The sequence below is a fragment of the Bos indicus x Bos taurus genome, chromosome 5 (genome assembly GCF_003369695.1).
Source record: "Bos indicus x Bos taurus breed Angus x Brahman F1 hybrid chromosome 5, Bos_hybrid_MaternalHap_v2.0, whole genome shotgun sequence".
Lineage (NCBI taxonomy): Eukaryota > Metazoa > Chordata > Mammalia > Artiodactyla > Bovidae > Bos > Bos indicus x Bos taurus.
In genome coordinates, this window is record NC_040080.1 from 118964364 (window position 1) to 119252721 (window position 288358).

Consider the following 288358-nt stretch of genomic DNA (forward strand, 5'->3'; position numbering starts at 1 on the left):
TTGTTCTTAAGCCCGTAGTATTTGGAAAGTTTTTCCAACTATAGTGTCAATGCCTTACTAAATGACTGCTGTCTTATGTTGAATATCAATAGGACTCCATGCAAAGGAGACTTTTTGCTTTGTTATCAGTCTATAGTGGATTGTTTGCACTTGATAAAAAATTGTTAATGACACACACACACTGCCGCAAATGTGGTCTTACAAGTGCAATCTTATTATTGAAGGCAGAGCAGCAGTCCCGTGAAATACTGGGGAAATTTATACATCTGTACATTTTTATAATGCTTAGTTAAAATAAAGCCATGTTTGAGGCTCTACTAATGTGCCAACCTGGCAGTGCAGATTTCCCTAGTAAGTTCTGTTTGGTGAGGTCAGGAACAGAATCCATTTGACCAGTACGTTTCATTAAACCAAAAAGAGGCTATATGGTTTTTATCTAAAACCAAAGAAACTTGAGTTTAGTATCTCTGAGGGGTGTTCCTCCAATGTATTCACTTAACTGTTTAAGCTTGGAAGTTTTTCCTGCCTGATTATTTGAAAAGCAGTTAGGTGCTTGGAAAAATACGGTTTTTTCCCCCCATAGTATAATATTTTTGGTATTAATTGAATATCTCAGTTTTGAACTTTGGTTCAAAACCTATCATTTGTTGCATTAACAATTCCATCAGCAATGACTTTTGCCTCCTTTTTTTTTTTCCTTAAAAAAGAATATTTTGCATTGGTGCATGCAACTGTAACATCCAGCCATGCAGACTGTCCATTGTACCAACTCCGGAGGTCCCAGTTCACATGTGCACAGTCATGCAGGCTGTGACTTAGCATGAGGTCTTAGCATATGTTAAGCAGCTGTTTAATTTTTAATCACTTGTCATATGGCCTCTTAAAATCATGAAGCTGTTTTATAGAAATTATGTTGCCTTAAAGATAATACCACGTTTTTTCTCTACCATTTTATAAACTCACTTTGCTGCTGCTGCTAAGTCGCTTCAGTCGTGTCCGACTCTGTGCAACCCCAGAGATGGCAGCCCACCAGGCTCCCCCGTCCCCGGGATTCTCCAGGCAAGAACACTGGAGTGGGTTGCCATTTCCTTCTCCAATGCATGAAAGTGAAAAGTGAAAGGGAAGTCGCTCAGTCGTGTCTGACTCCTAGCGACCCCACGGACTGCAGCCCACCAGCCTCCTCCATCCATGGGATTTTCCAGGCAAGAGTACTGGAGTGGGGTTGCCATTGCCTTCTCCAAACTCACTTTAACCTTCCCAAAAAAATAGTAAACATTGCTTACAGGTGTGGTGTATGTTCCTGTCATCCTTCCATATTCTTTTATTGTTTGATGAAGTGTTTTCAACAAGTAATAATTAGAACATTAAACAAAACTTAGGGTTAAAGTTGGTAGAGTTATTGTAGTAACATGAATATAATATTTAACATACTGTATGACTGAAGTCTTTTCTTGGGCAAAGAATATTATACAGGGTGAAGAGATTAGTCATTGAGAACTGCAGTTCCTTACACTCTCCCACTCCTGTCATGGGGGAAAAACACAAAAGGGATTTTTTTAGGCTATGGGGTTTTATCTCTGATAAAGGAAGTGGTGTGGTAGATTGCAATGTATTTTTATGTGTTTTTCTTCATTTTAGAGAACAGCCTAATATTTCTATTTACCTTTTAACGGAAAGTGGACCTTGTAACATTGTTGTCACTGGATTATCTAAGGCGGTTTGCTTTCAATTAAAGGGCATATAAACCTACATCATAAAGCAGGCAAGAATCCAGGTGCAACATCTAAGAGCTAAAGGCACTAAGCAGACAGCAGAAGGTGATTAAGACTGACAACAAATGTAGAGGGGCTTTATTGAAGGTTGTGGTTCAAATATTTATTTTTCAAGGTTGTTGAAAAAGCAGGAGCACGTGGCTATAATACAAAGCAGGGGCGGTACCCTCACTTGAGGCTGTCGTGCACTCACAGACGAGTTATAACTGCCTTAAGTCACTTGCTTTCATATCTCTGTTAACATTAGTGCAAGGGAAGAATGGGGAATACAACTTACGTGACCTTGCAGTTTGAGGATATTGCCTGCCCATATATCATTGCCCCTTAGTACAAATTAACAGTAATTATACAGAGCATTTTGGAACAAGAGCTTTTCAAGAGAAGGTAGGCTTCTAAGGGACATTTTTTATATTCTTTTTTGTCCTTCACAGTTTTAACAATTGGGTCTCTGTCTTTCTAAGCTATGGTACTTCTTAATGCAGGTGGTATTGCTGAGCTGAAAAGGGAGGACTTCTTAATATTTTAAAAAACTTTAGGACTATATTCCACATACCACCAAACAAAAGCCACTCGCTTTCTGAGGTATCCTTCAGATGTGTGCTCGCTGTTCAGGGGCCAGTGAACAGCCACCTGAGCATGTGTGGCCCCATCCTGTGTTTCATCCCCATCTTCCACCAGCACTCACGTAGCCTTCCTCAGTAACACAGTGATGGGATGCTTCCTGAGTACTGCTTGCTGGAGGTACGTGCAATAATTGTGAAAAGAGTTTTTCATTTTTTTCTCTTGACATATTTGAGGTAGATAATAGAAAGTGGTGTCTGTCTTTTGTAGGATGGTACAATGGCTATTGAATTTGTCTCCACTTTCCTTTAGTGATCTTCACAAGAGGGACCCAACAGCATGTTTTCAGAGGACCCACAGTAAAGAGTCAGGCATTTTTTCATTTCAGAATCAATTTGAGCACTCTGCTAGACACTTGCAATACAAGGAGAAATAAAGAGGTCCTTGAGTTTTAGCAGAAGAGTATATGCCAAGAAAGCATTTCCAAAAAGCCTCCAAATTTGGGGAAGGAGATTGGGAAAGTGTTCCCAGATGGAAGTGGATTATGGGCTGAGTCACAAAACAGGAGGAGGAAAAGTTGAGGCCAGTAATACTATTTTCAAAAAGTATGTACTACTATATACCTGAGTATTGTAAGACAGTTTGCAGTGTTTAGAAAGCTGTTTTTAAAAACTTCCTAAAAAACCTCTCTGGCTTTGTGCTGATTCATGCACAGCTGACAATTTGTTAGACACGATGCAGGTAAGACATGAAACTCCATAACAACCATGTTGATCTAGAAGAGAGACCTCTTGAGACATACTGTGCTTCTAAATCCCGATGAGCAAGACTGAGTGGGAGTCAGCCATATCAAGCTCAATTTAAACAGCCTTGACATAGAAAGTTAGATTGGGATTACAGCTGCCTCTGCTGGGTTTTTTTTTTTCGTTTTTTCCCCTAACTTTGGGTAATACATGAAAAAAAAAAGCTACATTGGACATTTGTTAGTATTAAAACTTGTAGAGCCCTGTTTCATTCCTACTCAAGGCTATGAGATATATTTTGTGACTCTGTTACGAATCATTTGTATAGAAAAACTACCCGGAGATGGCCCAGCCTTCAGTGCTTTAAAGTGATTTTTCCAAATGATGTATTTTAACCCAATAACAGAAATAATTCTGTTGATAGGAACTCAGTAATGCCAGGAGAAAATTAATACAGTTGGGGAGCAAAAAATTTTGCATGATCTTAAAAGGAATAGGTGCTGCTTGGTTTTTTCAACAAGAAAGCAGAAGATCTGAAATACTTGAGGCCAATTCGACTGGCCTTAAGTGATATGACTACAGTGAGTGCTGGTGGGTCTCAGTGCTTTCCTCCAGTTTAAAGACACAACTGTGTGTAGGAAACACTGAATAGAATGTTAACATGAGTCAGTCGTGTCACATGTACCATGTAGAATAATGAGTATTTTGCTTCTATGTAAGGCTCTTGAGTAAATTTTGGAGCCCACCCAAAGATAGAAACAAATATGACTCTTAAAGGCCATCTTCAATAAAGTAAAAGCCTAACTCCAAACATGAAGGCTATTTGCACAGCTGTTCTAAAAGAGAATATACTGCATTTGCCCTTTACCGGGTAATTTGAAAGCTTCAAGATTGATTATCATTTCAGCCAAAATCAAAGGTGGGTTTACAATATAGTTTGATCTTCCAAGCAAATTAAATCTTGCAAATGTTCTTACCTAGTGATGTAAGCCTTATGAAATGGAGTGATAGCCAACAGCCTAAGGGAGCTGAACCAATTAGGAAGGGTGATAGAAGAGTTGGTGAGCTGTCTGCGTTAATGGAGATAATCAGGACATCTACAGCCAAGGCCAAAACAAACACTCAACTTGGCACAACTTACAGTCCAAATTAGGAGACTGCTTGTGGATTTATTTGGCACTTCATGCTGATTGAAATGGAGCTACAGAAAGATAGTTTTAGGAAATAGAGAAGTGTGAACCAATGTAATGAAAAAAGCACGTATCTAAAAGATCTGGATATTAGATGTAGCTCCACCACAAAGTAGCTATGCAGTCATGACAGGCCATTTCACTGCTGCCTGTCTGTTCCTACATACACAACATATGGAAATACGCGTACTTAGCTCAGGGGTGTTGAGAGATCATACAGTAGAAATTATCTTAAAAATTTTCCAAAATTTTTTTTTTTCTTCTCTAATTTTATTTTATTTTTAAACTTTACATAATTGTATTAGTTTTGCCAAATATCAAAATGAATCCGCCACAGGTATACATGTGTTCCCCATCCCGAACCCTCCTCCCTCCTCCCTCCCCATACCATCCCTCTGGGCCGTCCCAGTGCACCAGCCCCAAGCATCCAGCATCATGCATTGAACCTTTCCAAAATTTTGAGAGCAAAGGGCCACTATAAGAGTTTGCTTCTTTTGGACATAATTTTATGAGTGTGTAACAATGAGTTAATCGTTGACTTTAATTGAAAAGCACAAGAGATCACTGCTGTCTAAATTCAGTGGCTCATTATGGGCTTAAATAACAGATAAGAATCCATGAGAAATAAGTCAGGGGTAAACACGAAGATTCTAATTCTGAGGATTCTCAGCACATTTGTTCTTTGATGTAATGGAGGATAAAGACCACTTCTTAACTTAGTACTTGTTCACTTGATGTGTCTAGACCGAGCAATCATTGCTAGTTTTTAAGTGCAAAGAGTAGTCAGTAATCCAAACACTTTGCACACTTTTATTGGAATTGCTTATGAAGGGTGTGGCAATATTGACCAAATTATGCTTCCAGGCAGGAGTAGTAAAATGACCTAATCAGGCAAGAGAACTTGCATAAAGTTTGCATGATGCGCAGCCTGAATACAGCCCTGCAGGAACATGCTTTTAAGAAAATTGCCTTGTTTTCTTTTTAACTATGATTTTACTTTTTACTGTAATAAGGCCAAATCTGGCGGGAGCTCAGGTCTCAGTGGTGGAAAGAGATAAAAATTACAGAGCACAGACAGGAGATAATTGGTAACATTTGCTTTTGGTGATTGATTAATGCAGTAGTGAGTAACAGTGTGATCTGGTGAGGGGCAGAGGAAGGAGAGTCTGAGTACAAATCGCCAAGAGTAAAACTCAGGACTTCCAGTGTGTTGTAAACGAGATGCCTGTGGTAGAACTGGCAGATGAAAATACTATCGGCTTAGATAACTAACAAGGACCTACTGTATAACTCAGAGAACTATACTTAATATTTTGTAGTAACTTTAAAAGAATCTGAAAAAGAATGTACATGTGTACATATTTAATTGAATCATTGCTATACACCTGAAACTAACACAACATCAACTTAAAAAATTACATAAGTTAAAAATTTATAAATTTTAAAAAGGAGAAGAAAGAAAATAGCAGTGGCTTAAACAAGATAGAAGTTTCTTAAGTAAAGACCCTGGTAGGTGGATTGAGGCTGACCAGTGTGGCACTGCATGTCTTGTTACTCTGTCCTCTGTGATCTCCTTTCCCAAGAGAGTTGCCACGTGTGGTTCTGCTGGTAATGTCATGTATCTGGTGGAAAGACTTGAATAGGGGCTGAAATTAAGCCAATGATCAGCTAGCTTATCAAGCATCCTAGTGCACTGGTTGAGTCGGTCTGGAGGAAGAAGGGCCTTTTTCTAATTCATACACAAGGACCCCCTGGACACCTGATTCTGTAGGGAGAAGGGGCCTTTTTCTGAATCACACGCAGTTTGGTGGTCCTGTTGATTCAAGATGGCTTTTCCAGTCCCAGGTCTTCTGTTCACATTCCAATTAGCAGGAAAGAACAAGGAGAAACAAATTTCCTCTGTTTTTTAAAAAATTTGTTAATTGGAGGAAAGTTGCTTTACAGTGTTGTTAGTTTCTGCCATACAATGTAATTCAGATATAATGATACATTTCCTGCCTCCCTCTGGCGCCTCCCCTGCCCTGACCCCTCTAGGTCATCACAGAGCACCAGCCTGGGCTCCCGGTGTTACATGACAACTTCTCATAAGCTGTCTGCTCTTCACATGGTAGTGTGTTTATTCATCCCACTCTCTCCTTCCCCCCCAAACTGCCTCTCTCAAGAGTACTTTCTAGAAGCTAAATATAACCATATCTGCTTTTGTTACATTCTTCAGACATTAGGCCACTGTGAGGGAGGCTGGGGTATGTAGTCTTTATTTAGGTGGCTATGTGGACAGCAAAAATTCAAGGATGAAGGACAGAATACAAATTGGGGCAGCTAAACATCTCTGCCACACCACCTTCAAATAGAGTTAACAGACTACGATAAGGTTTGTGGCTTTAACCTAGTTCTGATCTCTAAAACTCTTTAATGGTGAACCACTAAAAGCCCTTCCAGTTTTATAATCCTACTCTATAAATCTTTAGTTGAAAATAAGAAAACAGCACATTTCCCAGGTCTAGTGTATATCAGACACTGTTCTCAGTACTTGAGGTTTATTAAGTATGAGATATTGTTAAAGTCCCCATTTTATAGATGATAAACTGAGTCATAAGAGGTTAAGTAACTACCGAGACACAAAGGTAGTAAATGACAAACGCAGGAAGCTGACTTCTGAGTGATGCCCTTAATCGGAAACCTAGAACCTTTAAAGTGACTTTAGTTGGTTCACCCAGAAGCAGTTCTGGGGCCTTTGAGGGAATATAGAGAAGGGGGCTCTCTCTTGCTGTTGTCACTGAACTAGTAGAATGTAAGCCTGAAACCACCTCACCATGGTGCTGTGAAAGCCCGCTGAGAGGGGCCAGAGGAAACGAGCTCAGATATATCCTGGTGCTCATGCGATCCACTGTCTGAAATCCTTGGATGTTTCAGGTGTTTAAATTTTTTTATAAAAAAACTACTTCCACGTGCCCCATACCCCCCCCCCCTTTTTTTTTTTTTTTTAATTGGAGCTTCTGAGATTCAGTAGAGTTGTCTTCTGACAGTGCAATAGGTTAACCACGTTCAATTAAACATTTGTGGATCTATGCCTGAAGAAGATAAATTGCAACATTGATTAAGACACCAAAGACTGAAAATGGAGTAGGTCCTCAGAGCTACCTACTAGACAGACTTAAGTAGTAACTTTATGTTGAACTTGAGAGGTATGGGAGAAAGGACAGAAAGAGAGTTGCATATGTAGATATGTGGGGGGGATGGGGCAGGAGGTGGCTGAAAAAGAAGACAAACTTCAGAGACAACAAAAGCAGTAATGCCTCTCTAATTTGACTTCAAGGTCTGGTTACATAACCTTGGGAAAGTTCACTCCTCCAAGTCAACATTTCTTTTGTAATAGGAGATTAAAACTAGCATTTATTTATCTTGCTTGGGGTTCTGAGGCTAGTATGGTCACATAGTTTAAGGGCTTAGACCAGTGCCTGGAACACTAAATACTCAATAGCATTAGCCTCCTACAGCAGACATGAGATTATAGAAGCAGTTTGAGGAAGGAAGCCACAGAAACGTGGGCTAGGGCAGCATTTCAGTACAAGAGAAGGCTGTGGTTGTTGTGGGGGTGGGGGGTGGGGAGGTTCTCATTACTTGATAAATGCCCAAGAGTAAATAAGACCTGCAGAACAAGAACAAGTTGGGACAAAGAGAGTGGAGTAATCAAGTAAGTTATGATATACATATATCAATCTAGTTTAAACCTATGTTTATTTTGCAAAATAAAATTCCAATGAAGGTTTGGAAACAAAATGGCGCTAATGGATGAGAATAGCACTTGCAAAGAGATGAAAACTATGGCTTTTTAAAAAGCTGGAAATTCCCTACTGTGGGGAATGTACTAAAGAGATTATGGTGATCTACGCCTTTCTCTTCAGTGTGGTTCTAGATCTACCACATCAGGAACATCTAGAAGCTTCTTAGATCCTCAGAATCTCAGGCCCAACTCCAGACCTACTGAACTGGAATCTGCATTTTAATCAGATCCTTGAATTATTTTATGCACATTAAAATTTGGGAAGCATTAGTCACCCTGCTTATTTAACTTCTATGCAGAGTACATCATGCGAAACGCTGGGCTAGAAGAAGCACAAGCTGGAATCAAGATTGCCAGGAGAAATATGAATAACCTCAGATATGCAGATGACACCACCCTTATGGCACAAAGTGAAGAGGAACTAAAAAGCCTCTTGATGAAAGTGAAAGAGGACAGTGAAAAAGTTGGCTTAAAGCTCAACATTCAGAAAACAAAGATCATGGCATCTGGTCCCATCACTTCATGGGAAATACATGGGGAAACAGTGGAAACAGTGTCAGACTTTATTCTTCTGGGCTCCAAAATCACTGCAGATGGTGACTGCAGCCATGAAATTAAAAGATGCTTACTCCTTGGAAGGAAAGTTATGACCAACCTAGATAGCATATTCAAAAGCAGAGACATTACTTTGCCAACAAAGGTTCATCTTGTCAAGGCTGAGCGCCGAAGAATTGATGCTTTTGAACTGTGGTGTTGGAGAAGACTCTTGAGAGTCCCTTGGATTGCAAGGGGATCCAACCAGTCCATCCTAAAGGAGATCAGTCCTGGGTGTTCATTGAAAGGACTGATGCTGAAGCTGAAACTCCAATACTTTGGCCACCTCATGCGAAGAGTTGACTCATTGGAAAAGACCCTGATGCTGGGAGGGTTTGGGGGCAGGAGGAGAAGGGGATGACAGAGGATGAGATGGCTGGATGGCATCACCAACTTGATGGACATGAGTTTGAGTGAACTCCGGGAGTTGGTGATGGACAGGGAGGCCTGGCATGCTGTGATTCATGGGGTCGCAAAGAGTCGGACACAACTGAGCGACTGAATGAACTGAACTGAGTCTTCAGGCTAGAGAAAAGTGCATGGATCTCATTGTTTGAAATACAAAAGAGTGCAAGAATGTGGTCCCAATGTCTATTTAAACATTGGGAATACAGTGCTACATGCCACATAATTTTCTTCAGGCTCTGTCTCATGATGAGGTTTATGCCTACCAGGTTTTGGAAATGTAGCACTAACCATCGATCTATATCCTCATCAATGTCCTTTACACTAAAACTGATGCTAAGGATTCTGGCTCTCCAAGTTTTAAACCTTCAGGTGGTTGTGAAATTTAAGTGCTAACTCCTTGTTTATTCACAGGAGAGTTGGGTTAGTTATGTATCGTTGTATAACACATTACCCCAAAACTAAAGCCACAAGCTATCCTATCACAGTGTCTGTGGGTCAGGAATCCAGGAGTGGGTTAACTATTTTCAAAATGTCTTATGGGATTGTATCAAGCTAATTTTTAAAAAATATTTTCATTTTTTGGCTACTTAGGATCTTAGTTGAGGCATGTGAGATCTTTCACTGTGGCATGTGAACTTCTCTCTAGCTGTGGCACTTATGAGCTGCAGAGCATATGGGCTCTGTATTTTGTGGCACATGGGCTTAGTTGCCTTCATAGCACATGGGATCTTAGCTCCCAGAGTAGGGATGGAACCCAAGTCCCCTGCATTGGAAAGTGGATTCTTAACCACTGGACTACCAGGGAAGTCCCAGTATCAAGCTATTGACTGGGGCTGCAGTCAGTCATCTGAGGCTTAATATGGACTGAAGGATCTACCTTCAAGCTTGCTCACATAGTTGTTTGCAGGCCTCGGTTTCTCACCATCGACTGCATGAGTGGCTTCATGGAGTGGCAGCTGGTTTTACCAGAGTGAATGAGAGGGGGAAAGAGACAGAGAGGGGGCACTAAAGATGGAAGTTGCAGTCTTTTATAAGCTAACAATGGAAATGACATACCATCACTTCTGCCATATTTTGGTCACACAGACCAACCTTGATACAATATGACACAAGGGTGTAAATATCAGCAGGTGGAGATCAGTGATAGAGCATCTTAGAGCCTGGCTACTCTGGTGTGTCTTGTAGAGCTGGGAGTGTCTTTGGTCTCTGTGGCAAGAAGGGAACTGAAACAGCCGATGACTTGCAGATCTCATGTGTGTGCGTGTGTAGTTGCCCAGGCCTGTCCAACTCTTTGTGACCCTGTGGACTGTGGCCCACCAGGATCTTCTGCCCATGGGATTCTCCAGGCAAGAAAACTGGAGTGGGTTGCCATGCCGTCCTCCAGGAGATTTTCCTGACCCAGGTCTCTTATGTCTCCTGCATTGGCTGGTGGGTTCTTTACCACTAGCACCCCCTGGAAAGCCCATTCAGTTGAATTGCCCTTACATTCCAAAAATTGGATGCAGAACACTCTCAGCCATTCTTTAATTCATAATTGCATCAAAAGTAGGGAAGGTCTTTAGACAGATTCATCAAGAAAAACAGAGAGAAGAACCAAATCAACAAAAATGAAAAAAGGAGAGGTTACAACAGACAATGCAGAAATACGAAGGATTATAAGAGACTATTATGAACAACTATGTGGCAATAAAATGGATAACCTGGAAGAAATGGACAGATTCTTAGAAAAGTTCGATCTTCCAAGACTGAACCAGGAAGAAATAGAAATTATGAACAACCCAATTACAAGCACTGAAATTGAAGCTGTGATAAAAAATCTCCCAAAAAACCAACGCCCGGGACCAGACGGCTTCACAGGAGAAGGCTATCAAACATTTAGAGAAGAGCTAATGCCTATCCTAAAACTCTTCCAAAAAATTGCAGAGGAAGGAACACTTCCAAACTCATTCTACGAGGCCACCATCACCCTGACACCAAAACCAGACAAAGACAACACAAGAAAAGAAAACCGCAGGCCAATATCACTAATGAACATAGATGCAAAAATTCTCAACAAAATTTTAGGAAACAGAATTCAGCAACACATCAAAAAGCTCATATAACATGATCAAGTTGCGTTTATTCCAGGGATTCAAGGATTCTTCAATATATGGAAATCAATCAATGTGATACACCATATTAACAAATTGAAAGATAAAAACCATATGATCATCTCAATAGATGCAGAAAAAGCCTTTGACAAAATTCATCACCCATTTATGATTAAAACTCTTGAAAAAACGGGCATAGAAGGAATCTACCTCAACATAGCAAAGGCCATATATGATAAACCCACAGCAAATATTATTCTCAATGGTGAAAAAATGAAAGCATTCCCCCTAAGATCAGGAATAAGACATCAGAAATAAGGGTGTCCACTTTGACTGCTATTATTCAACATAGTTTTAGAAGTCCTAGCTACAGCAATCAGAGAAGCAAAAGAAATAAAAGGAATCCAGATCAGAAAAGAAGTAAAGTTCTCACTGTTTGCAGATTATATGATACTGTACATAGAAAACCCTAATGATAGTATCAGAAAATTACTAGAGCTAATCAGTGAATTTAGCAAAGTTTCAGGATACAAAATCAATACACAAAAAATTGCTTGCATTTCTATATACCAACAATGAAAAATCAGAAATTAAGGAATCAATCACATTCACCATTGCAACAAAAATATCTAGGAATAAACTTAACCTTACCTAAGGAGACAAAAGAATTGTACACAGAAAATTATAAGACACTAATGAAAGAAATCAAAGATAAACAGATGGAGAGATATACCATGTTCCTGGATAGGAAGAATCAATATTGTGAAAATGACTACTACCAAATGCAATCTACAGATTCAATGTGATCCCTATCAAATTACCAATGGCATTTTTCACAGAACTAGAACAAAAAATTTCACAATTCACATGGAAACACAAAAGACCCTGAATAGCCAAAGCAGTCTTAAGAAGAATGGAGGGAGCTGGAGGAATTAACCTTCCTGACTTCAGGTTATACTACAAAGCTGCAGTCATTAAGACAGTATGGTACTGGCACAAAAACAGAAATATAGACCAATGGAACAATATAGAAAGCCCACGGTAACCTTATTTTTGACAAAGGAGGCAAGAACATACAATGGGGCAAAGACAGCCTCTTCAATAAATGGTGCTTGGAAAACTGGACAGCTATATTTAAAAGAATGAAATTAGAACACTTCCTAACACCATACACAAAGATAAACTCAAAATGGATTAAAGACCTAAATGTAAGACCAGAAACTATAAAACTCTTAGAGGAAAACATAGGCAGAACACTCGATGACAGAAATCAAAGCAAGATCCTCTGTGACCCACCTCCTAGAATAACAGAAATAAAAACAAAAGTAAAGAAGTGGGACCTGATTAAACTTAAAAGCTTTTGTACAGCAAATGAACTATAAGCAAGGTGAAAAGACAACCCTCAGAATGGGAGAAAATAATAGCAAATGAAACAACTGTCAAAGGATGAATTTTCAAAATATACAAGCACCTCATACAACTCAACACCAGAAAAACAAACAACCCAGTGAGAAACTGGGAAAAAGACCTAAACAGACATTTCTCCAAAGAAGACATACAGATGGCTAACAAACACATGAAAAGATGCTCAACATCACTCATTATTAGAGAAATGCAAATCAAAACTACAATGAGATATCACCTCACACTGGTCAGAATGGCCATCATTAAAAAGTCTACAAATAATAAATGCTGAAGAGGGTATGGAGAAAAGGGAAAACTCTTGCACTGTTGGTGGGAATGTAAATTGATACAGCCACTATGGAAGATGGTATAGAGATTCCTTAAAAAACTAGGAATGAAACCACCATATGACCCAGCAATCCCACTCCTAGGCATAAACCCTGAGGAAGCCAAAATTGAAAAAGACACATGTATCCCATTGTTCACTGTAGCACTATTTACAATAGCTAGAACATGAAAGCAACCTAGATGTCCCTGGACAGATGAATGGATAAAGAAGTTGTGGTACATATACACAATGGAGTATTACTCAGCCATAAAAAGGAACACATTTGAGTCAGTTCTGATGAGGTGGATGAACCTAGAACCTATTATATGGAGTGAAGTGAGTCAGAAAGAAAAATATTGTATTCTAACACATATATATGGGATCTAGACAAATGGTACCGAAGAACTTATTTACAGGGCAGGAATAGAGAAACAGACATAGAGAATAGACTTATGGCCATGGGGAGAGGGGAGGAGAGGGTGCGATGTATGGAAAGAGTAATATGGAAACTTACATTACCATATGTAAAATAGATAGCCAATGGGAATTTGCTGTATGGCTCAGGAAACTCAAACAGGGGCTCTGCATCAACCTAGAGGGGTGGGATGGGGTGGGAGACGGGAGGGAGGTTCCAAAGGGAGGGGATATATGTATACCTACAGCTGATTCATGTTGAGGTTTGACAGAAAACAGCAAAATTCTGTAAAGCAATTATCCTTCAATAGAAAAATAAAAAATTGAAAAAGTAGGGAAGGGTGTTTTACTTGAAAATAGTCAACTGACTCCTTTAAACAGGCCATGCTTGCCAGTCTGCTAACCTTCCTACATCAAAGGTTGGCCACAATGAATGATGAATACAGCCAAATGTTGGGGAAACTTTTGCAACTCCTCTTATAAACAGACCTTCAGATAGTGAAAAGAGCTTCTGTCACTTTGGTACCACTTCCCTTTGAAATGAGACGTCATCCTTCTGCTTCACGGGACCCCATGTGCTTCAGCTCTGTGCATTTTTATGCAACCTCTCGCTCTGAACCAGGCATATGATGAGCCCAACCCATTTTACATCCCATTCTCTATATAAACTATTAAAATTGAAAAAAAAAAGTGTATAGAAGTGCTACTGTTGTCCATCTACATGGAATTTTGACTGGGACAAATACCTCCAGTTCATACATAAAAAATATTAAGGGACTTCCCTTGTGGTCCAGTGGTTAAGAGTTGGAAATTTCACAACAGGGGGCATGGGTTCATCCAGGGATCTAAGATCCTACATGCCATGCAGTGTGGCTGAAAAAAAATTTTTTTTTAATTTCTTCCTCATTACAAACGTATTCAGAGGAAAACCTCTGAATATTCCAGAGATTGTAGCTGGCAAAATCAACTACACAATCTTTTTCTAATTACTGAAACAAAGCAGCATATCAAAAACCAATTTTTCCATTTGAAAATAAAGTTATGTTAATCGGAAACAATGATATTTAGTCTACTTTTGATCAAAGACTCCTCTATATCCCAGAGGGCCGAATCTGCTGTTGTTAAGACAAAAAACTTGGGTAGAAAGTATAAGCGTTTTTGTTTTTTTTTTTTCTTTTACTTCTTGTAGACCAGTTTTTTGTCATTGTTTCCAATAAACCTGTTGGTGGTCAGCAAGTTTTGAACAAAATGTCAAGTAAGATGTTTTTTTCTACTTTGGAATGAAGATTTAAAATTTGAGGAGCTAGTCAGATAAGTATCAGTTATACATGAACTGCAAATCCTTCCAACAAAAATAAAACCTTTCCTGTAACTTGTATACCTCCATGCCCCTTTACTATTAATTTTTACATTTAATTGGAAAATGAAATTTGTTGGCAGTACATTGTGGGTATTTTATTAGCCCTATTTTATAGATGAGCACTCTGAAGAAGTAAGGAAATCTGCTCAAGGCCAGATGACTAGTAAGTGTTAGGGCTGGGATTTGAACACAGACCACCCGGTTTCAGAATCTCAGTGCTCAATCACTGTATTATATTCGTCTTCAAAGTAACCACTCAGTGCATGTTTATTGAATGATTGAATTAATCTAAATGTGTGCTACACAAATTCTTTGTAGATAAATGTAAACAAACGATGGAGATGTTCAGAGAGTTTAATAGATATTTCTCCTTGTCAATATGTTAGCCAACATTTTCACTCATTTTTCTTTAATTTGAAATAAATTTTCTCCTCCACAACTCCCCTTTTCTTTACACTCAGGATAGCTACTTTATCTATTGTTTCCTGGTGTCTTTTGCTCTAGGAGTGACAGCTCAATTCCCCCTTACGACCTAGGTCCCATGGACAGCAAAGTGCAGTCATTCTAAGCTTGAGCCTGCATTAGAGTCACCTGCAGGGCCAGTTAAAACACATTTCTGGCTACACCCCAGTTTCTGATTCAGTAGATCAGAAAGGAGGTCTGACTCAGTCGGTAAAGCAGCCGCCTGCAATGTAGGAACACCAGAGATGCGGGTTTGATCCCTGGGACGGGAAGATCCCCTGGAGAAGGAAATGGTAACCTACTCCAGTATACTTATCTGAAAATTCCCATGGACAGAAGAGCCTGGCAGGCCACAGTCCAAAGGGTCACAAAGAGTCAGACATGACTGAGTGACTGAGCACACACACAAGTTCCTGGGGACCACACTCTGAAAATTATAAAGAAATGTCCCTGAGACCCAGCTTCACTATTCATCAGGCAAGTGGTCAAACCTTTGTTTAATCACACCTTGTGCTACAGCTTCCTCATCTACAAAACAGATGATAACAGGACTGACCTCATAAACTTGTCTCCTAATTAAATCAAGTATTGTACAGAAAAGCACCTAACACTGCCAGGCATGATCAAGCCTCCAATAAAGGTTATTATTATGAGCTGGCTTTTCCAGACATGGAACCACTTAATGTATCTAACAGCAAAGTAATAGCTATTAGCAATACAAACATATTCATCAGTCTTCATACTTTCTTCTCAGCAGTGAGAGCTCCATTACTGGTGCTATTCTGGCTTCTCTGCCCACTCACTCACTTCTCCCACGGGAGTAAGAGTGATAGAGACTATTGATGAGTTTCAGAGAGACATCTGGTCTGCCTGAGTAACCCCTCTTCATCTCTCTTTTAAAATTTGGACCTAGGCTGTCCACAGAAACTAACAGTTCTACTACTCCACAGGGTAACTGTAGAAAGCCTGGCCTTCATGTGAAAAGCCTGTGGTCATCCAATGTAGCCCTTGTCTGGGAAAGAAAATATAGCTAACTTTGGAAAACTCATTTGCCGAGATATTTAAGCTACATTCTTCCCTATTGAGTTTGTTATTAGAGAATGTGACAGATTGATCCGTATCTACCTTATTTTTTTCTTGTCACTTCTTTACAACTCAGGCTGAGAGAAAGGATGCTATTTATTGGAACATTTGAAATCCAATATGAGGTAGAGCCTTCAGCTATGTAGTATTTTGACTTTGGCAGATTACTAAGGTGACAGAGGTTTGTATCCACAGACGAGTGTATGTTTTTACTCACTCTGCACTGGTCTTAACTGGGGCATTTGAAAGCTGAGAAAAGACTGGGTCTTTGTAGAATATGGCATCAGAGATCCTTTTGGAGATCAAATCTCTTTCCCCAAGTGAATCCAGAAAGATACATCTAGGAGCTGTTGATGCTTTAGGGGAGTAACTTTGTGAAGGCGGGACTAAAACTGCCCAAATACACAGCTGAGAGCCACCTCTAAAGGGACAGCAACCCTTTCAAGTGACCACAGCCCTACTGGTTAAGCCTAGCAGACTAAGTTAAAAGAATACAGCACAGTGAGGTTGCTGCTGCTGCTGCTAAGTTGCTTCAGTCATGTCCAACTCTGTGTGACCCCATAGATGGCAGCCCACTAGGCTCTGCCGTTCTTGGGATTCTCCAGGTAAGAACACTGGAGTGGGTTGCCATTTCCTTCTCCAATGCATGAAAGTGAAAAGTGAAAGTGAAGTTGCTCAGTCGTCTCCAACTCTTAGCGACCCCATGGATTGCAGCCTACCAGGCTCCTCCATCCATGGGATTTTCCAGGCAAGAGTATTGGAGTGGGGTGCCATTGCCTATTCCACACAGTGAGGTTGAGGGGTGTTATATTCACTTCCTGATTCATTCTTCCATGTGGAAGGAGCTCTTGAGAGTAACAGTCCTGGCAGTGTTGCACTCTATCACTGACTTGTCCTGTAGGGAGGATAAGGTGACATAGTTTATTAGAATGTAGGAGAAGAACTCAGCCTTTTTCTTCCCTCTGTTAGTGCCCTTAAGACATTTACATCTAGTTCTGTTCTTTTGTGCTGTGTTTCACAAAAACATACTCCTATGCGTGTGGTGGTCCATGGTGGTTCAATGTTCTCTGTGACTCAGTGGATGAGGTTGCTTAATTCTCTGGTTAAATATTAGGAATCTTATTTGCCTGCAGATGAACGTTCTGTTGTCTTTTATCAGCTTTTCAGTAATAAGGGGGATGTTTGACTTCCAGCTGCCTTACCGTTCATCCTGGTTTTTCAACAAATTCAGAATGAAGGGTAGGAAAGGAGATTCTATTTATTGGGCTTTCCCAAACAATAGTTAAACACTTATTGAGCACTTATGAAGTATTAAGCACTTTGCACATTAAAACTCAATTACACACTAATAATTTCTCAAGGTAAGTTATGAGATGGATGCCATTAGTTTATTCATTTTATAGATAAGCAAATGTCTGTTTAGAGGAACTCAGTGACATGCCTGTGCTGCATTAAAAATACACCCACCCAGAATTAAGTAATATGCCAACCCAGCTGATAAATGCTGGTGCTGGCACTCAAGCATAGAACAGTGTGACCTAGAACCCGGCCATTCTCTTTGTCCAAATGCCCTATTTGAGAACAAAAAGGGAGTTAAAAATGTAGTCTCAGATTGTAGGTAAAGCAATTATATTGTGTGTGTGTGTGTGTGTGTGTGTGTGTGTGTGTGTGTGTGTGTGTGTGTGTGTATCTCTCTCTCTCTCTCTCTCTCACTCAGCAGTGAAAACCTGAAAGCTTTTCTCTAAGATTAGGAACAAAGACATCTGCATTCACCACTGAAACATGGCAGTAGAAGCCCTAGCCTGAGCAATTAGACAACAGAAAGAAAGAGAAGACATCCAGACTGGAAGGGAAGAAGTCATTCTTTGTGGAGGACATGGTTTCATACATAGAAAATTCTAAAGACTTCACCAAAAAAATCAACCAACCAAACAAAAAAACCTGTTAGAACTAATAACTGATTCCAGTAAAGTTTCAGAGCACAAAATCAATATACAAAATCTGTTGCATTTCTATATACTTTACAATGAACTATCACAAAGAAAAACTAATAACAAGCTTGCTTACAGTGACATCAAAAATAATAAAATACCTAGAAATAAATTTAACCAGGGAGATGAAAGACCTGTATACAGAAAACTATGAGACACTGATGAAAGAAATTGAGAACACACAAATAATGGAAAGATATTCCATGCTTACAAATTGGAAAACTTAATATTGTTAAAATGTACATATTACCATACCATATCAGAGTTTCAATAGCATTTTTCACTAAAGTAGAACATAATCCTAAAATTTATAGAAAACCACAAAAGACCCCAAAATAACCAAAGCAATCTTGAGAACGAAGAACAAAGCAGGAAGCATCACACTCCCTGGTTTCAAACTGTATTCAGTGGCTACTGTAATCAAAACAGTGTGATACTAGCATAGAAATAGACATGGATAAAATGAACAGAGAGCCCAGAAATAAAACCATGCATATACAGACAGCTAATTTATGATAAAGGAGCCAAGACTAAACAGTGGGGCAAGAACCATCTCTTCAGTAAGTGGTGTTGGGACATCCACGTGCAAATGTTTGGCAGAAACCAACACAATACTGTAAAGCAATTATCCTTCAATTAAAAATAAATTTTGAAAAAAAGAAACTAGACTATCTTACACTATTATACAAAAATTAACTCAAAGTGGATTACACACTTGAATATACAACCTGAAAGCATAAAATTGCTAGAGGAGAGCACAGGTGCTGAACTCCTTGACATCAATCCTGACGATGAGCTTTCGGGCCTGACTGCAAAAGCAAAGGCGAGAAAAGCAAAAGTAAGCAGTCGGGATGATAGCTGAGATGCTTCTGGACAGCAAAGGAAATTACCCACAAAATGAAAAGGCAACCTACCGAATGGGAGGAAATATTTGCAAATTACATATCCGCTCAGGTGTTAATATCCAAAATATACTGCTAATAGCAAAACAACAACCACCACCACCACCACAACAAACAAACCCCAAGAAATCTGATTTTTAGAAATGGGCAGAGGATCTGAATAGACAGTTACAAAGAAGGCATACAGGTGGTCAACAGGCACATAAAAAGATGCTCAACATCACCAATCATCTGGGAGATACAAATTAAAACCACAATAAGAAATGACCTCACAACTTAAAAAAAATTATTTATTTATTTGGCTGTGCCAGTTCTTAGTTGTGGCACGTGGGAGCTTTCGTTGTGGAATGTAAGATGGAGTTCTCTGACCAGGGAGCAGACTGGGCCCCGCTTTGGGAGCTCAGAGTCTAAGCCACTGGACCACCAAGGAAGTCCCTCCCCTCATATCTTTACAATAAGCAAGAAATAAGTGTTGGTGAGGATGTGGACAAAAGGGAACCCTTAGGTGCTGATAATGTATCTACATAGTTAAACTGTAAAATAAGATTTCCAAACTCTGAAGAGCAAGAATGGGGCTTGTATCATCACAAGGAGCCCCCTTTATTTATCTAGGACTTACTCTCTTGTTGGTCAGTGGGCCCCTGAGCTAAATGTGATGAAACAGCAACAACAAAAAGAATTGTATTTTTTCGGATGTTAGAGATTTTCTGGTTCTAAGTAAACAAGGTGTAACTAATTTTATTACCTTTTACTACCTGGCCTTTTCTCCTTTGGCCAAAACAATAAGATGTTTCCTATTTCATGTAAGAATGATTTTCTCCAGTAACAGCTGTGAGAAAAAATTATGTGCAATAACAGCCACCTAATATATTTTATATTAAAATGTCATTCAAAACAGTTTGTAAGAAGTGATATAAGAATAGAGGAACTGAATAAGCTTTATTGACATAAGTGGTTGAACACTAAAGCAAAAGTAACTTCTAAGATTTTAGCTTAATTTTTTTTTTAATTGCACTGCACTGCATGTGGTCCCAGACCAGCTATTGAACCCTTATCCCCTGCAGTGGGAAGCGTACAGTCTTAAATGCTGGGTCCCCAGGGAAGTCCCAAGATCTTAGTTAAAATGTGCCTTTCCGAAGAGATTTCCCTTGAGTTCTGCATCTAGAGTAACTTGCCACTCTAGTCATGCTATTTAGCTTCATTCCTTTCATTCATATTCCATCATATATTTCCTTGTTTATATTTGCTTATTTTCTATCTCTCCTCCGCTGAAATACAAACTCTAGACCATGTTTTATTACCTCTGTGCCTAGAACACTGCACATAGTAAGCACACGATACTTGTTGACTGAATGAATCCGTTTTGAAAACATAAAAATGTTAACCATTTACTCTAGGTTAGCCCATCAATTTGTGTTCGTTTGTTTTTATTGTTATTCAGTCTGTCAACAGTTTATTATATCTTTTCTCCTCACTGTAGTGTTAGTTGATCAGTCATGTCCAAAGTGGTTGACTTTTGCAGCCCCATGGACTGTAGCCTGTCAGACTCCTCTGTCCATGGAATTCTCCGGGCAAGAATACTGGAGTGAGTTGCCATTCCCTTCTCCAGGGGATCTTACTGACCAAGGGTCCAAACCTGCATCTCCTGTATTGTACGCAGCTTATGTACCGTCTGAACCACCAGGGAAGTAGACTTATTTATTTGTGGATGTGATTCCAGTCATTCTGATTTACTGGATTATAGTGGAAGGCATTTTTCAGACACTTAACAGAGCAGTGTTTGGTGTGAGGTGTATTATAACTAGGTTATAATAGAGCTCATGGATTTTTGAAGAACTAAATCAGAGTAGGTTTTTTTTCCCCTTTTAAAAAACCACACCACTGACTTGTGTTTTCTGAAAGAGAAAGGGGTCTACTGCCAGGATGCTTCTAACCCTGGGCCCCCAAAAACAATTATGTTGAGAAGATAGACTGTGATTCATTGCTCTAGACTTTTGTATCTGCTGCCTGGACTAGGAGTGAGATTATGTTATGGCCCTTGTGTCAGTTGGGCTTCCCTGGTGGCTCAGATGGTAAAGAATTTGCATGCAGTACAGGAGACCCTGGTTCCATCCTGGGGTTGGGAAGATCCCCTGGAGAAAGGAATGGCAACCCACCGCCGTCTTCTTGCCTGGAGAATTGCATGGACAGAGGAGCCCGGCAGGCTAAAGTCCATAGAGTTGCAAAGAGTTGAACATGACTGAGCAACTAACACTACTACACCTCTTGTCTCAGTGGAAGAGAAATTAAGTGTAGACTGCAAGGTTAGGTTGAAGCATCCGTCACCCATGTCTGACAGATGGGTGGGAAACTCAGTGCCAGGTACGCTGGAGGGGCTCAGTTGATACGGGCTCATTTTCTTTTTTTAAAACACTTTCACACATAATTTATTGATATGGACTCATCTTGGCAATACTGCTGAAGCTCCAGCTACTACCTGATGGGTTCATTTTGCAACTTGTACAAGCAGAGCAGGACTCATTGCAGCTGGGAGTGGCTGGTACTAGGTGCTTAGAAAAATAATTTCACTCCTTATATTTTGGGGGATGGGAACAAAAGGGGAAGAGTGTATTTCTTTGTGCCCTGAGAATCACATGTTTTCTTTTGGCCTTGACATGGTCATAAAATATGTTTCCTTTAAAGGAAGAATTTATAGAAAAGCCATGTTCATGTTGAATGATTTTAGGATTGATTTGTTTTTTATACATTTCTTTCTAATTGTGTTTTTGTTTTTGTTTTTACATTGCAAAAGAAGTAGATTCTGGCTATAAAGCCCAAACTATCACTGGGGACAATGAAATTCACCAAGTCATTTGTTGTGACAAAATAGTTTATCAGTCATAGTTAAAGCTATCCAGGAGTTTGTAAAGATATTTTGACTTGTTCTTGTGAAAGATTTACTTCTTAAACAAGTCCAAAATACTTAAGATACTCAGATAGCAAATGTACTCTTATACATCAAAAGTCAAAAACATTTAGGAGATCATGTATTTAGGAGTCCATGTATGGACTCACTAAAACACTTGAAAATATTTTGTCTTATAGTCACACATTTTATTACAAATTTATTTTGTACCCAATAGAAAAGCAAGTTTGAAATCTATTTACAAGAACTATATACATTTACATATATTACATACAGTTAATGAATTTAAAGAAAAATGGGCAGAGAAACACAATATATATGAAAGAATATGCCACTGTACATGGTTTATTATCATGGCCCTTAGTGTTACTGAATCTTTATTGTAGTAATAAATACAATTCTATATTTACACATCTTATAAAACATCTCATAAATGTATTTTTTTCAATTCCAAGTTAAAACATCTGATCAAAATAAACATGCTTATATAAAAATAAATCTACCTAATAGTCTTTTGGTTTGGATTTATTGAAGCTAATGTAGTATAACAGAAGTTACAAATTAATCCTTTGACCTTTAGTATTTAATAATTTTGCCTCTTATAATACCTAACACATATTAAACATGGAATAAGCAGAGACGTCATGTTCTTGACATCAAGTGGGTTGACCCAAAGACAACATAGCTAAAACCAAGCCAAATAAACAGGAGAATATGTTACCACGTTTCTGGTGAGCCAAAACTGGTTTCAGACACTTGCCAAAGCTACTAGAGATACATGTGAGAAGCTATGTCAGTGGATTTAATTTATGTTGTGTCTGCATTTGATTATTACCTTATGATACACATCAGTGTGAATCAAGTGATAAAACCTCCTGTGAAAAATGTGTACTCAACCAAGGTAAAAAAATCCCAGGTTGCTTTCCATCTTTTCTAAATATATCCATTGCCAGCAATGGACTTTTCTTCTCATCTCGGGGCACCAAGGAGTTAAAATGAATTAGAGAAATCAGACCTTGTCTGTACCTGATTGCTTTCATGGTAATTTAAGAATTTAAGTTCATTTTCCTTTCAAAATATTTGTAAGCAATTTTATTCCACTGAGGGTAGAATCATCTAGTGCTGATTCATAAAATCTAGCATCTCTAAAAATGATGTGAACATGAATGAATGAGTAGTACCTTATGTTATCCATTCATGGCGGGATTGGTGACCTGGAAGGATCTTTTCTGGGAAAAGTGAAGCAGTACTAAAACATCTCCACACGGTCATTAAGATGAAATCCTATTGGTTACAACCATTACTTAGTAATGTAGGCTATTTAAAATTCTTTTTCTCCTGATATCTCCAGGCATATTTTAAGGGATTTTCTGGTTTAAAACCTCTTTTGTAAGCAAGTGAGTCAAAAAAAAATTCAATTGAAATCATGGAGAATTTTTTGGATATTTCAATCTGCTTTTTAAATATATACGTATTTTAGGCTTACCAGAAAAGTAGGACTATCTACCATAGCTGAACAAATTATATAAGCAGCATTTATACTGATTTTTCACTCTCTAGTATCAACAATTATCAGCTTTTTGACACAGAGATTTAAAAAAAAAATTTGAATTTCAACTCAGTTCTTTTTGGTTCCGCTCTGATGTACTCAACCTCATATTTTTGGGTTTTCAATTTTTGACAACTTTTTCTCTAATATTAATTAGAGACACGGGACAAATGCCACAGATGAAAGATGACAGCTTTCAGTCATCGGATAAGCTGGTGGTGACCCGGAACTGGAAGGCAGGTCGTAGGCTATGCTGGCACTGGTGAAGGTCACCAAGGCTTGGGTTGAGTCACAGGACTGTTTCTCCACATCGTCAGAGTTAATAGACATCAGGCTTGTGTGTTTCGATCTTGTCCAGAAGTGGGTTTGCTTTCCCAGGCTCCCCAGATCCTCCTTAAAATGTGGATTGAAGAGGATGTAGAGAAGGGGATTGAGGCAGGCAGGAAGGGGGACGATCACCAGGAGGATAAACTTAATGACTTCTGGGCTGATGAAGGTGAGGTTCAGTAAAGAGGAGAAGGACAAGAAAGCCACGGGACAGTGCAGGATGCAGTTGGTGAAGAGCAGCAGGGCCACGTGTTTCACCATGGAGCAGTCCCACATGCTCTCCAGGTCTCCCTTTTCCAAGTGACAGTAGAGCCTAGTGTAGGCGACGGTCATCACGAGGAAGCAAAGCGAATTCAGCAAGACGAGGGCCACCATGTAGCCGGTAGCACGCGGCTCCCCGAAGGGCAGCGGCAGGCAGAGCGGGGAGGCGCTGTACTCGCTGCCTCCCAGCAGGGGCACGGCGGCCACGGTCCCCGCCAGCAGCGCGCAGAGCGCGAGGGTCGCTCTCAGGCTGGGAAAGGGAGTTTGCGTTTCGAATTTTGCTGAGCATTTCACCGACCACCCACGCTCCAGGGCTGCCAGGGTGAGCAGGAAAACTGAAGATTCCGAAGCAAAAATGGACAAAAAGCCGACGACCTGGCAGCCGACCGCCTGCTCCCACCAGGCACCGTGTTGCGCAAAGCTGCCGAAAGTGAAGGCGTCCACGCCAGCCAGCACTGCACTGGACACCCCCATGAGCATGTTGACCGCGGCTATTAACCCGATTAACAGTTTTATGGAGGATATGTACACTGCGGCTCTGAACACTGTGGAGGTCACCAAGGCATTACATGTCAGTGCCAAAACCGCTATGGTCCACACTCCAATTCGGATCAGCCAGCTACCGAACAGGTATTCACAAAGTTTGAAAGGGCCTAGAAGTCCAAAGAAGAGACAGATGGGTGTCAAATGAGGGTTCACGACTTTTGCCACACTCCCCTTTTGGTTTCTCTTATCGGGACACCAAGAGATACAAGCCAGTAACAGCCCTGGGAACACACTGTTCTCTTTTCCCACTTTATTAAGTGGAAAAAAAAAGTGAAAGTGTTAGTGGCTGAGTTGAGTCTGACCCCATGGACTGTAGCCGACCAGGCTCCTCTGTCGGGGGAATCCTTCAGGCAAGAATACTGGAGTGGGTAGCCATTCCCTTCCAGGGGATCTTCCTGACCCAGGGATCGAACCAGGGTCTCCTTCATTGCGGGCAGATTCTTTGCCTTCTGAGCCACCAGGGAATCCCCTTCATTAAACCATTATTTAATGTAAAGATGAGTATACCAGATGCCCAGGTTTTCAACCTATACCCAGAAAAATGGAGCCAGAGAGTTTTTACATTACTGGATTCTGGCTCCCCAAATATAGCAGTGTGGGGGCCAGGTAACAAACCAGATCTCCTGGACTTTTTATTATTAATATATTTTTCCAGAATGTTTCAAAAAGGTTCTGTAAACAGGGAAGCAGAATCCTAGGGAAACACTTTGTGATTTTAGAAGAGGAAGTGTGAGTCGTATGCATTTCATGAGAATGTCATCTTAGGTTTAGACTGACGTTTGCTGTTTAGGAGCAAAGAACCATCAAACTGTTGAAAGTAAAATATCAACCCTCCTCTGCTGTCTTCCTCCTCCCCCCAACTGGATTATCCTATTTCAGAGAAAGGGACTAACAATGAAGTAATTAACATACATAGAAATTTTTACTTATCTCTAAAACTATTATTTGCTTTAACCAAATAGGTTCTCTTTAGAGAGAACCTAAGAAATCACTGTCAAAAATCAGTGATTACATGAAGCAAGACTGTTGCATACCAGTTCAGGCTAAAGAGCTAATATTATTTTAAAAATTACATATACCTCTAACTACATGATTGGTTCTTCAATTTCCATTAATCTGAATCAAAAGTCTCCTATAAAAATCCTGTTTATGACGAGACCAACTCCAGGAAATAAACATTTGTATTTTAAATGTCTGCATGAGGTGGGATATTGATGAGCTGCTAAGATGGCACAGATTTTGCCTGGAGGTGTAGCTGAATGTCACTGACGGCTTCAGAGTTAAGGGTGGGTACAGCTCCTGAGGCTGTTGGGACACCTTTCTCACCTGGGGAAGGTGAGCACCGCACCGGATGAAGGGCTCTCAGGTCTTCCTCAAAGTCAAGTAGGAAATCTTCAAGATCACGCTCATCTGCAGGAATGAGAAATTCTGGAATGATTAGTTCTGTCTGTCTTTAGAGGGACCAACTCCCAGGGAGGAGAGAGGCCTGGATTGCCCTGGAGACATGAAATGTCACAGAGGAAACTGAAGGGCAAACATCCCACTTCTCCCTGGGCTTTCTCTCAAGTCTATGATGTAGTTGCTTTGGGATGTTCCACTCAAGCTACTGTTTGACAACTATCCCGGCAGAACTGGGGACGAGGGATGGTAACCAACCCTGGGTTCCTTGTCATAATGTTGGAGCTCTCTCATTCTGTTCTTGTTCCCTGCAGCTCACTACGGCCCCGAATCGCTCTGACCTAAATTAGAGAGAGAGCGTGGGTCTGCATTCAGTGGAAGAACCACTTTATCCAATGTTCTAACACTCAGATGACTACAGTGCAGATGTTCTGAACTGTGTTCTCTGAATACAAGAGGGAGAATTAGTAAGTTTCCATCTTTCTGGGGTGTTCTGCTAAACAGAGGACAAATCACGTAACTGCTCGGTGCTTGGGTTAGCTACCCGTGAAACAGGAGTTTTTTTAATCTAACATGCTTTCCCCGAGACACTGATTTAATTGGTCTGGTGTGGGGTTCGGGCATCAGTGTTTTTAAAAAACTTTAGTGTGATTCCAATAGACAGCCCAGGATTGGGAATCACAGTCTCTGAAAATAAACTCCATGAAGAACCTCCTCTCTCTTGTTCATTGTGTGCCTCTAGGACCTAGAACAGTGCCTGGCACATTTTAGACATTCTAATTGTTTTTTTTTTTTTTGAGGGGGAGAAGGGGTTGATGAATAAATATACTAGAAATTAGGGTGAACGAGGCAGGAAAAGCAAAAATGAAAGCAAGAACGAGAGCAAGACACACGCTATAGCGTGAAACAAAAAAGCCAAGGGCTGGAATACCTGCTCCTTAATCGGATACATGTGCAGGAAGCCAAGTCAACGAAATGTGCAGACAGAACAAAGCATACTTGCTTGGGAATCAACAAATCATTAACACCCAGAGGAAGAAAAGCCAGTCTGTTCAGACTCTGTGCAAACTTGCAAGGTTGGCAAGAAAAGGAAAGCACCCGCTTGTTACCACAGGTGTGGTTTGAGGTGCATTGTTGTCTAGTTAAGTCAGGTCTTACTTCAAGGAAAGCCAAGTGCTTTACAGACATTATCTCATTTCACTTTCCTGACAGATAGCCTTGTGGAGGGTAGGAGGTGAGAATGTTTTAGGATTAATTGGGTAAGAAGTTGGATTCCTAAGCTCTTCTGCTGAGATATGGAGGCACCTAAAATGTCTATATCCTCCGCTCTACTCGGGTTTAAGAATAAAAATATTTATCTTCTGGAGTAAAAAGCTCAGAAGCATGTTTGAAAAAGGTACCCACAGGGATGAGACCCTCTTAAAAGTTTATGAAAGTACTCATAATCAGTGTTAATATTTACCCCAGAGGATACTGTATGCTAAAAGGGATCTAACGATAAGCATGAAGAATTCACTTACAGAAAATATGACATTTCAGACTGAGTCCTAAAGGAGTTTTCTCTTTCTCTGAGACTCTTTAAAAAGTAGGATTGATTCTCAGCTTGCTGGGGTGATTATATGGAGGCTTGTCTGGAGTTCAGATGATATGTTTGATGACTTTTTCAGGCGCCTTTCTGACACAGATTTGTCAGTGACACAGCTGATCTTACCTTGAACTTGAAATACGCCAGCATCTTTTTTATGAAGGTCTTCTGCAGTGCTGTTGTCGCCTTACTCCACGGGTTAGAAATTTTATAGACGTTCTCACACACTCCAAATGCACAGCACTGGTATGCATAGGGCATCTCTATAACCCTTGGAATGAACAAAACCAAACAAAAACACACACTGAAAGAAACAGATTGCCAGATATAGTGCTCTTCTTTCACTTAATACTTCTGCCTGTGGGTTTTAGCCTTAATAAATAGTCTAAATTATTAACTATGTGCATAAAGATGTTGGTTCCAGTGCTATTCATAATAACAATGGAGTTAGAAATTATTGTCATGAAATGTTGATAGTTACTGAGGTTCAATGGATATATTATTTTCTCTACTTTTGTGCTTGAAAATTTCCATAATAAAAACATGAAAAAAAAAAAAAGGATCACTGGGGAAATTGTAGCACTGTTAAGTAGTATTTATAGTATCATATAGTGTTAAGTGACAAAAATGTGATATAAATTTGTATACGTACTGTGGTCTAACAATTAAAAATACATTGGAAACCAAATCTGGAAGGAAATAGCAAAATGTTTTTAGAGGTATTTATAGACTTTTTTCCTTTCTTTTATTTATAAACTCTGTTTTGGGGTTTTAAAATTATATGAAAAGTACTATGGTTTAATATACACAGAGAATATACATGTATATTCTCTCTATATATTATATATATTCCCTTGGTGGCTCAGTGGTAAACAATATAAAATTTTTCAAGGGACTTCTTTATTGATAATAAGTGTGACAGGTTTTAAAGAGCATTACTTCTTCAAACAAATATTAATTTAATAGATTTTATGAGAACATATACATAAGCAAAATGAATTTTTAAATGTCAACAGGAGTACAATTATGTTATAATGTTATTTAATTACATGTTCTAGTTTCTATCTCATGGATCAATGGTTTTCAAACTCTTTCTATGAACTCTATGTTCCAGGAGGCATCTTAGAGAAACAAAGGAAATGTGGTCAGGAAGACACATTCTCCTACTCCAGGGTTTGTCCTAACAATGCCCCAGGGGTGGGGGACATGAAGGCATGAAATGCAATTCAAAAGAGTCCCATAAATTTTGAAAACCACTATAACACGTCTATTATTTCACATGACCACAAATGTATCTTATTAGCTTTAATGACAAACTCACTTGAGTTCTGGAAAATTTTCAGATGATATCAAGCTCTGTAAAGCATGATTTCCTGTTAATTTTAAGTGAGTTAAACCATGTAACCCAGTTACAGGAATAGACGACAGGCGGTTGGACGAGAGGTCCCTGCAAAACATCAAACAACAATTGGCTTTTAGTCTGTGTTAGCATATAACGATTACATTAAAAAAGCAACCTCAAGATTATTAAACTGCTCCATAAAACCTCTAAGCAGGGTCCTTACTCTTAATGGTAAAAGGAACCATTTTGGTTTTAGCTCCTGACAACTTTTCTATCTGCAATCAGAATTGCAGAAAGAAAAATGTTTTAATCATATCCAAATTGTAATTTCTACATTCAGCTTGATTTTGGCAGATGCGACGTGCTGCGTGCTAAGTCCTGACCGACACTTTTGTGATGCTATGGACTGTAGCCTGCCAGGCTCCCCTGTCCATGGGATTCTCCAGGCAAGGATACTGGAGTGGCTGCCATGCCTCAATTTTGCCGGGGGGCGGGGTGGGGTGCGGTGGGGGGGACATCTAAAATCTAGTGGGAGGCGCTACATCTAATTTGAAAACATCGTTTGCGTTTTATTTTCTTCCTCCTCTCTTTAACTTCTGTCTGACCCAATTCCTTCTTTCTCTCTGAGACGGGAGTGGAGAAGAGGAAGAAGCAAGGGAGGATAAAAATGGACAGGAAGATTTTCTGTTAGTATGGCAAACTGTGAAATGAAAGCCCTTTAGAAATGAACTGATGTCTTATTCCATTCCACCTGATAGCTTGCAAAAATGGAAAATTTCACCTCAATAACCAGAACCAGCTGTCACCCAGATCTTCAATTATAAGGATCCACATGGCCTTGGAGGGGCAGGGAGCAGGATTGCTCCTTTCTAGTTTGATCCAACTCTAGTGTGGAGGACACTGAGGACTCAGCATTCTGTGCCCAGGCTTTTCCAGCAAAACCAACATTCATTTTTGATTAATCAGATACTGCCCAATTATCAAAAAACATGCCATAAACAAGTCATGAAATACTCACAGCTTTCTTAGAGATGGCAAGGTGGAAAATGCATTAGGGTCAATAATTGCAATTTTGTTCCAAGCTAAATTCCTATTAAAAAAAAAAAAAAAGGCAAGTGAGAAGATTATATAAAAGAAGACCTTGTGAAGTTTTACCATATATATTCATTCTTCTAACAAAATTTAACTTCCATTCAGGACATGGACAATTAACTTTATCAAATCATCCTTCAGATGCATGTATGGATAGTATAAAATGATTAAAGAGAGAATTTGAAAGCAACCTTGTTTATTAAATCAATCCAGGAAAATCACTCAGATGGATATTTTAGTTTTTATTCTTTTCTTGATAAAAAGTTGACTTTAACATGGTTGTAAAATTTTATTAAGGCATTTCTAAGATGAGTGGGGGTTGGGAGTTGGGAGAGACAGGAACTTCTGAAGCTCTTCTGATGGGCAAGTAAATTTTAAGTTATAAAATGTTCCCAGATACATAATGAAACCCAAAAGAATTTGTGTATATTGTCCAGCATGTCAGACCTTAAGAGAAACAGAGATACTTTCAAAAACATTCCCAGTAAAGAGAATGGACATTTAAATTCTTAACTGGGAAATGAAGAAAAAAGGGGCTAATATATGTTAGAAGCATAATTCTTTGATAACAAAGCCTATAATTTATTGAGAAATTCACTGCCCCTCTCCTCCACACCTATGTGTAACAACATGTAGGTAATTTACAAGAATAAGAACTTCCACATTTTTAAAAAAGAGCAAGGAACTTAAAATTTGTATTTTTAAAATTCATGACTCAAAAGGGGAGCTAAAGCGTAGGCATTTGAGGAAACTGAAAATGACCACTGTCAACTTTTCTCTAATGCAAGGTAATTTATTCATGGTGTCGGGCCCCTAAATTACCTAGGATAAATGGTATTCACAGAACATTTACATTCTTGTTTGAAAGTCCCCCCTAAGCTGGGGGAAACTGGAAAGCTTTTTTTTTTAATTGGAGGATAATTGGTTTACAATATTGCGTTAGCTTCTGCCATACATCAACATGAATCAGCCACAGGTAAGCATGTGTTCCCTTCCTCTTGAACCCTCCTCCCACCTCCCACCCTACCCCACACTCTAGGGTGTCACAGAGCTCTGCTTTACACTCCCTACATCATACAGTAAATTCCCACTGGCTACCTATTTTACATATGCTAATGTATATGTTTCAATGTTACTCTTTCAAATTGTCCCCCATCTCCTTCCCTCACTGTGTCCATATGTCTGTTCTCTATGTCCGCATCTCCATTGCTGCCTTGCAGACAGGTACATCAGACCTGTCTTTTTAAATTCCATATATGTGAATCAATATACAATATTTGCTTTTCTTTCTGACTTACTTCATTCTGTATAATAGGCTCTAGGTTCATCCACCTCATTCAGTTCAGTCCAGTCATTCAGTTGTGTCTGACTCTTTGCAACCCCATGGACTGCAGCACACCAGGCCTCCCTGTCCATCACCAACTCTCGGAGCTTGCTCAAACTGATGCCCATCGAGTCGGTGATGCCATCCAACCATCTCATCTTCTGTTGTCCCCTTCTCCTCCCGGTTCAACCTTTCCCAGCATCAGGATCTTTTCCAGTGAGTCGGTTCTTCACATCAGGTGGCCAAAGTACCAGAGCTTCAGCTTCAGCATCAGTCCTTCCAATGAATATTCAGGACTGATTTCCTTTAGGATGGAAAGCTTGGGTCTCCTTGCAGTCCAAGGGACTCTCAAGAGTCTTCTCCAACACCACAGTTCAAAAGCATCAATTCCTCAGTGCTCAGCTTTCTTTATAATCCAATTCTCACATCCATACATGACTACTGGAAAAACCATAGCCTTGACTAGATGGACCTTTGTTGGCAAAGTAATGTCTCTGGTTTTTAATATGCTGTCTAGGTTGGTCATAGCTTTTCTTCCAAGGAGCAAACATCTTTTAATCTCATGGCTGCAGTCACCATCTGTAGTGATTTTGGAGCCCCCCAAAATAAAGTCTCTCACTGTTTTCCATTGTTTCCCCATCTATTTGGCATGAAGTGATGGGACCAGATGCCATGATCTTAGTTTTTGAACATTGAGTTTTAAGCCAACTTTTTCACTCTCCTCTTTCACTTTCATCAAGAGGCTTTTTAGTTCTTCCTCGCTTTCTACCATAAGGGTGGTGTCATCTGCATATCTGAGGTTATTGATATTTCTCCCGGCAATCTTGCTTCCAGCTTGTGCTTCTTCCAGCCAAGCGTTTCTCATGATGTACTCTGCATAGAAGTTAAATAAGCAGGGTGACAATATACAGCCTTGACGTACTCCTTTTCCTATTTGGAACCAGTCTGTTGTTCCATGTCCAGTTCTAACTGTTGCTTCTTGATCTGCATACAGATTTCTCAGGAGGCATGTCAGGTGGTATTCCCATCTCTTGAAGAATTTTCCACAGTTTGCTGTGATTCACAGTCAATGAAGCAGAAGTAGATGTTTTTTTCTGGAACTCTCTTGCTTTTTTGATGATCCAACAGATGTTGGCAATTTGATCTCTGGTTCCTCTGCCTTTTCTAAATCCAGCTTGAACATCCGAAAGTTCATGGTTTACACACTGAAATCGGGCTTGGAGAATTTTGAGCATTACTTTGCTAGTATGTGAGATGAGTGCAATTGTGCGGTAGTTTGAGCATCCTTTGGCATTGCCTTTCTTTGGGATTGGAATGAAAACTGCCCTTTTCCAGTCCTGTGGCCACTGCTGAGTTTTCCAAACTTGCTGGCATATTGAGTGCAGCACTTTTATACTCAGAGGACAGTAATTCCATTCCTAGTCATGAACCTGTGCACCCAACGGGTTGCACAGGTTGCACAGGAGGTTTCCTGTTGGGAATCCTCCCAACAGGCCCAGGGGAGCCAGTTCTCCTCTCTTGCCCTGATCTCTCAGGTTGCACCTTCAAGGCTCCCTGAGGTTCTCTGTTGGAGTCCCAGTGGAAGTCCCTGGAGGACAGCAGTCGGGGTCTCCTTGTGGTCTGCTCCTCGATTTTGGAATCTTGGCACAGCTGTGCACTTTCTCAACCATGGCACCCCCTGTCTGTGCCTCAGGGCTTCCTGGGTTTTGGAAACACATTTCATTCCTCCCTGTCTCTTCAGCCCCCGTCTCCATCATGCTGCTGGTTTCTACACGCGCGTCCCTTGCTTGCCAATACCTGTGTAGGTGTCCCTCCATTTGGGCCATCAGGGTGTTTGATTCTGTGAGAACTGACTCTGATTCCTGTGAGAACTCTCACTTACATAACCCTAAAAGCATATGTGCTTGTTCTAGTAATGATGACAGCAACAGCAACACTGCTGCATATTTACTATGTGCCAGGTATGGTCACCAGCTTCTTTACACATAAAATCTCATAACCCTCAACACAACTTGATAAAGTAAGTATTATCATTAGCTCCGTTTTACTGGTGAGAACTAAAACACAGAGTATTAAGTGACTTGCTCCAAGTCACAGAGTACTCAGCAGCTGAGATTCAAATCTAAGTAAACTGGCTCCAGAGTCTCCAGTATTTGGCACAGAACTTGTTTGGAATCCTCAAACTATTGGGTTGGCCAAAATGTTTGTTCGGGTTTTTCTATCAGTTCAGTTCAGTCGCTCAGTCATGTCCAACTCTTTGTGACCCCATGAATTGCAGCACGCCAGGCCTCCCTGTCCATCACCAGCTACCGGAATTTACTCAAACTCATGTGCATCGAGTCGGTGATGTCATCCAGCCATCTCATCCTCTGTCGTCCCCTTATCCTCCTGCTCCTAATCCCTCCCAGCATCAGGGTCTTTTCCAATGAGTCAACTCTTTGCATGACGTGGCCAAAGTATTGGGGTTTCAGCTTTAGCATCAGTCCTTCCAATGAACATCCAGGACTGATCTCCTTTAGAAGGGACTCCTTTAGGTTGGATCTGCTTGCAGTCCAAGGGATTCTCAAGAGTCTTCTCCAACACCACAGTTCAAAAGCATCAATTCTTTAGCACTCAGCTTTCTTCACAGTCCAACTCTCACATCCATACATGACCACTGGAAAAACCTTGGCCTTGACTAGACAGACCTTTGTTGGCAAAGTAATGTCTCTGCTTTTGAATATGCTATCTAGGTTGGTCACAACTTTCCTTCCAAGGAGTAAGCATCTTTTAATTTCATGGCTGCAATCACTATCTGCAGTGATTTTGGAGCCCCCCAAAATAAAGTCTGACACTGTTTCCACTGTTTCCCCATCTATTTGCCACGAAGTGATGGGACCAGATGCCATGATCTTAGTTTTCTGAATAAATAATGAGAGAAACCACTGCACTAGACCATGGGGATAAGAAAATGAAAAAAATCCTTGTCATTTTTCAGGTCAGGCATGGTCTACCTGATGGCAGTGCGGAGCGCGGAGTCCTGTTGCAGAGAATGTGCAAAGCACATCAGAGAGGAGCGGGTTCAAAGACAGGGGAGCTTGTGCTTATGGGACAGACAAGGGCACGTTGAGGGTGGGGAGGAATGGAATGGGTGAGAGGGCCAGGAGAAACAGTGGCCCATGTGTCAGGTCCTGGGAGCTGATGGGTGAGAGCTGAAGGTATTCCAGTGGTTGGGATCAGGTTCTGAAGGGTGGTGCTGGGAAGCTTGGTTTTGGTATTAAAGACAGTAGGGGAATAACAGAAGATTGTTGAGGCAGGGAAGTGACATGAGTCAATTTCTGCTTAAGAAATATTTTCTTTGGAAAATGAGATGAATGGGTAGAGACTGATGGTAGAGAAGCTGGTTAGGAGGGTGAGGACGGTGACCCAGGAGAGTGAATCCATGGGTCTTTGGTGAAGAATATTTAAGTTCTATGCTTTTAGCAAATTTCAATTATGCAATACAGTGTTATCAAATATCTCTTTGTTATTTAGTCACTAAGTCTTATCTGACTCTTTTTTGATGCCATGGACTGTAGCCCGCCAGGCTCCTCTGTCCATAGGATTTTCCAGGCAAGAATACAGGAGTGGGTTGCCATTTCCTTTTCCAATTATTAAAACTATCAACTAAAAAAAAAGTTCTTTTTTTAAAAAAACTAACTTTTGGAAACAGCCAGAACTCCAACCTGGTGAATAAGGTGGGTAATAAAAGTAGGTAATGCACTTTTTTGTTTGACATTTATTTTAAAAAGTAAAAGAAATTCATTAGATGATTTTAGACCAAAAGTAAGGAAAGGGCAACACAATTAAATTCAGAGCAAGATGGTTTTCAAATTAAATTCTGGGGAGAAAGTGATTCTTAAAGGTGAATTTAAAATGTTTTGAGGAATGGTATTATTTTATGGGGGTATGGTCGCTTCAGTTCAGTTCAGTTCAGTTGCTCAGTCATGTCTGACTCTTTGGGATCCCATGAACTGTAGCACGCCAGACTTCCTTGTCCATCACTAACTCCCGGAGTTTACTCAAACTCATGTCCATAGAGTTGGTGAAGCCATCCAACCATTTCTCATCCTCTGTCTTCCCCTTCTCCTCCTGCCTTCAATCTTTCCCAGCATAAGGGTCTTTTCTAATGAGTCGGTTCTTCGCATCAGGTGGCCAAAGTACTGGAGTTTCAGCTTCAGCATCGGTCCTTCCAATGAATATTCAGGACTGATTTCCTTTAGGATGGACTAGATGGATCTCCTTGCTGTCCAAGGGACTCTCAAGAGTCTTCTCCAAAACCACAGTTCAAAAGCATCAATTCTTTGGCACTCAGCTTTATAGTCCAGCTCTCGAATTCATACATGACTACTGGAAAAACTATAGGTTTGTCTAGACAGACCTTTGTTGGCAAAGTAATGTTTCTGCTTTTTAATATGCTGTCTAGGTTGGTCATAGCTTTTCTTCCAAGGAGCAAACATCTTTTAATCTCATGGCTGCAGTCACCATCTGCAGTGATTTTGGAGCCCCCAAAATAAAGTCTCTCAGTGTTTTCCATTGTTTCCCCATCTATTTGGCATGAAGTGATGGGACTGGATGCCATGATCTTAGATTTTGAACGTTGAGTTTTAAGCCAACTTTTTCACTCTCCTCTTTCACTTTCATCAAGAGGCTCTTTAGTTCTTCCTCGCTTTCTGCCATAGGGTGGTTGCAGATGACTCTGCATATCTGAGGTTATTGATATATCTTCTGGCAATTTTGATTTCATCTTGTGCTTCATCCAGCATTTCTCATGATGTACTCTGCATATAAATAAGCATGGTGACAATACACAGCCTTGATATACTTCTTTCCCTATTTGGAACCAGTCTGTTGTTCCATGTCCATTTCTAACTGTTGCTTCTTGACCTGCTTACAGACTTCTCAGGAGGCAGGTAAGGGGGTCTGGTAATCCCATCTCTTTAAGAATTTTCCACAGTTTATTGTGATCCACACAGTCAAGGGCTTTGGCATAGTCAATAAAGCAGAAATAGATGTTTTTCTGAAACTCTCTTGCTTTTTTGATGATCCAGCAGATGTTGGCAATTTGATCTCTAGTTCCTCTGCCTTTTCTAAATCCAGCTTGAACATCTGGAAGTTCACAGTTCATGTACTATTGAAGCCTGGCTTGCAGAATTTTGAGCATTACTTTGCTAGTGTGTGAGATGAGTGCAATTGTGCAGTAGTTTGAACATTCTTTGGCATTGCCTTTCTTTGGGATTGGATGAAAACTGACCTTTTCCAGTCTTGTGGCCACTGCTGAGTTTTCCAAATTTGCTGGCATATTGAGTGCAGCACCTTCACAGCATCATCTTTTAGGATTTGAAAATAGCTGAACTGGAATTCCATCACCTCCACTAGCTTTGTTTGTAGTGATGCTTCCTAAGGCCCACTTGACTTCGCATTCCAGGATGTCTGTCTCTAGGTAAGTGATCACCTAGATGGTCTCTTAAATGTTAAGAAAAACTTTAGGAAAGAAAAGGTTTATGTCCTGCAGTTAAAACATTACATACTGCCATCATTCATCAAAATGACATTGAAATCCAGTTTCGGGATGGAAAAATTTAAACTTTTTTTAACTGCCTCACACACATAAAAAAATCTACTACTAAGTTTTTTTTTTTTTTTTTAAACCTATAGTTAATATATGGTCTTTTCAATCATAGAATGGAATTTAATATTTACAAATCTTAGTCATCTGAGCAACAGAAGCATTTTCTAGGACAGTTGTGCTCAAACCCTTGTGTACTTGTTAAAATATAGATTCCCAGGCCCCACTCCAGAGGGTCTAACTCTTGAGGCAGGTGAGAGCCTGGACTCTGAATTTTTTTACAGTCATCTCCAGGTGACTCTTATGCCCTCAGAGAGACTTGCACTGAAAAACTGTTTGACCAGGAAAGAAAAACAGGCAGGAAGAACTGTGTGGTTACCCTGTTTTTGCATGCCAAACGATCTCTGCCAGTTCCTGGATGAGAATAGAATCACATTTTGCAGGCTATTTTATAGCTTGGCCTCCTTCCTCTTTATCTAAGTCTCATGTCTGCTGACTGCAAATTTACTACTTTTGAACTTGTTCCTAGAAATGATCATAAGCAAAATATTTGCCTTCTTATGGCAGATACACGTACAAAGGCCCAACAGTATATGCATACATTGAAAAGGAACTCTTAGAGGAAGACCCAAAGAGAGAAATACTGCTCTATGATGGGGAAAGTTCTGGGAGGCGGTACTCACAGAGATCGGAGGCTGAACAACTGCTGGAAAGTGTCAGCTTGAATTTCATAGATTTCATTATGTCGCAGGTCTCTGAAATGACAGGTTCCAGAGATTGACTTCAGAGTCATCGGTTTCAAAGATAAGTCTTCAGAGAAATTTTACAAGTGATTACCTTCCCTTAATCAAGGAACACGCGAACTACGACTGCCAAGTGACACTGAAAAAAATTTCTTTTTGTTTTAAAAAGAACGGGACAATTTATACACTTAAATAAGTATTGCCTCTCTTTCAAACAAATACTTATTATTCCTTTGGGTGAGCATGCTCAGTTGCTTAAGTCATGTCTGACTCTGTGAGACTCTAGACTGCAGCCCACCAGGCTCCTCTGTCCATGGAATTCTCCAGGCAAGAATACTGGAGTGGCTTGCCATGATCAAACCCGAGTGTCCTGTATTACAGGTGGATTCTTTACTACTGAGCCTAGAGCTACATTCCCAATGCAGCATCATTCAAACAATTTGAGGATGCCTTTCCAGGTTCTGCCTTCTGAGCCTTTCTTATATGCTTTGAGGGTCTTCAGGAGGGTCAAATGTTTATCTTCCAAAGATGGCTTTTTCCCCTCCCTTAATTGCCCAAAGGCATTCAGAGAAAAATTAAGTGGCAAAGGGTAGATGGTTAATATTGTTCTGATCAAAACCAAAGCATGACTCAAAAAGGCTGATGTCTAATGCAGGAGGCAATTTTAAGAGAGGAATTCTAAAATATTTTATGCAGAAGTAGCATCCGTAGCACCTGAAATAAGACAAATATGGAATCTCCTCTGAAGGTGATTATCGTGAAGCAAACATACAAATAAACTCAAGTTTCTCAGTTTTCAAAATTAATGCCATACATATGAGTTTCACTTGTGTTCAGGAAAAAAAAGATATTAATGCCACTCATTGAAGGTATAAGTTTAGAAAAAATCCAGAGCTTAAACAAACCCAGTTCATTACTATACCAGGTTAGAGAGAAAAAACTATAATAAATGCTTTACTTATAGTGTAATGTATGGTAAAATAATATTATCTATGTTTCCCAACTTTACAGCCATCCTATGCAGTCATGTGTGTAAGAAGGACAAGCTTCACGTGTCTCCCCAGTGAACCACAGGGTAAGCAAACCAACGACCCCTGGAAATGTGAGTTTTGGCTCTTGGTTTTCACTTGGTGACTTAGAGACTCTTACAGACATACATTTTCTGAAGCTTTTGGCAGACTGAAAAACTGGGTAAATCTTCTAGCAGGTTGTAAGAAAGGTCTCTGAAAAACAGAAGGTACAAAAGGGAAAAATCTGTTACATATTAGTCGTCAGGAAATATGCTTTTCTCTCCCTTTCCCTTCACGATGATCCAGCTCCCAAAGGCAGACTGAACGTTTCCCCAGCCCTGACATGGAGCAGGTAGTCATAGGCATTATTGGATTAAGCAGGAGATTCAGATGTCAACTGAAATGTAACTGTTATACTTGTTTAATTGATTTAAATAATTTACTTAATGAATTTATTTATATTTTGTTAGTGATGATCTACAATGTTCTAGCTATTATCTTACAGAAACGAGTACAAATTAAGTTAAATAATTGTGCCTCTGTTTCTAAGAGCTGCTATATCTCTACAGCTAAGAGAATGACTGTTGGTTCTTTTCTAATCAACGGAAAAAAAAAAAAAAAATCCCATCAACAATTCAAAACACAGCACTAACTTTGAAATCAATCATTACAAGGGGGGGGGGGGGTGGGAAATCTAAGAAAGTCTTCAGCCAAAACTCAACAAATTACAGAATAACAAAAACATCTGGACATATTTATAGTATAATATAGCTAATCTAAAACAAGCCATGGTAATTTGCAGAAAGCTTAAAAAAAGAAAGCTAGTAGATAAAGTAACAGATAGATATTAAAAAATCTTGTCTCATGTTTTAAAAGTTATCTGCTAATCAGCTAACTTATTTTCATGCCTGATTCTAAATCTTAAAACAAGATCACCACTTATGCAACTTAAAAAATCCATAGTGTTTTCTGAGAGTATTTTAAATTATTTTATTCTTGTAATTGATTACTTTATCTTATATTTATTGAATACATGGAATTTAAATAGAAGTACAGTTCAACTTACTACGCATGAATAATTCAGATAAAGCTGTGTGGAAACACAAATTTGTAGTTTACACTAGAAATTTAAAAGACCAAACCAGTGAAAAAAACACTCTGCATCTATACACAAATAACACTTGATTAACAATGCCGTGTGTATTTGTGAAAAGTAGTGAATGTGATAAAGTGGACACATACAAAAGCTGATAATAATTTGGTTCGCTCACCTCCACAGACTGCAAGGGGGCCAAGCCTTCCTGTGTAACTCTCAGGAGAGGCATATGAAACCTTCTTCTACATAAAAACACAGTGTCACCTCCTACCTACCTTCTACCTAATGATTTTCATGGCTAACATTGATCAAGCACTTCTTATATATAGACACCATGTCTACAGCTTGGCCTGAATTATTTTGTTTAATCCTAGTGGTCACCTTATGAGGGAAATATTGTGTTGATTCCCATACAAAGCAAAATGACTTGACTAAGATCACCAGCTACTCAGTGGGGAAAGCCATGCATAGCCAAGTTATTCCCATGGACGAGAAGTAACTTGGAGGCAAAATCACTCATGTACAGTGACACTGCCTCATTTAGCAGGTACTCAGTGGATGATCCAGCCACAGGAAGGGAGCACTCAGACCTGTACTTCCAGAACGTAAAGCAGACTGGAGTAAAGGTCAAGACCTGTGGTTGTGCTCTCAACTTTAATTCTACTTGGTTGATGTGCTGAATGCAGCATTAATGTCTTTTTCAATTCTCTCCTTAAATGAAAAGATATGGGTTGTTATAAAGAACAAATTAATACTATAGATTGACATATTTTGAAAATAGTAAGATAGGGACTTCCTTGGTTGTTCAGTGGTTAAGACGCCACACTTCCAATAAAGGGGGCTTGAGTTCTATCCTTGGCCAGGAAATCCCACGTGCCACATGGCCAAAAAAAGAAAAAATGGAAAGAGCAAACAAACAAAAAAACAAAAACCAAAATAACCCAAAAAGCAAAAAAGAAAATAGCAAGATACTGCCATTCATACAACTGCATTCTTTCAGGCCTTTCAAGGTTTCCACTTAAGGAAAGAATAATGTTGTACAGGAAGTGAGAAAGATGACGGTAAGTGCTAACACTTGGGCAAGCTGGGGAAGTGCTAACACATGGGCACGCTGACACTTATACCAGGTGCTGGTATAAGTGTTTGACTTGTAGTAACTTACTGAATCCTCATGATGATCCCCTGAAGGAAGTAGACTTTATAGATCTTTTATAGATTGGGAAATGGAGCCCTGGAAGGAATAAATAATTCGCTCAAGATACTGTGATTGCAGTGACAGAGAGGCCAGATTTGAACCAGAAAAACAGACCTCGGAGCCTTTGTTCTTAACCAGCTTGCCAGTCAGCCTCAGCGCAGGCAGCTCTAGACTCAGGCGCTTTACCATTCTGCGTGACCTTGTGGAGACAGATGCAATTTAAATACTGCCTCCCCACTTATCAGTTATAATGGGTGAAATCCTGGTCCTGGTGCTCAGCCAGCTTCCTCAAAACTGAGTATGTGTCCAGCCTGTCTTAGGTATGGCGGGCAGAATTCCAAGATGGCTGCTGAGATTTCCACCTACTGGTGTCTAGACGCTTTCTCCCAGTTATTCAGTCCCTGAAGAAAGTTCCCATTCTTCCACTTAACATTGTAGAGCTGCATGTTGTTTGCTACTGGACAAAGCTTGTACTAGAATCACAGCTGCCACAGAAGTCTCCTTTCTGGGAACAGAGCCCTGCAAGGGACCCAGGGTGCTTTCATGACATCCCCTCAGTGCTGGAGGGGGTGTTAACAGGGCATGGAAGGAGGAGGCTGAAAAGTGGAAGGTCAAAACCAGGCTCTCCCAGTTCCTATAAACTACGTTTTGTAAAATGTGGAAAGGGCAGAGAACAGAAGTCCCAAGGCAACAGAAATAACATACGCAAGTTGTTTACCTGTTAGATGAAACATTAGAACATGGCACCCACAACTATACTGGAAGAATGTTTGGTTGCCTTTATCAAGGTTTGTGTGGGTCTGATAATTTTATTTTGGCATCCGTATTGGGTTTCTGACCCATGATTTTTTCTTTCTTGCTTTGCAGAGGATTTAGAGGGAGGTGGGAATGAAGTTATATTGGCTTGTTCATATCCATTTTCTGAAAGGAAACGTGTGCCAGTTGAAACGCTGATGGGAGACTGTTTGGGACTTGGAAACCAGGGGTCCACTGGCATTATCGTTGTTTATTTGCTAAGTTGTATCTGACACTTTGTGACCCCATGGACTGTAGCCTGCCAGACTCCTCTGTCCATGGGATTTCCCAGGCAAGAATACTGGAAAGGGTTGCCATTTCCTTCTCCAGGGGATCTTCCTGACACGGGGATCAAAGCTGCGTCTCCTGCATTGGCTTTTTTTTTTTAACCACTGAGCCACCTGGAACATTCCACTGCCGTTATTACTAGGGTCATATCCAAGAGCCACTTCCCTGGACCAAGGAGGCCTGACCTCCTGAAGACCCTCAAGGAAAGAACTTTCTCCTCTTTAAAGGATTACTGAAATAATGCCTGTCATTTCAGCCCTGTTTACATAATATTATTGCCTTACTGATACGCACAGCACTTGGAGATTAGGTAACTGATCACAGACAGTTTGAGGAAGAGATGAGATCTGTGCTCCAGTTAAAGTCCTGTTGAAACACAAACCAGACATCATTCTTGTATTCAGACATCATACAGGGACATATTTTGATTCATTGATGTTAAGACTAGTCAGGCTTGAAGGGCAGTGGAGATTCTGGGCAAAGTCAAGAGGCTACTCAGGTACTTACAGACTCTCCAGGCTCGCAGTTCCAGTTAAATCAGGAAATTCAGTTATTTGTGAGGCGCCATTCAAAGTCCTAGAAGGACGAGTACCTGAGTATTACTGGGAGAAAATTCTAGGAAGGGGTCATTTTTATGGCCATTTCAAAACCCTTGAAACGTTCATTTGGTCTTCACAGCAACCTTGCAAAGAGAAAATAATCAGCAAGAGAAATAAACACTTACAGTGTTCTTAGTTCAGGTAAATGTTGAAAAGCAGATCTCCCAACAAGCTGGATGGGGTTGTCATAGAAATGTCTGAAAAAATCCAAACACCAATGTCTTATCATAGAACTTGAATGACAAATGAATATTCCTTCCAAATTTCAACAAATAAAATTACATTATTTATGTAATTTTGATTATTTGACTTTAGGTAAACTTCAAAACTATTTCACTCACATTATGAGGCTTTTGGTAAGAAATCCATACTATTGAAAATTTCTGACAAGGCAGATTTGAATGTTAGCTACTGTGGAGAAAAGCAAGTGAACTGGCTGTTTTTTAGTCACTAAGTCGTGTCTGACTCTTTTGCCACCCCATGGACCATAGCCCACCAGTCACCACTGTCATGGGATTCCCTAGGCAAGAATATGGAGTGGGTTGCCATTCCTTCCTCCAGGGGGATCTTCCTGACCCAGGGAATGAACCCCGGTCTCCTACATTACAGGTGAAATCCTTACCAAGAGCCGCTTGGGAAGCCTGAACTCACTGTGTAACACTTAAGACTCTTCCTCTACCTCCAATATCTAGAATATCCATCGAGTGGCAAAATATTATTCAAGGTGCTGGCAGTTATATCATTAGCTAAGGAAGATGAAATTCTCTATATTTACATGAGGGTCAATATCCTCTGGTCAAATCTTACAGCATACATAAAGGATTCTTCAATTATATTTGAGAAGAAATTTGCTACTCTGGGTTTTGTAACATTAGATTTTTAAAATTTAATTATTGCTCTAAAAGTTAACACATTATTAGAACTGAAAAAATATTTTGTTTTATGGGTGTTTTCAATGTAATGATATTTGAACTGCCTGGTAACTGGGAATTGAAGAGAACCTGGGGGGCTGGTCAGGAGGGTTGGCTTGAGCCATGCAGAAAGCTGAGAATATCAGTGAAACAAGTAGGTGTCTAAGTTAAATAGACAACCCTGACTGTGTTTCATAGCAAGAGAATGACAACACGGATGCTGTGCTTCCAGGGGGATCACTCTGCTAGTGGTAGAGGCAGGGAGGTGAGTCTTAGACTGGTCAAAATCTAGAGGATTTAGAGGGGGGAAATGAAGTGGCAGAGGGGATAGAAAGAAGTTACGGATAGGATGGGGTCTACAGAGGTAGAAATTAGCCTGGGTAGCCAATGCAACAAGAAAAACAAAGAAATTGAGTCAGGGTGGGGAGTGTGGGCGGGAGTGGCAGTAGCAAGAGCTAGAAATAGAGGCAGAAGCAAGGAGAAAGGTGTTTCCTGGAGAAAACATTCATGGCCACCATGTAGCGGATAGGAGTGCTAATCAATATTGGGGGCTGTTAGTCCTCTTCATGGGTCATTACCATATCAAAAGAGTGATTAAGAAAACCAGTCCTGTGGCTTCAAGAAACAAAAGGCGCAAAGAAAGGCAATACAATCTGCCAACTTCCAGTATGTAAATAGTCTCTAATGAGAACTAATGTTTGTTGGCAATAAACTTTAACCCCCTTAGTTTGCCAACAGACTGTCAGAACATTTCAGAAATGATGAATGGTATGTTTTTTTCTCAGTTGTCAGGGCTAATTGGGATTCCAGCTCATTTGTGACAAATGCTACCCGGTTCCAGAAAGCCTCTCCGTCAAGTTGGCACAGGACAACGGATTATCTGCCAAGAAGTGCCCTTAAAGTCCTGTTCAGAAGTTATCCTTACTCCCCCTCCTCCATATTTCAGACCTCTCCCTCATGACCTCAGGCCAATACTATGCCCCAAACCTGCCAGTTGTCTTTGAATTAAGAGCCAGACTAATACTTACATATTTTCACCTTCCTATATATACCTACACATGATTAATTTTCTGTTTGTGCTAAATATGAAACACAAAATTAATCATATTTTGAAGCGGTAACTCTATCTTATGCCATTATGGCATATAAATCCTCACATACACATTTCTAGAACATAGACATCTTTCTAGAATTACACCCTAGTTTGTATAAAAGTAACTCAGTGTTTGGACTTAAACATGAATGCGTATAGAGACTTAGTATAAAACGGTAGTTCTCTCATCTCCCCCTCCTTCTTGCAGTAAGGGACCTCCATTGCATGTAATAATATATATATCTACTTATATTTTAACTTATTGAGGTATAATTGACACATGCATGTATTATTGTGCATGCTCAGTTGTGTTTTACTCTTTGTGACCCCATAGACATTGCCATTTCCTTTTCCAGGGGGTGTTCCCGACCCAGAGATCGAACCTGGTCTCCTGCATCTCCTGTACTGGCAGGTAGATTTTTTTTTTTTCCCCACTGAGCCACCTGAGAAGCCCTAACTGAAGCATAAAATTGTATATTTAAAATTTACATGGTGGCGATTGGTTGAATGTATATATTGTGAGGGCTTCCCAGTTGGCACAGTGGTAAAGAATCTGCCTGCCAATGCAGGAGATGCAGGTTCAATCGCTGGATCAGGAAGACCCCCTGGAGTAGGAAATGGCAACCCACTCCAGTATTCTTGCCTGGAAAATTCCATGGGTAGAGGAGCCTGGTGGGCTACAGTCCAAGGGTCCCAAAGAGTCAGACACAACTGAGTACGCATACACACATACACTGTGAATGAATTTCCCCCATGTAGTTATTTATCACATACTTAGCTTTTTTGGTGAGAACATTTAATATAATAATCTATTTTTCTACTATACTTGGGTTCAAATTCTGAATGATCAGGTCACTTTGACATTGACATTTAAAAAATCAGTTTTACTACTTAGACAATAGAGATAAGCAAAAAAGCATTTCATAAGATGATTGTGAAGTGAGACGAAGCATTTGAAGATACCAAACATAAGGCAATGAACATTTTAGGTCCTAGAAGAAGAATCTTTAATATAACTTCAGCATTCAGCTAAAATCTAGCAAAACACCTCCACATATACTTCTCTGTATGGATTTTTACAGTGACTGAGACAAAACTTGGGCAAATAAGAACATTTATTGTATTATGCTTAAAAGTACAATGCATGCTATATTGCTGGAAAGAAAAACTGAAAAGAACTACAACCACTTACATTGTAATAAGAGAAGGGTTGCCTACAAAGGCCTTCTCCGGTATCGACTTGATATTGTTGCTATGAAATCCTCTAGAAAGAGAGGAAAAGACAGTTTATAGAAAATAACCTATGGGGTAAAATCATTTCATAGTCCCTTCCCCAAACCTGTGGCAATAATCAGCATTTTTAGTAACCAGAGGATAAGGTTAAATTCCTCCATGCATTTTGAAACTTTCACGCCCTCACTCCCTAGGAGAAAAGGAAATCACAAGCTGTCATCTTGAATGAGGAATAAGGAATCTGAAAATAATAACCGAGCTTTATGGAAACTTATAACCTAGTATTATAAAAAGAAACCATCCATCCATTACTATCCAACAGAGCATCATGGTCTAACGACTTGAGACAGAGGAAACCATCTTTGGAGAAAGGATTATGATCACTCCTCCTGACCCCATTTGCAGCCAGGAGAAGAGAAAATTGACTTAAGCTGCAGTTAAGTGGAGATTTAGATAATCTCCTTATGAGGACAAAATTTCCTGAGCTGAAGAAAGGTGCCCCAGCTCAGTGAGTCTGTAATAACAAATTGATTCTCATCTATCAGTATGATGTCATCTGATCGGCAGACGGACAGAGTCAGTGGTCTTGGTCTACATGGGTCTGTGGCTGAAGGAGGTGAGTGGCAGTTTTGGGGCTGCCTCAGCCTGACAGTGGTGACTTCTTGGGTAAGCGCCATATGGGCGTCCTGCAGCAGAACCCCGCAGAGGCTTTTCTTATAAACAAACCGTGCTGTCTGCCTCCTTTAGCTGTGTGTCTTATTTCTGTCTGCCAAGAGAAGAGACTCTGTGTTTATTTTTCTTTCCAAGTGTGAGAACATCACAAAGGTTATTCATGTATTTAGGTATTAAGAAAAGTAATTAAATTATAAATAAAAAAGATGATATATGCAACCTAATAGCTGAAAGTTAGCTTTATCATAGTAAAATGGTGGGGTTCTTTAAAAATTAAATAATATTTATGAAGCATTAAAGGAATATGGAATAATGTATAGGAAGGCATCTAACATTATACTAAGCCTGTACACTGTATTCATCTAGTCCTAGACTCATGCAACCTAGAGAAGTTTGTTGCTGGATATGCTCAGCAAATTAGTAAATTCCAATATAGTTCTCTACATACCTATAGAGCATATATAAATGTTGGAAAAATATGACTTAGGAAAAGAGAATAGCTTAGAGAAATACATACTTTTTTCCTAATAAACACAGAGAAATCCATCATAAATTTTAAAAGATTATCTGCTATTTTTGGTGATAGAATCAAATTAAAATACATTTTAGATGTAGTTAACCATCATTTATATGACCTTTCAAATTCTTCTTAGTCATATTATATACAGTAGTCAAACACATTTTAAAATACATTCACAAAGAATAGTTCTCCCACTAAATGTGTCCTACTTACAGTTCTTTAAGGTTGGAGAGTGTCCTGACTGCAGTGGGGAATTCATCAAGATTATTATAATTTAAATCTCTGAAAATAAGTAAATAGCATGTTCAGGTTTTCATTTAAAAATTCATGTACATGACATTTACAAGGAAAGTTAACACGATCTTCCAATGGATCAGTATCACTGATAGCAATTCTTTCTCTTTAAGGAGAGAGACTTTGTTGGCTCGCTGAGCACCATCATTCTACAAGTATCTGCACTGAAATGATCATTAGACTGATTCTGAGAGATTTCAAAGAGTCAAGGCTCAATGGCCCTGGGCATTAAAAAAAGGGAAGGAGTCTGGGATGGGCATGTACACACTCTATATTTAAAATGGATGACCAACAAGGACCTACTGTGGATAGCACGTGGAACTCTGCTGAAGGTCGTGTGGCAGCCTGGATGGGAGGGGAGAGCTTGGGGGAGGATGGATACATGTACATGTATGGCTGAGTCCCTTCTCTGTTCACCCAACTATCACAACATTGTTTGTTAATTGGGTATACCCTAATACAAAATAAGCACTTTTTTTTAAAGGACATGTACGGCATTGTGAATGTCCAAGTGTCTAGAGCGTGAGGTCAGGTGTTTATGGCTGGCTGATGCCGTTCTTCTCCTGAACCTGGCTCACCAAGCTGCCAACGACTGTGTGCCCTGCTCAACCGCTTCTGCTTTCCTGGCCCCGCCTCCACCCTCTGACTTTGGCCCGTCGCTTTTCAGAGGCTCTCCTGAGAGGACCTCTAGGAAGGAGGCTTCATTCCTGACTCAGGTGCAGTTCCGGCCTTTCTCCCAGCCTGAAGTCCAGGGTGATGGCCTGCATCTGCAGGTGCTGATGTGATACAGGGTGCTCTGAAGAAGGACATCAGGTCTAGAATATCCACATGGTCACAAATAAGGATTCGTTTTCCTGGTCTGTGAGGCAAAGCTCTATCGTCCTTCATGCATGGACAGGGAATGACCAGACCATCAATCTCAAGTCATTCGTCTCTCTGTTATGACACAAATGGCTTTTCAATTCCATTACTCACAAGTGCTTTATAGACTTACTCCATCTCTGATCTACATTTCCATATGAAAAAGTAATTGCCTCCTGATCTCTGGGAAAGGCAGATTTCCCAGATGACGCAGAAAAACCTTTTGGTCAGGCAATCAGATGTGGTTAGATCTTCCTCTGTGGGGAAGAATTGCTATTTAATTTTAAGAGAGAGATAATTTGACCGAGTTAAACATGAATCAAGATTCCTACTTGTCTGGCACAAACCATCCTTAAGCTATACAGCAGGCAGGAAACTTGTGTCTTTTGTGGACATAAATTTTCTTCCTGTTTGTAAGTCTCTCCAGATGCTCTGTTTTGATTAAATGAGGATTGGATCCTTATAAGTTACTCAGATTTCTAGTGACGGAAAGGAAGATGTTGGGAATAAATTGGTTATTTTACCTATCCTCTGGAGCCCTGGGCAAAGTGAGGGAAGAGGGGACATTGAGACTTACATGAATTTGCCCTGAATGTATGAATTGCCTGAATTTGCAATCCTGGGTCCTCATGTCAAACATGGGGGAAAAAAAAAAAATAAAGACTATTTATGGAAATAACCTATCAAAGCCCATCTTGTTTTCTGTTCCTATTGAGTTGAAAAGGACTGGAAGGTGCTTTCCATTGCTAAGATCCCCAGTCCAACCCTTGTGTAATTAAAGGAGAATTTCTAATTTTTCCAAGCAGCTGATGGGAACAGCTTGCCTGTGCCATTAAGCTGACTTCAAAGTCCTGCCTAGACACAGTGACCTTTGGCATCTCCACATGAGGATGGTTCCTCCCTTCTCAGAGGAAACGCAGTGACTTAGTAACCTGGAAGGACAGCTGTTAGGTCCCTCAGGAAATGAGTGAACGCAGGTCCGGTTAGACGCTGTGCTGACCAGGTACATATCGCTAAGTTCCATATGCAAATGAACAGCGGGCTCCAAGGCCGCAGGAGAGGCGTTCTTTGGTCACAGCCTTCTGCTGTCCAGGTCAGAGCTGGTGTTGTAGATTCAGTGATTCTGTGCGGCTTATTTTGTGTGCACGCTAAGTCGCTTCAATCATGTCTGACTCTTTGTGACCCTACAGACTGTAGCCCACCAATCTCCTCTGCCCATAGGATTTCCCAGGCAAGAATACTGGAGTGGGTTGCCATTTCCTTCTCCAGGGGATCTTCCTGACCCAGGGATCGAACTCTCGTCTCTTGCATTGGCAGGCAGTTTCTTTATCACTGAGCCACCTGAGAAGCCCCAAACATGGATTTTGGAGTCAAATTAGAGAAGGAAGCAAGCCTCAGTTTTGCTGCTAACTGACTATGTCATGTTGATAAATAACTGTACTGGACCCTAAAAATGGTTATCTTTTTCTCTCTCTCTCTTTCTTGCTCTCTTTTTTGGCTGTACCACTCAGAATGAAGAACTTCCCTGACCAGGGATTGAACCTGAGCCCCCCACAATGGAAGTGTGGAGTCTTAACCACTGGACCCTTAGGGAAATCTTGGAGCCTAAAAAGGGGTCATAGTACCTGTTCCCATAGGATGGTTGTAGGACTGATTTGAAACCATGTGTGCTGAATGCTCAGTACAATATTTGGTTAGAGACACACTCAATAAAGGGTAGCTGTTATTACGTTTTAGACTTTCGAGTTGTTCCTGCAGGAACCTCCACTGTTTGCCGATGAGATGCCTGTTCCTCTCTGATTGGACAGTCTGGCACTTGCTCGTTTGCATCCTCTCATTCAGTGGGGAGGGCCTAACTCATGAATGGTGAGCCTGAGTGACAATACTCAACTGATCCCTGACAGAGAGTACACATTCCTGAGCAAACAGTCCCTGCTCAGTAGAGGACATCTCATTTAGCTTCTAACTATTCCAACTAATTTATCACCCTGGTTAGATTAAAATAAAATCTCAGTTTTATGGTTTGGCTCTGTAGAGTGTGTATAGGGGCGTAAGATAAAGCCACTGTAAATATCTGTTTAGAGCTCAGGCAAATTAACCAAACCAAATAGCAATTTTGACTTTAAGGCTATTTTGATTCCTTCCAAATAGTCATGAAAACACTGAGAAAAGGGCAACAAATAAAAGGTCAACTCACAAAGTCTCTAGGCTGTGGAGCCCATCAAAGCATTTCTTTCCCAGGGAGTGGATTCTATTGTTATGGAGATGTCTGCAGGAGAACATTACAGACAGTCAGGAAGGCGCATTGCACAGGGAAAGTGAGGCAAAACGTTTTGATTGCTGAAATCCAAAAACACTTACTCTAAAGAATGTACTAATTATATGTAAGAAATGCTTTGTTTAACATTTCTGTTTGCTTGCTTTGAAGGTTTTACGCCCCGTTCACTCTTACCAGAGATGACCCTATACCACAGAATTTAACAGTCACAGTTTTACCTTTTGGGTTTGAGATATCATGGAGTGAATAATAATTGTGGGATTAGCAACAAGGCTGGAAAAAGTAAATTCAGGTTGCTCAGTGTGGCTTTGGGATACAGAATGTTAAATAGAGATTCTGACCAACATCGACAAATGGAGGGTGGAGAGGAGGTGGTCCGAGGTGTATGCAGCAAATTTTCTACCAAAGCTGATTGCTTATCGTGGTTGCTTTGCCAGGGTGGGGCCACAGGTTAATAGGAAACAACAATTTCAGCCACAGAGAATGGGGATCAGATTTTTTGACTGCCCAAGGAGATTAGTTATCTTGTCATAGTATAAATGTGTTTGATTATCATCTTTGGCTCAATGATAAGTCGGTTACATCAGGGCCAGTGAGAACAGCTGTGTGCATAACTGAAAACTGGACCAAGTCCCAGAGGGATTTTTGGGAAATGGGCTTAAGGAGGTCGGGGGGGGGAGAGAAGAGCTGAATTTCTGTAAATTCATTCCCTCTAGTGGAGGGAAACATTAAAGCACCAAAAGCATCATCTTTGTATATGAACTTCAGGATAGAAATTTGTTAATGTCACCCCACATGTCCGATCCTTTCAAAGGTTGCTTTCTAATAAATGTATGCTGGTATCATGTGAGATCTATGTGGCACTTATTGGGGATCTTTTACAGCCAACACATGATGGGAACCTCAAAAGATGGATGAGATGCTGGCCAGCCCTCAAAGGAGTACACACCACAGGGCAAGAGACAGGCCCATCATCAAGAAAAGTGGAATGACTGAAGCCCGGGGTGGGCTGGGGGCAGGAATGCAGCAAAGGCAGAAACAGCGCAGCAGCCGCTTTCCTCGAAGCAAGCTCACCTTCGAGCCTTTCAAGCAGCTCCTGTTGTCCTCTGCAGCACTGACTACTGTATTATACACGTGGGGCATACTGCTGCCCTCTTGAACCGTTTATTTTTCCAACTATTACTTGAGATTATTTTAGTTTACTTAAAATAATGAAATCTAGATCTCAAAGGGAAAAAGCCTTACAAATGCACAACTTGTTGTTAAGGGTTTGTCCCTTGCTTCTGTTACCTTGGAAGGGGTTCAAGAGGTACTTATTAAATAATAAGAAGGGCGTATTTCAATGTGACCTGCATTACAAATTAGTATCAGAAATAAGGGATTTTTATTAACTTTGGTCATGGGACTAACTATACAGTGTGGTGATTACCCGTGTAATATACAATGGTTTCCCTGCGAGAGAGGTCATATTTTGTTATTTCTGAATGCCTAGCAGTGCTTAGCAGTTACCAGGTGCTCGATAAATGTTGTTTAATTCTTTTACACGATTAAATATTTAGAGTCATTTTGGGGGGTTTCCCTCCCTTAAAATGTCCCTCTTCAAAGTCTGAAGGGCTATCATTCTAAGGTCAAGGTCCCACAGAGAATTACAAGGTCTTAGTGAATTTAGAAACTGTTAGGGGGGAAAAATCAATAAACCTTACAGAACCACCAAGCTGGAGAGGTTTCCAAAGGCATAGTCTGGTATGTGGTGTATTTTGTTCAGGGCCAAGGTCATGGCCTGCAGCGCTGATAAGCTTCTAAAAGCCTGGACCGGGATCTCCGTCAGCGCGTTGTCATCCAGCCACAGGTGCCTCAGGGAATGCAGGCCGCTGAAGCAGCTGGGGGGCACGGAGCTGATGCGGTTGGCATCCAGACGCCTGGGGAAGAAAGCAAGAAAGAGTGGAAAGCAGAGAGCAGAGCGCAGGCAGAAAACAGGCTCTGCAGGAGAATCTCGACACACTGATCAACCAGAGTGAGGTGGGGCTGGGGCCGCAGGAGCCGACACCTGGGGCGTCTGCCTCCTGGTAGCCTCCTCTCCGGGTGCGAGCAGGACTGCTGCTGTGAGATCCCACATGGCTGTGAGTCTTTTCCAGGCTTGGGAGGACCATGCTTTCCAGCAAGGAGGTGGCCTCCTCTGGGCTGTAGTGTTTCAGCTGATGATCCTTTAGCTTTCCTTTCTGACACCAGGAGAAAGACAGCCCCTCTGCTCCTTCCCACATCAACCAAGTCAGACAAATGTTGTTGCCTTCCCGGACTGTTTTGAACACACAAAACATACTTATTTTGGTTCATTGAGCTGTGGGAAAAGATTATTTCAGCATTTGAAAAGGACTGAGTAATTTTTACAAGGCTAGGTCAGGGAGATTCCCTGGAGGAGGGCATGGCAACCCACTGCAGTATTCTTGCCTGGAGAATCCCACTGACAGAGGAATCTGGCGGGATGCAGTCCATGGGGTCGCAGAGTCGCATACGACTCAAGTGACTTAGACGCATGCATGAGTAACTTTTACAAGGCTGTTAGAGATATGCTTCAGGGAGGGGGAGGCACCCCTCGCCCCTTAGTACTCTGCCGCAAAGCCTAAGACAAGCCGGCTTTCTTGTTCCTCCTAACCAATGGCATTGAGCAGATGTTTGCTTTCCTTGACATTTTAAATGAATAGTAAAATTAATAGCGTTCCCAGTTTTTGCTTGCTTTTTCTACACATCACTTTTTTTTTTAAAATGGGGAAATACGTCTAAAAATAGGTCTAGTTAATAAGCTGCTGCAGCTTCAGAGCCAGTAGAGGGAGTGCGATACATTTATTTTACCCTGATCCAGCCTAGAAGTGGCTGTAACAGCAATGCCTTAACTTTTCTTATTGAAGTGACCAGACAGACACAGATTGAAGTTTTCTGTAAGGTGCATGAAACATAGGACCCTCGACATTCAGTTATGCATCCACCAGCCCCCCCTTTTTTTTTTTTTTCCAATCTGTTCTTAAGACTCACACATTTATTTGCATTTTCAAAGCTAGGATTTAAAAAAAGAAGAGTTGCATTTTAAGCAGTGCATGTATTAGGAAGGATTAGAACATCACGAGTGGATTTTGAAAAATGTTTTAGGAAGCATTTAAGACTAAACAGATGCAGGAAGCACTCGAGGATCACGAAATAATCCCCTGCAGACCAAATTTAAACAGCTTAGAAGCAGCATTCTCTGTGGTAGGGAGCGCCTCTCCACGAAAAGTGGCTTCCCCACTTTCCGTCACACATGTCATTCCACTCCTGCTCTGGCCCCTGCTTCTCCCGACTGAAGGGAGAAGGCATGCCCTCCAGGCCCCGAGCCAAGCTTTTAAATTTAATTCAATTTTTTAATTGGAGGAAAATTGCTTTCCAGTGTTGTGTTGGTTTCTGCCATACAGCAATGCAAATCAGCCATAATTATACCTATAGTACCTCCTTCCTGAGCCTCCCTCCCCGCCCCCCACCCCTCTAGGTCAAGTTTTGATGCTGAGATAAGGTCACTTGGAACAAACAAGTCCGATGCCACAGTCCATTCACAATCAAATTTCCAGAAGAATAGCTATCACTGTAGGCAGCAGACTTGCACTTCCAGATATCTCAAGGTTCTGTCTACAAACAGAACAGGAAACGTTCAGGCAAACCCAACATGGTCCCTTTCCCTCAATCCAGCAACAACATGCTCCGCCCATGTTTAAATAAGGTTCACTTTCATCAGGGCATGAGGAGGTGCTTGTTTTTGTTTGACTAGGAGTAAAGCACATATGTAAACTCTCCTTAATGACTGCACTGATTAAAGCATGAAGACGTTATTTAAATACTATGAGTTTCCGAGTTTTTGTTGACATATTGTCTGATGATTGCCAGTGGCTTATGCAGTGAAACTACAAGTGGCTTCTAAGTCCTGAAAAGGACTGACCTTCAAGTTTAGTGCAAAGGGGGAGCATGTACAGAAAAGGCTCTCTCTGCATTGAGTCACGGGCTTGTCTTTTTCGATATTTAAATTACTACCAAAGTTTCTGCAGGATCTCAAGTGATTCTGGCATCAGTTCCCAAAGTTAAGAAGCCCATTTCTCTGGATAGATGTCTTTTACGAATCATTTCTCCCGCCAGTAAAAAGGATGTAATCTGGTTTTCACACCATAATCTCAGAGCAATGTACTATCTGAAATGAAATGAGTAGGACCGGGCAATTGTTCACATTCCAAATTCTAACACACCCAGACCTGTTACTTGGCATCCTGAGTGTGGCACTAAATGTTTCTCTGTCTCAGCAGTTTCTTCATCTAAGAAGCTCCCCATAAATATACTCCTCCTCACTGTAGTGTTTTGAAGTCCATGTCCATCTGGCTGCAGTGGTCCAAATCTATTTCAGAGAGTGGTATATTATTCATGCTCAGAGATAGTGTCCAATTTAATCTTAACAGAAGATCTCAAGACAAACCTAAGTGTGGAATTCATTATTCAGCCACTTGTACAGGTGGGTCTTACAGAGCAAGGTTAAGAGTGTGGACACAGCAGCTGGCAGGGCACAAGTTGTGCCTATTCAGCGAGTAAACAAAGAGCTCATATTATGTCAACCTGGTCTTTAGGGGCAGCTGGACATTGTTCATTCACATGCTTGAAAAATGCAATATTGAAGTGCTAGACTTTAAGGAAAACACCGCCACGCGGTAGTGGTGTTTCATTTCTACATGAGAACACATGTAGAAATGTCAGGAGCAGCAAAAATGACTATGTATATAACTCCACTTTTTCAGGCTCTCTTTGTCATCATTCCTATTTCTTGCAAGTCACAAGGATGTGTGTGTGTGTGTGTGTGTGTGTGTTCAGTCATCTCAGAATCTGTGAAAAAGTGAAGAGACTTGGGATGAGAAATTTTGAGTCCAAGTCAAATAACAGCTATATGATCATGGCCAAGTCAACAGACCTCAGCTTTCACATCTATAAATTGGGGGTAACTGCTCTATCTAATGGATGGCTTTATGATTAAAGAAAATAATACAATAAGACTTTGTAAACTATAAAGCCCCTTAATGATTTTACATTATTATTGCTTGAAGTGGGTTAACAGTTGGTGTTTTTGTGCTTTGACATAGAAACCAGTCAGAAAAAAAGAAGAAACTCACATTTTCCCTTAGTCAAACATTGGTTACATGAGTGCCACCTGTCAGTAAATTTCAGTTCTGAGACATGCAGACTACTCTTTCATCCCTTGTAACAGAAACAATGAAGTGGTGTCTGCAAACAGACTTAATAGAAGTCACCCTTCCTTTCCGGCCTCCAGTATTATCATTACGTGTGTGTGTGTGTGTGTGTGTGTGTGTGTGTGTGTGAGTATCACAACGGGCAAATAGTTTTGTTCCTGTTACATTACTGAATAGTACGTCTTCACTCTGAAGGCAAAGGAGAAGTGATGACATATGGTAGATGGCACACTGTCAGAGAAAGTTTCTAGCAACGGTCTTGGCATTGAAATATCCTTTGATAATGTGGCAGAAGCAGCATAAAGCCTGCAAGCAGTTAGGTGTAGCAAAATAAAACACTTTAACATGGCCCCACATTCTTTCTGACAAACAAACCTCTTAATGATGATCTTGAAATGCAGTATGAGATGTATGGAGAGAGTAACATGGAAACTTACATCACCATGTGTAAAATAGATAGCCATTGGGAATTTGCTGTATGGCTCAGGAAACTCAAACAGGGGCTCTGTACCAACCTAGAGGGGTGGGTTGGGGCGTGAGATGGGGGGGAGGTTCAAAAGGGAGGGGAATATGTATACCTATGGCTGAGTCATGTTGAGGTTTGACAGAAAAGGGCAAAATTCTGTAAAGCAATTATCCTTCAATTAAAAAATAAATAAACAAAAAAGAAAAGTAACGACTATATGGGAAATGACACGCATTGTATGCACCATTTGTTCCTTATAACTTACAGAAAATGATAGATAAAATAACATTTCACTCTACTTCTTAAAGTCGCATGGAATTACCTACATAAGGAATGTATGGGAAACTGGAAAGTGCACTGAATTAGAAATAAGACACAGATTTAACTCAAGATTGTCACTTATTAATTCTGAGATCAGGGAGCATCCTGATTAATTTCTCTGAGGGTCAATTTCCATATCTGTAAAGCAGTATCACAACAGGTCACAAAATTATTATGGGAATTAAGTGAGAAAAATGTATGTGGAAGGATTTTGTAAGTGGTAAATCACTTTACAGATGATAGGCTTTTTATGTGAGAAAAAGTTTTGCATTTAGGAAATGGCATCATTCCCCGCTTTCCCAAAGTTTATTTTATTTTTTTTCTGAAGGCCTTAATCATTTGTAACATCAAATATCTCTATAGTAGATTGCCTTTTTTTTTTTTTTGTCATGTGAACTGACGGGATGACTGATTTTGCACTCTGTACATCCTTAAAGTGCATGTTTTGATTGGTGTTATAGGAAGGCTTCCCTCACAGAGAAAAGGAGATGCACAAATCTTTTGTGTTACTCAGCAAAGGTCCAAAAAGGCCTCAAGGCCTAAAGTGGCTGGGGAAAAGAAGATATCATCTGATGCCAGAACACAATTTTTATTAAGTATGAGCTTTTGCAGTGTCACTTAGAGGACCACAGCCGATGAGGAACGGATCTGTTCTGACTTTGGGTGTATGTTGAAACAACTTCTTCTCTGGGGGAGGACTGGAGGGCGGGGGCTCCACAGATGCCTACAGGGGTTTTATTGGACTAACTGCTGGGCCTAGGGGGCTGTTTCTCAGGGCCCTGGGTCATGTCTTCTCATCACTGGCACCTGCTCAGGACCATCCACTTCAGCCTGATGGCTTCAATAACTTTGAATATCCAAGATAAGCATTTGGAGGCGGGATAACTTCAGTCCCAGGAAGTTTCTGGGTTACTTCCCTGTGAGAAATGTCTTGCCACCACCCGCACCCCCCTCAAGCATTCTTTAAGATCTGTGTAAAAATATTCCTCTGGGAATCATGCTGCCTGCAGAAGACTAGATACACTAATAATGGGTGTGCTGTGGGAAGGTCACGCTGGTAGCTGAGTGCAGGAGGAGATGGGGGACAGGAAGTGACAAAGGTGGTTGTAGTCATGGGGTGAGAAAGGATGTGTGCTAGAAAGAAGTGTGGGGAGGTGGAGCAAGGCCTGGGATGAAGGACATTAATTAAATAAGTAACCTGACCAAACAGGGCGACTTGGTACATATGACCAGAAAGGAAGACAAGGAAGCTATGGTGGCTCAGTGTTCTGGGCAGCTGGAACTGTGCAGGGGTGAACGTTAGCCAGTATTATATAAATGAAAGATAAAACAGATCTGCATTTCACTGTGAATACAGTTCTGTAATATCAATGTATCCTATGTGAGGATGAACTGAAAGGTAATGGGCAAAAAAAAAAAAAAAAAAAAAATCAATTTTAATGTCAGGAAAAAGCAAAAAAAAAAAGTTATTTTCTTACCTTCTCTCTTAAGTTCTTCCCTATTGTTTCCATGCAAAAAAGCTTAATTTTGCAATTTTTCTCTTTTAAAAGGAACATTATGTTAATCCATTCCACACTCTTGAAAAGAATTTTTGCTTTATAGATGGCATTATGGTAGGGATTAGTGAATTGATGAGGTCACTCCAGCTACTGTTTCTCTAGGAAATAGACCTTTACATGTATCTTGTATATGCTGCCTTGTCCGGTGTATAACACAAACTTATATGTTTGAGAATATCTTTGATAAGCCATTAACTACAAGGAAGAAAGCGTTAGTCAAAAGATAAGCCATTGATCTTGGCTAATTCTCATCTGAGATGACTGTAGTATTGTCAATGATTCACATGGATGACTTGAGGGGAAAAAGGGCAAAGTGTGAAGAATGTTGCGGCTGCAGGTTTAATACAGCTTACGGAGACTCTTCAATAAACGGACCTACGAAGCACAGCATTTGACATGGCTGTTTTATAGTTGGATGAGCATTTCTCTTCTTTTAAATAAATGATCAACTCTCTTGTACATTTTGTGAGGAGACCACTTTGAACAATTCCTGGGAGTCAAACTAGCACCGTGATTTAGTTCATTTATAACATTTTAAGAAATGAGAGCAGTTTCAATGATTATCTTATTTTTGCTACTAAATGAAAAGCATGTAGTTCTAAGCTTGTATAGGATACAATTTGACTAAATCCCTCAAGTTTTGTTATGGTGAAATTTTACTGCTTAGAAGTTTTATTGCATTGGAACCAGTCGGTCATTGGAATTGAATTTGCCAGATCATTTTGATAATAATACTATCAAGATGGAATTTTATCCACATGAACTCTTATAGATTGTATTGATTTATATGAATTCTTCATAATCAAATGAGTCACTTTTTGTTATTTTTTTTAATATTTATGAAGTGATGACAATGTAGAATTCAACTTTCTAGTGAAATTTACCATCTATAACCTAGGAAGATATAAGCATATGAATTCATATGAACACCATGATTGCTTACATGGGAATTTCTGCTTCTATCTTTCTATTTTCCATCTTATTTACTGATAAACTTAATGTAAACCAGGAAGAAAAATTTTTGCTTTAGACTTATGTCTGAAAGGGTAAAAAGGTTTTTTCCATCTCTGCAACTTGGGGAGAGAGAAGGTGTACAGGTTTATGGAGGTATAATAATTTAGAGACTAGTCAGCTGACTTGTCTCTGAAGTGAATGAGACAAGTGATCTCACACCGGATGAAATGTCTAACAGAATCAAACTTCTGTCTCTCTGGTATCATCGGGAAGTACAAGATTCCAATGAGAAACATATTTTAAAGTCAATTTACATGAAGCTGCTCAGTTTCTCAGAGGTTACCACTGCTGTGAATTTTTTAACAGGAAGATGACCCAGAACAAAAGTGCCATGAGTATTTTCTTTCATTTCATTTTTCTCCATAGAAAACAAAGACCTCCTTTTTGTCAGGGGCACCATTAGTCTCCCAGCTATCAACAGAGTCTGGAATCTGGGGGTCATCTCCCATTGCTTTCCAGACAATCATTCTCCAAGGTTTCTCCATTTATCTTCATCTCCAAGATTGTCCACTTCCACTGCCTAGTAAAGTGTCTTATCTCTTCACACCTGCATTATGCAACAGCCTCTAGCTGGTCCTTTTGCCTTTGATCTCTTATCTCTTTGATTAATCCTGAAGGCTGCTGCCAGATGAGTCTCCCTAAAACGGGGCTCTATGTCATGCCCTTTAGGAACCCACAGCTCTTCCACATTGCCATCCCTTTCAAATCCCAATTTCTTGTTCTGACATTCAGAGTGTATGACCTTATCTAGCCAAACTTTTCTCTTATTTCTGTGTCCCATTCAAGTCCCTTCCTCAGCTCCGTCCTTATTTATTTTCGGCTGTGCTGGCTCTTCATTGCTGTGCAGGCTTCTCTCTGGTTGAGGAGAGAGATGCCTTCTCCTGTTGTGGAGCACGGGCTCCAGGGAATGTGGGCTTCGGTCGTTTCAGCACGTGAACTCAATGGTTGCAGTTCTGGGCTCAAGAGCACAGGCTCAGCAGTTGTGGGGCACAGGCTTAGTTGCTCTGTGGTAGGTGGGATCCTCCTGGTGCGTTGGCAGGTGGATTCTTCACCACTGAGCCACCAGGGAAGCCCTGCGCCGTGCTTCTGAGCCTTGTCTTCAGGAACAACTTCTTACTCCTGCCTATCCAAATCTCCCCAACCTGAGACTTAATTTTATTACTCTTCTCTGAACCCTTCTCTTGAAGTGGGAAGTTCTTGCAGTGGGGTTAAAACAATGGGAAAGCTAAAGCTTGTAGAGCTAAAGCTTGTAGATCAACTTCTAAACCCTTCAAGGAAACAGTGGGATGTACAGCTCAGGAGGGCAGTAGGAAAACCAGAGTACAGAGATACAAGTTGAGAGCCAGGGAGACCAGTGAGTGCAGGCCACAGTAAAAGTGGGGGAATCAGCTGAGCCTGAGCAGCTGTTTAGAACATCACTTAGAGTTTGAGGTGTTGGCTCAGTTCAACAAATATTTCGTGGGTACTTCCTTTGTAGGTACAGTATGTGGTGCTGGAGATCTAGCAATAAACCAGGCAGACATGTTGCAATCTTTATGGAGCATATTTTCTAAAGAGTAGTCAATCAAATCACTACAATAAAGTATTAGGTAACAGGAAATGCATGGTAGAAGGACCTAACTTAAATTTCACTTTTCTTTGAGATCCAGATCTGGATTTCAAACTGCCTATGTGACGTCTCTACTGAGTTGTTCCTCTTCAGATAAGACATCTGGTCTTAAAAATGTTCAAGACCAAACTCATCTCCTCAAATATAGTCCTCTACTAGGATTTCTTATCTCAGTGATAAGCTTCATTAAGCACGTGATTATAGAAATCAGAAAGTTAGGGAACATCTCCTACACATTTTTCTTCTTCATTCCTCATAGTCAATTCATTACCAAATACTGGTAATGTTACCTAAAATTTTCTCAAATCCATTTCCCTTTCTCCATCGTTACTGCCCACATCCTGACAAACTTCCCCTTTCTCTCTTAGACTATTTCATTAACACAGATCCAATCATGCCCTTTCTGGCTCAAAATCTTCCAGTGGATTCTCACTGCTTTTATAATAAAGTCTAAAATCCACGGCATGTCCCAGTGTGCTTTCAAGGGGTCTGGACCCCTCCTGCCTCACCAGGCTCTTGCTGCACTTCTGCCTTGCTCTTTCAGCTTCAGCCATGCTAATCTTGTCTCTGATTCTCAATGGACCAGTTCCCCTCTCCCCACACCCTCACTGCAAAGTTTTGCACACGTTGTTCCCTTTGCTGGAAAGTTCTTCCCTCTTGCCTTTGTCTTTAGTATTGTCTTTAGTATCAACTTTTCCCTTCGCAGTAAGGACAAGTTTCCCTTTCTCACCTATGGTTTCCTTCATCAGGAAAGTGGAGACAAGCTCCACCTCCCAGGAAATGAGGGAACGGACAACCAAATGCTCAGGAAAATGCTGAAAAAGCTCTGACTGGCCCTCACATGAATCAATGTTGTTCTCTTCCCGTCATCAATTTATGGATTTCTTTCCTGAACCTCCACGACCACATGCCTAGAGCGACTATGTGTTCCCATCAGGCTCCTTTCCCTCCTGTTAGCACATTTTGTCGTGTGCTCATTCTCTGCAGTGGATTCTTTTAGGAAGGCAGGACAGAACAGTGATAAAATAGGAAGACTTTCGAGGTAGAAAGGCCAGAGGTCTTACCCCAGACTCCCCTCTGGCCTGACTCCGTTAAAGGACAAATGACCTTCAGGAGGCTCAGTAACACCTCTGAGCTTTCTCCTCCCTCATCACTAAGGAAGGGGTGACCTCAGATCCCGTCTCATGAGGTTGATTTTAGGGTGAAGTGAGATGATGCAGGTAAGAATTTGAATAGATATGAACGGCTTTTGAGCATTTCTGATTCTATCCTTGTCTTGTTCCTAAACTTTACTGCTTCTTTGTGTGCCTTTTCACATTTTCCAGCCCCCATTATTCCAGAAAAGGGGACGCTCCGCCCCATTCACAGTGTGCCTTCCCAGAGTCGGCATCCTTTTAGCTTCTCACTAGTCCAACGTACTTTTCAAAGCTACACTTGATGTGACACCACGAGATGAAAGAGCTGATTTTACTTCTCATTGCATAACATCTGTGTTCTCTTTTAGTTATTTACCTATCTGATATGATTGTCAAATCTGTGCCTTATAGAACTGGTAGATAACCTGTGATAGCAGTTATAGTATTTCACACCTCGGGTCTTGCTTAAAGTGCTCACATTTTGATTTTGGTTTTCATTTGATTCTGAGGCTCCAATTTGAGCTCTCTCTTTCTGTGGAAAAAAGGGCTTTGCCTTTGAAAATAATTTTCTCCTAATGTTTGTTTTTCTTGACCTCGTGGCATGTGGGATCCTAGTTCCCCCAACCAGGGCTTGAACCTGCACCCTTGCCTTGAAAGCGTGCGGTCTTAATTACTGCACCACCAGGGCAGTCCCCTCTCCCGATGTTTAAATGGGAGGAGGGGGACAAGGCAAAACCCTTTCTCCTCAGAACAGTTCACTGGTGCTGGTTTGCATGTGGTGTGTGAAATGAACTCCAGATAGCTCAACAGACAAAAGTCTTAGTCTCTAGAACTTCCCAGTGCTCCTCCATCCCAAGATAGACCTAATGTATTGGCCTTGTTGTGAAAAACGAAACCAAGACCATGGTGGATTTTAATTATGTAAGCTTAAAATTTCTCTTTCTGGACACTATTTTAGTGGAAGGAATAATGTCACTAATACTAAAACTTTGCTTTTTTTTTTTTTAACCCTTTTGATCTTTTAATCTTATCCCCTTGGTTACCTCCCTTTGCTTTCTTTTCATCTTTTTATACCCCGCTGTCTTCTGTTACTTCCTTTATCCTCAGGCTGAAACCCAAGAGGCTCCTGGCTGTTGACAGGGGGGATCTGCTGCTGCTTCTAGGCTTGCCTTCCTTTCTGCTCAGCACTGTGAGCCCTGCCTCTTCTTCCTCACCTCCTCCTCTTCCTGCTGACTCTCTTTTTGGATTATTAGTAGCAAAACCCTACTCTGAAGAGTCAAGGGGAAGTTAGTGACGTTTCACAGGGTTCAAGGAGGGGGGTGTCTATAGCCCTTAAGGCACTGTCACAGTGAGATGCTCAGGCAGCTCATATTCCAGCAAGAGTTAGATGCTCTTCTCAGGTCTTAAAATAATGTCTGTACTCTAAAGATGATTATCAGCTAATTGGAGACTAGAGACAATACTAAAGACATGTTTAATTCTCCTTTCATTTTCTATTTACCAGCTCATGATTTTTACAATTGTGCATTTTCCACAATTAGTTTCGCTATTGCAGAGTTGGCATGAAAATCAACATATATTAAATAGTATAGTACTTAATACTATTTAATATTAGCTGGACAGACATGAATATGTCATTTTCTTTGATCACCCTGAACTTCCACTAATGACAGGAAGATGCTTGAATATCATTAATGACTGTCAGCCAATGAAGCAATGATTTTATTTTTTTTCAATGATCTATTTCTTAACAATATATGTGAGGATGTGGGAGGGTTAAGTTTTGAGATTCCATCAAATCACTGTAATCTGATCCTAGTCCTCCAGTAACTATAATGCCAAACGTTTCTTGGTGAAATCCAGTTCACTGTGAATTCTGATTACATTTCCTATTCCTTTCCAAAAAACAGAAAGGAAATTAAGTTATATTTGATTACACTACAAAAAAGTCCAACTGGTGTCTGGGCAGTCACTGCCATGTCAGAAACCTAGTGTACAAGGTACGTATTTTACAGAGGCAGGCTCCGGGCTGCTGGGCTCGGGTACACGGACTTGCCCTCTTACTCTTTAGTTGAACAGTTTGTAAGCATCAGGAGAGCTCAAAGAACACAAATGTACCTATGTGTTCTCATTGTGAACGAGGCAAACTATTTGTTGTTTACATGCAACCAGTGAAAATCACATCCCTTGAAACATGAGTACAATTTGTTTCTTCCTTGCAGTAGGTTACCAGTTTCCACGTATATCAAGTTTCTTAAGTTTGTTCCGTGAAGCCAAGTCTACATGGGAGGTGCTGATGCTGCTGTTCTATGGGCACATTTGATAGCAGGATAATACGCATGTGGCCTCCTCACTTCACCTACCCCAGAGTGTCAGTAGGACTAAATAGGGAGATACGAGCTATCTCAAATAAGCACAAACAAGTCAACTTTGTGAATAAAAGGCTCTTGACTTTCATTTCACATTAGTTCATGCGGGCGTGCACACTAAGTCACTTCAGTAGTGTCTGACTCCTTGTGACCCAATGGACTGTAGCCCTCCAGGCTCCTCTGTCCATGGGGTTCTCCAGGCAAGAGTACTGGAGTGGGTTGCCATGCCCTCCTCCAGGAGAATCTTCGTGACCTGAAGACTGAAGTCTCTTATGTCTCCTGCACTGGCCAGCGGGTTCTTTACACTAGCACCACCGGGAAAGCCCCATGTTAGTTCCTGTGTGGTATGCGTGTAACTGTGTGTGTGCGAGTGCTAAGTCACTTCAGTCACATCCGATTCTGTGCAAACCTATGGACTGCAGCTCTCCAGACTCCTCTGTCCATGAGATTCTCCAGGCAAGAGTACTGGAGTGGGTTGCCATACCCTTCTCCATGGGATCTTCCCGATCCAGGGACCGAACCCATGTTTCTTATGTCCCCCTGAATTGGCAGGTGGGTTCTTTACTGGAATGCAAAATATGGGCTTTGTTATTATTTCAGGTTTGAAAAGAGTTCAGGAGGATATTTGCAAATCATCTCAGGACACTCCTTTTCCCCAATACTCACTTAAGAACCACTTAACTATATCATTAAACTGCTTAGAAATCACTGATGTTTGGGTCTCCTACAGAGGTTCTCATTATAATTGGTCTGGGATGAGGCCTAGGCTCTCAGACTCTCCAGATAATTCAACAATTCACTTCAGAAGTTTCAAAGCCAGGAATGCACAGGGGTGATGCATTCCCAGCCCCTGAGAAGTGCAGAGTGCTTCTTCGAGAGTGAATGAATAACAAGGAAAATAATAAAGTGGAGAAAAAGAGAGTGAATTCAAGAGAGAGAAAAAAGGAACTATTAGAAAAAGGGTGAGTAGGACTTCCCTGGTGGTCCAGTGGCTACGACTCCATGCTCCAGTGCAGAGGCGCTGCGTTCAATCTCTGGTCAGGGCACTAGAGCCCACATGCTGCAACAAAGAGTTCGACGGCCACAACGAAGATCTCACGGAGCCAAATAAATAGTTTTTAAAACGTGTAAGTGCAGGTCTAAGCGTTGACGGCAGTCCAAGAAAAGCTAGACAGGTAGCTGAACAGAAGCCTTCCAGGTGTCATGGATGAGACAGGTGTCACCTCCTTTGTTGCTTGTATTGCTGTGAATGTAGCACGGAGGCTGAAGTTTGCATGGGAGATGAATGGCCAATGGATAAGGAATGCATGTTTGTAATGACCATTTGATGCAAACCGTTTTTATTTTCTCCTGCTTGTAAGAAGCAGGAGAAATATTATTAAAATCCAACAAAATTCTGTAAAGCAATTATCCTTCAATTAAAAAATAAATAAATTTAAAAAACAGCAACAACAAAAGAACATCTTGCATCTGGGATAAGAGTAAAACTTTAAAACAGCTCACAGTAGCCCAAATCTCCAAACTGGGTAAAGGATGCCTTTGGTTGGTTCAGTATTGTGTCTGTGTGGCTGGTGGTTAAAGTTTATAATGCTCTTCTGTCCAATCTTAATGCTTGTATCAAAGTATTACAAAAACTGTGAGACAAGTGTCATAGCGGCACACACTGCCAACACCCAACACCTCCATGGTCTGTTGTGTGCTGGGCAAAGGGACCCGGGACAAACAGCACATAACCAGCGATACAATCCAGGCGCACAGGGGACCCACCATCCATCTCCATGCCTCAGTTTGAATGTGGAGCATCCCACTAGAAAGTTAACCCTAGGCTTTCTCACAGGGAACACACACTTACAAGGTTTCAAACGCCATTGTTTTTGTGAACCGGACACCAAGTGCAAGAGACGCCTGTGACCAGTAAACGGCTAGATGGTAAGAAACCAAATCTGAACACCTTGATCAGAGAGGCACCGCGCAGTTCGAGTGAACAAAAGATTCATGGTTCTCACTTTCTCAAAGAGTTCACTTCGGTGTGTGTTCTGTTTGTGGTCTTCTTTCAGCTGATGGTGGCTTTTGGTTACAAACCCTTATCCTTCCATCTTCCGCCTGCCTCACAGCTGTTTAAAGTTCCTGTTGGCCTCTGCTATGATCTCGCTTTTCAATTCACCACTAGACCCTGTGCCCTGACACAGACAACCCAGCTCCAGTGCTCTGCTGCTCTGGCTGCTTCTTTCCTTCAGGAAGAGGCTTGTGCAACAAAAGAGGGGTGATGCCGTGATGCCACTACAGAGCTCCTGAAAACGCAGTCGACCCATCCCCAGCCACAAAGGGGCTCTTGTGGGCTTGTTTATCTCTAGGCTGGTGAAAACCTAGGAAGTCACTTTGTTCGACTGGAATCAAAAGCTTAAAATGGTCTCCAGCGCAGATTTACTTTCATTAAAAAAAAGAGATCAAAGGAACAGAGTGTCATCTCATGTTCCTGCTTCTCTTGAGTCACCTTGGTAAAAGGCATTAAGCAAACTATGTGTAATTATTAACCAATGGATTCTTTACCACGATGTTCAACTCAAGTCTGCAATATTTATTTGTCTTTTTTTAATATATTTATTTCCCTCATCCTTCTAGACCAGAAATCAGTATTCTGTTTGACAGATGAGGACCTTCAGTGTAAGCAAGATGAAAGCATATATTACACATGTGGATATTGGAAATCAGGCAATATGCTGTAAACACATACATTCTGATGAGATGGAGATTGACTGGTCAAGCCCTCCTGGGACAGTGTTGTCCAACAGTCACTGTAATCAACTGCTTATAACTCAGGCTCCAAAGCATCTAGCTGGTAAGAAAGTTCTATCTGTGAGGAATAACCAATTTTCATTCATTCAGAGGCTTTAAATAAGAGGAGGGTGGAAACTCCTGATGGAAAACTTGTGGATTCCCAGTAAGGACCGCCAGCACCACTGCGGTGGGGGTTAGAGTGCCTGTGTGTGGTGTGTGAATCTGGGGTGTGTGTGGTTTTCTGTGGGACTCTCTGAATTAGTCTGTCTCCCTGTGTGGGGTGGTGAGTACGCGCTGGTTTGTAGACCTGCCCGGTATGACATTAAGACATACCATTAGATCATAGCTTCATGAATTGAGGTCCCCTGATGCACCTATAGAACTTGAAAAATTAAGGATGGAGATTCAAGAGTGAGGGGACAAAAGTACACCTGTGGTTAGATGTGTGACAGAAATCAAACCAATGTTGTAAAGCAATCAATCAATTAAAAATAAACTTTAAAAAAATTAAGCATTTATTTGACTCAGCAAAATTGCATTACAGGGCAGCTCTGATAATCTAAACACAGAATAAACTGATGATACCAAGAGGTCTAGATTTTGACTCTCATTTTTCTAAATAAAAGGAGAAAGTATCATTCCTGATTTGAATTCAGAAACTAAAATATTGTAGAGAGGGGTGATACCAACATATGTGTGTGTGTTCAGTCACTCAGTCGTGTCTGACTCTGCCATCCTACGGACTGAGCCTGCCAGGCTCCTCTGTCCATGGGGTTTTCCAGGCAAGAATACTGGAGTGGGTTGACATTTCTTCCTGCAGGAGATCTTCCTGACCCAGGGATCAAACTTGCGTCTCTTGTGTCTCCTGCACTGCATGTGGATTCTTTACCACTGAGCCACCTGGGAAGCCCTGATACCAACACATCCAAGAGGCTTTTCATTTCAGATCTTCTGATTAAGTCTCTGCCCTGAAACCCCAAACTCCAACATGGGTGTTTTCCATATATATTGTTTAATGAGGGTGAAAAGAACAATTTCGTTGTTGCTCTAATGGAAACCCTCACTTGCAGCTTATTTAAGCACAGCCCCTAGCCAAGGAATTTACTAAAATGGTCAATTGGACATTTCAGTGCTCCTTCCCAAACTGACCCAGAGAACATGCTGGAATTTCAACTATACTTACAGGGACTGAAGGCTTCGCAGGTTCTGTAGCGCCTCTGTGGGCACCTGTCTTAGGTGATTGTTCTGCAGCATACTGCACATCAAAACAAATGGAGAAAAACATTAATGACAGTTAGCAATAATTAGGAGAAGGCAATGGCACCCCACTCCAGCACTCTTGCCTGGAAAATCCCACGGGTGGAGGAGCCTGGTAGGCTGCAGTCCATGGGACTAGGAGTCGGACACGACTAAGCGACTTCACTTTCCCTTTTCACTTTCATGCATTGGAGAAGGAAATGGCAACCCACTCCAGTGTTCTTGCCTTGAGAATCCCAGGGACGGGGGAGCCTGTGGGCTGCCGTCTATGGGATTGCAAAGAGTCGGACACGACTGACGTGACTTAGCAGCAGCAGCAGCAATAATTGACAATATCCAGCATAACAATGTCAGGTACTGTTCTAGGTGTCAGGGAAACAGCAAAGCATCAGACAAAACCTTGGCCTGTGGGGAGCTTAAAGTCCTATGTGGAGAGACAGATAATTAAAAATTAACAAACGAGTATACAACTTGAGGCAAGTGACAGGTACCACACACAGAGAAGAAAACATGGATTAGGGTATCATCCTTGTGCACCGGCCATGCTAATCTTCTCTGTATTGGGCCAATTTTAGTATATGTGCTGCCAAAGTGAGCACCATGGATTTGGCATAGATGGTAATAAGGGGGTGAGGGTTTAATTTGAAAGGTGGCAAGAGAAGATCTCTCTGAGGAGGTGATTTTTCAGGAGATACCAGAATGGTGTCAGGGAGCAAAACATTTGAACATCTGGGAAGTTACTGAGGAAGTGAGAAGAGCAAGTGCAAAGGCCCTGAGGCTGGAGCTTGCTTGACTTGTTAAAGGAGCAGCAAGGACCAGTGTGACAAGGAGGGATAAGTGAGCACGAGAGAGAGAGGCCAAGCTAAGGCCGTCTCGGGAAGGAGTCGCAGGGCTTATTTTAAGGTGGTGAGAAACTCTCCTTGAAGGGTTTACATGAGTGGAAATGATGTGATCTTATTCATGTTTCTAATGGATCACCATGGTGACAAATGGATTAGACAAGATAGAAGTAAGGATAATAATGTGCTGTGCTGCTCAGTCATGTCTGACTGTTTGTGGCCTCATGGTCTGAAGCCTGCCAGGCTCCTCTGTCCATGGGGATTCTCCAGGCAGGAGTACTGGAGTGGGTTGCCATGCCCTCCTCCAGGGGATCTTCCCAACCCAGGGACTGAACTTAGGTCTCCCTCATTGCTGGCAGATTCTTTACCATCTGAGTCACCAGGGAAGGCTGAGAATACTGGAGTGGGTAGCCTATCCCTTCTCCAGGGGAATGTCCCAATCCAGGAATCAAACTGGTTCTCCTGCACTGCAGGCGGATTCTTTACCAGCTGAGCTACCAGGGAAGGATAACAGTAGGAGACTATTAAAGATATTCCTCCTTCTTACATGTCATATTTTGATATAAACGCTTTTGTGAACTATTGCAATAGTTCTTTTCAGAACATGGCGGCTACAGAATGGAAACACCTGGCAACAAGGAAGTGAAATACATCATTGCTAGTGGGAAACAGTATGGAAAAATTTTCATTAGATGCATTACCCTGTTACCTGATTCAGAAATGTTTATAACACTAATTTTGCAGGCACTCTGACTCCAAAGACTGATATACTTCCCACTGCCTCTTGCAGCATTCTCTTGAGGAATAAATGTACACATTTTCAGGTTGTATGCCTTATACAGTATGATTAAGAGCCTGGGTTCTTGGATTTGACTACCTCTTCCCTGCCAGTAGCCCCATGGCCTCAGGGAAATCATTCAATCTCTCCACATCTCAGTGATCAGTAATAATACCCACCCCCCAGGGCTTATTGTGATGATCTAATAACTGAAAGTACATAGAACAATACCTGCTGCCTGGTAAACATTCAGTAAAGGTTGGCCCTTTTTGTGTGACTTGTTAAACCTCTTCTCCAAACTAACGATATAGTGAGGCTGTACTGAATATAATGTTTTAATTAATGAGAAAATCGACCAATAAAAAAACTTCTATGCCTGTGGTTCTCAAATTTAGGGGTCATCAGAATTCACTGAAGACTTGTTAGTACAGTTTGCTGGGCCCCACCCTAAAAGTTCCTAGTTCAGTAGCTTTGGGTGGGGGCCAGGGAATTTTCATTTCCAACAAACTCCCAGATGACATTGGTGCTGTGAGGCAAGGCGCTGCACACAAAGAACCACCCTATACTCTGCTAAGTATTTCTAAGAATACGTTCACCTGAACTTGAGGCTGTCTTGAGCTTGGAGATGAGGTCTAGTTCTGAGTCTTGGCAAACAAACCATTTAACCTTCTTGATTCTTGGTGTTTGTTTGTTTGGTTTTTAATCTGTACAATGGGAATAGAATGATATCATCTGATTGATAAGGTGTTTGAAGGTTAAAATATGAAGGCATTTATTATACTTTCATATATGCTAGGGCTTCCCTGGTGGCTTGCATGATAAAGAATCTGCCTGCAATGCAGGAGACCCGGGTTCATTCCCTGGGTCAGGAAGACCCCCTGGAGAAGGGAATGGCAACCCACTCCAGTAACCTTACCTGGAAAATTCCATGGACAGAGGAACTTGGTGGGCTACAGTCCATGAGATCGCAGAGTCAGACACAACTGAGCAACTAACACTCGCTTTTTCATATATGCATGTAAGCTCATATCGAATAAGAGGTGAAAAACATTTGCTGTGCTTAGTCACTCAGTCTTGTCAGACTCTTTGAGACCCCATGGACTGTAGCCTGCCAGACTCCTCTGTCCATGGGAATTCTCCAGGCAAGAATACCAGAGTGGGTTGTCATGCCCTCCTCCAGGGGATCTTCCCAACCCAGGGATTGAACTCAGGTCTCCTGCATTGCAGGCAGATTCTTTACCATCTGAGCTATTTGGAGATCATAAAATTTATGCTTTTCTCACTGGGACTGAGATTCAGTTTTCTAAGAAATATAATTCTGTCACTTGTAATCCAGTAGTTTTAAACAAGTAATTTCATTATTTTAATCTTGCATTAAATTAACATTTCATAAATCAAAAGTCTCAAAATATATTAGTTCTTTAAGAACAAGGTCAAGATTTGGAGAGACCTCACACTTTCATTACTGGTTAGAGAACTGGGAAAATTGTAGCTCAAATGCTGTACTTTGCATAATTTACCTAAATATTAAAAGTTTACATTTCTACGTTATTTTATACCTTTCCAAGCAGTTTTAATATATGATGTAATGTTAACTTGACAAAAATGTTTTCTAAATGCCTCATTAATTGTGTGCTAAATTTAAATGATAAGATATAGATAATAGAATTAAACGATGTCTAAGCTTTGTAGGTAAAATGTTACTGGCTCAAAGTATGTATTGAATTGTCCTCCTATGCTTTGCTAACCAAATACTGAAACTTTTATAATGTTGTCTTTCTAAAATATTGGAAAATTAGAGTATTTAAATAGCTTTTCTTCACTGAATAGTTGCAAACTTTCTTGGTAGTTTTATATATTTGACTTCAGAAAATGGAACTTAAACTTTACTATGATGACTTTTAAAGCTACCCTGAGTTGCTGCTGCTGCTGCTAAGTCGCTCAGTCGTGTCTGACTCTTAGCGACCCCATGGACTGCAGCCTACCAGGCTCCTCCATCCACGGGATTTTCCAGGCAAGAGTACTGGAGTGGGTTGCCATTTCCTTCTCCATACCCTGAGCTACCTCCCTGCAATTTAATTTTCTACCATATCTATCAGTAAAACACCAAAAATACAATTAAAAAAAATCACTTAAGTTCTGATCTCTCCCTAAATAAATAACTTTTAATTACTTTCAAATGACAAAACAAAAATAAATTATCTTCATTATAGACTTACAAGTCTCCAGTGAGCTAATTAGAAAATTCTGTTTTTAAGATATTCCAGTGGGAGACAAAACAAAGGGTTTATAGCACTATGGAGTGCAATTAAAACAGAGTGCATTCACAACACAGCTGCTGATTTCTTTTATAAATAATCCTTTATTCAGTGCAGTCAATATAAGCAGAATTTACCATGAACTGAGTAAGAGCTTAGGTACTTACAACTTCATTTTTATCATTCACATATGGGTGAGAAAAGAAAATGAAACACTTTCTCTAGAGACAAAGGATGACTTCATATTTTCTTAATTTCTTTCCCCTAGGAGTTTTAAAATATTCACAATTACATTATAGCGTCCCCAAACTACTTTAACAATAAATTATCTTTTTTTATTTATTTTTTTGCCAATAGCACTAAATAAGATCAGGTACAGGTACAGTGAAGTAGGAGAGATGAAATTATATGTTGAAAGGGTACTCTGTAATACTGGCTTGATCCTCAGGTATTCTCTCTGCCTACTTGCCCCATGATTAGACATCAAGTAGTTTCCAGGCTCTTTTTCTGGAATGAGAGAACTCTGGCTAATTGTGACACTCCTATGGCTAGTTCTATCCATTCCCTCCATGTGGCTTTGGTTCTGGTGCTGGTGGCAAAGGAGGACAAGCCATTGCTTGACTGAATGGCTTACACAAGAGAATGAACCTTTGTTGAGGGGAAGCTGGTTCAGAATTCCACATGACTGGGAATTTTGCAATACCAAACCAATAATTAATTTTTATGAAGACCTATATTTACAGGAATCAGTTCAGTTCAGTTCAGTCGCTCAGTTGTGTCCGACTCTTTGCGACCCCATGAATCACAGCACGCCAGGCCTCCCTGTCCATCACCAACACCCAGAGTTCACTCAGACTCACGTCCATCGAGTCAGTGATGCCATCCAGCCATCTTATCCTCTGTCGTCCCCTTCTCCTCCTGCCCGGAATCCCTCCCAGCATCAGAGTCTTTTCCAATGAGTCAACTCTTCGCATGAGGTGGCCAAAGTATTGGAGTTTCAGTTTTAGCATCATTCCTTCCAAAGAAATCCCAGGGCTGATCTCCTTCAGAATGGACTGGTTGGATCTCCTTGCAGTCCAAGGGACTCTCAAGAGTCTTCTCCAACACCACGGTTCAAAAGCATCAATTCTTCGGCACTCAGCCTTCTTCACAGTCCAACTCTCACATCCATACATGACCACAGGAAAAACCATAGCCTTGACTAGATGGACCTTTTTTGGCAAAGTAATGTCTCTGCTTTTGAATATGCTGTCTAGGTTGGTCATAACTTTCCTTCCAAGGAATAATCATCTTTTAATTTCATGGCTACAGTCACCATCTGCAGTGATTTTGGAGCCCAAATAGTCATCTCAAATTTTAATGATCTTCCAAGGCTCACAATAACAAGATTTCTGATATAAAACAGCTCTCACCAAGAAGGATTGTTGGGGTCTTCATTTCCCATCTTCTAGGACTGAATTACTACTATCTTTCTCCTCCTTTTACCAGCTGCCCTTCTTTTTACCTTCCTTATATTGGTCAGGGCCCGAGATGAATATTACTTGTATATTACCTTCCTCACCATGCTACAGTATAATCAATTATTTCTTTCTTCCAGTGACTTTTGGGCTTTATAAAACATTTGAGTCAGTTTCCTTAATGGTAGCACCAGGCCTGCCTTGCTCAGCATTTTACCTCTAGCACTGTGGTTTGCAACCTTATTGGGCCCAATTTTCCCTTTAAAACCAAGTATTTTGTAATGCTTCATCTGTTGTGTTAAGATAAAGTTCATAAAAATAGAGCTATCTACACACATCATTTTAAAGGAAAAGACTCAACATAATATACTGCTTTAACTGCATTATAAAGGAGAAATAAAAGTAATTTATAATAAGGGAATATATGTATCATTATATATGTGATGCTCAGATGTGACTATCTTCGAAGGTCTGTCTATGAAAGAGTCAGATGCTTGCCTCTGTTTTTAATGAAGATGGTTGGATATGAGAAAAATACATGATCAGAAGTTATTCTGTCCAAAAACAGGGAAATGAGACTAGAGGTCTAAATGGATACTAGACTAAAATTTACAGTTAAGACACAACAGAATATGCTTGCTTTATATTTTATGGGAAAGAAGGAAATAACTTTTATTAAAATAAAGATAACATGCCAAGACATATTACACTCTCACAAATGAGCATGGAGGTTCTCACCAATGAATGCTTCTTATTGACAAGAGTGATATCAAAATAATCCTCTCTCTTTTACAAGATAGGACTGAACTACCACAGAGAACACCCACCCTATCTCAAAGTTCCATCACATCTGAGGTGAGCATCTGCTTTTCAGTACTTCAAGAGGCCCTAGAGGCCAAATCCCACCACAGACAACAGGAAATTGAGGCCAAATAGGAAAAAAGAAACAGTCGTGATACTGCCTTCATAGAAGCTGGGTGGTAGACCCTCCTGGATAGTGGAAGAGTAAGATTAAATATGCAACAGGCCACCCTAAAATAAACCATTATATAGTCATCAAGCATACATTTTGTATGCTTGTGCTCCCAACATTTTAAAAGGCCATAATGTGAAATACTTATAAAGCAAACTTTGTTAATGAAATTCAATGAGAACCCTGTGTTTCACATTTCTCTGCAAATTTAATGATATTTTTAAGAAGATGTTTTACAACTTCACGGTTATATATCTTTAATTTGTTTTGTGATTTCTGAGGTAATTCTATTGCACTAATATAATTTTCAAACACATATGTGGGTAGAAATCACAGGATGTACAAATTATTATACATTATTATACATTTATTATACATAAATATTATGCTGTGTTAATTATTCAATGATTTTTGAGAGACTATATTTATTTCATTTAATTTTTCAAGTACAGATTATTACACTTATGCGGAACTTTTGGTAAAACCTCTCAGTATTATTACATATAACAGTTTTTTCTGTTGCTATTGTTTGTTTAATTTATTTCTGCCTCGAGGGCCTTTCTCTAGTTGTGGAGTGGGGGCTGCTCTCCAGTCACAGCATGTGGGCTCAGTAGGGCACAGACTCAGTAGTTCTGGCACACAGGCTTAGCTGCTCCACGCACGTGGGATCCTCCCAGACCAGGGACTGAACCTGTGTCTCCTCCGCCGGCAGGCAGATTCTTTACCACTGAGCCACCAGGAAGCCCATGGAAGTGTTACTGACTGATGTCTGGTGTGGAGGGACGGTCAGAAGTCAAAAGGAATGCAGAGGGATTCTTTATGCTGGGCTGAGCGGCACATCGTAGGACAACTGACTACAAGCGAGTCATCCGGAAAACTGAAGATGCCTCCCCAAATTTCCAAAACATTCTGTGGCAGGTGTGATGACCATGGTTGAGAACCATTGCTCTAACACTGAATATTGGGTTGGCCAAAATGTTTGTTTGGGTTTCTTCATTACATCTTATGGGAAAATCCAAATGAATTTTTTGGCTAATCCAATCCTTTCCAAATATTTAACAACTGAGTTTGCTTGTTGTCTTTAAGTGAGTAAAATAAAGGGAAGAGCGAATACAATTCCTGGTACGGGTCTTGCTCCTTTTGAATCACCATCACATTGACAGTGGCCCAGCTGTAGTGCAAAGTCTGAAGTGTCAGTCCTTGGCTTACATCTCTTTTTGGACTTCTCATCTTGCTCAGAACATAAAACTGTCCAGGCTTTTCTGACATGACATACAGGATCCCTGTGACCAGGACCCTTTCTCTTCTTCATTTCCTTCCCACTTTGTCCTGGATGCTCAAGCACCACTTGCTTAGGGCTGGCTGTCCTCGGTTCCTCCTGCCTCTGTGTCTCTGTGCATATTACCCCCTCCATCGGCCACCTAATGTGGTTGGCTAGTCCCTAGCTGTGCTTCAAGGTCTGGGTCCCAGGTCATCTCTTTGGAGAAACATCTCTTCGAGGAAGTAGCATCTGAACCATCAAACTAGATAGAGTCCTTTCCTCGAAGTTCCATAGAACCAGAGCGATCTGTTTGTCTGTCTTGGTCACACTATCTCCATCCCACAATCTACCACGAGATTGTAAGCTCTTTGAGGGCATGGCCATACTTACTGATCTTTGTATTTCCAGCAATAATTTGTTCAATGACACTTTGAGTGATATGTGTGTGAGCATGTACACACACACACACACACACACACACTCTCTAGTTCAGTGTATCCAATATGTATTCTGTTAAGTGATTAAAATAATTGATTCCAATATAATTTAACAAGTCATCAAAATACTTAGTGGTACCTAGCTCAATATAGGAAAAACATCTTAGTTTTATCTAAACTTGATGTATCTAATGCATTTTGAATGGTTCCAAATATTTTGGTGGATTCATGGAAATATAGGCCCATTAGAATCAGTGCTACAGCCCTAAATTTTACCTTATGATGAATTAACATTAGGATTGGCTGTATGACAACTTAAAAATCTTCCTACACAATAGTAAAAATAATTCAAGGGTAGGAAGACCAAACCCAATCACCTAAGTAGATCAAGACTGAATAACAGTTCTACTTTTAAATTTAACTTTTAACAAGATATTAAATGTAAACAAAATTGCTTTTTAAAATAGCCTGTGTATCCCTCAGGTCAGTGAATGCAGTTTCCATTAAGCAGAAATATACCAAATGCTTCTTTAGCATTCATAACATTTATCTAAAAGAAAGGAAATAAAATCAGGTTATTTTCTCTGAAATAAAACTTTCTTGGTAGAGCTTTCAACTTGTGTTATCTATTTCCTCTAAAACATTCCCTTTTTTCCTACACAGAATAAACTGAAAAATTAAACAATGGTTACTAGAAGAAGAAGGTACCAATAATAAAGATTTTTCTCATAGAAAATTAGGAAGTTGGACATTAGGCAGTAAGAAAGCCCATTTCTTACAAGTCTCAATGAATTAACATTTTTCAATTAAAAAGCTACTCATTTTTACTATGCATTTACTATACCTTACTACTACACACTAGATTTTTCTACATCTATTCACAAGTGGAACATAAACTAGATTTTTTAGCTGATCTTTATTCAGTGATTATAAGGAAACAAATTCTGCAAATGGTTTGAGGCTGTAATCTCATTATGTCAGCATCAGTTCAGTTCAGTTCAGTCGCTCAGTCGTGTCCGACTCTTTGCGACCCCATGAATCGCAGCACTCCAGGCCTCCCTGTCCCTCACCAACTCCCGGAGTTCACCCAGACTCACGTCCATCGAGTCAGTGATGCCATCCAGCCATCTCATCCTCTGTCGTCCCCTTATCCTCCTGCCCCCAATCTTTCCCAGCATCAGAGTCTTTTTCAATGAGTCAACTCTTCACATGAGGTAGTCAAAGTATTGGAGTTTCAGCTTTAGCATCAGTCCTTCCAAAGAACACCCAGGACTGATCTTCAGAATGGACTGGTTGGATCTTGCAGTCCAAGGGACTCTCAAGAGTCTTCTCCAACACCACAGTTCAAAAGCATCATTTCTTCGGTGCTCAGCTTTCTTCACAGTCCAAATCTCACATCCATACATGACCACTGGAAAAACCATAGCCTTGACTAGACGAACCTTTGTTGGCAAAGTAATGTCTCTGCTTTTGAATATGCTGTCTAGGTTGGTCATAACTTTCCTTCCAAGGAGTAAGCGTCTTTTAATTTCATGGCCGCAGTCACCATCTGCAGTGATTTTGGAGCCCCCCAAAATAACGTCTGACACTGTTTCCACAGTTTCCCCATCTATTTGCCGTGAAGTGATGGGACCAGATGCCATGATCTTATGTTGAGCTTTAATCCAACTTTTTCACTCTCTTTCACTTTCATTAAGAGGCTTTTTAGTTCCTCTTCACTTTCTGCCATAAGGCTGGTGTCATCTGCATATCTGAGGTTATTGATATTTCTCCCAGAAATCTTGATTCCAGCTTGTGCTTCTTCCAGCCCAGCGTTTCTCATGATGTACTCTGCATATAAGTTAAATAAGTAGGGTGACAATATACAGCCTTGACGTACTCCTTTTCCTATTTGGAACCAGTCTGTTGTTCCATGTCCAGTTCTAACTGTTGCTTCCTGACCTGCATACAGGTTTCTCAAGAGGCAGGTCAGGTGGTCTGGTATTCCCATCTCTTTCAGAATTGTCCACAGTTTATTGTGATCCACACAGTCAAAGGCTTTGGCATAATCAATAAAGCAGAAATAGATGTTTTTCTGGAACTCTCTTGCTTTTTCCATGATCCAGCGGATGTTGGCAATTTGATCTCTGGTTCCTCTGCCTTTTCTAAAACCAGCTTGAACATCTGGAAGTTCATGGTTCATGTATTGCTGAAGCCCGGCTTGGAGAATTTTGAGCATTACTTTACTAGCATGTGAGATGAATGCAATTGTGTGGTAGTTTGAGCATTCTTTGGCATTGCCTTTCTTTGGGATTGGAAGCATAATAGTAATTTATTCACTTGAATCAGAATGACTCAAGAAACTCTCCCCAACTTCATAGCACAAAAAAGAAAGGGAAATACTCTTTCACAAGTTGGAGTTGATAAGCTGGTTATTTAGGGGCAAATACATTTTTGATATTAAGGTAAGAAAAGGAGAGATGAGGTTTTTTTCACACATGAACCCAGCCAGATACATGGTTCTATGATATCAATGAAGACAGACTAGAATTTAGATAAATTATCCCATGGCTCTAAATGGTTTATTAGAGGAACTCGGTCTTTACAAATTAATTAGCATCCACTTGACACTAAAGTCAGAACTATAACAAAGAATACTTGGTTTACTTACAGAACTTTAAGACTGTAAAGGCCAGCAAATGCTCCCTTGGGAATGTACGTCAGAGCGTTTCCAGCAAGACGTCTGTGGGTTTCAAGCAGAGAGGGTAGAGAGTAAGTATAGTTCTCTTCTTATGGAATTCATTTAGCTGTTAAAAATGCAATACAATTATGTTTAGACCATAAATGCCAAAAGCAATCTAGAGAACCTTGTTTTGTCACGTTTTGCAAAAAATTTCTGTAAGTCTCTCATCAAAAAGCAGGCAAAAGAAGAAATATAATAAATTACCTATTTTACAGTAAATCACCTAATAGCGTATACTATGTATATGCTCTACTATACTGTGTATACTACTATACGATGTATAAGCTATACTATGTATGAGCGATGTAGAAACCTCTCTATCCATTCGTCTGTCAGTGGACAGTCAGGTTGCTTCTATGTCTTGGCTACTGTAAATACTGCTGCTGTGAACATAGGGATGCAGGTATCTTTTTGAATTATGGTTTTCTTGGGGTATACGCCCAGAAGTGGAATTGCAGGATCATATGGTAGCTCTATTTTCAGTTTTTTAAGGAACTTCCATACTATTCAAACCAGAAACAGACTCACAGACATAGGAAACAAACATGGTTACCGAAAGGTAAAGGTAGGGGGAGGGATAAATTAGTACTACTACATATAAAACAAACAATCCACAAGAATCTACTGTATGCCACAGGGAACTCTATCACTGTTCTGTAATAACCTATATGGGAAAAGAATCTGAAGAAGAATAGATACATGTATATGCATAACTGAACCACTGTGCTGTAACCTGAAACTTACACAATGTTGTAGATCAACTATACCCCAAAATAAAATAAAAATTGAAAAAAAATTCACCTTAAAATTTTTTTAATACAAAAGCTAGACAAGGGAGTAGAGAGGGAACCACGGGCAGTGGTTGTCAGGGAGATGGGCCATCATTACAGGTCAGACAGTCAATGGCTGGGCAGACCTCTCTGCTGAGAGGGCCTTTCAGTGGAGGGCTGAGCCATGCAGGGACCTATGTGAAGGGAACAGGTGTACAGAACACTGAGGAGGGAGTGTGCCTGGCGTGGTCTGGAACCTGCCAGAAGGCTGGAGTGACTGGAGCACAACGACCCAGGGCAGGGAGACAGCAGGTGAGGCTGGAGTGCAGTGCAGGGCCCCGCCATGCAGGGCTCTGGAAGCCACAGTAGGGACTCTGAGCAGGGAACAGACGTGATCAGCTTTGTGTTTTAAAAGGGTCCTTCTGATGGGACCCTCTCGAAGGGGGAATAGACTTTGGGGACAAAGGTAGAAACACAGGAGGCGACTGAAGCAGTTCACACAGGAGCGGCTGGTGTGATGCAGCCATGTGGGGGTGGTGTGGAGGTGGGGGTGGGTGGATATGGTGGAGAAAATTAGGAAAAATCTCCCCTGACAAACCGTTAGTATCAAGGTGAAATGTAGGAGGCCAACATTTCATGTTTATATTCTATACAACGCACATGCATTTGATTAGTTATCCAAAGTTCTATACGTAATACTGAAGGACATGATTTGTGTAAGACAGCCTCCCCAGGTGGTGCTTGTGGTAAAGAACCCGCCAGTCAATGCAAGAGACTTGAGACTAGGGTTTGATTCCTGGGTCAGGAAGATCCCTAGGAGGAAGGGAATCCCACAAGGCAACCCACTCCAGTATTCTTGCCTGGAGAATCCCGTGGACTGAGGAGCCTGGCAAGCTACAGTCCATAGTGTTGTAAAGAGCTGGATATGACTGAAGCTATTTAGCATGCATGCATGTGCTATTAAAGAGTGCTTATTGAATTAACTGACTCAGATTGGTTGATGCTCACAGGTGGCTTAACTGATCAGACTAAAATTAGCCAGGAATTGTGATTTCAGCCAAAATGTCCTTAACTATCCTGTCCACGGTCATGACTTGAATAGTACATTTTTTAAGATCTAGAACAGAGCCTGAAACTGGGGACTTATCAACTCTTACTGCTGCTCTGTGATCAAGTTCTTAGCTTGATGGTTTCTGAGTCATTTGACTTTGGAAATGAAAAGGAGAAAATAAAATTGTTCTATTTATTTTTTCATTAGTTTAAATTATTGTTAGGATAAATGCCCTTCTGTTACATTTCCTGAAATATAGCTCACTTCACATGAATTGTTTTTCTTTTCTGGGCAGGGACTTTCAGAACCTCAGACCGTATTCTGAACTAATCTGTGGAACCATTGACCTCTGTTATCAGGGAAGTCTGTCTTAAAACAAATGAATTTATGATAGGCTATTAGCTATTTGCTATGCTGGTAGGAGACATATCTCATTGTCAAAAACCACAACTTAAGAAATCATTGAATTCTTCCTCTCATTTCTTTACCATGTGGGATGGTTTTAGCAATTTAAAAATGAAATACATAAAAACTATAGGAGACCTTTTTTTATATAAATGAATACACAAATAGTGAGAACTGCACTCAATCTTTCCTGTGAAGATTTGAACTGACATATTTTTGGGCAACTATGTTCCAGTCATCGAGACCCGCATACCATTTGGTTGGAAGGTTTAATTTTTCCCTCTGTTTCTAAAATTATTTCATAGAAATGTCTCTTTCATCTCTGTTTCTACAATAGGATACAATTTAACAGGGAAAAACCTTTATATCATTTTATACAATACAAAAATGTTTTGTCCTTAAAGATACTTTTCCATAAAGATTCACATTATCCTATGCCTCTTAGTTTTACTGACTTAACTGCCATAAAAAGGGGAAAAAATCAATACATTACAGTAGATACATTCCTCTTCAAATGTTTATTTAAAGCAGATGTTTTGAAGCAGATGTTTGGGCGCTGTAACAACCAACTAAACTAGTTTTGAGAATGTATGTTTCTTTGACCCAAACAGTCATTTGAGTCTCTGAAGGAATCTAAGTTTGTTTCTGGTAGCTTCATTTTGTAAAATGGTGGGACGAGAGCAGTGCAGTCAGACGTGGGCTGTGATTTCTTCCCTCTGGACGCTGGTCTGGAGAAAAGAGGTGTGTGTACAAACTGGGGGGAGCACCGAGAGGGGAGGGGTGCCTGAGCCCACCCTCTGATTGGGACTCTCAGGACAGCGACTGTGCAGGGAACATGGTCCAACATCAGGCCCTCGGCTGGGTAGTATTTTCAGAGGTAAGTGAATATGACGATCCTTATGATTTGAAAGAAGACATTTCAGACTACTTAGCAATTTCATTTTGGCTTTTAGGAATTATTGTTTCATTTTCCAACTTTTACAAAGTACATGAGATCTAGAAGGCATACATTCTATACATGCTGAATTAATTTGTTTCAGAAATTTGGTGAGGGCTAACATCAGGCTTGATGGCAATAGTTCCCCGCCCACTCCCCTCCCCACTTCCCCATTCTTAAGATCTACGTATTTCCAGTTTTCTGCTACTATTTTCCTTCTTTGTGATTTCCAATATAGTTTCAGTGGCTCTGTTCTTATTTCTGAATTTCTTTTCACTCTTCTGAGTTATAATTCACCTGAATAATTATAGTTCATCTATCACTTACACATAAAATTTCTGAGGTGTCAAAATATTCCCACTTGAAAAAAAGTATCCTAAAACAAAGTTAATGACTTTGGGTTTCTGCATATAGGAGCCAAGAGTCTGGGTCACTGAAGAGTTAAGATACAAATAGGATGCAACCCAGTCCAATGTAATCTCATAATCTTGCCTCTGCTGGCAGAAATGCAGCATCACTGTAACTAAGTCCACCACGGTAAGTTTTCTTTTATAAGATGCCTGTGCCAGTTCGAAAGGCCCAGATACTTAGAATTTAACCCTCTGGCATTCATCTGCGGTAACATTTGCTGAAGCCTACTCAGAAAACTTGAAAACGAGGATTATGGCAATCTACCAACTGTTTTTCTTCCCATTGGAGAAAAAAGTATCATAATATGCCTCAAGAAATTGCCACTTAAAAAACCTTCTCTCCCCCAATACATTAAGCATATCTAATTGGTCAAATCCAGGCACAAATCATCCCTTCATTAACTACGTATTTATGAACTGTCCATTTTGTTTTCATTATTGTGTGTGTGCTCAGCTGTGTCTGACTCTTTGTGACCCTATGGACTGTAGCCCACCAGGCTCCTCTGCGCTTGGGATTTTCCAGGTAAGAATGCGGGAGTGGGTTTCCATTTTTTCCTGCAGGGGATCTTCCAGACCCAGGGATCGATCCTGTGTCTCCTGTGTCTTGTGCATGGCAGGCAGATTCTGTACCACTGCACCACCTGGGAAGCTCCAGTTTTCATTATTACATGAGACTAAAAAAATCAGATTTCAAGGTTTAAGGGCTGAGGCCACTGGCCTGATACATGAACTCTTCAGGTCAACAGGGATATCCATTTGTAGTTATACGGCCCTATAGTTTCTTCAGCCAGAGCATGGTGTGTGTTTAGTTGTGTCCAACTCTTTGCGACCCCATGGACTGTAGCCCACCAGGCTCCTCTGTCCATGGAATTCCCAAGGCAAAAATACTGGAGTGGATTGCCATTTCCTTCTCCTGGGCATCCTCCCAATCCAAGGACTGAAACTGCATCTTTTGGGTCTCCTGCATTGGCAGGCAGATACTTTACCACCAGCACCATCTGGCAAGCCCCCAACCAGAGTATGTGTGTGTGTGCTCCGACTCTTTGTGACCCCATGGACTGTAGCCTGCCAGGTTCCTCCGTCCACTTAAGTTCAATTTTCAACTCTGTGCAGTATTCCTTAATTACCGCAGCCAACTTTCCTGTAGGTTATATTCTGTACAACACTGTCTATAAAGATTCATTTATGTAGTCTACCTGACTTGACTCTTAAGGTCAAGAATCTTATCGCCTGTGCAGAGCAGGGAGCTGAATCAATAATTTACTGATGGATTGATCATTTGATCTTGTTTCCAAAGACAGTTGGCTACAGTGCTAGAGTTGCTTCAGGTCTGGCATAACTATTGCAAGATGGCTGGCTAGCCATTACATTACCAGATCAGAAATAGCTAAAGAATGTTCCTTCTTCATCGTGCATCAGATTTGGACTCAGCAGTGTATTTGAGCACTTTCATATGCCACATACAGTCCTTTAGGGCACACAAATAGTTCAGACCTTTTGTAAAACTATTTATGAGTTCTAGGCACAATGTAAAGTGTGTTAATATACATCATACTAATTATTAAAAATCACATTAAACAGGTGATAAGATTATTCCCCTTTTACAAGGCAACTGAGGCTATGAGAGGTTATTTGCTCATTCTTACATAGAAAACTTCACACAACTTGGCTCAACCATTGCACTGGTTCTGACATTTGAGGTTTTAAACATGACTTTGGTTAAAAGTAGGTTGGTCTGGAGCTTGGGTTGACCAGGAGCAACCAGTCTACAACAAGAGAAGCACAAGGACACAAACGGGTGCATCACTTGAGGCGCTGGCCATAGAAAACTGATGTTCACCATTTCTCATTCAAAGCTCTCCCGTTGCCCTCTGGTCCCCAGTCTGTACTCTTTCTGCTCTCACGACTATGACTGGTTGTTTCCCTCTCTTCTTGCAAACCCCTCTTTTAAATTGAAATATAGTTGATTTACAGTGTTGTGTTAATTTCAGGAGTCCAGCAAGTGATTCAGTTATACGTGTGTGTGTGTGTATATATACATATATATATATATATATATTTGTGGTGGTTTAGTCGCTAAGTCATGTCCAACTCTTGCAACCCCATGGACTATAGCCTGCCAGGCTCCTCTGTCAATGGGATTCTCCAGGCAAGAATACTGGAGTGGGTTGCCATTTCCTTCTCCTATATACATATATATATCAGTTCAGTTCAGTGGCTTAGTCGTGTCCGATTCTTTGTGACCCCATGAATTGCAGCACGCCAGGCCCCTGTCCATCACCAACTCCCGGAGTTCACCCAGACTCACGTCCAATCGAGTCAGTGATGCCATCCAGCCATCTCATCCTCTGTCGTCCCCTTCTCCTCCTGCCCCCAATCCCTCCCAGCATCAGGGTCTTTTCCAGTGAGTCAACCCTTTGCATGAGGTGGCCAAAGTATTGGAGCTTCAGCTTCAGCATGAGTCCTTCCAATGAACACCCAGGACTGATCTCCTTTAGGATGGACTGGATGGATCTCCTTGCAGTCCAAGGGACTCTCAAGAGTCTTTTCCAACACCACAGTTCAAAAGCATCAATTCTTCAGTGCTCAGCTTTCTTCACAGTCCAACTCTCACATCCATACATGACCACTGGAAAAACCATAACCTTGACTAGATGGACCTTTGTCGGCAAAGTAATATCTCTGCTTTTTTAATATGCTCTCTAGGTTGGTCATAACTTTCCTTCCAAGGAGTAAGCATCTTTTAATTTCATGGCTGCAATCACCATCTGCAGTGATTTTGGAGCCCCCCAAAATAAAGTCTGACAGTTTCCACTGTTTCTCATCTGTTTCCTATGAAGTAATGGGACCAGATGCCATAATCTTCATTTTCTGAACGTTGAGCTTTAAGCCAACTTTTTTACTCTCCTCTTTCACTTTCATCAGGAGGCTTTTTAGTTCCTCTTCACTTTCTGTCATAAGGGTGGTGTCATCTGCGTATCTGAGGTTATTGATATTTCTCCCAGCAATCTTGATTCCAGCTGTGCTTCTTCCAGCCCAGCGTTTCTCATGATGTACTCTGTGTATAAGTTAAATAAGCAGGGTGACAATATACAGCCTTGACGTACTCCTTTTCCTATTTGGAACCAGTCTGTTGTTCCATGTCCAGTTCTAACTGTTGCTTCCTGACCTGCATACAGGTTTCTCAAGAGGCAGGTCAGGTGGTCTGGTATTCCCATCCCTTTCAGAATTTTCCAGTTTATTGTGATCCACACAGTCAAAGGCTTTGGCATAGTCAATAAAGCAGAAATAGATATTTTTCTGGAATTCATATATATATATATATATATTTAGGCTTCCCAGATGGCACTAGGGGTAAAGAACCTGCCTGCCAATGCAGGAGGTATAAGAGACCTGGGTTCGGTCCCTGGGTCTAGAAGATACCCTGGAGAAGGACATGGCAACCCACTCTAGTATTCTGGCCTATGGTCAGAGGAACCTGGCAGGCTATGGTCCATAGGGTCACAAAGAGTCAGACACGACTGAAGCAACTTAGCATGCATGCATATGTGTATATAGGTAGTCTTTTCAGTTTTTTTCCCTTCTAGATTATTACAAAATATGGAATATAGTTCCCTGTGCTATACAGTAAGAGCTTGTTGTTTATCTATTTTTATATATGGTAGTATGCATCTGTTATAATCCCAGACTCCTAATTTTTATCCCTTTCTCCCCTTCTTCCCTTATGGTGACCATCAGTTTGCCTTCTATGTCTGTGAGTCTATTTCTGTTTTGCATATAAGTCCATTTGTATCACTTTTTTTAAGATTACACATATAAATGATGCAATATTATATTTGTCTTTCTCTGTGTTAATGCTCATCCTCCGAACATAGAAGCTCTTCAAGTTTCTGTCCTTGCACTTGTCTTTTCTCCTGCTGCTTTACATGGGACTGCAGAGCTGGACACCAGTTAGTGACTGGACAACAATGACAACGGTGGCACTCAAAGTCTGCTGTTGCCGTAGGAGTCACCAGATATTCAGATCCCCAGGACCGAACTCAGGTTAGCGAATCAGAGTTTCTGGAGGAAAATGACTCGGAAATCTGCATTTTAAGCAGCAGCCCGGGTTATTTTAATATGGGAGGAGACCCGCACTGGGAAACAAAGCCTCTGCCCTCTCTCTCAAGCTCCTCATCTGCCCAGCACCTTCCATGGTCACTTCTTTATAAACAACTCTCCACTCATCTTTGGAACAGACTCAGCATGCTCCAGACTCACACTCCAGCTTCATTAGTGACATTTCCATGTGGATGCTCTGCTAGTACCTCGCACTTATATACCCAGACCAGGCAACCTCTCACCTCCAAAATGTCAGTTTTTTCCCTTGAATTCCCCGTTCCATTGACAGTGCCTCACCAGTCTCCTAGCACCTAATGTTATAACCTTGCTCAGAATTATTTCTCACCTTGAAACCTCGTTTCAGTCCCTACATCCAGTCAGTGATGAGTGCCTGACTCTTCCTCTGTTGTAAAGCTTCAGCATATCCCAGTGGGTCTTAGCTCCCAAGACAGCTTTAAAAAACTGATGTCAGTGTCTCCACTGAGACCCATCAGTCTGTGGGACTATGCCCTGGTAATCAGTAGTTTTAAAAATGCTCTGGGTGTTTCTAAGGTCTATGCAAGGTGAGAAACTCTGAAATAGTCCTCACATTTTTCGATTGATAAGATCACCTAGAGACTTCCATGGTTTCCATCCTGGGAGACATGATTCACTTGTTAATTACTGGGAGAGCCAGGAGGGCTGCTGCTGCTGCTAAGTCGCGTCAGTCGTGTCCGACTTTGTGCGACCCCAGAGACGGCAGCCCACCAGGCTCCCCCATCCCTGGGGTTCTCCAGGCAAGAACACTGGAGTGGGTTGCCATTTCCTTCTCCATAAAATACACTAGAAGGAATCAATAATAGCAGAATAACTGAGGCAGATCAAATGAGTGAGCTGGAAGATAGAATGGTGGAAATAACTGCCAAGAAGTAGAATAAAAACAAAAGAATGAAAAGAACTGAGGACAGTCTCAGAGACCTCTGGGACATTAGATGCACTAAGCCCTGGGATTTCTTTGGAAGGAACGATGCTAAAGCTGAAACTCCAGTACTTTGGCCACCTCATTCGAAAAGTTGACTCATTGGAAAAGACTCTGATGCTGGGAGGGATTGGGGGCAGGAGGAGAAGGGGATGACAGAGGATGAGATGGCTGGATGGCATCACTGACTCGACGGACGTGAGTCTGAGTGAACTCCGGGAGTTGGTGATGGACAGGGAGGCCTGGCGTGCTGCGATTCATGGGGTCGCAAAGAGTCGGACACGACTGAGCGACTGAACTGAACTGAATCTTCAAATTATAGGGGTCCCAGAAGAACAGAAAGAGAAAGAGCCTGAAAAAAATATATTTGAAGACATTATACGTGAAAACTTCCTTAATATGGGGAGGGAACAGTGTCCTAATTGCCATAACAATGGTCTACATACATACACACACATATATATTTACACATGGACAGATATCTAAATGTCTATACCCATCTACATGAATAGACACTTGGAAGAGAATAAAATAATGCTAGGCAAAAAAAGAGATTCAAAGAAGCAGCACTTGCTTTTTCTTTCATTAGTTATATTTTAAATCTTAAAATTTTTTAATATAATTGTTAAAGATAAAGGTAAAAAGGCAGCATTTGTAATCAATTTCTATGAAGAGGACAGATGGAACACTCTGATAAGGCTAAGGGTCAGGAAGATTATTTATGGGCAAGGCGGTGTTTTCACTTTACTAACACAATTCAATAGGTGAATTAGAGAGTTCACCCAATTTCTCTCATCAACCATTCATTTGATCCTCAGACAAGTATCTCAAAAGGCAGGCAGGACAGCTCTCGCTATTTTCAGCAATGTGATGATAACAAGTAGAAATAACAAGCATAGATTGTGCTTTCAGGAAGTTTGGTGGTATTTCTCATTACTAATTTCATCTGAAATAATGGATATCTCCTATTTATATGGAGATTCTTCAAGGCCAACCATAATATGAGCAAACAGTTCCAGGGAACAATAGTAACTTAAAAACAAACATCCCTAGAGTATCTCAGGTTTCTTTCCTAAATTGAGTATTTGATTCCAATAGCATTCAAATCTGGGAAGATTTTAAATAGCACTTGGAAACAAAGGCCTTTAACTTAGACTGTTTAAAATGGTAACAATTCATTTTTCCTTTTGGTTTAATCAAGCTACCGATCTAAGTTTAAAGGAACGTGTACCTGTCAGCATTAGGCACAATCTGTTAGTTTCTAAAATCTGAACCACACTCTAATGGACCAAATGCAGGATCTATGATTTGTCCAAAGAGCAAACATTAACATTAAGTCTTTAGAAGAACTGAAGAAACAGAAGTGGGAGAGAGACATTGGAAAGAAATGCAAGTATTGCTCAGGATGTTCAAATTTGGCAAAAAACTATCTGTTTTGATTGCCTACATCCATTAAACCTCATAGTTAGAAAGCGTTTCGTTCACAAATCCTGAATCCCTGGGATTAATGCAAAAACAAGCTCATGAAATAGGAAAGAAGGAAGGGAGAATTTTCTTAAAAGTGTTTTCATTTCAGGAACATAACTCAATATGTAATTTATAGTTTACCAAAGTTCCTTCACCATCATTTCATTTGGTCCTCAGAATCTCAAAATACAGGCAAAGGCTGCTCTCAGTGTCCTCTCCTGAGGCCCAGGAGGTCAGGTGGGTTGTCAGTTAGTAAGGGGCAAAGTCAGGGCAGGAGTTCGGGGCTTGCTACTGCCTCTCAGTGCTGTCTTCTCCTCTCAACACAGCATAGGCTGGCCACACACAGATTTTTTTTTTTTAAGAAAAAGGCTCTTTCTCTTCCTTGTGCTATCATGTTGCAATATCAGGGCGTTTGGCCTTGAATGTCTAGTGAACCTTGCAGATTCACAAAACATAAATAATGATTAATAAACAAGACTTGAATGTACCAACACATGAGCCTGTGATACAGGTAGTAAGTATTCCAGAATGTCAGGAGGAAGAGAAGGAGACCACTAGTCGTGATGACTTTAACTCCTCTTAAATGTTTGCTCCACATAGTCACTTTCTCCAGAGTTACAATACTTTGAAAATATGTTGGTGATACCTCTGGGGTTTTATTGATTCTTAGAGGATTTTAAAATATGGCACCAGTGGTAGAGGAGAGATAAATCATGTCTGTCTACACAGTTTATAACATAGTTAGAAGGATTATATCAGGGAGATAATAATTAGGTGGTTAGAGCTAAGGGCAAGGGTGGTAACTTGGCTATCAATAGTGATTTTTTAAAATAATTTGAGTTTTGTGGTAGGAATTTTATTCATATATTATTTATTTATTATATTATTGGGGCTTCCCTGATAGCTCAGATGGTAAAGAATCTACCTGCAATGCAGGAGACCTGGGTTTGATCCCTGGGTTGGAAAGATCCTGGAGAAGGAAATAGCAATCCACTCCAGTATTCTTGCCTGAAAATCCCATCGACAGTGGAGCCTGGTGGGTGACAGTCCATGGAGTCACAAAGAATCGGATACAACTGAGTGATAACACTTTCATTATATTATTAATGTAATATTCTCAATTATTACTTTAGAATATCAGTAGCAGTTTTTGAATGAATGGGTAAAGAATACAGCATAGAGATGAACTGAGTAAACAGAATGAAAGAATACTTTCAGAACAGTTTAACATTTCAACAGTTTGTCACAACAAAAGATACACACACACACAATCACAATGACAGATACCTAAATGTCTATGTCTAGCTGTGTGGATGGTAATTTATTAGATCAAGCAGAATACTATATAAAACATGCTGCTTAAATATATGTATGCATATGTAAAAACAATAACTAAGGTTTTGTTCCTGTTGAGTAATGTGAAATCGGTGAAATTCTGCTCCTGAAATACTTTTTTCAAAGCCACTATTTGAGGATATTGAATGAATAACCTGAATATCCAGTCTCTCCCTGCTGGAGAGATAGATCTTACTTGCTTTCTGTCTCATTCTTTCTTTTTCATTCCCCCATATATACCCAGACACAAACAGATGAACACACCTATCATTATGAAACTCAGTTTAACAACAGTTTAAAGTGTTCAGTTGTTTAAACCATTGTACTAAGTACTATCAGGGAAAAGAAACGCACAGATGAATCACACACAATTTCAAAGTCTCCTTCTGCTTTCCTAGTATGGCTTTGAAAGTGAGTTTGCATTTTAGTTCTGATACTTACATACTCCATTATCTAGGGTAAGTTCCTGTTTTCTCTGTACTTTAAAAAAAATCTTGAAATGAGAACAATAATGATATCTACTTTTACAGGGTTGTTAAAAGGGCTCAGTGGGATGACATGTGTAAAACATTTTGATCAGTGCCTGTCACAGAGCAAGCTATTATTGTTGTCATTATGTTATTATATAAAAGATTTTACACTCCACAAGAGAATATAGACTTAACCACAGCTAAGCCTAATAGAAACAATCAGCACATAACAAAAGCATAATCAAAATGCTCTGCTCCACGGGTGTGTGTGTGTGTGTGTGTGTGTGCATGCGTGTGTGTGTGTAAACCCACAGCACCCTCAATTTAGCCTTGGGAAGAAAGGAATAAACCAAGCAGAGTTAATCATTTTTCCAGGTTCTGTAAATATTATCCCCTTTTGCTACTAAATCAATAATGATACCTTCAAAACATCATTTAACTGGAGCATGGAATTATATATGGGAAACTGATCTTGCTTTTAAATTCAGCAAGCTGGCCAGCTCAGCAAAGGGAATTTCAGAACAGGAGAAAATGGAATGAATAGTCTTTGAAGGAGCTCCTCTACTTCTGAAATTCTATGATTCCATAATCAAGATACTTGATGGAGTTTCCAGAGATATAAAAAAAGACAATTCAGAAAAACAGCCCTTTCAAATTGTAGTTCCTTCTCCCTTTTACCATACCTCCCCCCCCATTTTTTTCTCGACTATCTTTTGAAGAACTGGTCTTAGATGAGAAATAACATTTACTACATTAAGAAAGGGGGCTTCCCTGGTGGTTCAGCAGTAAAGAATCTGCCTGCAATGCAGGAGATGTGGATTGGATCCCCAAATCAGGAAGCTCCCCTGGAGAAGGAACGGCAACACACTCTAGTATCTTGCCTGGAGAATCCCATGGACAGAGGAGCCTGGCGGGCTAAGTCCACAGGTTTACAAAGAGTTGGATACAACAGAAGCAACTGAGTATGTAGCATGCGTGAAGAAAGAGGAGTTATTCTGAATGAGTTGGGTCATCAAGGGAAGAACTCTATTAAATCCTCGGGGAAGTGGATTATTTACTGATTTGGCTTGTGGTCTAAAGTTGAGGTGTGTGTTGAGGGAGAATGGAAGCCTTTTGCCATTGCCTACTATAAAGAAAGAGAAAAGCACTGGGAATGCATATTTTAGAAATATGGGGATAAACAAGACTAAGTATTGCATGTAAATTATGGTGATGGAGAGCAGATGAAAAGAATGTAAATAAGAAAAAAATGCTGATGTTTGAAATTTACTAAAAAAATCTAAAAATATTGGCTAATGTCAACTAAATCTGTTACTTTTTTCTAAGGTGGTGAACAAGCAGCTCCTTTTACACGTTTTGCTTTCTCATGAGTTCATTCATTCATCAAAAATGTATTGATTATTTGTTACATACCAGCAAACGAAGAGTAGGACAGATTTGGTCCCCGTCCTGATGAGGGTTAATTTTTTAGTAACAGAAATGGCCAGAGAGAAAATAGAAGAGGAAAAAGAAGAGCCTGGACAAGCCAAAGTGAAAATCCATTTTCTGAATAATAAAAACTTGCTGTATAATCTAATAATCTGAGAGTCCCCACCATACCCCTCGATAGCACATTCAGCTGATTCCAGTAGTAAAACAATAGCATTTGTGAAAAAGGTAATGCCATCAAAAATAAATATAGATCCAGCTCTCAAGGGGAGAAATCTGAGAATACTATCCTCTTGGAAAAATAGGATCGATGTACTGTAATCTAGTTATGAGGGATGGTTCTTCAACCTCCCAAGGTGGATGGTGTGGTGCATCAACAATTTAAATTACTCCTCAAATTGGACCCTGACTAGGAATTATAAAGGAAGTATTTTCAAAAGAGGTCACTGCCTAAACAATTCCTTTAATCAACAGTCAGAGGATTTATTTAGCTGATGGTGCCAAACTTTCTTCATGAAGACTACAATGGAACATGCCCCCTAATTCCCGCCCCTCAAAAGGGCAAGAGGATCAAAAGAATTTCTAAATGCAGATTTTGGTTTACAGAGTTCTTTTTCATCTTCTGGAAAGTGATTACCAGACTTAATCAAGATTCCTCTGTGTATCATTAGCTAATTTTAACTCTCTTCTTTTTTTTTTTACAAAAAAAAAGATTTTTTTTTTTTACAATGAGTTTGGGAAAGACCACTTTTAAGTCCTCTGTGTATTTCATGTTTTTCTGTTCAAGCCTTCAGGGAAGCTAAATTTAAAAGTAGAAAAATAGTAATTAAAAGTGATTAGAACAAGAAGTTTTGGTGCTATGAGTTGAGGACTCAATTCTCCCTGTCATAAGCTGAACCAAGAGGCAGTTTTTGGTTTTGATTATAGCTTCACTTGCTATTTTAATAAACATGAACCAGTATTCAAACTTTTAATATCCTGCTGCTTAACTATTTCCAAAGAGCCATCCAGCTCTTTTAAACAGCCTTTGTTTTAAAATTTTAATTTGTTTGGCTCAGTCTCACCTTAGAAAGTTGTAGCCTTATGGTAAACTCTTTTATAAGTTGATTTCCAGAATCCTAAGTGATTCTCTCTTTTCCCCTCCCAACTAAGTGTTTCCTCATGGGCCAAAACCGTGGTGCTGACAGCTTTCTTGCTTTGTTTTATCTGGTTCCCAGAGTAAATATGAGAGACAAATGTGAGAACGTGTCCAGCACTGACTGGACGCACCACGACTCAGGAGATACTTACAGCTCCTCCAGGAAGCGCAGGCTGTGGAGAGGACTCGGGGGCAGCTGACTGATGTTGTTCATACTGAGGTCCCTGAGGGAAAAAGAGGCAGCATGTGAGGAGCCGCGTTTGCCACCACAAGGAAATCCAGCTGTTCAATTCACACATTTTCAAGCAAGACAGCCAAAGGAACTCATTCTTCTGCTTGACAAATGAATTGCTCTTTTGCATCTTAAATATATTCCTTTCCTCCCACATCCCCTCAACATCATAGGCCCTCAAATCAGAGACCCTAGGAGGAGCTTATATGGAATTCAACACGATTTAGACCATTCGTGGGCATGGTTGTAACTCTTCACATTTAAAATGACCTGAGGAGCACAGAAGAGGGGACAGACATAACTCAACCCTAGATGTAACTCAATGTTGGGTACTGCTTTAAATTTTGTGACAAAGAAAAATGGCTTCGCCATGCAACGCTGAAAGTCCTGTTTCTCTGGGACTATAAGCACCTTTTAAAAACAAATGTTTTGATTCAAAGAAACTTAAAACAAAACAAGACAAAAAGCCTATTCCCTCCTTGGAACGTGTTCCTTTTGCAGGTTCTCGGATTGCATTAAATAAGTGAAATGAACCATAAAACAAGGGTGTAATGCGATCCTGCTCTGCAGCACACTTCCTGCTGGGTCTGCACAGTAGTTCCTGGCACAGGAAACAAGAAGCCACTTTGGGCGGAACTCAATCAATTTTTGTTTTAAGTGAAACTCCGTGTAATTAGATTTTATTCCATTTTTACTTTTCTATTTCTTTACTGTCTTTCACATAATCCTACAGCATCGCTGGCATATGCCATCTGCATCTCAGAGGCCAAAAGATCAGCTGCTAGACAGAGTCTACTCAAGACAAGCTAAGACCACAGAACAGTCAGCTGAAGGTGGACTTAAACAATGATTTGCTCTAAGGAACAGATTTTGGACTCAGTGGGAGAAGGTGAGGGTGGGACGATTTGACAAGAGTCTCACTGAAACATATACATTACCATATATAAAATCGATAGCCAGTGGCAGTTTGATGTAGGATGCAGGGCACCCAAAGCTGGTGCTCTGTGACAGCCAGGGGTAGGGTGGGGAGCGAGGTGGGGGGCGTTCAGGATGGAGGGGACACATGTATACCTATGGCCGATTCATACTGATGGGTGGCAAAAACCATCGCAATATGGTAGAGTGATTATCCTCCAATTAAAAATAAATAAATTGAATTAAAAAAAAAATGACTCATTCAAACCCGAAGACTCAGAACTAATGCCGTTATCGTCTCAGAGCAGGTATACAGACATAAAGTTTATCTTGAGATAAAATAAAGAGCTTCTTTTTATTATTTAAAAACTTGTTTAATTGACATATAACATTGTATTCATTTTAGTATACAACATCATGATATATGCATATATTGTGAAATGATTACAATAAGTTAGTGGACATTCATCACCACAGTTACACAAATTTTTTTCTTGTGGTGAGAATTTTTCAGATTTATTCTCTTAACAACTTTCAAATAAACAAGTATATTTGTTATACAAGTTATTATAACTGCAGCCACTATGCTGTACATTATATCCCCAGGACTTATTTCTTTCATAAATGGAAATTTGTATTTTTTGAACACCTATGCCAATTTCACCCAGGAGCTTTTAAAAAAATCTGAATTATTTTTGTTATAGAAGAGACCACACCCATTGCACCTAACCAGCAGGTTTCAGTATTGATAGCTTGATGCCTTTATCAAATATTAACTTTTAATCAAGGATGCCAAGAATTGAAGAATTAATTCACTCTGTGCCTTTAAAAAATCATGAGCATGTATGGGGAATGTAAAATATTTTGCTAAATGTTTCAGAATATGGCAAAAATCCCAGAATTATTAATTTTAAAATGTTAATAACAATGCAGTAGCTGAGTGAGATGCTATATTCTCAAGCGAAACTGAACAATGCTAAAAATTTATGTTGCCCCTATATTCAGAATCTGAATATTTTTCCTGCCATTGTTTAGATAAGAGAGGCAAATAACTGCTTAGCAATTTTAGTTCCCAGCGCAGCTATTTCTCTGAAGTAGGAAGGTTGTTGAATTCACTGAACAGGCATGTATTAGCCTAACCAATACAGTTTCTGAATTCCTTACAATGACTCTATAATCTCTGCAAAGACTTGCTAGTTCTCAGGGATATTCACTTACTTTTAACTGACATCCCACTTATTTCCTAAAAGGATTGGGTCATTTGCTTTCCGAGCATGTTTATTAGTAACTTAGATCCAACCAGTCTCCAGAAGCTGGTGTGGATGGCAGTGACCTTCCTCTCCTTTCGTATTTCCTTGTGTGATGTGCAGATCGGTTAGGGACAAACGTCGAGCTTGTCTATGTGCAGAAAGCTCTAACTAGAACAAGGAAATTTACACATTAAGGAGATTCATAAGCACTCCATATCATTTTACTGTTTATTACCCTATTTCAGGCGCCTGAAAGTGAAGCTTGTATCAGTGTTCACTCTCAGGGTTCCTCCCGGAGCATTTTTTATGGCGGAGCGGCAAAGTGCAGGTGTAGTCAGAGTACAGTGTCTCGGGTTTGCATCCTGCCTTCCCTGTGCACGGTCTTGAGGAAATGAACCTCCCTGAGTAGGCTTCTTCGTAAACCAGGGTGCCCCTACATTGCTTCCCAGCCGTTTCAGCGGTAAAGAATACCCCTGCCAACGCCGGAGACGCGGTTTCGATCCCTCAGTCGGGAAGATCCCCTGGAAGAGGAAATGGAAACCCACTCCAGCTTTCTTGCCTGGAAAATTCCACAGACAAGAGGAGCCCGGCGGGCTGCGGTCCATGAAGTCGTAAAAGAGGCAGACACGAGTGAGTACGCACTCACGTCCCTACATTAATGGTTGCATACCCAAGGATAGCTGTTTCCAGTCAGGAGGGAGAGTGACTTAATTTGCTTCTTGGAAAGGCGAGTACCCCCCGCCTCCCCAACAGGAGCTAATCACTTCTCCCTGTTACCTGACATTGTGGTTCAGAAAAGGAGCTCGTAACAGTCGGCCCTCCATATCTGTGGGTTTCGTAGGGGCAAATTCAGAGGGCCGACGGTTTTCATTGGACCAAACCCTCTAAGAGATTTGAGCATCCTCAGATTTTGGTATCTGCAGGGGCTGCTAGGACCAATCCTCTGAGCATACTGAGCAACCACTGTATTGCTAAAACAACTCTTTACCATGTGCTTTCTAATACAGGTTGTTTTCTTTTAAAGAGCCGCTAACAATGCAGATAAACCTATAGTAGAAAAAATAATAATAACGATTCAGAGTAAAATGAAATAGGTCTTTAAAATATATCTTCAAAGAGGTAGGGTAAAAATGAACTTGTCAGCATTCACCTTTTCTGTGTGCACCTTTTGCCTTGATGTTCAAATGTAATTCTGGTCTAACTGAGTGCTTCCCAAGCTATCCATGGTAAAACACCGACTTAAAAAAGTTCTAGTTTACTGTGGACTTATATCTTTAGAAAATATTATAAAATTAATTACCAGAGAAGTCAAATAAAAACACAAAGATAAACAAAATATAAGCCTCAATATTTTGTGACTTGACAGAGATTATTCCATTACTGTGAACATTTCTAAACTTTTACTCTCAAATCCTTATCTGCTGCGGATTGGTAAAAAAAAAAACCCGTTCTGGGTTAGGGTCTTAGACCTCTCGTTTTGGTGAGCAATGCTGTGCTTTCCTTCATGTCAAGAAGGGCAAGGCTTAAATGACTTTTAGCCTATTCAAGTTAGAGTAAAACATAATAGAATGAGGATGCTTGGCGGCTAGAGAGGGCTGGCGCTCACCAGGGTGTGGACACCTGTTTGTCAGGGAAGAAAGTGAAGATCACACAGGTGACAGGTCTCCAAGTCACAGTGCAGAACTCAGTGGGGAAGCCCCTGGGTTGAAGATTAGATTGATACTTGCCCTAGGATTTTTGCTTTTCCTTTCTTCCTACAAACTTTCCACTCTATACAGAAATATCCTCTCTCTTACTCTTAAATTATTTTCAAACTCTTCCTTTTATTTTTCTATAGTATCTAGTTTTTCTGACTCACATGAAATACATACAACCATAGCAGAATGAAGAGTTCTTAAAAAAGTTTATATCTCTGCCCTTTATCTGTGTTTATATCTGTCTCCTTTTTAAACTATCATTAAAAAAGCCCCTATTTTATAGCACATTTGGCCCAGTTTAGTTTCCTAAAATCAGCGAAGCAATGTAATGCATTTCTTTACCTTTTTTCATCTTTTGCCAAGATGTTGGAATGAATTTTGAAGAACTGATCACTAGGTAAAAAGATTTCATCAGCAATGGAGGATTCATTGCCACAAGACGGTCAAATATGTTAAACTATTCTGCCCTGTCTCTGACCCAGGTCTTATCTATGCTGTGTTAATGACCATATCTAGAAGTCTAGAACAGGATTTGCAGAGTTCCATGAAAGTAGCTGACTTGGAATCATCACAGGAGCTTTAAAAAATATGGATGCCTGGATCCCATCCCCGAGTTTCTGAGTCAGCTGGCCCAATATGGGCATTGGAATTTTAAAAAGCTTCTCAGGTTATTTGAATATTCAGTCAAGGCTCTGAACATTGCTTAGGAGTAACTCTTTCTAAATTTCTAGATGGGTATTCTCAGTTCTACAACTTACTCAAAATTTAGTAGGCTTAATGAAGGTACTGTTTCCTCTGGGTAGAGAGTTCCACCTAAGCAGATAGTATCTTTCTCTTGAAAATGTGCTTGTTGCTTGCAACTTTATTATTTTTTCTTCATTTGACAAAATATTAATTGAGCATTGGGGCTTCCCAGGTAGCACAGTGGTAAAGAATTTACCCGCTGATGTAGGAGATGCAAGAGACTGATTTGATCCCTGGGTCAAGAAGACCCCCTGAAGTAGGAAATGGCAACCCATTCCAGTATTCTTGCCCTGAAAATTCCATGGACAGAGGAACCTGGTGGGCTACAGTCCATGGGGTTGCAAAGAGTTGGAGACGACTGAGTGACTAAGCATGCGCACACAATTGAGCATTCACTGTGGTCAGGTCTGGGAACACAGTGGAGAATAAATGTGAGCCTTTCCCCTTTTCTGCTGTCTCAACAACAAGTTTGTTGTTGTTCAGTAGCCAGGTTGTGTCCAACTCTCTGCGACCCCATGAACTGTAGCATGCCAGGCTTCCCTGTCCTTAACTCTCTCCCTGAGTTTGCTCAAACTCATTTCCACTGAGTCAGTAATGCCATCCAGCCATGGTATCTTCTGTCTTCCCCTTCACTTGCCCTCACCCAGCATCAGGATCTTTTCCAGTGAGTTGGCTCTTTGCATCAGGTGACCAAAGTATTGGAGCTTCAGCTTTAGTCCTTCCAATGAATATTCAGTGTGATTTCCTTTAGGATTGACCGGTTTGATCTCCTCACAGTCTAAGGGACTCTCAAGAGTCTTCGCCAACACCACAATTCAAAAGCATCAGTTCTTCAGCACTCAGTCTTCTTTATGGTCCAACTCTCACATGCATACATGACTACTGGAAAAACCATAGCTTTGACTATATGGACCTTTTGGTAAAATGATGTCTCTGCTTTTTAATATGCTGTCTAGGTTTATCACATTTTTTCTTCCAAGGAGCAACTGCAGTCACCATCTGCAGTGATTTTGGAGCCCAAGAAAAGAAAATCTGTCACTGTTTCCACTTTTTCCCCATCTGTTTGCCATGAAGTGTTGGGACCAGATGCCATGATCTTGGTTTTCTGAATGTAGTGTTTTAAGCCAGTTTTTTCACTTTCCTCTTTCACCTTCATCAAGGGGCTCTTTAGTTTTTCTTCACTCTCTGCCATTAAAATGGTGTCATCTGCATATCTGAGGTAAGATATTGAAGGTGCTCAATGTTAATTCTGCTACAAAGCTTGCTTCTGGATCTGGCCTCACTTCTTTCTCGGCTCTATCTTTGTTCAGGTCCCTGTTCTGGTGATAACTGTTTTGTTCTCCTGTGTACTGTGTCTCCTTATTCTAGGTCATCTACACCAGGGCCAGAGAGGTCACCCTGAAAAGTCCATCCGATCATGTCACTCCATTCAGCCACTGCTAGCCAATGAGAAAGGCACCCCCTGGGATGATTTGGAGAAGTGTTTCCCCTCCAGGAGGGGAGGGTGGTAAATTAAAGAAAAGATCATTTTCCTCCTGCTGAAGCAGCCACAGAGCGGGCTGAGTGGCTTGGCAAAGAGAGCGGCTTGGAGTTTAGCCCACCTTGGACAGTCCCTGAGCTGGGCATGACCTGCACAACCATAGCCAGCTTAGACAGCCCTGTCTGAGAACTTGGACTGACTCCAGGCTTCTTAGAGTAGCCAGTGTCCCAACTTTCTTAGGCCTAAAGCACGTTTCTACCTTGATCTCATGCTACTTTATGTAACATGTGTTCCAGTTATACTAAGATTATCTCTGTTCCTCTTTGCCTCTGTCTTTACACATGTGATTCTCTTTCCTTCAAATGCATTATCCAATTTCCAAATAACTACTCTTGTCTTAACAGACGCCTGTGTTTCAGACATAACCTCTTCTCTTTCCAGCTTAGTTGTTCTCTATTTCAACCTCTAGTCCTTTGATACTTCCAAGAACAAAGCTTGTCTTAGCCTAAGATCACACTTCGATCTCCTGGATCACTATCTCACCATCACTCTCAACTGTCTTTTGTGTCACACTCCTGGCAAAGCCCCAGCTCTGGGAGAACACCGTAATTCACGCTCTCTGCTACTATCTCAGTGCAATGAGTGCTACTAGAAAAGGAAGACTCACAAACGTGCAGATTAGTTACTATAAATTCATGGTTTTTGTGGGCTCTCAACACTGCTGCACAGTCCTGCTATTTGCTATGGCTCAACTTACTCCTGTGGGGACTGCTGCCAACCTTCCCCGCTGGCCTCAAACCTCTTAATCAACAACCACTCCCATCACGGGCACTGTCCCTCTGACTTTGTGGAAATTACTGGCATTCTTTAGACCCAACATGAAACCGGCCAATTTTTTGTTCTCTTTTGCCCCCTGCTTATGATACCCACACCTTTCTCTTGCTCATGGATGCCACCCTCCACGCTCAGGATGCTATAGCACATTATTTCATGACTAGTTCCTTCTATTTCATGCATTTTCAGCTTCTTTCTCTTCCCTTCCAATGTATAAACATAGTCAAGTCTTTTCTATGACTAAAACAAACAAGGAAATCCAGATCTTTAGCTCTCCTGTCTTCCTCTACCTGCTACCCAATCTTGCTCACTCCTTTAGGGCTGTTTCTTGTCTCTAATTGTAGCCTCTGCCTCCTATTCCCTTTCTAGCTCACCACACTCAGGCTTCCACCCTTGCACTCCAGTGAAACTGTTCCCACCATAGAAACAACGACCTCCATGTTGTTAAATCTAATGAGCACGTGACCGCCTGGACCTCTCCCCTGCACCAGACTCTCTTTCTGGAAGGTCTGTACTCTATAGCTTCCAAGGCATCGTTCTCTCAGGATTCTGTCCATGCTTTCCCAGCTTCCTGCTTCATAGACTGTTTGTGGCACTGTCTTCTATTTACCCTTCAGTGGCAGGGTCCCTGGAGCTCTACCCTGGGCCTAGTGCTCTGCAATTCCTACCCTTTCTTCTTGCTGACTGGTATTTACTCTCATCAGTCCTGAATATTCATTGGAAGGACTGATGCTGAAGCTGAAACTCCAATACTTTGGCCACCTGATGCAAAGAACTGACTCATTTGAAAAGACCCTGATGCTGGGAAAGATTGAGGGCAGGAGGAGAAGAGGATGACAGAGGATGAGATGGTTGGATGGCATCACCGACTCAATGGACATGGGTTTGAGTGGACTCCAGGAGTTGGTGATGGACGGGGAGGCCTGGCGTGCAGCAGTCCATGGGGTTGCAAAGAGTCAGACACCTTTAGCAACTGAACTGAACTGAACTGAACTTACTCTCATGAGTTTAAGTATTACTTAGATGCCCACAACCCTCCAAAGCTATATTCTTCCTCTTCATCTCTCTCCTTCAGAATCATATATCTAATTTCCTTCTGGATATTTCATTTAGCAATGGAATGCACCATGTCTAAAATGGAAATAACTATTTTCTATTCCAAACTCATTTTCCCCCTGTGGGGCCAGTTTCTAGTTAATACCACCACCATATTCCTGTCAAAAGTCCAAATATTAGACACTATTCAAGCCTTGCCATTTTCTTAATCCTCTCTGACGATTCCTTTTTCTCTTTTCCAGCTCTGCCCTCAGTATCTCAGACCCAGTCATCTGAAACTGTGTCCTAACTCCATGGGAGCCTGCTTCTAGAAGATTCCTATTTCTTATCCCTTGAGACCCACCCTTCAAATGATAACTAGAGTGAACTCTCCAAGAATGCAGAATTAGCCACCCTTCTTAAAACTTTTCAATTTCCCTCCCACCTTCCAAATGATATCCACTTTTGTGGCACACCTACCCTTTGTTACTTGGGCATATTGATTATAATTTATCCTTCAAGATCTACCTCAGCTCTGAGATTAGTGTAAGTGATCTGCTCTCTGTCGTCCTATATCACCCTCACACATTTAATGACATCATAGTGAAATGCTATGATTACGTGTTGATCTTCTGCAGTAGGCTGTTCCTCATGATCAGCAGCCATTATTTTTATCACAGTACTTCCAATGTCTAGCCCAGGCTTTCCATGTAGAAAGCACGCAGTGACTGTTGAATTGAACCCTCTTCTATTGCATCTGTCCTATGAGTGAGCAGATGATCTTCCCCATCTATTAAAATCAAGTGTCTTATCAAAGGACTACAGGTCTCCTAAGTGTGCGCTATGTAATCCTTCTGGTATAAAACACTTTTGGAAACAAAACCTACTGTGTGATGTGCCCATCTTCCGCAATGACTTTTGCTCATAATTAGGGTTGTGGTTTCCCTTTTCAGTTGGTCCTCTCTGTTTTCTGTCCTAGGGATTCCTCAGAGACGCTCACCCACTGAAGGTCCCCTTCTACTCTCACACTCAAGCACCTTTATGCTGATGTCTCTTCCCCTCCTCTTTCTCTCCTTCTATCCTTCTGCCCGCCCCCTCCCCATATTTTTCCTCCTCCTTCCTCTTCCCCTCTTCTTCTTCCTTCAACATTTCCTTTTCTCCTGAAAAATATCTTTCTTGTCATTTCTATGGATGCATTGTGGGATGCATGACTACAGCAGGTGCCTAGTCTGGCATCTTAAAATCCAGCCATACTGTCTCTATTTGAGACCTGATACATGAACCAGTGAACAGAGAAGTCATTCCCTGTAGTGCGACTATTAAACAAAGAAGAAAACTACAACACATGGTTCTTTAATCTCTGCCACACTTGAAGACAGATATTTTCTTCTTTAGCAGAACCACACAATTCCTATTTCTTCTAATGACAGTCATATTAAATTTGTTTTGGGAGATCCAATAACATTTACCTATTTGCCAGACACCTTTGTGAACTAAGGATCCACGCTGGAACCATTTTGGCATTTTTAAATTGATCACTTTTTAAATAGGTTTCTAGAGATAAGCCCTCCTATGAACTTTAAGAGAAAGGTGCAGGCTTGAGTAGCATTTTATGATGGCATGAATAATGTTATGTCCAGATACTTTTCCATATTATTGTGTTTAACTTTAGAACAATGTATCTTTTAAAAATACTTTTTACTGAATTATAACATATATGAGGAAAGGAATAAATCCTAGTTGTCCAGCCCACTGAATTTTCACAATGGGAACACACCCTTGTAAACCAGCTCAAATCAAGAACTAATACACTGCCACCACCTCAGAGGCTCACGTTTCCTTCCATCTCCTACTCCCCCCAAAAGTAACCAATCCGCTAACTTCTAACACTTTATATTAGTTTTCTTGATTTTTATGTTTCTACAAATGGAATCACAGAGTGCATAGTATTTTTTTTAAAGACTTTATGTTTTACAGCATTTTTAGGCTCACAGCAAAATTGAAAGTATAGAGATTCTCTATATCTCTCCCTTCTGCCGACAGATACATAGCCTCCCCCATCGTTGTCCCCCACCAAAGTGGTACATTTGTTACAACTGATGGACCTATGCTATGCCATAATCACCCGAAGTCTGCAGCTGACATTAGGGCTCATTCTCAGTGCTTTACAGTCTATGGGTTTGACACGCAGCCACCATTATAATATCTTGCAGAGTGTTTTCACTGCCCTAAAAATCCTGTGTGCTCTGTCTAGTCATACCCCCATCCCCCAACAACTACAGATCTTCTTACTGTCTTCATAAGGTTTGCATTTTCCAGAATGTCAGAGTTAGAATCATGGGTATGTAGCCTTTTCAGATTGGCTTCTTTTCACTAAGTATTACAGAACATAGCTTTTTGTGTTTTTTTTCCTAGCATCTTTTACTCACTTATGAAATTTATTCATGTGTTGCATGTAGCAATAGTAAATTCCTTCTCAGTGCAATATAGTGTCTCATTTTATGGTTATACTACAATTTATCTGCTGAACTACTGACAAACACTTGGTTTTTCCAGTGGTCATGTATGGATGTGAGAGTTGGACTGTGAAGAAAGCTGAGCACTGAAGAATTGATGCTTTTGAACTGTGGTGTTGGAGAAGACTCTTTAGAGTCCCTTGGACTGCAAGGGGATCCAACCAGTCCATCCTAAAGGAGACCAGTCCTGGGTATTCATTGGAAGGACTGATGCTGAGGCTGAAACTCCAGTACTTTGGCCACCTCATGCGAAGAGTTGACTCATTGGAAAAGACCCTGATGCTGGGAGGGATTGGGGGCAGGAGGATAAGGGGACGACAGAGGATGAGATGGCTGGATGGCATCACCGACTTGCTGCACATGAGTTTGGGTGAACTCCTGAAGCTGGTGAGGGACAAGGAGGCCTGGTGTGCTGTGATTCATGGGGTCGCAGAGAGTTGGACACGACTGAGTGACTGAACTGAACTGGGCTCTTTTCAGCTTGTGACTATTATGAATGCTGTTGCTATAAAAATTCTTAAATATGCCTTTAGTTGAACAGATATGCATATCTGTTCAGTATATATCTAGGAGTGGAATACCTGGGTCTTGGTGTATAGGTATGTTCAGCTTTAATAAATCCTGCCAAATTGCTTCCTAAGTTGGCTATCTTGATTCATACTCCTCCAGTAGTGTATGAGAATTCCAGTTGTTTCATATCCAATTGTTTCCATTTGTTATTGCCAAAATTGGTATCATTTTGCTTTAAATCTTAGTCATTTTGGCTAAATGTATATACAATGGTGTTTCATTGTGGTTTTAATGATCATTTCCTTCATGTTTAAGAGAGTTGAGTATCTTTTCCTGTGACTCCTAACCATCAAGATACTCTTTTTTCATGAGGTACCAGAAAAATATCTTTTTTGATGACATTCAAACTGAAATTAAAACTCACTTGTTGTAACAAGTAAGACTATGCATTGATGTGTAAGGAAAAAAGCGAATCATCTCTTTACTCCTCTTCTAATAGTATTATTCTTCTGAGGCCTCAAAGTCATTCTCTGAGATAGTTGATGGTGTAATACTTCGGAGCATCTATTTTGGAGTTATTCTGCCTTAGTCCTGGCTTTGCTGTCTTTGAACTTAGTAACCCTGAGCAAGTTATCTCTGTGCCTCAGTTACCCAATCTGTGAAATGGACCTAATTAAAGTATCTGCTTTATGGAATTTCTGTGAGAAATCATTGAGCTAATATGTATAAAGTATTTAGAACAATATCTGACATGTTATAAGCACTATATATTTGCTATCATTATTATTATGACATGGAATCCCTTTTATGTTTTTACAAATGAAAACTCTTACCTGTCCAGAAGTATTAAGAGTTGAGAAATGTTAGCTTATTGGTATTTATACTTATTTTGAAAAAATTCTCTTTAAAGTTACTGTTTAGAGACAATAAGCTTATGTTCTACTGGTCCCTTTGCTTTATTAGCATGAATTCTTAATAGAAGGTTTGAAAAGATGGAGCCTCAGAGCTCTGTCAATAATAAGAGAAGAGATACAGTTTTTTGGGTGGATCACTTACCTAAAAACCTCATGAACTCAGAACATGCCTCCAAATAGAGAACTAAACAAACACAGAACAAAATAAAAACTAATGAACAAAGAAAAAATTACCAACAGCAAATCAAGTCATTTTAACAATCAGAAGCCCACAAAGCCAGTGAATGTTTATATACTTTTCTCAAAGGAAAAGGTACCAATCAGAAAGAAAATATTCTTTATTTGGACAATCTTGGTTTTTGTTTGTTGGTTTGGTTTGGTTTTGAAATCCATAGTAGAAAATTATCTGGGGGAAGAAGACTCTATAAGGCTGGCAGTGATATGGAAAAGCAGATTTAAGAGCTAAAATTACATCATCATCATCATCAATCACATTGATCTTTGTTCATTTAATGTAATAGTTCTAGATATTCCAAAAGCTTTCAACCAATTTGGAACCAAAATTTCCCCTTAAGCTAGTGAAGAGCTTTATATGTTCTAAAGGATGGTACAAAATCAACAGAAAAGTTTAAGAATCCAGGAATATACATAAGTTCTATCTCTTCTACTTCTCTCTATTCTCTGTGAACAATTCAGGCCTTGGACTTGCACCTGCACTACAGATGTTTGTTTCTAACAGGTTTATATTTGAACTTCTCCATGTGGTTAACTGGTCAGTCACCTGAAACTCAACGTATTGACTCCTTGTTTTCTCTCTTTTTCCCAAACTAGCTTTTCCCATTGTATTTTCTTATCTTTAGCTTTTCCAAGCTAACACTGGCAGTAAGTGGCAGAGCTGGGGTCTGAACCTGGTCCGCCTGACTTCAAAGCATGTGGGATCAGCCCTGTGCGGCTACACTGGGCACTAGAATCCAAGTTCTAGCTTCCGTTCTTGGCTGTCCCAGCTTCCGTCTCTGTGGTTCAGTCCTGACCCACTGGATTAGGTTTGTGTGCTGTGTAGGGGCTTCCCAGGTGGCAGAGGGGTAAAGAATCTGCCTGCCAATGCAAGACATGCAGGAGACTCGGGTTCAATCCTGAGTTAGGAAGGTCCCCTGGAGGAGGAAATGGCAACCCACTGCAGTATTTTTGCCTGGAAAATTCCATGGACAGAGTAGGCTGGCAGGTACAGTCCATGGGTTGCACAGTCCCTCTAAATCCTTCAAACAGGCTATATTCCGGTCACACCAGATTGCCTTTTATTCTCCCAAAATGTCCTGAAGTTTTGCCCTCTAGATTGACACAAGATATATCTCCAGTAACTTTCTGTTCAAGGGAAGGGATTTGGAGGAAACTTGTCCTGTGATTTCCTATGCCCAGGCTTTGCAGGAGTCATGAAGACCAAAGAAAGTACAAGTCAAGTGCTGGGCACAAGGCTCTGTGCAGAGGAAGCTGCCATCACCCCCTCCTAGCCACGCCAGCCCGGCGGTATCCTCCCCATCTTTCGTTCCCAAGTGCTCCTCCTCTTGCTGCTTCTACTCCCAGCCGCACTAGAGACGCTCCACAAGGTGGCAAAATGGAGCTTTATAGAGAATTCCCTGGGACAACCTCAAGTTTCCCAGTGCATTCCAGTTTGCTCGTAGGTTAAATCCAAACCCCTCAGCCTGGCTGAAAGGCCCCGGGTGGCCTGGCCCCTGCCTCCCCATCCTGACTCGTCTCATTCACCCACTTAGCTAATGCCTGTCACGGGGCGGCTCCTCCTAGACCCCGAGTACTTGCCCTACACAGGTCTTTTCCTTATATTCAGGGCCATGACACTCATCTGCACCTCACCCTCCCTTCCAAAGGCTGCTCCTCTTCATTTTGAAGCATCACCTCAGATAAGCCTTCTTGACCTTCCAATCTAGAATAGGTCCTTTCCTGTCTCTGCTTGTTCTTTTCCCACCACCTCCTACTCCCCTCCCTCCAGAACCACTGGCGCCTCTGGCCACCTCCCACCACAATTCTTTTCACTGAAGAATAGTTGGTGGTCTTGCCTTCACTTATTTTCCTGTCCTCCTTTCTTGAATGCCATGGGGGCAGGGGGCTGCTAAATCTCCAGCTTTTTGCATTTGTTTTTCTGGGGGATGGTCTTGATCCCTGTCTCCTATACAATGTCATGAACCTCCATCCATAGTTCATCAGGCACTCTGTCTATCAGATCTAGTCCCTTAAATCTATTTCCCACTTCCACTGTGTAATCCAAAGGGATTTGATTTAGGTCATACCTAATGGTCTAATGGTTTTCCCTACTTTCTTCAATTGACTGAATTTGGCATACATTCTTCTTGTTTGCTATTGAATAGTATGCGAACCTGCATAGACACATCCCCTTCTCTCTAAATTGAAGGCTTTCTCCCATTAAATGAAACAATCTTTACTGTTCTTACCTCAGCTATACGGAGAATAAGGATGCAATGTTTATAAAATGTATTCTGAGATCCTTTGAAGTGCCTACCATATACTTAATCAACTCCTGTCATTTTTGCAATCCTTTAAAGCATTTAAAACCCATGACAAAGTAGTAAAAACAGAAATGTAATTCTCCAAAAAGCCAGAATGCTGCAAGTTTGAACTGAATTAAATTACCCACGAGTTTGATTTAAACATTCCTTTTCTTTAAACCAAAATAATCCTATACACTGGCGTGCGTTTGAAAGATGAGAAACAAAAATTTCTCCATGTGACAGTGGCACTTTTCAGTTATGCTTTGGGAATAATTTCCTAGTCTTCATTTCAATCTGAGGCTGATACACCAACTCTAAAGAGAAACTATTCAATTTCAGATAAACTTTTTCCATTCAATTTAAGCAAGATTCCAGTAGAGGGAGCAAAGTCAACAATTAGAGAAGAAAGACTTAAAACTCAGACATTCATTCAACAGGGAAAAGACCAAGGACTGCATTAACCTGAGAAATACATAAGACCTAATTTTACCTACCAATAACTTGGCTTATCCATTTACTTTCTAAAGTATTGCTGTCGTAAAAGCAATTGTCTGCCTTTCCTTAACAACTGCTACAGAACATTCGTTGATATGCTTCCAAGCTTCTCAAGAGCCAATAAGTCACTGATGAACTTTTAAAAACGACCAAAGTTGTAATCATTCATTATTATTGGTTAATAAGTTGCAAAGCTTGAGAAAATGTAAAAATAAGTGTAACAGAGTCTTTTAGATCAAGTCTGACTACATATACAATCAGAAATTCAAAATGTTAGTGTAAGCCCTATCAAATGTACAATTATGAACTGAAAAAATGGAAGAGAAAAGAATGGGGAAATCTTACAAAGGTAAAATGCATGCTTGTATCTTTACAGTACATCTTGTGAAGGGAGTTGAGTCAGATACGGAACACAATGAGCGCATACTGGTGATGAAGCCAGAAGAGCAACGTAGGTAAGAAAGTGTAGCAACTGCGAGGGAGTGCGTTCACAAGCCTGACTGCAAGCGAGACGGAAGTAGAGTGCTGATGCTCATGGAGACTTACCATCAGCTGTCACGCTGCCAGTGTCAGTTGCCCTGGAGTTGGGGCATCCACAGCCTATATGACTGTGCTTGGAAGGCTTACTTACAGGTCCCTGGCAGTTCATTGTCATGACAGGAGGCCATTATTAAAAAGAAAAGTCCCCAGCACCACTTGTGGAATCAATGATCAGTAACACAAGAAGGATTTTATGAATCAATACAATAGTTGCTGCTGCTGCTAAGTCGTTTCAGTCGTGTCCGACTCTGTGTGACCCCATAATGGCAGCCCACCAGGCTCCTCTGTCCCTGAGATTCTCCAGGCAAGAACACTGGAGTGGGTTGCCATTTCCTTCTCCAATGCATGAAAGTGAAAAGTGAAAGTGAAGTCGCTCAGTCGTGCCTGACTCTTCATGACCCCATGGACTGCAGCCTACCAGGCTCCTCCGTTCATGGGATTGTCCAGGCAAGAGTACTGGAGTGGGGTGCCATTGCCTTCTCCTGTATACACACACACACACACACACACACACACACACACACACATATAAAACAACTACAAGCTTTATAAAGAAAAAAACAAATACAAACATAAAACCTAAGCCCTCAGGCCCCTATGGCCCTTTCTGTTCCTGAGTCCCACTTCTCAGAAGCAACCATTTGCACCTCAGAGTCTTGAGTCTCTCAAGAGTCACTCTCTTCAAAGTGCAGCTTTCCAGTCTTGTACCACAGTTACTCCTTGAGGCGGGGGTTTGAATGGTGATGTTGCAGTTGTCTGACTGTCTGAGCTAAGACGCTGAACAGCTTATTATTAAAAATTTCAGAGAATCACCCTATTTTCAATAACCCTTGACCATAAAAAGAACCCTCTTCCGGGGATTTGCCTGCTGGTCCAGTGGTTAAAAGCCCACCTGCCCATGCAGGGGACACAGGTTCACTCCCTGGCCCAGGAAGATGCCCCATGCTGTGGAGCGAATAAGGGCGAGCTGCACCTTCTGAGTGCACACGCTGTAACCACGGAAGCCGTGCGTCTGAGCCTGTGCTCTGCAACCGGAGAAGCACCACTTTGAAAAGCCCCTGCACGGCAAGCCGAGGGCAGCTCTGGCTCACAGCAACAAAGAGCCAGCGCAGCCAAAAAACCAAAACACAAAAACCTTTTCTAGGAGTTTACACAAGAATTGACTTGCTTCTTGACTTAGTCCATGCCATTTCTCTGCTAATTCACTTCACACATTTGTTAACACATCCTTCCCATTATGATTTTCTCTCCTGTTCTCTTTATTTTTGTAGGTTTATGCTTTTTAAATTACTTTTCTGCCACTTGAAATAAACATGGATTTAATCTGCTTTGTGTTTTTGATTTTTTTTTCCCTTAAGCTGAAGCCACATACCAATTATTCAAATATTACTTGTTTCAGGTATAATATTTCACTCTTACAATCCATAACAGCCTGATTTTAAAAATAGTCATGATATATTATTTTCATGACTTTTCTCCTAGTCATACAGAGGAACTTTGGTCCCCTACAGATTTTCTTCCCAAATCATTCTAGAAGTTCCAGCCTTGGCTGGGATGACTCATCTGCATGCCAGGAACTAGTTCTTTTGACCATAGTGTGGTATCTACTGTTTACCCCTTCTTCTGCCCCGGCTTGCCATGGTGATATGTGAAAATGCTATCAATGATCACTCAGCTGTGCCCCAGATGCTCAACCCAGGTATTTTCCACCTGAGACTAAGAAGTATCTAGGGCTCTATTGGTATCACTGGCCCGTGCCACCACCGTTGACAGTGCCACTGCTCTTGACCCAGACTTTTGCAGGTGGGCACAATTCCTTTTACGTTCATCCTTCAAGGGTCTTGGGTCCTCCCTGTAAATAAGCTCTTCCTCAGTTATGCTTGAATCCCAGAGTAGAGACAACTTGGGTGCAAGTTAAGTAACTTATCCAGAGCGATCTTACTTACAAGTCTGTATGCCTCCAAAAAACAAGTCTTTTATTTCTACATGTCCATAAAGCTGTCAACATATTTTCAGTTAGTTGGGAGGGCTTCTTGAGGAAGATGAGATTTCAGTAGCTTTTTTTTAGTGTCAAAAGAAAGATAGTAAGGTAAGGTAGGCATTCAGAGGGAGTGGCTGGAGTTCCAACAGGTGGGTTTGTGTATCTCCATCGTGTAGGATCTGATCTGGGTGGCTGGACAATGTCCTATTCTTCTCTCATTAATAAGTGAGCCCCATCTGACCATCTACTCAAAGAGAACAATGTTCCTACATAGAGCAATCTTATGTTTTAATTGTTGACATATTGGTGATTTTTCTATCCTATTAGCACTTCCAAGCTAACTCTCAAGGTCCCAAGGTAGGAGTAAAATGACCGAGGAGGATGTGAGATATTCAGAATAAAAGCTTTTTTTTTTTTTTAAGTAAAATTAAAATGTTAAAAGCTTCATAGGCCTATGAATCTAACATAAACCTCCCCATAAAATCTCTCCCAGACCTTGGCTGGTTGGGAATTAATCTCTTCTTTCACCAGACTCTCTAAGAACTTTCTTGTTACTTACATTAAATAGTTAACCATGTTTTTATTATCACAGTTCTCAGAGGCATCCAATGTTTAAACTGAGTCTTAGGGAGATGTGTTGGCTGAGATGAAGGGAGGGGTGAAGAACTTTCTAGGCGAGGACAGCACGCACAAAATCATCTGGGCATAAGAGAGCAGGCTGCTCTCCAGAAACTACAAATAGGCTGGCATAGTTGAGTGGAGTGCTTGCATTGCAACATGACCCAACACAAGACCTATAAAGCTTCAAGGGCCAGGACCAGGCCAAGCTGGCCTCATATGTCATGTTGAGAGGCTCAGAGTATCCTGGAGGCTCTGAGAGCCACTGCAGGATTTTAAGCAGAGAAATGACATCATCTTTGGATTTAGTAATTCTCTTGGGTGGTATTTCTTTTTCCTTTATTTAAAGACTTTAAAAGGGAGTGATGTTTTGTTTTTAGAGATCGTGTAGTATATTTTAGTTTATTTTCACTATTTCTTGATAGCACACATTATTGTGTTATTTTTGGTGCATATTCCATATTAATTTCAAGTTAGACACACTGACAAGCTTCATTAGAACAATTCTTCACACGTTCTTGCTTTTGTGGTCAAGAAATCTTCCTAGATGTATTTTTAAAAGCCTTACATGTCTCCTAGCTTTAGACAGTCTGTAAGACTCTTCCTGAACTTACGTGCAATTCCAATTAGTCATAGATTAAAACATTAATGTGGACAGATTAAAGCAGAAGCCCTCATGCTTTATTTTCTAATATCATTTGTCTTTGCTTTGAAAATCACACCAATGGAATCGTCTGCATCTGTACACCCCAAATGCAATTTAATCTCCCTTGGCCAACATTAAAGCTTTAAAGTAACTCTATGCGATGGTGTATTTTCCTCCTTTTCCAAAGTCAAGCATTATATAATTCACTTTTTATCAGCCTCATTCTTTAGATGCTCAGTTGCCACATTGTTTCTAGTTTTAACATCATCTAAAAGGAAACCTGAAAGTTTGAAGTTAAGTAAATTGACTTTTCCACACATTGTCATGTGGAACTGAACATAGGCAAGGACATAATCTAGAGTGCGTTAACCTATGTTGCCTTGTAGTATTTTATTAATCCACTGTTTTAAAAGATCTTGGAAGTACACCACTCATTTACAATCCTTAAATGAAAAATGAGCAATTTTTCCCCAGTTTGGATCCATTTTAGAATATATATTCTATTTAGATATAGGTTTCCCACATAAATTGAATCTCATCCTTTAAATTGCCTAACTTTTTAAAATGTTGAAATTTCAGATATAAATCTTAAATTTTAAAAAATTCTATACAGCATTCTTAAGAAGAATTAAATATTTTCTTGATATTTATGGTTGCCATCGTAATGGCAGTCCTTCTGCTGGAATATCTTTTGACTATTGAGTGATGTCTGTAGGATTCCTTGTCTGTACACCAAATGATAGAAGGTAGATTTGCTTTATTTGTGGGATCTAATAGTTTTTTTAAAGTTTGTGTGTGTGGGTGGGGGTTGCATTTTAAAGTCTTTATTGAATTTGTTACAATATTGTTTCTGTTTTATGTTTTTGCTTTTTGGCCCTGAGGCCTGTGGGAATTTAGCTCACCAACTAGGGTTTGAACCTACATTGGAAGTTAAAGTCTTAAGCACTGGACTGCCAGGGAAGTCCCTGGGGGTCTAATTTGGGAGTCTACTTGCTGATATTGATTGGACTATCAGTTGATAAATCTTGCAGTTACCAATGAAAAGCAAAAGACATCTTGGTGTTTAGCTTTTATGTAATTGTAATTTATATTTAACATGCATTCAGAAGCTAAATAATCAAGCTTATCAAGTTTATATGTTAAAAACAACAAATAGGATATGAAAGACAGTCAAACGCTCCTTTTTAAAAGAGGCTCTAGTGTATGGGATTTGTACAGTAATATTTGACACTCAAGAGTCACATTACATTTCTTAGCTCTGTTATAAGTGGCTGAAGTTGGGCCTTATTCATCAGGTTGGTATGACACTGACTCTTGGAGATGAACGCAAGTGCATCACTTCAGGGTCTGAAGTTACATGACTATTTTATAATTACTTTGTTTCACCCAATAATACCAGTAATTTGAAAAACTGAGTAATTATGCTTTGAAAGTCAAGGGTGACTTCCATTATCATCCCTGATTTACTCTTCTTTTTAAATCAAATCTTAAAAACAGTTTAAAATGAATTTTAAATGTTTCTTAAAATAAAAAACAGTGTAAATTAGAGGAAAACTTACTGACTTTTCAGTCTCTTTCTAAAAACTCAGCTTGTCACATTAATTCATTCAAAGTTCATTCATGTATCAATCAACAAATTGATAATGAACATTTTAAAAAGTATTGAATAAATGTTAATTTATAAACACTTTAGTATAATTTCTCCCCAAGTCATAATTCATTCACTCATGCATTCATTTATTGACTCAACCAACATTTATTGAGAACCTTTTATATGCCAGGACCATGAAAAGTGTGGGAATGCATTAAGACATAGACACTGTTAAAATCTTTCTGCCTAGATTGTTAATCTCTTTGAAAGCAGAGATTTAGTGAGAAAACTAAAATGTGATTATGCTCATGTATGAATTATTTATAATATAGTATATTTCATCTGAAGTCTTGACCAATGGAGTCACTGAATACTCAACAAGAGAGGGAATTTGACCTGAAGTCATAAAGTTTGCGCCCAGATGTTCCAACTGAATTCTGCTATCCACTTAGGATTAGTTTTGCATCATCCTTTTTGATCATAGGATGTGCTTTATACAATCAATTCATGCTGCGGTATGCATATGCCATGTGTAACACATTTTTTGCTACTGACTACGATGATTGAAATCAGATGTTATAAGCACTGGTTTAGCCAGTATTCTTAATAGTGTCATAATGCCGGTGTTGAGAGACAAGCGTCTCGCCTGTGTGGTACAGACCCCCCAGGCTTACCTTTCTCAGGTTATATTTGTTTAGCAGCATTCTTGAGACAAAAGCTCTGCCTATTTCCATTTCAAAAGAATATTTCTTATTGTAAAATCTCAGACAAGACAGGAAGGCTTGTTGTGGCAGTTTGATGTGGGAGATGTGTTTAAATAAGGAAAGCATTGTGGAACCCGTCAAATCCATTCAGGCAGTTCTGTCTGTAGACAATTACCCTACTTGTGATGTATATATATGTGGGCACACTTGTACATGGGAGAGCTTGGTGACCTGGGGGTCAGATGCCTTCCACTCTGCTCCTTACAAGCAAGTTACCCTCGGCCATAAAAAAGAATGAAATAATGTCACTGCAGCAATATGGAAGGACCTAGAGATTGTCATACTGAGTGAAGTAAGTCAGACAGAAAGAGAAACATCATATGATATCACTTATATATGGAATCTTAAAAAAGGGTACCAATGAACTTGTCTACAAAATGGAAATAGAGTTATAGCTGTAGGAACCGAAGACTGTAGCCCACCAGGCTCCTCTGTCCGTGGGATTTTCCAGACAAGAGTACTGGAGTGGGTTGCCATTCCCTTCTCCAGGGGATCTTCCTGACCCAGGGATTCAACCCAGGTCTCCCGCGTTGCAGGCAGATGCTTTAACATCTGAGCCACCAGGGAAGTAATCCACAGTATAGGTGTTATCAAATGGCAACTTCCTAACCACTCAGAAAAAAATCTAAATAAAAATAATTCAGGGAAATGCCCGCAGCAAAGATGTTTTGTTGGTCTTCAACTATGAACTCTTGAAAGGCAGTAGTTACACCTGTTCTGGGCTCCTTCCCATGGCACAATGTCTAGCACACTGTTAGAACTCGATAGAATGAGATGATTTTTTATCCAGCACTGCACCTGGGAATACTGGCAGGCTGCCACCAGTGAGATGGCCGGTGTACTCGAGTGACGCCTGTGCCTTTATGTAGAAGCAGGAAGTCATGAATTACAGCACCTAGACAGACTGCTATGAGGATTCTCAGTTGAATAGAACCATTTTTTTGTTTGTATTTTTTAATGAAGACAAAATATACTGGTATAATCCTTTTGAATCAAGGGGACAGAATTGAAGGAGCAAAGAGGATTATGAATTTATGTTACTTCTGTATCATCAACTCTGAAGGGCTTAACATTCCTTCATTTCATTCTAGCAATGTTTTTCTTTTATTAAATGGAGTTTTTAAAATTGCAGGTGTTCTTACTAAGCTTGCAGTAATTCTTCTTGCTTGGTAAAATCTTAGGTGGTGTGGAATTGAGGGTATCATGCAGAGAAAATCATTTTGTGTTGACACCTTTAAAAGGGAAGACAATGAAGAAATGGAAAATAAATGTAGATTAAACTTTTAAATCATTTGTTTGGTTTTGGGGATAAAAATGAAGTAATACAAAGGATGTTCTGTATCTATGATTCTTCATGATGATACTATTTTTGCATTTGAGTTACCTGCCAAAAAAAAAAAAGAAGTAGATTCTATATGTGATTAACAGTTTCCTCTGTCTGCCCTGGCCTTTTATGGGTTGTATCTAAGGAAGATCTGGGAAATTATAAGGAATTGAAAAGTTAAAAGGCTTTCTTGGTTATCTAAGGTCTGGTTGTCATTTTCAGATTTTCCAAATTTAAGCTGTAACTAAGGTTCTTTGGGGAGCTATTATTTAGTGAAGCTGGCAATATTTCCTCCTTGGAAATACAGAGAATACAACTAATTTTAACATTGCAGTGAATCTTGAGTGATAATGAGAGTTACCAAAATAGTTATTTGAGGCAGGGTCTGAGTACTTGGAGGATGAGGAAAGCAGAAAGTAAAATCATGTAGACCAGATTTTTTTTTAACAAAAACAGTCACCATGTATGATGTGCCAGACTGCCCCTATGTTATCTTATTTCCTCCTGATATTAAACCAGGGAGCTTTGCTATTTCTATTCCATAAGTAAATGAATCAAAATAGTTAAAGAATTTTCTGAAGTCACAAGCCTAATAAATAGTGCAGACAGAACTTGAAAATAAGTCTGTCTGATCCCAAAGCCTATGCTTTCCCCAGGACTCCAAGAAGAATTTTCAGGTATGAATTTTGTCCTAATGATATCAGCTGTGATGACAATCTTCAGTTGCTTTCAGAAGGCTGGAGTTTTAGTTAACAAAAAAATTACTGTGAAAGGTGGTGAAGGGAACTATATTTGAGAGAGGATAGTTCAGGATTTCACTGGTGTGGCAGTGCCTTTGGAGTGAATTTGCCTGAAGAAGCGGTGGCACAATAAATACCAGGGGACTCAGAAGAGATACCGTACATTTCCCATTTGCCATCAGTTTCAACACCTGCATTAGGAATGGCTGGTTGTCATCTCAATTGATTATCATGATATTTCCTGGGGTAATCAAAGTGGTTTTGTTTGTTTGACAGTTAATGGTGCTGTTTCTTAAGTAGAGTATTATCTGCAAGTGATGTCAGTATAATAAATAACATCAAAAAACATTTGGAATGATGATAGAAATCAAAGCTGATATTTCCCACTGGACCTGAAAAAATAGAATAATTGACACCAGTTTGGCAGGTTATGTGAAAATGATGTGCACATAAATTTTAGTTGCCATACTTCTGAATACTTGTGCCTATAAACTATTCTGTTCACGTCATTTTCATGACCACACTGTAAGTTCTAGAGATGAACCTCAAGTGAAATCCCTAATTAGGTGTACTTTGCATGCTAAGTCGCTTCAGTTGTATCTGACTCTTTGCAACCCTATGGACTCTAGCCTGCCAGGCTCCTCTGTGCATGAGATTTCCCGGGCAAGAATACAGGAGTGGGTTGCCATCACTCCTCTAGGGGATCTTCCCGACCCAGGGATCGAACCTGAATCTCTTTCATCCTCTGCATGGGCAGAAAGGTTCTTTAACACTAGCACCGCCCGGGAAGCCCCAGGTGTACTCTAACCTCATAAAAATCCAATGAAGTATTTTGTTCAAACGTGTATAGCACCACTGCATCCAAAGATCTCACAGAGCCTTATCTGAATTCTTACTAATTCTCACTGTATTTCTTTAAAATTTAGATAAATACTTTTTAAAATATTATATAAACCAAGGAACATTATGTAATAGTAATGTGTGATAAGCAGATTATTTTTCACTAGGTGTTATTCATTTTTAAAAATGATAATCAAATATTGTTCATGCTTTAGCCTTCATTTATTTTGTTTCTGTGTTTGCTCTCCAGAAGCTGTGCTATAAATGATGAACTGGTAACTGAGGCAGTACTCAGGACAGGTACACACAATTTGAGCAAGACCACCGGTGCACATGGAAAAAGAATTGTCTGTTTTAAATAGTAACAGTTGTAAAGTTGTCAATCTAAGGCTTCTATTTGAACTGATTGCACTAGATAAAAAATAACAAGCTGTGACAAATAGAAAGGCATGATTTCAGTATTCACTAAAGAATGTCTCTACTCAAAGCTTTGTGGCAAAAAGTGTCTTGTTTGGGGCACAATTGCAGAGTTGAAATAACAGCGCATGAATACCCTGGAGAAATGACTATGTACCCAAGGTGAATGCTGAAGCCTCCTGTCTTGAATGAGCCTTTTTAATCAAGGCATTATGTAGGCTCTGAAAAAGTTTTCAGTGCTCCTACCTAAAGATTAATGGGAAAAATCAAAACTGCGTAGGCCTAGTTGCAGAAACAACTTTAAAGATTTACTGATGGTTGACAAATGCCATTTAAGCCTTCAAAGTCAGCCATATGCTTTTGGAAAGGATTTAAAAAATCCTCCCATTATAGGAGGATCTCTTTGGTAGCCTCTGGTTTTTAGGTGTATGGATGTGTTGAGTTTTCTCTTTCCTGCCTTTTCCCCCCTACATCTTTGCTGAATTGCTACAACATGTGGCCCAAAAAAAGAAGACAGTAAGCCTTCTGCTAACATATTCCTGTGTCAGTAAGTACCTATTTCTTTCGTCAGTGAGAATTAGACAAACTCTTACCAGGCAATTGCGCACATACAGTATCTTTCTCGGTTACCTTTTTATTAATATAGGGCTGCGCATAGCACCCTAGTAGTGAAAGTTTAATGCAACATTGTCCCTGTACACAATTAAAGGTTCTGAAAGATGTTTCGAGTTTTTTTTCGTATTTATGTTAATACATAGATTGTTTCAGACTTCTGAAATGTCACAGACACATACATGTTATCAATCAGACTTTCATGAATAGGCTTATCATTGTTTTTCCATATTCATTCTTCTATGCATCTTGCCATTGTATTCAGCCCGAAGAGTTAGACATTTCCAAAAAGATTATATTCAAAATGCTTCCCTAACAGGGTAAAACTCTGCATACAGTTTAAAAACACTGCCCAGTCGCAATGTGGATGGGAAGCGGCTCTGCGGTGCACTGGGTTGCCCTCCTTGTGCCCACCGCAGTGAGATCTGAGGGCGGCCGCACAGCCCTCCGATCTTGCTCACGGATCCCCAGCAATTCGGGTGAGCCGCTCTGTGGCCCTACCTGCCCCAGGCACCCAAGGGTTAGAGGCAGAATTCTCTGGCCTTTTCTGCCTATTTCCCTGGGTCGCTGACAGTGATCTGACAGAAAGCAACACTGACACAAAGAAATTGAAAGGGACAGGAGACGGGAGTGAGATCAAAGCAGACAAACTGAGAAAACCCAGTGAAGTGGAAGCTGAAAGGCTAAACATACGAAGGCTCCCCTCAGTGGGCACACCCGCCTCCCAGCCTGCTAAGAAATGCTGCCAGCTAACTGCCTCAGTAACAGTTAAAGGCCCAGGGCCCTGAAGAACACTACTGCACAATTGCACTTATCTCACACACTAGCAAAGTAATGCTCAAAATTCTCCAAGCCAGGCTTCAGCAATACGTGAACCATGAACTTCCAGATGTTCAAGCTGGTTTTAGAAAAGTCAGAGGAACCAGAGGTCAAATTGCCAACATCCGCTGGATCATCAAAACAGCAAGAGAGTTCCAGAAAAATATCTATTTCTACTTTACTGACTATGCCAAAGCCTTTGACTATGTGGATCACAATAAATTGTGGAAAATTCTGTAAGAGATGGGAATACCAGACCACCTGACCTGCCTCTTGAGAAACCTGTATGCAGGTCAGCAAGCAACAGTTAGAACTGGACATGGAACAACAGACTGGTTCCAAACAGGAAAAGGAGTACGTCAAGGCTGTATATTAGCACCCTGCTTATTTAACTTCTATGCAGAGTACATCATGAGAAACGCTGGGCTGGATGAAGCACAGGTTGGAATCAAGATTGCCGGGAGAAATATCAATAACCTCAGATATGCAGATGATATCACCCTTATGGCAGAAAGTGAAGAGGAACTAAAGAGCCTCTTGATGAAAGTGAAAGAGGAGAGTGAAAAAGATGGCTTACAGCTCAACATCAGAAAACTAAGATCATGGCATCCGGTCCCATCACTTCATGGCAAATAGGGAAACAATGGAAACAGTGGCAGACTTTATGTTTTGGGGCTCCAAAATCACTGCAGATGGTGACTGAAGCCATGAAATTAAAAGACGCTTACTCCTTGAAAGAAAAGTTATGACCAACCTAGACAGCATATTGAAAAACAGAGACATTACTTGGTCAACAAAGATCCGTCTAGTCAAGGCTATGGTTTTTCCTGTGGTCATGTATGGATGTGAGAGTTGGACTGCAAAGAAAGCTGAGCGCAGAAGAATTGATGCTTTTGAACTGTGCTGTTGGAGAAGACTCTTGAAAGTCCCTTGGACTGCAAGGAGATCCATCCAGTCCATCCTAAAGGAGATCAGTCCTGGGTGTTTATTGGAAGGACTGATGTTGAAGCTGAAAGTCCAATCCTTTGGCCACTTCATGCAAAGAGCTGACTCATTTGAAAAGACCCCGATGCTGGGAAAGATTGAGGGCAGGAGGAGAAGGGGACGACAGAGGATGAGAAGGTTGGATGGCATTACCGACTCATAGACATGGGTTTGGGTGGACTCCAGGAGTTGGTGAGGGACAGGGAGGCCTGGTGTGCTGTGGTTCACGGGGTCGCAAAGAGTTGGACATGACTGAGTGACTTCACTTTCACTTTATACTGTGGATTACAGAGACTGCTTGTTTTCTCACTTTCAATTAATCAGTTTATATTACCTGAAAAGGGGGTTCTGAGGTAAATTTCTAATCAAGGAACTGAGAAACATACTTTTGCTGAGTGTTAACTGGCAGAAGGCTTACCCAGTGGACCAGGAGAATACAAATGTAGGAAGAGAGGAAGTTTATGCAGCTGGTTGGGAGATGAAGCTAGGCTAGTCTGGTAGTATTTTGAGGCTCTTGTAACTGTCTGAGGAATCCTAGGAGACAGAGTTTTGTTTAAAAGACAGAGAAAAACCAAAGAGTATAAACATTATTTGGGACATTAGAAATGCATATATATAGGCTTCCCAGCTAACTCGGCTGGTAAACAATCCGCCTGCAATGCAGGAGACTGTGGTTTGATTCCTGGGTCAGGAAGTTCCCTTGGAGAAACGATAGGTTGGTTACCCACTCCAGTATTCTTGGGCTTCCCTGGTGGGTCAGATGGTAAAAAATCTGCCTGCCAATGCAGGAGAGGCAGGTTAAATCCCTGGATCAGGAAGATCCCCCGGAGAAGGGAATGGCTATGCACTCCAGTATTCTTGCCTGAAGAATTCCATGGACAGAGGAGCCTGGCGATCTACAGACCATTGTGTTGCAGAGAGTCAGACACGACTGAGTGACTAACATACAATACAAATGTAACTGTCTGAGGAATCCTAGGAGACAGAGTTTTGTTTAAAAGACAGAGAAAAGCCAAAGAGCATATATTTGGGACAGTAGAAATGTGTGTGTATATACACACACACACACACACACACACACACACACACATATATATATATGGGCTTCCTGAGTAGCTCAGCTGGTTAAGAATTGGAGACCCTGCATATATATATATGGTGAAAGTCGCTCAGTCATGTCTGACTCTTTGCAACCCCATGGACTTAGTCCATGGAATTCTCCAGGCCAGAATACTGGAGTGGGTAGCCTTTCCCTTCTCCAGGGGATCTTCCCAACTCAGGGATTGAACCGGGGTCTCTTGCATTGCAGGTGGATTCTTTACCAACTGAGCTATGAGGGAAGCATATAAGTGATACATATATGTGATTGAGACAGGAAAGGAACTGGCTGAAAAGTTAAAGGAGTCTATGCAAGAGAAGAGAAAGAAAATAAAGAAGGAAGAGAAAGAGAATTAAAGCCTAAAATAATTTCCAAGATCTTATTGAGGACTAGCCATTCTCAGAGGAGCCCTGCCTCATTGTGGTAAGTCAACTCTAATTACTTTGCTAAGAAATATGGCAGCCTGACCTATTCCCTCCCTCTTCTAGACAAAATCCTTCTTGACCAGTTGTAGGGGATATTAAGGTGTGCAGCTCAGATGCCCCGCTTCTGGACTGAGTTGCTCCTCCAGACAGCTAGAGCTCCCGCTGAGTCACCCTGCTGAGCAATTAAGAGACACTGACGTATAGAACAGTCTTGTGGACTCTGTGGGAGAGGGCGAGGGTGGGATGATTTGGGAGAATGGCATCGAAACATGTATAATATCATATATGAAATGAGTCGCCAGTCCAGGTTCGAGGCACTATACTGGATGCTTGGGGCTGGTGCACTGGGACGACTCAGAGGGATGGTACAGGGAGGGAGGTGGGAGGAGGGTTCAGGATGGGGAACACGTGCATACCTGAGGCGGATTCATGTTGATACATGGCAAAACCAATACCATATTGTAAAGTTAAAAAATTAAAAAAAAATTAAAAAAAAAAAAAAAAAAAGTGATCCTCCTTGCCCAAGGTCACAGTCTAGGGGTGAGGAAGGGTTGGAAGGAAGAAACCTACATCTGATAACTGGTTGGTGTGAGGTGTGAAGGCACACTTCTGAAGCGCTTCCTACCCCAGTGTCAGAGCTCCTGGAGGCTTGGCTAAGGGCTTGCTTACAGCCTTATCCGAGTTCAACTTCTTCCTCTGCCTAGTCCTGTCTCCATCACTTCCCTCTTTCCCTACAGGGATGGTCCTGAGGGCATGCCCCAGGAAACTTTCTGTACTCACATCTCTAGCTCTGAGCCTGCTTGCCAGCAAGTCTTTTCTTTTCTGACCTACACTCCTGTTTGAACATAGAAACTGTATGCCAATTTTTAATGCTCAGAGAATTTCAAATTAAATATCACTACTAGAATAAATCAAAACAATTATGATATTGAATGTACTTAAACAATGGACATATCCTCACGCTGCCTGGCCTGTTGAAATTCACTTTAATGTGGACTTAGGGTGGCTTCTCATTTGTCTACTTGAGGGCTATAATTGTAACTTATGGGCTATAATTCCGATTTTCCTTAATTTGGTTGTTCATTTTTTCATCTCTTTCATTCTATCTTCTGCATCAGTCTGGAGCCTTACTTCTCCTCTATTTATGTTAACCCCTCTGGATAGTCATCATCTTCCTAACGCATTTATTAAGTATACTGGATGGTACATATTTCTGAATATGTCAGATGCCCCTAGCTAGACTGTAAAGTTTGAATACTTCACTTGCAGTTGAGTTTATTCTGTATATTGCTTCTGGTTCTGTAATAACCACTCTGTGTGGGAATATATAGACTCATGCCTCCATTTCTCTCATCTTCTTTTCTTCCTCTCAGTCAACAAGTCCTATTGACACTCCCTGTGTGGCAGGCACTGTGTTAGGCTCACAGGATATTACATAGTTCCTGTCTTTCTAGAATCTGACATTGAGATATATTTGTCATGAAACCAGACGTTTATCATAATGCAAATAATATTTAATTACAATTGTAACTGTGAAGCAAAACAAAATATAAAACCATGATATAGATAATCTTTTTTAATCTAATATTTAAACTCACTATATAATAATATATTCTGGCAGAGGCATCTGTATCATTTTAGCCAAAGATTCACACTTCAAAGGGCCATCAAGTCTCTAATACAGTGCTCTGCTTTTACCTGTGGCAACAAAGGCATCCGAACACTTTTGGCTTAAAAGCCAGACAAGGTCAAAAACTTTTATATGGTCACATTGTATTGGAGATTACACACACACACAGACGCGCACGCACGCACACATACATATGTATTGCTGCTGCTGCTGCTGCTAAGTTACTTCAGTCGTGTCTGACTCTGTGCGACCCCGTAGATGCAGCCCACCAGGCTCCCCCGTCCCTGGGATTCTCCAGGCAAGAACACTGGAGTGGGTTGCCATTTCCTTCTCCAATGCAGGAAAGTGAAAAGTGAAAGGGAAGTCGCTCAGTCGTGTCCGACTCTTGGCGACCCCATGGACTGCAGCCTACCAGGCTCCTCCGTCCATGGGATTTTCCAGGCAAGAGTACTGGAGTGGGGTGCCATCGCCTTCTCCGACGTATGTATTACATACACAAAATATAATGCATATAGGTTAAAATGTATTGTAACAACCTACAGAGAAATAATAAGAAATGCAACACAGTAATCCTTTCAAGTTGAGTAATCAATTAACTTGTGTTAATGTTCCTTTCAGTACTCTGTGAAAGAGTTTTGAATTAGAGATTTGAAGAGAGAGACTTAAAAATCATCATTGTCATCATCATAATTGACATTTATTGATTGCTCTCCATAAGTTAGGTGCTATCCTGAGTACTTTGTTGACTCCATCTATTTTGTTTTCTTCTAGAGTGATTATTGTCATTGTATACAGATGTAGAAACTGAGGTTTTGAAAGATAGAGTAATTTGCTCAAAGTCACATATTTAAGTGACAAAGCTAAGATCCTAACCTTAGTTTTTTTTTCTCTATTTTTTTAGCTGAAGTATAGTTGATTTACAATGTTGTATGTATGTATGTGTAAGAATATATATATATATATTCTTTTCAGATCCTTTTCCATTATAGGTTATTGTAAGATATTGAATATGGCTCCCTGTGGTATATAGTAGGTCCTTGTTATTTATCTATTTTATATATAGTAGTGTGTATCTGTTAATCCCAAACTACTAATTTATCCCTAACCTAAATGTTCTGGGGCTTCCCTGGTGGATCAGACAGTAAAGAATCTGCCTGCAGTGAGGGAGACCTGGCTTCAATTCCTGGGTCAGGAAGATACCCTGGAGAAGGGAATGGCTACCCACTCTAGTATTCTTGCCTGGAAAATCCCATGGACAGAGGACCCTGGCTGGCTTCAGTCCATGGGGTCGACTAACACTTTCACTTAAATGTTTTTGACGCTAAAATCTGGGTAAGGCTCTTGACTAAGGCTAAGAGAATATGAAGTCAGAACCATGCTAGGTTGTTGCCTCGTGCTCTGCAGCCATGCACGGCACAATCCTGGAGGTGTGTGGTCCAGAGGTCCTGATCCCATGAGGTCCTGTTCAAAAAAGATGCCCAGGTTCATTTTTCAGATCTACCAAACCATAGTCTTGAGGTGGCACCAGAAATGTGGACTTTAAAAAAAAAATCCATGAATGATTCTGATTTTTGCCCCAGTTATGAACTATTGAACTAGAGTATAAATGCATTCAAATATTTATGGAATTTTATCTTCTCTATTGTTCAGTGGCTTAATTATGCTACTGCCGTAACTCTGTGACCAGATTTTTAATAAAATATTACCACAGTTGCTGTCTTTTTAACCACAGTTTTGCATCTTTGCTCATTTTATACTAAGTTGTAAATGCATTATCCTAGTCTATGACACTGAAGATTAAAAATTCAAGCCCCTTACAGCACACTGGCCTCCACATACAACCTCAGCTACAGTGGCTTAAGTTTGCCCTGAAGAGTGGTTGACAGATGAGAGGTTTAAAGTTGTCTGGGACATTTTGGTGAAGTGTTTTGAAGTCTTGGATACAGATGTTGGGTTTGAGGCACTGGACAATGTTAAGGCAATGGTGCGTAAGGAGTGGCATAGACAAAACTGGCCAGAGGAAGACAGAATTGGCCAAAGCGCAAAGGTGAGACAACGGGGCACGGGAAAGTGTGAAGAGAAAACTGCTGTGGTCCAAGCAGGACTTAACACAAATGCAGTCATGTGCTGTGCTGTGCTTGGTCGCTTCAGTCATGTCCGACTCTTTGCAACCCCTGGACTGTGGCCCTCCAGGCTCCTCTGTCCATGGAATTCTCCAGGCAAGAATACTAGAGTGGGTCGCCATGCCCTCCTCCAGGGGATCTTCCCAATCCAGGAATTGAACCCAGGTCTCCTGCCTTGCAGATTCTTTACCATCTGAGCCACCAGGGAAGCCCATGAATACTGGAGTGGGTAGCCTATCCCTTCTCCAGACCCAGGAATTGAACTGAACTGGGTCTCCTGCCTTGCAGGCAGATTCTTTACCAGCTGAGCTATGAGGGAAGGCTGCATGCATTAAAAATGCGTCATAAAAGAGAATGACTGGCATCCATCACGTGGGACAATTACTCCCGGCCATGGAATTGGAGGTGGTGCTTGAGAAGGGTCTGGAGGAAGGCTTTTCACAGTGGAGATGAAAAAAACAGCCAATCCAGCCAGAAAGACTGGTGAGAGCAGAGGTATGGAGGCAGGCAAACAAGGAGCAAGTAGCAAAAAACGGGGTCTGGTCCAACTTGCCTGAAGAACAAGAAACAACGGGAAAGTATGGAAAAATAAAGCCACACTTATTAAAGGTAAAATCAGAGAATTTAGAACTAGGAGGAGCTTTACATTAATCTTTACCTTAATAATTAATTAAGAATAATAGCTTTACATTAATATTTCAATTTGGTAATGAAGACACTGGAGATAAAAAGATATTAAATGAAGGCCAGAAGGAGGCCAGTCTGAGTCCAGGGGACCTTCTCCCTCTGCTTGGTCCTGAAGCGTTCCTGCAGGTTCCTGCTGTTGGAGCACACGTGGGCCTGACCGAGCTGCCTGTGGAGACGTCGTGTGCAAGGCAATGGAATCGGAGCTTTCCAGTCTCTGGATGTTGCTGGAGCTTTCTGAACAGGGAAGTTTAGGACGACAAATTTGGCAGTAGCTCATGTGTGAGATGAGAGGAAAGTAAGGAGAACAATTAGGAAGCTGTCTGTGTGTGGGCCAGACAGAGATAATAGGCTTTATTAGCCCCATTTTACAGATAAGGAAACTGAGCTTTGGAGTGTGGCCAAGCCCAGGCCTGGCAGATTCCAAAACACATGTATTTGGAGGTTGGAACTGTGGAGAACTTATCCTGCTGAGGGATGGCTGACAGAGTCCACTCCAGCAGAGCAGATAGGCAGATTGAAGGCTGAGAAAAGACCAGCTGGATTTGGCAGGAGGAGGTCTGTGGTGGTGTCTCAGAGGGTGCTTTCAGTTGAATGGTGGGGGTGGCAGGCTGCTTTCAAAAGGAATGAAAGCGTGAGTGGGTGGTAATGAAATGGTGGCAGTGAATATAGCCTCCTCATTCAAGAATTCTGGCAGTGAGAGGAAGCAGAAAGAAGCGAGAACAGTTTGAGGAAATAGCAGAACAAAGGGAGGAACCCCTCATTCCACCCATAGAAAATATATATTATAAAACATGTATAGGTGCCAGGTACTGTGCTAGGCAGCAGTGGGGAACATGATGATAAATAGACTGAATAGGGAGAAATAGAGGATACCCTCAGAATAACTACCTTTAAGTGGAAATCCTTTTATCAGGCAACGTGCCCGGTTACCAAATTTAATATAGTATGGAAGAAAACCAATCTTTTTAATTTCAAACTTCCAGAAGAAAATGACCTGATATTGTCTTTATCTCTGTGTTCTTCCAAAGCACCTTGCATGGCACACTCTCAATAAATGCCTGCTTGATAAAACAACCCATGCATGGGTCCCAGGAGACAAGAGGGAAATCCAAGATGGGGGTAGCTTTGGAAGAGAGGCAGGACATGTCCCTTCTGAGACCTGAAGGAGGGGGAGGTGGAGCGGGGGGGACTCATAGGTCACCAGAAGTCTGGAGGTCTAGATAAAGCTAAACTGTGGATTGCAGCTGCAGCGCTCATGGCCACAAAAGGTGTATGAGTTGTGACTATGGCCCACAAATGAGAACTGATAAGGAGCAGTTCCTGGGGGCAGATCTGTCATCATCCTGCTTTCAGCAGAGCCAACAGTGGACTCAGAAGTGGGTGGGGTTAAGTTTCAAGACACAGCAGAGTTGAGAGCATCATTGAGAAACCATTCATTCATTTATTCTTATTTTGGAGAGTGGGAAAAATTGTGGAGAAGGAAGAAAATCATCCCTCTTTAACAACTGGAAATGGAAGCGGAGTCTAAGGCAGATTGGCATGGAAGCCACTATGTGAGGGAGGAGGGAGATGTGGAGCCAGATGACTCCTGAGGAAAGAAGCTGATACTGAGAAAGCGGCCCCTCCCCCGCCTCCCCTCATCTGATTCCACTTCTACTTTTCCACAGGTTTGTGGACCTTCAATTCCTGTGCATTGAACATGGTTGGGCATTAATTTGCAAGTCAAGAATTCCGTGCTGTACATGAAGTTAACCCAGGCTGATATTGGCACTAAAATGGACATTGGATGGATTCTCTCTTATTTGTTGTTGTACGGTCGCTCAGTCATGTCCAACTCTTTGTGACCCCAGGAATACAGCACACCAGGCTTCCCTGTTCTTCACTATTTCCTGGAGTTTGCTCAAACTCATGTCCATTGCATCAATGATGCCATCCAACCATCTCATCCTGTGTCATCCCCTTCTCCTCCTGCCCTCAATCTTCCTCAGCATCAGGGATTTTTTCAGTGAGTTGGCTCTTTGATCAGGTGGCCAAAGTATTACAGTGTCAGCTTCAGCATCAGTCCTTCCAATGAACTTTCAGGGTTGATGTCCTTTAGGACTAACTGGTTTGATCTCCTTGCTGTCCAAGGGACTCTCAACAGTCTTCTCCAACACCACAGTTGGAAAGCATCAATTCTTCAGTGCTCAACCTTTTTTATGGTCCAACTCTCACAATTATACACGACTACTGGAAAAACCATAGCTACGACTATATGGACCCTTGTCAGCAAAATAATGTCTCTGTTTTTTTAATACCCTGCCTAGTTTTATCATAGCTGTCTTTCTAAGGAGCAAGCATCTTTTAACTTCATGGCTGCAGTCACCATCCGCGGTGATTTTGGGGCCCAAGAAAATAAAGTCTGTTACTGTTTCCATTGTTTCCCATCTATTTGCCATGAAATGATGGGACCAGATACCATGATCTTCATTTTCTGAATGTTGAGTTTTAAGCCAGCATTTTCACTCTCCTCTTTCATCTTCATCAAGAGGTTAAGTTCCTCTTCGCTTTCTGTCATTAGGGAGGTATCATCTGCATATCCGAGGTTATTGACATTTCTCCTGGCAGTCTTGACTCCAGCCTGTGCTTCATTTCTAGAACGTTAGTTCTAGAAGGTCTTCATTTCACGCACTCCACCAGAGCACTTTCATAATCTTAATAAGATACATTTAAAAAGCATTTCCCTAATGTCTGTCTCCTCTGTAAAGGCAGAGATTGTGTTCATCTTGGGCACTGTGATACTCATTTTAGCACAGAATAAGCAATTGATAAACGTTATTTTGTGAGTGAATGAATGAATATGGAGGAACATGTGTGCGTGCTAAATTGCTTAAGTCGAGTCTAGCTCTTTGCAACCCGATGGACCATAGCCTGCCAGGCTCCTCTGTCCACAGGATTCTCCAGGCAGGAACACTGGAGTGCATTGCTGTGCCCTCCTCCGGGGGATCTTCCTGACCTGGGGGCTGGTTCTTACCCTTAGCGCCACCTGAGAAGCCCCGTGGGGGGAACATGAGCCTGACACTATTAAGATCTCCTCCACATCGTAGATTGACTTCTTAGTCCTAACGATCACCCTCTTTTCTAGATCTTGTGATATTTAGCCACAAAGTAAAACAGACTTGTTTGCATTTTTAAACAATGCTATTATTAAGAACTCTTATGACAGTGATGGAGAGTTAAAAGGTTTGCTGGCTGTAGCTGTCCAAACTAAGGGGAAGACATGAGAAAGTAAATCAAATGATTTTGAGTAGTTTAGAATAGTGCTCTTGTTTTTCAGTTTCCTTTGGAATTGTTCTATAACAATCGTTTCCATATAACTTTGAAACTTGGTGAGCTCCAACCTCACCTAGAGATCCTTTGAAAAAAAGATCTACTTATTTTATAAGACACAATGAGCCTGACATGAAATGCATACTGTGGTATCTAAGAACCCTAGCAAAGGAGATTAGTAACCAAAAAAGCAATTAAGTTTACAGTAAGGTTACAGATACCGTATCTAGTACAACAGCTTGGAAAAGGAAGTAATGCAAAGGTCACATCAACAAGAGAAAAAGTAACACTAAGTAGCGGATTTTTTTAAAGAAACTAAATCCTATATTCCAAAATCTTTCCTTCTCATCTAATAACTACACGTGTTTGGGTGTTTAGAAAAAAACAGGAGAGGAGGACACGGCGTTACTGAAACTGGTAACTGGTGCAAAAACCAGTGAACCAGCCTGTGAAATTTAAGCATCTGGGGAGTCAGGTTCCCGAGTAGCTTTTTCAGTTTGATCTCAGATCTCACTCTAGTATATCCAGGATTGTAGGATCCCAAGTAGGTTGTACCTGCATGCTTTAGAGGAGCAGAGCTTTACAGTTCAAATAAACACATCCAACTACTCCAACCACTTAAACAACTTAAATACAGAGCTTTTGGAAAAAATCAACAGTGTTTTCAGGACGAGGCAATAATCCTACCTTTTCACATGAAGGTAAAGGTCTCTGCACAAAAGGACAGGGCTATATGACAGATACCAATTATAAATCACCCTTTGTAATTCTGTTTAGTTACATAGCACTGTAGGCCCCAGGATTTACAGTGGTTGTGCAGTCCATGAAACTATCTTTAGCCAGAGTTCCTCTTCTGTGTCAGTATTCTATTTTGAACTAACAATGCTCTCAGATGAACCGAAAAGATGTATTTAGCTCCCACCATTACAATTTCTGATCCTCTTTACTTTAGGTCTTTTGAAATAACATGAAAGCTTTGGCTTGCTAATTACTTTTATCCAGCCCATAGAAAAATTAGTTTATCTTCCTGATCAAAGCAAATTAGGCAGATCATGGCTGATTAGAATGCAACAGTAAAATCGCCATACTTTCTCTTCCATCCGTTTTCTCTCAGAAATAGGGCCTGTGTCAAATATGTAGGTATTTCCCACGGCCAGGCCGGGCTCTGTTACCAACAGGGACTGCAGCTTGGACAATGGTTCTTACACAGACACTAAAGTTCTTTAGTTCAGTCATTGTGTTTGAAAAGAACTAGTCACCCCTTAGCTAGCATTTGATGAAACATCTAGATTTACATATTTCCTTAATTGCATTTTTGAATGTGAGTGAGATTTATCTGACCAGAGTTAAATGCCTCCTTTATTCCCCTTCCTACTCAAGCCAAAATTCAACTCCACGCTCTTAAAGAAAAGTGAGGTGGGGGTGTGTGCATAGGGAATCTTACTCAATTCTGATCTGAATGAATTTTAGGGTTTCCATGAAGTAGGACGAAGGAGTTACATGACCAAAGACAGGAAAGGGAAACTTTTACCTCTCAAAGTGGAGATGTCAATTTCTAAAAGTTTGGCTCTTTCCAAAAACCTATTTTGATTTTTTATAATGAATGTGATTCCTTGTTGCCAAATTCCTCCAGTCAGTAGCTAAAATGCGCCAAAATTATCGTTTGTAATTTCTCACTAAAATTCCTATATGATCATAAAAACTTGAAAGTTGGATTTTATTTTATTTACTATAAATTAACAGTAAATCTTGTATTTAGCTCCATTTAAACCTCCCTCTGCAGCTGCCCATTTGAAAATTAAAATGGTTGCCTTCTTTCACTTCAGTGGACACAATACAAAACATTCATTGAGCTTTCTCTTTATTGCAGCTGCCGATGCCCAGCCGACTTTTAGCAAACCAACCAAGCGGAATCACGATGCAGCTGCAACACTTTATGGTATTTCTGCTGGTTCTCCTTTGAGACTGAAGGTGTTAATTAGGAATCAAAGAACACAACCCTGCCAGCTTTCTTTCACAAACCATACCCTGGTCACTGCAGTTTTCAGAAGAAAATAAATCTAATAAAGGGATAAAAATGCTGTTTGTCACACCAGTAAAGTGTACTTAAGACCCTTTGATCAAAAGCTTTTTATGTAGTCTTGTCAGATGGGCTGGAAATATTGTATTTTTCCCTTTTCTCTCTTTTCTTCATGCAGACCTCTCTGAATTTTGAATTTAAGACTCTCTGGAAGAAAAAAAAGGAATAAGTGTGGTTGTATGGAGGATTCTTTATAGGTGATAACTGGTCTCAGAGAGTAGAATCATTTTGCTTCTTAGAAAATTATTCAGAGTCAACAGTCCATCATGTTACAGCTTCTCACAACACTGGGCCTTCTATTAGTGTATTTATGATATTCTAATTATAGGTTCTCATGTTTGCACTTTACATATGCATCTGTCAATACCCTGTTTAGTGTAATGATTATTACTTATTAGGTGAATCTCAGTGTTTTAGAAGATCTTTTTTTACATCACAGAATTGAGTATTTCATAAGCATATAAACCATGTAGCTATACACATACATATGCATGCAAACACATATAATGTTAGTTCATCAAAGTTTGTCATTTTGTATAGTTTTCCTATGCATCCTGAATATCATGCATTCACATGTAACAGCGTGAAGTCATTACCTTTAATCTTCAGTCAAAGTTAAAAGCTTAAAGTAAGTTTATGAAGCTAGCACTGCTGGGAATTAGTCAAGCCTGCTAGCTCTCTCAGCACGAGGTTTTGCTGCTAGATGCACAAATCATGCCAAAATCCATTAATCCTGCTTGAGAGAGGCAGAAAGAAGGTCTGCTTGTTGATTTAATGTTAATGAAATGAATAGGCTCCTGAGGCTACCTACAGAGGCCCTCTAAACTGTAAAACAAATAAAGTCATTTTAAGTAACGCTCACTGTGGGAGAGTAAACAATGTTCCCAGATTTGCTGCACAAAATGGGCTTGACTGTGGGTATGTAGAAACCTCCCATTTTCTTCAAGACTGGTACACCTGCCCTAGGACAATACCCTCACATGTCAAGCTGATGGACTCAGAATGATTGAACTAGGAGCAAGCTCTGAGCATGTGCGCATTTCTCTTGCTTTACAGATGTGATAACTGAGTCAGGGAGCTTCTGCCTCTTATGGAGATTCAATGGCTCGTGAGTGGGCTAGCTAGACCTAGACCAGGGGTCCTCAAAATTGACTGCCTGTTGCATTTGCCTTGAGTGAGTAAAAGTGACTCAGTCGTGTCCAAGTCTTGCGACCAACCTCATGGACTGTACTGTACATGGACTGAACTGTACAGGCTCCCCTGTCCATGGGATTCTCTAGTCAAGAATACTGGAGTGGGTTGCCACTTCCTTCACCAGGGGATCTTCCTGACCCAGGAATCAAACCCTTGTCTCCTGCATTGCAGGTGGATTCTTTATGGACTGAGCTATGAGGGAAGCCTAGATTTGCTGCACAAAATGGCTTTGACTGTGGGTGTGTAGAAACCTCCCATTTGCCTTGGGGAGTGAAAAATCATTCCGATGCCTAGCTTCTTCCCTCAGAGATTCTGATTTAGTTTAGCTTGGTGTGTGATCTGGGCCTGGAGATAGTTCCCACGAGGTCTCATGTGAAGCTGAGCTGTTGACAAGCTTGAGAACCATGGATCTAGACTTCTCATCTAGAGCACTGCTCCTCTGCATGTTTCAGGGTTTTTTTCCCTTATTTTTAATTGAAGGATAATTACAATATCGTGTTGGTTTCTGCCATACATCATGGATAAGCCATAGATATACATATGTCCTCTCCCTCTAAAGCCTCCCTCCCAGCTCCCAACCCACCCAACCCCTCTAGGTTGTCACGGAACTTGGTTTGGGTTCCCTGAGTCATATAGCACATTCCCACTGGCTCTCTATTTTGCACGCGTTAGTGCGTGTGTTTCTGCGCTGCTCTCTCCATGCATCCTACCCTCCCCCCCACCCCCTCGTTTTCCGTGCGTCTGTCCCCTGTCTGTGTCTTCACTGCTGCACTGCAATAGGCTCATGAGTACCATCTTTTGAGATTTCATCTGTATGCATGAATATGTGATATTTGTTTTCCGCTTTCTGACTTACTTCCCTCTGTATAATAGGCTTTAGGTTCATCTACCTCATTAACACTGACTCAAATGAGTTCCTTTTTTATGGCCGAGTAATATTCCTCTGTATATATGTACCATGGCCTCTTTATCTGTTCATGTGTTGATGGATATCTAGGTTGCTTCCATGTCCTAGCTGTTTTAAATAGTGCTCCAATGAACATTGGGGTACATGTGTTTTTTCCAATTATGGTTGGCTTTCTTTGGTTTTGCTGCATTGTGATGTTATGATTTCTCAGCTCCTAGCAGTGTGTCAGTTGCCTTCTAGACAGAGTAGATACATGTATTTTGAGATTTGGAGGTTGTTTTCAAAATGAGTGTCCATTGTATAAATGCAGAGATGTGCCCGTGTACGTGTGTGTGTATAGACCCTTGAAGGACTGAACGCTACCCTTTGGCTGAGTCAACCTCACAGTAGAGACAGTAGCCAGGGTCTCTGCAACACTGGGCAGCTCGTCCTCTGGTCTCACTCTCCTTGTGGTCCTGCAATTCACCTCACCTTTGAGTCTCTCTTGCGTGTGCATGTTCAGGAGTTCAGTGGTGTCCGACTCTTTGTGATCCCATGGACTGTAGCCCACCAGGCTGCTTTGTCCATGAGATTTTCCTGGCAATAATACTGGAGTGGGTTGCCATTTCCTTCTCCAGGGGATCCTCCTGACCCAGGGATCAAACATGTGTCTCTTGTGGCTCCTGCATTAGCAGGCAGATTCTTTACCACTGAACCATTTGGGAACCTCACCACTGTAAAAACTCTTTTCTTATTTGCCACGGTTTCCTCTGGACTGTCATTTTCTTCTTATTCCCCCTCCACCTAAAGAACTTTGCTTTACCTAAGAGATAGACCCTTCTGACATTTCATTTGAAATTGTTCGACTTTTGCTGCCTTCTAATCCCCCTTGGTTTAGTGATTATTTAAACTGCTTAATGAAGCTGGGCTGATGGATCCCAGTTCTTCAATCTGTGCTGCTGGATAACACATAAGGTCTGTCTGAAATTTCCTCTCGTATTGGATTTGGGGCTGCAAAATACATCAGTTTCTTACTTTAGTGATTCAGTAGACACTTGAGAATTCCAGAATCGTCTTTTCACATATTGTAAGAGAGAAAAGTATTCCTACAGGGGAGATTTCCCCTTTCAGACCTGCTCTCTTAATTTCACTGGTCAGGGGTAAAGCCTTGCTCTTTCTGCAGAGGGGTGCCGAGCATCTGGAGAGATGGAGACATGGGCTCATCCAGCAGAGTTAAAGACTCTCTGGTCCAGTAACCTCCCACCCATTGCCCATCTCCCCTCTCTGCTGGGGATCACTGGGCCTAATTCCAGAGGCCTCCTGCTTAAATAAAAGCTTGGTGGTGCTCTGACCCCTTATTTAACCTGAGTCCCTCCCCCACTCCCAGATTCACGTCACTGGTATCCAAGAGTCCCCAGGAAATAATTTTAGTCTCATTGTCATCACTGACTGCAAAGATCCTTCCTGTAATTAATTGCACTGAACCAATTGCTTCTTCACCAAAGACAGCTACTGAAATTCCTCATGAAAGTTCAACTCTTTTGAAGATAATTTCAGGTAGACATAAGCATATTCCTTAAATCAGCTTTTATCTCCTTAGAGTAGAATTATTTTTTCAGTTGTTAATATTAAAAAAACACATCTGTTGTGTTGACAATTTGTTTTTTCCCTGAGTGCGTCTTTGGCTCTGAGGAAAGGCTGGGCTCCCCTCTCCTCCAAGTCCCCTGCATCCATCATCTCTCCCCTTCTGCCACAGCAAGACCACTGCTGGGATGTGAGCTTCTGAATGTCCAAGAAGTTATCAAACTCAATTTTCCCCACATACTCAGGGAAAATTGTGAGGATGGGTGACAAGAAGGAAGAGGATAAAAGCAACTCAAACCCAGGACCACAAATTGTGGGCCATCCATGACATCGTGTTGGAGAAGTGCACCCCTCACACTGGGCCATGTGCTCACAGTCTGTGATGAAGCCTGCACTCAATGGCCCACCCGGAGGCTCGTGCAGGGTCTACAACACTCACACACCCGTGAAAATAGGAACACCATGCAATACACGGAATCTTTTATCTATTTGATACAAAAAACCGGAGCTGAAAGTTAGTATCTTTTTACTTGGGGTCTTTCCTGGTGGTCCAGCGGCTCAGACTCAAAGCTCCCAGTGCAGGGGGGGGGGGGGGGGGGGGGATTCAGTCCATGGTCAGGGAACCAGATCTCACATGCTGCCAACTGAAGATCGCGAATACTGCACCTAAGACTTGGCATAGCCAAATACATACATACATACATGGAAATCTTTTTACCTGAACAGGTAGTGGGTGATGTCTTACTCATTTCAAGCTTCCCCTGCTCTTGTACCTAGTAAGCACCTTGTTCTTTTGTTTTTAACATTAAAAAATATTGTTTAATGAAAACTGCAGTTACACTTGTAACATTTTAGGCCCATGGACAGCTATTTTTTTGAGGTGGATAACAGTAAGAGGTGACACTGCATATTTGAAAAAGGTGGGTTTAGTGTTATACCAACTGTACCACCATGACCAACAAAACCAACAGCACTTAATGTTTTATGCGTGGGCCACATGGGAGGTACGATGGAAAATTTTTTACATCTGTTAGTTTACCAGCTGTCACAACAATTCAGTGAAGTAAATGCCATTATTGTTGCCATTTTACAGATGAGAAAACTGAGATCCAGAGTAAGCTGCTCACGTTATTCAAGACGAGGCTGTGAGCTTTGTCAAAAGATGTTCTAATTTCTAAACTAGGGATATTCATAACTTTTATGAGACTCATGAAAACACAGGCAGTAAGAGTGTTAAAAAGCACTGCAAAAAATATTTTATTCATTCAGCTGTGCCAGGGCTTAGGTGCAGCACTTGGGACCTTCCATCCTCGCTGTGGCAGGTGGACTCTTTAGCTGTGACATGTGGGGTCCTGACCAGGGACCGAACCCAGGCTCCCTACACTGGGGGCCTGGAGTCCCAGCCACTGGGTCACCAGGGAAGTCTCCCCTAAAGAGCACGTTCTGATTTTTTTTTTTTTTTCTGTCTTGGGAATTTACAAACAAGGCAGTCTGCCAAGTTTAGAGGGAAGTATTTCTTGGTCACCACATTATAAGATTATACAGGAGATTCTATCAGCTCATCTCCCTGTTACACATTTGACGGCACCTTATATCTTAGGCATGGATGACAGACAAGCCTTATGCAGTGTTTAAGGGAATAGGGCGGGTCCCCTAAAGAGAGAAAACTGGGCCGACTCTCCCTCAAGTGCGCCGCAGCTGCAGCTGCTTCTGAAGCTGACCAGGTACAGGCGTGCAGGGGCAAAAGGGTTTGGAGATGTAGGTTTTCATGTTATTCAGGTATGGTGTTGCCCTTAGACCTCAAGATGACTGCTAGCAAAAGACAGCTTGTCATTCACGGTTGCCAGGCTTCCCGCCGTGGCTCAGGGGCAAAGAATCCGCCTGCAGTGTAGGAGACACAGGAGATGTGTGTTTGATCCTTGGGTCGGGAAGATCCCCTGGAGGAGGACATGGCAACCCACTCCAATTCTTGCCTAGGGAATCCCATGGACAGAGGAGCCTAGCGGGCTGCAGTCCATAGCATCGCAAAGAGTCAGACACTACTGAAGCAACTTAGCATGCACGTTGCTAAGAGCAGGCAGACATATCGGGTCAGGACCACATGGGTGATAGAAGGAGAGGGAAGAAAGCAGGGGCTAGAGCCTTTATTGTGGTTCCCATGGGAAGAATGAGCAGGATAAGCAGACTTGAAATCGGCTAGTTTGCATAATATCATCAGGCTCAAGGTGTAGCTGTGGCCCCGAGTTATCTGGTACCTGGCCCAGGGGGGATTAGCGCAGGAAATATTGACCTAGAGGGTAAAATCCCTGCAAGAGCCTGATAAAGAAGGTGGTGGGGTGTGGGCTTGTGTTGCTTGGTTTGCACATGAAAGGCACACTTACAGGGGAGTTGCTGCTGCTATCTCCAGGATTAGATAGCCCTTCTGTCCCTCCTGGGTATGCAAGGGCCCAAGATAACAAAGCATCATAAAATACAGAAAATGAAAACCATGGTTGGTACCTAGAGATTCTGTGTTCTAATCCAGGGAGACTCCTTTCTTCTTTGCTCTAAGAGAATCAAGGGGTATATGGAGTCCAGTAGTGAGAACAGATCGAGCACGGTAATCATGAGAGATGTGTGCTGGGACAGGGCTGGGCTCAGCATGATGTGGAAGCACCAGGGACTGGCGGGTCACGGAAAACTCTCTAGAGGAGGTGATGCTTGAACTGAATATGGGAAGACTCACAGAAGCTGTGAAGATGAAGAAGAAGAAAGGCATTCCAAGCAGAGACAGACACATCTGAGAAGCTGGAGGCCTGAAACAGGGAAACGACAGGATGTAGTTGGATATGGCTGGAGACCGGAGGACATGGGACTGAGGAGGGGAGGGCTGACAACAGAGTCTGTCGGTGGGGGATGAGGCGCGACACGGTGATTCTGTAGGTTAAACTAAGGAGTTAAAGTTTACTGTGAAAGCCACGGGAAACCACTAAAGGACTGGAAGGGGGACATGAACAGACTTGCCTCCTGGACAAACTCATGGGGTGGCAGGGAGTGCGTGTGTGTTCTGGGGCTCTATGCAAACCAACACAGGAGACTGCAACAGTTATCCACACAAAAAATCAGGAGAACCTGAATTTCAGGGCTAGAGGAGAAAGGGAACAGGCACAACAGATACGAAGGCAACCTGAATTTGGTCAAATTAAAATCCCAAGTGAAATTTAAATGACAGTAACGACGTGTTTACTGACCATGAACTGAAACTTGGGACATTGTTTATTCCTCAATTTAACCTGATTGTTTCTCTCTGCCGTACAGATTTTTAGGTGAGAGAGGACTTCATCTGTATCTGCAATGGAACAAAATCTTATTGGGTTAAGATTCAAGCACACACCTAGAAATGAACATGTATCATGCATAAACAACAGGATACTTGGCAACATCTAGAGAACTAATGGAGTATTTAGAATTCACCTGGGTATCTGGTGTTGGCGCAAAAACGTGAAAAAAAGAATCATTCAACTGAAGTTTCTGGGAAACTTGGGTTCCAATCCCATCTTCACCACCTATGTGATTTGGGGCATGTTGTTTACCTCTTATGAACATGAATTTCATCATCTGTGGAAATGAAGCTTTTGGATTAGGGCAACTCTAAGGTCCTATGGTTTTTCCAGTAGTCATGTATGGATGTGAGAGTTGGACTGTGAAGAAAGCTGAGCACCGAAGAATTGATGCTTTTGAACTGTGGTGTTGGAGAAGACTCTTTAGAGTCCCTTGGACTGCAAGGAGATCCAACCAGTCCATTCTAAAGGAGATCAGTCCTGGGTGTTCTTTGGGAGGAGTGATGCTAAAGCTGAAACTCCAGTACTTTGGCCACCTCATGCAAAGAGTTGACTCATTGGAAAAGACTCTGATGCTGGGAGGGATTGGGGGCAGGAGGAGAAGGGGACGACAGAGGATGAGATGGCTGGATGGCATCACCGACTTGATGGACGTGGATTTGAGTGAACTCTGGGAGTTGGTGATGGACAGGGAGGCCTGGCATGCTGCAATTCATGGGGTCGCAAAGAGTCAGACACAACTGAGCGAATGAACTGAACTAAACTGAAGGTCTTTTCTATTCTAAAGCCTATGGTTAGATACAGCTTTTGACTCTTCAAAAACCTCTGCAATCCATCCAAGTGATTTTAATTCTGTTTATTTGGGCAATTAGGGTAATACTCTAGCAATCATGATTAAATTTCAATTTTGCACTATGTAATGTGACCTTAGGTGTACAGCTTAGTAATTCTGGTAATTTTGGATAAAAGATTAATCCTTTTAGTTCTTTACAGTAGAACTTACTCTAAATGTAGTTAGCTATTCGCTCAACCTCTGAATTAATTTTACCGTACTTAATATAAATCTCCACAAATCAGCCTTTCTTTTCCCTTTATACAGTTAACTGTGTTCTGAGGAGTTCCTACTGCTAAGGCAAAGGGGGCTTCAAATTACTATGTAATAGTTATTTGGGACCAGACTGTATCCATCTGACACTTCTCACTGTTATAAGACCCTGGGGCAGTGGACATTATGCTCAAGGCCAGCAGCTTCAGGGTGGAAGGTGGATCCTGTCAGTTAATCATGTTGCTAAAACTTGAGATCTTCAAATGAGATTGGCTTACACCCTGGGAGAATCTGGTTCAACTGGGATTTCCTTTTGTTACTCGAGCTTGAAGACTCAATGAAAAAAAGATCTTGAACTTCCTCCTGGACTCCACTGCACAGAGCCCCAGAGAACAACAGCTGCTGGGGTATGGGGGCTTCAGTGAGTTCAGGTCTCCCACCAAAGCGACAGTAATGTGGCTTCCTCAATTTAAAATCAAAGACTCCAATTTTGGTGTGCTTAGGGTTGAATACTTTAATCCCTGTGATTCTTCTTTCTAAACTTCCCTTCATCTTGTAGATTGCAGTCCTGGCAGGGGACAGTGTCTGCATTAAGGGAGACGTGTCCGTCAGTCCTCCTCTGATACTGTCTGATACAGAGGGATGGAGAAGCATCAAGAGAAACCCAAGGGAAGGGTACCATCCGAGGCTGAATGTCTGTTTAGGGCTTGCCGTCTCTCTCTGTTCTGTCTGGGTAGTTTCTTCGAGTGGCCGATTTCCCCACTTATTTTTCCATCTCACTTGCTATTTTTTTTTTTGGTTTTACTCTATTGGGCAGTTAACACCGCTAATTATAGAGTACATCTATGGTGAAATGCAGGCAGGTCTAAGGGTCCCTTCAGGACAGGAAATAAGAGGAGAAAATAAAGAGGGAGATTTCTTCTTTCAGTCTTTACTAGAAGACTCCAAACTCATCCTGTAGAGTCATTCAACACTCACAGGGAAATAATGCTTATTGTGCAAACCTTAATTAATACACATAACAGATGATTAAGGAATGTAGCTCCTTCCATGGAAATTTTTATTTGGTTTTTATAGCTAAATAATCTTTTATGTATGTAAAGAGTGAAAGGCTATTTTTATGCTGATAGATTTAAAGACCAGTGGATTATGTAACAGAGTTCCTTCAAGTAAGTGCCTCACAAGAAAATTTATAACCGAAATCCTTTAAGCGCCATGTGGTGTTTTGTGTGTCGAACCCAATAAACTCATTAAAATAACACTGGGTAAACCCAAACGTAACACAATGAAAGTTCTAACACAGCCCACATTAACCAGCCGACTTTAAAATAATATCTTTGTTATGTGCTAAGGTTAAAAATTCAGCAAATTCTTTATATTTTTTCCACTTGAGATCATGTGTGGTTTTGTACTTTCCTGAGAAGTACACTTTTGTGGCTTTTTTGATCAAAGGAAGGTTATTTTTGCAGAGACATCTTTTGTAGAGGTCCCTGTTCTACTTAATCAAGGTTTCAAAAAAAAAAAAAAAAAAGGAGCACAAGAATATTTACTAGTTTTTTTTTTTTTAGTGAAACAAAAATTCTTAGATTCTCTTCTTAATGTGGACTTTGGAAAGGAAAGCATGCATGTAAGGTTAGTCATCATTTGGTGTGTATGTGTGAGAGAGAGAGACAGACAGAGAGAGGGCAGAAGAGGAGGTGGAGGAGAAAATAAAGGAATTTGGCTGCAAAATTGAGTAACAGTTTGAAACACTTGGCTTCCAGTAGTGAAAGATGAGCAACACTGGGGAAAAGGCTGGACTAACAAGGGACCACTTGAGGAAAGCTTAATCCCAGCTGGCAGGCTGATGAGCAAGGTCAGCTCGGTGCACGCGTTCTCAGCTGGAGCTGGGCTCCCAGTGCCAGGACAATTGTCTTCTGCATTTCAGCTTCTGAAGCGAACTGAAGGTGCCTTCACAGGCAGCTCCTCGTCTCTCCCCTGAAAAGGGCTGGCCCTCCACTGCCAGGCCATGTCAATGTGTATCATTTCCACCCATTCCACCGAGCAAGTGGCACAAAGGAAACTGTTTCTTACTGGAGTGTTGCTGTGTGTGTGTGTGTGTGTGTGTGTGTGTGTGTGTGTGTAACATGCATGTGAGATGGCTTTCTTTCTCCTTGACCATTACAGTCTCTGTTAGAAGGTGAAGCCAAACTCCTGTAGTAAAGAAGGACAAAATGAACATGGAAAAATGTGCATATGTTAAAAATGAGACACTTGACAATTAGGGATTGCTGAATAAATTTTTACATATACATTCTTTTTCATATTCTTTTCCATTATGGTTTATTACAAGATACTGAATATAGCTCCCATTCTATTCAGTAGGATCTTGTTGCTTACCTATCTTATATATAGTAGTTTGTATCTGCTATAATTTTAAAATTATTATTGTTCATAGAAAACTGAAGTCAAGCATACTATTGTAAGAGATTGCATCTCAAAGTAACCTAAATTTTCTAAACATCAGTTCTTAGTTGAGGAGATGTTCTTTATGCTGAATATGCTTTATAATTAATTGGTCAACTATTGGTTTTTCATGTCGACTTTGTAATATAATAAATGATTAACACATAGGTTTATAGCAGCAAATGAATGGAAGGACTGAAGAAACTAAATGGATAGTTCAGTTCTTCTTTGTTTGAAGGAAGGGACTTTTCTCTGTCTTATCCAGATTTTTAATTTACACAGAAGTCTGTCTCACTGGCTTAATTGTTAAACCATGCAGAGTTTACATAGTGATCAGTAAGTAGATAAAACCTTGAAATAATTCTCTATTCTGAGCCAAATAAATGATGTGTCAATTCACCTTATCTTACCAGTTTTGAAGGTAAACACAAACTTAAATAAAATTGGCCTATTAAGAAAGTTCATGTCTCTTTTTAAAAAATTAATTTTGATTGGAGTACAGTTGCTTTGCAATATTGTGTTAGTTCCTACCGTACAGCAAAGTGAATCAGCTCTATGGATACACCTCTCTCACATCTCTCAGAATTGAGATATAGTTTCAAAGAACTTAGCTACTTTATTTGATGCACAGATCTGGTCATAGAAAAAAAGAGTTTCATTTTCAACTTGGAAGTTATTAGTCAGTTGATCACTCTTTATAATACTTGGGCACCACCACCATTTATCTTTGACTTGGAGATCAGAGAAATAGGTTCTGTGGATATAGGAAAAGGTAGCTACTAAACTTAATATATTGGCCCTAAGCTATATAATATTATTCTCATCTTATCAAAAACCAAAGACTACATTTCCTAGGATTCCTTGAAGAAATATTTCTCATATGGGGGCTTCATAAGTTATGTTCCTAAGAAGAAAAATGTGCCGAAGCATTTCAGCACTAATTATAATTACTGTGAGGCATAACTACACATTAGAAGGCTGGTTTCCTTGTTTTCTGATAAAAGACAATTTCAAAGAGGCCCTAAAACATTTTGAGCCTTGGAAACAGTCTTGCAATAAGCTAACAGGCCACTCGAGACAGGTATGAGAATAGTATCCGTGTCAGAAGGTTGTTGAGGGGCATGGGATTGAGTAAAGTAGCCCCATAATGCCGGGCACTCAGAAAGAATAATATAAATATCAGCTGTTATAATTATTGTTATTACAATAATAAAGTAATTTAGACATGTAAATTCTGGTCTGTCTGTTAAACAACTCGTAGCATCATTTAAGATAAGTACAATTTAACTATATTTCCAATGGGGCTGAGTTGTAATTGTGGGGTACCAGCAGATTTGTGTTTTTCTGTTACTTGCAGACAAGTAATTATCATCTTTCTCTGAGCCCTTTTAGCCATTAGGATTTCAGCAGCTGGTTCAGCCAATTCTATTCAATTCAACATTACAAGTATTTACTGAGCATCCCTTAATTGCCAGGTACTGGTCTGAGCACTTGGGAAATAAAGTGAAAAATTTCCTAGCCTGGAGGAGCTCACAGTCTAGGGAGGAAGATAAACCCTGAAGGAAAGAGAGCCCATCATTACCTCCTGAAGAATTAATCCATCCAATTTTAAGGAAGATGGTTTCATGGACAATGGATGGTTCTTTTGCATATGTTCAAAGTAAATTCCAGCTTCCCTGACCCATATTAAACATTGAGATTTAAATATTGAATAGATAAAACCTTGAAATAATTCTCCATTCTGAATCAAATAATGTGTCAGTTCATCTTATCAAATAAATGATGTGTCAATTCACCTTAAATATTGAGAACGAGGATATGAGAAAGGACTCCTGCTTCCAAAGCATCTTAAAAATATTTAGTTAACCCAGGGTGTGGTTAATGGATGCTAGATAGACTTACTATGGCTTAGACTTACTATAGACTTATGGCTTATGACTTACTATAGACTTACATATCATGATTGGATACAAATATTGAATCATTATGTTGTACACTTGACACTAATGTTATAGATCAATTATATCTCAATTAAAATTAAAGATTTTTTAATTAAAAGATTTAACCTTCTAATTCAAACACCCTGTTAACCATCTTTTACTATTACTACTAGATAACATTCCATTTTTTTGAAATCAAATGATTAACATTCTTCTACCTACTACTTTCAAATAAGACATTTCCACTGGACTCAGTGCAAAAAAAAAAAAAAATAACTTGAAGAAGTGGGAAAAAATGCCAGAGATTTCAAGAATGAACCTGCTTCCTACTATGTCATTTATGGAGAAACAAAATAATTTTGCATTATGAAGACATTTATGAAACATTCCACCGTGTAGCCTACGCAGTGTCTCCTTTTCTCATAGCTAAGGAATTCCATGGGTGAAACTGAACATGTAGTTGGTATCTATGAGGACTGAATAAAACTGTGGATTGAAGCTGATAGAATCTGGGAATCAAAGAGTTGTAGTAGGTTGGAATTCATGGGTAATTTAACAAATGAAATCCTAAGATACATAAAAAATAGCAATAGGACTAAATTACCAGCTTGTTATTTTTGATAAGTAATCTATCAGCAGTGACTCTAATGCCAGTCTGATTCATCTTTCTACTACAAAATGAGACTGTATAAAGTGAAACATTGCAACAGGAGTGAGGACGTTGAATCTCAGAGGAAGGAATTTGCCTTCTCATGAAGAATTCAATTTACCAGAAATACCCATTTGTGGGGGTGTTCACAAGGAAATGTTCCATTTAGCATTATTCTAAATTTATATAAATAAGTGAATAAAACCAAAAGAAATACTTGACAAAATTGCTCAATGCAGTGCTCACTACTGTTTTTCATTTCTAACTTACGGTATATGATTTGGTTTAATGGGAAACATACTTAAATTTATAGCTAAAACTACTTCCATGTATAAATTCAATAGAAGAAATATAAAAATATTTTATTAAAGTAAGTAGATATTAGGTGCCAGTTGTAAAACTGTAAATATTCTGCAATGTCTTTAATTTTATGACCTAATTGTTTACTTGGATATTATGTCTATACCTTTGACAGTTACATGCTTTGGAAATTAAAAACTATCAAACAGTTCAAAACTTGACTTTGAGAAATTACAGACTAGTTTTGTGTTTCTAAGCTTTTTCAAGCACATCCAAGTAGGAACGGTTTCATTATTAAAATATGCTGCTCCTGCTCAGTTGCTTTAGTCGTGTCCGACTCTGTGGGACCCCATGGACTGCAGCCTACCAGGCTTCTCCGTCCATGGGATTCTCCAGGCAAGAACACTGGAGTGGGTTGCCATTTCCTTCTCCATATTAAAATATACATTTATTTAATTACAAAGGTTAGTTTTTGATTCCAGTTTTCTATTAATAACTCATTTGTGATGGCCACTTTTGTTGCTGATCAGAATTCCACCTTTACTTTGAAGAAAACATGTAAAGAGAGAAAAGATTGAAGATCTGATAGAAGATTATGCTAATTATATGTAAAAATTTATTATTGTTACACAAACTTTGTCATGTATGTGTTGAACACAGTAAAATATTTTTTGTAAATCTATACCATTAAGATTGCTTGAATTAGAAACACTATCTCAAAAAAAAAAAATTCACTCAGACTAACTCAGTCAATTAGTTTCAATAATTATCCCCCATAACAAAAACACTACTAGGAAAACCCAGACATCCTTGAGAAAAAGAAAGAATATTAAAATGCAGAAAAGTAACTGATATCATTATATTTTAAATGAATTTTGCAAGTAGGTTGTAGAGCACACTATAGTTTGCAACTGACCTAAATTTTAAGACTGTTGTAACAATTAAGGCTTTTGCAACCCTCTCTAAAGTACAAAAATTTCCTTCATTTAAAATAGTTTTCTTTGCTTGAAGGGAAGTAGAAACATATTAAACAATTTTCACGTAAGATTCTGAAAAGGTTCTTTAAATTTAAAGTGTATCTTAAATGCTTTCAGTACATGTATGACACTAGGGCCGTCGCTAATTAGTTATAACCGAGGTTTTTGATTGGTTTTTATTAAACCTAGTTTTACCAATTGTGTAAAATTAAATTTTGTTAGAAAGTTACATATAGAAAAGTAACCAAATTGATAAAATTAAAAAAAAAATTCTTCTGATAACTTTGTTTCATGTGACATGTATTTGCCTGTGGCTGAAATGTTCATGTTTTTAAGCAATTGCAGGAAAAAACTGAGTTTTCATTTAAAAATAAAATGACTGTTCTAGATGAATAAAGAAAAGTATATTTACTATATTAGGAATTTCATTAGGATTTAGTTTTCTATTTGGATACTACACTAACTGGATGAAAGATACATCAAAGCAGCACACAGAGCTTACTTCTAAGACCCTATTAGCACAAATGTCCAATTTGATACATTAAAACAACTCATCTATAAGATTAGATGCTAGAACTACTTCATTTCTGACAGATCACTACTGGTAGGTTGAGATGTATTAAACCTCGGAAACAGTTATTGTCTGTTTTTATGTCTTAATCTTGATGTGTTCCTTATTTTCTGCTGGGTGAACATAATTAGTGGGAGAGAGAATAAGAGAGAGGTTAAGGTTGAAAATTACCAGTGCTTCTACCACGCATGTTCAGTGGTCCAATTACAGATCCACTGGAGAATGCAGTTCAGTAAGAAAAGAGAGTTACTATTAATGTTTGGACTGGCTTAACGTTTAGCTTTTCTAGGGAAGAAAGATTATAAAACTGTACAAAAATAACTCTAACCTCCTATAAAGAGGTTTAGGAAACTTTCCTTACCTACAGGTTGGACTAGCCAGTTATCAGATTGTGGCAAATCTATTTGCCAAATGTGTACAGCTGCAACTTGCCATCATCAAGCTGTTTGAAGAAAATGGAATGCTTGTTCTCTTCTAGGGAGGGGAGGAAGATTAAGAGATAACATTTGGACTCAAAGAAATGGTGATAACTTAGTACAAACAATAAGAGATAGAAGTATGGCCTCTCATTCACATTAGTCTTTGCACACAGTAACTTTCTCATCAAAGCTTCATTACCACTGGGCCCCCCGTGGAGCTGGGCTATAACTTCATGTTCCTTTTCAAGAGCAAAAAGAAGTTATCTCCTAAAATAATATAACCAGTAAAATACAAGCTTATTTATTCAGATATGAATAAATAAAGATTTCTCTTTGGGTGTGAGTGCACAAGCAAAGGAGAAATGGTTACTTAATGCTAGGTGTAACCAAGAGAGGGCACCGTCTGCCCTTCATGTCAGCAGAGTTCCTGAGGTTGTCAAAACAAACCCCTCAAACCCCAAACCCCTCAAGCCACTAAGGCAGAGCATCCAGTGGCCTCTGGCATTTTGTCTTAGATAAGGAGACCAGATTCTAAAATTGCTCATTATGGACAACATCAGTCTGGTTATTTACTTCAGGGTTGATTTCTACATTTAGCCCTCACATTCCCTGAAAAGTTAACCATTAGATACAAGTATTTGGCATACACTGTGACACTTTTCACAGACACGCTGGGTTTTAATATTATATAGAACACTGAGAAATTTCACTTTAGGCCAGATACAGGTTGTCATCAAACAGCACAAGAAAAAGCTGACAATTAACTTCCTAATGGTATCTTAACTCTGAGGGATTATCTATAATGATAGCAAGATAGGAAACAGTGGCAGTCAGATCTCCCCAGCACATGGAGGAAGCAGTTAAATGCATTTGAGGTATGTGGGAAATGACTGGAAGCAGTATTCCCTAACCCTAATGCCAGCTTTTAGTAACAGAAGCCCAACAAATGAGCGAGAGGGAAAAAAAAAGTCCTGATATTTATTTTCTCTATGCTTAAGGAGTTTTCTAACAACTGTATGATTTAAATAGTTAAGAGTTTGGGGGGATTGCACACCTCCCTTGTATTTAACCAATTTCTTCAGGGTGACGGGCAAGAGCAGTTCTAGGCTCTTGAATGCAACTGCCAACCACTAGCAGAAATGCACCATGCAGAATACGTGATTCTTGAAACACTAAACTTAGCAGTTAAATCCAGACTGGAGGTAAGTAGTACAGACTACTTTGTAGTACGGAGAGCTGTTTAGGAGGAGGAAATGTGAGTTCTTAAGAGAATGATCACTTAGGGGAGTGGATTTCCATTGCTGTGGAAATATCACTGCATCATGCAATGAGTGCCTCTGAAGGGAAACCTTGTGGGGAAATAGATTAATTCCATAATCTTTTCAGATAAGGAAAGCAGCCAAAATAGTTTTATGGTAGGTGAGGAGGGGAACTGCCATCTACTAATACTAAAATCTAGCAGGATAATCCCTCCCTTTCAACACAAAATCAAAGCAAGCAAAAAAGAATTTTTTTTTCTTCCTCACTCTGTCTCTAGAAAAAGAATCACTATCTAGTGTAAAGCGTTGTGCAAGCCTCTTCATGTTTCTTCCCTCCAGAAAACAACTAAACAGAGGAAAGACCAAGTTCACAAACATTCCAGTTTGCTCCTGCCAAGGTACATCAGAGAAGCCGAAACTGGGATTGCCAGGGTTTGGGGTGGGTTCACCGGCGTGCCTGGGGTTAAAACCCAGACGTGTAACCTTGCGGTCACGAGTGCCTCTTTTCCCAAGTGGTCCCTTTTCCTTCGGGTCTCTCTGCCTGAAGGCAGCGAGCCTCAGATGGGGAGATGGACAGTTGTCGCCTCGGTTCCCAAGAATCGGGGTCCCCTTGGGTCACCTCATCCACCCAGCCACCTGTTACCCTCCAGGCCTGGATTTTCCGGAGACAAAATTAAGAAACGAGCCGCTGCCTCGTCTCCGCAACTGGGGCTTTGGATCTGTGATGGGGGGCGCGGGGGAGGGGAGACGGGGTGGTAGGATCCCCGAGGGATGACAGAGTGCTTCAAGTCTCCACTTGGGTGTGGGCGCCGCTGTTTACCCGCTCCGCCGCCTTAAACCCACTTCCCTTTCCTCCCCGGGAGGAGGAGATGGTTAAAGATTACAAAGTGGCCGCGGGCACTTCAAAGGGCGGCTCGGGCAGCCAAAGGTAAAGATAACGTTCTGGCAGCTCTAATCGGGGTTTGTGGTTGCCACATTTTAATCACTTCATTAAAAAAAGGAGGGGGGGGGGGTAGAAAGAACAGAACAGAACTGAAAAAGGTTACATCACACGACCGCGCAAGGGATGAAGAATAAGTTCCTTTGGAGCTGGACAACTTGGAGTTCTCCTTTGGGGAAACTTTTTCCAGCCCATCTCTTCGCGGAACGTGACGGGACAAGGAGGCGGAGGTTGGGGCAGGGACCAATTGGGTAGCTTGGGTTCCAGGTTCAGGGGCACAGATGTGCACATTGCAGACAAATGCGTGCACTCGGAGGAATTCGCGCGGCAACGTGCCTAGATCTGGACTGCAAAGCTGCAGCGCACCAGCGCTTTCCCCGGGGTTGCACTTGGAGCCACCGTTTCTCTGCGGGGCCCGGAAAGTGTCGGCGCGCTACCCCAAGACACGTGCGTTTCCCAGGGGCCCAAACACGCCTGACCAAGACGCCCTTGGCAACCTCGTTCGCCCCCTCCAGAGCACGCGGGAGCCGAAGAGCCCCCAAAACGGGTGGAGGGCCCACCTGCCTCCCTCCCTCTGCCCGCTTTCCGAAGCACAGCCGGGGCGCACTTACAGGTAGGAGGTGAAGACACTGAGGTTGGAGGGCAGCTCCGAAAGCCCCAGGTCGGAGCAGTCCACCCTGAGCAGCATCCTGCCGTCCGGCTCGCACTGACAGTGCGCGGGGCACCCCCGCAGCAGCGTGCCGGGCCTGGGCGAGCCGCCCCCCGCCGCCAGCTGCAGCAGGACCGGCAAGGACAGAAGGACGCCGACCGAGGAGGTGTCCATGGTGCCCGGGCAGCGGGACCGCGACGGCGAGAGGGGAGAGTCGGCCGGGCTGCAGACCGTGGCGGGCCAGGAGCAGCTCGGCGGGCTTCTGCGGCTCCGCGGGCGCGGGCAGCGCGGGGCCGCCGAGGAGAAGCGCCGCGGGGCCCGGCCGGGTCCCTGCCGCAGCGCGGGTCCGGGAGCGGCCCTGGCTGCAGCCGCTGCAGGAGCCGTGAGCGCTGCTGTTGCCAGCTGCCTGCTCGGTGCGGAGCAGCATCTCCGCTCGCACGCTCCTGTTTTAAAGCGCTCCAGCCCGAATCGCGCGCCCGGTGACGTCAGCGCAGCCGGGCCGCCCGGCGGCCCCCGCCCGGCCCCGCGGCCCTCCTCCGACCTCCTCCCTCCCTCCCCGGCTCCGCGGCGGGAGGCGGCTGGCGGCGCGAGGTGCAGCAGAGTCCTCAGCGCTCCGGCTCTGCCTCCCCGGCGCGGATCCCGGCGCTCCGCACCGCGTGAGGGGCCAGGGACCCCGCTCCCTCCCGCCCCCGGCCGCCTCCATTCTCTCTCGTGTCCGGGCCGCCCGGAGCCGAGAGCCAAAAGGGACCTGCTTTAGACGGGTATAGACGGACACGCAGGGGCCGAAGGATGCTGCACGCTTCCCCAGCGCCCACTTCCGAGAATGGAGGGGCTACATAGAGTACCTAAGGGGGGAAAAGAAAAAAAAAATCCAATCCAGAAAAATAGTCACACTAACGGGGTAAGGAGGCAAGCGTCCCCAGGCAAAAAGATGGGTGACCTTTTTGATCCTTACCTCAAGCCGCCCGATCTGGCTCGCCTTTTGCCCTAAAATCGAAACGCTGGGCTAATCGCTAAATAAATACAGCTCGTGAGCAAGCACTCCAATGTTGTCTAACCCATGGGGTTAGATGTCCAAGTGACTTTTTTAGTGATTTAGGATCCTCTGGAAGTCACCTTTAGTGAAGCAATGCGGGACAGATGTTTGCTTTTTTTCGGCTGCCTTTTCATCCTAGAAGTGTCCCAGGGTTTTCTAAATAAGTGCAGTCCCACCCAGATGTGAGACCCATTATCAGTGCAAATTTCGATCTCTCATATTCTTCAAAAGCGACCTGCAGTGACCCTGCAGGAGCAAGGAGGACAAGGACGAAGGGCTTTCCTGGGAGAAGGCCTGGGTGCAGAGCCCGTCGACGTCTGCAGACCCCAGTGAGTGGCTGAAAAAAGTTACGGCCCAAGCCTGCCACTTCAACTCACAAAAATGCACAGTTTTCCCTCTGGGCACAGTGCCTGCTGGTTTCATGAAGGGGGAGAACGCTTATGGCTTTTAAGGCCTCTCAGCCTTCTTCCACTTAGTCCATCCTGCTGAGTTTCCCATATAAACTTCTGAATTTTACAGCTGGAAAGATTTTTGTCGTTGTGTGTACTTACTCTCCTTTGTTTAAGAAGCAAGCCTGGCTGATGTCCTGTGGAACTTTAAAAAAATATATAGATTCCTGGACCTAAAGCAGTATTCTGAACATGCTCTTTTCTAGCATGAATCCCGTCATTAGCAAGTTCTTGAGTCCTTGGATTGGAAGGAAGGAGAGAGTGGCTAAGCTTTGTATATACCTCATCCTCTTCATTTTGCAAATAAAGATATTGCAGCCCAGAGATTTGGGAACATTTGACAGCGGCTGCTGAAAACTGTGAGTGAATTCTGGTTTCTGGATATCAATGCAGGGCCTGCTTCTTTCTTCATCCTTCACTTGTCTCTTTGCACATCACGTCCGTTACCATATCTCTGCTTATTTTTTTTAATTTTATGTTGGAGTATAGCTGATTAACAACGCTGTGATAGATCTTCTTTATCCAGTCCGCCTTTGCTAATTCTTTTATTCTTGCTTCTCCTAGCCATTCCTTTCACATTTATAGAACACCTACTGATTACTCATTTTCTTTCCCTTTAAAAAAACTTAGCCTCAGATTACTTATTTTGTAAGAAAGCAATTCAAGACTTACTCTTTCTGTAAAACCTTCTGTAACCATAGTCTATATCAGTCATCAAGCAACAAATCTTTGTAGAACAGCTACAGTTGTGATACAACAGTGGCCCAGTTACCTCTCTTCCATGGAGCTTGCAGTCTAAGGAAGATCACAGACTCTGCACAGAAATTCTAGGAATCTCATTGAAAGTGTATGTTCTAAATATCAGACAACTGAGCCCTAAAATTTTCTTGAATGCATATGTGTTTTGCTTTCCCAACTTTACTGTGATAGCTTTGGAGACAGGGACTAGGCCACTTGTCTTTATGTGGAGGACTCCTACAATGGACTCACTGTATTGATAGAATCGGTGGAAACTTAACCGATTTTTACTGACTGACGCAGGCATCCAAATATGATCATGTCCACCATCTTACTAAGGGCGTTTGTCAATAGTTTCTATGATTACAGTGTTCCAAAAAGAGTATAGCACTTTGGTCATCGAATGAATCAGGTAGAACTAGATTTGAATCTAGATTCTGACAGTTTTGGTGTATGACTGGAAGCACAGAATGAGCCTGTATAAGTCTCTGTAAAGAAGGATTGTTATTCACCTACATAGTTCTAAACATGGAAATGTCTGAAACTTGGCCTAGAGCAGAGTAAATTTCCCACATGTGTTTGTGCCTTTCCTCTTCTGTTCAGGGATTGAAGCTTGTTAACAAATTTATGTAAAGCAGAGGGATTTCTGACTCAGTTACAAGGGGGAAAGACAGCTACGCTGGATGAAACCAGTGTAATGAACCTTTTTTTCTTTTTTTTCCACATGCCCAACATTTCTCCTTTCTTTTTGGTTAATGCATGCACACTTTTCCTTTGGGAAACACTTCCCAAACCTTAGGTGACTCTGGTAGAACTGTCAATCATGTGTCCCAGTTTCCTGCCCCTGGGGTAAGTGTATGACCCCAGCAGAGCAGTCTGAATCCATCTGAGGGCTTGTCACGAATCCTGGGGTGAGAGGCTCTTTTCTGGCTTCATGAGTTCAGGACAAGGAAGCCTGGAGCTCAAGGGAGCCATCATCCTGCCTTGTGGAGAGAGCTCACCACAAAGTAAACATCAGCTTTAGCATGAAGAAAAGCAAAATCCTAAGGTCCTCTTTTAAATGTCTGGTTTTAAAGCTGTTACTACACCATCACCTCCCAATTGGATGAACCAATTTTGTTTTGTCTTGTTGGTTAAGGTAATGAGTAAGGATTTTTCTGTGATCACTTGCAATCAGAGATGCTTAGTAAAAACATAAAAGTCCAGGAAGCATGAATACTTGAGTGTGACCTGATGAAATTCAAGGTCTTGCAGACCTTAAAACATATGAGTTGAAAATAAGAATAGTTCTTCTAATAGTAATTTTGTTGTCTGAATGCACATGTTAATTACTTTACCTTAGCTAATAAAATGAAAATACAGCAAAGCAGATTCCTGTGTACTGCAAATAAAAAAGAAAGTTCAAGTAAGGCCTCTGAGTAGTAGTTTCTAGGAGTGGACAGGAATACTGGAATGGGTTGCCATGCCCTTCTCCAGGGGATCTTCCCTACCCAGGGATCAAATTCAAACTTGTGTCTCTTACATCTCCTGCAGTGGCAGGTGGGTTCTTTACTACTAGCGCCACCTGGGAAGCCCCTGTACCCTTTCTCAAATCCCTTGGAAATTCTAAACATACAGAGACTTAAGCTGCATAGAATCTTAGACTTGTTATTGTTTTATTGAGAAACAAATTCACATATTTTGGTAAAGAAAACAACTATAGTCTTTTTGGACTGTCACTGGAACCAGTTGGAGCAGAGAATGGTGTGTTTTTATGTGAACAGTAGGGACAAGTATATATTCAACTTTTCCCCCTTAATATATATATATATATACATATATTTCTAGTTTCTCTCACGCATACATACTGGTGATACATCAGAGGAAAAAAACTCCACCCCTTGAATGTAATAATGTTAGTAGGGTGAAGTAGGTCCATTTGGTGTTTTGTCTGGGTGAGCTGTTTGTATCCTTCATGATTTTGGAAGGTGTCTGGCTGTTCATGAGTCGGTGTGTCTGGGAATATCTCAAGCCAGGACTGTAATCCCTTTGTACTTCTTAGACTAAGTTCCTAAAGTCAGTTCTGGTAAAGTGCAGTCTGGTACGTGTTTCTGGGCTTGCTAAACGGATGATTTCCTAATTCTTTAATCTTTGATAAAAGCCCGCAACTAAAAACATTCGTGTACACCACATGAATTACTAATAAGCTTAGTTGAAGCATGCCAGGATAATTTAAGTTAACAGGTAAGTCAATATTTCTTTTACAAGTACAGTGAAATTGTGTTTACACAACTGGTGGGCTATTACGGACTTATTTAACTTGTTTGAAAGAGTATAGAGCCCATTATTTGTCCTGCTCATTTTACATTCATGACATAATCAGGCTTATGCTGAATTTCTTCACTTCCTTTTACCAACAAAGTCTAATTAATTGAGAAAGGAGGGGGATTTAAGAATAAAGATCTATTTTCTTTCAGAATTATTTATTTAGCAAGAAAGCATTCATTCAGCTAATTCATTACTTTAAAGCAGCCTATTATATAATATCATTCGGATCTGTCTTTGATATTATCCAACATAAAGGAAACCTTTAAATATATCCACATGTCCATAACATGCTAAAAGAAAGGACAGTGGTACATGATATTATAATTCTGTAGCTCATTCTGATTTCCTTTTTTTATTTCGATGTCACAGTGAGCATAGTCTGCTGGTGGGCCACCTACTTTCTGGGAACTTGTGTCCAAACTCATATGTAAACCAGGAGGAGGTTTTCTTTTCAAACTAAGAATAAGATTAATGAGGAAAAAAGTAATAAAACACCAATTAAATGATTTTTTTGTTTATTCCTATGCTTTTCAAATTCTGCCGAATATCCCCTTAGTATACAGACAGTCTCTTCCTTATACCCATTGTGATGACTCTTTTTTATGATTTCTTTAGAACTACACTTTTACAATTTTTAACCATCTGTTGTGTCCACATGCTCAGACAGAACCCGCACCTTGCTTCCAAATGATGAGAGCCTGGCAGGTTTCCATTGGCAGAGATGCCTCTCCCAAGGCCTCTTGCTAGAGTATATTCAGATCTCTGGTCTCTCAACTGCAATTCTGAAACCCAGTGAGCTCTGAAAAAGGAAAGGTTTTCCGAAACGAATTTGGTAGCACAGTGTGAATGGAATGGATGAATTTGTTTATATTTTTTTCCCCGTTTCATGTTATTATTTGCTCAGTTTGCTGCAGAAATGTTGATGTGGTTGATTGCAGGCTGCTTCCTCAGACTCGAGTGGGTTTTTATATAATACATGGGGCCATTGTTCTAAATATTTTAGACAATGTATGGGCTATTATTCTTAAGTTTAAAATCACCCCATATTCTGCATTTACCTTGAGATTTTTGGCAAAGGGATTATATACCTATAAATCATCAATAAACTTTGCAATAGTCATCTCATAAATGATTTTTAGAAGAAAGACAGAAAAAAGGAGCATTGGATGAGGCAAAGGTAGGAAGTTCCATTGCAAGTAAAACCCAAAGCCAAGTGGTCAGCTCCGGTGAGTGAGCACCTGTTGCTGGACACGTCCCGCTCTGCAGAGTACAGGGCACAGCTTCCTGTCTCTTCCTCTGGGTACGCATGTATCTGTAGAGTAGCTGGAAGAGACCATTCTATATATTACGAGCTGTCTTTCTCTCAAACACTATAGAATTAATAATGATTGGGAAACACATTTCGGGAAAGAAAAACCAGAGGTGTTGAACAGATAGTAATAGTAAAGGTAAGAAGGAACTGTTCAGCCCACTTAGAAGAACAAATTTATGGGTTTTATTTCATGGACATGGAGAATTTATAAAGGAAAGCAAACAAATTCAGAGCACGCTATTTCCCCAAATGCTTTATTATGGAGAAGGCAATGGCAACCCACTCCAGTACTCTTGCCTGGAAAATCCCATGGATGGAGGAGCCTGGTAGGCTGCAGTCCATGGGGTTGCTAAGAGTCGGCACGACTGAGTGACTTCACTTTCACTTTTCACTTTCCTGCATTGGAGAAGGAAATGGCAACCCACTCCAGTATTCTTGCCTGGAGAATCCCAGGGATGGGGGAGCCTAGTGGGCTGCCGTCTATGGGGTCGCACAGAGTCGGACACGACTGAAGCGACTTAGCAGCAGCAGCAGCAATGCATTTTAACTGAGTACATGTAGTAGCATTTCACTGCAGTTACAGTCTCATAAAGCAGGGCAAAATATATTGCACAAACTTTGTGGCTCAAGTCAATGAGTCATGATAAAACATTGCCCAGATTGCTGCAATTAAAATTTACAGAAACTTTTTGTTGACTGTTGTTAGGTTTGTGGATTAATAAAAGAGTCTGTTTATTTTAATTTTTCTTTAACAAGGACTAAGATTTTGATTGTAAGTTTCATTGACTTTTCTCCTTTTGCATAGATTTTAGATTGTACTTGGCAGAAAAAAATCTCATTGCAGCTTTAAAAATATATTAATATACTAAATACATTTTCTAAGAGGTGATCCCTATCCTTTGCTTACCCTCCCACACTCTCCTTTGTTCACATTCTTTCTGTTTTTTCCTACTCCCTTCTTCTCTGACTTCGCATCAGGATCTCTGGGAGCAGGTGGAATGCTGGGAAGGTCATTGGCTAGGTCACCAGTGAGAAGGGCTGCATGACATGGCAGCACAGCATAGGTTTTGAGTCCTCACAGGCCAGGGTTCAGATCTCTGCTCTGTCATTTACAAGCTGTGGGATTTGGAACAACTTCACCTGTGAGGCCTAGTTTCTTCATCTGCAAGATGAGGACAGTTGTACCATGTCTTCAGAGCTTGCTAGCAAATGAGACCTGATGTATTACAGGGCCTTCCATACAGTGAACACTTAATATATGGTTATAATAAGGAGCTTTCCATTCTTTTCTTGAAGTTTTCCTTGAGAAGATTTGTTCAACTCTACAGAGCTAGGAGGATTGAAACAGGCAAATAGACTTTTCACTTTTTTCTTTTGCTAATGACATTTACTGAACATAAATTGAACATTTACTGTGGTTTCACAGGAAAGTAGAGAGTTTCATAAAATTTTGAGATTACCTTGAAAGTGAAAGTGAAGTCGCTCAGTAGTGTCCGACTCTTTGCGACCCCATAGACTGTAGCCTACCAGGCTCCTCTGTCCATGGGATTATCCAGGCAATAGTACTGGAGTGGATTGCCATTTCCTTCTCCAGGGGATCTTCCCAACCCAGGGCTCGAACCCGGGTTTCCCGCATTGTAGACAGACGCTTTACCAGGGAAGTGAGATTACCTTGATTAGGGACATTTGCTAGTGAAATAGTCTGAGTTACATTTATTAGACCTCAGTTTCTAGTTTTAATAAATCCTCAATTTCCAGTTTTAATTATAGCTGTTATTCAGTTAAGTAGTACCCAACTCTTTGCGACCCCATGAACTGTAGCAAACCAGGCTTCCCTGTCCTTCACTATCTCCCATGGTTTGCTCAAACTCATGTCCATTGAGTTGGTGGTGTTATCTAACCATCTCAACCTCTGCCATCCCCTTCTCCTCTTGCCTTCAATGTTTCCCAGCATCAGGGTCTTTTCCAATGAGTTGGCCCTTCTCATCAGGTGGCCAAGTACTGGAGCTTCAGCTTCAGCTTCAGTCCTTCCAATGAATATTCAGGGTTAATTTTCTTTAGTATTGACTTGTTTGATCTTCTTGTAGTCCAGGGAACTCTCAAGAGTCTTCTCCAGCACCCCAGTTCAAAGGCATCAGTTCTTCAGCACTGGGCCTTCCTTATGGTGCAACTCTGACATCGGTACATGACTACTGGAAAATTATTAGTTTTAATTAGAATGTATTAATCTGCAGACATCTACTGCACATTCAATAGATGCCAAGCACTGGAAACATGGGGATAAATGCATATGGTGCCTGCTTTCAAGTAATTCACCGCTGAGTTGAGAAGACAGACATGGAAAACAGATAAGTAAAATGCAGGATAATAACAGGGATAAAAAAATGCTGTTAGGGTAATAAGTGGGGAGGAACTAACTCTGCCTCACAGAAAGGCTTCATAGAAAAGGTGTTGTCTGAAGCAAGCTCTTGAAGGTTCAACAGGAGTTTTTCTTAGGGAAGAAGAGCGAAAGGCCATCCCTGGGAGTTTGATAAGGACAAAAGGTAATTCTTAGATGGTGATTAGCCTGGCTCTAGTTTAGGGTGAAGATGTGTAGGCTTGGGAAACTGGCAGAAAGAGATGCTGGAAAGATACACTAAGACAGAGAGATTGTGGAAAAGGTGTGATGTGCCATCTTATTAAGTTTGGGCTTGATCTTGGGTACAACAGGGGACCAGGGCGTCTTTAAGCAGGGGAATGATGCTGTCACACTTTATCTGGAAAGAGAGGAACTTTAAAGTCAGCACAGAGCACTGTGGGAGCAGGAGTCGGAAGCTACAACTGATTTGAGTATATGCAGATTTGAGCAAGAGGTGACAAACGCCACAATTAGCATGGAGCACTGGACAGACAAAGCAGTAGCTGTTAGATTCCTGAGATATTTCAGGGGCAGAATGGGCAGAACCTGGTGTCTGTGGTACCTAGAGGAAATGGAATGCTTGTCATGTCTTTGTTGCCTTTAGCCTCGGAGACTAGGTAGAAGATAATTATTTACCAAAAACTATTTTTTACCGTTTTTGAGTCTTTATTTGCGCCAAGTGCTGTGCTAAATTACTTAAATGCATCTCATAAAATTTATTCCTCTCAACAACTAATAAGGTAAATATAAGGATCCTCTTTTAAACAAGTAAGGAAAGTTCAGAGAGGTTCAGAGATATTAAATAACTTTCCAAAATCTCTTTGCAAGTAAGTGACATGGCCTATTGGACTCCAAAACTACCATTTTAAGCCCTGGAAGAGGATCAGGTTTTGAAAAGAAAATAGTAAATTTAATTTTGGGGCATGTCAGGTTTGCAATTGAGAAAAATTTTCAGAAGGGTGTTGACTATAACATGAAGTTTTGCAGATTCAAATCTTTCTTGATGTAGAGTCTTTGCTTTGAGCCAGGCATAAATTCATTCTTGATCACAGGCTTGATGCAGAGGCCTCTGTGTTTGTGTTGCTCTCTTTCACTGATAGATCAGATGCGAGGCTCAAAAAACCCCAGACTTAGGAGCTGTGATAATATCCTAATCAATTGTGATGGCAAATATTTTTGGCAAGTGATTTCAAAGGTTCTCTATTCTACTTGAACCTTTCCCAGTCACATTATGGCTGAAATTCAATGCATTTTGAAGACAGATTCCTTTTCCCCCTTCTGTGAATTACCTAGGTAATTTTTTAAAAATTTCCTTTTGTAAACTGTCATTTTTCTTGATCCTTTTTGTATCATCAAGCCATAATATATTATCCTAAAGCATTCTATGGGCTTCTCTGGTGGCTCAGTGGTAGAGAATCTGCCTGCAATGCAGGAGACACAGGAGACACGGGTTCAATCCCTGGGTAGGAGGATCCCTTGGAGGAGAGAATGGCAACCTACTCCAGTATTCTTGCTGGGAAAATCCTGTGGACAGAGGAGCTTGGTGGGCTAAAGTCCATAAGTTGCAAAGTCAGACACAACTGAAGCAACTGAGCAAGAACAAGACATTCTATAAATGTTTCTCTGCTGGGTCAGTTACAAGAGAAATACAAAATAGCTGTAGAAATATTGAAAACAAACAATTATAGAACAAAATTAAAACCTGTCACTTGAAGACAAGAGCTGTTAGCATTTTACTATTTCATTTCAATGTTCTAACTGCATATATACTTTTTACCAAATTATGGTAGTTTTCCACTTATAATGGGAAAATATTATCCTCCATTAATACTATTTGTTCACACTAGCTTTTTTTTGTCTTCATGATAGTTAATTCTCTCCATTCCACAGGTGACGAAATTGATACTCAAATAACTTGAAAAACTTCCCTAAGTATGACCCTGTTTGATATACACTTTGTGACCTCTCCATTTGGCAAGGAGAATTCAAGATTTAGACAAAGAACCATAATAGAATGCAGTGTATGGGAACTCTGTTAGAAGTTCAGAGGTGTTAGGAGTTTGGAGGCAGGAGGGATATGTCCGGCTACTCAGAATCAGGGAAGGCTTTATGGAGCAGACTGCATCTGAGATGGGTCTTAGAGGAAGGGTAGTAATTTGACATTGGAGAAAGACATTCTAAAGCAGGGAACAGTATAAACAAAGGGATGGGGGCAGAAAATCTTAGCACCTATTTGGGAAATTGTGATTAATTCAACTTGTTTTACTTTTGGGCTTTAGAAATCTCTTTGTGGAAAGCTATAAAACTGAAAGTTAGAAGAAGACTGAAGTTCAGATGTTTTGTAGATGGATGGGTAGGAAAGGAATTATGCCTTATGAAGCTAACTTTGGCTTCAGAGCCTGGGGCCAATTGAAGGGAGAAGGTGGCAGAAAGACCACCAATTCAGTGTATACTTCAGTTCAGTTCAGTTCAGTCGCTCAGTCATGTCCGACTCTTTGCAACCCCATGAATCGCAGCACGCCAGGCCTCCCTGTCCGTCACCAACTCCCGGAGTTCACTCAGACTCACATCCATCTAGTCGGTGATGCCATCCAGCCATCTCATCCTCTGTTGTCCCCTTCTACTCCAGCCCCCAATCCCTCCCAGCATCAGAGTCTTTTCCAATGAGTCAACTCTTCACATGAGGTGGCCAAAGTACTGGAGTTTCAGCTTTAGCATCATTCCTTCCAAAGAAATCTTTGGATCTCCTTGCAGTCCAAGGGACTCTCAAGAGTCTTCTCCAACAACACAATTCAAAAGCATCAATTCTTCGGCGCTCAGCTTTCTTCACAGTCCAACTCTCACATCCATACATGACCACTGGAAAAACCATAGCCTTGACTAGACGGACCTTTGTTGGCAAAGTAATGTCTCTGCTTTTCAATATCCTATCTAGGTTGGTCATAACTTCTCTTCCAAGGAGTAAGCGTCTTTTAATTTCATGGCTGCAGTCACCATCTGCAGTGATTTTGGAGCCCCCAAAAATAAAGTCTGACACTGTTTCCACTGTTTCCCCAACTATTTCCCATGAAGTGACGGGACCAGATGCCATAGTGTGTACTTACTGGGCTCTATTACATGCTGGGTATTCCAGCTAGAAGAATACAACAGACCAAGTAACCGAGCTGATTGGTTGGGAGAAAGGTGGTGCTATTAGAAAAATGAGAAGATTTGGGAAAGAAGAGTCCAGATTTGTGTTTTCTGAGTTTGGGTGGCCCAGGACTTAACTGGTTATTCAGATTGGTGCTTCAGAGAGGGGAGGGCTGGATGTCCTTATATTTGAGAATTCTAGTTGATGGGATGGTCATGGCTGATACTGAAAGTGAGAGGCGACGGATATCAGTATGGTAATTGGTAAAACTGTGGAGGAAGTAACGGTAGATAAATATCTTAAATTTACTGACTATCCATCAGGCAATGTTCTAAGCATTTTACAAGCTTTATCTCATTTAATCCTCAGAACAAACACTGTGAGATAGATGCTGTTTGCTTATCCACTTTGTAGATATCCCATATTACTTGGAGATGTGGGTTAAGTGCCAGATGACTGCAGTAGAGCAAGTCACACAAATTTTTTGGTTTCCCAGTATATAAAAATTATGTTATACCATACTGTAGTCTATGAAGTGTGCAATAACATTATGTCTAAAAAGCTGATGTACATACCTTAATTAAAAAATACTTTATTGCTAAAAGATGGTAACCATCATCTGAATCTTCAGTGATTCATAATCTTTTTGCTGGTGGAGGATCTTGTCTCAGTGTTGATGGCTTCTGACTGATCAGGATGGTCTTGCTGAAGGTTAGCATGGCTGTGGAAATTTCTTAAAATAAGACAACAGTGAAGTTTGAAGCATCAATTGTCTCCTCCTTTCATGAACAATTTCTCTGTAGTGTGTATTGTTGTTTGCTTATAGCATTTACCCACAAGTAAAGCTTCTTTCCAGTAGTCATGTATAGATGTGAGAGTTGGGCTGTGAAGAAAGTTGAGCGCTGAAGAATTAATGCTTTTGAACTGTGGTGTTGGAAAAGACTCTTGAGAGTCCCTTGGACTGCAAGGAGATCCAACCAATCCATTCTAAAGGAGATCAGTCCTGGGTGTTCTTTGGAAGGAATGATGCTAAAGCTGAAACTCCAGTACTTTGGCCACCTCATGCAAAGAGTTGACTCATTGGAAAAGACTCTGATGCTGGGAGGGATTGGGGGCAGGAGGAGAAGGGGACGACAGAGGATGAGATGGCTGGATGGCATCACTGACTCGATGGACGTGAGTCTGAGTGAACTCTGGGAGTTGGTGATGGACAGGGAGGCCTGGCGTGCTGTGATTCATGGGGTTGCAAAGAGTCGGACATGACTGAGCGACTCAACTGAACTGAACTGAACTGAAAGCTTCTTTCAAAAACCAGAATAAATCCTCTCAGATCCTGCTGTTGCTTTGCCAACTAGGTTTATGTAATATTCTAAATTCCGTGTTGTTTAACAATCAAGTTCACCTTCTCAAATGGGCATGGTTGATACACCCAAAACAACCACAACAGTAACATCAAAGATCTCTAATTAAACATCACCATAACAAACATAACAATAGTGAAAAAGTTTGAAATATTGCAAGAATTACCAAAATGTGACACAGAAACATGACATGAGCAAATGCTGTAGGAAAACAGTGCTGATAGACTGGCTTGACATAGAGTTGCCACAGACCTTCATTTGTAAAAAAAAAAAAAAAAAAAAAGCAATATCTGCAAAGTGTAATAAAACGAGATATGCCTGTGTAGATGGGGAGGCTGGGTCTCAAGATCACAGAGCTGGCGAATGTTCAATCTGGGATTGACCTCTAACAAGCTGACCTTGAGCCTGTGTAATGGAGCTCTCCTTCACCCCTGGCCTGGGAAGATTCCACGTGTTGTGGAGCAACTAAGCACAGCAACTAGTGAAGCCTGCATGTCCCAGAGCCTGTCAGGCTCTGCAACAGGAGAAGCTGTCTCAGTGAGAAGCGCTCACACCACAACTGGAGAAAAGCCGTCTCAGCGAGACGCCCGCGCGCACTGCAACGGGAGAGAAGCCGCCATTTGCTGCAACTGGAGAGAAGCCGCCATTTGCTGCAACTGGAGAGAGCCTGCACACAGCAACGAAGACCCAGGGCATCCAAAAATAAATAAGTCTTCAAAAAAAAAAAAAAAAGAAAAAGAAAAAGGGCGTTGAAAGAAAGCCCAGAGAGGCTGCTACCAGTAGGCACCTGTGTTGACATTACTGTGGGTATGAAGCAGATGTCAAGGAAACACTGAGGCTGCATCTCTGTGATCGGAAGCATTGTTTGGTTCAGTGGCTTAGCCAGAAAGACTATTCAGGAGAAATATGGTTATTGAGCAATTGCTACCTGGTTGGTTAATCATGGTCTATGTCTACATTTACATATTCTTAGTTTTTAACACTAAGGCAATGGGAATTTAACATAACCTCACTGTCTAATAATTTTGAATAGCTCAGGGAATAACTCATTTGCAGAAGAGAAAAGTCTGACTCATGCTTTTTGTTGAAAAGAAATATGTTTGCTAATTTAGAGTATAGACAAAAAAGAAAGCTACAACTGGAATTGGGTTTAACAAAATTGCATTGAATTAAGCACATGCCTGAAGGAAGGTTACAAACGACTTGTAATTATTGTTTCAGTGGTTTTATGGGTAAATTTGCAATTCCAAAACCACCTTCCTTAAGGCTCTCCTCTTAATCTAATTCAATAAGAATTTATTGACTATTATTACAGGTTTAAGCTGTGCCAGGCACCAAGAGTGCTATAAAAGGGATATTTACTTATTTATTGAATAAACATTTACTGAGAAGTTACTGGGTCTGGCACTGTATTTGGTGCTGAGGTTAGAATGGTGAGTAATGTGGAAACGATCCCTGACCTCCTGGAGCTTATGGTCTAGTGGAAATGACAGACATTGATTAAAAACAGACACACCACAGATAAAAATTTGTTTACAAACTGACCTGAGAGCCATGAATGATCTTTTCGGGAAACAGGATTTACCAATGAGAGAATAAGATAAAATGACAAGCAAAATTTAGCAACCTTGTCTAGAATGATTTTTATGCTATTAATTTATTTAGTAATCTCTCTTTTCATAGACAGATGAAGTAAACACTATTCCAAACACTAATAACACTATTATCCTTCTCATTTAGGAGGACAGTTTTACTTTCATTCACCTTTTTCCTTTAGGCATTTTTTATTTCTCTTTATTTTTCCTTTGCTTGTAAAGCTGTATAATTGTGGTGGCTTGTTGGCTGAAGGTTCATTCATGCTAGTGACAAACAAAAGCAGTGGAGGAGGGGGTCATATTAGTAAGGGCTTCAGCACCTCAATTTCGGGGGTGCTTTGAATGTTGTAAAACCGTGTGTGTCATGGAGACAGGTGGCTATGCTAAGTAGCTGAACTTCCTCAGATACGTACTGACGAAGACTTCAGTTGAAGTCTCTTAGAAGCAAGATCAGTGTTTTCTACAATGTTAAAAAAATGTCTTGAGTGACTGCTTCATTGCCAAGTCCCCGTGGACAGTCAATTGTTGATCGACATTAATGTTGACTTCTAATGTTGGCTGGTGCTCTTTATTTGTCCACATAAGAAACGTCAGAAGGGATTGTGCTTTTCCATGAAACTCAAACCTGTGAGAATGTGCTTTTCATTTTATTTCCAAATGCTTTTCAACCTTCCCACTGAGCTCGTGTTCATAGCCCAGAACAGAACATGTGGCAAAAATCTGGCGAGTCTTTTTCAGAGGAAGAGGTGTCTTTGTTACAAAGAAAGAAAAAGTTATTATCATGGACTTTGGAAATGGAGAAAACTATGAGAAGAGATCATTTTGAAAAGAAAAAGAACCTAGCTTATTCTGACGTATAAATGGAAAATATGATTTCTGAAATTAACTTGTCTTTCCTTAGAAACTATCAAGATAGGCAACTTTTTTCACTAAAAGTCATTTAAAATGTAGAAGTTTTTGTTTATTTTATATAATGTGGGTAACACAAAGGAAATTTTAAAAAAGTTATAAAAAGTCTGTGGTGGAAAAGTATTAAAAAGAGTAGTTCTTTAAGTGGTACATTTAGAATAGTAAAGAAAAACATTTAGTGTGTAATAATATTTAGTTACCGTCTCTGACTGGTAGACCATCAGTCCTTTTGCCAATTGACTGGCTATTGCTCTAAGATGACTTTTTATAAGATCAGGATTTCTTGACATTCTAGAGAGTAGTAAAAAATCAAAACCAGACACTAAAACCCCTATAGTGTGATTAACAAAAAAAATTGCGAAGGAATTTCACATGTCCTGTGATTTCTTATTCTCTTGGCTATTTCACTTAGGTTCTAGATTCTAAGATGAAAAATGAATTGTTTTCATTTTATTAAAAACTCTTAGGGAAAAGGAGAACTGCTCTCTGACTTCTAATTTAAATTCTTGTGTACATTAACTATAATTCCCCAAAAGTGCTGTTAGGCAAAACACATATTATGTTGTTATGGCAAAGAGAAACAAGGATGGAAATTGTTAAAAGAAAAAGAGCAGCATATTACCAAGATTTAAGTACTGGTATGATGTGTAAACTAAACTTAGTAAGATGCTGTAAAAGGAATGTGTTTGCCTGGTGAATTATGTTTATCTATGTGTGAATATACATGTATGTGTATATATATACATGTGTGCATATATAAATTTATACACAGAGTATACACAAGCAGAGGATGTTAAGGGGCCAACTATTATATGTGCTACATCATAGATTTAGTTTCATAAACAAGCTTTTAAAATTTAAAATTGATCAACTTAAATGCCAAAAGCCTTAAGACTTCAATTATATTTAGGAGGCTAATTTGCACATTCTATCCTTGGCCTTGGAAAGCCATCCCTTCATCATTTTCATATATTCAATGAATAGTTATTGAGTGCTTGCCATGGCAAGATGGTGTTCTTGGTTCTGGAGGCACAGAAAACAAACAAAATAGACACAGATTCTTGCAACTTACATCCCAGAGTGAGTTTACATTCTGGAGAAGCAGACAATGAGCAAACTGACATATAGAGAATCAATATATATAGACTGTGTGTGCATGCACACTCAGGTGTGTCTGACTCTTTGTGACCCCATGGACTGTAGCCCTCCAGGCTCCTCTGTCCATGGAATTTTCCAGACAAGAATACTGGAGTGGGTTGCCATTTTCTTCTCTAGGGGATTTTCCTGACCCAGGGGTCGAACCTGTTTCTCTTGAGTCTCCTGCATTGGCAGGCGGATTCTTTACCAGCTGAACCACCAGGGAAAAGCAAAAAGATCGATAGAATGTCAGGTGGTAATTTTCAAAAATAAGGCAGGAGGAAAGAAGTAGGGAGCATAAGGGAAGGGAAGGTGAATCGCAGTTTTAAGTAGAATGGCCAGGGGAGGACTTACTGAGAGGGGCCATCTGGAGAAGACCTGAAGGAGATAGGAGAGTAGGTCATGCAGGCATCGGTACTTTCTGGGAAGAAGGACCTTTCTAGGAAGAAGAAACAGCATACGCAAGGCCTCTGAGTGGGCAGGGGCAGGCCCACCATGTCTGAGGGACAGAGAGAAGCCCAGCGTGGCTCAAGTGCCCTGAGGCAGAAGCAAGGCTGCTGTAATCTGAGTGATGGTTTGGGCCAGGAAGTGAGGACAAGTGGCTGGATTAGCGGCTGGATGCTGGACGTGTTCTGAAAACAGAGCCGCCAGGATCTGCTGATAGATTAGATATGGGGTTTGTGAATTCAAGGTTTTTGACCTGAGCCACTGGAAGGATTGAAGTTGCCATTAATTGAGGTGGGGAACACTGTGGGAAAGAAAAAAAGGTTGGAATTGGACATGTTCCTTTTGAGAGCATATTGCATGTCTAAATGAAACATTGAGTTTGTAGTTGAATATATATGTCTGGCATTCAGAGAAGAGTTCTAGACTGGACATTTAAAGCTGATACTTGTCAGACCGTCGGAGGTCACAAGATGTTTTGAGATAGATAGATGTTTTGAGATGTTTTGAGATAGCTGTTTTGAGATGGAATGAGTGCAGATAGAACAGGGAAGAGATCCAAAGAGTGAGCTGACATACTCTGAAACAACCTTATAAAAGCTCTACTATAGAGGTTGGGGTACTGAAGCATTACCAGCAAAGGTTAGGAAAAAGAATGGCCAGCATGGGAGGAGGAAAATCAGGAGAAAACGGTGTTCTGGAGGTCACAGAAAGAAGATATTTCAAGTGGGAATGAGTGATCAACAGTGAATATGCTCCTAATAGATTTAAGATGAAGAGGGAGAATTTGTCTATTGGGTTTGGCATTGCTCAGAACATTTGTAAATCTTAGCAAGAGCAGTTCTGATGGAGTAAATAGGAACAGTCTACTTGGGCTGCGTTCATTTATCCTATTTGAAACAGAAAAAGAAGTTATCTTATCTATGCAAGATTATCTGAGATAAAACACTCAAAACTAAAACACTCAAAAGACCTAAAACAGGCTTTCAGATCTGGAGACAAAAAATAACAACTGACATTTATTCACACCTACTTGTGCGGGGTACTGTGCCAAAGTGCTTTGGAGGAATGATTTCATCTGACTTTCACAATAAGTCTATGAATTAGATGCTATTATCTCCATTTCATGAGTGAGGAAATTCAAGTTTGCCAAGTTTAAGGGACTTTCCTAAAGTCATGTAACACGGAAGTGATAGAGCTCAGGTATTGGAAGTATTTTCATAATGCCCTTAAACTGACCAGTGATTTCATTTCTAAGTTGTATCTATTGCTTTTGGAAATTAATAGCCTCATTCTTTACAAACTATTTTGTTCATTTTGTTTCTTCCATTTATTTCATGTCTTTATTTTTCCAATATCTAGCACTTCTGCAGTACTGAAAATTTATAACCAGTTGCTTTGATAATTGTTTGATTCTTTTCTTGATGCAGAGAATTACCCAAAACATTTCTGTTTATTGAATTTGATTGATATGGCCAATCAATGTTAAATGTTAAAATACTATTGAAAGCCTATATGGAAACGAATCTGTAAAAGAATGGATATATGTGTAACCGATTCACTGTACTGTACATATGAAGCACACAATGTTGTAAATCAACTATACGCCCATAAAAATTAAGAATAAAATAAACCCAGAAATGTTGTTGAAGAGAATGTAATTTTTAGAATAATGCCCATTTTTTCTACAAAAGTTTTATTTTGAGTAACTTGATTAAATTTTTGGAAGTATACTCTTTTGTAAAATTGAAGGATAGCTATATACAATATTATATGTTACAGTTATAGAGTATAGTAATTCACATTCTAAAGGTTATATTCAACTTATAGCTATTATCAAATATTTACTATATTCCCTGTGCTGTACAATATTTCCTTGTAGCTTATTCTATACCTAGTAGTTCATATATTCTTAAAGTAATGATATGGAAAGTAGCTGAGCATTGAATTTGCTAATTTCATGTTTATGACCTCTCTGCGAGATGGATATCATTATTATCTACATTTTATACTCGGGGAACCAGAGGTTTGGGGAAGTTGAGTAAATTGCTCAAAGAAACAACCTGTAAGTGGTGGAGTAAGGATTGACCCCACGTCCTCGGAAATTACATTCCATGCTCTTTCCACTACAATATGCACGTAAATTTAGTTAATTCCAAAGCTTGGCTTGAAATATTATATCTTTCCTCATCTGTGTAAAATTGATTACCCTCATTTGATGCACCATTGTAATTCTAACAGCTGGCGCAACAAGGGCTCGCAATTGTAGGAAGCACACATACACGTTTAAATTAGATGTGTTTTTTCTGGGAAACGTGAGTACATCGATTCTTTTCCTTCGTTAAGATTGGCTCTACATTTCAGAGAGGGAGAAGCAGCATTGCTGTTTGCTTGGGTGTGCTTTTTATAGTTGCTGATTCTCAGTAAAGGTGTGGCTATGATTGGTGTTGGCAGAGAACTAGGGTACAGAGATTATGCCATGGGTTCTGGAACTTGCCATAAAATGGGCCTGAGGGTCTGCCATTGTTTTTCTAGAATGCCTCTTACAACTTCCCACCAGCCCTGAATGTCACATTCCATTCACAACAAAATGGGTGGTTTCTTTCAACTAGCATGCATCACCTGCTTCTACTTTTGAGACTCTTTAATCAAGTTTCCACTCTATGACCAGAGTGGTCTAATACAAACACAACTCTGACCACCCACTTGTGTGCTTACAATTCTTCAATGGCTCCTATTATATTTAAAGTAAAATACAACCTCCTTCCTATAGCCCACAGCCTCTTACATGGCCTGGCCCCTGCCCTCCTCTCTAACCTCTTCTAGCACCATATTCCTTTTGCTCATTAGGCTCCAGTCCAGGCCTTCTTGCTGCTAAGTCACTTCAGTCGTGTCTGACTCTGTGCGACCCCATAGACGGCAGCCTACCAGGCTCCCCCGTCCCTGGGATTCTTCAGGCAAGAACACTGGAGTGGGTTGCCATTTCCTTCTCCAATGCATGAAAGTGAAAAGTGAAAGTGAAGTCGCTCAGTCGTATCGGACTCTTAGCGACCCTATGGACTGCAGCCTATCAGGCTCCTCCGTCCATAGGATTTTCCAGGCAAGAGTACTAGAGTACTCCAGTACTCCTCCAAGTCTTTTCTTGACTCAAGATGAACATGGTATTTCCTCTGTCTAGAACATTCTTTCATCATCAGTAGAAGTACTAGCTCCTCAGAGACCTCTGACCACCCAATCTAAATTAGACACTGCTGGTATCATCTTTCTAATTACCTTGTACTTTTTCTTCAAAATACTTATTATAATTTTGGATTAAATATTACTTTTGTTGTTCAGTTGCTCAGTGGTGTCCAACTTTTTGTGGCTCCATCGACTGTAGCACGCCAGGCTTCCCTGTCCTTCACCATCTTCTGGAGCTTGCTCAGACTCCTGCTCATTGAATCAGTGATGCCATCCAACCATCTCGTTCTATGTGATTCGCTTCTCCTTCTGCCCTCAATCTTTCCCAGCATCAGGGTCTTTTCAAATGAGTCAGCTCTTCACATCAGGTGGACAAAGTACTGGAGCTTCAGCTTTAGCATCAGTCCTTCCAATGAATATTCAGGGTTGATTTCCTTTAGTATTTCCTGGTTTGATCTCCTTGCAGTCCAAGGAACTCTTAAGAGTCTTATCCGGCACCACAGTTCAAAAGCACCAATTCTTTAGCACTCAGCCTTCTTTATGGTCCAACTCTCACTGATTACTGGAAAAACCATAGCTTTGACTATACAGACCTTTGTTGGCAAAATATTACTTATATGTTTGTTTAATATTACCTTTACCCCCACCTGAACATAAGCCATGAGGACAGTTTCTATACCTGCTTTTCCCCCACCACCGCCTGGCTAATAATAGATATTCAATAAAATTTATTGAATAAATAAATGCCCTCTCAAAAGCTGTTTTTGTAGCTTAGAATACAACAAAAATAGCTAGCATCTAATTTGCACTAAAACTCTAAGCACTGTGATAATGTTAGAGATGACTAGATTCCAGGTCTGGAACAAAGACAAGATGTGCATGTAGGTAATGTGTGATGATGAAGAGATTTTATGGATATGATGCTAACTCTTTGTTCTTCTGTTGGATTTCATTGACTGCCTCGAAAGTAAATTACAGGGAAAGAAAACAGATGTACTGGGTCAAGCATCACATTCTCTCCTATTATTATCTAGATATTCTTGTGTTAGGAAGAAAACTATGTAATTGAACAGCTGAGATGTGTAAAAGGATCAACGTGGGATGGTTTTAAACAGGTGAATGTTCAACTTTTCATTCCTTTTGGTGGGGATAAATAGGGATCAAACTCAACTATCTTTTATTTTCTCTAAATTTGAAAATCTGTTCTCACAGTGATTTGTGAGTGTGAGCAGACTGGGTAAATCTATCGTTTGAGCTCCCCCTGCTGGTGGTGAGTGATGTTTTTAGCAGAAGACAGAGGGAGGAGTCCCTAGAAGCTCAGACAGTAAAGTGTCTGCCTGCAGTGCAGGAGACCCCGGTTCAGTCCCTGGGTCGAGAAGATCCCCTGGAGAAGGGATAGGCTACCCACTCCAGTATTCTTGCCTGGAAAATCCCATGGACAGAGGAGCCTGGCGGGCTACAGTCCACAGTGTACAAAGAGTCGGACACGACGAGCGACTAACACACAAGAGGAAGAGAGTGCAAGCAGTATTGCTGAAAGCTGGGGATGGAATACCTTTACCAGAGCTGCTACAGTCCCCGTGGTAAAGGTAGGAAGCACAAATGTTGAGATTTATATGCCATAAAGTTCACTTGCTTAAAATGTACAGTTCAATAGTTTTTAGTGTATTTACAGAGCTTCACACCCATCACCATAGTCTAATTATAGAACATTTTCATCACCCTCCAAATAAAACTTCTGCCCATTAGCTATTATTCCTTACATCTCACTCAGCTCTTCCTTGCCTTTCGGAGAAGGCAATGGCATCCCACTCCAGTACTCTTGCCTGGAAAATCCCATGGATGGAGGAGCCTGGTGGGCTGCAGTCCATGGGGTCGCTAAGAGTCGGACACGACTGAGCAATTTCTCTTTCACTTTTCACTTTCATGTATTGGAGAAGGAAATGGCAACCCACTCCAGTGTTCTTGCCTGGAGAATCCCAGGGACGGGGGAGCCTGGTGGGCTGGCAGTCACTAACTAATCTGTCTCTGTCAACAATTCTGGGCATTTTTATTATGGATGGGATCATACAATAGGTAGTCTTTGGTGACTGCCTTATTTCACTTAGCATAGTGTTTTTGAGGTTCACCCACATTGTGGCACATACCAATATTTCATTGCTTTTTACTGGAAAACAGTATTCCATTTTATAGACAGACCACACTTCATTTACCTATTCATTGATTGATAGACATTTGGATTGTTATTTCTACTTTAAGGCATATGAACAGTGCTGCTAGGAACATTAAATATTAGTGTACATGTCTTTATGAACATGGACTTTCAATTCTCTTGGCTATATACTTAAGAGTAGAATCCTTGGTCATATCTGTTTAACATTTTGAGGAATTGTCAAATTGTTTTCCAAAATGGGTGTACCATTTTACTTTCTCACATACATGTGCTTTTGGATAGATTTGAAAAGTTTAATAAATGCCCTTTATCAGTTACACACTCTTCTATTGTACTTATGTATTTTCACATTGTACCCATTTCCTTTTTGTTGCTCCATCTATTTCTTCTTCTCCATTGGTGCTGTGAAGGGTCTCTAGATTTTTCCCCCTGTAAAGATGAGTGAGATAGTGTCCAAGTTCTTGCTCAGTTCAGAAATATTAGGTCAAGATGAAAAACCCAAGTACCATCTTGACTGCTAGGTTCCTCAATGAAATTATTGTAAAACTTCCAGAGAAGCATATCACTGTGGTTTAGAGTGTTGACTCTCGAGTCAGATCATCTGGGTTTAGATTTCTTTTGAAATATAACTTTATTTATTCATGGTTGTGCTGGTGCACGGCATTTCTCTAGTTTCAGCGCGTGACGGCTCCTCTCGGGTTGCGGGACATGTGCTTCTCATTGCGGTGGCTCCTTTCTCAGCAGAGCTCAGCTCATGGGCCACACAGACTTCCGTAGTTGCGGCACGCGGGCTTGGTCTCCCTGCTGTGCGTGGTATCCTCTCAGATCAGGGATCGAATCTGGGCCCCCTGCATTGATGGGCGGGTTCTTTACCACTGAGTCACCAGGGAAGTCTCCAGGGTTTAGATTTTGGTCTTACCACTTTCTCATTGCATAACCTTGGGCAAAGATTTACTAATACTTTTCTAATTCTCACATATGAAATGGGGATACTAACAATAGAAATCTAATGGGATTGTTATGGAGACCAAGTGAGAAGAAAATCCTTCGCAGTACATACCTCAGGATCTCTCAGTAAATGCTGGCTATCGCTGAGTCTGCATTAGTCCTTGTACCTGGCACTGGGACTACAAGTGGGTCTGTAGGTGTAGAGATTACTCCTGGAATGGACACTTCATTAAATAGGGGCTCCTTTAGAAAGCAGGAAGAGAATAGGATGAGCAATCAAGGTGGCTGTTACTGTATCAATATCTCCATCAGCAGAATCTTCAATCTATGTCTTTATCTTCAGAGGCAAAGTGCTCAACCATGGCAAATATTTTGTGGCATTGAAGGGCTGAAATATAGTATGAAATAAAAATTTGCACTCTTATTAATATAACTCCTCTAAAACTTGTTTTGGGGGGCCATCTACCATATTTAAAATTTTATAAAAGCAGTTAGTCCTGTCTACATAAAATACTAAAATGTGTATATACCCCAAATTTGCATAAATTTTCAAGGTAGCTGTGTCCTGAGGCACTGAAAGCCATAGCAGTCCATGTTAACTGTCAACACGTTAGATATGAAAGATTATTTATGTAGCTTTTTTAAGGTATTTTGAGATTCTTTTTTACTTTAAAACGTTTTATTCCTGTTCTTCTCAGAAAACTTGGAAAGATGCATGCAAATCACCATGCTTGCACCATTAAAATGGTCAGTCGATTGTTTCCCCCTGTACTTTAAAAGAATTATATTCATGAAATTTAGAGAGAGATAGTATGAATCTCAAGTTCTTGGCACAATAGAGACAAAAATGATACTCAGAGAAAAATGCATGGTTTCCATGTATGTAAAAGTTTTTGAGCTTAACTGTGAGGATACGAGGCCTACGTTATGAGAGCCTTGAGCATTTTGTACATGAAAGTAAGAGAGGAGGATGAAGAAGATGATGCGTTTTCTCCATGCTGGGAGGGACAGGGAGGCAGCACTGAGTGGAACCCTGTGGTCCCTTGTGAGGTTTCCAGGAGCCTGCTGCTGCTGCTGCTGCTGCTAAGTCGCTTCAGTCGTGTCCAACTCTCTGCGACCCCATAGATGGCAGTCCACCAGGCTCCCCCGTCCAGGAGCCTAGAGAGCCGTGAATAGCCCAAGATCATCTCCCAGATCTTGTTGCCCTATCAGATTCTCGGAAACTGTGAGGACAGAATGCCTAGTGCTTTGGGGTTCATTCCTTGACGGCTGAGGAGTTCCCATTTCATCTCTAGAACTTGCAGTATAGGGTTGAGATTAGACACGGAATGAGGTACTTTTTTCATCTTTACATAGATACTAATACAGGAAGATGGTACCTCAATATTTTTCCTGTGTTCCACCCTCTTCTTAAACTACCATTGTGTTACTTCCTCAGTTCTTTGCTTGCTTTCCTTCTGTCCAGTTCCCCTGCTTGCACCATGTAAGACTTACCCTTGCTACGCCCAGGAGCTCTCACTGGAGCCGATGTCTAATGTCTAGTCTTCAGTGATGTGGCCAAGGTTTTGCTCTTCACTCTTTTACCCATAAATCTGAGATAAAACTCTGAATTCTAAATCAAGAAGCTAAATCTCGAATATATGGGAGCTGATAGAAAAAGTTGTATGATCATTTATTAATTGGAATTTTTTATGGCTAAATATGTTACATTTACTCTCAGGAAATTGAAAGTTATAAACTGCAACTCCAATCTACTATGAATAAGATGATGACCAAAGGTTTTATTTTATTTTTCCTGAGGGCTCTTTGGACCTGTAATGCAAGAGACATTTCAAAGTTTGGATCACCCTCAAAAAGAAAATGCCAATTATGTTAAACTGTGCATTTAGTTCTCAATGCAGAGGAATGAACCCGAGAGTCAATGAACTAATGCAATTTCTCAGAGCTCTAAAGAGCATTTGCAGTTAAGACACTGTGCTTGCTGTGTATTGGCCCATTCTTTCTCCAGGAAAGCTTTGTTTTTCTGTGAAACTGAAAATCCTGCCATTGATCTGTACTCACAAAACCCTCTTGATTTAAACAGGTCTCCCAGAGGTGGAACAACAGCAAAATGAAGAGACTCAATTTACTGAGCTTGGGTTACAGGAAACATATTTAACAGCAGACAGTTCCTGTTTTCATTGTTATCCATCTAAGTTCCTACAAAATCAGATTGTCTTTAAATAGATGCTGCTGCCACTGGGACAAGGTTCGGTTTCACATCCCTAAAGAAATAAAGAGTTTTGTAAAAATTCACTCTACCTTGGCCTCACATATAATGGGCCTGCTGCTGCTAAGTCACTTCAGTCGTGTCCGACTCTGTGTGACCCCATAGATGGCAGCCCACCAGACTCCCCCGTCCCTGGGATTCTCCAGGCAAGACCACTGGAGTGGGTTGCCATTGCCTTCTCCAATAACGGGCTTAGGTCAAGCCAAAAGGATCAAGATGGACATCATACTAAAACAGCGATAGAATAATGACACCAAAGATGTGAAACACAGACTTTTAAAGACTTTTTAGTGTAGCCCTCAATAACCAAGGAATGATTGCTGGTGGAAGGAAGTGAAAAGAGATTTCATTTAGAGCAACCTCATTTTGTGTTTTTTTACAGGTTAGTTTTGAAGAATTCTAAGGAAAGAAAGGAGGGAAAGTAGTTTGAGAAAACTGTTACTTAATGATTGATTCCATTGTTCAGAAAGATTCTGAGTTTGGCAGGATTTCTGGAGTTTTGCCTTGAAAGAGATGAACTTTGACCAAGCAGTAATAATGCTAATACTAAAGCTAATAATAATGATGGTGTGCTAATATTTATTGAGAAAATACTGTGTGCCACAGGTCCAAGCATTTTCTCTCTCTACGGTCTCAGTTAATATAATAACAGTTCCTAATGTTTGGATTAACAGTCTATCCTGGATGAATGGACGGTATGATAGTTAAGGAAAGGGATAGTATTTGGGGCTTCCCTGGTGGCTCAGATGGTAAAGAATCTGCCTGCAATGCAGGAGACCTGGGTTCGATCCCTGGGTTGGGAAGATCCCCTGGAGAAGAGAATGGCAACCCACTCCAGTATTCTTGCCTGGAGAATTCCATGGCAGAGGAGCCTGGCGGGCTACAGCCCATGGGGTTGCAAAGAGTCACACATGACTGAGCAAGTAACAATTCACATCAGGTTTTTGTTCTCCCCTCATGAGCTAAGTGACCTCAAGTAAGTTATCTCTGAGTCTTGATTTCTTTGTCTGTAAAATGGCACCATGAGGCCTGCCTCATTAGTTTTCAGAAGGAGTAAATAATGCAGGGCAACAGTGAAGACACAGACTGCCCTACAGTTTGAATACAGAGAGCTCCATGGGGTGTGGGCCAGCGCGCTGGGAGCAGCTGGTGGGAGGGTGTTCTGCTCTCCCAAGACTCAGGGATGCAGGACTCCTGGAGCAGCCACCCTCTAAGTGGAGCCCTGGGTTATGGATGGGAATGTCAGGAGGAGAGGGAGGGATGTGCTAGGTTGGGGGATTAGCGTGTTCATGAGGAATTGCCTGTTGTTGAGCAGCCTTGACAGGGGAAGGGGGAAGGTTGAGAGACTAGGCAGAGGAATAAGTTCACCCAAGTCCTGGAGGGTTTTGGATGGCATTCTAGGGAGTTTGAACTTTCTCCTGAGGTCAGAGGTAGCCAGTGAAGAGTTTTAAATAGGAGAGTGACATAATTAGATTTGTTTTTTGATGACGTTCATTCTCTTCTAGATTAAAGATACTCTCTGTGAACAGAGACCCTTTCTTGACCCCGTGTTTGAGCAAGTTCATGACTTTGACCTCTTTGGTTTGGAAATTGTCATCAAGTAAAGCTAACAGGTGTTTGACTCCTGCTGCTCTGATTTCTGTTATAACCTCTTGTTGCTTTGAACTGTTTCCTTATCTGAGATGAGTGGGGTGGTTCAGAGGGTGGAAAGCAGCATCTCTGCTCTTGGATGAGGCGTGGTCCATGGGGTGGGCCACCTGAATACATTTTTTTCTTGAGTTGCCTTATGGTTTCCTTGTGGTTTATGTACTCACTATATTATATACAGCTAAACTTTCATCTCAGGTTGACATTCAGCTTTCTTCCAGACTGCAGCCATTTCTAAGAGGTGGTTGGGCAGAGCACTTCATTTTCTCATGTTCATCTAAGTAAAACAATAGTAGAGCACATTTGTAGACATCCTGTCTCTTCTTACCCTCAACCTGGGTGCTTGTTATTTGAGTAAAACACATGATAAAATCCAATTGCATGAGTGAGTGGTTTTGGAGTGGGGAGGGTTATCTGTGCTTCTGCTTGCCGTGAATAAAAAATTGACCCCATTTTATGATTACAATCTTATATTCCTTGAAAAATCCAAGAAAGTCATCTTTTAAAATAAAATTAAGTAGTATTGTCTTTCTAGGTCATATTTTATTAAGTGATTGGCAATTACTATTTTTAAAAATATTTGTCAAAATATCAACTCCTGCATAGTTATAAGGTTGGATATAACAAAAATAAAAAGCCACATTAGACTGTTGGATTTCTGGTGAAGCAAGCATTTCAATATTGAAATCAAGAATACGCTTATTTTGAACTCCATATGTTCTAGACTTGTGGTAAAATTAGAAAGTTGTTGCTATATCCACAAATAATAATCTATATACAAAGTATACAAAGGGCATACAGAGGGTAAGTAATTTTAATTTAATTTTAAGAGGAATTAAATATCAAAGGATTATGATAAAACTTTTATTGGAAAATTTTAGAATTTCTTAAGAAAGAAAAATATGTATAATGGAAATCAAATATATTTATTTTGAGTTGTTGGTGAAGTGACTTAGCACTCTTGGAGCATTTTGTGTTTTACTAAAGCTGTTAAATCCCATCTGGTCTTTGTAAAGTCTTTTACTATCTCCTGCTGGGACAGGCAGACTTTGGTTTGCATTACTGTGTAGTCCCAAAATATTTTTAAAAAGTATCTAGTGGATTTATACCAACTATAGCAGGATGATAGAAGACCACATTTCCATTATAATACCTTCAGAAATGGAGACAAATGTCATCAGGTCACAAAAGATCCATCAGTTTTACACTGTGTGACATTTGGAGAAGAATGTGAATGATTAGTGGTTTTCAAAAGTTGTTCGGAATTCAACATCTTGTGTAGATATTACTTGAAAAATGTTTATAGGTTCTGAGTCAGTGAGATACCGTTTATTTCTCCATGGAATTCACTCTAGAATGTGTGAAATATTGCCTTGAACCTTAGTTGTTCCAATATATTCCCTGGAAATATCAGGGAATTTTTTAGTGTTTATTTATTTAGTGTCAATAAACAGGTTGTTCTGCCTCCTTGAGTGATTTTTATGGTTTTATGACACCCTGGTGCTGCTGCTAAGTCGCTTCAGTCATGTCTGACTCTGTGCGACCCCACAGACGGCAGCCCATGAGGCTCCCCGGTCCCTGGGATTCTCCAGGCAAGAACACCGGAGTGGGTTGCCATTTCCTTCTCCAATGCATGAAAGTGAAAAGTGAAAGTGAACTCGCTGAGTCTTGTCCAACTCTTAGCGACCCCATGGACTGCGGCCCACCAGGCTCCTCCGTCCATGGGATTTTCCAGGCAAAAGTGCTGGAATGGGGTGCCATTGCCTTCTCCACCCTACATTTATGGAAATCGACAATATCGTTGTATGGAGAAAAAATAATTTAATTCAGCAAGAATTTATTGAATACCTTCCCTGATAGCTCAGTTGATAAAGAATCCATCTGCAATGTAGGAGACCCTGGTTTGATCCCTGGGTTGGGAAGATCCCCTGGAGAAGGGAAAGGCCACCCACTCCAGTATTCTGGCCTGGAGAATACAATGGACTGTGTAGTCCGTGGGATTGCAAAGAGTCAGACAAGACTGAGTGACTTTCACTTTCACTTTCTGAATTCAAGGCAGTCTGATAAGCATAGGGAGAAATGTAAAAAACTTAGACATCATCACTGTCTTCAGACAATTTTTAGTCTAGATAAAAAAAGAAGCTAGGAGTCAGTAGAACCAGATAAAAAACAAGATAAGTTTCAAAAATGAAATATAATGAAGATGTTATAGTATTACTGAGAAAGGATTGAGTAAATTTGATTGTGTGATTTATAAAAAGCACCATGGTGAAAATAAAACAAGCCTTAAAAGCTAAGTATAGTTTTAATTTAAAGGAAGAGATAGGTAGAGTTCAATATGGGTAAAGTAAGTAGCACATTTTCAATTTATTATATTCCAAGATAAAGTCATTTAGAAGTCATAATGCAGTGAAAAGAATTGGTGGATAGACATCTGAGTTTTAATCTTGGCTTTGGAATTAACAATGTAAACATAGGCAATGCTCAGCTAACCTGTACTGAGTACTTATTCTCAGGCCCTGCTTTACATCCTTTACATGCTGACAGTCAAGGTATCTAACAGTATGCATTTTAGGAGGAAATGGGAAGAAGTAGGTACAAAAATTAATGAAAAAGCTCCCAGAAGGTACTAACTAGTACTAGAATAAAATAAAATTGGATAATGTGATTAGATGATAATGGGCTGCTTTAGGTTATCATGAGAAAAGACTCATCTGAGGAGGAGGTGACATCCAGTTGAGACCTGAATGACAATGAATTTTCCATCTGAAGGTCTATGTAATGGACTGTAGCTACCAGGTTCCTCTGTCCATGGGATTTTCCAGGCGAGAGTACTGGAGTGGGTTGCCATTTCCATCTCCAAAAGATAGTTCCAGAGCAATACTAAATATCATCTTTCTACTCCTCACTCTCTGGACTCAAGAAGAGAGAGCAGGAAGTAAATGGGAGGGAAGGCAGGATGATAGCCTGGTTCTAATGAAAGAACCAGTATTAGTAGGGCTAGGGAGTTAAACCCCAGGGCTGGACTGAGGACAGGGAAGCAGGTAGAGGACGCGTCATGGGTTGGTTAGTAAGTAAAGCACATTAAAATGGTCCCTCCATTTGTTTATATTTTTCTGTGTATCAAAGTCTGATCAATGAATTTCAGACATTATTGAGCTGGGGCTTCCCTGATAGATCAGTTGGTAAAGAATCTGCCTGCAAAGCAGGAGACCCTGGTTTGATTCCTGGGGTTGGGAAGATCCACTGGAGAAGGGATAGGCTACCCACTGCAGTATTCTTGGGCTTCCCTTGTGGCACAGTTGGTAAAGAATCTGCCTGCAATGCGGGAGACTTGGGTTTGATCTCGTGGTTGGGAAGATCCCCAGGAGAAGGGAAAGGCTACCCACTGCAGTATTCTGGCCTGGAGAATTCCGTGGATTGTATAGCTGTCCATGAGCTGACTGTCCTTTTGCTTTCATAGTAGTTCTTCCAATATCTTTTCTTTGTAACCTTGTGGCTAATCCACTACCTGCCTTTAAAAAGTGGTTAGTTGTTGTCACATCTGGAAGATGTGTTGCAGAAATAGTTGGTATCTCTTCTCCCTCTTATTTGGACTGTGATTTGTGCTGACTTTTATGGATGGAGAATAAGAATGAGGTGAATTATATGATAAAAAGGGCACTGGACTGGGAGCCAGAAACATTGAGTTTTAGACAGTCCCAGCTCTGCCAGCTGTGTGACCTGGGATAAGACACAATCTCTTTGGGCCTTGATTTTCTCCTTTGTATAACTAGTGAGTTGGATGATTTATGTAACTGAACAGTCTGTAGAACGCTAAAATCTAGCCCATTGGAAGACTGTGGATTATAATTGAAACACTGCTTTATAACTGTTATCAGAAGGATAATGGCTGCAAATAATAGTGGCAAGCACATGCTGAAAGTGGCTTTAAGAAAAGAAAAAATAATATAAGAAAAACATTCTGAGGTAGAGTGGCTCAGATTTGATTAATAACATTTATTGCTTCCTAGGATTATTATGGGTTTCCCAGTGGTGCTAGCGGTAAAGAAGCCATCCGTCCATGTAGGAGACATAAGAGAGGCAGGTTTTATCTCCAGGGAAGATCCCCTGGAGGAGGGCATGGCAACCCACTCCAGTATTCTTACCTGATGAATTCCATGGTCAGAAGAGCCTGGTGGGCTGCTGTCCATAGGGTAACAAAGAGTCAGACACAACTGAAGTGACTTAGCACGGATGCAGGATTATTATTCCATGAGGTGATAAAGTTGTTATCCCTACTCTGTAGATGTGTCCACTGAGAAGCAAGAAGATGATTTCATTCGTGCATAATTGCAAAGTCAGCAAGTTTTACCTGCAAGGTTTACCCTCCCAGGCTGCCAGTCTCCAGACCATACTCTTGGTTGCTCTGTTGCCTCCTTTTGGTCACTAAATCAGGATGCTTTCAATTCCATTGTTTGATTTGTTTACTGATATCAAGATTGAGTGGAAAACCGTGTGGAAACTTGAAAACTAGTCACCAGGTGGACTACCAAGTATCAGCCTGTGGGCAGGGACTGCTGATCTGGTTGTGACTGAAGAAAGATCTCTGTTTGACATGCAGTGACAGCTTTTGGACGCTAGAGGACACTCTGCAGACTGTGTGCATCCTTAGGACAGCAACTGCCTAAGTTGCATCCTTAGGACAGCAACTGCCTAACTGAGGTTAAGTCTTCAGATAACTCCGTGTTTTGTGGACTCAGCAAAGAGGCTCCTTTTACATTTGGCCACTGCTGCAGTTCTGTGTCCTGAATCCTGTCTTCGTCTCAGGGCCGCCACCATGTCGGCGCTGTCTTCCAGATCTCAGTATAGCCTCCTTCTGCGCGTTAGGGCCTGCCCCTTTTCACCCAAGAGACCTATTCTGTAGGCGAGGCTCCAGATATTATATTTTCTAGTTAGGCTGAATGTACCCATCTCCCCACTGGCACATTTGTTTTCAGGTAACTGCCTGTGTTCTACATTTACTTAAATTGAATTATAGCTTTCACTCATTCCTCTGTTCTTGAGTAATTATAATTTAACTGTTAGAAAAAAAAATCCTAGCATTGGCTAGTGCTTGTTTTATTTATTTAATGAGTAAGTCTAGGCTTGTTCCTATTGATATTAATTAGTACAATTTCTAAAAAGTCTTTAAACAAAGTCTTCAACACATATGGATGCTAAAAATGCCACTAAATGATGAAGTTGACTAATATTCATAGTTAAAATTCAACCAGACAAATTATAAACAAGAAATATGAAGTTTTTTTTTCTAGATAATAGTCAATTCAGTTGATGGGTTCTTAAATATACTGGCCACAGTCATAGGGTAGAGAAAGGCAGAATGACGGTAGAAATCCTGCTGTGTCACTTCAGTGGGTGGGGCTTCCCCTGTGGCTTAGAGGTAAAGAATCTGCCTGCAGTGCAGGAGCTGTAGGAGACATGGGTTCAATCCCTGGGTCAGGAAGATCTCCTGAAGGAGGGCATGGCAACCCACTCCAGTATGCTTGCCTGGACAGAGGAGCCTGGCGGGCTACAGTCCACAGGGTCACAAAGAGTTGGACACTCCTGAAGCGTTTTGGCACACATGTACTTCAGTGGGTGCTGGTGTGAGGATCCCTGGAGGCAGGATGGAGAACAGCTATGCTTTTCTAAACTTGCAGCTGGGTCGCCCTGGAGGAAAGAAATTCTCAACTATTGATGCCAGTACTGACTCAGGTTTTTAAAATGAATCAGACCTTCCTTTTGTTAAAAATTGTTGCATAGCTTTATACCTAGGGTGCTTAAAGATATGGCATCTACAAAATTATTAACTGGAACTTTTATGAAGATAAAAGTATAGATTTTTAAATATATTTATAATTTCTAAAATCTGCAGGAACCTATTATGATAGAGTTCACAAATTTTTCTTCTAAATTCTGGCATTAAATGGGACCTTATTATACCTTAATGCTTTTTTAAAAGCAATATTTATTTATTTAGGCTGTGGCAGGTGGCATGTGGGGTCTTCCTTGTGTCTTTCGTTACAGCACGTGAACTTAGTCACCCTGTGGCGTGTGGGATCTTAGTTCCCCGTCCAGAGATCGAACCCTGTCCCCTGCATTGCAAGGTAGAATCTTCACTGAACCACCAGGGAATTTCTCTACCTTAATTCTTAATTCCATTTGTTTTAAAAGAGTCTTGGGTCTTGTATTGGACTAGTTTACCACCCCTTATTGCGTGACTTTGGAAGTCAGCTTGTCTCATCCCTCCATCAGACTCTTCCCTTAACTATTGTCGTCTCTAACAGACACTGGGTTTGGAGAAGCTTCCTGCTGCAGAGACCTCCCTATGTAGTTGTTCTGTAGCCAAGTGAACTTGCTGTTGATATCACAGCATATCTAGATACAACCGAGGGCAATGAATTGTCTCTCGAGGTGAGCGGCAGGTTCCAGCAGGAGATTCTCGTGCAGGACTCCTCCTTCTGTTTGATATGATCGTAAGCTTTAAAGAACTTTAAGACAGATAGTAAATCATTCTTTTTGAATTTTCTTTTGATTCTTCTGATTAGTGCAAAAGAAAGACTTAGTTTAGCATTAATTACACTTATAATACCTAACACTTTGAATCTCTCGTTTAAAAGGGGGAGAAGTTCTTATACTAAGTCTTTGCAGGCATTTATGTAGCATCTGGTCCCATCACTTCATGGGAAATAGATGGGGAAACAGTGGAAACAGTGGTTGACTTTATTATTTAGGGCTCCAAAATCACTGCAGATGGTGACTGCAGCCATGAAATTAAAAGACACTCCTTGGAAGGAAAGTTATGACCAACCTAGAAAGCATATCGAAGAGCAGAGACATTACTTTGCCAACAAAGGTCCATCTAGTCAAGGCTATAGTTTTCTAGTGGTCATGTATGGATGTGAGAGTTGGACTGTGAAGAAAGCTGAGCACCGAAGAATTGATGCTTTTGAATTGTGGTGTTGGAGAAGACTCTTGAGAGTCCCTTGGACTGCAAGGAGATCCAACCAGTCCATTCTGAAGGAGATCAGTCCTGGGTGTTCTTTGGAAGGAATGATGCTAAAGCTGAAGCTCCAGTACTTTGGCCACCTCATATGAAGAGTTGACTGATTGGAAAAGACTCTGATGCTGGGAGGGATTGGGGGCAGGAGGAGAAGGGGATGACAGAGGATGAGATGGCTGGATGGCATCACCGACTTGATGGATGTGAGTTTGAGTGAACTCCGGGAGTTGGTGATGGCCAGGGAGGCCTGGCGTGCTGCAATTCATGGGGTCGCAAAGAGTCGGACACGACTGAGCGACTGAACTGAACTGAACTGATGTAGCATTAAAGACTTTTTTTCTTGTTCTTTTTTAAATCTTTAAAGGTAATTTTTTTAAAGGGTTGATTTTTAAATGAAAATATAAGTAAATAATAATGTAGAAATACAGAATGCATAGACATATTTTAAACATGTGAAAGTTATACCTGACTGATTAAAGCTTATGAAATATTGATGTAATTGGTAAGGGCACAGGCTTTGGACTTGAAGACTGTCTCTTCTATTTAGTCTATAAGGTATGTGGGCATGAAATTCTCTCTAAAACTCAGTCTCCTCAACTCTAGAATGGGTTGATAATTTTACCTATCTCATATGGTTAATTTGAGGATTAAATGACATTTAGTTTTAAGTTCTTAGCACATTATAAGCATTCAATGAATGTGAGCTTCTTCTACTTATACTACCAAGGCTTCCCTCGTGGCTCAGATGATGAAGAGTCTGTCTGCAATGCAGGAGACCCAGGTTCAATCCCTGGGTCAGGAAGATCCCCTGGAGAAGAGAATGGCTTCCCACTCCAGTATTCTTGCCTGGAGAATTCCGCGGAGAGAGGAGCCTAGTGGGCTGCAGTCCATGGGGTCATAAAGGATCAGAAATGACTGAGTGACGACATGAGGCACTACAGCCAAATAACTTGCTGAAGTTTCTGTGAACACTTATACTACTCTTTCTATTATCACCATTACTTTTATCTGTATTTTTGACCAAATCATATATAAATATTGAGCAGAAATGAAAAATTACAAGTAACAGGGATTTAGGCTTATCATTGTAGCTTTATTTTTATGAGCACAATACAGCCCTCTACTTCTCTTTAGATAACTTAGTGACTAGAATGCATTGAATTATGATTGGTAAGTTTAATGAGATCTCTGAGGATAGGAAAGGTTAAGTATGGGGTAAGTGGTAGAACAAGAGAAATTTAAGAAGGAAATCACAAAATCAGGATAACTGTTAGGTTGACCTTGAGGAAGTAAGTCTAAGTCCTCCAGGAATTCAGACAACTGACTTGAATTACTTTTTTATTCTCCTTATGTTAAGTAGATTTTATTTCTCCTGTATTAAATTTAAGGACATTTCTTTAAGTATTTGTTCTATTTTATTATAATCTTCAAAAGTTTTCTGTATTAGTTAGGTACAAGTGATATGTAATAAAATGTGCTACACTTTTTAAAGTCAAATAATTATAGAAGTTAGTCCATGAAGCAGCATAGTAGAGTGACTTTTGACTCTGTTCATGCAAGTTGCTGCTTGTATCCATTCAAAAGTAAAAATAAATTTATTATACCAATCGGTAGTTTTATTTTCAATACTTACAGTAGAATTTACTGTAAAGTGGATTAATTAAGATGACATAAATAGCATGCTGAGACTCTCCGAAGGTAAAAGGACAGTCTTTTCAACAAAAATATGTTGGGAAAAATGGATATTCACATGGGAAATAATGAAGTTGAACCCTTACCTTACTCCATATATAAAATTAACTTGAAATGGGTCAGAGACCTAAATTTAAGAGCTAAAACTTTAATCACTTAGAAGAAAGCACAAGGCAAATGCTATTGGATTTGCATGACTTTGTGTTTGGCAATGATTTCTTGGATGTAACATCAAAGCTATTGGAGACAAAATAGAAAGTAATAAGTTGGACTTCATCAAAATTAAAAACTTTTGTGCATCCAAAGAAATTATCAACAGAGTGAAAAGGCAATCCATTGAATGGGAGAAATATTTGCAAAACATATATATGATAAGAGGTTAATATCTCGAATTTGTGAAGATCTTTCTACACTTCGACAATAGAACAACTCAATTAAAAAGTGATCAAAAGACTTATATAGACATTTCTCCAAGAAAGATATACAAATGGCCAATAAATATATAAAAAGATGTTCAACTAATCAGTAGGGAAATGCAAATCAAAACTCCAATGGAAATGCTATTTCACATGCTATTTTAAATGTTATTTTACAAAGAAATGCTATTTTACACACATTAAGATGACTATTATTAAAACAAAACCCAACCATACAGAAATAATAAGTGTTGACAAGGCTGTGGAAAAATTAGAACTTTTGTGCATTAGGGGTGGGAATATAAAATGGTACAGTTGCTGAAGAAAACAGTATGCAGTGCCTTAAAAAATTAAACATTTCTGTATTATCTAGAATCCCACTTCTAGGTATACACACGAAACAAACGAAAGCAGGGACTGTAACAGACGTCCATACACCCATGTTCATAGCAGCATTATTCACAATAGCCAAAAAGTGGCAGCAATCTAAGAGACCCCAGCGGGCAAACGGAGAAACAAAATATGACACATAAGATGGAACGTTATTTAGTCTTAAAAAGGAGGGAAATTCTGATATGTGTGCACCGTGGCTGAATCTTGAGGACATTATGCTAAGTGAAATAAGCGAGTTATAGAAGGACAGACTTTGTGTGACTCCACTCATGAGGCATCTAGAGTAGTTAAGTCCATAGAGGTAAACAATAAAAGGATGATTGCCATGCTGGGGTGAACAAGAGGCCTTAGTGTTTAGTGGGAACAAAGTTTCAGCTGGTGGAGATAAAAATTGTGAGCTTGGAGAGTGGTGACAGTCACACGACAACGTGGGTGTACTGATGCCATGGAACTGTGCACTTAAAAATGGCTAAGGTGGTAATTTTATGTTATATATATTTTATCACAATAAAAACATAAAAATCGCTGTAAGTGCACATTTAATACCTAGTCTTGAGCTGAGGGAAAATATATTTCCATAAGCAGTACAAGACTTGTCTTTTGCCCACAAGGAGCTCAGAAAGTTCCCGTAAAAGTCCCATGTCATAAATGCTAAAGATAATATACTGACTTCATGTATGTCACAATCATTTGTTGAGTTCTAAATGCAGGGTGGTATTTGGTTCCGAGGGAACTTTAATCTTGTGGGAGAAGAGAGACAATGAGTAAGATAAGTACACTATAGTATGTTTTAGAGAATGATAAATGAAAGAAGAAAAGTAACGCTGGAAAAGAGAGTAGATAGTGCTGCTGGCTGGGGGGAGGGAAGGTCTAGTTCTAATTAAGATAGCAAGGAAAAGTTCTACTTAGCAGGTGACACTTGAGCAAAGACCTGAAGAGTGGAGAAAGAAAGACATGGAAAATCGGGGGGAAAGACATTTTAAACAAATGTGCTCTGATAGGCCTGGAGGGTAGAAGAGCCATGAGTGCGTGGTGAGTGTGTAGTGAGAAAGGGGAGAGAGGAGATAGAGTGTACTGTGAGTAGGGTGAGGGATAATCGCACGGGCTTTGGCCTTTTGTTCTGTATGAGAAGGAGAGCAGCTGCTGGACGGGAGGGTTTTAAGAAAGTCGTATGATCTGATTTCTGTTTTAATAGGGTCCCTCTGGCTGTCAGATTGAAAATAAACTCTAGGTGGGTATATTGGTTTTCTACTGGTGCTGTAAGCTGCTGCTGCTGCTAAGTTGCTTTAGTTATGTCCGACTCTGTGCAACCCCATAGATGGCAGCCCACCAGGCTCTGCCGTCCCTGGGATTTTCCAGGGAAGAGTACTAGAGTGGGTTGCCATTGCCTTCTCCGGTGCTGTAAGAAATGGGAACGAACTTACTAGCTTAAAACAACAGGAACTGATTGTCTTACAGTTCTGTAAGAAGTCCCATTGGGCTAAAATCAAGGTGTCAACAGGGCTAAAATACATTCCTTTTGGATTCCCAGGTTGCTCAGCTGGAAAAGAATCTGCGTGCAATGCAGCAGACCCCAGTTCCATTCTTGGGTCGGGAAGATCCCCTGGAGAAGGGATAGGCTACCCACTCCAATTCTTGGGCTTCCCTTATGGCCCAGCTGGTAAAGAATCTGCCTGCAATGTGGAAGACCTGGGTTCGATCCCTGGATTGGGAAGATCCCCTGGAGAAAGTGGCTACCCACTCCAGTATTCTGACCTGGAGAATTCCATGAACTGTATAGTCCTAACTTCATTGCTTAAAGTCCCAGATCTCATAATCTAACCAGACATATGAGACACTCATCTGTAATCCATTCTGAGGCACAATTTCTCTCTATGTATGAAATGGTGAAACTCAAGAAACAGTGAGCTGGTGCCAAAATACTGTTGTGAGGCAGACATTGCAGAATTACAGAGCTTGTCACTCAGAGGGTAAGAAAAGCTGAAAAAAGAATCACCAGCCCCAAGCAGTTTTGGATCCAGGAGCATTGGTGACATTGTGTTTTAAGGCCTCAGAACTACCCACGTGGTTTCCGGTTCTACCCTCCAGGTTTGTGGCCCCACCTTTGAAGTTGTCTTTATTTTTTATGAAGGGTAGCATGTGCTTGGAACTGAATAGTTTTATCAGTCTGTTTTTTGCTTGTGGAAAACTTCCTTTTTTTGTCCTCTTTTCGAACTGGTTCTTCTTGTCCAAATAGGTTCTGTTTGTATAAAATTCTTAAGAATCTTGTGGGTCTCTTCGTGTATGTCTTGGAATTTATTCCATGAGGCAAGAGGTTCTTCCACAGGTCTTTGCTAGATAATCCCATATTTATTTTCAGCTTTTGTGGAGCTGGCTGGGGAGGATCTGTGAACCACATATTTAAATTTTTCAAAAAATTTTCAACTTTTTAACCCTTCTAAGGCACTAGAAGGTATAATACATATTACACACATATGAATACTTACCTGAGGTATGATTAATATACAATAACATTTATAAATTTTTTAAATGGTCAATATATTTAAAAACTATTTAGTTTACTTTAATTGGAGGATAATTACTTCACAATATTGTGATGGTTATAAATAAAATTTATAAATTTTAAGTGAACAGTGTGGTCGATTTTAGCGTGTATATTCATCCTGTAACTACCACCTAGATCACACTATAGAACATTTCAATTTCTCTAACCTTTTTTTGTGCCTTTTCAGTCAATTCATTCAGCAACTTTCCAGAGGTAATGATTATTCTGATCTCTATCACCATAGATTATGTCGGCCAGTTCTTGGATTTCACATAAATGAGCTACACTGCCTTCTTCTGTGTCTAACTTTCTGGGTTGGAGTAATAGTTTTGAAATTCATCCCTGTGCACTTGTGCTGTGTGTGTGCTTGTGTGTGCACACACATGTGCATGCACGCCCCTTTTCACTGCCAAGTGTTTCTCCATTGGCTGTATTTGGAAAGTGAAGCCAAGAAAAATCTCTAATGGATTAGATGTTGGGTGTGAGGGAACACGAGAATTAAAATGACCCCAAGGCTTCTGGCCTGAGCACCTAGAAGTTGCTATTCACAGAGATAAGGAAGGCTCTGAGGACAGTGGGTTGGGAGACAGGCAGTTTAGACTGTCAGGCACTGAGTCTAATGGAGGTGATGAGAAAACATTTGGTTGTATGAGTCTGGAGTTTAGAACTAGTAAATTTCGGCATCTCTGGCCTTTTGATGGTCTTTAAAGCCCTGAAAGTTGAAGTAATTGATGTATATAAAGATGAAAGAAAGTGGAATGCTGCAATGCTCCTGTTAAGTATTAAGTGATCAGGAAGTTGAGAAGGAATCAGCAAAGTTGATGGCGAAGGAGGAATCTGTGACTAAGAGGAAAAATAGTAGTGTTGTTACACTGATGTTGGAGTCCTATGAGGCACTGTGACAATGTTCAATATTTATTTTGTATTTAATTTATTTTAACAAAAATAATTTTTTAAAAATTTTATTTTATTTTTAAACTTTACATAATTGTATTAGTTTTGCCAAACATCAAAATGAATCCATCACAGGTATACATGTGCTCCCCATCCTGAACCCTCCTCCGTCCTCCCTCCCCATACCATCCCTCCAGGTCCTCCCAGTGCACCAGCCCCAAGCATCCAGTATCGTGCACTGAACCTGGACTGGCATCTCGTTTCATACATGATATTTTACATGTTTCAATGCCATTCTCCCAAATCTTCCCACCCTCTCCCTCTCCCACAGAGTCCATAAGACTGTTCCATACATCAGCGTCACTTTTGCTGTCTCGTACACAGGGTTATTGTTATCATCTTTCTAAATTCCATATATATGCGTTAGTATACTGTATTGGTGTTTTTCCTTCTGGCTTACTTCACTCTGTATAATAGGCTCCAGTTTCATCCACCTCATTAGAACTGATTCAAATGTATTCTTTTTAATGGCTGAGTAATACTCCATTGTGTATATGTACCACAGCTTTCTTATCCATTCATCTGCTGATGGACATCTAGGTTGCTTCCATGTTCTGGCTATTATAAACAGTGCTGTGATGAACATTGGGGTACACGTGTCTCTTTCCCTTCTGTTTTCCTCAGTGTGTATGCCCAGCAGTGGGATTGCTGGATCATAAGGCAGTTCTATTTCCAGTTTTTTAAGGAATCTCCACACTGTTTTCTATAGTGGCTGTACTAGTTTGCATTCCCACCAACAGTGTAAGAGGGTTCCCTTTCCTCAATTTTAATATTTATTAAAAAGTTTATGAACAACTGCACTAATACTGTTTTTCCAGCAATACAACTAAGGAAGGGGTGGCTATCACAAAAGTGATTACCAAATTGTATTGCTAGTAATTTTAAAATGAGTAAGGATCTATTAATCAATATTCTTTTATGATGACTGCTTACCTTGGACTTCAGTTTGATTCTTGGGCTTTGTTAGTCCCTGAAACTGAACTTCTCTCATGAGAAAAGTGGCTGTGGTAAGATTCTCAGGAAACAGATTATAGAACTAGAGACCCAAGAAAAATATCTTATACCCTTACAACACCAAATACAGGTTTTAAAAAAGTCTTGCAGTTCCACACATGAACGAACAAGCTGTGTGTTTAGATATCCCTCAACTTTCTGAGGGAGTAAGCAGTTTTTCTTTAAAGTTCACTACAAATTAAGATTTAGCTGGAATAAAATTAAATGATGCACCTGGATAAGCTAAGTCTAGGCTAATTTCCACCCCAATATCCACTGAGTCAGCCAAATGACATCCCAGTTGTTCTGAGTTTCTCTCAAGCAGTGATTGCCAACTCTGTTCATATCCTGGCTGGCTTCAGTTTTCTAATGAGAATAAATGACTCCTGGAACTAGGCAGCTACCATGAAACTTCTTTCTGATGTGATTGTAAGCAAACTGCAAACATAGAACCTTATATTACTTATGATATGTTTATGGAAATTCTGATGCTAATGATGAGAATACCAGGTATGCCAGTCTGATGGATAAAACTGTAAGTGGGAACTTATACACCAAGTCATACTCTCCATCTTAAACATTTTTCAGATTTCCCATAGCTGTTTAATACAATGGTGCTATGTGACCCTCATGCCTTCAGAGAGGAAATGATACAGAAAATGACTCAGCAGATTGACTGATGGCTTGTTAATGATGACAGTGTAGCCTGTTTTAATGGAAGAGCTGTCAGCTGCATTTCAGACATCTGATTGTGTGGTGTTGTGACCTTAGGTACAACTCCTTGTTGGTTTGGTTCGCAAGTGCTTGCTTCTTTAAACTGTTTTTTTGAGGTAGATGAAAGAGGGCATTAAATTCTCTTGAAGGGCTGTTCCTCCTGTTTTAAATATGTCTGAAAGTATCTTTTATTTATTAAGAATGAAGTCATTGCCAAATAAAGATCTGACCAGCGTCAGCATGAATTTTAGGTATGATTAACCAATAGATACCTTTTTGTACTTTATCTTTTCTCTTTAGCTTTCTCTCTCTCTCTCTGTGTGTGAGAGAGAGAGAGGGAAAGAGAGAGAGGAGAGCTATGTTTCTTGAGGAGTAGCTCTGAAGATATGGAAAGTTGCTTTCTTTTATGGAAATATTGAATATCAAATAAAGAACTAGCAAGGATATGTTTTTCTACTCCAAAGATGTAGGGACTTGAAATACATTAAAAAAAAATACCCCATAGAGAATGCTGATTAGATTATTTGGTTTTACACTGTAGGTCTTATATTTTCATGAAGTTTAAGTGTCTGACTCAGAGTAGTTGATCAACAGATACTTATTGAATTTAACTGGGGAATTAAATCGGGCTGGCCCAGAAATCTCATCATCATTAATTAGCTTCTTTTGCTAGTTTATTTATTAATTAATTCACGTGTTCAATTTTTTTAAATAGTTGACACCTGATATCAGCTAAATATATAGCATATTTTAAAGTAAAACATAGTTCAGTGTGCAAAGTCTTATGAGAAAATATAAGGAAATAATGATCCTTGATTTCTAAAAGGCTTCCCTGGTAGTTCAGTTGGTAAAGAATCTGCCTGCAATGCAGGAGACCCTGGTTCGATTCCTGGGTTGGGAAGATCCCCTGGAGAAGGGATAAGCTACCCAATCCAATATTCTTGGGCTTCCCTTCTGCATCAGCTGGTAAAGAATCCGCCTGCAAATGTGGGAGACCTGGGTTCGATCCCTGGGTCTGGAAGATCCCCATGGATAAGGGAATGGCTACCTACTCCAGTATTCTGGCCTGGAGAATTCCAAGGGGGTCTCAAAGAGTTGGAAATGACTGAGTGACTTTCACTTACACTTTCAGTTTGATTTATAAGGGTTTATAATTTAAAGTGAGAGATAATATAATAATATGGCATATACCTATTTCTATTAATGTTCAGTCAGTCAGTCAGTTCAGCTACTCAGTCGTGTCTGACTCTTTGCGACTCCGTGAATTGCAGCACGCCAGGCCTCCCTGTCCATCACCATCTCCCGGAGTTCACTCAAACTCACGTCCATCGAGTCGGTGATGCCACCCAGCCATCTCATCCTCTGTCTTCCCCTTTTCCTCCTGCCCCCAGCATCAGAGTCTTTTCCAATGAGTCAACTCTTCCCATGAGGTGGCCAAAGTATTGGAGTTTCACCTTTAGCATAATTCCTTCCAAAGAACACCCAGGGCTGATCTCCTTCAGAATGGACTGGTTGGATCTCCTTGCAGTCCAAGGGACTCTCAAGAGTCTTCTCCAACACCACAATTCAAAAGCATCAATTCTTCAGCGCTCAGCTTTCTTCACAGTCCAACTCTCACATCCATACATGACCACAGGAAAAACCATAGCCTTGACTAGACGGACCTTTGTTGGCAAAATATCTCTGCTTTTGAATATGCTATCTAGGTTGGTCATAACTTTCCTTCCAAGGAGTAAGCGTCTTTTAATTTCATGGCTGCAGTCACCATCTGCAGTGATTTTGGAGCCCCCCAAAATAAAGTCTGACACTGTTTCCACTGTTTCCCCATCTATTTCCCATGAAGTGATGGGACTGGATGCCATGATCTTCGTTTTCTGAATGTTGAGCTTTAAGCCAACTTTTTCACTCTCCTCTTTCACTTTCATCAAGAGGCTTTTTAGTTCTTCACTTTGTGCCATAAGGGTGGTGTCATCTGCATATCTGAGGTTATTGATATTTCTCCCAGCAATCTTGATTCCAGCTTGTGCTTCTTCCAGCGCAGCATTTCTCATGATGTACTCTGCATAGAAGTTAAATAAGCAGGGTGACAATATACAGCCTTGACGTACTCGTTTTCCTATTTTTACCCTGGTGGCTCAGAGGTTAAAGCATCTGCCTGCAATGCGTGAGACCAGGGTTCAATCCCTGGGTCAGGAAGATTCCCCTGGAGAAGGAAATGGCAACCCACTCCAGTATTTTTGCCTGGAGAATCCCATGGATGGAGGAACCTGGTGGGCTACAGTCCATGGGGTTGCAAAGAGTCAGACACGACTGAACGATTTCACTTTCACTATTAATGTTCAGTCCTTACTAAATCGAACTTTAAAACATGATTTGGTTGATTTTATGCCATCAGTAGAAAGGTACTTTTGACATTCTCTAGTCTGTCTAGTCAAAGCTATAGTTTTTCCAGTAGTCATGTATGGATGTGAGAGTTGGACCATAAAGAAAGCTGAGTGCTAAAGAATTGATGCTTTTGAACTGTGATATTGGAGAAGTCTCTTGAGAGTCCCTTGGACTGTGAGGAGATCCAACCAGTCAATCCTAAAGGAATCAGTACTTAATATTCATTGGAAGGACTGATGCTAAAGCTGAAACACCAGTATTTTGGCCACCTGATGTGAAGAACTGATTCCTTTGAAAAGACCCTGATGCTGGGGAAGATTGAAGGTGGGAGGAGAAGGGGATGACAGAGGATGAGATGGTTTGATGGCATCACTGACTTGATGGACATGAGTTTGAACAGGCTCTGAGAGTTGGTGATGGACAGGGAAAAGCCTGGCATGCTGCAGTCCATGAGGTCGCAAGGAGTTGGACATGACTGAGCAATTGAAATGAACTAATTAACATTCTCTTTCCTCTCCTGGATTCTCTTACTTTTTTTACTTATGAGAAGATTATACATTGACATTATGGTCCATTTTTTCCTCCTTATATAGTCTTTTATGTAAATTAGAACTTGGTTTTGTGAAGAGCTGAGTTTGAATCTTAGAGGATAAACAAAGATGATATTAAAAATTTTTCAATAATCTGGAACTCATGATCACCAACCAACCTTTTTTGAGCCCTTATGCTAGACACGTATAACTTATTAACTGCTAGATCAATGGAGAAATCCATGGATCCTGTGGAGAAGGTGGAGAATTGGGGTGGGAGGTGATTTGTAGTACTTGGAGTGCTTAGGCAGTAAATCTATATGGAGTTGTCTCAACATTTAAATACCTGATAAGAATATGCCATTGTATGCCTACTGAATATTAGTCCTGTGTATGAATTTGACTTTTCTCATATGTAATATAAGTAAAAAATATACATTCATACAGATTCTGCCAGCATCATAGAGTTTTTATAATATTCAAATAAAATGTATGTGAAATAATAATAGCATTAGGTCAAACGTTATTGTAAATGCCGTCATCACAAAAACATACAATTTTCACAAAAATTTTATGAGATAAATTTATTAATCTCATTACAACAACCCTATGAGCAGGCTTTTATATAATATACATTTTACAGAAGGAGAAAGTGAATTTAGTGAGAGATTAAGTAACTTGCTTAAAATCACATACTTAGTTCCTGGGTACATATGGTATTCGAATACTGATCTTCCTCGAAAATGTGAATATTAAAACTTAATATTTAATAGTATATTATACTGAACTAATAGTTCAGTATTTAATAGTTGCACTATTTAATACTATTAAGTAGTTCCACTAGTCACACACCTTATGTCCAGTGATACAGAACTTGTGTCTATAGTTCAAACTATATACTATTTCAACCTTTTTGCAGATGACTGCTGACATTGTTTCTTTATCCCCTGATCACAATTTGGCAAAGGGAAATGAGAAAACCCAGGAGGTAAAAGCACAATTAAAATTATTTTAAGTTGGATAATGTGTTCAAATTTTTAGTTTAGTTTGGAGCTTACTGTTATATTGGCAAGAAATTCTATCTCCCAAAATAAAGTTTCTGATTTCTTTATTAATAAACACACCATTAGACATTGTATTGCCTAAGTGGCAGATCTGGTAAGAATGTTCAAACATCATACTTAACAGAGAAATCTTAGAAGCCTTCCCTTTAAGGTCAGTAACAAACAAAGATGCCTGCTATGACCCTTTCTGTTCAACAAAGGACCGCATGTCCTGGCCAATGAAGATGAGAAATAAGAGAAATAAGGGATAAGACTATAAGTGAAGAAACTAAACTGTCAGTATTGTAGATGAATTGATTATTTACATAGAAAACCCAAGAGAATCAACAGACAAGCTATTAGTGCTAAAAAGAGAGTTCGGCATTGTTGCTTGAGCACAAATCAGTAAGTAAAAGCCAATAGAATCTGTTTACACCAACAGCCAGTTAGAAAATGTAGTAGGCTATAATATGATATTTACAACAGTCAAAAGGAAAGAAATAAAATGTCTAGGAATTGACTTAAAATGCAAGTTATTATGGATAATATTTTAAAACTTTAAAAGACACAAAAGTAGATCTGAGTAGGAAAAAACTTAGATAATGTATGTCAGTTGTACCTCAGTAAAACAAAGATGAAAACAAGAAACACATAAAAATTTAAAAAACCCATCAGCAGTGAATTGTTCAGTTGCTCAGTTGTGTCCGATTCTTTGTGACCCCATGGCCTATAGCCTACCCGGCTCCTCTGTCAATGGGATTTTCCAGGCAAGAACACTGGAGTGGGTTGCCATTTCCTCTTCCAGGGGATCTTCCTGATGGAACCCTCGTCTCCTGCATCTCCTACATTGCAGGCAGTTTCTTTAGCGCTGAGCCACCGGGGAAGCCCCAGCAGTGATTTGGGTACATGCAAATCTACACATAGCTAAACCAATTCTTAGAAAGAAGAACAATGTGGGGAATATCTTGCCAGATGTTAACATACATTATTAAGCTTCATGGGATCTCAAAGAGTCAGACACAACTTAGCAACTGAACAACAGTAACAAGCTATAGTAACTCAGCGTGGTACTGGTTCTGTGTGTGTGTGCTCAGCTGCTTCAGTCGTGTCCGACTCTTTGCGACCCCACGAACTGTAGCCTGCTAGGCTCTTCTGTCTGTGGGATGCTCCAGGCAAGAATACTTGAGCGGGTTGCTATTTCCTGCTCCAGGTGCTAGTTCTAGAAATGCCAAATAGACAAAGAATAGGAGACAATCTAAGACAAATCTATGTGTGTATGGGGACTTGTTGAATTGTTGGTAGATCATTGAGGAACTGGTAGATTATTTAATAAACAGAATTTTGAAAACTGACAAAATATTTGGAGAAAAATAGCCCCAAACTCATTCTATGGCATAGTACAAAAATAATCTCTCATTGGAATAAAGATCTAAAGGCAAAAGGCAAAACTATAAAACTATTATAAAGCAATGTTGGAGAATGTCTTCATGAAAACAGCAGGTAAGAATTCCTTAAATGAGGTGAAAAAAAAGCACAGACCATAAAAAATTGGTATCATAGATGACATGAAAATTAATAATTTCCTGTTTCATGTAAGACACTATCAGTAGAATAGAAGAGGTTTGGGATGAACAATCAATAACGGATTAAAACATAATATAAAGTGACAATTCACAGAAGGGGAAAGCTAAAGTATCTATAAAGCATATGAAAAGAAACTCAACTTGGGTAACTGCACATTAAAACTTTACCCGTGAGAATGGCAATGATTAAAGAGTTGGATAGTGTCAACTACTGCCAAGGCTGTAGGAATCAATAACCCTTCATCACTGCTGGGTGAGGTATAGCCTGGTGCAGCCATTCTGAAGATTAGGGGACATAAGGAAGATTTAGGAACACTGCATGTGTACATACTCATTGCCATAACAATTCTGTGGCTGGATATATCCCTCAGAGGAAGTCTTGCACAGGGAAACAAGGAGACATGAATGAGAATAATCTTTTCAGTATGGTTTGTGATAGAATTTTCTAAACTTACTGAATACTGACTTCCTTTACTCTTAGAACATCTAATTGGATTGGAATTCTGTAGCAAATACAGGGAAATAGTGATTTTAGCGTATTTCTTAAATTTAAAATGATGCCCAGTTAGAATGGGGCTTCCCTGGTGACTCAGATGGTAAAGAATTTGCTTGCAATGCAGGGTTAAGTGCGTGGGTTTGGAAGATCCCCTGTAGAAGAAAATGGCAACGTTACTGAGCATAGGTATCTTTCTACATCACTATCAAACAAGATTGGTTTGTTTGGCATAAAATGATCTATTTATTTCAAAGTAGTATTATACTCAATAAAATAGCTCAAGACTTGTGTTGCAATTCAGTTCAGTCGCTCAGGTGTGTCTGACTCTTTGGGACCCCATGGACTGCAGCACACCAGGCCTCCCTGTCCATCACCAACTCCCGGAGTTTACTCGGACTCATGTCCATTGAGTCGGTGATGCCATCCAACCATCTCATCCTCTGTCGTCCCCTTTTCCTCCCACTTTCAATCTTTCCCAGCATCAGGGTCTTTTCAAAAGAGTCAGTTCTTCGCATCAGGTGGCCAAAGTATTGGAGTTTCAGCTTCAGCATCAGTCCTTCCAATGAATATTCAGGACTGATCTCCTTTAGGATGGACTGGTTGGATCTCCTTGCAGTCCAAGGGACTCTCAAGAGCCTTGTCCAACACCACAGTTTAAAAGCTGAGCACCCGTGGCGGATTCATGTTGATGTTTGGCAAAACCAATACAATATTGTAAAGTAATTAGCCTCCAACTAAAACAAATAAATTTAAATTAAAAAATAAAATAAAATAAAAGCTGAGCACCAAAGAATTGATACTTTTGAACTGTGGTGCTGCAATTAAACCATACCAAATGTAATTCATCATAGTTTGAGAGTTTGCTAAACTCTTAAGTATGGTATTAATGACACAATTTGCCATCCCTCTCTCTGATTATATAAGGTGAAGACTGAAGAGATCATTTACTTTTGAGAGGTGTATTGATTATGGGGATGACCATACAGGAGACGTAAGAGATGTGGGTTTGATCATGGGTTGGGAAGATCCCCTGGAGAAAGGAATGGCAACCCACTCCAGTATTCTTACCTGGAGAATCCCAAGGACAGAGGAGCCTGGCGGGCTATTGTGCATAGTGTTACAAAGAGTTGGACATGACTGAAGCGACTTAGCACGCACTCAGGAAGTGCTTACTAATGAATGCTTTAGAAAGATGCTAGCTAGTTGAAAATTTCTTTAAATAGAGATGGAGTATTTGTGGAATCATGTTTAAATATGTCCTTTAACATCGTGTTAAACAGACTCTTAATTAATATACACAATACAAATTAAGATTATGAACCAAATGGATATTGCTAGTATCTCTGGAAAATGAAACTGTTAGTATTTATTTTTTTCTTTATACCTTTCTGTATCAAGTAAATCTTTTATAACTAATATTTACTGAGTTTTAATCAGAAGCACAATAAAACTCTTTTCCTTTTTAAGATAAACTGTTTATTAATTTATCTATTAATGTAAAGAATGAAGTAGTAACTATTTTCATCCTCCATGTAAGTTGAAGGATGCATTACACTTTTAATTCCTTCTCTCATCTCCTCCCACTTTTGAGTTTTTATCAAAAGAACGTGGTATTTTTAGATTCAGAATATTATTACTAATTTTTTTTTTTAGCATCTTGTATCATATCTTTTGGAGAAGGCAATGGCACCCCACTCAAGTACTCTTGCCTGGAAAATCCCATGGATGGAGGAGCCTGGTAGGCTGCAGTCCATGAGGTCGCTAAGAGTCGGACACGACTGAGCGACTTCACTTTGACTTTTCACTTTCATGCATTGGAGAAGGAAATGGCAACCCACTCCAGTGTTCTTGCCTGGAGAATCCCAGGGGCGGGGGAGCCTGGTGGGCTGACGTCTATGGGGTCGCACAGAGTCGGACACGACTGAAGTGACTTAGCTTAGCTTATCATATCTTTTAAAACTTTTAAAAACACATTTGAACATTTTATGAGAATATTAACAGCAATTAGGTCATGCATTGTGTTTCACTCCGTGTTTCGGGATCCAATGCTATGTGACAAACCACTTCAAAAGCTAGTGTCTTAAAAATCACCAATTTGTTATTATCTCATAGTTTTCTGGGTTGATGGGGCTCCTTTGGGTGGTTCTCACTGGGGTCTCTTATGTGTTTGCAGTTAGAGGCTGGAGGTTGAAGTCATTTGAAGGCTCAGTGGGGCTAGGTGTCTGAGGTGATTCATGCGCCTCCACGTAGCCCCTCTCTCTGGTGAAACTCCTGATCCTTCCTACAGGGAGCTCAGGGCTCCAAGAGGAAAGAAGTAGAAGCTGCCATATCAGTTAGGGGCTTTGTGTGGAACTAGCATAATGTCAAGTTTATAGTTTCTATTGGCCACAATAATCACAGGTCTAACCCAGATACATGATTGTGCAGAAACAGATTCTACCTCATCACCCGAGAACAGCCACAAGGCCACATTACTGGAGTTTGTGGGAAGGGAAGTAATGTTGCAACCATCTTTCAAAACATCATAGTTGTTCATTGAGTTATTTGTTTTGCTTTTTTCATCCTTAAAATAATTTGATTCAAGTCTCAGTTGGTTGGAATGCTTCTTACTGTATTTCACAGAAGTGATATACTTCCTGAATCTTTATCAAACTTTTTTGCCCTTAGATGTGAATGGTAATTTGAGTGAATTCAGAATCCATGGATCACAGTCTTTATCTTTAGAAGCATTGAAAGCTTGCAGTGTTGTAGAGATGTCTGTTTCTAAACATTTTTTTCTTTGTGCATTTTCTATTTTTTCCCTACCTCCCATGCCCTATCTGGTCTGGGAATGTATAGTTTCCTTTTTCTAAAAATCTCAAATTCATCAATTTTATTAGTAAATGTATAGGTTTATTTCTTTCTACATGAATTTGACCTGGTGTTTATTAATCCATCTGGACTATTGAAACAAACCTTCTCTTAGGCAAACTTGTTCCATAATTTCTAAGGATGTTTATTATATCTTTATATGTTCTATTTCACTTTCTTCCATAAGAGTGGTGTTATCTGCATATCTGAGGTTATTGATATTTCTCCAGGCAGTCTTGATTCCAGCTTGTGCTTCATCCAGCCCAGCGTTTGTCATGATGTACTCTGCATATAAGTTAAATAAGCAGGGTGACAATATACAGCCTTAACGTACTCCTTTTCCTATTTGGAACCAGTCTGTTGTTCCATGTCCAGTTCTAACTGTTGCTTCCTGACCTGCATACAGGTTTCTCAAGAGGCAGGTCAGGTGGTCTGGTATTCCCCTCTCTTTCAGAATTTTCCACAGTTTATTGTGATCCACACAGTCAAAGGCTTTGGCATAGTCAATAAAGCAGAAATAGATGTTTTTCTGGAACTCTCTTGCTGTTTCGATGATCCAGTGGATGTTGACAATTTGATCTCTGGTTTCTCTGCCTTTTCTAAAACCAGCTTGAACATCTGGAAGTTCACGGTTCACGGAAAGTGAAGAGAAACTAAAAAGCCTCTTGATGAAAGTGAAAGAGGAGAGTGAAAAAGTTGGCTTAAAGCTCAACATTCAGAAAACAAAGATCATGGCATCTGGTCCCATTACTTCATGGGAAATAGATGGGGAAACAGTGGAAACAGTGTCAGACTTTATTTTTGGGGGCTCCAAAATCACTGCAGATGGTGATTGCAGCCATGAAATTAAAAGATGCTTACTCCTTGGAAGGAAAGTTATGACCAACCTAGATAGCATATTCAAAAGCAGAGATATTACTTTGCCAACAAAGGTCCATCTAGTCAAGGCTATGGTTTTTCCACTGATTATGTATGGATGCGAGAGTTGGACTGTGAAGAAAGCTGAGCGCTGAAGAATTGATGCTTTTGAACTGTGGTGTTGGAGAAGACTCTTGAGAGTCCCTTGGACTGCAAGGAGATCCAACCAGTCCATCCTAAAGGAGATCAGTCCCAGGTGTTCATTGGAAGGACTGATGCTGAAGCTGAAACTCCAATACTTTGGCCACCTCATGCGAAGAGTTGACTCATTGTAAAAGACCCTGATGCTGGGAGGGATTGGGGGCAGGAGGAGAAGGGGACGACAGAGGATGAGATGGCTGGATGGCATCACCAACTCAATGCATATGAATTGGGTGAACTCCGGGAGTCGGTGATGGCCAGGGAGGCCTGGCGTGCTGTGATTCATGGGGTTGCAAAGAGTCGGACATGACTGAGTGACTGAACTGAACTGAACTGATGTTCTCTTTCTACATAGAATTCCTATTACAAGCAAATTGTATCTTGTGGACTTGCTCTCTATATCTGTTGTTTTCGCATCTTAAAGAACAAAATTACAAATTCAATTTTCTATATTAACCTCCTATAAAATTTGATACCTTTGTGGTGATAATGATTTTGAATGAAACTATATTTACATACTTTAGATTATTCCTCTTTTATAGATATACTGTATTTTTAACTCTTGCTTGGAATACAGGTAAGTCATTTGTAATGCTGTCTCTCATTTATTTCAGAAGGTCTGTTTAAAGAAACATATTTATCTAGTGCTTCACATCCCCATCCCTCTTTAAAACTACTAAATAATGTGTTAAATTGAGTGATCTTTCTCTTTTTTGCAAATTCCCACACTGGAGATGCAGGGGTTGATGTTTCCCCATCATTTGAAGTTATGAATTTTGTAGATTATGTGGATTATCATTGAGATCTTTCAGATGCTAACAAAACAATGAAACACTTGTTTGTTGTCTTTGCTAATCCAGAGGCTGGTCGGCAGACTCAAGAAGGTGTAGCTCCTTCTCCCTTTCAGGTTCAAAATGAATGCCATTTCTTCTGAGAGGCCATTGTTGACCCTTTTATCAAAAATGATCTATCCCAATTTTTTTCTCTCTCTTAAGGTTTGGCAAACTACAGTTCACAGGTTAACTAGCACATTGCCTGTTTTTGTAAATAAAAGTTTATTGGAACACAGACATGCCTATACATGTGTATATTGCCTGTAGCTTCTTTTGTGCTGAGATAGCAGACTTGAGTCATTGCAATAGGGGCCACATAGCCTGCAAACCCTAAAATATTTACTATGTAACCGTCAGCAGAAAACATTCTCTTGACTGCTGCTCTAGCTCGTCATCCTATTTGTTTCCTTTATGCTGTGTATGACACTGGTAATTGCTTTATGTATGTCTTTGGTTGTTTATTATCCAACCCTGCAAGGATAAAAGCTTGTGAGGCCAGTCTACCTTGGTCTACCTTGTCCATCTATCTCTGTATCTTCTATACTGGCACAGTGTTTGGAATGTGATAGAAACTAAATATTTGCTGAAAAGTAGATTTTTTAAATGTGGGAGCTTCTCTGATGGCTCAGACAGAAAAGAATCTGCCCACAATGCAGGTGACCTTGGTTCGATCCCTGGGTTGGGCAGATTTCCTGGAGAAGGGCCTAGCAACTCAGTCTAGTCTTCTTGCCTGGAGAATCCCCATGGACAGAGGAGTTCGTGGGATCACAAAGAGTCAGACATGACTGAACAGCTAAGCATACTGTTCTACTCATTTCACTAGGAATTTGGGAGCAGGATTGGGGGAGTTAAGGATATCTTGGCTCAGTTAACATATTAAGTTGGAAGTAGGTAACGGGAATACTTAGAGTATGAAAAAAAGAAGATTTAGAAAGGAAAGTTTCTAAAGGTAGAAGAGCCTGAAAGCTATGAAGAAACCAGTAGGATTTCAATGGCAGGGAGTACAACATTTTGTATATACAAACGCTATACAAACACTATAGAGAGATAGAATTTTAAAGTCTTAAAAATTGCCCTCTGGATTACAAAAAGCCCATTATGACATAGTCAAAGTTTGCTTTCGGGGCAGTGGCTGGGAGCTGTGTTAATTTGCTAGGGCTGCCATAACAAAGTGCCCCAAACTCAATGGCTTAAAATAACAGAAATTTATTGTCTCACTGTAGAAAATAAATCAGAAGTCTAGACGTTACAGGTCTGAAATCAGAGTGTCAGCAGGGCCTTGTAGACTCCCGGGGAGGATCTTTCCTCCCTTCTTCTTAGCTGTAGGTGGTGGCCAGCAATCCTTGGTTGGCCAGCAATCCTCCCCGGCTTATTGATACACCCCTTCTTCTATCCTCACTTAGTGCTTTTTAGGTATTCTTCAGTGTTGCTATGTATCCATATGGCCTGTGTCTGACTCTTTGTGACCCCATGGACTATAGCTCCCCAGGCTCTTCTGTCCACAGGGATTCTCCAGGCAAGAATATTGGAGCGGGTTGCCGTGCCCTCCTCCAGGGGATCTTCCCAACCCAGGGATCGAACCCAGGTCACCTGCATTACTGGCAGATTCCTTACTGCCTGAGGCACCAGGGGATTTAGGACCCACCCTAATCCAGAATGACTTCCTCTTAACTTCATTTCATCTGCAAAAACCCTATTTCCAAGTGAGGCCACATTTACAGGTACTAGGGGTTAGGATTTCAGCATATGTTTGGGGGGACACAGCAGGGGGCTGAGAAGTGAATGCTGCAAGTGGAGACAATGAGTAAAGTCTTCAAAAATCTTGGTAGAGAAAAGGAGGAAAATATAGCAGTAGAGAGAGACACAAGGTTTAGGAAGATGTTTGAAGGGTTAAAGGAAAGATTCACTAGAGGGAAAATTAAATTATAGGAGAGATAAAATGTGAACATAATGAAGAATATGAAAAGACAGGAGAGGACTGTGGTTGACTCTGTTTCTTCTCCCTCAATATCCATTCTTCCACTCTCTGCTTCCCTTGATTTTCAGCTGTGTTCATGTAATTGTTCATATTAAGAATACGTTTCTTAGCTTCTTTGTAGCTATATGGGCCTTGTGGTTACGTTCTGGCCAGTTGGCCAGTGAGAGAGAAGTTGATGCTTTGTGTATTGGCTGGAATTCATGCACATTGGCTGGAGTTCAGTAGTTATCTAGGACCATGAGGTGGAAGCCATATTTTGAGAATGGACATATATGTCAAAAGGAACCATATTTCTGATGACTGTGTTAGGGGAAGCACACTGAGTGAAACTGCCCACCCTGGCAAGGCAGCATAGTAACCATTTGCATAAGTTGTTTTATGACAGGAGGTCCTGGTAAGGAACAGGAAACTAATAAGCCTCCACCAACCAAAAGAGTTCAGGAAAGGTCAAAAGGAGACACCACCTGTCCGACCACCTCCCAGGATCCTCCTCTCTGGCATCCATCTTGGCTGAACAACGTGTGCACCACCAGGAAGGACTCTGAGTCAGAATGATTGGCTAAGGACAACCCGGAAACTAATCCCATCACCATAAAACCCAAGACTGCAAGCCCTTGACAGAGCTCTTCTCCTGGGTTCCCTTGCCCTACTGCTCTCCACCCAGGTGCCCTTTTCCAATAAAATCTCTTGCTTGGTCAGTGCATGTGTCTCCTCGGAGAATTCATTTCTGAGTGTTAGACAAGAGCCCAGTTTCGGGCTCTGGAAGGGGTCCCCCTTCCTGCAAAATTGTAGAGCTATTAGATTAGTCCTGATTTGCTTATGTAAGGTCTTAGCTTTTGCAAAAGAGAAATGCATTTTGTATATTTCTTTCCCTTGTGGTTGAACTTAATTGTGACAGAACATAGATAGATGTAGGGTATGGTGTGAAGATTCGGCTCACTTCAGGCATAAGATAACCTAATTCACTGAAATAGGAGGGAAGAATGGAATAATGGTTGTGAGTAAAAATTCACTGGTAAGTAGATGGTAGGAAGTTTATGAGTTCCTATCTTAAGGTGTCTGTAAGTTAAATAAGTTGTTGAGAACAACAGAAGACAGATTTTAGTAGAGGAGGTCTGATGTTTGACATAGATAGTGGAGATTTAACAAAAAGCTGTGAGGCATGAGAGAGAGCTAATAAATAAGGGTTTGGGAGTGGTATTGAGATTAGAGACAACGTGATTATAATAGTCAAGTGAATTTCTCTTGTGTTCTGTGGGATGGGAGAAGGTTTGTAGTAAAGGATCAGTGACTAGAATTATGCTTTATGGGAATAAATATGGAACCAGGGAACTTTACAGCAACATTTAGCTATCGTCTATCCAACCTTTCCTATATGATAGGTGGGCTACATGAACATGTCAAAATGTAACAATTCAGACGTCACTCCAACTGTAAAAGGGACTAACTTGGAAGATTTGGCCCTTGAAAGTTCCTAAACACACTGGCAGTATGTATGGGAAGTGGGTAGATACCACTTCTGAGCATGTTGAGAAGTGAAGAAATGCCCTAACATATCACAGGTTATACCATTATTATTTAGGACAAAGGGAAATAATTGAATAGGGTAGGTAACTTACTGCTGCTCCATGCTTTATTCTATTCAGAGTTATTAGGACTTTTTGTGCAAGTAACACAATGTAGTGAGAAAGTACAATAAGTTCTACTTCAAAAATTTTTTGAATATAAAGAAATCTTTATCAGACTAATATTTTGTTTTGGTTTTATCACTGTGGTAAAAAAGTATTATCATTTAGAGACAAAAGGAAACATCTGAACAAATAGTAATAAAATGACAATTAAATTTGTGTTACAGATTTCATATTTGGCAGTTTTCAAGATACAGTTTGAATACATTTTATCTCATTTAATCTATAAACATCACTGCAAGGTAGGTTTTATCATGAATACTTAACTTACAAATAATGACATTGAGGTTCAGAGGTTAATGATTTTTCCAGGGTATGTAACTAGTAAATACTAGAATCTAGTTTTTCCTCCAAGGTCCAATGGGTGTGTTTCACCATGTTCATCCTCAGTGTAATGATTACTCACAATAAGTAATTAGTCTGGACAGCTCCACCATGAAGTAGGCAAGGTTTTCATTTTCCATGAAGGTTCTCCAAGAGTCTGAGGGTTTTTCCAATTATTATTTAAAACTTCAATTTGTGGTTTGTGGTTGTTAGTTCAAGGCAACATATCCACCTAAAATGGAACCTCTCTTCTCTTGAATTTGCTCTATTTTCTAAAGCCTATAAATCTTAAGCTCTTGAAGATTGTACTTTGAGGGCCTGTTGAATGAATAAAATACATCACATTCATGTTGGCCTCTAGAGGTCACAAATGCAACAGAATCTCGTTTCCTTCTCTTTAGAAGGGTTTTTGACAGCCCACAAACCACAATGGTTTGATGCATGTGTGTGGTCACTGTAATTCTTGTGATTCTAATGATTGCATTACAAGAATAAATTTGCTTACAAATGTGTCCAGAACCGTACTTTTAAAACCAGCATTCTCTGAATATTAATAGCCTTGGAGAACAGGAAAAAGTGATAGAAAGAGATTTCTTTTGGAATCTGCAAACTCTTTTTTAAAATGCAGCAAGAGAGGATATATTCTTTTGAAGAAGATCAGTTGGAATTCTTTGCTATCACTTTTGTGTACCAATGATGAATAAAAGCGCTTATTTTATAGATATGTGCAATAGAAATATTTGAAAAATACTTCATGGATTTGTGTATAAAAATAAATGGAAAAAAAATAAATAAATGGAAAAGTATGGTTAGTGTGTTATTTACATAAAGTAGTTAAAAGTTATAATTTAAATTGGTTAAAATATTATGAAAACATTTTATGAAGCCATAAATTTGGTGGTCAGTAGAGCTTTGAAGTTTTAAATATTTTAATTTTATAGTGCTTTCTGAATAAAAATCTCTACCACTTATTGATCATTTGTGACCCATAAGGCATCATACTAAACGCCCTTTAAACATATTATTTCATTTATTTTCACAACAACCCTATGTAGGCCTTTTGCTAAATTTAAAAACTGATGCTTTTTATTTGCTTGTTTTTTTAAGGAAAGGTTTTCAACTCTTTCCCATTATATTTTAATTAAGAGAAAGTAAGCACAGGTATTTCAAGTTTTAAGTGATTATTTTAAATGAAAATATCTGTCAATCAAGTACATAGATTCACATTGACAGAGAAATTTAAAAAAATTCGAGGTCAATTTGGGCAGTTAATAAGGCATATGATTATTATTGCTATATCACTACCCTAGTTTTTGCTTGCTTTATGCTCCTTAGAGATTACTTCATAAAGCCACTCTTCAGTATTTTGCATGTTATGAATTGCAATAAAGAATAGTAAGCACTTAGTGGTAATACCAACCAGAAACCAATGTTGAAAATTATTCAATATGTTGTTTTTGCAGAAGAACCATTAAGACACAATGAAATGAACAGATATCAAAGGGAACTTGTCTTCTCCCTCTGAGCTTGCTCTTCACAGTGTGGAAGGACCGTGTCTGGGCTTTGAAGTTAAACTGAGCTGACTCCTTTATCTCAGGTAGGTTATTTACCCTCTGTGAAAGGTGATAGCTATTTACTCAGCACAAAGCTGCCAGCACAGTAACTGTGCAGCCTTCCTCACCCTTCTTCTTACCTTTTTCGACTGGTAGTTGTTAACTCTTCAGCGCTTCGGGGTGGAAGGAAGGAAGGCAGCTGTGAGGGGGAGTCTTCCCTGCTCTCCCAGCACTACTTCCTTCCCAGTGGAGGAGGTCTGTTAACTCTCAGCAGTCACTCTTTTGTAATTAGATGATTGGAAAAGCAAAGGGATCTTGGTGACTGCTGGCCGGCACCTGGCTTAGTTGGCAAGGACAGTTTGGATGAACATACCGTGTTAAGAAGCAGTCTTGTATCTTATGCCCCAGGGCTCTCAGAACAAATCTTCAAATAATGAAAGACAATAAAAGAGAAAAACTATTTGTAAAGTGGGCTAACAATACAGCAGAAGAGATGTGAGACCAGGTTCCAAAGCTAGAGAGCCTAGGTTTTTGTCTTTGTTACTCATTTATTTGACGGTGCGGGGTCTTAGGTGTGGTATGCAGGGTCTGGGCCCCCTGCATTGGGAGCACAGAGTCTTAGCCACTGGACCACCAGGAAGTCCCAGATCACCTGGGTTTACATTCTACCGCTGCCCTTGCCAATTGTGGAACCCTTTGTAAATTGCTTAGCCTTTCTGTGCCTCAGTTTCTTCATCTTTAACATGGTGATTATTAGAGTCCTTTCCTCATGGGTTGTTGTCAAGGTTCAATGAGTTAATATATGTGAAGAATTAGAACAGTATCCCACACTGTTAAGTACTACATGAGTCTTTATTGCTGTTATGAGTGATTACAAAATAAATCAGTGCAAATGTGAGTGCCTAAGTTAAGAAAAGTTTAAACTACACTCATTAAAAAATGTCATTGATATAGGCTGCTTCCTTTCCCACCTTGAATTTTGATCCTGGTATTTATAGGTTTGAAAAACTGAAAACAGTGCACAGTGATCAGAGTGTAAATTCCAGGAGACGGAATAGAGTGGAACCACCACACTTAACCGTTTTCACAGCAAACCTAAAATGAATCCAGGTTTGCCTTAAATTGGCACCTTTGTTTTGGTTTTAAAGAATCAGGTGGTCCCTCCCTAAAACACTATGTAGTTTTTTATATTTCAAGATATCAGATGAAGTGTCAATGTTTGAATGAAGACTAGGCCAGATGATTTTGTTATAAAAAATAGACTTGATTTGCAAAATGCAAGAGCCTCTGAAAAAAAGGACTAAATCTTGCCAAATCCAATACTATAAAGACACAATGACGTTATCTACCTTTGTTTGGCTTTTCTTTTTCTCTTTTCTTCCCCTGCACACTAACTTAGGTGAGGGAAATGGCAAGCCCCTCCAGTATTCTTGCTTGGAGAATCCCATGGACAGAGGAGCCTGGTCCACAGGGTCGCAGAGAGTTGGACATGACTGAAGCGACTAAGCATGCACGCACACTAATTTAAGAAAGCAACTTGAAAAATAGAGTAAGACTGCAATTTAGACTACATTTAATTTCTTGTGCATGGATAACTTCCCTTACATCCAGATAAATTTTTACTTGGATATACATAGCTATTTCAAACTCACATACTCTGTTAAAACTTATATTCTTTTTTTAAATGCTATCATCTGTAGAACTCCTCTAGTTCCATGAAGAGCACTGTCACTCAGCCAGTTTTCCATCTTGCTACCTTTGAGCTAGCATTTTGATCATAGCATCTTATTAAATCTACATCTGAAACAATTTGAAGACTTTTTATTCTTTCCTAGGGCTAACCTCGTCTCTTACCCATCTCTGTCCTACAGGTTTTGCTCTGCCATGTTGGGCAGTCTAGGTACTTTCATGGTTTGGGGCCTCAAATCTAAAAATTTACAACAGATTGTTTTAACATATTGTTTTTATTACTTCATAGAATCTCAGTTTAATTACAGAATTCAGCTTCTCTCTCTAGCCATCCTGGATATCTTAGCTTGTCTTTGTCGCCTAAGTATTGTGTGTCTTAGAACATGATAGGTGTTCCATTAATGTTTGTAAAATGAATGAATAAGCTCCCCAAGGGTGTCATTTGCTCATGTGCTGAAATGATTTCACATAAGGTGGTGTCAACTATGAAGTAGTTCTGAGAGACAAAATGTTAAGCATAATTTATTTGAGTTGATGGCTTGGAGGGATTCTAGTTTCAGAAGCATATACATTTTGATAGGGAATTAAAGATTTGAAGAGACGTGTTAGTGAGGACCAAGTTTATTTAATACTAAGAATCACAGATGAGATTGTGCATGTGTGCTCAGTCACTTCAGTCGTGTCTGACTCTGTGACCCTATGGTCTGTAGTCCACCAGGTTCTTCTGTCCATGAGATTTTCCAGGCAAGAATACTGGTGTGGGTTGTCCTGCCCTCCTCCAGGGGATTTGCCTGGACCAGGGATTGAACCTGTGTCTCCTGCATTGCAGGCAGATGCTTTACCGCGGAGCCACCGGGAAAGCTCCCAATGAGATGTGCAAGCAGCTATTTTTTTAATGTGACAGGAAAAAAAAAAATCTAGCCTCCATGTGCAAGCAAAATTTATGGCGGAAATGGGCTGGTATCCACCTGGAATTTGTTCTCCACCTCCCCTGTTGTTGAGTCACTGCTGGGAAGCAGCTACCTGGCCAGCCATCCAGGTGTTGGTGGGGCTGTGTCCTTGTTCTTGCCAGTGGATAGTAGGGAAGGTGAGTCACTTCACTTCTGGACTAAGGAGGTTGAAAGTGGTGTGCCTTCTTTATTCTCTTTCCCCCATCCACTAGCTGTCATCTGAAGACAGTAAGACTTCAGCAAGTGACAGAGAGACAAGGTGGAAAGAGCCTGTCCTCCTGCACTGTTGTTGTAGTTCTTAAGCATTAATGTTTGTTATGTGGAGTCGGGGTGTTGGACAGTGAGCCCTGATTCAACAAAAGACAACAAGGGAACTGAAGGAGAGAAACTTGTTACTCAGAGCTCCTGGAAGAACTGTCAATACGTGGTAAGCCTCAAGGACCTCGTGGAGAGGCCAAGAAAGGGTTCAGGCAGAGACAGCAGGATTGGGGGCATATGCTTTTATTAGGGTCTACAGGTAGAGTACTTTGCGATCACAGGGCTGGGACCAGGCTCTTCAGTTCAGACTGGCGAAGCGTGGGTGAGACTGCTTGTCACAAGGTGATTGGGGAGCATGTCAGGGACTGACATCTGCTTGTGACTCTATGGGCTGTTGTCTCAGGCATGGGCTGGAGGGAGGGGCTAGTGTCAGTTTAAGGCTTCTGCACTGGCACCCCACTCCAGTACTCTTGCCTGGAAAGTTCCATGGACAGAGGAGCCTGGTAGGGTGCAGTCCTTGGGGTCGCTAAGAGTTGGACACGACTGAGCGACTTCACTTTGACTTTTCACTTTCACGCATTGGAGAAGGAAATGGCAACCCACTCCAGTGTTCTTGCCTGGAGAATCCCAGGGATGGGGGAGCCTGGTGGGCTGCCATCTATGGAGTCGCACAGAGTCAGACATGACTAAAGCAACTTAGCAGCAGCCACAGGCTACTGAGCCAGACAAAACGTATGCCAAGGCAGCAATATTGTGCAATCATCAAATGGAGAGAAGCTAACTTCAAACCACGAATGTCCACAATGCACTCTTACATGAAAACAAGATAGACTTTTATGAGGTTAGGCCATCAGAATTGTAAGGTATGTTTGTTATAATGTTTCTGGCTTTTGTGTGTATTAAATGGGCTAGAATTTCTCTAATACACCAATTCCCACATGTTCATATCAGTTCAGTTCAGTTGCTCAAGGTGTCCGACTCTTTGCGACCCAATGAACCACAGCATGCCAGGCCTCCCTGTCCGTTACGAACTCCCAGAGTCGACCCAAACCCATGTCCATTGAGTCAGTGATGCCATTTAACCATCTCATCCTCTGTTGTCCCCTTCTCCTCCTGTCCTCAATCTTTCCCAGCATCAGGGTCTTTTCAAATGAGGCAGCTTTTCCCATCAGGTGACCAAAGGATTGGAGTTTCAGCTTCAACATCAGTTCTTCCAAAGAACACCCAGGACTGATCTCCTTTAGGATGAACTGGTTGGATCTCCTTGCAGTCCAAGGGACTCTCAAGAGTCTCCTCCAACACCACAGTTCAAAAGCATCAATTCTTCGGCGCTCATCTTTCTTTATAGTCCAACTCTCACATCCATACATGACCACTGGAAAAACCATAGCCTTGACTAGATGGACCTTTGTTGACAAAGTAATGTCTCTACTTTTTAATATGCTGTTTGGGTTGGTCATAACTTTCCTTCCAAGGAGTAAGCGTCTTTTAATTTCATGGCTGCAGTCACCATCTGTAGTGATTTTGGAACCCCCCAAAATAAAGTCAGCCATTGTTTCCACTGTTTTCCCATCTATTTGCCATGAAGTGATGGGACCGGATGCCATGATCTTAGTTGAGCTTTAAGCCAACTTTTTCACTCTCCTCTTTCACTTCCATCAAGAGGCTTTTGAGTTCCTCTTCACTTTCTGCCATAAGGGTGGTGTCATCTGCATATCTGAGGTTATTGATATTTCTCCGGGCAGTCTTGATTCCAGCCTGTGCTTCATCCAGCCCAGCGTTTCTTGTGATATACTCTGCATATAAGTTAAATAAGTAGGGTGACAATATACAGCCTTGACATACTCCTTTTCCTATTTGGAACCAGTCTGTTTTACCATGTCCAGTTCTAACTGTTGCTTCCTGATCTGCATACAGGTTTCTCAAGAGGCAGGTCAGGTGGTCTGGTATTCCCATCTCTTGAAGAATTTTCCAGTTTATTGTGATACATACAGTCAAAGACTTTGGCATAGTCAATAAAACAAAAATAAATGTTTTTCTGGAACTCTCTTGCTTTTTCCATGATCCAGCGGATGTTGGCAATTTGATATTTGGTTCCTCTGCTTTTTCTAAAACCAGCTTGAACATTTGGAAGTTCACGGTTCACGTATTGCTGAAGCCTGGCTTGGAGAATTTTGAGCATTACTTTACTAGCATGTGAGACAAGTGCAACTGTGCTATAGTCTGAGCATTCTTTGGCATTGCCTTTCTTTGGGATTGGAATGAAAACTGACCTTTTCCAGTCCTGTGGCCACTGCTGAATTTTCCAAATTTGCTGGCATATTGAGTGCAGCACTTTCACAGCATCATCTTTCAGGATTTGAAATAGCTCAACTGGAATTCCATCACCTCCACTAGCTTTGTTTGTACTTATGCTTCCTAAGGCCCACTTGACTTCACATTCCAGGATGTCTGGCTTGTGATTATCTGGGTCATGAAGATCTGTTTTGTACAGTTCTTCTGTGTATTCTTGCCACCTCTTTTTAATATCTTCTGTTTCTGTTAGGTCCCTACCATTTCTGTCCTTTATTGAGCCCATCTTTGCATGAAATGTTCTCTTGGTATCTCTAATTTTCCTGAAGAGATCTCTAGTCTTTCTTAGTCTATTGTTTTCCTCTATTTCTTTACACTGATTGCCGAGGAAGGCTTTCTTATCTCCCCTTGCTATTCTTTGGAATTCTGCATTCAAATGGGTATATCTTTCCTTTTCTCCTTTGCTTTTCACTTCCCTTCTTTTCGCAGCTATTTGGAAGGCCTCCTCAGACAGCCATTTTGCTTTTTTGCATTTCTTTTCCATGGGGATGGTCTTGATTCCTATCTTCTGTACAATGTCACGAACCTCCGTCCATAGTTCATCAGGCACTCTGTCTATCAGATCTAGTCCCTTAAATCTATTTCTCACTTCCACTGTATAATCATAAGGGATTTGATTTAGATCATACCTGAATGGTCTAGTGGTTTTCCTTACTTTCTTCAATTTAAGTCTGAATTTGGCAATAAGGACTTCATGATCTGAGCCATAGTCAGCTCCCAGTCTTGTTTTTGCTGACTGTATAGAGCTTCTCCATCTTTGGCTGCAAAGAATATAATAGATCTGATTTCGGTGTTGACCATCTGGTGATGTCCATGTGTAGAGTCTTCTCTTGTGTTGTTGGAAGAGAGTGTTTGCTATGACCAATGCATTCTCTTGGCAGAACTCTATTAGCCTTTGCCCTGCTTCATTCTGTACTCCAAGGCCAAATTTGCCTGTTACTCCAGGTGTTTATTGACTTCTTTCTTACTTTTGCATTCCAGTTCCTTATAATGAAAAGGATATCTTTTTGGGGTGTTAGTTCTAGAAGGTCTTGTAGGTCTTCATAGAACTGTTCAACTTCAGCTTCTTCAGCATTACTGCTCAGGCATAGACTTGTATTACCGTGATATTGAATGGTTTGCCTTGGAAACGAACAGAGATCATTCTGTCGTTTTTGAGATTGCATCCAAGTACTGCATTTTGGATTCTTTTGTTGACTATGATGGCTACTCCATTTCTTCTAAGGGATTCCTGCCCACAGTAGTAGATATAATGGTCATCTGAGTTAATTTCACCCATTCTAGTCCATCTTAGTTTGCTGATTCCTAGAATGTTGATGTTCACTCTCGCCATCTCCTATTGACCACTTCCAATTTGCCTTGATTCGTGAACCTAATATTCCAGGTTCCTATGCAATATTGCTCTTTACAGCATCAAACCTTGCTTTGAACATGTTCATATATTGACTCTATAACAATATTCCCTGTCTCTTCATAGGTTGGCAATATGTCTCATAAATTTTGTACCATCCATAGCACTTAGCATAGAGCTGATCACATACTTTTCAATTCATATGTATATATGTTTATAAAATTGTGGACATTAGATAAGATGATTGAATGTTGATTTGAGGGAAATTGTCTTCTATGAAGGGGCTTACGTGGTGGTAAGGAATCTGCCTGCAATGCATGAGACGCGGGTTCGATCCTTGGATCGGGAAGATCCCCTGGAGTAGGGCCTGGCAACCCACTCCAGTATTCTTGCCTGGAGAATCCCATGGTCAGAGGAGCCTGGCGGGCTACAGACCATGGGGTAACAAAGAGTAAAACATGACTAAAGCGACTGTGCATGCATGCACATCTTCTATGAAATATCTCTTGCTATCTTCTTAATACATAGAATGGTCATTTGAATTGGTAAAGTCTTCAAACCTAGTTGCTAGGATTTTTTTTTTTTTTAATATAACTTGGATTTTTTTTTGAGGCCTTTTCAGCCCAAGTTCGACTTTACAAAGCACTTCCTGATGACGTTACCTCATATCCCCCAAGGTAGAAATAATTAATCCCTCTTTTAAACTTGTAAAGACATCTTTATACAACCTACAACCCTGTGTTGCTCTTAGTTGCTTGTGTATCTGTCTGTCTCTAATCTACTATAAGCTCTTTGAAAGCAGGCACCATGTCATATGCATCTTTTTATTTCAATAGGCTAGAAATTCACTAATGATAAGACTTGCTTTGTGATGCTTACTGCCATATACTTACTAGTGAGAAAGGAATAGATGTTTCAGTTCTTAGCTTTCTGTGTTACTTTTTTCCCCTAAACTAACAAGACTGAAGAAAATTGTGATTTTTTTATCAAAAGCAAAAATATCTGAAATGACATCAAGATAGCAAAATAAAAAATTTAAAATATATTGTCATGTCCATACACAAATCTTAAAATGTGAGGACATTTTAAGATAAGCTGAGTGTTGAAGAATTGATGCTTTGAATTGTGGTGTTGGAGAGACTCTTGAGAGTCCCTTGGACTGCAAGGAGATCAAGTCAGTCAGTCCTAAAGGAAATCAGTCCTGAATATTCACTTGAAGGACTGATGCTAAAGCTGAAGCTCCAATACTCTGGCCACCTGATGAGAAGGACTGACTCATTGGAAAAGACCCTGATGCTGGGAAAGATTGAAGGCAGGAGGAGAAGGGGACAACAGAGGATGAGATGGTTGGATGGCATCACCAACTGGATGGACATGAGTTTGAGCAAGCTCTGGGAGTTAATGATGGACAGGGAGGCCTGGCATGCTGCAGTCCATGGGATCTCAAAGAAACAGATATGACTGAGCTACTGAAGTAATTGACTGACTATTTTTAGAGATGAACTCATAAATGAGAGAAGATGAGCAAGACAATCACATATTTAAAAACCTGGCACGACACTGTTTGTTAACTCTCAGCATTTTAGCTTATTATCTCTTTTAGTATTTTTTAGAGAGACAGAATGATAAAATAGAGCATGACTAGATTGTGAGTCTTGATTCTACAATGGGCTGGTTATATATTATGGGAAAAATTAGTCATTTAATCTTTCTGGGTATGAATCAACTTTTTATCTTTGAAATGGGATTGTTACCTCATACATTCTAATTTTATGGTCTCAAGATGCATTTTTGAGTGTAGTATGATTAAAAAAATATGATGATCAACTTTAAATGTTTTGTCTAATATTTATTCTACTCAAATATATTATCTTCAAAAGTTTGCATCTTAAATATATGCAATCACTTTAATCTCGTGGCTTACTTTCCTTCTTGTTTTTCAATTGCTAACCATTTAAATAATGTAATTTTTAAATTATTTTGATTGATTAAAAGTACATTAAAATATAAATCATTTAGAGTTCTCTCATCCAAAGAAAGAAAACACTGTGCATATTTTGTTATACATCCTTTCAGTATTTTTACTGTACATATTTTAAAAATTGTAACTGTGTGATTGAAGGCAGGGGGAGAAGGGGATGACAGAGGATGATATAGTTGGATGGCATCACCGATTTAATGGGCATGAGTGTGAGCAAGCTCCGGGAGTTGGTGATGGACAGGGAGGCCTGGTGTGCTGCAGTCCATGGGGTTGCAAAGAGTCGGACACGACTGAGCAACTGAACTGATCTGAACTGACTGAACTGTGTTCTAGGTAAACATTTTATTTCTTTTTCTTCTTCCTTTTTTTGATTATAACATTATCTTTAAAGCATTTTCACTACTCACTGATTTGATTTTCTTTTTTTGGCATGGAAGATCCAGAATTTATTTAACCATTTTCCTGAATTTACTGTTTAGTTAATTAATTATTTTCACTTTTTTAAAAAGCCATTTTAAATAGGTTTCATTTACATCAGGTGTTGATAAAAGCTGGTCATGAAACATAGTAAAGTGTACAAAAAATAGAAAAGACTAAATTTTCTATATTCTTAAATTAATTTTCTATACATGAGAAGTAAGCCATCTATTAACTTACATTTTGTTTTTAACTAAGAATTCCTTAATTACTACCAAAGGAAAATAAACTAGAAAAATCAAATAGCATGAGAGTAACTTTTATGGATTAGGAAATGTTTTGAGAAACCCTAAGTAAGTGATTGGCATGGTTTATGTTCCACCTTTTAAGAAATTATTAATCCAAGATGAAGTGAGTCAAACTTATTATATAAATCACAATAAACCCATTTATATAATTTTCTCTCAATAGTATTTAGTCATTATATTTAATCACTATTATCTTTATATTTCTTTATAATGATGGATAATGGATGGATAGAATCACTTGTAAAAAATTCCTTTGTGTTCATAATATTTTTTGCGAATGAGGATTTCATTATTTGTGATAAATAAATACACATTTCCAAAAATTGTTCTAAAAAAATAGCACATCCTGATTAAAAAGTTATTACTACCATGTTATTTAAAGAGGCTGAACACTCCAGGGAACTAGGGGTGTGGTGTGATGGAAAGGCAGAGTTCCAGAACTTAGAAGAACTTTTTATCTTGGCTTTGTAACTATTTAGCTATTTGATTAGGAGTGAGCAGACCTCCTTGTGCTCCCACATTGGGCACATTAAAGGATTTGAAAGGCTAATTGCTCAATTCCCTTTCATCTCTGAAATTTTTGTAAATCTCTTATTCATCTTCTCTAAGATGAGAAAACAGTTTGTATCAGAAAAATTTGATTCTGGTCTCTGATACACTGATGGCAGAAATGGCTCCAGTTCTCTCCCTCTCCCTGATTCGTACCCATTGCCATATGGTGTTGGGTTTCTTCCCATTTAGAGGTAGAATCTATTTCCCTGCTTCTAGAATCTGAGCTGGCCTTTGATTTGCTCTGGCTGGCAGAATGTGCTAAAGTGAAGCTGTGCCCAGTTCTGGCTTGGTGAGCTCTCACCCTCCCTTACTAAGCCTTCCCATTGCCTTGAGAATGAGCCTGTTGGAGGATGAGACATTGTGCCGAGCAGTGCTGAGTCAGCCCAGCTGTCATAGCCAAAACTTTAACCCAGCTGAAACAGATGGTACCTGACTATGGGAGCATGAGTGAATCTAGCTGAGACCAGAAGAACCATTCAATCACCAGCAGAATCCAGAACTAAAAAATTACTTATTATTTAAACCCTTTGAGCTATATAGTTGTTTGTTATGCAGCAAACAAATACCTTGTTTCCTTGTGGCAAATAGATACTTGATATATGTACTTAACGTGTGCATGTGCTCAGTCAGGTCCAACTCTTTGTGACCCTGTGGATGGTAGCCTGCCAGACTCTTCTGTCCATGGAATTCTTCAGGCAAGGATACTCGAGTGCATTGCCGTTTCCTACTACCGAGGATCTTCCTGACTCTGGGATTGAATCCACATCTCTTATGTCCTGCGTTGGCAGGTGGATTCTTTACTACTGGCAGCACCTGGGAAGCCCCTTTTAGATACCTGATACATAATCCTTTAGAGCATTGTACGTATCTTGTTTGACCCTTATTCTTGAGAATTCAGCTAGGGACGTTACTTTCTTCTACCAACCGAGTAGCTCACCTGAAGGCATTTGGTCCTGTTGGCACTAGACAAGCCATGTATTTATGAATGAAGTCATCATTTCTCCCCCTTTGTGTCAGCACCAGATTGGCTCCTTATGTGTTTTCCATTTTGGTAGATACGGTATCACAATTCTTCCAGGTTGACAACCAGAAATAATCTTGGAGACATGCTTACCGCTCTCTGTCTTCTCCACTGCCTCTCTGCCGCTTTTATTGCTGCTGTCTTAGCTTCGTCCTTAGCCTTGCTTTGGAAACATTGCATTAAGTTTCTAACTGAGCTCACTTAGTATCTAAACTCTCTCGTAAGCTAAGTCTAGAAACTCTAAAATACAAGAACTCATGCTAAACTTTCCATAGAGAAAAGAAGAAGTATTATTGTTGGACATGTAATTGAACTATCAAAAGTATACAAAATCAGTATACAAAATGAACCTAAGTCAACAGTTTTGTTGAATATGCCAAAAAAATGTTTAAAATCTCAGCAATACAGAAAAAAAAACCCAATATCTAAGCAATTTCTTTGCTAAAATATAATTTCTTTGGGGAAACTTAAATACTTGCTGGGAAATATTAATGAAGGAATTCACTGATCGTGGCGCTGAAATCACTTACTAAAATGCTGTCTTTTTAAATGAAAGTTTCTGTTCATCTGCCCATTGCCTGCCACAGAGAGACACTCAGCAAATACGTGTTGTTATTGTTTTTCTTCATTTTAATTATTAATGCTGTGTTTCTGTATTTCACAAGTGTGGTGGGTGGAATTTCGCATTGTTGCATTGAATTCTATACTCAGGTTCCACAGAGATTTTCACATACTGATGTGTGTAATCAGGGCAGAAGATATTTAAACTGACATATGGTTTTTCTGCCATCAGAACGAGAAACAGTCACTTTATTTTGTGGTTTTCTGAAAAGTACACTTCTGTGTGTGAACATCAGCCTTTGTTTTCAAAGACTGGAGTGGCTACAAAATGAAAGAGGATCTGTGGTTGTTAAGACAGATGCTGGGCTTACAGTAAGAATAAATAGGATTTTGTGGCTGGCACCTAATTTTTGGTGAAGATCAAAAGGGCGAAAAGAAAATCTGCTCACTGCTGAGAAAAGGAATCTGGGGCTTTTTGAATCATAAAAGTGTGGACCAGATACCGCTGTCTTGCTGGGAGGGAGTCTTCTGGCACAAGGGTTCCCAAATCTGAAATGCTGTGAGGACTATCTGAAGACTATCTCAATCAAAACTAACAGAACCTTCAACCCAACCATTTAGAGGGGCCCAGCCATCTACATGCTCTAAAGACTGACTGGATGATTTCATGATTTCGATAACCAGGCATATCTGGGCTCTAGTAGAGGATAAGTAGGATATAGTAACTACATCTTTTTCTATTTTTAGGGCAGTACTAATTTTCCGAAACCTCTAGATACAATTTGTTTTTGGAGAAAAGAAAGGCCTTATAGTAAGACTTTTTAAAAAAGATAGATCAGAAAAAGAAAGGGAGGACTTCCCTGGCAGTCCAGTGGTTAAGACTCTGGGCTTCCAGTGCAGGGGGCATGGGTTCGATCCTTGGTCAGGGAACTAAGATCTTGCATGCCACATGGCATGGCTGGGGGAGGGGGGGAACTGGAAGTCAGGTATATAGGTATATTTTTTTCTGCCCCTGAATATTGAGATTTTGTTGTTGTTGTTGTTGTTAAGAAATATACTAGCCTCTATTTGTGTAGTCTAAATATGTTGACCTCATAGAAACAGTAGAACAGTGGTTACCAGGAATTTGGGGGTAGAGGAAATAGGGATATGTTGCTCAAGGGTGCAAATTTCTACTTATAAAATGAGCAAGTTCTCCAGAGAAGGAACTTAGGGTTACTAGTGGAGAAGAGTAGGGGGAGAGGGATAGGTTGGGAGTTTGGGATTCACATGTACACACTGTTATATTTAAAATAGAATGCCTTTCCACGGGGGAAAAATGAATAAGTTCTATGGCTCTAATGTACAGCATGGTGGCTATAGGTAATAATAATGTAATGTATATATGACTTTTGCTAAGAGTAGCTTTTAAAGGTCCTCACTACAAACAAAAATAGGGCTACTATGGGAGGTGATGGACGTGTTAATGAGCCTGATTTTGTTGTTGTTTAGTCACTAAGTCGTATCTGACTCTTTGTGATCCCATAGACTGTAGCGGGCCAGACTCCTCTGTCCATGGAATTTCCCAGGCAAGAATACTGGAGTAGTTTGCCATTTCCTTCTCCAGGGCATCTTCCCAACCCAGGGACTGAATCCATGTCTCGTGCACTGGCAGGCAAATTCTTTAACCCTGAGCCACCAAGGAAGCCCAGTGAGCTCGATAGTGGTAGTCATTTCACAATGTGTATGTGTATCGAATTATCATGTTGTAGACCTTAAGTATAGGCAATTTTTATTTGTCAATCCTGCCTCAGTGGAGCAGGAAGAAAGTCATTTTAAAAAAGCTAAGCTGAATAAAGAAACTGTACAGGTCTCTGCTTATGATGAATTTCTGTTATAAATCTTTAATACCAGCATTTCTCTTTTTAACCATAAGGGCAAATTATTTATTTTGGGTGATTATAATTCTAATTTTCTTTATTTTGCCCCCTAAGCATCTTATGATAGGGATATTGTGTAAATGCCTTTAAAAATAGTGTGCTTATCATTTCATAAGGCTTATTTGCAATGTCATCTTGTTTATTTTGTACTGAAAGTTATAAACTCTTTTTATAGCCAGTAAGTTATCATCTGTGACAGATGACTGCAAAAAGGGAGAATTTCTGAAAGAGAGGGAAGATATGAAGCCTTTCTGGGAAAAGTTGGTCTGAAAGCAAGTTCTAAAAAACTGAATAATTTCTCTAGGGACAGAGGGTTGAATTTTATTAGAACATTGGCTACCTTCATTAAAAAAAAAAATCAACTGCCAAAGTTTTAGCTAAAACCACTGAAAACTGTCAATAATCAATTAGGTGGCAGCCTACCTGACTTCAGAGAAGGAAATGGCAACCCACTCCGTGTTCTTGCCTGGAGAATCCCAGGGACGGGGGAGCCTGGTGGGCTGCCATCTACGGGGTCGCTCAGAGTCGGACACGACTGAAGCAACTTAGCAGCAGCAGCAGCTACATGACTTGATGAAGCTGAAAAATTAAAACAACTTGTGAGTGGGAACACACAGAAAAGAAGCAGTTCTTCAACATGTCTTTTTCTACTTGGAGCACTTTTCAAAGGAGCAAATATATGTAGGGCCACAGCCCAAGTTTAATGCATCTTTTAATGGTGTTTTGAACCAAGAATAAATTCCCAAAAGATAATCCAGTGGATAAATCAAGAATAAAAGACAGAGATTAATCTTGGGTGTGAAATAAAATTGAGTTTCAGTTATTCAGCAACTGTTTCTCTACTGGCAAGTTACTTTGTTTCCACACTGCTAGGGGTGATTCATTTTGTTATTACAGTTGATCTAGGATCCTTTCTTGGTTCTTGACATTTATTTTTATTCATATAGGTTAACAGATTTGAATACCCACTGTGTGCCGGATGCTGGGGACACACGAAGAGGGAGTTTCCTAACCTCGTCAACCTTTGGTTTAGATCAGGATCATTGAACTATGGCTACATCTGGCCTGTCACCTGTTTTGGTAAATAGTGGCTCAGCTGGTTAAAGAATCTGCCTGTAATGCGGGAGACCTGGGTTTGACCCCTGGGTTAGGAAGATCCCCTGGAGAAGGGAAAGGCTACCCACTCCAGTCTTCTGGCCCGGAGAATGGACTATATAGTCCATGGGGTCTGAAAGAGTCGGACACGACTGAGCAACTTTCACTCACTCATTGAGATGCAGACATTCATTTGTTTACATATTGATCAGGGCTACTTTCATAAACAATGACAGGATGAGTGGCGATGCCGCACAGGTACTGCATGGTCTTTTCCTAAAATACGTAATATCTGAAAACGTTTGCTGACCCAGGACTAAGTTCTTTCCAAAGCAGTAAATTCAGAGTGGAGAAAGTAAAGACAAGACACAAAAACACCAGGGCTATATATTTTTAAAAAATCACTATGTCATATATATATAGTATTATATATAGGTACTAAAAAGTTTTTAACTGGTTAAGAAATATTTTTTTGCTGGCCAGCTCAAGTAGTTAGAACAGCATGTTAACAAACCCAAGACCATATTCTTGATCTTCATATGGGGCAGTTATCTTCCCTCTAGTTACTAGCATCCAGACTATGAACATGGACTTAATCGGGCCAGTGAACTGTGCTGTGCATTAACAGTGCTGGTTATCAGGGTGACAGGTTGAAAGCGTGTGACTTAATCAGTACAAAATTTCCAACACAGCAGAACAAATAAAGCATATCTCTTTCCGATGATGTGCTTATAGTGTCTTTGTGGGTTAAACTTAGAAGTGTTGAAGAACAGTAATGGCAGATAAAGAGACGGGAATACCAGACCACCTGACCTGCCTCCTGAGAAATCTGTATGCAGGTCAGGAAGCAACAGTCAGAACTGAACATGGAACAACAAACTAGCTCCAAATCGGGAAAGGAGTACGTCAAGGCTGTATATTGTCACCCTGCTTATTTAACTTCTATGCAGAGTACATCATGAGAAATGCTGGGCTGGATGAAGCACAAGCTGGAATCAAGATTGCCAGGAGAGATATCAATAACCTCAGATAGAAGATGATACCACTCTTATGGCAGAAAACAAAGAAGAACTAAAAAGCCTCTTGATGAAAGTGGAAAAGGAGAGTGAAAAAGTTGGCTTAAAGCTCAACATTCAGAAAACTAAGATCATGGCATCTGGTCCCATCACTTCATGGGAAATAGATGGGGAAATAATGGAAACAGTGACAGACTTTATTTTCTTGGGCTCCAGAATCACTGCAGATGGTGACTGCAGCCATGAAATTAAAAGACGCTTGCTCCTTGGAAGAAAAGCTATGACAAACCTAGACAGCATATTGAAAAGCAGAGACATTACTTTGCCAACAAAGGTCCGTCTAGTCAAGGCTATGGTTTTTCCAGGAGTCATGTGTGGATGTGAGACTTGAACTATAAAGAAAGCTGAGTGCTGAAGAATTGATGCTTCTGAACCATGGTGTTGGTGAACTCTTGAGAGTCCCCTGGACTGCAAGGAGATCCAACCAGTCCATCCTAAAGGAAATCAGTCCTGAATATTCAATGGAAGGACTGATGCTGAAGCTGAAACTCCAATACTTTGGCCACCTGATGCGAAGAACTGACTCTTTTGAAAAGACTCTGATGCTGGGAAAGATTGAAGGTGGGAGGAGAAGGGGATTAGAGAGGATAAGATAGTTGGATGGCATCACTGACTCAATGGACATGAGTCTGAGTAAGCTCCAGGTGTTGGTGATGTACAGGGAGGCCTGGTGTGCTGCAGTCCACGGGGTTGCAAAGAGTCAGGCATGACTGAGTGACTGAACTGAACTGAACTGAATAGCAGATAGCAAAGAGACTGCAACCAAAAATTCAGCAGCTCTAAAATAGCCTTTCTGCTCAGTGGGAGTGACTAACATCTCAGCTAGATGACTATCTCCTTGGAAGATATGTTAATTGGGAAAAATCAAAATTCCCATCTTGTAAGACAAAATTAAGGGACAATGCCACCACTCTATCACTAAACTGCTGGTTTAAGAATTTCTGGTACAGCCCCTGTAACTGTGAACCACAAGGAGAAAGCCTAATATTAATTTGGGGCTGTAAATAGAAGGGTCCCCAGGGAGGTTGTGGTCCTTGCTGAATTTCTTGTCTGCATAGGATGGTGAATCCATCACTACTTCTGGGCTGCCAAGACTGCATCTGTGGAAGCCTGCCAACCCTGGAAGGGTATAGAGGATGCATCTAGCTTGTCACTGCAGTGCCCTACTAGAGAGGAACACTGGGCTTCTTCCAACTCTGGAAGATCAAAGATATTGGGACCAAAGATATCTGGGACCAAAGATATTCCTGACTTCCTTATGTGACACATAGAGAGGCTAAGTTTACTGCATATGTGAAATGACTAACAATTGATTTTACAGTGGCTTGGACAAATGACCTCAATGCAATGCTTTGGCTTGGGAGAGAAAGTGAGAACATGAACAGCTCAATTTCATCAAATCATCAAGGAATGCAAGATCTCATTTTCTTCAATTAAGTTAGTTTTACTTGTTCATAATTTGACTTATGATATCAAACTTGATGAAACATATCAATTGGTTTTTAGTAAATAAGGATGACTAATTCAAACAAATGGCTTCACTTGATCTCAGAAAAATCTGGTCAATACTTCGTAAAGGGCCTAGAAGGAGAAACAACATCCTAGCAGATTAAAGTTATTTAAAAAGATCAAGCCTGGTAAATTGGGCAGACTATCTGGTTTCAGGTTTCAGGACTCTGGCCTTTAATCTTGGCATAGAGAGAACTCATTGCTGTCATTTCAAGTTGGCTTCCTGCCTTTGCTTTGTCTTGAGAGGTTTTTTGGTTTTGTTTTTTACAAAAATCTAATATCCTGATTGGTGAAATGTTTAACTTTCTCCATTTTCTTTTTCTACTTACAAAAGGATTTGGTATTCTGGGAAATTCAGTTCAGTTCAGTTGCTTAGTCATATCTGACTCTTCATGACCCCATGGATCACAGCACTCCAGGCCTCCCTGTCCATCACCAACTCCTAGAGTCCACCCCAACTCATGTCCATCGAGTCGGTGATGCCATCCAACCATCTTATCCTCTGTCGTCCCCTTCTCCCGCCTTCAATCTTTCCCAGCATCAGGGTCTTTTCAAGTGAGTCAGCTCTTCACATCAGGTGGCCAAAGTACTGGAGTTTCAGCTTCAACATCAGTCCTTCCCAGGTCTGATCTCCTTTAGGATGAACTGGTTGGATCTCCTTGCAGTCCAAGGGACTCTCAAGAGTCTTCTCCAACACCACAGTTCAAAAGCATTAGTTCTTTGGTGCTCAGCTTTCCTTATAGTCCAACTCTCACATCTATACTTGACAACTGGAAAAACCATAGCCTTGACTAGATGGACCTTTGTTGGCAAAATAATGTCTCTGTTTTTTAATATGCTGCCTAGGTTGGTCATAACTTTCCTTCCAAAGAGTAAGCGTCTTTCAATTTCATGGCTGCAGTCACCATCTGCAGTGATTTTGGAGCCCCTCCAAGATAAAGTCAGTCACTGTTTCCCCTGTTTCCCATCTATTTGCCATGAAGTGATGGAACCAGCTGCCACGGTCTTAGTTTTCTGAATGTTGAATTTTAAGTCAGCTTTTTCACTCTCTTCTTTCTCTTTCATCAAGAGGCTCTTTAGTTCTTCTTCACTTTCTGCCATAAGAATAGTGTTATCTGCCTATCTGAGGTTATTGATAGTTCTCCCAACAATCTTGATTCCAGCTTGTGCTTCCTCCAGCCCAGCGTTTCTCATGATGTTTCTGCATATAAGTTAAATAAGCAGGGTGCCAATATATAGCCTTGATGTACTCCTTTTCCTATTTGGAACCAGTCTGTTGTTCCATGTCCAGTTCTAACTGTTTCTTCCTGACCTGCATACAGATTTATTTCCTTAAAAATGCCTCCATAATAAAATCAATACTACTTATTTAAAAGTGCCAATATAGGCTTATGTATATAATCGATGGGTTTCCTGATTGCTCAGTGGTAAAGAATCTGCCTGCCAATGCTGGAGTCATGTGTTTCTCTGGGTTGGGAAGATCCCTTGAAGAGGGAAATGAATACCCACTCCAGTAGTCTTGCCTGGGATACCCCATGGACAGAGGAACCCGGCAAGCTACAGTCCACTGGGTTGCAAAAGAGCTGGACATGACTTAGCGACTAAACAACAGTAATATAATCAATGATCAACATAGAGGCTGCAAAGAACAAAGAGTTTTATCTGAGGTCTTATGAATTTAAATTTTGGAGACACAGATCTGGATAAACTAAAAGAATGTTCCAGGGAAGAGAAGGAGTCAGATGCTTATAAAGACAAGAGTCATGAGGCTGTACTTTGACACAAGAAAGAAAATACTTGTCCTTAAGGGACAGGATGTCATGAGTTGTTTTAGGTAGTTGCTTGGGAATTAACTGTCATATCTGTGGAGATTAATATATATAGCTTTGCTTTATTTTATCCAGTATGTGTTCTGAATAGCCTTCATAAATCATGGAAAACTCACAACTGACGTCTTAAACAGTGAAATCACCCTATAAATTGGTGCCGTGTATCTGATAGTCTTCTTTTGTAATGTTTTAAAATTGTCTTTTAAAATAATTTCAGAAGTCTTCAGATTCTAAATTACACTAAAAGCTTTGTACCTCTTTGGTAGAATCCAAATCTATAGAGAAACTGGCTCTGTGATAAATGATGCTTGCCCAGTGATATCGAAGTGTTGCTGGATTTTGTATTGTAATCTGTTGTGCTTACCACACTGCCACTTTTTAATGAGTCAGAGACGTTGATTTTTTCAACACTTTAATAGAACAATACCCTCTTTAAAAAGGACTAAGTATCCCTGGAGAAGGAAATGGCAGCCCACTCCAGTATTCTTGCCTGGAAAATCCCATGGACGGCGGAGCCTGGTATGCTACTGTCCATGGGGTTGCAAAGAGTCAGACACCACTGAGCGAAGGGAAGAAGAAGAAAGGTCTGATAATAGATAGGCTGTCACAAGTTATTTTAGGGTAAGAGGCTGATACGTATCTTGAGTTTCTGACAGATGTTCTGAATGTCTTCCTTAGGACAATAAGTCGTCAAAAATTCATGTTCCATCCTGGCTAAGATGTGGGTAAGTCACAACTTCCTCAATGGCCTTCAGGTTCCTTTTTAAAGAGCTCTTAGCAGTACCACCTCCATTTGGATTTTCCTTTCACAATATGAAAAAAATTCTTTTTTCTCCTTCCTCTTCTTATAAACTTATTCTTACTGGTGGTTCTCTATAGTTCTCACATCCTTCAGATCCCTGCTCCATCTGGCTGAGCTGACAACTAGGTGGTCCCAGCTTTTCATCCCTCCTAGAATCAGTGAAGGATACTTTCCCTGACATTGTTTTCCTCCTTTTATAAAATTGGAATTATTATAATAACTAACAAGGTTTGCCATGAAGGTTAATAATACAATGCAGAAAAACACTTAGCAGAGTATCTGGCACATAGTAAGTATTAAGTATTAATTATTGTATTTCAAAGTCTAAAATAAATGTGGCGAACATTTCTGTATTCAAACAGTGATCGTGATTGAGGGGGTGTGCCCCTTGCTGGAAATTAGAGTTTATGAGTTTAAGTCTCAATGTGTGTGTATGTGCTCAGTCATGTCTGATTCTTTGTGACCTCATGGACTGTAGCCCACCAGGTGCCTCTGTCCATAGGATTTCACAGGCAAGAATACTGGAGTGGGTTGCCATTTCCTCCCCTAGGAGATCTTCCCAACCCAGGGATTGAACCCTGGTCTCCTGCATTGCAGGAAGATTCTTTACCACTGAACCACCTTGTAAGCCTTAAATCTCAGTATGGGATTCTACATATTTAATTCAGGGGAATCCAGCTTATTTTTCTGGGCAGGAATAATTTCTTTCTTTCTTTTTAAATTTAATTTTATTTAACTTTACAATATTGTATTGGTTTTGCCATATATCAAAATGAATCTGCCACAGGTATACATGTGTTCCCCATCCTGAACCCTCCTTCCTCCTCCCTCCCCATACCATCCCTCTGGGTCGTCCCAGTGCACCAGCCCCAAGCATCCAGTATCGTGCATAGAACCTGGACTGGCGACTCATTTAATATATGATATTATACATATTTCAATGCCATGCTCCCAAATCATCCCACCCTCTCTGTCTCCCACAGAGTCCAAAAGACTGTTCTATACATCAGTGTCTCTTTTGCTGTCTTGTATACAGGGTTATTGTTACCATCTTTCTAAATTCCATATATATGCGTTAGTATAGTATATTGGTGTTTTTCATTCTGGCTTACTTCACTCTGTATAATAGGCTCCAGTTTCATCCACCTCATTAGAACTGATTCAAATGTATTCTTTTTAATGGCTGAGTAATACTCCATTGTGTATATGTACCACAGCTTTCTTATCCATTCATCTGCTGATGGGCATCTAGGTTGCTTCCACGTCCTGGCTATTATAAACAGTGCTGCGATGAACATTGGGGTACACGCGTCTCTTTCCCTTCTGGTTTCCTCAGTGTGTATGCCCAGCAGTGGGATTGCTAGATCATAAGGCAGTTCTATTTCCAGTTTTTTAAGGAATCTCCACACTGTTCTCCATAGTGGCTGTACTAGTTTGCATTCCCACCAACAGTGTAAGAGGGTTCCTGGGCAGGAATAATTTCTGTTCCTCTGCAGACCCATATCTCTTGGCTGTGATAGGATGCTTTGTCCTGAACGTCAAGCTAAACAAAGAGGAAGTGAAGAGCCCTCATCTTCCCCAGACAGGAGAGTGTGGCCTAGATGTTCTAACCATTCAGTGTAGTTTTTACATTATGTCTAGAAACTGATTAAGAGGCATGATGATAAAGATCTAGAGAGGCTAGATATGGCTACTGGAATATGTATGTGTATTGTGAATCAGAATAGGTATTTTGTAAAGTCAGAATAGATATATTGTGTAATGTGATAGAATCTGGGAAGGTAAATTATTCACTTGTTAGTCTTTCAGTCATGTTTGACTCTTTTCAACCCCATGGACTGTAGCCTGCCAGGCTCCTCTGTCCATGGGATTTCCCAGGCAAGAGTACTGGAGTGGGTTGCTATGCTCTCTTCTAGGGGATCTTCCTGACTCAGGGATCAAACCAGTGTCTTCTGCATTGCAGGTGGATTCCTTACCGCTGAACCACGGGGGAAGACCAATCTCACATGTAGTTGAAGACAGAAACTGTGCAAATGATCTTGCATAATTACGATATTAATCATTCATAACCTCAGAAAATCCCTGCTTCTTTACACTAAACTAACCCATATCCTGCCTCTCACTCCTATTACCTTTTGATCTAGGGAGATAGGCTCTGACATGAAAATTTGCCTGCAGAAGGGAATGTTGGGAATGTTGTCAGGAACCGCATCTATAAAGAGAGGAGGGAGGCTGGGCTGGGAAGTGGGAGCATTTGATCTGTGAGGCATTGGCACACAAATCCCAGTGGCTCCCACTTGGTACTCTGAAGCTGGGATGGCACTTTGTGAGTGACCTGAGCTGAGCCTTTGGGGACCTTCTCCTCCAGTCACTGAAGGCAGCTGCCTCTGGAACAGCATGTGGCTGTGGGCCATCCTCTGTAGGGGCTCTTCTGTGACCTGTCAGTGGGCACACTGCTGGTGGCTGTAGGAAGTGGGCCTCCTGTAGCACCCCACAGCATCTCTCTTGTCCCAGGTTAGCTCATCATACACTTGCATTCTCCACTGTCCCTTCACAGCTTTCTTCTCCTACTTCCCTTCTTTAGTCTAGGAGACATAGCATTCATGTTTACTGGGCATCTTTTGTGTGCCTGGTGCTATGGTAGCTAGGTGACACATATACTGTTACACATATTATATAAAATGTATAGCGTATGTAATTTTATTTAACCCTGTAGGGGAATGAAATTTGCTACCTGAAAATGTGTCTCCTAGGCCTGAGGATCATTTTTAAGGAACAGAAAATTCAGGAAGTCTTTATTTTTATTTCTTCCTTAGTTGCCTAAAGGTAAAGCTACATTCTCGTAATGTCCAACTCTTTGCGACCCCCTGGACCCCTCTGTCCAAGGAATTCTCCAGGCACGAATACTGGAGTGGGTTGCCATTTCCTTCTCCAGGGGATCTTCCTGACCCAGGGATCGAACCTGCATCTCTTGTGTCTCCTGCATTAGCAGGCAGATTCTTTACTGCTGAGCCATCAGGGAAGCCCTTAAAAGGGCCGGGGAATCAAACCCTGGTCTCCCCCTGACAGGTGGGGATATCACCACTATACTAAAGAGGACAGCGGCAGAGGATTTAAATAAGGGACTTCCCTGGTGGCCCAGTGGCTAAAACTCTGTGATCCCAATGCAGGGGGCCCAGGTTCAATCCCTTGTCAGGGAACTAGATCTCACATGGTGCAACTAAGTTCGCAATGCACAACTAAAGAGCCTACATGATGCAATGAGGATTGAAGACCCCATGTGCTGCAGTAAGGGTAGGCACAGCCAAGTGTATAAATAGATAAAAATGAATATGAAGAAATAAATTTAAAAAGAGTTTAGACGGAGGACCCTTCCAGAAAAGGAGGTATCATTGAAGTTCACTATAGTGTTACCTAACTGTAGTGCGCAACGCCAAAGAATGCTCAAACTACCGCACAATTGCACTCATCTCACACGCTAGTAAAGTCATACCCAAAATTCTCTAAGCCAGGCTTCAGTGATACGTGAACTGTGAACTTCCAGATGTTCAAGCTGGTTTTAGAAAAGGCAGAGGAACCAGAGATCAAATTGCCAACATCTGCTGGATCATCAAAAAAGCAAGAGAGTTCCAGAGAAACATCTTATTTCTGCTTTATAGACTATGCCAAAGCCTTTGACTGTGTGGATCACAAGAAACTGTGGAAAATTCTGAAAGAGATGGGAATACCAGACCACCTGACCTGCCTCTTAAGGAACCTGTATGTAGGTCAGGAAGCAACAGTTAGAACTAGACATGGAACAACAGACTGGTTCCAGATTGGGAAAGGAGTACGTCAAGGCTGTGTATTGTCACCCTGCTTATTTAACTTATATGCAGAGTACATCATGACAAACGCTGGGCTGGATGAAGCACAGGCTGGAATCAAGATTGATGGGAGAAATATCAATAACCTCAGATATGCAGATGACACCACCCTTATGGCAGAAAGTGAAGAGGAACTAAAAAGCCTCTTGATGAAAGTGAAAGTGGAGAGTGAAAAAGTTGGCTTAAAGCTCAACATTCAGAAAACGAAGATCATGGCATCTGGTCCCATCACTTCATGGGAAATATATGGGGAAACAGTGGAAACAGTGGCTGACTTTTATTTTCTTTTGGCTCCAAAATCACTGTAGATGGTGATTGCGGCCATGAAATTGAAAGACGCTTACTCCTTGAAAGAAAAGTTATGACCAACCTAAGCAGCATATTAAAAAGCAGAGACATTACTTTGTCAATATACGTCCATCTAGTCAATGCTATGGTTTTTCCAGTGGTCATGTATGGATGTGAGAGTTGGACTATAAGGAAAGCTGAGTGCCGAAGAATTGATGCTTTTGAACTGTGGTGTTGGAGAAGACTCTTGAGAGTCCCTTGGACTGCAAGGAGATCCAACCAGTCCATCCTAAAGGAAATCAGTCCTGAATATTCATTGAAAAGACTGATGCTGAAGCTGAAACTCCAATACTTTGGCCACCTGATGCTAAGAGCTGATTCATTGGAAAAGACCCTGATGCTTGGAAAGACTGAGGGCAGGAGGAGAAGGGGACAACAGAGGACGAGATGGCTGGATGGCATCATGGACTCGATGGACGTGAGTTTGAGTGAACTCCAGGAGTTGGTGATGGACAGGGAGGCCTGGTGTGCTGCGGTTCATGGGGTCACAAAGAGTCGGACACAACTGAGTGACTGAACTGAACTTAACTGAACTATAGTAGACAGGAGGAGTCCAGCAAAGTTTCTTAAAATTCCTTGTGTCCCACTGTTTCTGCAGGAACCAGAAAACATTTATTCTTCAAACATTTCCTTTTCCATCTGCATGCCAATTGCCTTCCTCCGCTTTGAAGTCCCAAATCACTATGCCCAACACCCTCTGTTGTTTTTAGCTGAAGATATGCTGTTTAAGGTGAAGGTTTCGGCCATTTTGGCGTTATTCAGTTTTCCTTGGATCTCTTCCATATATGCTATGCTATGCTATGCTATGCTAAGTCACTTCAGTCGTGTCCGACTCTGTGTGACCCCATAGACGGCAGCCACCAGGCTCCCCCATCCCTGGGATTCTCCAGGCAAGAACACTGGAGTGGGTTGCCATTCCATGTATAAGTGTTACTAAATTTTTGTCTAATTTTCTCTTGTTTATCTATCTCATTTAATTCCAAGACCAGCCAGAAGAACCTAGAAGGATAGAGAAAAATGTTCTCCTCTGAAATGCCTCAAAACGGTGCTAAGAAGGAGGAGGAGACCAAATTTTATAGCATAACTTACCCTAGGTGGCAAGAATCAGAGCCAGCTCTCCAATGGCAAGCAGGGTATGGGCACAAGTCATGCCCACCCCCAACACGGCCCCACCTCTCCCTGTCCGACTCACCTCTGCTCCATTTACAGTGTCTAATGTGACTGTTTCAAGTGCTCTTTACTTTGTAGCTTTTTGAAACTGTTTATTTGATTTTAAAATACCTACATTATCCCTTTCAATACACTGTATTTAATTTGCAGGGTGTCATACAAGTTAAAATCTGGTAATCATCAAGGATCTATAAATATTAAGGTGAAGACAAAATAATTTCATTATGTTTTTTGGAAGTTCACTAATTTAATTTTGACTCTGTCAAAAATCCTTAAAAATTTTTAAAAATATGTCTTTAGACCTCACATACTGGGTCATTAAATTCTATTTTACCTTAACTTTCAGTAATGACCTGAATAATCACCTTTTGTAAGTAATAGCAAGCAAAGAAGTTCATCTGAATATCTTATATTGGGAATTTTTTAAAAAACGAAGATAGTAAAGTGATATTAGCTTAGTAATAGATAAAAGGTAATTTTCTTTCCTTGATTTTTTTTTTCCTCTGTGAATTTCTGTAGTAGTTTCTAACCCCAAACAAATCATAGTTATTGTTGTTTTTTTTAAAAGAAGTACCCAAGGGAGAAAATATTTCTTGGTCAAATTCCTTCCTTTCAGAGCTGTTGACACTTTAATGAATTTTATATCAATTTCCAGTTCTTTCTTCTCCTCCAAAGAAATTGTTAAGATATCTTTGAAAAACTTTTGTGTGTTAGTCCCACAACATATCTCTAAAATATATAGTTGGGAGGGAATTCCTTGGTGGTCCAGTGTTTAAGACTCCATGCTTCCATTGCAGGGACCATGGGTTTGGTGCCTCGTTGGGGAACTAAGATCCCACATGCTGAGTGGACTGACCTAAAAATAGAAATGAAAATAAATAAATTAAAATAAATATATAAATCCTAAAATATATAGTTGTGAATCAAACTTTCAAATCAGTGATTTCTTTTCCTACTGTAAATGGTAATGTAATTCTTTAGTATTCTTTGCACACTAAATTTTCAAGTCCCATATACTACTGGTTTTCTTTACCCATCTATCAAATCAAGAAATCCTGCTTATTATAGAAATGCCTCTATAGAACGTTGAAAAAAATCTTATCACTTCTTTAGTCCATGGAAGGACCCATCTTCTGTTTTGTGCAATGCCTTACAAAGAGTAGATTTAAGAAATGAAATCCACCTTTCAAAGTCAAAGTCAAAGTGGTGCTCAACAGAGAAATGTGGCAGAGTCCATAGCTAACCTGCCACTTTTTCTTCCATTCTCAGAGCAATGGCAGAAGGGGACTTAGTTTCTAACTTAACAGTTCATTTGCTTTTTCAGGCAGTTCACTTTTGCCCCTCACACTTGGAGCTAGACTCCTTGGCAGTCTGTCCTCGGGAGAGTTCCCTAAACATTTACTTCTTGCAGAATGGTTGTTCAATATTATCACAGTATAACTTTTGGAAGGCTCTCTTTGTTTCTTTGATGCCATGTCCTTCTCCATTCTTTTATTACATTTAAAACCAACAGCATTTTTTTTTTTTAGTACCTTACTGGTTAATCATTTTCCATCAATGTCTTAAAAAAGAGAAAGTGTTTTTGACTGTTGACCACCATGATTAGTGAAAACATCGAAGTACAAAATGACTTAAAGTTTGTGTGCTTTAAAGGCCAAGCAATTAAAAATATCCTTTGTTCTTAATTTTATGTGTAGGAAAATGTTGAGGTTAATTCACTGACCATGTGGGATAATTTGACTCTTAATCAGTAAATTTAAAAGATGTTTCATAACATAAAAAAGATCCAGCCCTGCCAAGAACAAATGACTGGCACAGAAATTCCTTTGTTAGCTTAAGTCATTGATATGTAAAACAAAAGAAAATTCTTTGGCAGAAAACAGAAGTATGTCCAGATGGTTCCTATCTATGTTCTCATTGATTGTATAATTAAAATCCCCTTTAATCATCAGAAAAATTGAGATAGAATGTTTGTAGTAGAACAGTACTGTGTTTTCAAGAAATACTTATTCTGTGGTGGTTCTCTAGTAATGAAGCACTGGCAGCGACCGCTTTGTGAATTTGCCCTGTGCAGAAAGGATATCCATGCAGTTCACCAGGGGTGTGACGGCCTACTTGCAGCATTATGTTGATGGCGTCAGATAAGATTAAACACTGACCCATTAAAATGAATATGAATTAGCAATGATCACCCAATTTTCATGTAATATTTTTCCTTATCTGAGGCAGGATTCACTTCTTTGATTAATTAACAAGTGAATTAGTTTCTTTGTGAGGTTAGTTACTAATGAAATCACTAATAGTAAACTACTTATGATGACTTATGTTATCGTCAATTATGGGATAGAATTCATATATTCTGTGAAATGATGGTTCTGTTGATCAACATGAATGATATTGGTCAAAAGAACTACATTCTTCTGTATTCCTTCTACTCTCCATCATTAGGTTATATATTATCGCTTTATACCTATAGAATGTGATGTATATGCACAGTTTTAGTTGATGGGTGGCTTTATCTTATCAGGCTGAGGGACTACTTAGAACTTGGTGGTGATCTTGTATGACACATCTATGTCTAGATCCAGATCTAGAGCTCTTTGTCTCCTTTGTTTATAAGTGGTGTCACTAATGATTTTAAAATGGAAAACAAGCAACGTGAATCATTGTGTGTTTTCCAGTGGGTAATGACCCATAGTCATAAAGCCCAAAGACACAGGAGGGCAGGATAAAAACTGTAGATTCAAATAACTGCTAGGCTTATTAAGTACTTACTGTAAGTTGTGTGCAGGGCTAAGGACTTCACATAGATGACCTTATTTAACAGCCAGAGCTGGGTACCATTATTATCCCCATTTCATGTATGAGGAGAGTAGAAGCTTAGGGAAGTTAGTTAATTTGGAGGATCTGCAATTCAAATCTCAATAATTTAACATGAGAGGCAACCTCTCAGTCATTATATTGTTCTGCCTGGAAGTAGGACTTTGAAACATCTGTATCAAAACCAGGGAACATTCCAAGAAGGGGAACTGAAGTCTGATGCAGTCTGTTGCTTTCTTTCCTCCCTCTGAGTCTATGCATGAGAGAAAAACACATTTTTGTGTTAAAAAAATCTGAATTTGGGGATTCATGCAGGCTCATAAATATGTTTCCAATTATATTAATACTTATATAGAAACTAATCTTGATGATTTTCTGGTGTTATACTTTGCAGTCTAGTCAGTAAACTTTCTATCCATTCAAGGGACTAAGTTACTATATAACTGATTTTGTATAAATTATCAAATGATAATTTTTATTAAAACTCTTTTGAGGACAGAGTCTGAGGTTTTCTTGTTCACCACTGTATTCACAGCTCCCTGGCACAATACTCAGTGCATGGTAGACACTCAAAATGTATGCTACTTTAGTTAAAATGGTATGATGCAGTAGTGGAATGGACGTTGAATGAAATGTTAAAAGGTGTCCTTAGTATGGAATCTGTGAATCTCAATTTTCCTCATTTATGAAATAAGGATAATATTATTCTACTTATTTAAAAGAATTTTATGATGATCAGATGAAATCATATATATATATATATGTGTGTGTGTGTGTGTGTGTATATATATATATGTGCTTTGTAAAACTGTAATGTAAGATACTAGTTCTTACATTACTAGTATGGGGCTGGGGCTAGTACTAGTACTAGGCTGTTACTAATACTAATGCTATTACTAATACTAGACTGGGGCTTCCCTAGTGGCTCAGGTGATAAAGAATCTGCCTGAAGTGCAAGAGACCTAGATTCGATCCCTGGATCAGGACGATCCCCTGGAAAAGGGAATGGCAACCCACTTCAGTATCCTTGCCTGGAGAATCCCATGGACAGAGCAGACTGGGGGGTCACAGTCCATGGGTTCCCAAAGAGTCTCACTTGACTGAGTGACTAATGCGTGAGATGCTGGTATCACTACTGGAATTAAATGTGTAGTGTTCAGGGGACTGTATTTAAAACATATATTTTCCCACAATTGTTTGGCTATAGTATAGACTTTATATTACATGTGAGTGATAAAACTGAATCATATGTTTTCCCCTTGGAACATGAGGAAAGTTGAAACTCAATAAAACTTTTGTGCTCGTCCTTGCTTAGGTCCCAGAGTTACCGTGTTTTCTGAGCATGTCACAGAGTCACATGGAAATGCATTCTGCAAGCATTTGAAAGAAGGATAGAAAGAATGACAGAAGGACCAGAAAAAGTTAAAAACCACATAATGAATAATATCTTATGTTATTTATCCAGAGAAAACAGAATTCAAGTTTGGAAGTCTTTTTTTCTTCCTCTCCGAATGTTGCCATATCTGTTTGGCTTAGAATGAGCAACATGTTAACAATTAAAAACAGATTAGTGCTAGAGTAAGAGTCCTTCACAGCAACCTCGGATTCCCTTTGGTTCTATGTAAGAAAGACTTCACTACCCTCATGGGCATAAGCTTCTCATTTTGAAAAATGCTTGGTTGAAATGTGCCCTGTGATCCTGAGTATTCTCCTTATTAATGTACCTCATATATTGGATGTGTTGTCGAGTTTATTTGGGCCCTCTCTAAGTGTTAGCAGTGAAATTATCTTGGATTGCTTTCTTTCAAGCATGGCTCTTTCATCACTGCTGGATCAGAGGTTTTCATTGCCAAATGACAGGACCACATATGTCGGGTATTTTCAGGCAGCAATAGATGGTGATGCAGCAAGGGAAGGAAATAAAGCCCTAGGTTTTGGTAATGTACTGAATGGCTTACTGCTTTTTCCAAGAAACCGTTCCAGAAACAAAATGTTTTCTCGTGAGTTTAAATGAAAAGCAGATACAACAAAGGCTTTAAACTGAGAAATAATAGATTCATTGGCATCAGGTACTGAAGAAATTGCACATTATTTAGACTTCTCAAAAAAATTGGCTATGCTTGTTAGCTGGGGGTCCAAAAATTCTCTGGAAATTATTGTCTCTGTTAACCATAAAACTACTAAACAGTTTATTATTGTCAAATTCACTTAAAATGAATAACCTTGATCTCTAAGTAATTCCCTTTGGGGAATCTCCTGCGGTAAGAATGTATTTTAGAAGTCCATTGCTAAGTATTTCAATAAATCAATATGATTGAGGAAAATTTGATATTCCTATGGAAATTTCCATGCTTTCATTGCTTTTTCCATATTACTAAGATTAGTGATTCCCATGCTAAAGGATGTGGGACTAACATTTTCTCAGTTTCAAGTATAGTTTATGAATACTGATGGAAAGAATGTTACTGTGGAAATTCATGTGTTTTCTTTATAAGCATTATCTATCTTCTTACTCTCCAAGTTTACCTTAAACTCCTGTCAACCTAAGTTAGTTCTGTTATCCAATCATAGACATAGTCTACATATTTACCATGAGAGGGATGCAGGCTCCAAATATTTGTTTAATGCAATTTTCTGATGGAAAAATAAAATTTTTGTTGAGATAATATACAGATGCTATAATACAGATTTTAGTGTTAGGTAAACAGCCATCCCAGGACCAAGGAGCTTCCTGGGACATAGGACAGTTCTCTGAAAACTTTAACAGTCATCCTGTGTATTAATAATATACATTAAAGATTATATGAAAAATACCTAACCCAATAGCAAAACATTAATTATGAAATATATATCCTAAACAGGTCTTCATTTTTTAAGGGATTGACAATAGGATTGAACTAATTCTTTGAAATATTGCTTATTTAATTGTTGATCATCTTAACAAAGAAATAATTGAATATTTCTGACTTTAAAAATATAATTTAGTTATTTATTTATAGATATCTAGAAGCACAAGCTGGAATCAAGATTGCCGGGAGAAATATCAATAACCTCAGATATGCAGATGACATCACCCTTATGGCAGAAAGTGAAGAGGAACTAAAAAGCCTCTTGATGAAAGTGAAAGTGGAGAGTGAAAAAGTTGGCTTAAAGCTCAACATTCAGAAAACTAACAGCATGGCATCTGGTCCCATCACTTCATGGGAAATAGATGGGGAAACAGTGGAAACAGTGTCAGACTTTATTTTTGGGGGCTCCAAATCACTGCAGATGGTGACTGCAGCCATGAAATTAAAAGACACTTACTCCTTGGAAGGAAAGTTATGACCAACCTAGATAGCATATTGAAAAGCAGAGACATTACCTTGCCAACAAAGGTCCATCTAGTCAAGGCTATGGTTTTTCCAGTGGTCATGTATGGATGTGAGAGTTGGACTGTGAAGAAAGCTGAGCGCCGAAGAACTGATGCTTTTGAACTGTGGTGTTGGAGAACTCTTCAGAGTCCCTTGGACTGCAAGGAGATCCAACCAGTCCATTCTGAAGGAGATCAGTCCTGGGATTTCTTTGGAAGGAATGATGCTAAAGCTGAAACTCCAGTACTTTGGCCACTTTATTCAAAGAGTTGACTCATTGGAAAAGACTCTGATGCTGGGAGGGATTGGGGGCAGGAGGAGAAGGGGACGACAGAGGATGAGATGGGTGGATGGCATCACTGACTCGATGGACGTGAGTCTGAGTGAACTCTGGGAGTTGGTGATGGACAGGGAGGCCTGGTGTGCTGCGATTCATGGGGTGGCAAAGAGTCGGACACGACTGAGTGACTGAACTGAACTGATATTTAGCCTAGATTTTACTCTGTTCAAGATACAGAATTTGTTGTAAACTCCTTATATTATTTCTTAGTTTTCATTAAAACATGAACTTACTGACCAAGAACCTCATTAAGAAATATTTTTTGATCATTAATTTTCCAGTTTCTTATTTTATAGTTTGAGATATTTACTTTGAGAAGTCACGAAACATATTTCTACTTCTTTGTAAGTCTGTAAGTTCCCCTTGTACTGTTTTACTGAGAACCTGAGTGACAAGATATATTTTGTTAACACTCCTTGCTCCTTTTCCTTTTCCCAGAGCTCTGGCTTGTGAAACAGGCTTGATGTATGTTGCCTTTCTCTTATAGATAACTCTGCTCCCTCTCATGAAATGTTGTAATCCAACACTCCAAGGAGCTTGAAATATCCCAAATAGTGAACATTTTAAGATTCATTTCAGTGAGACATAGTATATGAGGCAAAGAATACCTACCAGATTTCTGGAGACTTTGAGCTTGGAGGAACTATCTCAGATAAAAAAACTCTCCTTTCTTAAATTTTAACCTGAAGGGCTTTCCTTCTTTCGGTGTTGCAAAGAATCAATTTTATGCTGCAGGAGTAAACTGGCCATAATATTGAACGTAAAAGGTTATAAAAGCTCATTAATTCACTCTGATTATAACTAATAGTCCCATTGTAGGGGGCACACCTAACTGGTCCATTTATTCCTGCTGATCAGACATGGAAACCACAAATGTGTTGAACGCCCATTTCGTTCCTGAAGGTGCCAAAGGAAAATAAAAATGGAATTAATATTGCTAAGTGAGCTCTCTAAAACAGAGCCACAAGACCCCTGAGGAAATATGACTTATGCATATCTCAGCTGAGATGAAAACTGACCTTGGACCACTTACTGTCTTAACGTAGGCATCCAGAACACCTGCCCAAAGTTCCAGAAGCCAAGACACTTACCAAACCCCTACCCTAAACAGCTCATGACAGCCTGTCTCTTAAGGACAAATGTTTCCTTTCTTGTGTCAGAGTATAAACTCGTGACTTTTGCCTTTATAAGCCCCTTACTTTCTCTCTTTCCCAGAACATTCTTTCAATTTTACTCATACCTGTATCTCCCCAATTGCAACTTTTAAGACTCCAAATAAACTTTTTCTTATTTTTTGCAGTGTTCTGTGTGTTTTTGCTTTGTTTTTAGTGTTTATTTTTAATGTGTTTTTTTTGTTTGTTTGTTTGTTTTTGGTTATCAAAGGAAATGAGAAGAAATGGAAGGTCTCCCCTTTAGGAATTTATGGAAATAGATGTTCTAATATTATACTCAACATTCAGAAAACTAAGATCGTGGCATCTGGTCCCATCACTTCATGGCAAATAGATGGGGAGACAATGGAAACAGTGACAGGCTTTATTTTTTTGGACTCCAAAATCACTGCAGATGGTGACTGCAGCCATGAAATTAAAAGACGCTTGCTCCTTGGAAGAAAAGCTAAAAGCAGAAAAGCTGTAAAAATCAGAGACATTACTTTGCCAACAAAGGTCCATCTAATCAAAGTTATTGTTTTTTCAGTAGTCATGTATGGATGTGAGAGTTGGACTATAAAGAAAGCTGAGCACTGAAGAATTGATGCTTTTGAACTGTGGTGTTGGAGAAGACTCCTGAGAGTCCCTTGGATTGCAAGGAGATCCAACCAGTTCATCCTAAAGGAAATCAGTCCTGAATATTCATTGGAAGGACTGATGCTGAAGCTGAAACTCCAATACTTTGGCCACCTCACGTGAAGAACTGACTTATTTGAAAAGACCCTGATGCTGGGAAAGATTGAAGGCGGGAGGAGAAAGGGACGACAGGATGAGATGGTTGGATGGCATCACCGACTCGATGGACATGAGTTTGAGTAAGCTCCAGGCTTACTCAAACTCATGTTGGTGATGGCCAGGAAGGCCTGGTGTGGTGCAGTCCATGGGGTTGCAGAGTCAGACACGACTGAGTGACTGAACTGAACTGAATATTATATGACAGGAGATGGCCATATTAATGGATAGAATTAGTTGTAACCAATTTTTCCTTCCTTGTGTAGATCATATGGGCTGTTTTGCCATACTGCACAGAATCAAAGCCTCAGCTGCCCTCTGTGGTCTTCTTTTCTTCTTCATTCTTTAACAGTGAGTGTACAAAAAGGGCAAAGGCTATAAAAATGCAATAGGTATAATAATAATTATTATTTTTTTAAAAGGCAAAGAGTTGAACTGCATGTCATATACAGTGTCAGATGAAATCTTGCTTTCAGTAAGAACTATTATCATTTCCTTTTTAGGTCCTATGTAGGATAAAATCTCAGTGTATATCAATATACACGTGTACATATTTATGTTCATGTATGTTAAGTTGCTTCAGTTGTGTCCAACTCTTTGCAACCTTATGGACTGTGGCTTGCCAGGCTCCACTGTCCATAGAACACTTCAGGCAAGAATACTGGAGTAGGTTGCCATGCCCTCTTCCAGGGGATCTTCCCCACCCAGGGATCAAACTAGTGTCTCTTAAATTTCCTGCATTGGCAGGCAGGTTCTTTACCACTAGCTCTACCTGGGAATCCCATATATTTATGTATATGTGTGTATATATATATATACACACACACACACATATATACATATAGAAAGATTTATATCTCTCTCTATATATAACTTGGAGAAGGCAATGGCACCCCACTCCAGTACTCTTGCCTGGAAAATCCCATGGACGGAGGAGCCTGGTAGGCTGCAGTCCATGGGGTCACTAAGAGTTGGACATGACTGAGCGACTTCATTTTCATTTTTCACTTTCATGCATTGGAGAAGGAAATGGCAACCCACTCCAGTGTTCTTGCCTGGAGAATCCCAGGCTCAGTTGTGTCCGACTCTTTGCGACCCCATGAATCGCAGCACGTCAGGCCTCCCTGTCCATCACCAATTCCCAGAGTTCACTGGACTCATGTCCATCGAGTCAGTGATGACATCCAGCCATCTCATCCTCTGTCGTCCCCTTCTCCTCCTGCCCCCAATCCCTGCCAGCATCAGAGTCTTTTCCAATGAGTCAACTCTTTGCATGAGGTGGCCAAAGTACTGGAGTTTCAGCTTCAGCATCATTCCTTCCAAAGAAATCCCAGGGCTGATCTCCTTTAGAATGGACTGGTTGGATCTCCTTGCAGTCCAAGGGACTCTCAAGAGTCTCCTTCAACACCACAATTCAGAAGCATCAATTTTCGGCGCTCAGCCTTCTTCACAGTCCAACTCTCACATCCATACATGACCACAGGAAAAACTATAGCCTTGACTAGACGAACCTTTGTTGGCAAAGTAATGTCTCTGCTTTTGAATATGCTATCTAGGTTGGTCATAACTTTCCTTCCAAGGAGTAAGCATCTTTTAATTTCATGGCTGCAGTCACCATCTGTAGTGATTTTGGAGCCCCCAAAATAAAGTCTGACACTGTTTCCACTGTTTCCCCATCTATTTCCCATGAAGTGGTGGGACCGGATGCCATGATCTTAGTTTTCTGAATGTTGAGCTTTAAGCCAACTTTTTCACTGTCCACTTTCACTTTCATCAAGAGGCTTTTGAGTTCCTCTTCACTTTCTGCCATAAGGGTGGTGTCATCTGCATATCTGAGGTTATTGATATTTCTCCTGGCAATCTTGATTCCAGCTTGTGTTTCTTCCAGTCCAGCGTTTCTCATGATGTACTCTGCATATAAGTTAAACAAACAGGGTGACAATATACAGCCTTGATGTACTCCTTTTCCTATTTGGAACCGGTCTATTGTTCCATGTCCAGTTCTAACTGTTGCTTCCTGACCTGCATACAAATTTCTCAAGAGGCAGATCAGGTGGTCTGGTATTTCCATCTCTTGAAGAATATTCCACAGTTTATTGTGATCCACACAGTCAAAGGGTTTGGCATAGTCAATAAAGCAGAAATATATGCTTTTCTGGAACTTTCTTGCTTTTTCCATGATCCAGCGGATGTTGGCAATTTGATCTCTGGTTCCTCTGCCTTTTCTAAAATAACTATATTTTAATATCACATGTAATTATATTTTAAATACTTTAGTGTTAATTATATTTTAAGTATTTCAGTTTTATGTTTTTGGAAATTTAATATTTTAATATTCATATTATAGTACATATTTGTCCAATGGGAAAAGACACTTTCTAAGTCTATCACAAATAGTTTTTCATCACACTAATTTATATCTACAGATCTGGCTATGGGTATATTCCTCAAGTCTAAAATAGAGAAATAGATAGGTAATCTTCTGTAAGGAAATAAAGCTGGTTACTAACTCTCAGCAGTATTTCATGAAGCCTTTCCTACTAAAATAATTCAGTTGTCTCTGCATGATTTCTCCCTGACAGTTGCATAAGAAATGTTACCTGTTTTTGCCTTCTGAAGAGTAAATTTGAGTTTTTCTCTTTGGGCAGTAATGGGAAAACTAGGAAATGTGGATTTTAATCCCTAATGACCACCCTTAAGGTCATTCTTTTTTAATGGTTAATAATCTTCCTTATAGTCTTAAGCATTATATAACAAGCTATGTATACCCCAAGAAATGTAAATCATACACTGTCTTTATTTAGAATGAAAACATCTTTCCTCTTTAGCAAATTGTGCTTTCACCTCATGTACTAAATTATTCATTCCCACCTGTCAGCAGTTTCTCAAATGGAGCCATGGAGGTAGCCTGAAGTGGTCAATGGTTAGCTGTTCTCTGGACAGTTATGAATATACAGTGTGTATAGCTCAGTACCCATGATCAAGGACACAGAGCCAAAAGTAATTATCCATCAGGGCTGTGCAAGAGTAAAAGTTGGCTAAAAAGGCAGTAAATAAGCATGACCTTTCCTTCTGATGGCATCTTTTTTCAGGCATACTGTTTCCAAAGAAAGGGTAATAGTTCTTCACCAGACTTTAATACTAAAGCAAATTAACAATCCTTTACTTGTGGGGCCCAGAGAAAAGAATTCTGAGTCTTTCTCCCTTACTTGTTTGGATAAATGAAGTAGACATGAGAGATGTCTAAGAATATCTCTTTCAGAATTTCTGTTGAGAAAGAAAATCGGAAGAATTTGACATCTTTGCTAGTGAAATACATAAAAGCAGCACTGGAGGAAGTGGTCCCTAATTGGTCCTGAGTCTTTCATGCCTTCTCAGCTTCTACTGAGCTTGCAGAAGAACCTGCTGTTCTTTGACAAATAAAAATTGTATGTGTTTACATTGTACAACATGATTCTTAAAGATGTACAATGTGATGATTTATTATATGTATACATTGTGAAATAATTGCCACAATGTTGTTAATTAACATGTCCATTACCTCCCATAATTACTGTTTGTATATGTGTTTATATATGTGTGGTATAGTAACAAATTTCAAATACACAATTCTCAAATTTCTTAGCATCTACTATATTGGCAATTGTAAATAATACAATTTTATTAACTACATTCATATATGGACTTGGAGAAAATACTTGCAAAACATACACTTGATAAGGGGTTAATATCCAAAATTATATAAGGAACTTATACAACTCAAATAACAAGGACAACAAAATGAAATAACTTGATTGAAAAAGGGCCAAAAGACCTGAATTGATGTTTTTCAAAGAAGACATACAGATGGCCAACAAGTACGTGAAAAGATGCTCAGCATTACTTATTATGAGGAAAATGCAACTCAAAGCCACAATGAGGTATCACCTCACAACTGCTAGAATGGCTATTATCAAGAAGCCTAGAGATAACACATGTTTGCAAAGATGTAAAGAAAAGGGAACACTTGTGCCCTGTTGGTGGGAATATAAATTAGTGCAGTCACAATGGAAAACATTATGGAGGTTTCGCCAAAAACTAAAAATAGAACTACCATATGATCCAGCCATTCTTTTGCTGGGTATGTATCCAAAGGTAATACTATTCTTTGAATGTGCCAAGATCCCGTGCTGAGCCTCAGAAACTGCGTTTGCTGTTCTTTCTGCCAGGAACGTTCCCGCTCCAAATCTCAGACTGGAGGCCTTGCCTTGTAGACCACACTATTGGCTTTACTGTTTCCACTAGAACACTTAATGACTTAAGTCTGAGATTACACAGTTGTATCCACTCACTGGTTTAGTATGTCTCGGCCACTAGAACTTAAGTTCCACTTGAGCTGGAGCTTTGTTCAACTTATGACTATATCCCTGTCATATACACTTCAAATGCTTGACAAATGCTTGTTGATGAATGAGTGATTGAGTTTAAAGTAGAAAATGTCATATAGCTCTTTCAGCATACGAAGGAAAAACTTATTTTTCAAGTTAGAAGCACAGAGAATCTGTTTCTGGCTTAACACATGCCAAGATCAGGTGAGAAATTGCAAATTGCTTATAATAGATACTTGATGGGAAGTTGTATTGGAACAAAAGTCCAACTGGGGAAGAAAATGACTCTCTTCCTAAACTCCTAAGATCTAAATCAGAAGCAGATCCTGGGTATAACGCTTCCTATGCCAGCAATCAATGTCATCATCATCACTACCGGAACACATGTGTTTTGACCAGTGAAACTGTGCATCTCTTCTAGTGATACCTACAGGCTGCGAGGGAGAAGCAGTGGTGACTGCAAATTAGAAGAGCATGAGAAACAACATAGAGATTATGGGGCCGTCTTGGCTCTAAGGGACTTTTCAGTCTCATTTTAGTTAATCTCGAAAGAGCATATCAGTGACAACTCACTATTTCTTGAAAATATTCTTCCCTCCTGCCTTCTGTGAAGATAAAGTTTTCTGATGTTTGTCTCTTGCCCTTTTCCAATTCCGCTTCTCTTGTCTTCCCCTTAAAAATTAGTGTTTATCAGAATTCTACCCTCTGTTCTCTTCTCATTCAAGTCCTACCTAATAGCCTCCCTGTCATCTTCATGCTAATGATAATTCCTTAACATATGCCTCTAGCATTGACATTTCTTTCAATTCCTAGGCTCAAATGTGCAACAGTTCCTTGATATCTTTGCATGGATTTTCTTTAGGTACTTCAAGACTATGATGTCTCAAACCAAATCTGTTATATTGTTTCTTCTCCTTCTTTTCTCATTTTATTTTCTAGTCCACTTCAAGGAGCTATCTGCTTCTTAGCCCATATCTCACTAGCTGACTTCTTGTTTTTCCCCTCCTTACCTTATTCTCAGTCACTCTGAAGTTTAGACTTTCATCATTTCCTATGTTGGCTAATGTAATAACCAGCATGGCTTCTGATGTCATTAATTCATTTCCCTTTCCTGCAAACTCCTTGCTTTTTATTCCCCTGGAAGAGATTACCAGTTTCTCTCTGAAGACATACAAATTTTCCTTAAATCTTGTTCCCAAATATCTTTCTAGCTCGATGTGCCTCATAGTCTGACACGCAGTCAAACCATTTGCGCCCCTTGGGTATCCCTGTGTCTGTCTCCTTCGTGCCTTTAATCACACCTGTCTCAGTCTAAGTGCCTTCCTTTGATTCTTTACATTAAAAAAAATCCCATTCATTCTCTGAGATGATGCTTAAACATCTAACTATGAAGCTTCCCTGTGCACTCTGAGAGCTCATGTCTCTTTCTCCACTTATTGAATTCTACCTTGTGTTAGGATGACTTTCACCCTCACTAGATGGCAGTCCCCATTCAGATCAGCTGCCTTACCTGTTTCTCTGATTCCCTTCTTAGTGTCTTCTCGTACAGTGTCTTAAATATAATAGACATTAAATGCTCCTTAAAAATGACATTATGTTGTATGTCTTGGGCTCATAGTAAAGTGCCCATTCTAAGTGATGGCTGATAAGCAACTGAAGGTTCATTGTCTCATATTTGTAGGATGCCTTCATAAGCTCTCCATGTTTGGCAAGGTGTTTCAGACATGGGCTATGAGATTAAGCAGATGTGGGCTTGAATCTAGCCTTACCACAGACTAGTTCTGAAACCTTGGGCAAATTACTCACCTCTTGTAAGCTTCAATTCATTTACACACAAATGGAGCATAATATTAGATAAGAATATCTGAAGTAGGGGGGTTGTTAGGACTGGTGAAGTATGAATATAAAGTGCTTAGCACAGTGACTAGCCCATAGAAATCATTTCAATAGAAATGACATTATTTCAAGCTTCTAAATAGTTACACACAGTCCAAAGATATCTTCATATTGAATGTTAGTGGGGAGCATACTTTCTGTCTTCAGAATTAGATCAGATGTGTCTCACAATACAAAGTCTTCGGTTGTATAATTTCTTAATATGCTTCTTGTTACTCTTGCCTTTTGTCTGTGGTCTTTGGAAAAGGCAAGACAAACAAGTATAAACATTATTCATGGCATAAACAATGCTCATCAATGATATGAAAACAAAACATTGGTGACCTGATGTGGATTACAAAGACAACACACCAGAATCACCAAGATTGTCCTTTTTACTTTCTTTTTGAACAGCCATTTAAAGCTAAATTAATTTAGATTGCTGAAATATAATCTTGGCTCCAGTTTCTGGCATTCCTAAAGCCTAACAAATTGCAGTTTAATTGGCTTCCCTGACTTTGGCAATAAATGGTATAATAGATTTTACTTAGGAAATCCTGACATTTCCAAAAGAATCATGATTTTTATTTTTAACAATCTGTAAAAGACCATGCTTAAGCCTAGGAAGAGAGAGAGAGGAGAGAGGGAATCATGAGAGAAGTATATAGTCTGGCTCTGGACAAGTATAATTTTTGGACAAGAAATTGGACTGAGGTGGCGTTTGTAAGACAATTTAAGCTTCATGAAAGAAAACTGGCATTACAAACAAAGCATTATTATCTGCATATGTGTTTATGTGGCATCTACCAATATGCTGTAAAAGAATTTAGAAAGAGATATTAAATTGATGTTATTGAACATGAGTGGGTATCAGCTTAACACTCTGAGGAACACTGTGTGCTGGAGTTTCTAAGGAGTCTCCAGAGCTGTTTAGTCAAGTCCTCTTCTCGGCCCGGAAATACACCGAAGGTCTACAAGAAGATGGCTTATCTGGGGTCATCTAAAGGTTTTCCACAGGTAAAACCTGTTGGTTGACCTCAGTGTGAAATAATCTTTGCTGGGAAAAATGTGTTCACCTCCTGAAAATGCTAGCTCTCTTTTAGTTACCATCAATGTGAGGTTACTATTTTTGTGCCTCTCTTACCTGAACACCACTGTCTTATTTGTACACACACTTAGAAATTGCTATTAAAAAGTAACTAGAGGGACTTCCTTGACAACCCAGTGTTTAGGACTCTGTGCTTCCAATGCAGGGGCCCCGGATTTGATCCCTGGTCAGGGAGCTAGATCCCACATGCCACAACTAAGAGTCTGCATGCCACAGCTGAAGATCCCGCATGGCACAACCAAGACCCAGCATTGTCAAATAAATCAATATTCAAAAAGGAGCTAGACTTTGGTGTTCATTTCACAATATATATGTATATCGATTAATTACATTGTACACTGCAACTCATATAATGTTATACATTAAGTATATCACAATAAAAAAAAGTAATGTATGTGCATGCAAATAGCTAAAACGGATGAAAATATTTACATGGAAATGGGAAGTTTTCCCTTTCTCTACCCTTTTCTTACTCCTCAGGGAAAACTTTTTGATCTCAGGATCCTTTTAGACTCCTAGTAGTTATTGAAGCCCCCAAAGAGCATTTGCTAATATGCTAACCATATGGATGTTTATCGTATTAGAAACTGAGAAGGTTATAAAATATTTATTTATTAATTCATTTTAAACATTAATGATAAACCCATTGCCTATTAACATTAGACATACCACTTAATGAAAAATATCAAAAAAGATCTTCCGTGATAGTGAGAAGAATGGTATTGTTTGTTTCTGTACATCTCTTTAATGTCTGGATGAATACAGACGAGGGTCCTCACCTCTGCTTCTGTGTTCCGTCTGTCGTAATATTACACATTATGTGGCCGCTAGAGAAATCCACTGTGCCATGATGTTAAAGTAAGACTGGAAAAGGCAACATTTTGGTATCATCAGGAATATAGTTTTGACCTTGTGGATTCCCTGAAAAAAAGTCTGTGGATTCCATGGGTTCTGAACCATATTTGGAGAATTGCTATCTCAGACAAAGTCATTTTGAGCGTTTCTGGATTTGTCTTTTCTGATAATGAATTATCAGTGTTAAAGATTATGCTTATACCTTTAGTTCTTTACTTTCTAGTTACATTTGTATCTGATCACTCCTCACTCCTTAAGTTGTCTCCTGATCATTGTTAGACATTTCTCTCTCCTTCCAACTATACAAGATAAACACTTTGGTGTGCTTACGTGTTCCCCATCCTCCGTCTCTTTTTCTTTCTCTTTTCAAAATCAGCCAACTGTACGAGTACTTTACATGGTTAAGTTGTACAACTTTTGAATTCTTTGCCATTGTTGTAAATAGAGATTTCATGTCATTTCTTTAAATTGAATTTAAAATGGAAACTGATAAGAAGCATGTAAAATATGACAATTGTGTAGATATTTCTATGTGTAGAAATCCACAGAAAAAGAAACAGGATCTTACACCCCTAAATCTGTACTGTTTGGAAGCTCTGAGCACAAAAGTCAAGTAAATTGTCTTTTTCAGATGCTTATTGCTCCCCAAATGACTTTTTTTTTAGTGGCTCTGTGGGGCTTATGGGATTCTAGCTCCCTCATAAGGGATGGGACCTGAGCCCTCAGCCACGGCAGTGCGGACTCTTAACCACTGAACCACCAGGGAATTCCCAAACAATGACATTTTAATATGCTTCTTACTTGCATCATAAATTTCTTCTATGGTTTTAAATTCTTTTTAGAATTTCTAAATGCCTTTCATTTTTTTTTTTTTCAGAAAAGAACTTCTTTATAAACTGTGTTCCTAGAATAATTCAATTTCTTCTTAATAACTATACCATTTGTTAGATACATCTATATGGGTCCCCGGAGAAGGCAATGGCACTCCACTCCAGTACTCTTGCCTGGAAAATCCCATGGATGGAGGAGCCTGGTAGGCTGCAGTCCATGGGGTCGCTAGGAGTCCGACACGACTGAGCGACTTCACTTTCACTTTTCACTTTCATGCATTGGAGAAGGAAATGGCAACCCACTCCAGTGTTCTTGCCTGGAGAATCGCAGGGACGGTGGAGCCTGGTGGGCTGCCGTCTATGGAGTCGCCCAGAGTCGGACATGACTGAAGTGACTTAGCAGCATATGGGTCCCAGGCCTGCTGTAGAGGCTTCCTTCTGGGTTCTTTTTGATTGTATATCTTCCTTTTTTGGTTTCCTTTTTAATTTAACTGTAATCTATCTTCAAGTAATTTTTTTTTTTTTTTCACAGAAAGGTAGATAAACCTACTGATTATTTGTATATACAAAAAGTCTTTATAACTTCTTTACAGTTTGATTGGGTCTTTGGCTAGGTGCAGAATTCTAAGTGGAAAATAATTTTCTGTTTTATCTGAGAAGGTGTGCTTCGTTAGTTTCCAACATGCAGTGTGGCTAATGAGAAATGTGATATTTTTCTTCCTTGTGGGTTTGTTCCTCTGGATACTTTTTGGTCATTTTGTTAGTCTTACTATTCTGAAGTTTTGTGAAATGTTCCTAGGTGTGGGTGTGACTTCATTTATCCTGCTCTGCAGCCAGTGATACAGTGTAATTTGAAGACTTTTGTTTTGGTTCTGATATTTTTTTTTCTTTTTAAAAATAGTTTCTTTCTCTTGATTTTATGTTTTATTTCTTCTGGAATGCTTATTAAGTAGAAATTGGATATCCTTGATTGATTCTATATATTTTGTCATTTTTCTCATATTTTTAATAATTATACCTTTTTTTCTTTACTTATACATTACCTTAGCTTTTTATTCTAACTTTCTAGTGAAAATTTATCTTGGCTGTCAGATTAGTATTTTCCAAGTGCTCTTTCTTCCTCATTATTCATTTTTAAGCTTTTTCTGTTATAAAACTTTTCTTGATATTGACAATATTAATTAAAAATTCTCTTGATTAGGTCTGAATTCTTTTTGTTTCCTCTGGGGTCAAATTTGTTTGTTCAGCTTGATCCTTTTCTTTGGTGTTGCTGGTCTTCCTCACATGTCTGATGACCTTGGTTTTCTGTTCATATCTGTGAATGCAAAGTTAAGGTTTGATTCATACAGATTAGTGGTTTGTTGTTTGTCTGACTTTCCTAGCCTGTTTCCTGAATGAGAGAGGTGACTGAGCTCTGTGTAACACGGGCAACTTGTTGACTGTTGATCTCACTTTAGGTTGTAGAGCCTTTGAAAGGGGAAAGTAGAATTCTCTACTCCCACGCTCACAAGACTTGCCAAAACAATGAGGGCTCTACTATGTAGTTCCAGTATCTGACTTGGAAGACTTAGTTCCTTTAAAGCAGATAGCTCAATTTCTTCACAGTACACTTTTCTGCTTTAGCTTGAGTACATATGACTCTGCTACACAGGAAGGGGTTGGACAGTCACTCGGTGAAGGCATTCTGCAAACAGTTCTTCAACCCATCATCTTGCTTTCTCTCCTTTTTTAATCTCTCTGTTTATTCTTACTTCTGCTTTATATTGGCTGCCTGGGTTAGGATAGGGCTGAAAAGAGAGTTCAGCAGTGAGGAATTCTATTCCACTGATGTTTTCTTTGGAGGATCCCTATACTTGTAATGCAATGTTCCTCAGTGTATTTTTGGCCCCAATTAAACAAGGTGGTCATTAGCTTTCCTTTCAGCCTGGTTTAAAAAGCATGTCTAGTCCCAATTCTCATTTCTACTTATACCTGAAGTAGACAGCTTTTGGAGTCTCAAAACACCAGATGGGAATGTAGGCAAGCACATCTAACTGACAGATTAATTGGTGAAACATCCTGCTGAAGAATTCTTAAACGGTTTGCCCTTTATGTTTCAAACATTATCTGAGGAAACCTGACACTGAGACCTGCAAACTTGGCTCCATTTGAGAGCGGTGTGGAATCCCCTAGAGGTACAGGGAGGCTCCAAAAGCAGTCCTTTGGAATATAAGCTGTGTTTTTGGGCAGAGAGAAAGAGTTCTACAGATTAATTAAAATGAAACAAACTGATTTAATGAATGCACACTTAAATTTTTATACCAGCCTTCTAAAATGACGCTGTGAATGATGTACTTAAGCGTTTACAGACAAAACACAAAAGTTTGCCAAATATTTTTAGGAAGCATTTAATGAGTGCCAGTACGCCTAGAGGACACTGAAAAGAGGGTAACAAATGTTGCATTTAATGATGTCAGTAATAGTTTGTAAACCTCAGAGGTGACTTCACACCCAGAGGTTGCTTCACTGCCCAGAATGAAAAGCTATTTTCAAGGGAACTCCTGGCACCCGTTTTAATAATAAGAGTACTAAGCACATGGCCACACTCTGAGGTTTCGTGTGAAGGGCAGAAGTGGCAGCTGGTGAGTACATAAGCCTCTCACCTCTGGAGGTCTGAGTTTATAACTTAGCTTTGCTTTGGCCATGAGAAAAAATTTACTTGGTTCGTTCTCTCCCTGCTTAGCCTCATTAGAAAACCACCACACCATTTGGCTCGTTTTGCTCCAGCTGGCAGTGTCTGTTGAAGGGGAGGCCAGGGGTTGGGTAAGCAGGGCTCGCCTGAGGTGTCCTGGCTCCACAGGGTGGGATCGTGCCTGCCACCTGCCTGGACGTGTGCTTGCTGCAGGCCAAGTGCTATTAATCCTTTTCTGTCATGAACATGACATCCATGTCAAACTTTTCAAACTCTTCAAACCCATTCGTTAGGAATTTGCTCTTCTGAAGCTGGAATCGGCAAAGATGTAAAACCTGAGAGTAATTGGTAAGTAAAACTGTTGACTTTTCATCTCCCCACGACGTTGATGTCCACAGACTCCCTAACCATTTGTATGTTATGATTGGTTTTTGTTTGTAGGTTGGCAGTGAAGTGTGAGTGTTTAAGGTTTTCCATCTGAGACTAAAAATAATGGGAAGAGTGGAAGCCTTCTGAAACAGTTTAAAGGAAAACAAAGGATTTTCAGAGCTATATTAACAAGTTCTGCTTTTTCTGCATCATGAATCCTAAGGAACATCTCAATCCAACCACGATATGATTTTCTCAGAGTTTTGTATTTGAGATTTAAAGTTTTCTTATGAACTTTTGTGCTGACCATACCAGGATCCCTGCTCAGACCCAGGCAGGTAATTGCTTTCTGTCATTTTCTTCTTCAGTCACCACCCACCCCCCATCCTCTCTTGTCTCTGCCCAACTTGGCTGCTGTTCCTGAATGTAAGCACGCTGGCCTTTTCAGTTTTAAAACTGTCTCCAAATTAGCCTCGGGCCTTCTAAACTCTTATTAGGAATTAAAAATCTTTCTCTGGAAATAGAACAGAAAATTGCATGTTGTCATGAAGTCAGATCAAAGAACCAATGGGGGGGAGGTCTTTTTTTAAAATTTTGGGAAAAATTCAGGACAAATTAATTTCAGTATTTTAAGGGAATATACCCTGGTTGTCCCTTAACAGATGTGGTTTTAAGATAAGGGGTAATGGAGCTGTCATTCGCTTTGCTGGTCCAATTCTGCCCTTTGGGGAGGGAGAGCAGAAACATTTAAGAAACTGAGATTCAAAGGGAGAGAACCACAGAGCATATGGTATCTCTGAGGTTACATTGCGTGATCCACTAGAGGCGAAGAAGAAAAGCTATAGGATGCTATAAGATGTGTTTCTACTAGCAATCTAAAGGTGTCTCTGAATGATATTTTCAAATTTTCACCGTGGAGTAGAGAGTAGGTTAGAGGAACAATCAGTGTTCATTCCTTAAATGTCGCTTCCTTTACTAAACCTGTTGTCACCAAGAATCCCCCCAGGATTGCTCCTCCTCAGTTTTGAATCTCCATCTCTACCACATACTGATTCAACAAATATTTACTGAGCAGCATTTCTCTACTAGGCCCTGGTCGGAGTTCTGGGATACAGTGATAAGTGATGAGTAAAGTAAAGCTATGTGCTCCCCTGGGGGCTCAGTGGTAGAGAATCTGCCTGCCAGCGCATGAGATGTGGTTTCAACCCTTGTAGTGGGAAGACCTCCTGGACAAGGGAATGGCAACTCACTCCAGTGTTCCTGCTTGAGGAATCTCATGGACAGAGGAGCCTGGTGGGTTACAGTCCATGGGGTCACAAAGAGCTGGGTATGACTGAATGATTAAATGACAAAGTAGACATGGTCTCAGCCTGGAAGAAGCTTACATTCTAGTGGCAGAGACAGTTTATGTGTTCTCAGTTTCATCATCCTTGTAAGAGTCTTTCATCCTATTTGCAAGCTAACAAGTTAACCTGCTGGTCTTTCATGAATCTTGTCAGAAGAGATGAGATACCTGGATCAGAGGTAAAGGACTCATAGTAATAGGAATTGCAGGAGAGTCAGCATTTATGTGGGCTTCCTTGGTGGCTCAGAGGGTAAAGCATCTACTTGCAAGGCAGAAGACCTGGGTTCAGTTCCTGGGTCGGGAAGATCCCCTGGAGAAGGGAATGATAACCCACTCCAGTATTCTTGCCTGGAGATTTCCATGGACAGAGGAGCCTGGCAGGCTGCAGTCCATGTGGTCACAAAGAGTCAGACACAACTGAGTGACGAACACTTTCACTTTCCTCAAGGCCCACTTCCTGTAGGAATGTGAAGAAGGCCAGATGGTGCTTGGAGAAGCAGGTGAGGACTGCTGCTGTTTAGGAATTTAGGAGCCTGAGTCCACCATAATGGGCAGCAAGCATGCCTGGCCTTTATTTTGTGAGACATTATCTTTTATGATGCTGCAAAGCAAGCATGCATGCCCCTTCCCCCAGAGGCAGACCCTATCTCTGCCTTCCAAGGCTGTTCACAATATACACATCCTTGAAAAGGTGATCTGGAACAGAGAGCAGTGGGTGCCTCATTTGCAAGATGTGCAAAGACAAGGGAGACCCATGGAGAATTCCTTTCCAACAGTTCAGAGCCATGGCATGATTTGTCAGATTAGAGACGGCTCTGCCTACAGGGGTGAGAAGCAGTTTTTTCAGATGCTGCCTCCAGGGGCTTATGGAGGTAACCACAGTGCTAAATGGGCATGTACTTGGCTAGGACAGAGAGGGAACAGGGCTGAGCCAAGGATATTCTCAATGTGTCAATTCAGTTGGCAGCTTCCAGAAAACTTGCAGCCCTAAGACAGCATGAAACATTAGCTAGGCGTCTCATGGTTCCAAGGTTGGGCCGTAGGTGTCAGAGAGGCCGGACACCAGGTGATCAGGCAGCCACCCAGGGTGGTGGCTGAAGGACTTGGAGGAGAGATGAGAGCCAGGCACGGAAACATTGCATTAAAAAACCCCTGTTTATGATGTGAATTAAGTTAAATAAGTGTCTTATGTTGGCCAGGATATGTTTTGTTTGAGCCTGATATACAGGAATTTAGAAATAGCTATATGGATTTTCTTGAAGGCTGGTAAAAACAAAATGTGCTTCTAAGCTGCTTGCCAAGTTTCAGCCTTAGTCAATTTTTATGGATGAGTTTGAACCCCTAAAAAATAAATTTATAATAGAAGGGCTGATGTAGACATTGACTTAACTTGCAAAAATGTGCCTTGGAAGCTGAGACAGACAGACATGGAATTTTGTAGGAAGAATTTGATAAAGGTTCATTTGGTATGATGATAAGTTTGAAACAGTAGTAAAATGAAATAAAAATAAGAAAATATTACTGCTGGTGAGAAGGCCATATAAAATGAGTTATAATGTCTCAATCAGAAATCCAAGAATACAGGATGTATATTTCCTGAAATTTTCAGTGCATATCTTTCTGGAGTGACATATTAACCTAATGTAAATTGACATTATTGGACCTTCCTATCCGAATTCCTCCTCACTAATACTTTTAACAAAATAGTAGGTGTATAACTAATTTTCTAGGCTAGCTAGGAGAGAAGCTACGATGTCTTTGTTTAGTCTTATTTAAATTTTTCTTTTAATCCCTCTCCTGTATAGTTTCTGTGCCAAAGCTTGCCATATGTGTACTAGAAAAGAGTATTTGTGTTTAATTTTTTTAAATATCTACAAAGTGCTTTTGCTACATTGTTGTGTTCGATCCCATTTGTTCCTAAGAATTATTAATACACTTTGCATGAAAGTGTTAGTCACTCAGTCATGTCCTTCTCTTTGTGACTCCATGGACTGTAGCCCCCCAGTTCCTCTGTCCATGGGATTCTCCAGGCAAGAATACTGGAGGGGGTTGCCATTCCCTTCTCCAGGGGATCTTCCCAACCTAGGGATTGAACTCAGGTCTCCTGCATTGCAGGCAGATTCTTTCCTGTCTGAGCCATAGAGGAATTATCTCTCTTTTACAGATGGAGAATCTGAGACAGGTAGAACCTCAGGGATTGCCTAGAGCTATATCACTAATGAGAGCATAGGGTAATGAATTGTCAAAAAATGTTCCAACTTGGTTCTTCCAACAACATTATTATGTAAGCAGTTCATTGTTGACATGGTAATTTCTAGTTTAGGTTACCATTACAATGGAATTAGCTCCATTAAAAAAGCAATAAAATATGTAAATACACAAACATCACACAGAAGTGTTTTCTGTGGTTCAGTTTTGCAAGAGAAAAATACAGCAGTTCTGTCAATGCTTCAGAAAAAAAAAGAAAGAAAAGGAGAAAAGTAAGGGGAAAAAAGAGATGCCAGGTGATGTCAGAGATTCTTTTTGGACCTGGCCTATGAAAACTTAAGAAGTAGGGGCAAAACTGTTGGAATTCAGGTCACTTCCTACTTTAAGAAAGTATACATCCTATTTTACTGAAAAATTAGGGCAAAACATAAGTAATTCATTTATTTAGTACATGCAGCTTAAGAAAGCAAATATTTTAAATAAGATCAATTTTAAGTACTCGAATGTATTTAAACAAATTTAATTCTAACGCACACAGTCTCTTGAAAAATTTGTCTGTTTATTGTTTTGGCTGTGCTGGGTCTCCCGTTGCTGCCTGGGCTTTCTCAGTTGCAGAGAATGGGGGCGGCTCTCTAGTTGCCGCGCATGTCCGTCTCACTGCAGTGGCTCCTCCGTGGAGCACGGACTCCAGGGTGCAGCGGCTGCACTAGCTGTGGATCCTGAGCTCTAGGGCACAGGCTCAGTTGTTGTGACTTAGTTGCTCCCCAGCACATGGGATCCTCCTGGATCAGGGGTCAAACCTGTGTCTCCTGCATTGGCAGGCGAATTCTTTACCACTGAGCCACCAGGCAAGCCCCTAGCCCATACAATTTTGAATGAATTCCCTTCCAGTTTTAAAAGTAAAAAAATTTGGGGGCTGATTTCATACTAAATACAATGGCAACGGACATTTTCATGGTGAAGAAAACTTTACCATCATATAGGTATTAAATTTAGCAGTAGTTTCAGTTTAGTTCAGTTCAGTTGCTCAGTCGTGTCCGACTCTTTGCGACCCCGTGAATCGCAGCACGCCAGGCCTCCCTGACCATCACCAACTACCGGACAGAATTAGAAAACTGTGTCCGTATTAACATCATGATTTTTAAGTCTTTATGCGAAGAAAGTTGAAGTCAAAGGGATATAGCTGCTATAACTCTTCTACATGGGGAATAATGACGGTCATAAAACACAAAATAGTATGAAATCATAGAGATTCATTCTATTTACATTTCTATTTCTGATAGTGACTAAGGGATAGATTAGTCAAATCCATTGTTTCCTGCAATGGCTCTGGTAAACTTAATCCCTCCCTCCATATAAAGACACAGAGAAATGTGAAAGGTATAATTTGTCTCATCTGGAGGATGGGAAAGGTGGGAGTAAGTTGAAATTTAATAAGGCTTATAGGAATTTATCAAAGTTTGCAAATACTATCATGGATATTTGTATGGTTCCCTGGTCCCAAATACATGCCTTATCAGATACCCTAGGGCTTAAAATTTCACCAAAGGATTTATTATTTTGGGTTTTAAGTCCCTTGGGTCATTAAGAATCTCTCTGGGAGGAATAACACCCAGTATTGGGCCTGATACACAGTGAATGCCCAATAAATGTTTTTAACAAAAGGTTTATAACCTTCTTATGGGGATTAGTTGACAGCAAAGTGAGAGAAAGCTATGTCCTCAGTTAAGACAAGGGGAAGAAATGGAGAGAGGACCTGTGAGAGTACTCGTCAGGGGCCAGGAGTGAGGACACGAGAGATGAAAGGCAGCACAAAGAAAACCCTGTGTTCGGGTTACAGACGCACTGAAGCTTGCCTTTCTTGTAAACAGTTTGTCAGAACTTCCTCTTCTTTTTATTCTTTCTCCTTTACTAATTTTCACTTTTATATCCTCCTTTTCCCTTCCTTTTCTTACTCATCTGTCTAGTCCCCAAAAGGATTTAAAGGTGTACTAGAGGTCAGCTAATTAGAATCATAGGTATTATGAACATTTGGATAGATGGTAAACTAGAATTCTATACAGATTTCTATATTGTTCTTATTCCTAATTCCTATCCTCACTGCATTTTCAGGATATTTAGGGACATTAAACACCTTTAGAAATAGTGTACATTGTATTTTAAATTCACAGAGGAGCAGCAAACTTGCCTTATCATCCTTTTATTTTTTTAGTCTCATAGTTAGCTTCAAATAAATCTTTATTGACGCCAAAGTGTGGTGAGATCACTTAATACTTGAAATAAAAAGACAGCTCAATTTATTTATAAGGGAGAACTATGCTTTCGAAGTCTCCCTGAGAATAGTAGACTGCTGATATTATGTAGAGTGTTGAATAGCATTGGCTTACTTTGAGAAGCATAAGTAGGTTGACATCATCTCTTTAAGCATAATTACTCAAGTGAGATTGTAGCTGATTTGTTGGCATCCAGGGGCATGTATCTGTGAGTGAGTCTCTTTCTCACTGGCAGACTTTTTAAAAAATTAATTTTGTTTTAACTAAATTTTTGGTTGATTTGCAGTGCTGTGTTTCTGGTATACAGCAAAGTGAGTCAGCTATACACATACATATATCACAATAAAAATTTTTTTCGGATTCTTTCCTCCCGTCGGCGCCGAAGGGAACCTTGTTCTGGGCGGGCGGAGAGCTTGAGTCCGCTAGGAATGGCAGCCCCATCTATGAAAGAAAGGCAGGCTTGCTGGGGAGCCCGCGATGAGTACTGGTTTTTTAAAAAAAAAAAAGAAAAAATTTTTTCTATTTTTAAAAATTTTGTATGTATGTGAGATGACAGATGTTCTTTAAACTTATTGTGACCATCATTTCATGATGTATGTAAGTGAAATCATTATGCTGTACACATGCAACCTATAGAGTGCTATATGTCAGTTATAAAACTGGAGAAAATAAAAGTGAAAACAAAGGAAAAGGGAAATTAAGAAAGAAGGAGCCTCAGAGATCTTAGGGCTTCCCTGGTGGCTCAGACAGTAAAGCGTGTGCCTGTAATGCTGGAGACCCAAGTTCGATCCCTGGGTCGGGAAGATCCCCTGGAGAAGGAAATGGCAACCCACTCCACTATTCTTGCCTGGAGAATTCCGTGGATAGAGGAGCCTGGTAGGCTACAGTCCACGGGGTCGCAAAGAGTCGGACACGACTGAGCGACTTCACTTCGCTTTGCTTCACTTCAGAGACCTTAAAGAAATAAATAGATGATTGACTACAAAAATTAAATTTCTGTATATGTTCAACTATATCATTAGAAAAGTCAAAGGACAAATTTGGAGAAAATGTTTTCAATACTAATGACAAAGGGTTATTGTTGCAAACCTTTAAAGTGTTGCTACACATTGATTAACAAAAAGACAAAAAAGCTTAATGGAAGAGATAAAATCAAATGTCTAATAAATACTTTAAAATATAATCACACTTACTACTAATGAAGAAATACATCATAAACCACTAATGAAATATTTTTCACCCATTATATTGGAAACCATTAAAGATCTTGATAATATTAATATTCACATATACCTGGAGTGAGCTCATTTAATCTTTAGGAAAGTTATTTGTCAGTAAACTCCTATTTTGGGATTATGTCCAAGAGAAATATTAATATCTGCCCAACTGCATAAAGAAACATACACAGTTGACCTTTGAACACTGCAGGTTTAAGCTGCACAGGTCCACATATACACAGATTTTTTTCGATAGTAAATACTATCAGATCAGATCAGATCAGTCACTCAGTCGTGTCTGACTCTTTGCGACCCCGTGAATCACAGCACGCCAGGCCTCCCTGTCCATCACCAACTCCCAGAGTTCACTCAGACTCTAGTCCACCAAGTCGGTGATGCCATCCAGCCATCTCATCCTCTGTCGTCCCCTTCTCCTCCTGCCCCCAATCCCTCCCAGCATCAGAGTCTTTTCCAATGAGTCAACTCTTCGCATGAGGTGGCCAAAGTACTGTAAATACTATAGTACGACGTGATCCACCTGCGGTTGAATCCACAGATGTGGAACTGAGTTTATAGGGGGCTCATGTATACAGAAGACTGACTATATATATGCTACATGCAGATTTTTGACTGCAAGGAGTGTCAGTGCCCCAAACCATAGGCTGTTCAAGGGTCAACTGTATATGGATGTTTGTAGTGGAAACACCTGGGAAAAAATCCTGAAGTCTATCCATTTAGAGAATTATTGAAAATATTTACTTTAAAAGTCCACTCTGTGGAATATTATGCAGATATCAAAACAGAATAAGATCAACTCAATTATATATATGTGTGTATATAATATATATTCATCTTTAGCATGTCCTACATACATTTTAAGTGGAATAAAACAAATTGCAGAGTAATATATAAAAGATAATCCAAATTAAAAAAATGAAGTAAGCAAAAATCAGTATGTAGATATATATGTTGGTGAATGCCTTAATGCATACAGAGACAGGTTTGGGAGATTAGATACCACACACAAAACATTGGTAATCTCTTGAGATGGGATCGATTGGGGGTTTTTGTTGTTCAGTTGCTAAGTCGTGTCCAACTCTCTGCAGCTCCATGGATTGCAGCACGCCAGGCTCCTCTGTCTTTCACTATTTCCTGGAGTTTTCTCAAATTCATGTCCATTGAATTGGTGATCAAAAGTGAAGAGGAACTAAAAAGCCTCTTGATGAAAGTGAAAGTGGAGAGTGAAAAAGTTGGCTTAAAGCTCAACACTCAGAAAACTAACAGCATGGCATCTGGTCCCATCACTTCATGGGAAATAGATGGGGAAACAGTGGAAACAGTGTCAGACTTTATTTTTTGGGGCTCCAAAATCACTGCAGATGGTGACTGCAGCCATGAAATTAAAAGATGCTTACTCCTTGGAAGGAAAGTTATGACCAACCTAGATAGCATATTCAAAAGCAAAGACATTACTTTGCCAACAAAGGTCTGTCTAGTCAAGGCTGTGGTTTTTCCTGTGGTCATGTATGGATGTAAGAGTTGGACTGTGAAGAAGGCTGAGCGCCGAAGAATTGATGCTTTTGAACTGTGGTGTTGAAGAAGACTCTTGAGAGTCCCTTGGACTGCAAGATCCAACCAGTCCATTCTGAAGGAGATCAGTCCTGGGATTTCTTTGGAAGGACTGATGCTTAAGCTGAAACTCCAGTACTTTGGCCACCTCACGTGAAGAGTTGACTCATTGGAAAAGACTCTGATGCTGGGAGGGATTGGGGGCAGGAGGAGAAGGGGACGACGGAGGAAGAGATGGCTGGATGGCATCACTGACTTGATGGACGTGAGTCTGAGTGAACTCCGGGAGTTGGTGATGGATAGGGAGGCCTGGCGTGCTGCGATTCATGGGGTCACAAAGAGTCGGACACGACTGAGCGACTGATCTGATCTGAACTGAACCTAACCATTTCATCCTCTGCTGCCCCCTTCTCCTTTTGCCTTCAATCTTTCCCAGGATTAGGGTATTTTCCAATGAGTCAGCTCTTTACATCAGGTGGCCAAAGTATTGGAGCTTCAACTTCAGCATCAGTCCTTCCAATGAATATTTAGGGTTGATTTCCTTTAGGATTAACTGGTTTAATCTCCTTGCAGTCTATATTGTTTGCTTTTTAGAATAAGCAACTACTACTTAGGATAGAATAGTAAAAAACAAACAAAAATGGATATTTATTCATTGACAAATAAATCATGTAAAACATTTTAAGATGTTAGGCCTCTTAGAAAGTTAGGAACTCCAGGTAGAAGAATAAATGCTACAATCTGAACAGGTACTCTAAAGGAATTCAGGAACGAAGAGAAGGAAGAGAGATAATAAAAATCCTATATATTTTTGACTTCCTATGGACCATAACTCTAACACTGTTATAATACTAGATAATTAGTTATTGAAAGTGAAAGTTGCTCAGTTCTGTCTGACTCTTTGCCACCCCATGGACTATACAGTCCATGGAATTCTCCAGGCCAGAATACTGAAGTGGGTAGCCTTTCCCTTCTCCAGGGGACCTTCCCAACCCAGGGATTGAACCCAGGTTTCCTGCATTGCAGACGGATTCTTTACCAGCTGAGCCACCAGGGAAGCCCAAAACTAGACAACTAGTTATTCGATGTTAGTTATTGCATCCTACATCTATGTATTCATGACCAACATGAATTAGCATATATAAAAAAGCAAGAAACAGACAATCAGGAACCTTGAAGACTGACTGTTAATTTATCTAGTGGTGGGGATCTGGAATTACTGGTCCTGAGTCTTCTGTCAAATACAACCTCTGGTTCTTATCCAGCTCAGCAGATGTAGTATTAAAGTATTCTCTGAATCACAAGAAGTTAACCAAAATAATTATCATGAGAAGTTAACAATGAGGAGATTGTGATTCAAGAGGTTCTAACTTGCCAGTGTTCAGGTGAGTGAGTGGCAAATTTGGGATGAGCCCCAGGTGATCTTTTAAATAAAATTCTCTTTCTACTTCTAAATTTTAGGTAATAAGATTAGCCCTTCTAAGATTATGCCTTTCCCTCCAGCAGACCATAAATAATGCTGTTTTAAAATAAAAGTGAGTAAGACTACTTGTTTGATTTTTTAAAATGCCTAAAGATTGTCTCATTATTCATAGTTATGGTTTTCAGTTTGCTATCTATAGCCAGTGTACAAACGGACTACAAACTGACTCGATTAGCAGAGATTTAAATCTCACATATATCCTGTTCCTGTTTTTTCCTGCACTGACATTTTAGAGATAACAGAAATGCAGGGTAGGTAACCATATGGATGCTTATCTGAACTTTCTAAATGTGGATGGTTAATTCATTTAGATTCTATGCATGAGTTTAAAATGAGCAGCCTATCAGGAAGTTTAGGCTCCCTTAAGAAGATCCTAATGGATACCTAGTTACCCTTGTATTCATGGAACATTTGACTTTCCCAGTAAATGATCATTTAGAAGAAATGTTTATATTTAAGGGAATATATCTCTTAGAGGGTGTTTTTTCTACTTATATTTCTAGTAAAGGCTCTCATGTGTCTATATCATGAGGCAGGCATATCACATCAACCATTGGAGGTTGAAAACTAGAATAAAGCTACCATTTGTATGTATTTTGAGTTTGAGCTTTTTTTTTTTTAACATGGGTGTAAAAAAAAAATATTTAGGAGCACTGAAGAAATGGCTTTAAACTCAGCCTCCTTTTCTTAATTGGAAACAGCTTTGCACAGAAACATTTACTGGTGCTTGTGGAAATGACTGGAGTCTAGGCCTGTTTTTGTACTGACCATGAGCTAGGAATGGTCCTTATGTTTAAAATGATTGAAAAACATTTTTTAAAAGAATATCTTCTGAAACATGAAAATGATAGGAAATTTAAATTTCAGTATCCGTAAATCACCAGACCCATTTATTTGTTTTTGCATTGCCTATAGCTGCTTGGTAAAGAGCCTGCTTGCCAATGCAGGAAATATAAGAGACACAGGTTCGATCCCTGGGTCAGGAAGATCCCCTGGAGGAGGGCACGGCAACCCAGTCCAGTATCCTTGCCTGGAGAACCCCATGGACAGAGGAGCCTGGCAAGCTACAGTCCATAGGGCTACAAAGAGTTGGACACGACTGAAGCGACTTAGTATGCATAGTATGCATGGCTGCTTTCATGCTATGATGGCGAAGTTGAGTATACATGACCGAGACTGTATGTTCCTCAAAGTTTAGAACATTGATGGTATGGTATTTACAGGAAAAAATTTGCTGTCCTCTGAATTAGAAAATTCCTTAGTGTATTCGTTCTGAGGACTTGTTTATGTTTGGTTTCTTTTGTGGAAACCTGAACGCCATTAACTGATTCATTTATTCACACTTTTATTCTTTCATTCAATAAAACCTTTATTGAGAACTAACACTGAACCAGCATTAGGAATAGAGAGAAGTGTAGGACAAGTTCTTCATCCTAGAGGAGATTGTATGAAATGATTGCATGTTATTTAGACAGTCATACTGAGAATTTTACAGATAGATACTAACTTGGGCAAAGAACCATAGTAATATCAGATTCTCAAAACTGTGTCCTCAAAAGAGCTCTATCTCAAGGTTTGGTGTAATACGTGCAGACTGTGAACTTTTCTCTCTACCCTCTTTGCTAGCATCCAGAACCTCCTTTTCCCTGCCCACATGGTTACGCAAGTTCCCTGCTCTCTGGAACATGAGATGAACACTGCGCTTCCCTATTGTGGCAGTTTCAGTTCAGTTCAGTTCAGTCGCTCAGTCGTGACTCTGCGACCCCATGAATTGCAGCACGCCAGGCCTCTCTGTCTATCACCAACTGCCAGAGTTCACTCAAACTCATGTCCATCGAGTTGGTGATGCCATCCAGCCATCTCATCCTCTGTTGTCCCCTTCTCCTCCTGCCCCCAATCCCTCCCAGCATCAGGGTCTTTTACAATGAGTCAACTCTTCGCGTGAGGTGGCCAAAGTATTGGAGTTTCAGCTTTAGCATCAGTCCTTCCAAAGAAATCCCAGGACTGATCTCCTTCAGAATGGACTGGTTGGATTTCCTTGCAGTCCAAGGGACTCTCAAGAGTCTTCTTCAACACCACAGTTCAAAAGCATCAATTCTTCGGCACTCAGCTTTCTTCACAGTCCAACTCTCACATCCATACATGACCACAGGAAAAACCATAGCCTTGACTAGACGGACCTTTGTTGGCAAGGTAACGTCTCTGCTTTTGAATATGCTATCTAGTTGGTCATAACTTTCCTTCCAAGGAGTAAGCGTCTTTTAATGTCATGGCTGCAGTCACCATCTGCAGTGATATTGGAACCCCCAAAAATAAAGTCTGACACTGTTTCCACTGTTTCCCCATCTATTTGCCATGAAGTGATGGGACCAGATGCCATGATCTTCGTTTTCTGAATGTTGAGCTTTAAGCCAACTTTCTCACTTTCCTCTCTGACTTTCATCAAGAGGCTTTTTAGTTCCTCTTCACTTTCTGCCATAAGGGTGGTGTCATCTGCATATCTGAGGTTAATTGATATTTCTCCCGGCAATCTTGATTCCAGATTGTGCTTCTTCCAGCCCAGCGTTTCTCATGATGTACTTCTGCATATAAGTTAAATAAGCAGGGTGCCAATATATAGCCTTGACGAACTCCTTTTCCTATTTGGAAACAGTCTGTTGTTCCATGTCCAGTTCTAACTGTTGCTTCCTGACCTGCATATAGATTTCTCAAGAGGCAGGTCAGGTGGTCTGGTATTCCCATGTCTTTCAGAATTTTCCACAGTTTATTGTGATCCACACAGTCAAAGGCTTTGACATAGTCAATAAAGGCTTTGGCATAGTCAATAAAGCAGAAATAGATGTTTTTCTGGAACTCTCTTGCTGTTTCGATGATCCAGTGGATGTTGGCAATTTGATCTCTGGTTCCTCTGCCTTTTCTAAAACCAGCTTGAACATCTGGAAGTTCATGGATCACATATTGCTGAAGCCTGGCTTGGAGAATTTTGAGCATGACTTTACTAGCGTGTGAGATGAGTGCAGTTGTGCAGTAGTTTGAGCATTCTTTGGCATTGCCTTTCTTTGGGACTGGAATGAAAACTGACCTTTTCCAGTCCTGTGGCCACTGCTGAGTTTTCCAAATTTGCTGGCATATTGAGTGCAGCACTTTCACAGCATCATCTTTCAGGATTTGAAATAGCTCAACTGGAATTCCATCACCTCCACTAGCAGTTTAGAGGTCCAGATTTGTGGCCGTGATCACTGAGCACTTTCCGTGTGATGATTGCTGTTCTAGGGGCTTTGCTTAAATGATGCCACTTGAAATCTCACCCTCTGCAAGATAGGTGTGATTACCTTCTTGTAAATGAGGAAACAGAATTTCAGACTGCTGCTAGTAAGTGACAGAGGCAAGGCTTCAAACAAGGTTGAGTGTGTCCAAGAAGCAATTTATTCTATGCCCAGTTTCCTATATTTGCCTTGTTTTTAAGATAGATTCTCTCCCCACGGTGCTGTCTTTTGAGGTTACTTTCAAGGTGTCAAATGTTAGCAGTTTTCTTGGCTGCACCTATGGGATAGCAAATAAATATTTTTCTCAAGTATGCTCTTTCCATGTTTGTGGGTGGCAGTGTCTTTGTACAAGAACAAGTTTCACCCTAAATTCCACTTTTGTTTCCTACTGTTGTTTCTAAAACATTTGTGTTTACTAGGATGAGAAGGATTTTCCAGGCAGTGACTCACTCTAGGTTAGAGCCACACGGTAGGGGGCAGAAGAAACACAGGTTCAGATTTAAACCCTTGAATGAGTGCTTGTCAACATCATTTCACTCTCTTAACCTCAGTTTTCTCATTTGTAAAATCACTCCTGGTGGAATTTGAGGTAAGTGTCTGTCTAATCCCCACAGGAATAGGGCCATCTTTAGAATCAGTTTCCCAACCAGTCCTATCAATGATGATCTCTTTGGCTGGTAGGATCATACACTCTCAGAGTTGGAAGGAACAATATAATGGATAATCTTTGAAGAGAGATGGACTGAAGTCATGACTAGCGAGGGATCTGAGGCAAACTGACTTCATTTCCTGGAGTCTCAATTTCCTTATGTATTAATGGGGGAACTCTAGTACTGTCTCACAGGAATAGTAATGTTAAGTGCTTACTATGTGCCAAGAACTGTTTTAAGTACTTTATATGAATTGAATGATTTAATCTTCATAACTTTATGAGGTCATTACTAATATGAACCCCATTTTGCAGAAATGGAAATTGAGATGGGGAAAATTTTAGGAAGTAGAGAAGTCAGATTAGAATCTTAATAGTCTAGTTCTTGAGCCCAGATCTTTAATAATTATGCCACAGCTCCCACAGAACTATTTGAGGTGTAATTAAGAAAAAATACACAAAACTGTTAACATAGAGTGGACTTTCAGTAAATGTTGGCTACTCTCCTTTGAAGAGTGTTTTAAACAACATAACCCACATTCACATGCATTGAAATCACTTGGAGAGTGGGTGGGTTGTCAGAAATGCTGATTCTTGGACTCCAATCTACACCCACTGAATTCTGGGACTTCTGCCTTTTAAAAATGTGCTTCCTGGCTGATAGTTAATACACCAAAGCTTGGGAGACTCTACCTTAGACTCAATCCAGCCCAGTTTGGTAACAATGCAAAAATCCTTTCATGGCATTGTTGCAATCACTCCCAGGGTTCATGAGAGCTTCTGAGGAGCCCTCACTCCTTCTCTGAAAAGGAAGTCTATCGGGATTTTTTTCAAGACTGATTTTTGAAACATATTCATTGTAATTGTATTTTAAAAACTGTCACCTTATATTCTCTGCATCTGACCTACTCAGTCTTCTGAATCATGCAGATGATGGGTGTAGGAAGGGAGCCTCGGGGGCCTGGGAATTAGGTATATTTAGAAGTCTGACCAGTGGAATAGCCTTCAGGATCAACAGTTCCCTAAGGAGGAGGTCCTTAAGGTGATGTATATGCCAATACAGTCACAGGGAACCTGTAAATGGACTAAACTTAGAAATCCATGTAGGGAGGCAGACAGGTGATAACATCACCAGGAAGACAATCAAAGCATGCAGAACACACCATGGATTCAGATGCTGCAATGGGGAATGTGGTTATAGTTTGGTCACAGGGATCAGAGTCCATGAACTTATTGTGAGATCACCAACAATTTTACCTGATACTAAAACAAGTGAGCCATTAAATCAAGGTTCTTTATGCTTTCCCTTAGTTGAGACTGGATTCATGTTTTCACATAGTGCAAATTAGAGATGCTTAATGAGTGAATTGGAGAAGGCAATGGCAACCCACTCCAGTACTCTTGCCTGGAAAATCCCATGGACGGAGCAGCCTGGTGGGCTGCAGTCCATGGGGTCGCTAGGAGTCGGACACGACTGAGCGACTTCACTTTCACTTTTCACTTTCATGCATTGGAGAAGGAAATGGCAACCCACTCCAGTGTTCTTGCCTGGAGAATCCCAGGGACGGGGGAGCCTGGTGGGCTGCCATCTCTGGGGTCGCACAGAGTCGGACACGACTGAAGCGACTTAGCAGCAGCAGCAATGACTGAATAAAAATGGCGCCCCGGTGGCCCTAGCTGTGGAGATCGCAAGACAGAGAAAAGGGCACATTTCAATCATGAAAACACTCAAGGGAAGCCTTTTCTTCTCCAGCTTAAAAATTCTGAGTTGTTTTTCCTCTGTCCAGAATTGGAGCACAGAATCCGTTTTCTGGAGCTCTTTCCAGTTGGCAGCATCTTCAGATACTTGTGTTGTCAATATGCCTCTTAAAATGTGGCACTCGGTGCTGAACACAGAGCACTCAGGTGGCATGACCATACAGGGTGCAACAGGCCTTCTATCTCTCTGATTTTATTTGTTACACCATCGGTAATGGCCATACCAAACTGATTCCCAATTAGACGGGCTTATATCATAAATAACTCACCTCTGCTAAGGCAGCCTGTACTCACACCAGCTTTTCTAGCCATCAAATCTTGCACTTGGCTCATATGAAATTTCTGTCAGTGAAATCCCTGACATTCTTTGTTGCATAAAATACTACTAAACTAAGACAGATTTGGCTTGTATTTGTGTAAATGAGTGTTTGAACCCAAGTGCAGGATTTTACATTTATCTCTGCTAAATTGCTTCTCGTTAGTTTTGGCCTAATAGTCATGCCTCTAGAGGTATTTTAAAATTTTATTTCTGTCATACAATATATTTAGCTAACCCTGCCATCCTTGTGCTATTTAAAAATATTACCGAGCTTTCTATATTAATACAAGTCATTAATAGAAAATATTTAACAGTTATAGACTGGTTGCATTTCTCTAGGATCTCCCTTCATGATGACATTGCTGCACTTGTCAATATTCTCTTAGGTACCTGTTAGATACCAAATGATGTTATGACCTGAGGATAAACTGTGAACATGGTCTAGTTCCTGGTATCAGGAGACTCACAGCCTAAGGAAGGAGACTAACAAATCAGTGCTATATGATGAGGGATATAATAGAAGGATGCACAAGACATGCTGATAGAATCAGGACTTTGGTAGAACAATCACAGAATGATGAAAATCGATTTGGGATCAAGTAGACCTACATAGTTTAGGAACAGTTATCTCAGACTAGTTCCAATCGAATGAACCCCATTTATCACTCTGATACAACACCTAAAAAGTTGCTACTATTTTATGCTTATTGGCCATCAAGTTGAAGGCCCAGCAATGGTGTGGTGCTGAACGCTACTCTTTATCGTCTCTGGATGTTCTTTACCAGACAGATGACAACAACCACTAAATGCTTTCTTATGAAGAATATTTTTGACTGTTTTCCTTTTATATAACTTACCTATGCTCCCTCCATCCCTGATTCTGCCCCATACCCATGACTAAGGTGACTTCACTTAGTCACAGATGGCAACAGTTTGCTGTTTCCATTCACAATTACAGTTGTGTTGTGTGTGTGTGTGTGTGTGTGTGTGTTCTTCACATGCTAGTGGCTCTAGGGTCCAACTCTACTGACTTGTTTAGGCTAAGTTGGGGGTACCATGCCAAAGCTGGTTTAGAGTGCTTCTAATTGGGGCTCCAACACAAAGCAAAATATTTGGAGGAACAGTTAGCTTGCTGCTCCCCACCCACTCAACATCATTCAGGCCAAAAACCTTACCTCAAGATTCCATGGAAAATATTAGTTATTTTTATATATACAAGTCAGCTCTGAATTAGTTTAGAAACAGATTTTTTTTTTTTTTTTAACTATAAGGTAAAGCTAGAGATTTGGAGAACCACCCAGATGGAAACTGAACTAATTCAGTATTTGTAAGTTGGGCCATTTCTAGACATTCTCATGTGTTAAAAAAAAAAAGGAGAGGGGCTGGGCCTCTGTGGATTAAGTGCTGGTATTGGGGAGCTGACTAAGTATAATTTAGTTTCATCTGGCGGCTCATTAAAAAAATCTTGTTTTTTCTCTTTTAGGAAATTGTCTCTAAGCTCTCTCCTCTGGTTTCTGTCTCTGTGGCTGTCTTGTGGGGGTATCGTGGATTAAGTGTTTGCTTCTGGAGTCAGATGGGCCTGGGTTTGCATCTCATTCCTTTGTAGCTCTGTGTCCTGGGTGGGTCATAGCTTCCCTATGCCTCAGTTTTCTTAACTGTGAAATGATGATAGCAGTTTATTGTTCATTGGACTGTTGGGAGGATTAAATGATATATGAAAACACTTAGGAAGGCACATACTATGAAGAAACTGCTCAGTAAGTGTGAGCTATTTTGTTGTTGACCTTAACATAATGCTTTGAGGATCTGAATGATGAAGCTAAAAAAATAAAAGTGAAATTATTGGATTCCCATAGCTATAGTACAATAGCTCTAGAATGTTGTCTCTGGTATTTTGTTCTATGGACTATTGATATGTTGGGCCAGTTAATTTTTGTTTTGTTTTTCCTTTGGGGGTGTTGGTGCCATGCATGCATTATAAAATGTTTAATAGCATTCCTGGTCACTACCCACGAGATGCCAGACGCACCCCACCCTTAGTTGTACAACTAGAAATGTTTTCTGACATTGCCAAAATTGCCCTTGAGGGACATAACCCTTGGTTGAGAACCACTGTTCTAGGTAAAGAATAATAAGTCGCTTTCTTCAGCAGTAGGACCACATGGTTCATATTGTCTCTCCCAAGAGCTGTGAAATTGAGTTTGGCTTTGGTAGATTTCTATAACATTTTATTAGGTGTATTCCTTAGAAATTAGATTCATGTTTTCATATTACTGACAAGGTACCTAAGTGAGAGACAGGTGCCACTCACTGCAGTGGGCTTCCTGATATAATTCTGACGTGGAGAATAGTGGCGTGTTGCTTTTGCAGGTTATTTTCACTTGCTACTTTTGATCCAGCACTGAATTCTGCTGGAGGAAAGAAGGAATTTTCATTAACAATAAATGCCATTTTCAATAAATATTTTTAGGATTCATTAAAGGCAAAATAAATGTGCTAATTGGCAAGCGTGGTTCAAAAGGACTTCTCTGCTCTCCAGACACTTTGAACTTTGCCCATTTCTTCTTTGGCAGTGCAGTGGAAAAATGGATTCTGTGAGCCTCTTGATGACATTTTGTTGGATTCTAAGACATAATGCATTTAGATTTGTGATCTGCAAGAATTTCATTTGTACCTTTTACTTGAGACAGTGCCACTGATGATGATTCCAAATGGTCTACTTTTATTATTTATTTACCTGGCTAATAAAAGCAAATTAAACTGAAAGACCAGTTTAACTTGATTTGGAAAATTTAGTCAATTCTTTTATTTCTTAGAGTGGTTTTTGTGGAGCAAAAAAATGGTGCACATTTTGTCCAGAAACAGTTAATTTTTTTTTTCCTTCCTGAATCCACATCAGAGATTTTTAAAGAAACTACTATCAAAGGACCCTCTTCCCAGGTGAGTGGTAGAAGTAAATAGCATAATAAAGCCCACGGTTATTTTTAAATCAATTGCATTTTGTCTTTATCTTAATCCAAGTTAATAACATCAATTAATTTGTTGACATTGTACCACCCTCTAGAGGCTGTGATTCTTGGAGGGACGGCCCTCACGAGAATGAAACCCAAGTCGCTGGCGCAACCTTGGGGGACCAATTATGTAGATTCAGTTGGCAGTTATTGTCATGGCCACTTAAGTGTCAAGGCTTTTGATATCCATTTGTAACCAAACCCTTACATTTAAAAACACTACTACTTTCCTTGGCAGCCATCCTAACCTAATTAGGAACTAATGCAGACTTGTATATTTCTTGTAAGCACATCCGTTGACTATAGGATCTAGCCAGGGCTAGAGCATGATTGGAACTTGATTGAGGGGTTTATCTTTTTCTTCTTTCCTATAATGCTCTTACAGGTCTGGATTATATTCAGCAGAGCTGCTTTTCCTTTTATTTCCCGGTTTTGACATTTTAAATTGATTTACTCTCTTGCTCTCATGCTCTTGCTCTTACTCCTCTTTGGCATTGCTTTCTCCTCCCTCATCCTCCTTTGTTTTGCTCTTTTAAAAAATTGTGGCCATTTTATCATTTAAACATCTACAGAAGAGCTAGTCTGACAGTGAGGAACAAGATTTAATGATGACATCAGGGAAGACTGTATTTTTTAAAATGAGAATTGTGTATTGCAAGTTTAATGTTTTTTAAAAAGCTTCTTTATAGAGAAGGATTGCTCTGTTTCCTGGATGGCTCTGGCAAGAGTTTGCCATCAGATGAGCACACAGAATAAGATACCAATTTTGATGTAAGCTGAGATGGTGCTAGTGGTAAACAACCTGCCTGCCAGTGCAGGAGACATAAGAGACAAGGGTTCGATTCCTGGCTTGGGAACATCCCTGGAGAAGGAAATGGCAACCTACTCCAGTATTCTTACCTGGAAAATTTCACAGACAGAGGAGCCTGGCGGGCTACAGTCCATGGGGTAGCAAAGAGTCAGGCACGACTAAACTCACAAACACACACGGTGGTGAAATGGGCACTTATGTGTGCCCAGAGGCATATAGTTCTACCCTAGAGATGAGTTTTGGTGAACTGTGTATTTTATATGTTGAAGATCACCAGTGAGAAGGACATAGTCATCCATCTGGGTTGTAAAAAACTAGTAATAGTAGCTAATTTTAAGTGTCCGTTAAGTGTCACATTGCTCAATCACTCAGATGTGTCTGACTCTTTGCGATGCTGTGGACTGCAGCCTGCCAGGCTCCTCTGTCCATGGGATTTACCAGGCAAGAATACTGGAGTGGGTTGCCATTTTCTCCTTCATGGGATCTTCCTGAGCCAGGGATTGAACCCACATCTCCTGCATCTCCTGCCTTGGCAGGCAGATTCTTTACCGCTAAGCCACCGGTTCACATCCTCTGCCACGTACTTGACCTATTTTTAATATAATCTTCACAACAACTCTGTAGATATGAAAATCATTTTCATCGTCATTTTGGGATGAAACTGAATCTCAAGGGAGTTATGTAGCTTTCATATAGTCATGCAGCCAGTAAGTCTGATCTCAAAACTTATATTATCAGACACCATCTTTGACGGTCTTCCCATTAATCTGAATGTAATTCTTTTTTATAATCCTCAAGAAAAAGAGCATGAAAAATTGTGTTGATAAGATAGAGATGAGCAAATATTGTTCCTGGACAACGTCTACCTGGACAATGTCTAAATGTCTACCTGGACTTGGGCTAAGAAAAATCCTGTTGGTAAAGGTATTGTCTGTGCCTTGGCTTGCTCCCTGGGTGTACTAACAGGTTTTGGCAAACCTAAGGGGGAATGTGGCTTTTCTTTTAAGATTTGTTACACTTCATCTGCAAAACTCGTTCTCTCAAAGTAGTTCTTCCACCACCTTTGGAAACAGGAAAGTCTGTTCAGTGCGGAAATGAGCATCATGTGCAAGTAACACCTTTTCCTGTGGCCCTTAGTCTCAGGAATGAGTTTTCAGCTAATTGTAAGCATTAAGTAATAGAGCTAAAATAAGAACACGGTTACTGAATCTCAAATGGTGAACTAGCTGGTTTTGCTGTTGGCTAGAATAACTTCCAAGTTTGGGCTTTTAAGATGAACAAGTTTTATGGATAATTAGTTGTTTAGAGATTTGATGCGAAAGTGATCAATATGGAAAGTTAAAACCAGGTTTTTGTTGCTGTGATATTTACAGGATGAGATGCTGTATTAGGGATGATTAGGAATCTGGTCCTGAGTGTTGCTTGTATGGCTTGGGCATACCTGTGGGTACGAGGGACAAGAAGGGTCAAAGGAAAAAGAAAATGCATAAGAAAAGAGTTAAGAGAACAGAGCAGAAAAGGAAAGGATGGAAGGGGAAGGGGAACCGGGAAGGAAGGAAGATTGAGGGAATATCAGGAGACCAGAAGAAAGCTATTTTCATGACGGGAATAATTAACTCTTGTCTCAGGCAGATGTCAGTGCCATAGTCCATAGTTTAATTACTCTAAATATTGGTGTGGGAGAATTTTTTTGATCACTGAATGACTTCCATGATTGGGTAACAAACCCCTTTTGAAGAATGATTCTTTTATTTTCCTTTTCTCTTCTAGAATTTCAATTAATTGATTCATTTGTTGAACTGCATTGGGTCTTATTTCCAGCATGCAGCATCTTCACTGTCACAGGAGACCCTTTGTTGTGAAGCACGGAGTCTCTGCTTGTGGCATGTGGGCTCTGTGGTTACGGCACCGGGCTTAGTTGCTCCTTGGCATGTGGGACCTTGGTAAAGAATCTGCCTGCATTGTGGGAGACCTGGGTTCGATCCCTGGGTTGGGAAGATCCCCTGGAGGAGGGCATGGAACCCACTCCAGTATTCTTGCCTGGAGAATCCTCATGGACAGAGGAGCCTGGTGGGCTACAGTCCATGGGGTCACAGAGAGTCAGACATGACTGAGTGACTAAGCACACACAACACATGGGAGATCTTAGTTCCCGACCAGGGATCACACCCATGTCCCCTGCATTATAAGTCAGATTCCTAACTGTTGGACTGCCAGGGATGTCCCCCTTTTATTAAATGAAAAAGAAGCATATGATACACCGTTGTTGGCCCCTTGAGTTTTACACTTCATGATGTATCTTGGAGATTGTTTGATCAAGAACACCGAAGACCTTCTCAGCCTTTGTATAAGTGACTTTGTATTCCTTTGGCGATACAAGGTGGTGTATATAATTGGTCCCCTGTGTTTTTTCTAACCTTTATCTTCAAACAGTGCTGCAATTATCAATATTGTACGTGCCATTCTGTGTGAGAAGGCTTATCTGTTGGATAAATTTCCAGACTCAGGATTACTAAGTTAACAAGTGAATGCCAACTTGATCATTGAGTGTTAGCATCTTGGAACTTCCAACAGCCGTGCATGACTATTCTGTAACCCAGAGCGTCAATACTGATGACAATAAACTTTTAATGACTGCTTTCTACTTGTTAGGTTTTGTTCTAAGAGCTTTAAATGTATTACTGTATTTAATGTGCCCTGAGTTAGGTATTTGTACCTCTACACATAAGGAAATGAGACACAGGGAAACAAGTAACTTGAAAATATTGAAGACATTTCAAACTCCGCTAGTCTGACCTTTGCACTTACATTCTCACTGTCACAATCTGCTATTCCACAGAACCTGGGCAGCTCACCAATGGGTTTTTGTTCCCAAATCCAATAGCTCCTAGTCCTTATCTTTATCTTATCAACCTTGTGGCTGCATTCAAGGCAAGGCAGTAAGTCTTTGAAGAGTTACTCCTTAATTATCCCTCATTTATGGACATTTTAGGCCTTTACTACAAGTCAAAAGAGAAGGTAAACATGTCATTTTCAAAATTATTTAGGAAGAAAATGCCATATGTGAGTTCAGACTTGATGAAAACACCCTTGAATGAAAAATTAAAGTGTCAACAAGAGGTCTCAAAAAGTTTCTACCATTTAATAATAATGTTAGAAAGTTGTAAATGTCTATACTATAGCTAAGGATTTTAAAATTGAAAATGTATTATCTTAATGGTTTATATAGTTAGAGGAAATTTTCTTTAACTTTCTTAAATATCTAAACTTCTTTGTTCATATAATTACTTAAGTAATATTTATTAGTATGAGTAAAAATTTTGACACTATACATCAATTTTTTGGCCTGACCTTGAGAATTCAGGATAATAAGTAGAATAATAAATTATATCATCTTTGACCCTGATTTAATCTTAGATAAAAGAGAATATGTGGATAAATACAGAGTATATTGATATTTTTTAAGTTCTCAACTAAGTCATATAATTACTGGTAATTAAAAACTGTTTAACATCACTGATCATCAGAGAAATGCAAATCAAAACCACAGTGAGATATCACCTCACACCAGTTAGAATGGCTTTTATAAAAAAGGATAAGCGATAATAAGTGGTGAGGGTGTGGAGAAAAGGGAACCCTTATGCCCTGCTGTTGAGAATGTAAATTGATAGAGGTGCTATGGAAAATTGTATGGCAATTCCTCAAAAAATTAAAAACAGAACTACCATATAATCCAGCAATCCCACTTCTGGGTACATATCCACAGAAAATGAAATCAGAATCTTGCAGAAATAACTGCACTCCCATGTTCATTGCAGTGTTACAATAGCCAAGATATTGAAGCAACCTAAGTGTCTGTCAACAGATGGAATAAATAAAGATACTGTAATGTCACACACACACACATGCACAATGGAATTATTCAGCCATAAGAAGGAAATCCTGCTGCTTGTGACATGGATGGACTTTGAGGACATTATGCTAAGTAGAATAAGTCAGACAAAGACAAATATTGTATAATCTCATTTATATGTGTGGGATATAAATTATATCTCAGATATAAGAAAAATTATAAAAACCCCAAAGTCCTGGGAACAGAGAGTAGAGTGGTATTTACCAGGAGTTATGGAGTGGGAAAAATGGGGAGATATTGTTTAAAGGATACATACTTTCAGTTATAAGATTATCAAGTTTGGGAAACTGATAAACAGGATGGTGATTAAAGATAATAATATTCTGTGAATGTTGCTAAGAGGGTAGATCTTAGATATTCTTATCCCCCCACAAGAAAAGAGAGAAAATGTAACTGTGATAGAATGGTGTGAAAGTGAAAGTTGCTCAGTTGTGTCAGACTCTTTGCAACTGTCCATGGAATTCTCCAGGTAAGAACACTGGAGTGGGTTGCCATTCCTTTCTCCAGGGGATTGTCCTAACCCAGGGATCGAATCCAAGTGTCCCACATTGTAGGTGGATTCTTTACCATCTGAGCCATCAGGGAAGCCTGAGAATACTGGAGTGGGTAGCCTACGCCTTTTCCAGGGAATCTTCCAGACCCAGGAATCGAACTGGAGTCTCCTACATTGCAGGCGGATTCTTTACCAGCTGAACTAATAGAGGCGATAGTTAATACGGTGCCATGCCATGCTTAGTCACGTCAGTCGTGTCTGACTCTTTGCAACACTATGGACTGTAGCCCTTCAGGCTCCTCTGTCCATGGAATTCTGCAGGCAAGAATACTGGAGTGGGTTGCCATGCCCTTCTCCAGGGGATCTTCCCAACCCAGGGATCGAACCCATGTCTCTTAAGTCCCCTGAATTGGCAGGCCATTTCTTTACTGCTAGTGCCACCGAGTAATTTATAAATTTATAAATGTAATTTATGTTACAATTTATAAATGTATCAAATAACATGTTGTATACCTTAAACTTATACAATTCTTTGTGTCAGTTGTATCTCAGTAAAGTTAGAAAAAACATATATGTATATGTATCTTTCTGGGAGAAAAAGCCTAAAAAATTGACTATTGTTTTGAGCCAACTGTTCCTTTTCTTTGTTTCTAAGAAGGCAAATGAACTTCTCTTGATAATGTAAACTATGCTTTACTTAGTTGCTAGAGTGTCTGACTTCTCAGTTTCACCCCTTGCCTTCTTGATACTCTGCACTTTGGGGTCTGAAAGTCTGTAAACTACTTTCCCCAGATTCCCTTGCTGGTTGCCTTCCTATTAAGTTCTGTTAATGGGAGACACTGGCAAGTGATTGGGAATTGGGAGGAGGGAAGGACATGCGTTTCCTCTTGGCTTCTGTCAGGTGCCTCTGGCAGCAGTGCTCCCTTGTGGGCTGTGGGTTCTTGGTCCATGTGGCTCCAACGGCAGCAGCAGCAGTGGGCGTTTGAGGTGCTGGCCCCGGGGCCCCGGTGGAGCATTGGCAGTAGAGGTTTCTCAGCGGCCTCCGAGGCCCACACACTAGGTTATGGCAACACCGTTTCCTCTTTTGCTCCTCTGGTCCTAGTGGACCCCTGCAGTTCCTGAGTTTGGAGTGAACTTCTCTCTTGGATACTCCAGTTCTTGCCAAGGTGCTGGTGAGTAGCTCAGTCACTGCTTTCACTGGTGTTTCTTTTCATACACTCAGGCTGAAATAGCCTGAGGGTGAGTGCACCTTCCTGGTGCCACACTTCTATTTCCATCTAGTCTAGACCATCTGCCTCTTTCACCTTCCTTCACAAGATGTTACGTGACACAGAGGCTTTCAAATAGATGTTGTTTTCCTTTTTACATTTTCCTTTTACATTTTTTTGGGAAAGACTGCTAGGAGCTGATCTGGTGACATGATTTACACTTTTAAAAGTTTTTTTTTTTTTTTTTTTCTTTCTGTTCAGTTTGCTGCTTCTGACTCATGTAACTTTTCTTTCCTCTAGCTGGAGATGGGAGGTGGGAACAATGGTCTGAGCCTTGTTTGGTAGGAAATTCTATCTTTCTCACCTCATTGAGCTTTCCCCAAGAAGTCAAAGAGGGTGTCCCGCATAATCACTGCTGCAGCCTCTCCATCCGATTGCTGCTGTCTGCTTTTGCACCACTGTTCCACGAACCTTTGTTTCAGTGAGTCACTGATTTGCTCTCCCCTCACTGCCCACTTGCGTTTAACCCTCAGGCACATTACTCCCCTCCTGCCAGGCTCAGACATAGGCATGGGTGCAGACAGAACACAGTCCATGGAACCCAACTTCTCTGAAGCTCACTCTGCCCACCTGGCCAGGCTTTTATCTCCACTGTGGCAGTTTTTTTTTTCCTTTTTTCAGTGCTCCACTTTCTCTTCCTTCAGTCTGGTTTCTTTCAGGGATCCCTCATGCCACATAAAGGGACATGTCCAAACCCCAGTAGCTGGTCAGCTTTACGTTTTTCCCTGCAGAGCTCTGGGGCCTATGCAGACGAGCATCCCTGGACATTTCACACCAGGAACCAATCTGAACTGCTCGGAGAATGCAGGAAGAATCTAGGGGTGGAGTGGTCTGATTCTTCAAGTCATCCTGTAGGACTGTTCTTTATACCAAAGATGGTATCAGCTGCTTGAGTTTCTAGGTAGATACAGCAGTCACTTTGCAAGCAGATAACCCAGAACCCATAAAGCTTTAAAAAATGACAATTGTTTGAGTACCAAAGTAAGAGTGTTCTTGTGAAACCACATGAATAAAAAATATCAGTGATGGAAAAATTTTAAATCCTAGGCAGTCTTCTGTCTGTGGGGGTGTGAAAGGGTTATTGGAGTTGTTGACTTAAAAAATATTCACAACCTAAAAATTGAGTTGTGTTTTATTTGGTGGGAATTTTTAGGACTTCAAGCTTAGGAGACAGCATCTCAAGTGACCCTGAGAGAACTGCTCTGAGCAGACAGGGAATAAGCCAGGTTATATAGAAGTTTTGCAACAAAGGGCAGGTGGTCTGGACATCAAGAGATTATTATTAGTTAAAGAAAATCAGATATCTCAAGTTAGGGAATTTAGCACCTTTCTATGTTTGGGAAGGTGTGAGTCTGGACTCACTGGAATCGTTCCTCTCATATGCGTCTCAGCTCTCCTGGGCCAGTATCCTGTCTTTTTTGCACATCCTGAGCGCTCCTTTGGGGCTCACCATAGGGAGTGGCTGCAGCTTGATGGCTACCAGGTCCCATGTGTTCTTCCCCTTCCTGAGTGTCCCGGGGGCTCACATGGGAGGGCGGCAATTGCTGATGACTGTGACGTCCTTTTTTTCCTGATATGGCAGGAGACACTCCCTTTCTCAGAGTCTTACAAATAACTAAAGAAACAGGTATAACATGGTTCTCTTCATATGTTGCATATTAACCAAATACTCTTTTGTATCACTAATGTCCTTGAGACCAGTGCTGACCATTGCTCTGTTCTGTAAACTAGGACATTGGGATGAATGCAGGGAAGCTCCCTGCTCTCATGGAGCTTGCGTTCTAGTAGTTTGGGATTCGATTAGATTGCATTCTAGGAGCTTTGGGGATTTCCAGAAAAGATGACTCTTGCTAGTATAAAAGCATACATTATAAGAGATCACTGTCTGTTTAAGGGCAAGAGGTAAAAAGAATGTTCAGAATATAGGGGGGATGTCAAGTGTGAGTGTAACTAAAATGTAATATGAAAAATGCTATGGTAGCATATAAACAAGATATACCTTAGAACAATGGGGATTAATCAGATTTCACAAGAGGGTATGTTTAGGCTTTAAAAACAACCTAATAAATGAGTTTCAGGAAACAGCACAAAGCTGGACCAGACTAGAGACTTTCCCAGCTGAATATCAAGGGGACATCCAGGAGTAATCACGGGACATCTGAGATATAAGTAAGGAAGCAGATATGGGAGGACCTTTGCCCATGAGGGTCAGAGGTGAAGGCAATTCATCCACTGGTTACAATATCTGGGGGAAGGGTGGAGGCATGTCTGATATAATAAAATAGCCAGTAGACTAGGTTCATAGCTTGAAAAGCTCTGCTTTCTGGTTTGGCTTTGCATCATTGCAAAACAGAAAGAACAGTTTATTCAAATAATTCAGATTCCTACTAAGAGGGAAATATTGGGAACAAAAATCTCAAAGTTTATTATATAAAAATCATACAATAATTGGCAGGATGGTATATGGTTCCTTTTTCAATTTCCATTTAAGAAAAGGAACAGACTTTAGTCAAGTTGGCTGGGGTTAGAAGAGGGCAGGAAAATTTTAATCAGCTTCAGATTACCCTCAATGTTGTAATAGTAATATGTCTTTCACACACAAAGATGAAACTTTTGAGCTACCATTTAGTAGGGAGTATCTTTAGAGGGTTCCCCTAACCACCCCTTCAAAGATGAGGTGGTTGGATTGGTGTCCTGGTCTCACTTGATCACTCAATAGCTAACATGCTACCAAATATGTGTGCAAGGTGATAAGGAAATGAAGAGTCATGAGATGTGGCATATATCCCCAACCTTCTCAGAAGTTAAAATCTTGAGAGAAAGACATAAGGAAGAGCAACACTAGGTAGGATAGCATTAAGGTGTGGACAAAAGTCCTGGATCAGAAACCATCTGCAGTGTCCATCCACAAACCTGGAGCCTTAACTGAAGACTGTGTAAGCAACTGAGGTTAGACATTTCTCCAAATGAGAAATAGGACAATTCACTAAAAATTAACTCCCAAAAAATCAATTTGTTGGAATTGATGAATTATGGAAGACTTTACTTTATAGTTTTGCTAAAGATGGCATCACCAACTCGATGAACAGTTGGTGATGGACAGGGAGGCCTGGCGTACTGCGATTCATAGGGTTGCAAAGAGTCGGACATGACTGAGAGATTGAACTGAACTGAACTGAACTGACCAGCATTTTCACCTTTTTCTAAGAATTTTTTGTCCAGTTCAGCTGGATGCTAATTTCATGCATATTTTACATGCCAGATGCCTAATATTTTTCAAATGATTAATGCTTTATCTGTGAATGTGTAGTCTTTTCTTCAAAATATCCAGTTTATTGCTGGACTATTTAAGGTTCATCTGTTATTGGGCCATAGGGGTTAATTTTCTTTCAGATCCCTCCATTCCTCTTGAGATCTAAGTTAAGAAAGTGGAAACCCAAATGAAAAAGGGAAACTTATTTGAAGTTGTGAAGCAGACATCACTGAATTGTTTCAGCAGTGTTTTATTGTCAGAAAAAGATTCAAAAGATAAATTGGTATGGGCTGCTTGGGGATTATGTTATGGGAATTTTGATTATCAAATAACTAAGAATTACTCCAAGAGGCATATTTGTAGTCATTCCTTGCTAAGGATGAAAGAAGATGATGTAAGCTTCAAGAGTAAAGTAACGTGATGTATTTTGGAAGAAATAGCTGGAAAAAAAATAACAAGAACTTCTCACTCAATGTTCCAGAAATACGGTTAAACAGGCCAAGCTTTTATTAAAAGAGAAAAAATGCGTGTTAGAGAAATGGGACGACAGTGTTTCTTGCGTGGGTAGAAAGGCACTATGATGCTCTAAGCCGGCTGAATAGAATAGAAGACGGCAGTGGAAATATGGATTGGGGGTGTAGAGACAACCAGATGTAGAAGATTCTTTTCTGGGAGCAGAGAGAAGTTAACTGTTGATACATGACACTACTGTGAACTTGCTGTATAAGTGAATGTGTGAATACTGAGAAGTTGGTTGACTTTGCACATCATTAGAATATTGGTGATACTGCATTTTTAAAGGAAATTTTATTTTCTATTGGAACATAGTTGATTAACAATATTCTATTAGTTTTAAGTATTCAGCAAAATGATTCCGTTATACATATACATGTATCTATTCTTTTTCCATATAGGTTGTTGCAGATTATTGAGCAGAGTTCCCTGTACTATACAGGTCATTGTTGGTTATCTATTTTAAATATAATAGTGTGTACATGTCAAGTCAGACAGGGAAAATTGCATTTAATGAAGAGAAAAAAAATCTTGCTTTGTGGAGGAGTGTATTTATTTTAAGCTTTTAACGTTTAAATAGAAAACATAAAGAGATGGAAAAAATCAGAAGTAACCAATTGATCTTGCCTGTATTTTGTAGAAGCAGAGAAAAAATCTCTTTAATGGAAAAAGAAAATATTTTTATTAATTAAAGAGAGAACAGTTATTCAGAGGGATTGGAGAACAGAAGGTATAGGAAAAATTTTCCTGGTGTGATGCTTGAAACTGATTCTTATTTTGTAACCACTAACCTGTTAGAAGGTACTATCTGCTAAACATGCTTTTACTTTTTAATATTATTTTTAGTTATTAGAAGAACCAAAAGGACATTGCTATAATTCAGTACTGCTGGCAACATTGTGTGTGCTCAGTCGCTCAGTCGTGTCCTACTCTTTGCAATACCAGGAACCGTGGCCTGCCCCCTCCTCTGTCCATGGGATTTTCTAGGCAAGAATACTGGAGTGGTATGCTATTTCCTCCTCCAGGGGAGTCTTCCTGACCCAGGGATCCAAACCATGTCTCTTGTGTCTCCTGCCTTGGCAGGCAGATTCTTTACCATTGTGCCACCTGGGAAGACCCATTATGTTGGGAAAGAAATTCCAAGAACTGTATTATATAGAGTAAGACAAGATTCTATGAGAGTAAGATAAGATTGGAAAAGAAGGGATTCTCTGGTGGTCCAGTGGTTAACATTTTGCCTTCCAACGCAGGGGGTATGGGTTCCACCCCGGTCGTGGCCAAAAAAAACAACCCCCCCAAAATAAACAGAAGCAATGTTGTAATAAATTCAATAAAGACTTTAAAAATGGTCCATATCAAAAAAAAAAAAAAAAAGGGGGGGGATAAGAAGAGAGGAATAATGACAGACACCCTAACTATGTTCAGAAGAGAACAATGAAAATAAAGTGATGTACTATAGGAAGTGCTCTGGCTGAGGCACAAACCATCAGAGAAAGGCTTTTGAAAACTAGAGGATTCATAGAGAATAATGAATCAAGTCCTGTCTTACACATACTGATATCCCCATGTGTATTGGTCCAGCAGACAGTAGAAAGTTTAAGCATCTTTGTACATAGAAGATTCCATGATCATTTGTCTTCTAATTCTCTTCCCTTTAATTGGGTCCTTTCATCCCCTTCAACATTATGTGGGACCCCAAGTCAGTTGGTCACACATTCTGTAACCGTGTGGATAACGACATTGGCTGACATCCAGACGGCAAGAAAGGCAAACCCCTATTAGGAATATGTGTGGATTTCAGTCAAGATAAATTACTGCATTTTCCAGGGTGAGAGGAGTCTAGTGGAGAACTGGTGCCAAACTGGTGGCTCAGAATTTGTTTCTGTTGCTGGCAGGTTTGGACTTTCATCAGAAGCAAAGCTTAAAGCAGTCCCTGTGAGTGGGGACCCGTGCAGCTGGACTTACTCTGTCCGCATCTCGTGGAGGTCCTGCTCATGTGCGCCTTGTGCTCTGACTGGCGTGGTTAAGGGCCCGGGCTGCTGACGGGCAGAGCACTCACTCCGTCTACTGCTTTGTCACCTTCTCTGATGGGTAAAATGCAGTACTTTCCCCCATTCCCGACACCTCTTACCAAACCTCTATGTCTTCCATATTACTATTTATTTTTTATGCCATATTTATTTTTGACTCCAGCCCTTCTCTTTCCACACAAAGTGAATGATCAGGTGGATTGCTTAAAACCCTATCTATTGGGAGGATTTCTCTCCCCACTTACTTTCAGGACTACTCTAAATTGGGCAGTAGAGCAGCAATTACCCATTTTGGGCTTATACTCACATATGGAGTTGACCAGGCTGCCAAGCTTGGCCATTTTCCTCCTCCAAATAAGCTTGGCCCTTAGTTGATCATAATGGACTTCTCACGGAGCTGCAGATAAGAGCTGGGAGAGAGGTACTGGTGTGATGGTGGTACATAACACAGGGGACTGGGGTGGCTGCTGTGTGTCTTGTTAACACCTGATGCCAAAGGTACCATTTGCATCTTATGGGATGCTGCTGGGCCCACCTCACCTTATGATTTGATAGATCTGATAGAAAACTTGTGACGGACATCCATGTCTCAGACGGTCTGTCACATGTTTTCTGTGAGAGAAGAGTCTCTTAATTCACTGAAGTTTCTGTAGTTGGGTTTCATTAGCAGCTGAATATAATTTCCAACAGACACAAAACTTTATATTTCACAATGCAACACTGAAACTGTGTTCTATAAGCTACTATCAATCCTGGACTTTGCCACCAGTGGCAATAAAATCAGCAGCTAGCACCAGAATATAGACCAATTTCTTTACTAAACACACTGTTCAATTCAGCTGACTTTTTATTTATATTGCAAGAAGTTCTCAATGAAGAGAGCAGTCTGATTTATATTTTGGTGTAAGATCTTTATCTCATAATGTAGCAAAAAGTTAGCATTTTGACACCTTAAGCAACATAAATCTAAGGCATACATCCCAAAGTGTAATTTTGGGACACATATACTAGGGGATAGGAAAAATTCGTTTAATTGTTGATTCCCTTTTGAAATTTAAACCTGTCATTGTTGACTGGGGCTATTAAGAAATCTTTTTTTAGGGAACCCTCTAACTACCTCTCTGTCCTACTCTTGGAAGCATATAGTGAAAAATTATTAAACAGGATTTGTTTTCACTGACTTGTGTGATCACAGCAGTATCTGACATTTTGTTTACTTGAAAGCAAATAGAAATCTTTCATTATATTCTTCTTAATATGCCATTTGTCTGACATCAAAGCTTGCATACTGCAAAGCAATTGTTTTACATGTAGATTTGGCTTCAGTTTCAGAGTGGAGATTGAATTACATGGTTTGCCAATACATGTGGTAAGTGCTGAATATATAGTAGCCATTATTCTTATTTGAACTTGGGTTAGTTCATCACTTTTCAACTCCTATTCCCTAGATCCTACTGTGTTTATCAGAATGTATTCTGTATGAATGGCTGTAAATAGACAGAGCTGTGTAAACCCTTCAGGGCAAAATTCTTTCGTTTAATTGTTGATTCCCTTTTGAAATTTAAACCTGTCATTGTTGACTGGAAGTATTAAGAAATCTTCTTTTAAGGAACCCTTTAACTACCTCACTGTCCCACTCTTGGAAGCATATAGTGAAAAATTATTAAACAGGATTTGTTTTCACTGACTTGTGTGATCACAGCAGTATCACACAATAGCTAAGCCCCAACCTGAATGGCTAACTTCTATCTTTATCTGTAGAAAATCATGGAATAAACACCAATAGCTACTCACTGCTCTAATCTCATAACTCTTTAAACTTTCTAGTAAGGGTAAAAATGCTCTATTTCAAGATCATGTTATTCTTGGGAAGGATTTTATTCTGACTGTATGCATAGCTTTTCTTACCATATGAATCCAGTTGACATGAATTCCATTAGAAATTCTGTGGTAGAAAATATTTCCTCCCTGCCAAATTATTGAGTGGTACAATTCTCATTAACTTTTTAGTCTAAGGAGGTCAGCTTTATGGATATGGCAAGGATATATGCTTTTTAAACTACAGAACTTAATTTCCCTAGCTTGCCTTTCCAGGAAATGTACTCTGTGAAGAAATTCTAGGACTGGCCAAGTAGAAGACATTTCTAACTAAGTCGTCTGCAAATCAGCAGAGGATGTTCATATAAAGAGGGACAGTAGCTAGAATTTCCACTTTTGAAGAAAAATGGTTTGTGACAACTGGGCATGACCAGGATACCTTTTTAAATTGTTATAGGGTTAGAAAGGGTTAAGGATTAGAAAGATAAAGTAAGGACCAAATATTCTCAACAGTGATAGAACCTGAAAAAAAGAAGAGAAAGAGATAAGGTCCAGCAAGAGAGGTGAATCTGGCATAATTTTTAATAGTGCGTCATTTCACTCTCCAAAGTGTCTTGATTTGGACAATTAATTGTATGGTCTCTCTCCTTGTGACTTCTGAGCATTCTGACTGATCACAGTGTTCTTTTTCTAATTGGCCAGTGCCCGCTACCCACTCCAGTATTCTTGCCTGGAGAATCTCCATGGACAGAGGAACCTGAAGGGCTACAGTCCATGGGGTCGCAGAGTCAGACACAATGAAACAACTAAGTAGAACACAGCGTGCCCTACCAGCTGTTAAATATTTTTAGTATCGGATACAGATTAGATTTGACATACACTGCCAAGTGTAAACTAGATAGCTAGTGGGAAGCTTCTGTATAGCACAGGAAGTTCAGCTTGGTGCTCTTTGATGACCTAGAGGGGTGGGATGAGGGTGGTGGTGGGAGGCAGCTCCAGGAGGGAGGGGATATATGTATACATGTAGCTGATTCACTTTGTTGTACAGCAGAAACTCTCATATTGTAAAGCAATTATACTTCAATAAAACAATAGGTAAAAAATATGACAGAATGAAAGGAGTAACCTGGTGCCATTCCAAGCAAACTAGGATGTATGGTCACTCTGGTCAAAAATATAAGACTCTACTGAATAAAATGAAAATTTTTGCTTGGAGTCTTTTTCAAATCTCTAACATTGTTTGTATCCGCTCTTGTCTGGAAAACCCAATGGACAGAGGGGCCTGGTAGCCTGAAGTCCATGGGGTCGCGAAGAGCTGGACGTGACTGAGCGACTTCACTTTCACTTTTCACTTTCATGCATTGGAGAAGGAAATGGCAACCCACTCCAGTGTTCT

The 288358-nt window shown here is 40.3% G+C and overlaps 1 protein-coding gene and 1 non-coding gene across 2 annotated transcripts; both read right to left on the reverse strand.

Annotated features, from left to right (window-relative positions):
* Positions 1-22332: 22332 nt before the first annotated feature.
* LGR5 (leucine rich repeat containing G protein-coupled receptor 5) lies at positions 22333-150500 on the reverse strand. The gene is given in 19 exon segments (XM_027543365.1): positions 22333-24781; positions 26001-26084; positions 27784-27846; positions 27849-27928; positions 28979-29104; positions 30018-30089; positions 37686-37757; positions 38903-38968; positions 42424-42495; positions 42637-42705; positions 42854-42925; positions 45925-45996; positions 47371-47439; positions 50510-50581; positions 52294-52509; positions 68275-68346; positions 79002-79073; positions 93696-93767; positions 150057-150500. Coding segments are annotated over 19 exon segments (2721 nt in total). The 5' UTR covers positions 150269-150500; the 3' UTR covers positions 22333-23693.
* Positions 68841-68947, reverse strand: LOC113893816. Its single transcript, XR_003511346.1, has one exon. It is a non-coding gene; the product is annotated as a U6 spliceosomal RNA (small nuclear RNA).
* Positions 150501-288358: the final 137858 nt, after the last annotated feature.